Here is a 218,132-nt window from a genome sequence, read left to right as displayed (position 1 = left end):
CATGTATGTGATCCCCAAATAGAACTCCAAAATATCGACGAGAAGCACTATTACTATTGCTGGGTATCGTAACTCGCATGAGTCAGATTCGGAGGCACGTGGGTTTGGCATGGCGCGAGTCAAAAGGAGGAGCACGTGGAGGTGGTACTTCCCGCGTGATATCCAGCTCATGTGGGCCCCATTCAGACACGTGATCCATGTCACGATTATAAAAGCACTCCTATTCTTAAGCCCATGGGTTAGGTTGGGCTTCAAATACAATTGGGCCAACAATATCCAAATTACGGCTCATAAACTATCTATACACCCAACAATTATCTCTTTTTTACTTTTGTCAAATTATTATTGCACCATTAATATATTCTTTTTCCTAAAATAAGAGTAGAATAGTTAGTAGAGAACCCAATATTAATTAGACAGTCAAGTAATATATATTTTTTAATATAAATATATAATAAATAACTAAAAGAAAGAGTCATCTTTAATATTTTCATGCAGTAGTGATAGAAAATTCCACAGGCGTTAATTCGCAAAATAAGTCAAAAATTCCAAACAGAAGCTCATACATATATATCACGCTGTACAGCACCATTTACAAAATATTTCTACCACTTTTAATGGCATCAAAGATCAAACTCATCTACCATGGGCTTGCTTTGCCCTAACCCCACTTGGATAAACCTTTCCACTGGAACAACTCTTCTCACCTTTTACTCCCTTCTCCCCTTCTCTCTTCTTCACTCTCTCCTTGCACTGCTCTTGTTGGACATGCACCTGGGCATAGCTGAAACCCATAGACATCATTCTTGTTCTTGTTCTTGTTGTTGTTGTTGTTGAAGAAGAAGAAGAAGGAGGACCTCTCAATAATGGTGGCAACTAGGGGTGGTGGAATTGGGGTAATGGGATAGGAAGGGTATATATAGTGTACAAGAGTAAGTGGATCTTTTTGAAAGGGTATGAGATCTTATCCCTTTTCTTGGTAGGCCATAGGTGGGCAAAGGGTGTACAATCTAAAAATATCTATGGGCCAGCCACTGATTCATTGGGCTAGCGGAAAGTATGCCAATTTTTAAACCAGACTGGGTCAATGGAGTTGATGAGGGTGGTGAATCTAAATTTGGAATCTAAATTTGGATGAATTCTCTTTCTCTTTTTCTTTCTCTTTTTCTTTCTCTTTCTCTTTCTCTTTTTCTTTCTCTTTCTCTTTCTCTTTCTCTTTCTTCTTAATTGATTAATTAATACATATACAAAGCTCTAATGGGCTATATTACGATTGTGCACTGTAAGGAAGAAAACTTTACATTATAAATTCTTTGTCAGTAGAACACTACCTTGGTGATGAACAGATTGTGTATTATTGGGTCTGCTTGGGTTGAGAGTGACAGCTTCCTACTTGGTATTTGATAGTTAACTCTGTTATGAATCCTATTGCCGAAATATGCTTCTTTTGAGCAATTTGTTAAGTGGTAAGACAATGACATGCATGTTCCACACTTCACAAGGGAGGCGTATCTAGCAAAGAAATTGAGATGATTTACCAAACCTTTTATATTGTCTTTGAAGTTATCTGATTCATTGATATAGGATAAAAGCTTAGCACCAGCCAACTATAATGCACTCTACAGTATCTACTCATAATAGAAGCAGAAAAAAAGATGACAAGAAAAAGGAAAGAGGAAAAAGGTATCAATTATGAAGGTGACTTGAACTGTTGAAGAGGATAATGCTAAGAGATTCTTTTGTATTGATGAGTTGAATCCTATGATTGAGGTGTACCACTCATGACCTGCACTACTATGTGAAACCCAAGTGGGTCTCATACTGAAAGCAACATAACCATATCTTCTCCTATCAATCAACAATGTTGTTTCACATTTACATCAATGAGCTAGGAATCTCTTCAATCTTGAGGAGGCTTCTAAAATACAATCCTTGCGGTTGAATGAACTAACCCTAATAAAACCTTCGCCGCCCGGGCCAAACCCGCAACCGGGGATCGTAATAATATGTGTTTTTTCAAGAATTTCAGCAAATACGTCCCACGATCGTCGACCGGGAAAATTCACCCAGACATACGGGGAATTAATTCCACCGTAAACCGCTAGACCGATCGAAGAAAATGTATCTGCTAATATCCTCGCATTTTCCTTGTAGACACCAATCACTCCAAGTACAGCCTAAACATAATTGAAGAATTTGAATGTCATCCAGGTAAAGATGAAAAATGATGATAGCAGTAGTATTTACAAACCTTGTGGCCTTCATCTGATAAGCAAGCTAGGCCTCCAACTTGTGCAATGTTGGATGCACCATTGAAGCAAGTGGTTATGATCCTATCAAAATCGTGCGAAACCCGAAATCCGTTCGCATACATGAGCTCATCGGGAACCACTGTCCAGCCAAGTCGGACTCCGGTGAAGCCGGCAAATTTGGAGAAAGAAGAGATCTCAATTGCCACCTGAGAGTTAGGCCACATTTTAGAGGCCAATTCTAGACTTACTGGTTACTAGTTATGTCTCTGGTGACTAGGAAATTTACCTCCTTAGCTCCAGAAATCTCATAGATGGATGTAGGACTATCATCTGAGATATAGGAAGCATAAGCAGAGTCATATACAATGATTGATCCATTCCTCTTTGCAACTTCCACCAGTTGCTCCAGCTGCTCTCGAGTCGCCGCCTCGCCGGTCGGATTGTTAGGTGAGCAGAAGAAGATTATATCTGTCCTCGGAATTGTCAAAATATCAGGGAAGAATGAATTTTCTGGTGCACATCTCATGTACTCAATTCCTCTGTATCTGCTCTTTTCGTCCATAAATCCACCGGTTTGACCCATTATGATGCCCGAATCTACGTAGCCCTGACAAAAAAAAAAAACCCCAAGAAATGCTTCATTTTTATGCACATTATATCAAGATCTAGTTTGCACTAGTAGTACTTATTCAGTGATATCACCATCCAGTATGACATATGAGGTCTATTTTTTACCGGAAATGTTGGATCTTGCACTGCAATGGTCAAATCCGATCCAAACATCATCTGCACGAAATGGATGATGATGCCTTAGCTATCAACAAAAAATGGCATTAAATTCCCTATTTGATGACCTTTACAAAACTTATGCACTGCTTAAAATTTATTTACCTGGACACGAGCAATGTCACACTGAGCTCCATCTGAAATGAACACTTCACTGCCTTTGATCCCCATGTTTGCATAAATTCTCTCAGCAATGGCATTTCTTAGACTCTGCGACGGCGAATTTAACGCTTATCTTGTGTTTAAAACATTCACCAAGCACTATATATCTTGCTTGTTAACTGATTAAATCCCTGCATGCCTCTGAAAGACAAGTTCCACATTTCAGAAATAAAAGATTACTACCTTGTTTCCTTGCTCTGCTCCATAGCCTTTGTAACCTTCAGGAGTGGCTAATGCAAGTGCATACTGCAACACAGAGTAGTGCATGATTATGATTAGATGAAATCATGCTAATTAATTTTTTTTTCTACCATTAATAGCATTGAAAAATAATACAAAATATTATCACCGGATGGGATGGCATAGCACAGCGCAATTGCATTAAAAAAATTGTAGAATTTTCAGGTGGAAAATAAGATTGTTAGATCAAGCTCGGCTCAAAATTTAATTAATTCAAACTCAATTTACAGAATCGACTCGAAATTAATTTCGAATCCGCAATTTGATTATGACCTGACTTAATCAAGCTCGGCTCAATAAAATTTAAAATAATAATATAAAATATCATATAAATGACTAATATAAACCTTCACATTAAAATCTAAGATCAAGCTTGAAATTACTCATCGATCCGGCTTATTTAAGTGGCTCAAAATTACCTCGAATTAAAATTATTTTAATTCAAACTTAAATTTACAGTTATACTCGAAATGAATTTCAATTTAAATTCTTTACAGCGTAAATTATGTGATTTTGTAAATCTAACTTTTGGGTCCAAGTTCAAGTACTTGAAGGCGTCCTTTTGGGGTTTGAAATTAAATTGTCACACGGTGATCAGTAGGACTGGCGAAGACCATACAAATTGGAAATTAAACTTTGGTCCAAGAAAAATAAATCCCAAGACTAGGTAAACAACTTCATTATTGACCGAAAAATGTGCACCATTTAATTATATACGCATTTGCCTTGTAAGTTTATAATTTTCCATACACCTTCTCAGAAAAAAAAGAGAGAGAAAAAAATAACATATCTCTCTTATTCAAACTTGAGAAACTGTTAACGTTCCTACTAAGAAGTCACATGAGTCAACCATAAATTATAAACTAGCTCATACCTTTTGGATCTTCTACTAAGATCTTAGTCAACCTCTATGTGTAATTTATTTTGACGAAGAACAATAATATTAAGAAATTTCAATGCACTCGTCAACCTTTAATATGATATTTATACTTACGAGGTACTCTTATCTCTGCAAATTTTATTTAAACGATTTTAGTTTCTGAAAAATACTATATTATTGTCTTCTATAATTTAATTATTATTAATTTCTTTGTGATCCACCATTCGAGAGTAAAAGTAATTAACTTTTTATGTAATTTTTTCAACTAAAATGCATGACCATGACCACTTAATCATCAATAGATTATTAATCACAAGATTAAATAAATTTTTTTTATATCTATCGTCAACGGAGAAAGATGATATATTACTTTTATATTCTCGTGTCTTCCAATGTAAATAGGAATTGAGATAGGTATAGATTAGATTTTGGTCGAAACCCCACCAAAAAATTAAACGAAATTTTTTATAAAAAAAATCCAATTTAATAGGTGGATGGACCCATTGATCAATTAATTAGATTGATAGAGAAAACAGTAGATATTTAATGTTAAAAAAAAAAAACTAATCATAATATGTGAGGCAAAATAAAGTTTTAGCATATTTTTGCATCACTTGCTTTGCTAGTATCAATAATAACAAGAGTTTGCACTTTTATTGCTGGAGCTGCATGTCAAGATATCATCTGTGTTCTGCACAAGATGAGTATAACTACTCACTGATAGCAATCTTTCATTGCAATACATGCAGCTATTTTGTAATGATATATAAAACTAATGAGTAGTTGTTCTTAATCAAACCACTACTACTTCTCATGCCAACAACTTTGATGTTCCTGGAACCTCTGTGTAAATTAGTGATGACAATATCCTCAAAAGCTTCTCAGATAATAGTTTAGTATGACAATCAGAACAGCTCAATTCATATACCTCTGCCATAGATGCTGCAACTATTCTTGGCATAGGTTCAGTTGTATCGCCAATGCCTAAACTTATGAGCTTAGCATCTGGGTACTTCTCCAAGTGTGCAGCTTGCTTCATACTGATCTGAATTCAATTAATTTCATTGTAGAAAGTGGAGGATTGAATCATAACCAATTAGTAAAGTTTACATAGCTCGCATAACAACAATTCTTAAGGGACTGCGAGGATCGGTGGAAAACCGAAACTGGATGTACAAAGCGTTTGAAGTCTAACAAGAAAAGGAGGCTTACCTGTGGAAATAGATAGGCATTTTGAAGCTTTTCCATGTTTGCATTGCGAGGGACCTTTGTTTGACAAACTGAAATGCGATATTTACATACACATATAATCACAGGTACATATGGCTTTACAAATATTCATAAGGGAATAAAGTCCAGGGTAAGATAAGAATTTGCATAGAAACTTAGAACAATCAAACGAGGAAAAATAATAATAACTAGTATTTACCGATCTTCAGTTGAGGCCTATCGGAACGTGGACCGAATCCTTTCAAATTAGGTAAGCTAAGAACAAGAAAGATGAAAAGTAATATGAATCAGATATCTCTTTTATGACATGATATATATATATATATATATATATATATATATACAGTTGCTTCAGAATATAAAGCATTACATTGATGAGATCATCCTTGTCTGCATGAATACAAGCTAGTACTACAAGGAACTATCTTGAAGAGAGGCAACTGTTTAGAGAGACCTTTTGGAATGTATTTATAGAAGCAGCTAGGAAGAAAATTAAAGGTGGCAACAACAAAATTAGGATTATGTCATAATTTTTGGAAAATCCATTTAGTAGGACCACTTTGACAATTTTCCCTGGTTACCGAAAACCGCTGTTCTGATCAAATGAATTTCGACGCAGTTTAATGAGTCCAAGGCATGTTTGTTCCTGAGACAAGCTTAGATTTTGATGTCCACACCAAGATCCTTGTACAGTTTAGAATGTAACAGGAGGGATTGTGACTAGAAGGAGTGGGGTTACCACCAGACTGCCACATTTCCTCCACCTAATTTCCAAACATACTCCAACCATTTTGCTTGTGGCGACTGTCTTCACATCCAGGTTATATACATTCAGTTGCCAACCTTCTCTGGTCATAATCACAGTATCAGTATTTGAGTTTTATTCATTGATGCTGGCATTTTGCAAATTCGTATCAACAACGTAAAAGAAGGATTAACAAATCAGAAAAGTTACGGAAATTTTCACGATATCGACACGGAGAATGCAGAAGGTTTATTCTTGGTCAAGGCAATTTCATATAATCTAGGCCATTCTAACGATTGCAGTTAAGTGTGGATATATCTTGTTGGGCATGGAGATGCTGATTGATTCATCAAGGTGGCAGAAAACACTCTAATTTTCCATGGTTAGCCAAAAGATTTTCCACAACAACTACTGCTCCTTTGGATGATATCACTTTCCCCCAGTGATTGGTGTAAAATAACAATGGGTGAAAACAAAAAGGGTGATCCTTCTGGAGCTGAGCTAACTCTGACTTTTATTAGGTGAAACCACAACAACATATTTAATTGCTTCCAGTATCATCTGAATCACATATTTCTCATGAAATGGGATAGATAGATGTAGAATCTAATAAACAATTATATGAATGAGCAAAAGAACACGCTGCAAACCAATGCATCACCAACTGACAGCCTCTTTATTCATCATAAAAGTTTTTGTCTCTTGAACATGCGTTGCATTAAAGGAATTTATAAATTACTGATCCTTTTTCTTTTTCAGAATACAAGACTCAATTAGTCCATTTGATTATTACTTTAGGCTTATGAAGTCTTCAACACTTGGTCTCTTTATTAATATCCCTCCAGGAAATATAGATGAATTCTGTATCTGCCTTTGCTCTTATTTGCAGGACGACAAAGAGTTTTAAAAACTGTCATCTATTACAAATCGTGCACGCACTGCTCAATCTGCACCTAATACATAGAAGATATGATAATTTTATGAAATATATCAATGTATCTCTCCACCAACCAAGTTGACGCGAATTTCATATATGTTCTTCACATGACTCAATGAGAAAGACAAACGAGTCCATTATTGAAAGCTAGTCTAATTTATCAAAAGTCTTTTAGTTGCTCTTGGCTACATCAAACTGAAATTTCCCAGAAAAATAATCTGGTTGCTATTGACCCCATCAGGTTGAAGCTTCTTCAGATGATCAAACTAGATCTAAAGTTCAAGTCTTTTGCCTCTTCATTTATTTATCTTCTTATCAAATCCTCTCCCTAAATTATATTTATTATTTTCAAACTGTTCAACCATTATTTTAGGCACGAGTTATAACAAGCTCAAAAAAAGGAAAATTAATAATAATAATAATAATAATAATAATAATAATGACTTGGGATCTCATAGAAATATTCAAGAAGCAAGGTTGGTGTTGTTTCTAGTCCCCACAACTTTGTCCTGTTATACGATCAAAGTTTTATCTCTCACCATACAATGAACATATCAAAGTGATAATTTTTTTCTTTTTTGATAAAGGAATATAATATATGTGTATATATTCTTATAACTCTATTTTCTTCTCCCTGATGTCATGAGAGCAAGTGGAGATAGAACAATCATCCAAGGAAACAAGTAGAATCTCCATCCATGCTTCACATTTTTTGAGTTTATGATATCCATCCATTTTCCAAAGCATTTATAAATCACAGCAAGACATTTCTGGGCCATTCTCAATTCAATATTGGACTCTATGAGAGATTCTTAATTCAGGGCAGTAGGTTGAACAACTGGAACGTTCTAAACGAGCTCAATTGGTCTGGTCTAAAGAATTTGGCACAAGAGAGAATGAGCTTTTCTAAACGTGATTGAAGGACGACTTAGAAGAAAGAACCTTGGAGGAGGATTTTGGAGATTTGAAGGACATAATCATCGTTTTGCTTCTTCTAGATGCAGCTTCTATTACCTGTAAATGAGAAATTTACATGACCAAACTGTTTTAGATCCGATTGCCAAACGGTATTTTGTATTTTTGAAGCACATCCAATTTGACTGAAACTTTTTTTTTTTTTTGTGAGTTGAAATTTGACTGAAACTTACCATGCTGCATATTGGCATAGTTTTTATTAAATATATTTTACTTGCTGTGCTTAGCATATAAATATTGAAAAGTAAGTCTCCAAATACATGTGCTCTTTTTGATAGAAACTACGTGGGGTTTCTACATGATATGTTAGTCAATATTTTTATACAATATATAAGATAAAAGCTCAAAACTTTCGTATTTAACTCAAGCAAAAAGAAGCTCAAAAACTACTAGCTACAATAAGGCTTAAATACATATCTATATATGCATTTAATATAAATGCTCGCGCAAGGGGCTACAATCTATCTATAAAAAAATATGAGTGATTGCTCAAGAATATCCTCATTCTTCCTAATCGACTATTGCTAGGTCTATGACCCCCACCTCCTGATCACATTATATAGTTTACATACTTGAAAGTATTACACTTGCTCAAACCGACGTACGTAGTGCGTCTCTTCTGATCTCACGATTTTAAGCATTGGCTGACATAACTATAGATATTATATACACTTTTTCTCCTAATCTTAGGTTGAGCGAGTAAATAGGTACTACTAAGATGGACTTAACTACATAGTAATACATGTAGGTGTTGTAGTGATCAACATCATCAAACATACATGCACATTAAAATTATCATACCCGAGCACCCAATTATTCATGTATAATTATAAAGTAGTAAAATAAATATAATCACCCTAACTAGTAAATAAATGTCTTTACATATATAATATGAATACGATGAAATTATAAAGTAAAATATCACTTCAAGATTACACCACTCCTAGACTACAAAAGATTTATTTAACTAACATCACTTGGCAATTAACTAGCTTCAACCGCACCATAGAATCATTCTCGTATAGTAATGAATTTACCATGATCATGAATATAATGAAAGCACAAACTTACATGAAACCAATTAGTTAAATAACCTAGGACAACCTTTATAGGTTTTGGTAAGTCCACTTGTGAATTCTTACATTTATTATTCAAATAAAATTGATATACCAATGATAATTATCATTATGTTTACTATTCCACTAATTATATTTAATTTATTGCAAATAAATAGATTAACCTACTTTATTGAATATTAAAGTTTGTTGAACATGATTATCAATCTTCATTTAGAATTAATTATTCATTGGAAGCAATTAGTATGGGTACTTACTGTCCACAATCAAATGATTAATATTGATGTAGAATAGATATTGTAATAAACAAAGCAACTCCCTGCTGATGATTAAATTTAAGGACTCTAAGTTGATATGGTTAACTAAATAAAGAGGTTAAAGTAAAATTAAAATAAATTAAAAAAATAACTAATACATTTAGGTCAGCCCAAAGCCTAAAGTAATAGGCTAGGCTACAATCAACCCAAGGAACACAACATTATTCCACAAGGTTAGGATCAAAATCCAAAACAATTAAGGCTGTCACTTGGGCCGAGTCACAGCTCAACCTACAATCAACATGCGCTAGCCACAGTGTAACCTATGACCAACTTGGGCTATGCCGCAGCCCAACCCACCACTTGGATTGGGCAGCACCAAATGTAAGGCCCGAGGTCCAAGGAGTTACAAATTGATGATTCATCAGTGGAACAGTCTGAAATACTACATTGAGGGGAGTGCACAAATCAAGAGATCTAGCCGACCAGGGTAGCCAGCAACATGGGGGACCTCCTCCATGGCCGGTGGCCATGAAGGTTGCTAACGTTATCAATTAGGCCATGAGAGCCCCAAAGGATGACACTGAAGTCTTCATGTCATGAAGGGGAAGGTTCACAACCGGATAGAAGAAAGAGATGACAATAGAGATGGTTGGAAAAGGGTTCGAAGGCTAACGAGGAGAGACTACTTTATGTAATCTCAACTAAGGGGAGAAACAACTAATGGAAAGTACCACCGACAAAGAAATGACAAAAGAAAGTTATCGAGGTAAGCATAAACACAATTTCATCGATCGACCAATAGGATTAAAAAATAAGAAAGAAACGGGAAGAACTAACTAGCAGTTAAACTATAAAAGAGAGGTAAAAAGACTTATCGACGATTCAATCTATGAGATTGGTGTACTGTGATGGCAATGGTGTGACGATAAAAAAAAAAGGGATAGCGGGGCCAAATATAATTGACTCTTTATTATCATTCATATTTTATTATATATAAGTATAATAATAAAATAAATCTATTTTATTATTATTATTATTATCTTCAAATAATATGACGTTAATTAGTTCACTTAACCAAAACTTATCGTTACAGGCAAATTAAATTAACATTTGTAAATTAAACAACTTATCCCACCTACCATTTTGATAGAATAGAAATATTTTAAATATTTTAATTTGTATTTTAAAAAACGTAATAGCACATCCTCCTCTATTCTGTTGGTACCTATCCATTAAGTTAAATTTCAAATCCTATCAGACAAACATAAAACACATTCACAACAATCGGATTCTCGAATATATATCAAATCGTTTCTAATCACTGCAACACAAACCATAATAAAAACATTAAAGAACTCCAATATATTCATGATAACATTTGCAACCGCCTTCCCATATGTTACTGTACAAGTTTCCAACACTAGAAAAAAGAAAACTTTTAAGATTGCAATTAGAGGGAGATCATAAAAAAATTTTAAAAAAATAATAGTAATTCAAATCAAGCCGAGAAGAAGCCATCAAAGGCAGCCAAACCAAAGGTGCTCTTGGGCTCCATCATACTCCTCGCAATCTCTATCTCTTTAGCTGCCACCTCCTTCAGGAAAGAAATCTCCTCACCCATCTTCTCACCGAGCTGTGAGAGAGTAGAAGAAGCCAAGCAATCGAAGCCCACCATTTCCTTCTCTCCATCCCTCTTCATCAAACTCTTCCTCCTCTCGAATTCCTCCGCCACCAAGAGAGCTATGTCTGCCATTTTTCTCCTCCTCCTTTGCTTCTTTGTTGCAAGCAATGGGTATAAGAATTGCAAAGATACATCAATTTATATACATATATATATATATATATAGTTGCTTGGTGGTCGGTGGAAGAACTGGATAAGTACTGATGGGGTATGTCATATTGTCATATGTGGGATTTTTCTTTTCTAAATTGTTTTAGACCTATTCATTCCTATGGGAGTTAACAGTCTGTGGTTTTGTATTTGGAAGAAAACCACATGGCTCTGCTGGTTTTTCTTATGCTTGTGGGCCAAGGGAGGTAAATATACCTTTACTTGGTTGAAGGGTTTAGATATATAGCTGTCTTAATTAACCATAATCTATTTAATTAGTAGATGATTGGAGTAGTGTTAAGGTTTGGTCAGATAACACAGAAAGCGATACCATGGGCATTTTCCCCACCCCAATCAAATGATGCACTGATTAGCCATTCATAATAATAAAGTCGAGATTAAGATAGCAGAGATGTGGAAGCAACTAGTAATGACATAAGATTATAGTAATTGGGCAGCAAGATTTTGTCCAGATTTCGGTGGATATGGCCGACAGGCAATGCTTACTCCAGGGATGGATTTAGAATGTGCTCAGCACATAGTATGTGGCCTTCCTTTATTATTATTATTGTTGTTGTTTTCTAGCTAATGACGTACCTCATTCTGTTTTCTATAAAGTTATCTTTGCCAGTCCATGGTATTGGGACGCGGAGATTATAATAGTAAACAGTGAGTGGATACTGATGTATTATCAACGGGGTTCCTGCAAAAGAGAGTTGGGGTTGGTTCAAAGGATCTGGAGACACATAGTACGTGAATGTGGACAGTGTTCAAAGTATTCGGTTTAATTTGTGTCCTAGTTGCCACATGGATTTGGAGTTCTTTTTGGAAGTCGGTGGGGTCTCTGTGTTTTTTACTTGCTAGTCCAATAGTAAGTTTGTAATAAGGTCTTGTATGTTGCTAGTCACTTGTTTACAGCACTGCAAAATCTAAAATAGTTAAGATGTGTTACAAATAGGAGGCGTGGGCCACATAAGCCACCGGGTCGCACGACACATAAAAACACCCAACATAAAGATGAACACTCAGTCACTCCATGTGAAATATTCGTAGACCAAAATTTAAAATTTAATTCATTACTGGAAGAGATCACATATCACATTCGGCTGCTCTCTGTTTCCAGTGACTTGGAAGTCCTAGGGTGAGGAAATTAGCAGGAAAGTTGCTGGTAAAGACTATAGTTTGATCCGAGGGTTTCTTTGTGAGAATAAATTTACAAGCGAGCCGCGAGAAAAATAGATCCATGTCCGAGACGACATTTGTGGGGGAAGATAGAGGTACCCTTAAATACCAGATGGCACCTGGCTTTCCAAAAACACCATAAAATGTGCTAAGACTTTACCCTTCGTTCAGCTTTCTCTTATCAATTTATGTTCTCGTCATCTTACATGATTCTCAAATAGAGAATTTGAGATAGATTTCATTCATATTCTCGTTAAAATATGCATCTACTTGGTGCTTATATTGCGCATCTCTTTCTTCCAATTTTTTTTTTCTTAGAGAAGTGAGAACTTATTAATGTCCTAATTAAATTGATACTGTTTAGAATTCAAACCCTAGAATACACATACAATACGAGCCACTATAACTAAAAAAATAATCGTTAAAACAATTAATATATATTTTGAGAAATTAATCACTAAAGCAAATAATATGTTATGAACTTAGATAAATGGGTGCAACTTTTTCGGAATCATTGGTTCAAATGGGAATCCAGTATAATGTGAGACATTTCCAACTGAAGCACAGGCCAAAATATTTTCTAACTCATGCTTCAATCATGAATCTACTTTAGCGGCATTAAATAGATGGTCAACCCATGATGGCAGATGGAGTAGGAAACTTTGTTTTCCTCTGGTAACCATCAAACAAACCCAACCCGCATCCGCTTTGTCGAAGCACAACAGGAACATGAATGCCTAATATCAGGCACAAGGCAGAAAAGTATATCGTAATAAGCATTTACAATCAAAACCTCTATAAGCATAAAGAGAGGATTACAAATTTTCCAAACCATAGTGCCACAATAATCAAGGCAAAGCAGGCGGCCATGTTATTGCCTTTTGTTGGATGTCTCTACTGAAACCCAGAACCATTTCTCATATATGCTCCTTAAAAGCTTCAGTTTCTAAGGGAATGGTAAATGGATGAAAATGCAAACGATTCTGGCACTAGGATGAGGGATGAATCAAGTAAAAGATGGTAAAAATAATCAAAGATGCACAAGAAACTGAATCATGCCACATGTTTAGAGCTGGTATAAAAATGTGAAAGAATGTGCATATACTGTATTCACAGTCATAGAATAGTGAGAACAAAGGAGATTAATATACTAAACAAATAACATAAATATCAAAGAGAAAGGACAGAAACTTTCTGAATAAATATTAAAAAGTAAAACACATTGGATTAGTAATATTAAAAAGTAAAACACATTGGATTAGTAAAGGTTAGCCATAAGATCCCTTTTCATATCAATGTAAGATAATAAAATAAGTGAAAAGGAAAAGTCAAATGAGAAGATCATAAAGATTGAAGAAAATTAAGATATAAAATAAATTGATTGAAAGAAAAGATGAAGATCAAATTGTGAAAAGTGAAAACAGGAAAATCAATCAAATTCCAATAATGGTACTTGATCAAGCAGGAACGGAGTATCTAAAAGGTCTACATGATTGAACAACATAGTATTTAAAGACTTTCCCGAAAACATAGCATCGACAAATTAGAATAATAAAGTTCAAGGCCTTTAACAAGCTAGTGTGGTATTCAAAAAGAAAGCCTTTGACAAACACCCATGTGATGTCCAAGCATCCTTCTTACACTTCAATTCCATACCTCTGCAAATAAGAACCCCAATTATGTCAACGAAGTCAAACGACCAATGCATTGTTTTGGTAGAATGTTGTATTGAAGGCATACTGTTTTAGTAGAGTACTCTAAAGAAATCCAGCAGAACACTCCCTAGTTGAAATTCTATTGCACAACCAAATACACTTAATAAACTTCTACATTATTAGAGGCTGAAACTGTACGAACTACTAAATGACCCGCACAATAGATAGAAACTACAAGTAGCAGAACTTCAATAGGCATAAGTAAGAAGACACATAGTGATAAAAGAAACACACAAAAAGCAATATGCGTTCAAAGTTCAACCTATGGCAGTTACATTAACCATGCTTTTCTACAAGTAGTAGGTATAACTTTCAAGCGACTGAAAATGGAAACATATATAATCAAGCCATCAACTCATGATTATGACTAAAAGTTTTAAACTTCATCTCCTTTCTAGTTTTTTGGCATGTAATGCAAAAATACATGGCGTGCCCATGTAAGCCAAGAGAGAGGAATTAAGGTCAACTAAGAGCAAAGAATAAATCACAAGAAGAAATTTACTAGGATAAATTTTAAAACAATTGTTGTTATAGTAGGCCACTACTTCTAGCTTTATCTTGTTCACAATATTCATACTTGCGGGTGGCGATTGGGTCGGATTACACGGATTTGGGTCAGGTCAGATTCAAATCGGATTAGATTCATACTAACACAAACATGACCTATTTACTAAATGAGTTGAAATTTTTAAACACGAACACAACCCGCTTATTAAACGAATAACACGACTCGACTTGTATAACCCGATTATTAAACATGTTATAACTAGGCACAACTTACCCGTAAACATGACAATCAATTTACAAGACATTTTTAATAAGATAATAGTTTTAAAGTGCTTATACAATATGAGGTAAAACTTATATAAGCAAAACATAATTACCAAATTAATCAGCAAGGTATAGTATTGATCAACATTACATATATATATATATATATATATATAACAGTGAGAGAACAAAATTACAAGATTCTCTTTGGTGAGAAACAAACCATTTACTATAGCATACAAGTAAACACAAATATAAACTTAAATATCCTCGTTAGATCCATCATTTGATTCACCAACTGATTTGTCTAAGCTTTCACCTAACGATCAAATCAAACACCAACTTTTGGATTTTTGGAACAAAAACGACAAAAGAATAAGGAAGTGGAACTGAAATCTCCAAAATAAGTAGCTTTCAGGAACCCTAATACACATACTTCCAATCGAAGTGGAGAAAGCTGCTTAACTATCTTTATGTGGTCCTACAAAAAGTAGAACACCTTCTCCAGTTCTCCCCATCTTGAGGTACCATCATCACAAACCCCACACAAGCCAAGAATAAGAAGAGACGAAGGTTAAACAGTTTTATATCATGGAGAAAGTGTAATTATCAAGGATATACAGTGGAAGAACCCACCGACATGATGAACAAAGAAAGAGAGCAAGCTCAAATAGTTGGAGTGGAGATGAAGGCAGAATAGAAGAGGGATTTGGGAACAAGAGAAATAGATAGGGTTAGGGCTTGAATGCAATTTTAAGTGTATTATATAGAATAGATTAGACATGTTGGCAGGCAGGTTGACCCGACTTGATCCGTATATTTAAATAGGTCACTAATATAAACATGAACATGACTGATTATTAATTAGATTAACGAGTTTGGTAGTTTACGATCCAAACTCGATTAAATTAAATTCCAACATGATTAAGAGTTGGGTTATCGTGTCAGATTATCAAGTTGAGTCAATAATTGACACCCCTATTCATACCAGAACCAATTTATTCTTATGGTTTAAGAGTTTATATATAATATATCGGCAATCATCTCTATTAACAAAAAACAAAAGGAATGTACTCTAAAATCTGAAGAAACTCAATTATCCATTAAGATCTGCTATAAATTAGAACTTGATTGCCTCCCTACTATGCTCATGCGTGTGTGACTGTGCGTGTGTGTTTGTATATATGTCCACTGCCGCTTGTGCTGTAGCATGTTACAATTCAGTAATTCACAGTAAACATTTAAAAGAACAATAGAACATAATATAGGCATAGAAATGCAAAAACAAAGAAAAACTAATTCAAGACATGAGTGAAGAGCCACATGTCAGGGGCAGGAAAAAAAGGTATAAAGAATTAAAAAAAGTAACAAAAGAGGAACAAAAAATCAGATAAAACTAACAATCCGAAGAAAGATCAACATTGCATATTGCACGAAAGTCCATAAAAATGAGAGAACAAGAAAAAAATTATATATTCATGGAAAATATAGGGGCAGATATAAGAAGAACAACATCAGCAACTACAGAGGCAGCAAAAACAATGTTAAGGCCTTATAACTAATAGGGAATGAATTCCAGTCAACCAAACTCTATTTAGGACGGCATTTGGTTATCTGAGTTCCGATGTGTCCTTCCCCACAGCTTCTATCCAAGTCAGTTTTAAACTTTCTTTCCTTTATGGCAGCATAACCTTGAGACATGTCTAAAAATCTTAAGTTGTTCTGCTGCATCTAGCAACAATTGGTGTATCCCCAAATTGGCCCAAAAACAGTTCTGCTCATCATACATTGACTAGTAACTCCCTTAGGACTTGTCTCACAGTGGTCTATTTGCTAGCAATTTCTCTCTTTTCTAAGTTATATAGATATACACCAAATTCCTATCCTGAACTTTATTTGATCCCTTTCCAGGTAATATATAATAGATGTTATTATGAACATAAATATTCTAACTAAAATCAAGGTCACTTATATTCTAAAATGTGCCTTTGGCATGCAGTGGCCAAGGTGCCGCATCGTGCCTATGCAGTAGACACAGCTGCTATGCAGGTTTAGTGCCTCCGCACCAGGTTTAGATAGACTTTGAATACAGTGAGGAATGTAACGAAAATCCACTAAATAACGAATGAAAAGCTTAAAAATAATCAATAAGAAAAAGGAATCCACAAATCATATGGAGACCTACTTAAGTATATTGTCGGATATGTAACACAGAAGTTTCAGGAAAACTATTGAAAGAAAATATACTCCAGTTATGATATAATGAAATCAAAATTAAAATTGCAGATATCCACATAATATTATTTGAAGTCCAAGTATTGATAGCATGAGAAAATAGTCAAATACTATCACAGTATCGCAGGAAATCCATAACAAAATAATCAAAGAGTAACACTGTAAAAAATTGGTAATACTGAGAAATTAAATAACAAAAACATATAAGAAGTTAAAAATCAATCGAAATCATTAAAGACTGAAATAATTATAATAGTCAGAAATATAGTATCATTGAAAAATATATATTTAAGGTTTACCAGGGATATGAAGGAAATCCCCCAAATGACCCGCCTGGCCGGGTGGTTGCAGACTGTCCAAGTGACCTTTGATAGCCTTGCAACCCTTGCAAACCTACTTGTCCCTGCGACCCAAAACCATAAGCTCCAAGCAATGAGGGAGCTCCGCCACCCAACCCGACTCCTCCAAGGGGTTGGCTCTGCGGAGCAACCAATCCAGCGGTCGGGTACAATGCTCCTACTGCTGCTGGATTCAATGCTGCTAGTGCTGTCGGATTCAACGAAGCGAATGCCGCTGGATTCAAGGCAGCCGCCGCCAGCAATGGATTCTGTCCTAGCAGCATGGCATAGTTCGGGTTTTGCCCCTGCAAGAGAAGATTCTGTGCGGCTGCCACCGCGGCCAGCATGGGTTGCGAAGCTGCCCCAGTCAATGGGGCAGCAGCTGCCGCACCAATATTCGTCGCCGCCGCAGCCGCCTTTCCCTTCTGGGAGGAGTCGGTGGCCAGCTGGCAATGAAGCAGACGGCCCTCGAACATCTTGTGGGGCTCCTCCAGTGCCCTCCTTGCCCCTTCCACCGTCTTGTACACGAATAGCGCGAACCCCCTCGACTTCCCCGTGTACATGTTGAACCCAATCGGCCCAGCCTCGATGTCCCCGAACTGCGTGAACAGCGCCTTGAGCTTATCTGGCTGCGCGTCCTCGTGCACGTTGCTGACGTAGATCCTCCGACCGGCGGTATCCAGGCCGGAGGCGGAGGCGGCTCCGCCGCCGGCGACTGGGCCGACGGACGCCAGCTGGCAGAACGCAACGCGGTTCTTGATCTTCTTCTGCGGCTCGCGGAGGGCGCAGGCGGCGGCGGCGCGGGTGCGGAAGAGGACGAACCCGAAGCCCTTGGAGCGGCCGGTGGACTTGTCGACGACGACGTTGCAGTCCTCGAGCGGGCCGTAGGGCTCGAAGGCATGGAGGAGGGTCTCGCGGGTGGCGTCCCAGCCGAGTCCGTGGACGAAGAGCTTGCGGTGGGCGACGCTCGTGTCTGCGGCAGCGGAGATGCTGGAGAGGAGGGCGGGGTCGTCCGCCGCGGCGTCGATGAGGAAGGAGATGAGCTGGTCCTTGGAGTAGGGTTCAAGAAGGCGGTGGATGCTGCTAGGGGAAGAAGGAGACGAAGAGCCGCCATCATCGCCAGAGAATACGCCGACGCCGGTGGCGATCTCGTGGGTGTCTTTGACCTGGATAGGGTTTTGGTTCTGCTGGTGGTGGCTGTGGGGCTTCTTCTTGGGCTTGAAAGCGAGCTTACGCTTCTTGTTGCTACGCTTGGTGTTGCGATCCTTCGCGGCTCTGGATTTCCCCATGGATATGGTGATGGAGAAGAAGAGGAATTAGCGTTACCGACTTATAGGGTTTGGCTTCTACCGCCAAGTGGAGGGAGAAGAGGAAAGGCAAATGATCCGACCCGATTATCTCAATTACGAATAGGCGCGGCCTGGCTCGGTCCGGCCCAGCCCAAATACCTACTCTAGTGCGAACAGCAGTCAACGGTTCGGATTCACTTATCTCCTTTTCTGATCAAATCCTACGAGTGGTAAACATTCTCCCTTCCTATAAAACCATAAGCCCTCAATTAGGGTTTCAATTCTGCTCTCTCGTGCTCTCTCATCTACCAGCTTCGAGGGTTTTGGAAGCTCTCGTCTGCCGCCAAGATGGTGAGCCCCGCCCCTTCTCCTTTACATCTAGGATTTGAATTGTTGTGTTATATGATTTTGTTTTGGTATGGATAGGTTCTCTCCAACGACATTGATCTCCTCAACCCGCCGGCGGAGCTCGAGAAGAGGAAGCACAAGTTGAAGCGATTGGTTCAATCCCCCAACTCCTTCTTTATGGTAATCCCTTGTTCTTTGGTTTCTTTCTATTGATTATGATTTGATTATAACTTTGAGATTTCGTATCTTTTGTCCTCTCTTTTGTAGGATGTCAAGTGCCAGGGATGCTTTAACATGTAAGACGCTCTTCTAGTCTAATTGATCTTTTGCTTGTTTATTTTGGGGATAGTTAGTAGGCTACAGTCTATTGCGATCAATTTTGATGTTTTCTACTTTGGCCTCATCTAACTTTTATAACATCTGGAGTGCTATGGATTAGAAGCCTTTTTGGTGTTGTTGTATATTGGGTTCTGTTGTGTAGTTAAGAGCCTAAAAATTCGATTTTGATGCTTTCTACATTGATAGGATGTAATTGCTCTCATATCAAAAACCATAGCATTGCGAGTCCACCTAATAGCTGGATTTTGATGCTTTTCTACATTGGTTTATTTGATTTCTGCCATATAACTATTGTGTTTTGGTTCCATAAGAATGATTCTAATTGTTTACTCTTGGTGGGTATTCTAGAACTACTGTTTTTAGCCATTCCCAGACGGTGGTGGTGTGCGCAGGCTGCCAGACTGTGTTATGCCAGCCGACCGGAGGCCGTGCTCGGCTTACAGAGGGATGCTCCTTCAGGCGGAAGAATGATTAGTTTATGGTGTGCCTTCCCACGCCTTCTTGTTTACTGTCTTCTCAAAGTTGTTCAAGAGGATACGAGGTCTTAGTTGGAACTTTAGTTTGTGTCTCTTTTTAGCAATTTTTTTTTGTTGGAATTTTGATGGGAAGCATTATGAGATTTTGGAAGGAATTACATAAACTTGTTAATCACCCTGCCTTTTGTACTGGTTCATATATTATATAAACTCCGTTAATCACCTTCCCATTAATATGTGAAGTGTTGTTTTGCTAGACTTTTGAGTTTCTATCATATTAAATACTATACAGAGACTTGCTCCAAGGTGTCACATGAATGACATTTGCATATTTGAAGGTGTCATTTATAACATATATATGCTCTTCTTTTTCATTTACATCATCAGTCGTGAGTATACTTCCACAAGCAAGTTATTGTTTTGGAAGCAAGGTTTTATGCTCTTTTTTCCGCAGAAGTCACTTTATGATGAGCATTTGATTAGTTTGTACAAGTCCAGATTGAATGCATGAACTTATTCTGCATGCAACCATAACATCTTCTGGAGACAATCTATAGTATTCTTTTGAGTCTAATAAGATGCAACAGTAGTTTATGAGTCATCCTTTTTTTTTTGGCATGAATTGATGTTCTTGAAGGTTTTCTTTCACAAAAGTTCTAGTTACTACTCTAACATCACAAATAGAGCAACATATTCTTATAGGTGTGGCTGTCCAAATTTTGTTTTTACTGTAGGATCCTCTTTCAAATAACTTATTAGCTTTGTATGGCCTGATTGTTTGATTTTATTTAAGGGCAACATATGAAATCAATAAAAATGGGAAGATCCTGGAACTTGCCCCGAGTATGCAACCATTGCAAAAGATGCTTGCTTTTTTTACAAAAAAAAGTTGCCTTAGGATTCAGCCAATGTGGTCTCACTTAATATGATCTAATTATTTCAAGCCAGTTTCCCTTGGAAGGCTGGCTGTGTATGCTGAATTATAACATAGCCGCACTTAAAAAAATTACAAAACTTGAGTCATTTTTCTCCATCTCAATGCCATTGTTGTGGAATCCAGTAGTAAGCCTTTGGTACCTTTTCTTTTTTAAGTTTTTCTCGCAAGAAGTGGAATCGAGAGTAGGTTATGATCATATCATGGTTAGTATCATCCATCGCAATCATTCTGCTACATGAGAACAATACTAAAATTAAAGCCTCATTCTGATACATGGAAACAGATCTTTGGAACATTATTATTTGTTTTCTTATTCGACCAATTCTCCCTCAAGATCAACTCTGAACTGTTTGTCCATTCTCCTTACAAATACCATCTAGAACGAGGCCTCAAAGAACTCTCACTACTAGGGGGCAGCAAGCAGGCAAAATCCTCGATTCTGCAGTTGCTCTTACATCCCTGACATCGCATAATCCAGCGCATCCACGAGGAAGTCTGCATGAAGACCGATCAAAATGTGATCATCCAAAAAGCCAAAAACTGCAAGCCCATGTAACATATTTGACAAGCAGTAGTAGGAAAAAGAGAAACCTGCATCAGCTTTGTTAAAGCACATTGGTGGTTTTATTCTGAAGACGTTGCCATGCAGGCCCCCCTTCCCAACTAGTACTCCAAGATCTACGAACAGGTATAAAAAGTTAGTCTGGAGAACTTTATCAAGGAAAAGAAAGTAGAGAGAGATGAGGTTACCCTTTAGTTTCTCAAATAACACTGCCGTCTCAACCTTGGCAGGCGTCTTCTCTTTCCTGTCAGTTACAAGATCTACTCCCAACATCAATCCCCTGCCTCTAACATCTCCTATGACTGAAATGAAAACACTTAATTAAAAAGGAGACAATAACGGTAGTGTAACATATGAAGTAAATGCCCATGTTGAGAGGGAAATCAAAATACTGTATATACTGGAAAACTCTAACATGTATGACGAGTCCATCAATCCAACTCCAATCATTAAAACATGCGATGGAAAATCAGGTCCAACTTATGTAGGATAATCAAACTACTCTACTAGCAAATGGAAAAATAAATAAGATGGATATAAGAGCATATAGAGGATCCAAACATTGTTAGCAGTGGGAAGGCTTAAAGACATTACTTTCATGCTTCTGCTGAAGAGATTTTAATCGTTGTATCAAGTGGGAACCAACATCAGCACAATGTGCCTGGCGATTTTCCTTGTCAAGAACCTTAAGCACTGCTAGTCCACCAGCAGAACAAACAGGGTTCCCACCAAACGTATTAAATTGAATTTTTTGTGACATCACATTAGCTATTTCAGGAGTCGTGACAACTGCTCCTAATGGTAGACCATTGCCAATACCCTGAGACACTGACATAAAATAAATCAACTAAATATAATGAAAAAAAATTCAAATAATGAATTCAATATATTGGATGATCCGATGGTGCATTAATGTTAGATTTACTTTGTGATTCTGTGAGGGTGTAATTGATACCAAAGAAGAAAAGCATAATATAGTATTTTTACAGGCTTTCATAAGATCTAAAGGCAACATATAACGTATGCGGAAGAAATAAGAGACCTTTGCCATTGTGACAATGTCTGGAATGACATCCTGTGTCTGAAATCCCCAGTAGTGGCTTCCAGTGCGCCCAAACCCACTCTGAACTTCATCAGCTATGCAAACACCACCAGCTTTACGCACAATATTATATACTTCTTTTAGGTAGCCAGGAGCCAATTCAACTGAACCGCCAACACCCTATAACATTTGCGAGTAACAAAGTGATTGTAAATAGCTTTCTGAAGAAAGTAAGAGTAACAATAAATTTTGGGTATCATCTTTACAAACTTACTCACACCTGAAAAGTTTCAGCAATAAAGCCTGCAACATTCCCAGAAGAACCAAAGCTAATATGATCTTGGACTTCTTTGGCATAACGTCCAGCATCAGAGCCAAAGACCCCACGATATGGATCAGGGTTCATGACATGGTGAATCTCACCCTGTAAAAATTGTGGACAGGCATAAGCTATATGGACAAGAAACTGCATGAAACTTGGAATCTGTTTCTTTGGCAATATCTATGAAGCAAGGTCATTACACAAACTGATGTCCAGAATATGGTGGTATGGCAGATAGATAAACAGAATAATAAGAAGCTTATGTGGCAGATGATGATTTCATCAGCATTATCAATACCTGTCACATACACTCGTTGCCACGGTTGCTACTTCCATAAGATACCTTCTTGATTATGCTTAATCAGGTGACATATTGTATTTAAGTAATAAAAAACAAGCACATAAACAACAAGACTCACTCCACCTATATACAGATGACTTTTTCATATTTGCCTGTACATCCTTATTAGATGACACTTGTTTGGTCAACACATGCTTTCTTACAGCTTCCATGGAATATTACTATTAGCGTTCCTTCTTCATCCTACTCAATCAAATTATCCATTTAACCATATGTTCAACTGATTTGGAATTTCTTGATCATATTAGACAACTTGCTTTAACTAAGTTGCAGTTTGGAAGAAAAAAAGTACATTTCACTTTAAATAGCAGATCAGGTGTTGATGTTCATGACTGATATGCTTATTATGATGGCTATCTCAAACAGCTACCACATGAACAAAAGTTTGATTTAAAGTACTAGACTTCTCATACCGTTTGAAGTACAATGTCGCAACTCTAAGCATGTATAAGCATAGAAAACAAGGTAATTTTTAACTTTGAAAAGCAAAGCATGAGTCTGAAACAAGGGAAGATAAAGAAGATAGCAAAAGTAGGTTCATCTTTTTTCTATAAAAATTTATTCTCAGTAACCAACCTGAGGAATTGGGTATTTCCAAGTATGTAAAGCTGTCAATCCAATTGTTCCAGCACTTCCACCATGATATGCATTTCTCAAGGCAATCATGCTTAGATTACCAGTATACAGCCGTGCCATCAGCATAGCTAATTCATTTGCTTCAGTCCCAGAATTGACAAAATAAACAACCTGCAGTTCATCATAATAGTAATAAATATGTAAACAAAGCAAGAGAATACTTAAAACCACTAATCTTTTTTACTATTCATTTACACTATTTTTGCATCCAGAAAGTAAGATGTTATTTTCCAGAGAATACAATGATCACTGCCAGGACCATATTGCAGATGCCAAAGCATCTGCAAAAGGCCCTTCCTTCGTAATTGTATTGTTTACTTATTACCCTAGGAACTCCATTGTGGCAATTTTGATTTGTGTCTCTATTCACAGAAAAACAAAAGATAATGACATAAGGAAGATATCTCATAGTTCCTACCTTGAGGTTGCCTGGCATTTTCGATGCCAATGCTTCCGCAAACTCAACAATAGCATGATGCAAGTATATGGTCGTAGTATGTTGGAGCAGCTTCGTCTGCTCCACCACAGCATTCACTATATCTGGATGGCAATGCCCGCAAGAAACCGTAACTATACCAGCAAAGCAGTCAAGATACCTCTTTCCGTTCTCATCATAAAGATACTGCATCTTTCCTTCCACAATATTGAGCTAGCTCAAGATTAAAACAAAAAACGCAAAGATTAAACTCTGTAACGATTTACAGCATTTACCTTTCTCTGCTAATATAAACGGAAATGCATAAAGTGAAATGGAAGGATTTTTCTCAAATTAAAGTAGTACGTAAAACTTAAAAGTTGTAATTCAAAAACGAACTTTTCCTAAGAAAGTAATCAAATTAGTAGTTAACCGATTGGAAAGCCCAATTTTCGATATATAACCATAGACCCAAACGTCTAGATTCAAACTAAACCATTCGATCCAAACACGAAATAACTTCAAAACCCTAGATAATGGAAAGATGTGACCACCGGCTTCTGGTAGTAGTGGAAGAGGGATGGGCCAAGAAAGGACTTCCGCTTCGCCAATATCTCCTCGCCGGGCATACCGGTGTACGGCAGCGGCTGGTGGTCGAAGGGTGGGATGGACGGCGGCGCCGGAGGCGAGGAGGCGAAGCCGCGGAGCAGCAGTCTCCGGAGCTCCGGCGAGGATCTGAGACCCCTGCGCCATAGATCTCTGCGGAGGAACATTGCGTAGTGAATTAGAAAGTTTAGGGCTTGGCTGTCAGACAGAGTGGAGAGAGACGAGAGCAGTTTTTTGGCGCCTTTTGAAGGTGGAGGACGATGACGTGGAAAATGGAATATACAAAATTCTCTTAAAAAATATTTATGCTGAGCTGGAGATTCAGTGTGTTGGACCGGAATACGAGAGGGATGTCGGGCTGAACCGTCTATTTTATTATTTCGGCTTTTTCTAAGTTTTGCTATTTGGTACTTTGATCCGATATCATTTTAATTATAAAATATATAAATTTCTCTCTCTTAGACTTTTAAAAAGTAACAATTAAACTCATCCGTGTGAGCTAAAATTCGTCTACCAAGCACATAAACAGTCTATTATTTTTAGATTGATAAAATTATTCTCATAAAGGTCAAACAAATATTTAGATAATTTTGCCTTCATTTTCTTCTTCTGATGATGATGAACTACAAAAGGCATTCACTCTTGTTCTACTTTCCTAAGTTGTAGGAAATTTTTTCGATCCTATCTCTCAATATCTTTCCCACATAATTTCTAGCACAAATAATTATACCTGACATCCTTTAAAGTGAGTAGAAAATTCTATATGACGATGAGAGTGGCAGATGAAAGAAAGAAGAAATGGGATGAAAAAAGAAGAAGATAGGACCAACAATAGAGAAACCCAATCAGTAACAAGTAAGGGTAGATAAGTAATGTTATCAGCTAATATGTTACGAACCGGCCTAATTCGATCCGCAACGATTCTAGACTCGATGAAGCTTGTAACTTTCGATGAGATATGCGAATAATCTAACCGATGGATCCTCTTGAATTTTGGATATGATGTTTCTCTTAGAAAGAGCTTTCCAATGAATTCAAGATCACATAATTTTGACAATCAGATCTCAAGTTATCGACTCAATAGTGGCTAAAGGTCAATTAGCTACTAGCTTGATAGCCCTCCAATGGCTAGATAGATGCTGGGTTTATTTCTTAATGTGAAGGGGGAGAAGTTGATGTAGAAGAGGGTGATTAGAAATTGAAAGATGTCGACAAAAGACTTGAACAATGGAAGAAGGGAGGTGGGAGAGGACATCAATGGCTAGAGATAAGTTGAGAGAGAGATAAAAGCCAAAGCCAATTCAATTATTTAAGATAGACTCAAATTAGGGTTTCCTCCACATATTTATAGAGACTCACCCTAAAAACTCCTCAATTGAGTTAAGCAACTCTAAACAACCCTAACAACCCTTAACAAAACTCACACTTTCGTCGCGGTGCGTTCGAACGCACTCGATCGCGTTCGAACGCAAAATTTCCATTATCTGTCGATGCAAACGTATATAGGCGTTCGAACGACCGCATTAGAACGACCTAATTTCGTTTGAACGCGTAATTTGTGTTCTCTGTTTTTACTAACGTGTGCAGGCGTTCGTATCCCTGTTCGAACGCGATTCCTGCGTTCGAATGCACCCCGACAAAATACTTTTATTGCTTCTAACAAACCCAACTAAATAAATAGGCTCATCTCAACGAATCTAATACCACGTGTGAAGCCAATATGAATCAAATCGTATCATAATAAACTCTAATATTTTTCCCCAACAACAGAGGAATAGAAAGGTAATTCTAGAACGTATGTTAATGTCTAAGGGGTTATAGCTTTTCAAATGTTTAGAGGTCATTTGTTCGCTTTTATAATATATGATAATAAAATGATACCGGATCAAAATAAAAGAGAGCAAAGTATAATTAAGTCTTTTTAAAATTATACGTTTAAATAAACATAAATAATGGAAGTTTCACTTATTGAATACCTAATTAAACTTTTATATACTCATTCATAATTTTGTTATTTAAACAATGTTAGAGGGGGTCCAAATTCTCATCCAACCACTTAAAATGTCGTTTTAAACCCCTCGTTGTAGTATAATTTTTCATATGAGGTCGGAAATTTTTCTAGTATTGTATGGTCCACTGGAGAGCCAGTGAATCATCTCGCACCGCTGAAGTAGTTGAGGACGCCTCCTGATGCAATCGTCGCCATCCAACAGCGAACAGCTTTTTATTCAAACAAGAAACTGGCAACGTGGCACTCGCCGAGGACCTCAGCTCCCTCCCCGTGTGTTCGCGTCACGGAATCTCCCAACTTCCGGTCTCTTCTCCCTCCTCCCTTCTCTCTCCTTCTTCTCCATCTTCCTCAACCCTAATTCCTCTCTCCTTCTCTTCTCTATCTTTCACTTCTCCTGCTCTTAAGAGATGAGCAGCTTGAGATCAATTTGCCGCCCGCACGCCGCCATCTCCTCATTCATCTACTGCTACCGAGGCCATGGCCGCCTAGGGTTCACCAACTTCGCCCGAAGCGCTAACCCCCGGATACCCTCCTTCTCCTCTTCCTCTTCCTCTTTCTTCCTCGACGAGATCCCCAGGATGGCGTCGGGGTCTCGCACCAACCACAGGAGGACTCTCACCAGGTTTTCCAAATGGAATTCCGAGAAATCCCCTTACGAAACACTTGGTAATTACTCAAAAAAGAAAACTTCTCTCGTTGGATTCATTTTTGGGATTAAATGATAGATAGATTGCCAAAAAAATTTTATCTTTTTTCTAATGTGAGTTTTTGAATAAATGAACCAAAATTTTGTTGGTGTATGATTGACAGAGCTTGTGCGAGATGCTGATGACGAGAAGATAAAATCAGCGTACAGGAGATTGGCCAAGTTCTATCACCCGGATGGTTTGCTCCTTCCCGATCCTTAAATTCCATTTTTTGCTTCTGGTCCAAAAAGAATTTTTTAACTTCCCTTCGAGAATCAATGCTATAATTAGTTCATGGACCACATGGTATGCTGGGGCCACTTCCATGTACTTGCTTCAATTGGAGCTGTGGATATTAGGAATCGGTGTTTCTTACATTTGATCCTCCTTGTGGCACTTCTCTTTCCATTTATTAGCTCAGACGTTTAAATAGAACACATAGAAGCTTAGTCTACAGGACGCCATACTTTATTCTTTTTGCACTTAATTTTTAATTCTCAACTGATTGTTCTGTACCGCTGAAGTGTATGATGGTAGGGGAACTCTTGATGAAGGCGAAACAGCCGAAGCTCGCTTTATCAAAATACAAGCAGCTTATGAGCTACTGATGGATGGGGAAAAGAGAGGGCAATATGATAGAGATCACCGAGTCAATCCAATGAAGGTAGAAGATTCTATCTAGCTTAATTTTTATGGAAATGCTGATAATCTTCCACCTGGATAATTATCACATTTACTTTATGTCCCTGTGTCACTATCAGTGATGAGAGCAGAACCATGATTGAAGTTCATTCTCTCTTACTTCGTGATAAGTGAAGGGAAATAATGGGTGATACCAAGATGGAATGAAATTAACCCATTAATCCTTTGAAAGTTTAAAATGTGAGTGAATCGGAAAGGACAAATTGGTTGCATCAGATTCTGTCACATTTTCAGTACTATATGAACTTCTGAAGATGTCATATCATCAGTGTTGATAATCTGGGAGATACTGCAGACTGGAGTTGTAGTGCATAGGCTGTTAAATTATTCTGGAACTAGGTGCATTTTTATCGATGTCAAAAATATTTCATTAGAGGAAAGCTGATGTCCTATTTATTTAATTCTTTCCAGGCTTCCCAGGCATGGATGGAATGGTTGATGAAAAAGCGAAAAGCTTTTGATCAGCGGGGTGATATGGCAATTGCAGCCTGGGCTGAGCAACAGCAGCGTGAGATGAATCTGCGAGCACGCCGTCTCTCCCGTTCAAAGGTCTGTAATCCTGCTCACCTAATTAAATCAGGGATACTTCCTTCATTTAATATTGTCATTCTTAACTAATTAGAGGTTTATTGATGAACATAGATGTATCAAACTGTTTTTCTGGTCAGGTTGAGCCTAAAGCACCATGATGTCCTCAAAAGTGGAATTTGATGTAGACCTACATAAAGACTTGTCCATATTGCTTGCTATTCCGTTTTCAATTTTCTACTATGGCTAACTTCTTGTTTTTCATAAGTTTTGACCCATAATAATTCTATCCATAGCAGCATCTTTTTCTGGCCGTCTAGGAAAACATCTTCATTTTCTATGCATCTGGAAATTTTGTGAGGCAGCATTTTACCATTCACCCTTAAATCACTTCATAGTTGTCATATTACTCGTAAAAATTGATACTTAATTGTACCATGTGTATGTGACAGTATCACAACACTGGAATAAGTATAGCAAGATGTTTAGCCCGCATTAAACTTTGGTCATTTATTATTATTATCACCACTCTAATGGACTTATTGTCATCCCAGGTAAGTTTCTTCCATCAGGGCTTCTTATATCCTGATTACAATCGATATGTTATTCTTTTACTAAGAGATTTTCTTCCAACCAATTTTATCTATTCCTTGTCAATCTGTGAGTAAATATTTATTCCCCTCTTCCAGTTATTCTGTATCAGCATCACATGCACTTCAATCTTATAATAGGTCAATTTTTCAAATACAATTGTGCACTGGATAAAACTTCATGGTGGCACTTTACGGCATAATAGGAGGCATCACACTCAAACAGTATATGCTTTAAGCCTCTAGATGAGGTAAGTTTCTTTGTCTTATTTCAGATTGATCCTGACGAAGAGCGACGGATATTGGCCAAGGAAAAGAAAGCATCCATGGAGTACTTCTCCAATACATTGAAAAGACATACCCTTATCTTAAAAAAGAGAGATTTAATGCGGAAAAAAGCAGAGGAAGATAAGAAAAGAGTCATCAGCCAGCTTCTAGCTGCTGAAGGCCTTGAGCTTGACACCGACGACGATGAAGCTGCCTGAAAACATTTATAGGTTGGATAAATTTTATTGTACAGAGATCCTACTCATTGCATGATAACTGGAGACAGAGCTAGTCAAAGAGTTCGATCAGTTATATTATGTGAACTTTTCAAATGTATATGAAAAGCTCTATATTTATTTCAGAAAGGAAGAGGCAGGGAAATTAATCCATTTGCTTATAATTTCTTGGGCAAAGATTGTTTCCATTCTGATTGGAAATCTACTCTTCTTGCTCGTCCAACTTGTAAATGGAAATTTATATTGAATCACATTGCTTGGCTATTGACTCTGGTGTATATTCTTTTATATGGAAGCAACAAGGGAATCAGTAAGAATATTTCATATAGTGTTGATGACTCGAATTACTAATTTGTCAATGGCAGTCATGGAAAAATGGTACCAATCAAGCTGTATATAACCAGTGATCAAATGAAAAATCTGAGAGTATATCCTTGGTATATGAAGCATTTTTTGTAAAACGAATTTATTATTTGATGAAATGTGGTGCAAAAGGCAGAGGGAAAATTAAAAGCACAAGAACCTGGATGATTCTATCAAAGTTTAGATCGACCACAACTTTAATGGCATGAATTGAACGATTTGGCTGAGATTCCGAGTTAGAAAAAATAAATAACAGAAAAACATAAATGAAATCTAGACAGAAAAAATTTAAGTTTGAAAATATAGATAGAAACAGAAAACAAAACCAAAAAAACAAAAAGGAATCCGGTTTTGATCGGGGTTTTGAACCCGACGTGAATCGAACACGCAACCTTCTGATCTGGAGTCAGACGCGCTACCATTGCGCCACGGATCCGGATGTAAAGAATGAAAGGTCTTTAAATACATCTTCTATAGATGTTCATCTTTATTCTGATAAATAGATGAGTGATTTGAATGATTATATTTCGAGCGTTTCTTCCGTGCCATAAAGTTAATTCTTTATCAATCAGTTTGATGAAAATCTAATGATTAAGATCTTAAGGGTATAATAGGAATGAAAGATATTACCTAGGTAATTTTTTTAGATATATAATTTTGCACATTATTTTTTGACAATTATATTATCTTAATATTTTATCAAGTAAAACACATATATATCATTAACTGAGAGTAATGTATATATATCAAAATAAGGGTATTGATGTCTTTTATAATTAATTTGATAAAAAATTAATTAATTTTTATTATTTACATATATCTCCCATTAGTTTAATTGATTTAAATTAAATTTTAATAGATAGAGATAGAGAATTATATTTAAATTAAAGTTTATCTCTAAATAATTAAATTTAAATTATTTAATATTAAATAATATCTCATATAATTAAGGTATAATTATATTTAAGAGAGAAATCTTAACGGAAGAAGAAAAAAACATGTAGAGTGCTTCTTCTGTATCGTAAAGTTAATTGTTTATCAATCAGTTTGATGAAAATCTAATGGTTAAGATCTTCGAGGGTATAATAAGAAAATTGAGAATTTAGGCACATGTAATTAAATCTTCTTAACTAATATATTCTTTTTCTTACTTAATGTGGTTTTGGAACCGGTACCGGGTATAAAAATTGGCTATTATAGTCGTTGGATTAAAATTATAATTTTTAAAAATGCATTTTGCCTTATATTTCTCAATCAAATGCGAATAACACAATACGAGATTAAAATGGCAATGCCTTGGCAAGTGAACAAATTCGCATCGGATCTTGTCATGCATTCCTTCCTAGGGTCTCTCATGAGACAATAGATTCAATGCCTTCGTAATTAATTTCAAACGGTGGAGGAGGATAAGGAGGAGTTAATTACGAGTTAAGTATGAGTCAAGTCATCAAACACCAGCAGTATGAGTTAATTATGTTCTAAAACTTTCTCAAATTGACCAAAATCGAAAAAAGATTTCTTTCAAGGATATAGGAAATCAAGAAGGATGGGACGTTTAAGATTCAGCGTTTGCACCATCCCACGCATGCTCGCGAATCTATCAAAGCCATGGCCGAACTCGGCAAAGAGCGCCTCCTCTGCCTTTCTTTTGTTCTCTGGACTCTGGAGCAGAGTAGTCGGCGGAGAGGCCCACAGCGGCGCCGAGGTCGATCGCTCGAGTGCGTGGAGTGGCAAGTTGAAGACTCCGGCTTATCGGCGCGCCGAGCTGCAGTCTTTTTTAAGTGGGCTGGTCCAATGCGAGTCCTAATCTTTTCCATCAACTATTCCCTCCCGTGGTCAAAATGAGATGTGGAGATGAACACTCGTCCTCTCAACTATATTTTGAATCCGTCGACCGTTGCCTCCTGGAACTCCGCCATCAGAGCGGCCACGGACAAAGGCCTCCACCGAGAAGCCATCCTTATCTACCGCCGCATGAAGCAATGTGGCCTCCAACCCGATCACCTCACCTTTCCCTTCCTCCTCAAGTCCTGCGCGAGACTCCCCGATGCTTCCCTCGCCGCAGTCTTCCATGCCCATGTCGTCAAATCCCCGTTCTATCCCGATGTCTTCGTTGGGACCGCCATGGTCGATGCCTATGTTAAGTCCCGGCAGTTGGAGAATGCACGAAATCTGTTCGAGGAAATACCCAATAGAGACGCCGCAGCTTGGAACTGTATTATTATGGGTTTCTCTGAGTTGGGTTCTCTTGAAAATGTTTTGGGTTTCTTTCGCCTCATGAGGTTGGATGAGATGAATCCTGACTCGGTTACTGTCGTAAGCTTGACACGATCATGCGGGTATCAGAAAAAATTGGGATTACTGAGAGTTGTCCACTGTTTGGCAATTCAAGTGGGAGTTACAAGTGATGTTTCTGTGGCCAACACTTTGATTGCTGCCTACTGTAAATGTGAGGATTTGGATGGTGCTGAATTAGTGTTTGCTGAGATTCCCATTGAAATGAGGTCAGTTGTGTCTTGGAATTCAATGATCTCAGGGTACGCTTATGTTGGCCGATCTAAAGAAGTCATTGATTTCTTCCATCAGATGGTGAAAGATGGTCTTAGGCCAGATGTTAGCACCACTGTGAGCTTGCTTTCGTCTTTTGCCAGTTCAGGATCAATATTAGAAGGTATGCTCGTTCATTCACTTGCGATCAAATCTGGCATGGATTCAGATGTTTCTGTTTTGAATACGCTGATATCACTGTACTCAAAGTGTGGGGACGTTGAAGCTGCAAGAGATTGCTTTGACAAAATGGCCAAAAGAACATGTGTTTCTTGGACTGCACTGATCAGTGGTTATACTCAAAGAGGAGATATTGATGAGGCGACAAATCTGTTCTTTGCCATGGAAGCTACAGGGGAGAGGCCTGATGCTGTCACTGTGGTCGCTCTTCTATCTGCTTGTAGCCAAATTGGTGCTCTTGAACTTGGTAGATTGATGAATAGGTATGCACTGGCCAATGGATTTGCAGAAAACATATTAGTAGGTAATGCGCTGATTGACATGTATGCTAAATGTGGTTACATTGGTGAAGCTCAAAGGCTTTTCGACAGCATGAGCGAAAGAACCATAATCTCTTGGACTGCTATGATCATGGGTTATGCCATGAATGGAGATTTCATAAAAGCTTTAGATCTTTTTACACAAATGTTGGATGCAGGTCTGAAGCCAAATCATGTAACCTTTCTCGCCGTCCTACAAGCATGCGTCCATGGTGGTTTGCTTGAGAAAGGATGGAGTTATTTTCATATGATGAGTGAGATGTATGGCATTGTTCCAAGATTAGAACATTATGCCAGCATGATTGATCTCCTTGGCCGTCAAGGGAGACTAAATGAGGCATTGGACTTCATCAAAAGCATGCCTCTTGAGCCAGACTCAGGTGTGTGGGGTGCTCTTTTAGGCGCTTGCATTAGTCGCAGCGAAACTGACATTGGCGAGTACGTTGCGAACCGCCTTTTCGAATTAGAACCTCAAACAGCAGTATCATATGTTGGCATGGCTAACATTTATGCTGCAAAAGAGAGGTGGAAGGGTGTGGCAGAGATAAGAACAATGATGAAGCAGAAGAAGGCAAGGAAATCCCCAGGCCAGAGCACAGTGCATGTAGATGGACAGTTCCATGCATTCACCTCTGAAGATAGGTTTCACCCTGAAGGTTTGCATATATATGAAGTTTTGGATACTCTGGCCTTGCAATTAAAGAAAGCAGATCAGGATACAGATTTGGACACAAGGTTACACATTGTAGAATTGATGTAACTTGGCTAACTTAGTGAGTTGCTCCATGCTACTCATTAAGGTAAAATTCTAAGGAATCCCCCATCAGTTTGGCGACGGCATGATGTTGATGATAAGGATCTCATGGATTGTGATAGTCTGACATATGACTAGTATTTTGTAACTTTGAAACATTGTTGTTCTGCTGTAGTTCATGAATAAAAAGTGCCTATTTTTTTTAAACCACTCTTGTCTGCGAATTAGATTGGATGTGATCAGGGCCATCCAATGCACGCAGTAAATAAGTTCATATGTGTTTTAGTTGTAATTCACGAATAACACCATCTCATGCATGAACCAATTAAACAGGGGTGAGAACCACATCTGCAGGCAAAACCATTTAATTACTCCTGCATAATTAACTCTCATCACAGTAATTACTAACGCTAATAAAAAAACATTAATGATGTGTTAATGTTTCTTTCCGAAAGGTCCTCACTCCTCAACGAACTTCTGAAATTTTACACTCAAAGGACCCACATTAAACGTATTGGGGTATACTCGATGGGAGGTATTAGAAGAATCGATAATTTAACAGAGAAAAACACCATCAACATAAGAATAATAAGTTAATGCTACTAGAAATTTAGAATCATATGAATAAATGTAATCAATGGTAATGGATCGGATTTCCATCCGAGCTCTTCCAAATATAAGTGGGATTTTCTTATCCAAATAATCTATATGGATAATAGAATTGCAAATAGAACCATGTCAGCCTCTCTCGCTCCTATAAATAGCCTATATTTTTCCCTTTGCCTCACACCATTCTTCTCTACAAACACTTTCTTTTCTTTCTACTGCCTCAAATTAATCAATGGCTTCTTTAGCTTTGGCTTCCTCCTCCACCGATTCCAACTGGTGGATCTTCACCCTACCTGCTTTTCTCGGTGCGGACGCGATTCTATGCGACCGCATCCTCCCCTTCGCCTCTCTCCTTGTCGCCTTACTTTTCTCCGGTGTTATCGTCTCATGGGCCTTCTCCTCCGGTGGGCCAGCGTGGGCGAATAATAGGAGCCGCATGGGCACTACACAGATCCCCGGACCACGTGGCCTCCCCTTGTTCGGCAGTATCTTTACTCTAACACGAGGACTCCCCCACCGTGCCCTTGCCGCCATGGCTCGCACCGGAAAGGCCACCCATCTCATGGCCTTCTCCATCGGCTGCACCCCCGCCGTCGTCTCCTCCGACCCCACCATAGCTCGTGAGATCCTTTCCCATCCTTGCTTCGCCGACCGTCCATTGAAGCGCTCCGCGCGCGAGCTCATGTTCGGCCGCGCCATCGGCTTCGCGCCTAGCGGCTCCTACTGGCGCCTCCTCCGCAGGATCGCCTCCACCCACTTGTTCGCTCCCCGCCGCATCGCGGCGCACGAGCCGGGACGCCAAACCGACTGCGCCGCCATGTTGAATAGCGTAGCCGCCGAGCAGGCCAAGAATGGGACCGTACGCCTCCGCGGCCACCTCCAGGGCGCGGCGCTGAATAACGTCATGGGGAGCGTGTTCGGCAAGAGATACGACGTGTCGAGCGTGAATCCCGAGGCGGAGGAGCTGATGGTGATGGTGAGGGAAGGCTTCGACCTCTTGGGCGCCTTCAACTGGTCGGATCACCTCCCTTGGCTCGCCAGCCTCTACGACCCTTCTCACGTCAAGCAGAGGTGCGCTGCCCTCGTGCCACGTGTGCGCAAGCTTATAGGAGGCATCATCGACGAGCACCGAAGTTCCGGAACTAAGCAGCTCGGCGACAATGCCGACTTTGTGGACGTGCTGCTCTCCCTTCAGGGCGAGGAGAAGCTCAACGAGGATGACATGATCGCAGTTCTGTGGGTATGTGATCGATTAAGTCGCTATCTAATTAATATCTATGTCCTTGTATATCGAGTGACGTTTGATTTAACTTTCTACGACAGGAGATGATCTTCCGCGGTACGGACACCACCGCTCTCCTCACCGAATGGACCATGGCCGAGCTTGTCCTCCACCCCACCATCCAATCCAAGCTCCGCAGTGAAATCGACTCCGTCGCCGGACCCAATGGATTCGTTAGTGATGCGGACGTGGCGAAGATGCCCTACCTCCAGTCTGTAGTGAAGGAGACCCTCCGATCCCACCCTCCCGGCCCGCTGCTCTCCTGGGCTCGTTTGTCCACGTCGGACGTCCAGCTCGGCAACGGCATGGTGGTCCCAGCTGGAACCACGGCCATGGTCAACATGTGGGCCATCACCCACGACCCCGCCGTGTGGGCCGACCCCGACGAGTTCAGCCCCGAGCGCTTCGTTGTCTCCGAGGGCGGCGCCGACGTGGACGTGAGAGGCGGCGACCCCAGGCTTGCACCCTTCGGCGCAGGCCGCCGCGTTTGCCCTGGGAAAAATCTCGGCATAGTGACGGTCGGACTGTGGGTTGCCAGGCTGGTTCACCACTTCGAGTGGGGCCCTGCTGAGGGTGCTGACGTGGACCTCACAGAGGTGCTCAAACTTTCCTCCGAGATGAAGAACCCCCTCACTGCCGTCGCAGTTCCCAGGGATAATATTCTGGCTGCTTGACATTATACAACTACGATACATATCTTAAATTAATAAAATTAAGTTTCATTATATATGGGACTCATGTAATTCCGGTTCCTTTTCTTTGCATGCACCATTCTTGTAATCCTCTTTCATAGTCCCATCCATGTGATGTCATGACGCCATTCAAATAAACACATCGATACTGAGAGATGATTTTTTTTACTGTGACTCTCGTGTCCTCCTCGACCAATTACCACACCCGGCGAAAAATAAATTAAAAATTAAAGAATCCGATTAGGATCGGGGTATTGAACCCGACGTGAATCGAACACGCAACCTTCTGATCTGGAGTCAGACGCGCTACCATTGCGCCACGGATCCTGGTTATTAGGCAACAACATTCCTCTTATTTCTAATCTAATCATATCTTATCTATTAATTAATTAATGCTTTTCTATTAGAAACATTGAATCGGGATATATATTCAAAATGTATCACCTTTGCCTTAATATATCAAGACAGAATCTTTGGGATTCCTTAAGTAACATCCGACACTGACTAATTTCTCATGTGAACAAATTAATTAGATGTAATCCAGAACTCAGAAGGCAGCTTACATATAAAATATTCAAAATCCAGTTAAGCTTAATCCAATCAAACTTCTCCCACATGCCATTGCTTTCTTAGAGCTCCTTCAAACAAGGAGATGCTCGACGTTTAATAGCATTTAAGTACTTCTTCTTCTTCTCCACATTGCACTTTTAATGGTGAAAGAATGTTCTACGATATCTTTGTGATTGAAGAGAATCTTTGATCTGGTTATTAATAAACATGTGTGAACGGGCGAAGCACAAGTAGTCAAGGTTCCTTCATGGCTAAACCCCACCCACACATATATATAATAAAACAAACAAATAAATAAATAAAGTTTACTACTATAAATTCCACATGACATTTTTTATAGTACAAATCAATCAAACACGTTACTTAAAATGCTTGTGTTTCGTAAGAAGCTCTCTTTCCCGTGCAAGTAATATAATGTGATCTTAGTGCTGGTAGAGAAATCTAGGAAGGAGATCATTTGATACGCGATGTGATTGTTGTAATCTATCTATCTAATACATAGGGTCACTTGAATGTGTTGTCAAATTAAACTACCTCAGTTGTCACGAGGATTAATTTACACAACATTAATTACAGTTAGCTTTAAGTTTGGGAAAAAAAAACGTTCTTTTTCCTTCTCTAGAATCCTTGGAAGACAACCGACATCTTCTTTGCAGCTCCCGATGAACTCTTATTTGACTTGCTGAGTTGTTCCCACGTAAGGATCTATTGCAGACCCATCTCTAAAGACTACATAGACCTACATGCATGCATGTTATATTGCATGAAGAGAGAGCCCTTTAGAATATAATCTACAATGAAACAAGTTCAGCATTTGATGAAGTTAAAAGGGGGAGAGAGATCTAGAGAGAGGAAGTTAGAAGAGGGAGAGAGATCTAGAGAGAGGAAGAAGAAGAAGCCAACAACCTTCATTTAAGGCATGCTTAGATGTCGATTGATGTAGAAACCACAGTGGAATTGTTTTTTGGTATAAGAAATCCGAACACTGGAACTTGTCGGTGGTTTTGGAGAGGACAGTAGCCAATTTTTGCAGTCTATTATCAGCATATGTTTTGTCGTCAAATTTAAAGAGCATATTATGTTGGGTTCTCAAAATATGTTTTGTTGTGAATCAAGCTAAGATGAATTTATTTATAAAGATGTGACGATAAGCATGCCTTAAGTGCTAGAAAGAATAACGAAGGTGACAATAAGATATGATAGATTTATGATTTAGAAAGAAAATAAGAGAGAGAATATTGTCAGCCCTAAAGATAAAAGCGGATCGATGGATAAGGAGGAAAGAGCTAACTTGCGGCTAAGACTTAAGGGAGGATAAAGAAGATGGTTGGCCGTAATCGACTAGGGGAATCAATCGTTGAAAAGAAAGGGAAGGACGTTAGCTTTATTTCGAAGCTGAAGGTTAAGAGAGATGAGATAGGAGATGACAAAAATGTCAATATTCTTCTAAAATCTTAAATGGCTGCATTCCACATATTTAGAGATTAACTAAAATTTATATAATTCAAATTAATCCTAACATGCTGACTTCAGTGCCAGACGTTCGAACGTCGTTGGATTGGCATTCGAACGCCGTTGACTAAGCTGTAGTCTCGGGTTCGAGTGTTTGATCGCCGAGCTATGGTTGTTCGAATGTCAAAACTTGAGAGCCTTATTCTTCGACATGGCTTTTGCATTCATTCTTCTAGTGCCGTTACAACACTGCCCAAGATTATTATTGTTGAAATAAAAATCTTGATAATAACGTGATCATCCCGGCAAACTCAATGTCCCCTCTAAGATGATCCAATTGGGCCGGATCACATTACATTTAGACTAATATGAAATTATTAATTTTTTATCCAAATATAATACATAAATAAATATATTATTATAATTATTTATATTATATTAATAATCTCATCGCTTGAGTAAATATGAATAGTTCTAAGATGATTAAAATTTTCATTTCAAAATAATAAATTTAAACGATATTATATTGTGATAGTTAATATTAAATATTATTGAAGGTTTATAATTTTAGATAAAAAAAGGAGAGATTAAAAGTGTATTTTATTTTAAATTAATAGAAAGAGAATGATAAACTGACATTTTATTAATATTTCTTATGGCATAAAATGTTCCGGTAATATTTTTTTAAAGTTCTCTGGTACTTTCTCTTACAATTTTATTTAGTTTTAAATTAGTCTTTTTTATGTTAATTATATTTATACTTACTTAATTTTGACGTGAACTTTTTAAATTTTTTTAAGTTACAATGTCATCCTTAAACTTGAAGATAAAATGAAATTAGAGAGCGACAGTGAAGAAAAGCGGATAGCGACCGAGTACCCCTAATTAATATATTATTAATTTAAAAATCAAATCACCGCTCTGCTCAAACATATGTTTAGTGGATAGTTTTAAGTTAAAAGCAAAACCAGAGAGCAATTCTGTGTATATGTAATTATTGCCTGAGGGTAGTAGACGAAAAGATTTGGCTATCTTTGTGGGTCCATCTTCCATGTGACCCCACGTGGACATAAATCGACAAGTGTGTCCCGCCGTTGATTTCGTTGAAACCAAATCACCGTTCTCCTCAAAAACCGTGCCATCTTGGCGAGCCCCACCTCATCAGACGTGTCCCCTCGCGCAGACGGAACTCAGCGAGGTTCCCCCCGCTGCCATGTGTCCCTTTTTGTCTCCCTCCTCCATCAATCCCATGCTTTTGTCGCTACTCTGTCCAGGTCAACGGTCAAAGATTCATTGACCCGGGTTCGCCTCGACTCGTATACAGTGGCAGGTGCAGACTACCGACACGAGCGAGACGCGTGGGCCATGCCCATGCCCACCGTAAAATTTTACACACACTATGTACGTTTTGGTGACTTCATGTGTGTGTGGTTTAGCACCATATCAAGTAAGAAAAAAATAACGTGGAGAAAACTCTTAAGTATTTTATCTAATTTAATATCCCTCTCTTCGATAGGACTCGGTGCCCATACCATGACACAGTCCGGAATATACCAACTAGGCTACAGTGCACGTCTATGTTGTTCTTATTACTTTTCTTTTTTATTCATTAACCCAATGTTGATATGCACATTTTTGTGGGTCCCTGGACCCCTGAGAAACGAACAGAGGGGCAATGCTTCTGTGCATATTGTAAATGCTAGAGTATGCACACGTCCTCGACCGTTTTAATGTATTTGGTTCAATTGCCTGACTTGTGAACACCATGCATGGAATAATGCATGTCTCACTGTTCCTCTATGTGGAACAGTGCACATGGATAGTAGTATTTGGAGTACTACTCGAAGATTAAATTTGTTAGTTATCATGTGGAGGCTCGTTATATGGTAACTGGTAAGTGTTTATACGTACTAACTTGACGTGCTTAGGGATCACTGCAGCTTTCTTCTGTTCTATTTTCTACTTTAAAGAAATAGAGCGAGATCTAGTTTATCGACAAGAGAATCCTGAACTTGACTAGTAGATCTGGTGAAGGTAGATCTTTATGTACTATAGAAACCAAGAAATCTGGACGATACAATGCATGCTGACTAAATGTAATAAATCAAATGCCATACATTGAGCATTATTAGAGAGAGAGAGAGTGAGAGAGAGAGTGAGAGTGAAAAAAAAAGAGAGAGTTAAATCTACAAAGTAAATGAGAGGGCATGCAATCAACAACGCTCTACGATGCACATCATTAGAGAATTAGTGAGTAAAACGTACGAACGGCATAGGGATCGTTTAGAGTTTACGATGGGAATTGATTAACATATGCTCAGCATATCCTTCTCACTCTTTTGCCAGCCAAATTAATTAACGTTTGAAGGCGACGTAACTGAAACAATACTAATAAGTTACTGCAGTCGGCCGCAGTAAATGGTTATAGCTGAAATCACGTGGTTTGGAACCCGAGGCGGCACGTCTTTCATGGAAAGCCTTTTCATATCTGATGATGTGGCATACTATGATTGGTCAAGGCCGTCAAAACCGTAAAGAGAAGCCAAGTGTTGTCACCTAGGGGTCAGCTGGGGCTAGTACGTGCTACATAAGTTTAGGCTGTGGTGCATGGGATTGCGAGAATCCTGGCCGTACATGTTGCGTGCCAACTTAGCCTAAAGATCGTGATCTCGATTTGGGGGTAGTACTACGTCCACACCCATCTCCACCACACCACCATTAAAGTACGGCTGCTGAATTATACACTCAACGGTCGTAGGAGGAGGCTCTTTAGGCGGTTTTTTGTTGTAGCTTTTTCCTTATCTTTCTTAGGGGTGGTGTATAGATCGATAGAATCACACCACCTGACCTTCAGCAGTAAGGCGGCTATATATCCCTCTCTCTTTGAGTTGGATTTTGTTATCCTTTAGTACTCTACTACTACCTACTATAGGAAGAGCATGGGTTCGTGCCATTTACTACTGAAATAGATCTATACAAAAAATAATATAGAGAGTCGCAATCTTTTAGCTCCATTCAGAGAGGGGTGCACGATTGCCGAACTGCTGATTTTGATTCAAATATAATATAATATAAACCCTGGAACTAAACTATGAAATGTGATAACAAAATTACAAGGTTACCAACATATACTAACAGTTTATAACAGTTTAGGTTACCAACATATACTAACAGTTTATAACAGTTTAGGTTACCAACATATACTAACAGTTTATAACAGTTTACCACCATATTACAAGGTGCTTAACAAAACAAAAGGGTACCCCGAAATTATACAAACCACAAAACTGGAGTCCCATAACATGTTACACAACTATAAGCAAAACACATAAGATGACACAACTATAAGCAAACCATTACCGATATAATTATAGTAAAGTTTGTTAGGCTTTTTAGTTAAACGGCCACAAAGTTCTCCCATGGAACAGCAACAGCGGTGAGAGGAGTCTTCATCTCGGACGACAGCTTCAGAACCTCTGTGAGGTCCACGTCAGCACCCTCAGCTTGCGTCCACTGGAAGTGGTGAACCAGCCTGGCCACCCACAACCCAACAGTGACGATGCCTAGATTCTTCCCGGGGCAAACACGGCGCCCGGCGCCGAAAGGAGCAAGCCTGAGGTCCCCACCCCTGACGTCCACGTCAGCGCCGCCATCGGAGACAACGAATCGCTCGGGGGTGAACTCGTCTGGGTTGGCCCACACGGCAGGGTCATGGGTTATGGCCCACATGTTGACCATGGCGGTCGTTCCAGTTGGGACCACCATGCCGTTGCCGAGCTGGACGTCCGACGTGGAAAGGCGGGCCCAGGAGAGCAGCGGGCCGGGAGGGTGGGCTCGGAGGGTCTCCTTCACAACAGCCTGGAGGTAGGACATTTTCGCCACGTCAGCATCACTAACGAATCCATTGGGTCCGACGACGGAGTTGATTTCATTGCGGAGCTTGGATTGGATGGCAGGGTGGAGGACAAGCTCGGCCATGGCCCATTCAGTAAGGAGAGCGGTGGTGTCCGTACCGCGGAAGATCATTTCCTGCCGAACAAAATAAATCGAACTTCAATCGATATGCGATTGCAAAGATAAGCTATGTAATTCATCACACATACCCATAGAACAGCGATCATATCGTCCTCATTGAGCTTCTCATCGCCACGGAGGGAGAGCAGCACGTCAACAAAGTCGGCATTGTCAGCGAGCTGCTCGGTTCCAGAACTCTTGTGCTCTTCGATGATGCCTCGTACGAGGTTGCGTACACGTGGCACGAGAACATCGCACCTCTGCTTGACGTGAGAGGGGTCGTAGAAGCTGGCGAGCCAAGGGAGGTGATCCGACCAGTTGAAGGCACCCAGGAGGTCGAAGCCTTCCCTCACCAGCACCTTCAGCTCCTCCGCCTCGGGATTCACGCTGGACACGTCGTATCTCTTGCCGAACACGCTGCCCATGATGTTGTTCAGCGCCGCGCCCTGGAGGTGGCCTCGGAGACGAACGGAGCCGGTCTTGGCCTGCTCGGCGGCTATATTTTTCATCATAGCGGTGCAGTCAGCTTGGCGTCCCGGCTCGTGGGCGGCGATCCGGCGTGGAGCAAACAAGTGGGTGGAGGCGATCCTGCGCAGGAGGCGCCAGTAAGAGCCATTCGGCGCAAACCCGATGGCGCGGCCAAACATAAGCTCGCGAGCCGAGCGCTTCAGTGGGCGGTCGGCGAAGTTAGGATGGGAAAGGATCTCGCGAGCTACGGTGGGATCGGACGAGACGACGGCAGGCGTGGAACCGATCGAGAAAGCCATCAACTGGGTGGCCTTTCCGGCGCGAGCCATGGCAGCCAGCGTACGGTGCGGGAGCCCACGTGTCAGCTCAAAGATACTGCCGAAATATGGGAGGCCACGTGGGCCGGGAATCCGGGTAGCACCCATGCGGCTCCTATTGTTAGCCCACGCCGGCCCACCGGAGGAGAAGGCCCATGAGACGAGTACACCGGAGATGACAGCAACAAGGAGAGAGGCGAAGAGGAGCATGTGGTCGCTCAGGAGCGCGTCCGCTCCGAAGAAAGCAGGTAGGGTGAAAACCCACCAGTTGGAATCGGTGGAGGGAGAGTTAGATAAAGAAGCCATGGATTAGAAGTAGTAGAACAAGAAGATAGAAGGAATTTTTGTGAGTGGTGGTAGAGGAAGTAACGGGCTATTTATAGGAGCAGAATAAGATTTGGAATATAGAGTGGGGAGGTGGGGTTCATGACCGAGAAAGCGTTAGGAAGTTAAACAGACCATTAACGTTAGATATGTCTCGTGAATCAAAACGGACTACTGCCGCGTGGATCTTGGCGGTGTCGGCGGACCAATCAGTGGAAAGAAATATTTACTTTTTCAATAATCACAGTTAGTGTAAGTTATTTGCGTCCTTTTAGTTAACCCACGACTGCTGGGAGTTACAGTTAAAACGACCATTAATATTTGTTATTAAATTTAATGGTGGTTAATTAACGTAGCGGGTGAAGCCGCGTAAGGTCGGGTTGATAGATCCCATGGATTCATAAAATTTCGGATGGAAAACGTCCAAACGGAGAGCGAGAAGGCAAAAGAGCACCTTGGGTTGGGTGTGACGGTTCGCTTAAAGCTCAAGCATCGCATTGGAGTTCGAGCAATCCATTTATATAATCCATCAAAGCTTTCAATACAAATATATATATATATATATATATATATATATATATATATAAGTAGGTTAATTAAAATACTTAAATATACTTTGTATCTTCTGTCAACTTTCAAACTATTATTCAAGTGGTTGTCCTAGACTAACAACAAAAAGCTTATATGAGACGAGAAATAGCGAAGATTAGTTGAAATGGTTGTTAAAAGCTTGTGGTCTGTGGTGCATGATATAAAGATATATAGTACTGGAGCTGTAGAAAAAGTCTAAGAAGAGTACTATTGGAGAAATCTATGTATTCCCATAGTTTGCTATCAGACTTGGGAGTACACACAAGAATGACTTCTATGTTATTAAACTTAGCAGGTGTGAACTCTCTGTTGAGATCGACTTTGTCAACATACTTGCATCAGCTATATAATTCAGACTTAGGAGTACTTCTTACTCTTCTCTTCCTTTCTCTTTCTAACTAGTTTCCTTCCATGACCTACCAAGAAAAGAAATTTTAAGTCAATGTTATCTGGAATCCCGGGAAACTCTAGTATATATATAAGACTGGAAGTCAAGTAATTGAATCTATGGAGATCAACTTGGGAGCAGTACTCATTTGTTTTTTTTTTAAAGTATAGATTATGCAAGGATACGTTTTGGGATCTCCAATCCATGTTTCCAAGGGATGAATACCAATCACTGAATCTAGATAGCTTATATATTTGATCAAAATATGAGTAGTGTTCATTGAACTTAAGCTTCCTATCTTGTTCATTCACAGATAACTAGATGCATTCCTTATGTAACGAGATATATAATACAAGATGTTGCAAATTTCTTTTGAAAAAAAAAAAATGTTTGAAGAGTACTCGCCAATGTTCATCAGCTATGATACTAAGTTCCAAAGAATTGCCTAACCTAGCCTGACAATTCTCTAGAGATCATCAAAGAATTAAAACCATTTCTTTTCTGATTTGAAGATTAAACGCCAAAGCAAGAGCACTTTGGAACTTGGAAAAGTGGTATCGTAAACAATGGTACCATTGGAACCTCCAATTAAATTAAAGTTTAAAATTTCCCAAACACAATTCCATTGCTCGCGTAGACATGTCCTCCTTCCGACAATCCAACTTTCGACCCGTGCTAATTAAAAATTAAGCACGTGAGCTGGCACATTTTTAACCATATTTGGAAAGAAAATTTTGGCAGCTCATAGATTCATTAAGAATCTTAGTTTAATCATATAGTAGCGAATCGGGGACTGCCACGTACCCGACATCTAGCCCTAGCTGTGGAGTTTTAGGGCTAAACACGACAAACAAACCAACCTACAGGAGGAGAATCTTGTCTTTGACCTAAACCCTAAAGTTGGTTATGGATTCAATAGTTCAACCAACATCTAACTTATGTATTAATTAAGGAGTTAAATATACATAAAAATGAAAGTTTCACGAATACTTATGCATACTTTACAGCTTAAAAGATCATTAACAATGGTTCAACTACGTCGGTGAGCTTATTTTGTCAACATACAGAAAACTAGAGGTTATTGTCCATCATAAAACGCGATTACCACCGACTTTTCGTCGTCAAAGTACCGACTTAGTCTTCGTTTATCCAAGTACTTTGGTAGTTTGGTCAATGGTCATCGTGGATACCACCGTGTTATGTTTGGATATTCGATAAGAATCTTTTAAAAAATAACATTCAAAATGATGTAGTTAATAATTTATTACTCAATGCTCATTTGGAGCTTTGATCTATATGATAATGATAACACGATGTTGTTTGTGTGGATGGACTTATTAGTAGGTTTCTATTAATAATGTTATAAACTTTTGAATTTAATTATGGCTCAGCAAAGATGGCCCATGGGCTGGGCCCATTAGTCTAAGAGGGGCCTAAAGTTTATGGGGCTCTGGAATGGAAGCCCATATAGATGGGTATGAGTTAGTTAAAATTTTCTCGTAAGTCCGGAATTACGAGCTGTCTCTGGAGTCTGGGCTGACTTCTTTGAACCCTTCGTTCTCGTGTTGTGTACTGCGCCGGCTCTGGTGACGGTGACGACGATGACGGACGAGCAACACATCGGAGGAGATCTTATCCCCTCCCTGCCCAACGACATCGCGGTGAGATGCATCGCGCGGGTGCCCCGATTGTACCACCCCTACCTCTCACACGTCTCGCGATCCTGGCGCTCCCTCCTCCATTCCCCTCTCCTCTCCGCTGTCCGATCAGACCTCGGGATCACCGAGCCTTTCCTCCTCGTCAACATCCGATCGCCCACCGACCAATCCCAGTGGTTCGTCCTCCACCGCCGCCGGCGGAACCCTAGTCCACTCCCTTCCCCGCCGCTTGCTGCTGTAGGCTCAGCCGCCGCCGCCATCGGCGCGGTCCTCTTCCTCCTCGGAGGATCCGTCTCCGGCGTCCCCTCCTCCGCCGTCCAGGTCTTCGACGCTCGGCGGAGGCGCTGGTCTCTCGGTCCGAGGATGTCGTCTGCCCGAGAGTTCGCAGCTGCCGCCGCCATCGACGGCCGGATCTACGCTGTCGGAGGTTGTATCCCGCCGTCCGAAGCCTGGGCGGAGGCTCTCGACCCCGTCGCCGGCGACCGATGGTCTCCAGTCCCCAGCCCGCCGGAGATCCGGGAGAAGTGGATGCATGGCTGCGCCGTGCTCGCGGGAAAGCTCCTTGCTGTGGCGGATCGAGGCGGAGTGGTGTACGATCCGGCGGCGGAGCCGCCGTGGGGTACGGTGCCGGTTGAGCTCGACCTAGGGTGGAGAGGGAGGGCTGCTGTGGTCGGCGAGATGTTGTACTCGTACGACTTCTTGGGAAAGATTAAGGGGTACGATCCCCAGATGGATGAGTGGAAGACGGTGGAGGGGGTCGAGAAAGAGTTGCCTAAGTTCTTGTGTGGGGCGACGCTTGCGAATTTGGGGGGAGTGTTGTGTGTAGTGTGGGAAGGGAAGGGGGATGGTAGGCGGAGGAAGGAAATGGTGGTAGACTGGGCCGGGATCACGGTGTCGAAGACACAGAGTGGAGGGTTGCAGGGCAAGGTTTTGTGGACAGATTCGGTTGTGTTGGCGCTGCCGAAGGGGTCGTCAGTCGCCCACTGCTTGGCATTGGAGTTGTGAGTTTCTGCTGCTGCAAATATTGCAACTTTGGTATGTTGAGGATCTCTTCCTTTCTTTACTGTAAATAATGAAGTAGCTATATTCTGCATGAGATTCTCTAATATGATGTGAAAAGTAGATACTGTGTCATATGATTAATCGGTGGTACGGGTAGACTGGTATTAGTTGTCTAAACTTTTGAAATGTTCCTCGGTTCTTGAATAAGGTTGAGTGGATTGGAATTTATGGGGAAGTAGTACACTGGTTGGCTTAATCATTGGCAATGCATTGTTGGGCTAATAGAATGAATTATAAATTAGATTTCCAAGAAAGATAGCTATTTCTGCGCTGTTTCTGTAAGAGAACATCATTTGATATTTTGACTCGAAATTATCTTTATTTTGCTCTGTAAGTCCGTCCATCTATGCATTGAGGCTATCTTTGATGATGTCAATGACAACAGACATTTATTCTTCCTATTTAAGCAAGGTAGGAGAAGGTGATATCTTCATCATCCTTGATTCATAAATAAAAGTTTAATCCCTTATCTAGATGATGACTCTCTATGTGCTTTGCTTGATTAAAAATCTCAAAAAACAATACACATTCTTGCCCGCCTCTTTCTCTCTGTTCATCATGAAACTTATTTACCATTCATTTTTCTATAAACTTGCAGTGCTAGAAATTTTTCACAGTCAAAGGGGGTATGTTCAGTCTTATCTTGTAATTTTTCTCTTTATAGTACTAGCACGGATGAACATTCAAGGGCAGGAATTTTCTTGGATTGAATTGACAGAAGTTTTCCTTTCACTATGCATGATCAATTAAGAAGAAATTAGCTCGTTAAGTAGTGTAATATGTAGAGAAATTGCCTCACTGGTTGAATGTATAGTAGAATTGAAATGTCACTGGGTTTGGATTAAAAGGACAGACAATTTTTATCCTAGATGGAGTGAAAATTATCTCACTGGATATAAAATTCCATCTTTTTTGTTCAAGACTTGTGCCAGTGAGTCTATATTAATAGATTGTTAGAGCATGATTCAGGATTGAAAGTCTTAGGTTCCACAGGGAACAGGATACTGCATAACATGAGTGAAAAGCTTCCTCACTACAACCTCAGTTGGTGCAAGATACTGGATATAGAAGGTAAGTATATTTTCTGTGCAACATAGCGTCTGGATGATAGCAGGGGTCTACAGCTTGCTACATGTTTGTCTTAGGTAAATTGTGATGACAATACATGATTTTCTCATTTTCTATATATGTCAACATGATTATGATATTTTATTATTGACCTTCAACATGTTAGGATTTGGTTAAGGCATTGAGGAAGCACAATTTGGGATAATTGTGAGGAGTAAAAGTGATAGAAAGTAGTAGATGGATACTGGATCTCAAAAGCCTTTACTAGTAGCATACCCATAATGTCTCTGGAGAAGGAGAAAGCTGGTACACATTTGCTTCTTCAAAACTGTTCGAACTTAAGTCTATGGGTCATAACTCATCTGAAGGCCAGCTTCCTCATTATTCTTCTTCCTAGAAAGGTCCCTTTTCTTTCCTTGTGTTTCGTTGCCGTCCTCCTTTGATAACTTTGTACTCTCTGAAATGTTAGCTCAAATTAGAGAACTAATCTCAGGGAAGTAACAAGGGGGTGGTCATAAGTGAACTCAACCTCTACCTATTTCTTTTAGTTTACACTTAATCCTGTTTGTCTTTTCCTCTTTCTATTTTTTCATTTCCTGCTTTCCTTTTCCTTTTATTGTCCTACTTCTCTCATTCATTTTTCTTTCCTCAGATTTTCTTTAATCTTGGGCCCTGAAAAATACGCCATGCCGCCTTCTTTGTAATTGCGTACTTACCTAAAAACTCATTTTATGGCTTCTGTTTGCTGAAAATAATAGAAAGTATGTTTAGGCAGAATTTTGTGGTTTTGATCTGGTAATGGATGCAACATATTATCTCTTTTTGATCTGCACTCGCAACATCTCTGACTCTTCTTCTTCTTTCTTCTCTATTGGACAAACTGGGTGCTATGGTGTCAGTCAGAGTCTACTAGAAAAGGTAAGTTTGGTTTCTTGAACTTTTTCTGATTTGTGGTTGAGTTGCCAGCCACACAAAGATCTGAAGATTCTTATGGCATCTCTGTATGAAGTTGGGAAATCTAAACTGTTGGGATATATAGTTGGGGCTTATGTATCTTTTATTTTTTTTCTTGACTATTAATCTCTGGAAAGAGGTTTCCAACAATCGTCCCAAGTCATTTTCTGTGCATTTAACTTTCTATTTTCTGTTGTACAAATGATATGTGAAAGAGCCGTATTAACTCAGAAAGGTTTAATTTCAGGCAAAAGATGAGTGTTGGTGGTGAAGCAATCGATAAACCAATCATTGCATAATAATATGCTTTGACATTCCATCAGATTCTGAAGGTGTCGGAGATTATATGTCACAGCTGCGGTAGCATCTCATATGAACTTGATTCTAATGAAGTTACTGTAAATTTAGAGCACTTACTTTCTGTAGAGAAGAACTTACTTGAATTGTCCATTTGACTATATATATATATTATTTCACCTGTATAAATTTTTTTTTTTCTTCCTTTTTGGGGGGTAAAAGACCTAAAATATATGAAGGCGCTTACAGTATGAAGAAGACATCAATTAAGAATCACCATATTTTGCTTTGTTTATGAGAAGATATTCAAAATAGATTTCATTTTTAATTCAAAGTTTGTCATCAAATGTATAATGATCATCATTTTTCTATTGTAACTTGAATTTGGGAAAAAATAAAGGAAAAGGAAAACAAAGATAGCACGAGTTATGACAAGATAGAAAGGATGTAACACGAGAGGCTCAAATTCTCCTCCCTCCAAAACCACACTCTTATTCATTTATATCGCCTCTCTTCGTTGCAACAAACAATGGCGGAGAAAGAGGAGCCGATTCGCTTCGGCATCTTGGGTTGCGCCGAGATCGCCCGCAAGCTCTCCCGTGCCATCTTCCTCGCCCCCCACGCCGTTCTCGTTGCCATCGGCAGCCGATCCCTCGACAAAGCCCGTCGGTTCATCGCCGACAACGCCCTCGCCCTTGTCCGCGCCGTCGGTTCCTACGACGCCGTTCTCGACGACCCAACCATCGACGCCGTCTACGTCCCCCTCCCCACCGGGCTACACCTCACCTGGGCCGTGGCGGCGGCGGAGCGCCGGAAGCACGTGCTCCTCGAGAAGCCGGCCGCGCTGTGCGTCTCGGATCTGGACCGGATCCTGGAGGCATGCGCCTCGAACGGGGTGCAGTTCATGGACGGGAGCATGTGGGTCCACCACCCGAGGACGGCCAAGATGAGGGAGATGATCTCCGACTCCAAACGGTTTGGGAGAGTCAAAACGGTAAAGATAACATTTTTTTACTCACTGTTATATAAACTCAATGAGCTAATCTCGATTTGATATCATTGTTCCTCTCACGACTAGATCCATAGCTCGTCATCATTCCTGGCCACTCCACTTTTCCTAGAGAACAACATCAGAGTGAAGCCCGACCTGGATTCCTTAGGAGCACTTGGAGACTTGGGCTGGTACTGCATTGGATCCATCCTATGGGCAGTTGATTACCAACTGCCAAACACTGTCACTGCTCTCCCTTCCCTCCATCTGAATCAGGCTGGAATCATACTCTCCTGTGCTTCTTCTTTCCACTGGGAGGATGGTAAGGTGGCCACCTTCCACTGCTCCTTCCTCTCCCACGTCTCCATGGACCTCTCCGTTCAGGGAGCCTCTGGCTCGCTCCGAGTGCATGATCTCGCGATCCCGTTTCGAGAAGATTCAGCCTTGTTCGAGTTCAACTGCAGAGCTGAATTCGCCGAGCTGCACATTGGATGGACCAGAAAGCCTGAGGAAGTCGTGGTGGCGTCCGGCCTTCCGCAAGAAGCTCTTATGGTTGAAGAGTTTGCGAAGCAAGTTCAGCTGATGAGAAGTTCCAGATGCCCTCCAACAGCTAAATGGCCTGATATTAGCCGCAAAACTCAACTAGTTTTAGATGCTGTGAAGAGATCAATTGAGACCGAGTTCAAGCCAGTCTTCCTGTAACAAAAATTATGCTGAAAATGTTGAAGAGTGTTGCTTACTCCTGCATTCTATGATCTGTATGATGTAACAAACCTTATAAAAGAATCTATGTAAAATATCACAATTAAAATGCTATCGCACTGCTTTATCGCATATATATAGTCTTCTTCCAAGAAAGATGTCTATATGACAAAAAGTAAGACAACCACAACACACAACTTTATTAGTTCATAATACTAGGCCAGTGATCAAGTATCTCAATCTCGTATCAAGTCAATTGCTACCAAGATGGAACATTGAGCATGAGAGAGGTTGAAATGATGAGCTTCAAATATCAACAGGTTCAAAATCTCTCTCAATGGATGCTTTGACTGCATCTATCACAAGCTGCGTCTTTCTACTGATGGTTGGCCATTTAGTATCTGGTTTGCTACTAGAATCTTTAATGCCTTGCACCAACCTCGAGAACTCCTGGACCATGAGGGCCTCTTGCGGTAGATCAGTCGTGATGACATGCTTGCTTGGCAAGGGCTGCCATCCAGTTACAAGTTCAGTGAAGGCTGAGTCTGAAGCAAAGGTAAATGCGGCTGAGCTCTCCTCGTAAGGGATGACGAAGTCGGTGAGATGAAGGGTCCCTCTGGTTCCCATGGCACTGACCTCCATGGTCAGATGAGCAAGGAAAGAGCAATTGAGGGTAGCTACCTTTCCATCGTCCCAAAGAAGAGTCGCACCACATGACAGGATTATACCTGCTTCATTCTTGACAGGACCACGCTGGGCAATGACAGTCTTAGGCAATTCAAAACCAGCAGCCCACAGGGTTGAGCGAATGCAGTACCATCCGGCATCACCAAGAGCTCCAAGGGAGTCTAGGTCAGGCTTTACCCGGATGTCATTCTGGAGGAAATCCTCATCTCCAGCAAAGGTGAATATGCTGTGGATCTGTCAGCCACAGAAAATGGTCCTCAGAGTCAGATATAAGAATTGCACAATAGAAGATAAGCAAAAAAATACATTCCTGATAAATATAGAAGTTTTATGGAGAGCAAACAGGATGACAAATGAGCCTAAGTGAGTTTGTATCAAATAGATGAACAAGCAGACAGAAGTTACAATTCTAAGGAACAGTTTGTATGATGAGAGAGTTAGATGAAGAGTTAACCACTTTTGCTTCCAAGATTTGCTCACTCAGAAAGGTTTCGTTGAGCTAGTATTCCTAGCTATATGAATATCTATAATTTTATATAGTCAAGGCAATCAGCTTACTGTAATGTATCATTTGACCAAAAAGATGCCTAAAGTTTAATTGACCATGCTTTCACACCTAACAACTGAATACTACAACACCGGAATAAAACAAACCTAAATGCTGCTAATATAGATGGTTTCCATCAGTTACAGATATTTTTCAAAACCTTGAGAATATGATAGTGAACATTATCAAAATCAATCTCAGGTAACATCTACTTTACTTATCATCTTTCATAGACTTTCCAGTACTCATCAAAATAAAGTATGTTGAATTTATGATTAACCAAGGTTTCATTTTTTTGACCAGAAATCTTACTCTTTAGATTTATGTAATTTTCCTGGCACACTATGCTACCATACTGCCATCTTCCATCAGATAGCACAAACTATTGAGCAATTGATCAGCTGTGGCTGTTTTCTAAGACATGAGCTTACGTTATGATTTACAAACAAACGCAGTCAGTCCTAATTATCTTGTTACAGAAAAGTCACCATATTCTTGCAAACGAATGAAACTTAGATGCTGTTCAATTACTCATGGTTTAAATGCATCATTTGATATCTATGGCAGAGAGTAAATAAGCTTGCAAAATAAACAGAAGAAGCTATTCTTTCATGTCTCATGACAAGTTCCAAAGAACACACAAAGATAAAGGATGCAGTCCATGTGGCTAAACCTTATAAAAAACAGAAGAGGGTCAATCTGATTCGCTATTTAAACATTACTTAGAATACATCTTCAAATAGTACTAAGTGTCCCAATTATGAATCCGATGTGCACAAAATAAGCTCCTTGGAACTACCAACATAATTTTTGACCAAAAGGCCGCACCGAACTACCAACATAATGGGAAAGCACTAATTGGAGAATATAATATCTGCTTAGTATAATAATCCTGACGACTACCCTGTGCTACTTTACCCAACGATGAGGAAAACAAATTTAGCAGATAAAACAATAAATCCAATCATCTCATAGTGCCCAAATCGAAAAAAAATAGATTTTTACCATCTTCAGCTGCCCGAACCGAATCGGATCCGACAAGATCTCCCGCATCTTCGCCGTCCTTGGATGATGCATCCACATAGTGGAATCCATAAATTGCACCCCGTTCGAAGCGCACGCCTCCAGGATGCGATCCAACTCCGCAACGCACAAGGCAGTGGGCTTCTCGAGGAGCACGTGCTTCCCTTTCTCCGCCGCCGCCACGGCCCAGGTGACGTGGAGGCTGGTAGGGAGGGGGATGTAGACGGCCTCGACGGCGGGATCATCGAGAACGGCCTCGTAGGATCCGACAGGGCGGACGGAGCCGGCGTCAAGGCCGTTGTCGGCGATGAATCGGCGCGCCTTGTCGAGGTTCCGGCTACCGACGGCGACAAGGACGGCGTTGGGGGCGAGGGAGATGGCGCGCGATACCTTGCGTGCGATCTCGGCGCAGCACAGGATGCCGAAGCGGATAGGGTTCGGGCTCTCGTGAGCCATTTCTTTCGGCTTTGGCGTCGCTCTTGCAAAGGGTCGAGCACCTGCACCTTATTCGGACGACGGAAAATGGCTCACGAGATAATTTATAACGGATTTGGAGCCATTTCTTAGGTTCGGTTTTTCTTACTATTATTATGGGTAGTATTGACATGACTTAATTGAGGATGAACATTCCAGATGCCTGATAGAAAGATAAAGAAGTTCACAAGCTAATAAATGTAGCTATAATAATTTTGTCTATCTTCACTGTAGCTATAATAATAGGGAAATTAACAGTCTTATGTAATCCGAACCCTTTTCTTTGTATAATTTTTACACGACACTTTTTAAGTTAATTAACATTTACACGACATTTTGAGTTAATTAAATCCAACTATCTTCAAATAGAAAATTATCAATACTATTATGTCAGAATACCCAAGATAATTTTTAAATACATAACTTATTATTTGACAGCGTAATTAGATCTGAGAAGAGGTTTTTAAGTTGATGAGATGAACTAAAGTGAGATATAACTTTAAAATGATGGGTCAGAATAAATAAAAATATTCTCAAAAGTATTTTAATAATTGAATCAATAGAATTACATTGACTAGAATTACCGATAGTTAGTCAAAATAATATTATAGTGTTATATATAAAAATATATAAAACTTTCGATTATAAAATCCTGAAAGAAGAGTGTTAATTAAAAAATAATAAAAATATAGTGTTGTTTGAAAAGTTTCTTAATTAATATATTATAGAGTTTATATTCATTTACATAAGCTGGATACATAAGCAAGAAAAGAGGTACATATCCAGGATTGTTTCAGTATTTCAACCCTGAACGCAAAAGATTTCCAAAAGACATCTCCTCAACTAAAAGGCTATCGATCTTCGAAAGAGCCTGCAGAACAGAAAGTAAATGTTGATCCAAAGAGCCCTTTAAATTCTAGTGAGGTGAAATTTGAAACGAGGCCTCAATTTCAAACCTCGACTGCAATGGCAGTTGGAGTGAGAGAAGAAACGTCACTGTTTCCTTGTTTTGCTGCGATATCTGCAAACGAGGCAGTACATTAGCATCAAGTTTCAAATCTACACACTGTTTGTGCATGAAATGTACATCATACTAATGGTTGCTTAACAGATCTTTAACCACAAGGTGTATAGTGTTTCACAAGTGGAAATCTCATTTAGTTGTTGGAGAATCTATGGTGTAACAGATTCATAGGTTCAAACAAGTTAGAGATGTGTATGAGTGTTACTGGATACGAGGTTACTTGAACTGATTGCTCCAACAAGAGTGAAGATACCAATTAAAGCACACCCTATGAAGAACAAAATATATAGACAACAGAAAGAGTAAACATGAATGAAGAACATGCGTAACCTAGCTTTTACTTCAAACTGTCACAGGATTATTACCAGTACAAGGCACTACTTACTTTGGAGGCAAACTCTCACATCCGCATTGGCATAGACCTCACCTCTCTCTTCAGACAGGGTGCTGAGTCGTATTAAAGCCTGCAATGAAAGTCCACAAACAGCAAGATTTGTTTATAGTTTAGAATAGAATTATAATGTGTTGTATGGAAGCTAGCAGCAGACTCCTATGATTTTATAGCCATTGAATACAAAGAGGATGAAAATGTAATAGTATGTAAGTAGCGTATGTGATTTGTTATATCTAGTGTTCTAAATTTTTAGTTACTTATAGTGCACTGTGGCTGCTAGAAATCTGATGATCATTAATCTGGCACCAATCTGGCAGGTAAAACTCAAGTAGATTATAATTCATATGTTTTCAATGATTTCTACGCCAGCCCCAGAAGGTGTAACAACTTCAAAACTGATATTCTTTTAGATATAAATAAGGTGAAACATTTATAGGCAGGAGCAATTGACTGTCAACCAATGCTACCTTTGTGTAAGGATCACCAGGTTCTTCATGCAAAAGGGGCCGAGAAGCAGTTCCCACAGCAGCAATCCGCCTAGCAAGAGCTTCCAAAGGAACATCTAACCAGACAGTTATTCCCTTTTTCATATATCTCCTGATATTCAATAAATAAATCAGTTGCTTGCTTTCACTGTCCGAAAGAAGTAGTTCAGGAAACTGCATGGCTGAGTATGTAATATTTCTTCAACTACCAGTTAATTGGTCTAATAACAGCGCCACCCCCAGTTGCAACAACCAGCTGCCGCATTGAAGACAAATCCCTTAACACGTTACTCTGACCCAAGAAAGCAAAACTGAAGTAAATACAAATACTAAAAATAAGTCAGAAGTACAAGTACAACACTGTGGAACTCAAAGTTCTTTATTCAAATTGCTAATATTTCAGGAAGCTGAATGATAGTTATAATATCTTTACTTCATTTTGTCTAAAGAAGGCCTCGCTGTACTCCTTGAATATCTGAGCAACAGAAGATACACCCACAGCTTGCTCTACCAATTTGTCACTGCAGCACCAAGGAGCACAGGTTACACACAGCCAAATAATTCATGCAGGAAAAGAGAGCAATAAACACTAACAACTGTGAATCAATGCATAAAAAAAGTAATCCAATAGCAATCGCACTAATACCTGTCAAAAAAGGAGTATCCTAGAACTTCTGAGAGGATCTTCCCTACAGTAGTCTTACCAGAGCCCATCATACCTATAAAAAAGCAACAGAGAACCAACTACTGAAATAACTAGTGACAGAAAAAATTACCATTCCAATGAACTTAAAGTTAACTTTAAGTGACTGACCAACTAGATATATACAGCGCCCATCTAAGCGTAAGACTACATCTTCTGACATCCTCTGCAGCACACAAACATCACCTCAGGTCAATTGGCAGAGAAAAACAGTTTTCCTCATTTCAGTGAGAAAGCTATGAAGCTGATTCATTTAGTAAGAATTTGATTTGTCCATCTCGGACAATGCTAATCTTCTAGCATTCTAAAACACCTGAAGATCACAAATTTGAACACAAGCACTGCAAAACCTTGAAAAATTGCGTTGACAAAAGACCCTAAAAGAATCATAAAAAGGAACTAATATCAACTCTGAAGGTGGAGAAGAGCATTACAGTAGGTTTTTCAGATCCTTTATCGTGGGTTTACCTTTAAGATGAGAGCCTCATCAACAGCTGCATGAAAATTTTCCGACTCTTTGGCTGCAACTACATAACATTAAGTAGTAAACACTAATCAATGACTGTTCAAGAACAAATGTAAATCAGAAAAGAACAAAGATATACTTAAATACTCATAAAGCTTTTAGTCAAAGAATATTCTCGATAAAGGGCCATTTCAGATGTCATACTCATGTTCATAACTGCAGTTATAATATGAGAAGAGAGAACAGATTAGCCATTTATTAAGGAAGTTTTGAGTAATAAACTTACTGCAAAAGAATGAAGTGGAATAACTTGGATAAGAAACGAACAAAGATGACAGAAACATATGAAGTTCTGAACAAAATAATTAGATCAAGTGATTGTAAAAGATCAGCTTTGTTCAAATAAATCAAGAATGCTACTTAATGCCAGGGTATACCACAGAAAACTTTGTAATCCACTGCTCACAGCAACTCACTGATTTGGCAGTATCTGATTGTGCAGTGAAATAGAAATTAGAAGCATCTGACATGCTCACATAATCATCTACCATTTTAGTAGTTTTTTTATCTTAGGAAAAAAAAGTCGAACATGCTGCAACCTAGCGTAAAGTATGTAACACCTATGCTTGTATATGTAGGTACCTCAATACTTACTATAATATCCATGCATGGTGTAATAATAACAGCATAGCTCGCTTCCCGATAAAGTAAACTACATGGTATTAAAGTTGATGTTTTAAACTGTAATAGCAAATGAACTATTCAAATGAAAGAGAGGCTTCAAGCGTACTCCATAGTCGACTTCATGGGGCATCATTATTTTGAATCACCATCACAACTGTTGAATGGGCAGCGTGAATGGTCCAGCAGTCCCAATGATCAAGCACTGCCGAATGGTCAAAATACCAAAATCCTGTTGTGAAATCATTCCTAATTATCTGTGAACAACAGAATCTGAAATAATACCTAGCATCAGGCAGTAAGGATCCAAAGCTTCTCTTACTAATGCCATAGATGGAGAAGCATGCATAAATAAGAATAACAAGAGGGGACTTCTGAAATCACTAAAAGACAAGGAGGATCTTGTACACAAATGTGATAATTGGACATTTACAAGGACATCCATCAGTTAGCGATTCAAAGAGTTCCCTTCATGTGGTTCAGTGGAACTCTCCCAGATAACACCATTCAGGCATGCTTCCGATCACTAGTATTTTCGACAACCTATTTTGTTTCAGTTCAGTGGTTGATCTAAAAATCTAGTTTCCTTGCCAAGGACATCAACATACATTTGATTTTATGGCGACAACACAACATAATGGATTCCTACGTCAAGTTGATCTCAGTTGCTCTGTCCCCATCTACTTTAGCAATGTTTATATCCTCTTCTCACTAATTTGTCACTTAAATGAGTGATGACAAAAAGAGAAGCAATTCATATAGAAAAAGGATATAAATAAATCATTACCTTCTTTCTTCCGATGATAACTCATCCTGCCACTTTCTTACATCCACAAAAAATATATACCAAATAACTCAAATCAATTGATAAGTGATTTATTTGGCCAAACTGTGACCTCTACGAAATTTAATCAGACAATTGTCCCCCTTTCTGCAATTTGCTCCTCCATAGTATTTACAAGGAAGTCAGATTTGCAAAAAAACATAATGCAAAAGGCTACTAAGTTGATTTTTTTTCTTCTAAAAATTAACTAAAAAAATGCCCGTATAGAAATCTTCAGTATAAAAAAAATGCAAGTAGGGCATTTCATTTCCAGGAATTTACCTTCGGATTTCTTACAACGACTAGAAATTTTCAGCTCAGAATGCCCGTATAAATCTGAAGCCAACCTAGATCTCCGAAGACTCAGCGTATGTCTCCTCTCGACGCCATAGCCACGCGGGAAGCTGAATAATCCACCAGGATTCCTCATGGTGTTCTCGCACCCGATCCATGAACACGATTGCAAGCTCAAAGCGGCCCTCGATTCCATCGCTCACTCCAAATCTCAACCAAAATCCCACCACAAACCAAAACTATTTTTTGCCTCCAACGGAAGAAATCCAAGGTTCTTCCTCCGATTCTCCTGAAGTCGATGGAAGCAGCAGCACAATGCTCGGAAATCCGGAGCAAAATGGCGAAAACAGAAGAGGTAAATGGAGATCTGAGATCGAGAAATGGGATTCAATCGAAACAAGAATCAAAATCGAGAGGAGATTCGAGAATACTAAAGTGGCTGATCGCTGAGAAATAAAAAGGGATTGCGGAGCGACCAGCCTACCACTACCACACGCGGTAGCAGCGCACGTTACACGATGTGGAATTCCCTGGGATTAAGCGGGGATGGCGTCGCAGGTATTTATATCCTTCCACTCCTCACTAAACAAGTCGAGCATTTATGTTTCAATTTACTAAAATATCCTTTATCCGTTGATCGTCTTCCCCATTAGCAAAATTCTTAACAAATCTTCAACAATATGGTTATTTAACAAATTAATGGAGCAAGATGAATTCCCAAAAATTATCAAAATAACCATAATATTTAGTTAAATTTTAAAAAAAATTAAAAGTTTTACTTTAATCATAAATATAGGGACTGATATAAAAAAAATTTAAATATATGGAGGTAAAATAATTTTTTGAAAAAATAGATAGAAAATAAAATGTATATAACCCTAAAGTTTGAAGCAATTATCCACAACAAGGACTTTATCGTGATAAAAATTTTGTGGTTTGATGTGTCGATAGCATCTGTGAGTCTCAAAATATGACTCCAACCACCACTCAAGTAACAATCGCGACCAAAATATTCCGCATAGAAAAATTTCTATGCAGGATAACGAGTACTGCCTCTCCACACAATCGGACGGTTGAAAGGTACGATCGTATAGGATTTTTTCTATGCGCCCTTGAGACGTCACCGTGCGAAACAGACGAGAAAAGACCGCTGGAATCTCATTAGTGAAGAAATCTGACGTGTCGCCCAGTAATTGGAGTAAGAGGCGATCGTTGTTGAACGTGCAGCTGACCTTACCCTAAGCTAGGTGATGACTGGACAGGTGGATATAGAGACATCAGGCACCACGTTGTGACATGTGTCAATTACCAGTTGGGCCCACTCGATGCGCTAAAATGTCGCGAGGAGTTTGATCTCCATACGTTGCTTATTATTGGCTTCAGGAATGCTTTCACACATGTTCCGCGCTAGATACTTTTCAGATTTGATGTTTTTATTAATGACAGCATATAACTGAACACTTCTTTTAGAATATATATATATATATAAAGTAAAAATTATTAGAGAATTTATAAAGGGAGGTGCATCAAATGATTAATTTTGTAAGCAACGGTAGTACCGAGATTGAAACTTATTTAGTTGTCCAACTTATATATTAATAATAGTTTAAATTATTTATTAAAATTTGATTAAATATATATATAATTTTTTAAAAAAATATTTTTTTTGACTTTTTTTAATAAATCTAGTGCATAGTAATTTTTGTTTCACTTACTGAATTAATTGGTATTTTTCTTTTTATATGAATTTAATTTAGTTAAGTCTCTTTTTTTTTCTGATATCGTACAATAACATTGATTGATTCTATCACCCTTTTTTGGTCCTAATAAGACACATTTAGTTTAAGTTAAATTACATTGATTATAGACGTTCAATCGTTCCACACTTATCAACTATCTTATATCTTGATTTGGAATTAAGACAGGATATAGTTGGATCGAAGTGATGGAGACCCATGAATTCATTGTAAGAGGAGAAAAACATCAGTAGGCAGAGTTGGTACATTAAGGTGTTGGTTATGTCCTCTAGAGTTTTTTGACCACAATGGGCCTCTATTTTGGTTTTGTAAGTCAATAATGAAACCGTCGAACTGTTTAATGATTTACATAGGAGATAAAATGCTAAATAATTTAGTACTTTATTAAAAGGAAAAAAAATACTATATCTTTTTTCACATATTATGTTATTGACTTAATTAATTCACAGGCAATCTTAAAGGGGATTGTGCAATTTGAGAAACTTTGCTAAATGCTGCACCACTTAACTTGATTCACAGTATTTTAACCATCAGTGTAGATGCAATCATGTGAAGCTGCTGCTGCTGTTTTACATCTAATCCACTATTTTTAACCCCTGTACGGTGATGATAGCAAATTGTTACGAACCGACTTGATCCGATTTGAAATGGTTCTGGACTAAATTAGGGACGTGACTTTTGAAGAAAGCTGTAGATAATCTAACAGTCGAATCTTCTTGAATTTTGGATATGTTGTCGCCCTTGAAAAAAAATCTTTCTAACGAATCCAAGATTACAAGGTTTGGATGGCTAGATCTTGAGATATCGGCCGAACAGTAGTCGAAGGTCAGATAAACCCTATCTTGATAGCTTTTTAAGGCTTCAATGGTTAGATATGTGCTAGATTAATTCCTTGGTGTGAAGGGGGGAGAAGTTGTTGTAAAAGAGGGGAATTAGAAGTTAGAGAAAACCGATAAAAGATTTGGACGGTAGAAGGAAGGAGGTGAGAAAGGGGGTCAATAGCTAGAGTAAGAAGAGAAGAGTTTTCAATTATTAGATTAAATTTCAGTTGGGGTTTCCTCCACATATTTATAGAGACTCACCTTAGGAACCAAAACAACTAAGTTAAAAATCATGATAAACCAATTAAATTAGTCTTCTTATCTTATTGAATTAACCATTCGTTTCGCTGCAGATAGATTTCGAATTTGGAGAAGTTTTGAATACCAAAGTTGTAGATGTAGAGTTTAGAGATCTTATTCAACTAGTTTGATATTATTCAGATATCTGTATAATATTCTGTAAATATTTTCCTAAAACTATGCAGAGTTGGATTTAGTTAATTAAATAAAATCCTAACCTACTAAGGTTCTAACTAAACTAAATAGCAAATAAGATAATTAGACTCAATCTATTGAGTCCAATGTCTTTCTAGATGATCCGATCTAATTGAAATCGCATCACAAATTTATACAACCACTGCAAGCTGCAACAAATGAGTGTATGATTCTTTTTTTGAGTTTTTATTTCACTGAATCGGATCCAAACTATATCCTGACCCGTTATGAGCTAAATAGGATCCAACAAATGGGGGCTCAAAGCCCATTGGACCTATGCCGACACTTATGGGCCGCTTAGTAATAAAGGCCCAAAATATACAGTGACATTTTCGTAATTTTATTCTGCTGATAAGTATCTTATTCCTCCTCGGAAGGGAACCATCGGGAAGGCGGAGGCGGAGGAGCACCAGAGCTCGCGCAACAATGGCGACCGTGATGCAAAAGATCAAAGACATCGAAGATGAGGTATGTCTCCTAATCTCTTCACTTCGAAACCAAATACTAATATTGAAACCCTATTTTCCCGTCAAATCTAGCAATTGCTGCGGAAAGAGCTCCTTCCACATACCGAGCGGATGAAATAATCGCTTTATGCCCTAAATGATCGTTCGATTTTGTAGGGATTCCCTTTGCTTTGGAAATGACTGGTTCTAGCTCGTTTAATGGCTAATGAACTCTTTATTTTAGATACTGTTTTTTTTTTTTGTTTGAGTTGATTTTTGTGAAAAGGTTGCAATTTGAGGGAACCAAAATATAGGAGGAGAAAATGGAAATTAAATTTAAAGCTGCTTTTTACGGAATAGAGTTGCATTTGTTTGATCATATCTTTTCATGGAGGAAGGTCATTGAAATATGCGTTTAGGGTTTTGATATTGAGTGGGATTTCGTAGTCTAAGATATTTATTAGGTCGCATTAGGGCATTTTTGGGTAGAATCTTGTGCTACTTTTGAGCTGCTGAGTTGGTTGATTCTGTGGAAAAACTCACTAATGCATAAGTTTTTTCGTGATGTTTATTGTATCTTTTTCCAGTTGATAAATCTTTGTAAAAGTTATCATTTATTTAATTGTATATATGTGAGGGTGATCTTGTAGTTTACGGTTTCTGATGCTTTTGTTTTTTTTTATCTCTCTTTTCACAGATGGCGAGGACACAGAAGAACAAAGCTACTGCTCACCATCTTGGTCTGCTTAAGGTGCCTTTCCTTGCCTCTGCTCTGATACAAATGATGCCGACCCTGACCATTAAACTTAACTGATTTTTATTTCAATGAAGCTGTCCTGGTATTTCCTACTTTGACAGAATCGCAAGACCAAAAAAAACTCAAATTAGAAATAAATAGGTATGCATGTTTATGCCGTGCTACAGGAATAGAACTTTTCCCTTGCTTGCAAGTGGAATCTCTCTAAGGTCCTTAGAAGGCCATGAATTAGCATGAACGAAGATCTGAATGGTGGCAGATATTTGATATTGACATCTACTTAGTTTATTTTAGATGACCTTAGATGTACTTGTTTTAATCCAGTCATTTTTTCTTTCCAAGTTATTAAGTCAATAAAAAAAAAGAATGGGCTTTTCTTTTTAATTTGGATTGGTATCGATAATCATATTCCACCTTTGTCCCTGCATCAATTTTGAAAGGCTAAACTTGCAAAGCTACGTCGGGAGCTCCTGGAACCTTCCTCCAAAGGTGGTGGTGGTGCCGGCGAAGGCTTTGATGTTACGAAGAGTGGGGATTCTCGTGTCGGTCTAGTGGGGTTCCCCTCTGTTGGAAAATCGACACTTTTGAACAAGTTAACAGGCACTTTTTCAGAGGTCTGCACTTTCTGTAACTCTTCTGCATTTTGTTGATATCACAGGCACATTTTAGGCTTTTTCATACAATCATTTCTTCTTAAACATTAATTATTTATTTAATATTGACTATGCATTTTGTACATAACCTTACTCTTTTCAGCTTGGATCTATGATTATGTTGTATGCTCAGTTTTAATTTTATTGTCAAGACGGGCATATTTATTCCAATTACTTATCAAGGATGTTGAGAATACGTAATGGAATGATATCTCATCAAATCAAAGAAAATTGAGATATCCTTTAGCACTTGATCTTGTTGACTTCTCTTGACTAGTAGCTGCTGCAATGTGGAGCTGATAGTTCTTAACTTCTTATTGAGGGACCATTTAAGTTGGTTGAATAAATCTAACTTCAAGAAGCATGTTTCTATATAAATATTGACTTTAGACTGCAAATTCAGTGACCATCTGCCAAATGTACTTGAGAACAAGAGTCTTTTCTAAAATCTAATTGATATCTGTAAGATTGTTATTCAATTATGATTGACAGGTTGCGTCTTATGAGTTTACAACCTTGACATGTATTCCTGGGGTGATCGTGTATAGAGGGGCGAAAATTCAGGTAATTCCTGATGCTTTTAGGTTCATTAACTGAGTATTGATTTATATAATTTTCTCCTTTGATTCTTATGATATTTGAAGATCTTTTTGTTGGATATCTTTGATATTAATGTTTCCATTTCAGCTGTTGGATTTACCAGGAATTATCGAGGGTGCTAAGGATGGAAAGGGTAGAGGAAGGCAGGTAACAAGACAAATCATGCGCCTACGTTTGCAATTGTAGATTTTGTGGAATTGATATTAATTTATAGGTTATAAAGCTTTTCTGGTGCAAATCATTCCATTTATTATAACAGATAACTGAACAAGTATAGTACGGCTACACTTTTAGTTAGTGCATGTATGAAATTTTATGAGGCATTTATATATGAGGGTATGCCGTTGGGGAAATAAGTGATGGCTATTGATTACAATCCCTTTTTTTTAAATTTTTCGGAAGATTTCCTCTGTTTCTATAGCAACCACACCAGTCGCTTTGCAAGGTAATTCATTCCAATTTTTACCTCTTAAAGTTGTGTCCTTGGGATCTGCAAGTTATCTGTAGAATTTTTATTTTGGGCAACCTTATGTGTGTGGTATTGAATTTAATCAGATAGGATTTTGAATGTAAGAAATCTTATATTAATAGCTTGACAATATGTTTCACGGTTTGACATGTCACGTTTTGTCTAAAAGTTTTAAATTGGTTGCGGAAAACAGTAGAGCTATGAAGAAGATGTTATGCTTTGGTAATTCTTCAATATCTCACTTAGATCCTTATCAGATAGTGAACCATCTTGATGTGAGTATAGTTGTTGCAATTATTTTTCCTCTATCTTGTATCAGTGTGCTTCTTTGTGCAGTTTGGATAAGGATACGATAATTGATCCATAGGAAAGTTGCTGTGAAGAATATCATAAGTCAAGGTTGCCTTTGGAACAATACTATATTAAATGATTGGAATGGATAAGCAATTTAAAATATTATGATATGTGTCCTCTGGATTTTTTGTCGGAGAAAGGCTTTCTTTATTGAGTCTGAGCCTTTGGATTTTATTTAAAACAGTCCTCCTGTCTCAGCTACTATGCAAAAGTTGCGGGAGGTTGAAAAGCACAAAATTTAGGCCCTAGAATGTAGTGTCACAATGAAGGAAGAGTTAGGTAGAAATATGTGAATATGTACATGACTGTTGTTATATTTAAATTATGTCTTTTAGTTGCAAATTTCTTCACAGAAAACTATGTTGTTGTTGAGGCTACCATGGGTTCCACATGGCAACACGTACAAGTGTGTCAAATAAAGTTTAGTTAGGCTATTATGCTTACTCCAAATTTCCTCACTTCCATATTACCTTCCATACTGCTTATGTGGACTCTTTTTTTCGATCATAAATTCATAATAGGACTTGACACTTCTTTGAAGTTTGAACAATTCCCAGTTACCTACTATGCCACTATTTTGATCATTCATTTGCATTAGTTTCTGCTATTTCCAGGTTATCAGCACTGCAAGGACATGCAACTGCATTTTGATTGTTCTTGATGCAATAAAACCGATAACTCACAAGCGTATCATCGAAAAGGAGCTTGAGGGATTTGGTATAAGGTAATTTGGTAGATAGATCCTTTTTTCTGCATAGTTTGTTTGGAATATTTCATATGTTAACAATGATAATGCATTTTGTGGGTTCCAAATATGTTCGATTTACAGCCTTTTAGCATTAGCTGTTATGTCAATTAGTTCTGTGTTGTTTTATCTTTTATCCAGGTCAGGCTTCCTTTTGGCCAAGCAAAAATTAGTAAATGAATTTCTCATTCCTTTTGCACCTGTTCCGTTATGTTGAATGAGAAGGCAAGGGCAACTCATTGCTTTTATTATCTTGAGATGTTTTATGAATTGAGAATTTTGAACACAAACTAGAGTAACAAACAATTCTCTTATCTTGCATTTGGTACTTTCTAGTTCATATCCTATTCTAAAGTTCTAGCTGCAGTTGTCATTTGTATTTTTGAAGTTGACACTTTGTACTTGGTAGAGTCTGATCTTTTATCAACTTATTTCTTCTATGAAGTGTTTGTTTCTATAAAAATATTATTAACTATTTTTACCAAGGATTTTAAACTTTGCCTCTTTGGAAAACTGCAGGTTAAATAAGGAACCCCCTAACTTAAGCTTTAGAAAAAAGGACAAGGGAGGCATCAACTTCACATCAACAGTGACAAACACACACTTAGACCTTGAAACAGTGAAGGCGATTTGCAGTGAATATCGGATACATAATGCTGATATCTCTCTTCGATATGATGCGACTGCTGATGACCTCATAGATGTTATTGAGGGTAGTAGAATCTATATCCCGTGCATCTATGTTGTGAACAAAATTGATCAAATAACACTCGAAGAGTTGGAAATCCTTGACAAGCTTCCTCACTACTGTCCAGTCAGGTAATATTTTGGCATCACTAGTCCTGCATTGGCGTCAGAACCTTAAAACTAGACTCTTGGATGCTATGAAACTTTCTTTCCCCGTCATCAATAGAGAGACAAGTAACAATTATTGGAAAATGAAATGTTTTATGTTGTTTATAATTGTAGTGCTCACCTTGAATGGAATCTTGATGGGCTACTGGAAAAAATATGGCAATATTTGAATTTGACTCGTATATACACAAAACCAAAGGGGATGAACCCAGATTATGAGGACCCTGTAATCCTGTCATCCAAGAAGAAGACTGTTGAAGACTTCTGCAACAGAATCCACAAGGACATGTTGAAACAATTCAAATAGTGAGTACCTTCTTGTAACAAATCTATTTGGTTAAATTTGTATCCGATTGTCTGAGTAATTAAATCATACCCCCACTAACTTTTTGCTGAATGCTGATTGATATGTTTAGTGCGCTAGTTTGGGGTTCAAGTGTGAAGCATAAGCCGCAGAGAGTTGGCAAAGTATGTTTCTATCTAATATATTTTTTTTTTTCGACTGAATCTGTGGTTCCTTGTGCTCAATGCAATTTTTGTGATTTTTTTACAGGAACATGAGCTTGAAGATGAAGACGTAGTTCAGATTATAAAGAAGATATAGTCAGAGTTGCTAGACGTGCTAAAATTTTCCAGAGTTTTCTCTCAACTGGTGAGCTGAGTAGTGGAGCACAGAGAAAATGAATGATTTCTGAGTTGGTTTGCAAGTAGAAATTTTGCACTTAAACTTTGTACTGGACTTATATTTCTGGCTCACGTCAACATCTGCTTGTCTTTGTATAAACTCTGGCTTTCGCTAGATAAGGCCATAGTTCTTGTATAATTTATAGAGGCAACTCTGAGCTATGTACTTGTAATTTTCTTCCATTAAAAGCGACTGCCACTATTTTTCCTTTTCTGTAGGAGGGTAGATTTATTGATTCAAGAATCACGACTCTTCATTGCTGCCTCTCTCATTCCCAACTTTAAAATGTAATGCCCATTTAAGTTATATTTGATGCATCTCACTCTGAAATAAAGTTTACACCTGGGAAATGTTGTTAAGCTGCATAACTACAGTGACTTTCCATAATAACCAGATGAGCTCTACCATGAGAGAACTGGGCCCACACGTTTCAGAACGAAAGTGGCACACAACAACAACCATAAGAACCAATAAATAACGCAGAAAAATAAGTGTACACAAATTCCTCCTCATTACTAATCGTCCAAAGTACAAGAAGACCAAAACAATTCCTACAAGAGTTTTATGATGAATTTCTCACCCCTTACGCTCCTATACAACATTGGAAGTAGCTCATAAATTTCTTCCTTCCCTGCATCAACCAAACAGAGACCCACAAGAAAGCGTCAGCGTCAGCATTCCAAATATTAACTTTACCTCTATACTATGTCTGCTACTCCCTTTTTCCTATGAAACCAACCAATTTAATATTTGATCTCCAACTGTTTAGAATAAGACAACTACAAGTAAGTAAATATAAAAGAATATGACAACCTCCGATAGATCAGATACCACCTGCTTAGAATCTACCAGCTACGTCTAAGTCTAATTAATTAGCTTAATTTATATGGATACGAATAGAGACTAACATGCATCATTATGTCGCATTCCAGCTAAGCAACAGTTTGGCTCCATTAGGCTGTCAAACTGGGTCTTAGTATACGACAAGCGCAGTGATCTCTGCCAACCCAGGCCACCACCACTTGGGAAACGCGTTTATTGGATAATACTTTTCCGAAGTTGTGACTATTTTTCTTTCTAATTTCAATAAGTTTTCTTTGATCTCTCAACAATGTCACGAAAAATTAGAGAGTAGAATGATTTTGGTGGAAGCTAAATGAGTTAATTCCTTTTCTTTTTCCCACCAACAAAATCAAGAAGAAAAACTACCAAATAGACGAAAGGGGGGGGAAGCGGTGGGGGGTGGTCCGAGAACTCACTGTGGGCGAGTGGTCGCGATGGAGCGGACGGCGGTGATCGGCCGCATCGCCAGAGCTCCGGTGATCCACGTGGTCGGGGTCCCCGCCGTTCCGGTTCACGAGCTCGTCCTCGTTCCCGATGCTCGCCCGGTTGGTGAGCTCCATCTTGCTCTGCTTCTTCTTCTCACGAATCTTGGAGAAATCCATCGAGTAATCCGGCACCCCGTTCTTCATGTCCCAGTCCCCGAACGCCGGCACCGACATCCATCCCTTCCCCTGTACGAATCCATCACCCCCGTCCATTTAAACCGCAATAGAAGAAATAAAAAAAAAAGGAGGAGGAAAACTAATTTTAAGCCCTACCTCTTTGTTGTTCTCCATGGTTTCCTTCTCTCAAAAACCTTCTCTCCTCCTCCTTCTCGGCTATGATTTCGTGTACTTATACTCGGAGGTATTTAGTAGTTGTAATAAACCTCACTTTCTAGGAAGTGGAGAGGAGATGATAATTGCGTTAGGATTTAGATTAGGTGAGGTGCATTAATTAGTAAATTAAGTTAGATAGATGAACAGCTGTACGTGAGTAGCTTCTTATTGGACCCAAACCGCGGCTTGGTTATTGTGCCAGCCCCAGTAAAGTGGGCTGTTGGCTACTGGGTAACTGGGGATGGGGGGCACCTTCCTTTTTTTGCCCCAGGTTTACATTACTTCCCTCACATTAAATCTTTTAAGAAGATATTAGATTTAATATTTAGTGTACCTTTTACTGTCCATAATTTAGATTTATCATGATTCATTTGAACTCTTAAGCATTATTCTCTAGTCCCTACATGACATTACAATATTCAAAAATTTCAAATAACCCAAGAGCCTATATTTCTGTTAATAAAAATCGCTGATGTAATTGCGTGAAATATTCAACCTGACGTCCTTATCCATGAAACTAAGTACGCGAGGAAGATTCTTTCTTCCTCTAGAATTAAATTTCTACGTATGTACCATAATATTCCCAATGTTTATTTATTATACTTTTTCGTGGTAGGTATAGGCCCAAAGGTGCTTAAAAACAAAAGGCAAAGAATATTTCTCCCGACTTTTTTATTGTATATTAATTTTTTTTTCCTCCCTCTCTTTTTCTCTCCTGTGAGGCTTGTGATGCTACTCGTCTCGAGTGATTCAATTTGAAAATCCAACCTCGATCCGATCCAATCCGCACTGGAGTTGGGTATTAGATAGCTTTATCAGATCCGAAATGGCACTGCTTATGATCCGAAGATTCCGAACCCACAAACTGGTCTAGTGGTCTTGGATTTGTGGATGGAGAAAGCCCACGGAGATTTGTCGAAGATTACACGTGGGAGATGTCTAGTGGTCCACAATCATCACACGACTCTTTGGGCGCCACAAGCCCTCAGGTTCGCTATCCAGTATCCACGTTATCTTTCCCTCCTAAGCGGCCCTCATTTTGTCCCCTTTTAGAAATAACCAGAAAATCCAAATACCATTTTAACCCGTCATATTACTAAGAATAACCAAAATGCCATCCCTCAATCTTGTACGATTAGGAAGGTTGTCTTGTAAATAGTTCGGGATACAGGGGGGATAATCCGATTAATTACATTTTAAGGAAACACATATTTTCTCATTTTAATTTCTATAAACAGTAAAGCCTGCCTAAAGTTTCCGCCCTCGCGTTGGGAGTTGCTGCGTGGCCTCTCCCTCGTTCTCTACTGAGAACTCGCGGCCAACTCCCTCCCTCGCAAATCGCTACTCTTTATCTCTTCGAAACCCTAGCCCTCCGATCCATTTTATACACCATTCGATCACTGGAAATTTCTCAAATTTTATCGATTTCTTTTGCACGATTCTCCACTCCGGTCACCAATCGGCGATGGATCTCTCCAACAAACTCCAAAGTATGAACCTTCGGTCGGGATTTCTCTCCGGGTCATCTCTTCGTCCACAATTCCATTCCTTCTCGGTTTCTCTACCGCTACCGCATCGCCGTCGAGTTCGTGCTTCTTTAGGTAAAAGGACGAACTTTACCCTATCTAGTGGTAGAAACTATCGGGTTTCGGCGAGGGTTGCGGTCGAAGCGGCTGAAGCGGAGACGGAGGCTGCTGCGGACATCGAATCCCTCTTCTCAAAGAGCTCGGCAGATGAATCGTCGAAGAAGCCGGGGAAGAAGAAGTCGAACACCGGCGCTTCCAGCGTTTCTTCGGGAATTAGGTTAGAAAACATTAGTAAAAGTTTCAAAGGTGTGACCTTGCTGAAGGACGTGAGCTGGGCGGTGAAGAAAGGTGAGAAGGTCGGGTTAGTAGGAGTTAATGGTGCAGGGAAGACCACCCAGTTAAGAATAATTGCCGGACTGGAAGAACCTGATTCAGGGAACGTGGTGAAAGCGAAGGAGAATATGAAGATCTCGTTTTTGAGCCAGGAATTCGAGGTTTGCCCGAGCAGGACAGTGAAAGAGGAGTTCTTGAGTGCGTTCAAGGAGGAAATGGAAATCGCAGAAAGGTTGGAGAAGGTGCAGAAGGCCCTGGAAAGCTCGGTGGAGGATTTAGAGCTCATGGGAAGGTTGCTAGATGAGCTCGACTTGCTCCAAAGACGGGCACAGGATGTGGATCTTGATGTGGTGGATGTGAAGATTAGTAAGTTGATGCCAGAGCTTGGGTTCTCACTGGAGGACTCTGATAGGTTAGTGGCATCTTTCAGCAGTGGGTGGCAGATGAGGATGTCTCTTGGGAAAATTCTACTTCAGGTATATTATAGTTTCTTTTGGAGTTCTATTGGATTCAAGATGGATGGAAATAGATCTAATTTACTACTTCTTAAGAGCGCATTTATTTGTGTATCATGCGATTGACAATTGCAAGTACACGAATACAGCTTACTGTTTATTGTATTCTATATATGCACAAAGGGAAGGTCTTATAAGGTGGAGAAGGTTGCATATAAGATCAAGTAAAATAAGTTGATCATGCTACTGAACTATTGCCCTATCATATATACTTATCAGCAATTTCATTCTCATTAATATTTTGGAACTGGAAGATTCAATTTCTTAAAGCTCTACTATTGTCTTATCTTTTATATCTATCCTCCACCTTACAGAAACTGATACAATGAAACTATGGTACTTTTGCAGGATCCTGATTTGCTGCTTCTTGATGAACCAACAAATCATCTTGATTTAGATACGATTGAGTGGCTAGAAGGCTATCTTAATAAGCAAGATGTCCCAATGGTCATTATATCTCATGACAGAGCATTTCTTGATCAACTTTGCACCAAAATTGTAGAAACAGATATGGGAGTATCCAGGACATTTATGGGGAACTATTCTCAGTATATGCTTGGAAAAGCAGAATGGGTAGAAGCCCAATATGCTGCATGGGAAAAGCAGCAGAAGGAGATTGAACACACAAAGGATCTAATAAACAGATTGGGTGCTGGAGTGAATTCTGGCCGTGCCTCTAGTGAGGAAAAGGTAAATCTGATGATTGTATTATTTGAAACCAGAAAGATTCGGTCCTTGCTACAATAGCTGTTCTACCATGAGCAGTTATTTTGTCAATATTAGCTCACCACCTTATTGTTCTAACACGAGCAGGAAATTGCCTTTCAACATGCATATTTTAAGTATAGTAGTTTGTTAAATGTATTTGATTTTAAATGTCAGAATGCTCATAAATTCTCATGAACATGTTTCTTTATTTTTGTTTGGTTTGGACTTTGGACCCATTAAACTAGAGGTGTCTATAATCTTTATAACAAATAGTTCTCAAGGTTAATATAATTGATCCTGATTGGGTAGCATATTATCAGCTTCAGGACTGTGCTTCATAGCCTCTGTTAGTCATAGATAGGTGATGGTGGTATAAGTGTATATAACGTTATCGCATTAGTTGGATGCAAAGTCTGTAAGGCAATATGATACCTGTAAATTGTTATTCTAAACTGAATTCTTCATCACTAATATTTCTATTGGTTTTAATTACTATCTTATTTCAAATTTCAGAAATTGGAGAAACTTCAAGAAGAAGGACAAGTTGAAAAACCATTCCAAAGGAAACAATTAAAGATCAGATTTCCTGAGCGTGGAAGAAGTGGGAGAACTGTACTAATGTTGAAGAATCTTGAATTTGGATATGGAGATGAGGTCAGTATATCTTTTTATTTGGTGAATGTACGTTTTCTTATATATGATTCTTATAAAAAGGGCACATGTTGGTTGCTTCTCAAGAGAATTTATTTTTTAATCCATGTCTTTGTAATATGCTGCCAGGTCTTGTTTAAGAAAACAAATCTTCTCGTTGAGAGAGGTGAGAAGATAGCCATTATTGGTCCAAATGGATGTGGAAAAAGTACATTGCTTAAACTTATTATGGGTTTGGAGAAGCCACGGGGAGGTGAAGTGTCTCTTGGGGAGCATAATGTTTTGCCAAACTATTTTGAGCAGAACCAGGTATAGTAACTTTGCTTCAGTCCAATCTTTGTGTTTTGCAATGATATTTCACTTATTTTAAAGCTGTATGCAGCTCATTGTTTCTAGCTATTGTGATGTTTTCTATTATCTTGTGAACCTACAATAAGCAGAAGAATGAACATTTCTGTTTAAATAGTTCTTTGCCCTTGCAATTCCATATAGTTGAATACAGTCAGATCCTATTGTTGTTTGTTTGTTACAATTTGAACCGTAATATAACGTTGCCCCAAATGTTTTCAAATTTTAAGAAGATATGAACTGATTACTGCAATTCGTTGCAGGCAGAGGCACTTGATTTGGAGAAAACTGTGCTAGAGACAGTTGAAGAAGCTGCGGAGGACTGGAGAATTGATGACATTAAAGGTCTTCTTGGTCGCTGTAACTTCAAGGCTGACATGCTAGATAGAAAAGTTTCACTTTTAAGTGGGGGAGAGAAGGTAAGAAATTAGTGCTGGAGAGCATTATGTATTCTGATCGTACTCTATTGGTCTGAATAGATAATATCAATAGCTGTCTTCTGTCAGCTACTTGATAATTCTAGTTGATTCTATGACCTACGAGATTCTACTTCGGCGTCTATGAGTAAGGCAAGTTTTGAATTGAAAAATAGAAATCGGAGTCTATGGGTCTGCCGAAGTTGTTATTCATCTACTTTGGTGGACTTTTGCCCTTATTAGGTAACCTAAATGGCATGCTGGTTAACCTAAATAACATAGTATGTAGTTAAATAGATGTTTCTCCTCATTTGCTCAGGTTGATTATAGCATTAGAATTAAATAATCGATGAATTGATTACACAAACCACTGTAGTGAGTGCATTTCCTGCATCCTAGTTTGTGTGTAGATTTGTCATAGATGACATTGTAACTTGAGCTAATATTTCTTCTGCAGGCACGACTTGCTTTTTGCAAGTTCATGGTGAAGCCATCTACTTTGTTGGTCTTGGATGAACCAACCAACCATTTGGATATTCCATCAAAAGAGATGCTCGAGGTAAGATACCACTTCTATCTGTCAATTGTCAACTATCATGTCCTTATATTCTTTTTATTGTTAACACAAGCTGAAATTTGTGTTCTTGAAAATTTTGTCATGTTCAACAGGAGGCTATAGCAGAGTACAAGGGGGCTGTTGTTACTGTTTCCCATGACCGTTATTTCATTAAGCAAATTGTTAATAGAGTGGTGGAGGTGAAAGAGAAAACCTTACAAGACTATGCAGGCGATTACAATGTAAGCTTCTCCATTTGGCTGATGTTCTACTGGCAAATATAATTATGTGAATCACGGTTTAAAGTTTGGATTTAAAAGGTTCTAAATTTTCTCAGTCATATCTATTAGATGAAATGTACGACAAATGGACCTTCCTTGAAGTAGAAAAGGAAAAAAAATTGGCAATCACTTTTGATAATTAATTACTCAGTAGTGTAGCTTGGATACACAATGTTTTCATTAAATTGATTCTTTATGGTTCTTTACGTCTATGATTGTGCTCCATCTACAAATGATATTCTGCAACATGATTTTAAGCAACAAAATTATTACTAGATCTGATGACCAGTGGTTGATAACATTAAACCGTATTGAATTGAATACCACATACAAATTCCAGTAGCCGGATTCCAGGTTTTCGTGGTTCATTTTAAGCATAGACATTTTATTATGGTTTTATTTCCTTTCAAGATGCATCTAACATCCGTATATAGCATTTCGTGCTTCAGCCAGCATCTACATTAATTAATTGAAGTTACTGTCCAAAATTAAAGGGTTCTTGATTATCTTAACAGTATTATCTGGAAAAGAATCTTGAGGCCAGAGAAAGAGAGCTGGAGCGCGAGGCCGAGCTCGAGGAGAAAAGCCCCAAAGTGAAGGCAAAATCTAAGATGTCGAAGGTGATTTAATACCACATTGTTGTACATTCAAGCCAACTGAGATAGCAGTTCTTGATTTGCTGTCTTGCTTTCATTTGATTTCCTTTTCCCGTTCTGGGTCTTTGACTTTGACTACTACACAGGAGGAGAGAGAAGCCAGAAAGAAACAGAAAATGATGGCTTTCCAACAAGCGAAGGCAAAATCAAAGGGATTGAAGAACGCAAAAAGGTGGAAGTAATACCGACAAAAGGTTGAAGATCAGCAGAGCAAAGGACTTAGAACTTGTACATAATACAGGCAACCTCAAATAAAAGCAGAAACTTATTTTGGACAACAGAAAGAGATTTTTTTTTCCTGGTTGACCTCACCTACGCGTTGTGAATAGCTTCCATCAGTATCGCTTCATGAAATCCAACTGGAAGTGGATTTCGCCTGTAAATGCTATTCAGCAAATGCTTTCCAAGCAGGAAAAATCTGTTGTTAGCTAAGCATAACATGTCAGATCTGATTTGTATATTCTTCTATTTTATGACTAAGATTAATTTACTTTTCGAGTCGGAATATTTGAGTACTTGATATTAAATACCCATTAAGTTGCGTAAGCAATATTTTAGTTGCTCAGCCTGGTTTCTTTCTTGTAGTAAATGGATTGTTATTTTCTTTCGTAGAGATCCGACACCTCACAACTACCATTTGAATAAATCTAATGCAGATGCAGATGCAGATGCAGAGCATGATGCTAGCTACAATTTTATGTATATAGTAGTGCAAGTTGAAACTGGAATCTTCAAACCGAGGTGGTTTGGATCCAAACTTTGGTTCAACTTTTCTCGGGGTGATATTGCACAGAATCAAATTCGTTATCTTCTTGTTCTTCTTTCTTATGCTTCCCTTTCACTCGTGTGTTATCTTTTATGTAGATATATCACACGAAAAGTACACAGATTTGGAAGTGAAACATATTTGCACTTGAAAGAGCTCTCCTTTGCAGCTCAAGAACTCTGCTGGCAACGTCAATAACACAGTTATCTATCAATCGTCAATTGTTTTATAATCATTTCCTTCATACGATTATATAACATATCAACATGCTACGAAATTCACAAAGTCAATGGGAGGACAATGGCTTATGACCAATTCGAAAGGTTAGGGAACCAGAAGTTTCCACCTTCATTTGATACCAGAATAAATCTCCATCATAAGCATGTATAGAAGTATTTGACTCCAATAACAATCCAAACTAAAACTCCATGTAAACGATTAAAAAAAAATTTATTGATACGAAGATAATGCATTCTATGTTACTTTTACCACTTTCTTTCTCGTAAGCAAGAGCATTATCTACCTGTTATGAAATAGCTTCTTTCCTTTTCCCACGTCCAAGTTGTGCTGGAAATGACATGTAATGACTGGGAGCTTATTATGAAACCAGGAAAATTTTCTATTATTATTATTATTAGTTCCATGTCTCCTTTTATTCTATCCATAAAGTCAAAGACCTTCCCTAGATTCCTTGTGGGTCATCTTAGTATTTCTCACTCATATGATGCTAATATTGATTCTGTCGTTTTCCCTGCTCTTATAAAAATGCTAGTTCTTATCCCTAGATAAGGCATTTCTTATATACAATTATGATCCTTTTGTCTTTTTTAATGAGCTTTATTAAATTTATTCCTTAATATTCGTGTCTATTTCCAGCCCTTTTTGTTAATAAAAAGGGCTGGAATAACCTTATCCTATCCTCAGGGCTTATTCCCTAAATCCTAAACTAATATAAAATTAAGACAAAAATAATCTAGCATTAATGGTTAACTACTAATCAATATTTTTAATAAAAGAAAAATAAAGGATTCTTTTGTGAGATGGGATTCAATGCTTATGAACTTGTCTAAATTTATGAGTTTTTGACCAAACTAGTTCAGTCCAAAATTTTTTTACCAGAATATACTACCCTTAAATTTATTTACTTAATGAGGTCTAATTCAGTGTAGTCCTAACAAAAACACTGAATTAATCAGTATTTTTTTCCTAGGTAAAAATGCTGAACTGTTCAGCATTTTTATCTAATTCGAAAATATTGATATGTTCAGTGTTTTATGTATATAATTTTTTTAAACATAGTTTTTTTTGTAATTTAGGAAAAAAATTATCTAGCGATAAAAATATTGAACTGCTTATCAGTTCAGCTTTTTTGTTAGGGCTGCAGTGAATTAAACCTCACATTATAAACAAGTTGGCAATCCGTGCTTGTCGATTGAGAATTAGATCCAAAATCCGAATTCAACACCGTTAACCCGAATCCGATAAATCGAGTTATACTCAAGACTGTCGGAGGTTGCCGAGTTATGAGTCCGAACACGACTACGACTGCGTCCCACGAAACGATTTATCGCGTCACGAATCGGCGAGGCGAGCAGGTGGCGTCTACCTGGCAAAACAGGGGCCGTCCCTCGCGTCCGTTCTCTTTCGACTCAGCCCCACTGATCGCCGAATATTTCGCTTTATTCTACTGCCATATAATTATTTATTGCTAATTAATATTTAAATATCTCATCATCTTCTCTCTATTTGTTTTATCAAAAATAATATTTTATCTATCTCGTCGTTAAAGGGACACCCCCCCGCCCCCCCCACGCTTCCTCGTCTCTCTCCCCTCTCTCCGCCATTTCTAGCTCTAAGAGCAACTCCGAGCTCTTCCTTTTCGCTTTATTCTCCATCTCGCGAAGCCTTTTCGGGTACTGTTTCTATCTCTCTCTAGTTTGGTGGTCGTTGTAGCAGGAAATGGAGTATTAGGGGGTTCTCTTGGGGTGAAAAGTTTTCATTGAGATTTAGTTCGTGTTTGTTCGTAATTGGGCTCGTAGTTTGGTGGTAATAAGTCGTGATTAGGTGTCCCTGCTTGCAAGATGTGATTTTTCTACGACTCCGTGCTGTTTCTTTCGTAGTGGGTTAGTATAGATCTTATATTTGTTGGAGGTTTGAGTGTTCTGAAGCTGTGGAATTAGTCGGTGCGATGGATTTTATCAGGTTTGCTTTTTTTTTTTATAAATTTTTCCTCATCTTTTTTTCTTTCTTAGGGTAGTCTTCGATTTTAGAATACTGAGCTGAAAAAAGAAACATATGTTTCTTGTCATTTTTCATTGTTTTTCATTTTTATAGCTTATTGGAGGGGAAATTCAATAGTTATTTCCACAGGGGAACGATACCAAGGTTGTAAATGGTGGAAATGTATTCAAATCTCTTTTTGCCTGTGTTTTTTACCTTGTACTTTCTTTTCTACCCTCCTCTTCTATGAGTTCTTATCAAAGAAATAAAGAAGATTGTGCTACCTTCTAATGGATGTTGGAGATGATGATATTTTAGTTGATTGTTTTATACATCTCAAAATAGACAACTGAAGTAATAGTCTGGATGGGTGATGTGAGACTGATTTAAATTTTAAACTAGTACTTTTTTCTTGAGGTCTCTGGGATCTTCAATTTCTTCGTATAGCATAGGGAAAACATCATCTTCTCCTTTTAGATTTTTGGATAAAGTCGCAGTAGCAGATTCTGATATTGCATTGTTGTATAACTTGTATAACCTGGTTTTTTTGACTGTCTATTAAAATCAATCTTGTTCGAACTATTATCTTTTTTAAGAGGGATTGAGCTTGTTAATCTTTGTAGAGCTAGCATGCTGGATCTGACCATGCATGATTGAAATCTTTGTGGGTGTTGTTTATTAGTAAATGAAGTGCGTAAATATCTTCTTCTCAGAGAAGGATTTGAAATTCTCAACACCATTTCTTGGGTTATAATATGGATTTTGTTATTATACATTTCAAACATGTTCTTGTTCTCTCTAATTTTATGGAAGTTTTATGCTGAATGATATTGAAATAAGATCTTCTTGTTTTGGTTACAGTCCAGTGCTTTACATCTTAGACAACCAAGTATTGCTTTTCTCGTAAGGTGCTTATATATCAATCAGGCTTCTTTGGTGATACACGGTGATTCTTTTGTATCTTAACAAGTTATTCAAAGTTTCAAACATACATGGTTTAGGCAACCGTTACAAGATTAAGCACATGAACTATAAGTAATATGAGACTGTGCCGTGACCTTTTGTTTTCTAGCCATTAGAACATTCTCTCACACAGTTGGACACAAAATTAATAATTAAAAGTCTTGAGCTTGTATTTAGTAATTGAGAAACAATATATGGTTTGGTTGGTCGAGTTTGTTACTTTTGTTTGATTTATTCTCCTAATTTGCAGGTTTTATTAAAGTTTGAGTATCTTCAATCAAAATTACACAGCTCTCTGGCAATCTTTCTTACCTCTTATAGCTATAACTGCTGGTTCCCAAGGTTATTATCTAGAAGAATGATCTTATACAACAAGAATTGAGCATCCTCTGATCAGAAGGTTAATAAACTCACAGACATGGACAGGGCTGATACATCAGGATTTGTTAGTGGTGGGGATAGTAAACTGACCTTCCATGCATATTTCCATTTCATTTACTCTATCATACTTAATGAATAATGATGGTGTAGAATGAATAACTAGGAGACAAAGTGCACACTGTGGGCCTACTATTCCTCCCTCTTCTTTCTAGACCTCCCAAACCCCATTTGTCTGTTGTTTCCCACTTGCAGATGAAATGGAATTTACGGTAACAGATCTCCTGTCTAATGAGAAGAATCCTCTCGTGCGTACTTCTGTCACAGAAAAAGGGCATATCTTAATGTCTGGAGAAAATGATAGCTTGGGTGATAGTATACTTAGCCTGAGCTGCTCAGGCTATGGCACCAACCAGACCAATGAAACATTCTATCCGGCAAGTAATCACAATGCTTTGTCACAAGATGATGATCACCATTTGGTTCTTGGACTGGGTCCAACTCGGATTTCCTGTCATTCAGATAATCATGCTGCTGGAGCTAGTAAAAGTAAGGAATCTGCTTCTTTCATGAACCAGAGTTGGGGCTCTGAATCAGATTCTGAAATGTTAGAACTTGGACTTGCTAATTGGAATGGGGATTCCATGGCTGGTGGAAGCCTATACCACCTTGAGGACCAGACAACCATTACTGCAAAGAATCTGCTGATTCCAGTTGTTGATGAGAATTCAACTTCTGCTAAGAGAATTTCAGGAGGGTACATGCCATCACTTCTCCTTCCTCAAAGAAACAAGAATTTCGCTGACGGCAAAGGAATGCCCAAAACACATGCTGTTTTAGATCTTGGAAGTAATTTAAATGCTCATCAGCATCAGTTTCAGTTCTCTTTGGAGCCTGTGGCTGCAACCATTTCTTCAGCTGGTATTGCCTCTGATTCACCTATTTCTCAGAGGACCCGTCAACATCATCTGAAAAGATGCATGTTCCAAGGGTGTTTGAAGGGTGCGAGAGGGGCTTCTATGCTCTGCATCAGCCATGGAGGTGGGCAAAGGTGCCAGAGACCTGGGTGCAACAAAGGTGCAGAAAGCAGCACACCTTTTTGCAAGGGTCATGGAGGAGGGAGGCGATGCCAGCAGCTTGGATGCACCAAAAGCGCCGAAGGAAAGACCGAACTGTGCATTGCCCATGGAGGAGGCCAAAGGTGTGGTCATCCAGGGTGCACTAAAGCTGCACGAGGCAGATCAGGGTTGTGCATCAAGCATGGTGGAGGGAAACGGTGCACAATTGAGGGCTGCACTCGAAGCGCTGAGGGCCAGGCAGGGCTCTGCATTTCCCATGGTGGGGGCCGTCGGTGCCAATACCCCGAGTGTGGAAAGGGGGCTCAAGGGGGCACCAAATACTGCAAGGGCCACGGTGGAGGAAGACGATGCATTTTTCAAGGGTGCACTAAGGGGGCTGAGGGTAGCACATCACTGTGCAAGGGGCATGGGGGAGGTAGACGGTGCATCTTCGAAGGAGGTGGTGTCTGCCCTAAGAGTGTCCATGGTGGGACAAACTACTGTGTGGCGCATGGCGGTGGAAAACGCTGTTCTGTGCCTGGATGCACCAAAAGTGCACGTGGAGCAACTGATTGCTGTGTCAAGCATGGTGGGGGAAAGCGTTGCTGGTTTGCTGGTTGCACTAAGAGTGCACAGGGTCGAACAGATTTCTGTAAAACCCATGGCGGGGGAAAACGATGTACATGGATCTCCGGGTGTGATAAATTTCCTTGGGGGAAGAGTGGGCTCTGTGCAGCTCATGGTACCATTATGTCAACACAGCAGGAGTTTGATGCTGGGAACAATCACAGAATGATTAGCTCTGACCTCTTCCAAGGGCTTGTGTCTTCCTCCACAACAGTGAGAAGCAGTGTGGATTATGCAAACTTATCGCTTTCTGGGGTGACTGCAGGTTTAGATAGGGGCGAGACTCTTGTAAGCTTTGGAAAGAGGCAGCTGCTTATACCTCCGCAAGTGCTGATTCCAACCTCCATGAAGTCTCTCTCTTCTCCATCAACTTCTGTTGACATTGCTCAGGATGGTGCAGAGCGCCATGGAAAGACATTTGAATTTGTGGTCCCTGAAGGAAGAGTGCACGGTGGAAGTCTGATGACTCTTCTTAAGGGGACTCTTAAGAATGCTGTGGATGGTGGGAGCAGCTGAAGCCCTGAATTGATCTTCTGATCTGTCCACTTCAGCAGTAAGGAGGGAGGATTTGTGAGTGTTTGAGTGTCTGCTGTATGTACTGTTTGTCCAACTACTATCATTTGTCTATCAGGAACTTGAAACTTCTGGTGCTTTATTGCAAAATATTATGTATGAGATTCAAACCCTCTATTCATGTAAAATAGCTTATCTAAATATCACTTGATTGTGTTGTATTACATTCTGGACATGTCTTCTTGTTTTATAAATTATGAGCAAGGTGATAGAATGGTTATTATACAACACATTGTGTTGAATATATGATGGAATATTACTGCATATCATCTTTTTCCAAGTCCAAGTTCATTATTTCTGACCGAGTTGTGTATTCTCCAGCGAAGTCTTCTTCTATGGTTACACTTAAAAACTCATATCTTTTCTTGGTAATAGATCAGAGAAGGCAGATGATTGTCCATAGCAGCTTTATCTACCACATCTTTATGATACCTATGAAATAAAGTAGAAAAGTTCTGAAACAATTATATGTCATGCAGGTCACAAATTAGCTGGTTATTATTGTGGAAAGTTAAAGATGACTAGGTTATGTTCTAATTCTCTGTGGTCCTCTTGTGACAGCTTTCAATTCATAACCAAGCAAAGAATTAATGAAAGGATGTTGATTAGATCATTGACATAGGGAGGTTTTTGAGGCAGATCTGTTAACTGAAGGTCTGCGATGCTTGAAGGTGGAAGTAAGAGGAACTCAGTTTTCACATAATTTGGTTTCGTTAGAGAAAGAGAAAAATGAGAGGGGAAGAGATACAGTGTCTTTCTATGGGAGAGAGAAATATGATCTGTTAGGGCGTGGGCAGGCTTTCGAGCTAAGGGGATAGATTGGAACTTAGGGGCTCAGCTTATGTGAGGCCAGTCAGGTTTAATATGTTTGCTTTTGACCTATGGGTACCGTGCTTGGGAATATTGATGAATTGGTCCCTAATCTAGTTATAGTTTCATTTCTGTTAAACTTTCATTTATGTCATGAAAGACACATTCTTGCCTTTTAATTGAGTTTCTTCTCTTTCTACTCCATTGAAAGCAAGAAACCAAGCCACTAGTTCCTCATTATGAGCACAATGTTTTATCAGTTGAAGTGAGTAGGAGACTTGAGATTCATAAAGTAGAACACTGGTACAACTAAGATTGTACAATTGGCATACTGTATTCTAGAGTTGGAGCAATCATGAGGTGTAGTAATATCCCATATTGTAGCTAAATATGTTCTTTATTCTTTTTCAACTCTGGCCACAATTTGTTGGGATTCAAATTTTTAGCATGTCAGATAGAACTCTGCATTTCATCAACTGGATTAATAGGTTGCTCATATATTTCAGCACTATTAACTTTGCTAGATGGCTGCAATGGACTTTACATTACTATACACTGTAGGGTTTTCCATTTATATTACCATTTGCTAGATGGCTGCTACGAACTTTACTTTGTCAAACCAAACTGAATACGTTTCTTTAACGTTTGGTACTTGTCTAAGCATTGGAATATTGAGCTTGAGATACAAAAGTTGATATTTTTTGAGCTAGGGAAAATGCCATGCTATTCGTGCAGACAGAGAAATATGATGCTCAAACATACCTACATATCACATATTTCTCTTGCTTTCTTGGCAGATTTGAGCTGAATTTGACTGAACTTAGTCGTTAGCCATTTTTATATACTGGTAACTGGGATCTTCTCTCTTCTCCATTATCAGGTACAGAAATTTAACGTGTGCAATTTCTTGCTGCAATTTTGAAAAATTGTTACAAGTTGACTTGCACTAACAAATGATGATCATAGCACTTTTACAGGTCACAGGTTTGTAAACATTGAATTGAATTTAAACTTGTCCATTATTTCATGAATGTTTCTATTCTTATACCTGTGGCCCTTGGGCTTTTACTGTTCACTTATTTGAGACGATAGGCATGAACTTTTGACCCCGCCCATGAGAGGCTTGCGAGAAACACGTGTCAGTCCGCGTGTCAGATGTCACGATGAAGCAGCCCTCCACGTCAAACTCAGTTTGGAAACGGTTATAAAACTGTCATCTATCCCCCCACCTGAAGCTGGTGATAGGCATGGAGAACAATGAAGGTGGGAAAAGGATAACCTTTCTTATACTGCTATTCCTCATAGTTCTTCCAATCCGAGGAGATAAGGAGAGAGATAGAGACGGACACAAGAGGGAGAAGCAGGGCCCAGGTCCGATCGAAAGCGCCATTGGGATCACCGGCTTCACGAGCCGGTGGGACGCAATTCGAACCTGGGCCAAACTGACCTGGTTGAGCCTTAAACCACCTGAATCTTGGTAAATTCTTTTTTTTTTTAAATAAGCAAATTTGATATAGTTGAAACATCCATGAGTTGGGAGAGTTTTTATATGACTAGAAAATTATATCCTTGTAAGTTTCACTACTTAGACATGCACAACGTTCATAGGAGTAGTCCAAATACAAAGGAAGTAGTGAAGGAGGCGGCAACGAGGAGCTTCGAGACGGTGGAGCATGCGGCAGAATCGGCGGCCCAGGTTGCAGGGGAAGCTGTGCAGAAGACTAAGGAGAAAGTGAAGAGGACTGTCTCTAGGCCTGGCAAAGACACGGATGCGGAGCTTTAGATCGATTTTTCTTCTTTGTAAACAAGTTGTTAGTCATGGTTCTTTTCTTCTTTTAAGTTAATGTTTAGACTCTTGAGGCCTAGCTTAAGAGTTGTGCCAAATCCTCTAATATTTCTCCAACATTGTGTCATAAGCTCGTATGATATCGTACACATCTCATTTTATAGAAAGTCTAGTGAAAAAAGAGATCACTACCAACAATCATAGAGAAGCCTTCACTTAAAAAGACAAGGAGACTCAAGGAGACCACCGACCACATATATGAAGCAAGCAACAGATATCATGTAGTAGCGTAAAAGTACTCGCTTTCGGGCTGATTCTGTTATACAAATTATGGAACTGAGTATATTGCATACAAGTAATCTTGATTGTAGTGACATAAGCAATCTAAGTTGATAACCAACCAGATAAAGGCAATTAAAAACAGACAATTACCAAAGAAAATATCATAACGGCATCCCTGGATACACTGAAGGATGCAGATGAGAAATTGTAAAATTTCCCTTCAATAATCCCGTACCTGGTGGAACCTGATCTTATTCAATAACTAGTCGAGCAATTTGCAGAAAAGATCCTGTGAACATATAAAGGAAACATCCATATACAGTTAAATGCGAGCTAACATTAAGTTTACTAGCAGGGGGGGGGGCGCAATTATTCTCTAAGCAAACACACTGAGCTGCTAAAGAGACCAGTATGACTGTTCTTTCACTAAAAGGAAGACGGATAAGAGGATGAACTCTAGACTTTTATGTGATATCTGATGTTTAAATGCAGCATTACTCTGGGCAGATTTCAGTAAAGACAGGGAGCCTCTTCCGTCGCCTGAGGCCGTAAAGCACCTGAGTAAAATAAGCATCCTGCTCCTCTGTCGGTGGCCAGACGAAGGAAGGCTCTTGTGACTTTTGAGCGGTAGTAGGAATTGGTGACGGTGATTCTTCCTTCACCGTTGTGGTGGCTGCTTTGGAAGCAGAAGCCGAAGTTTCTTTGGCAGAGACGGTAGGTGCTGAAGGAGCAGCGGTGGCAGCTGCACTTGACAGCCCCGGTGGGGGGAGATGGCGGAATCTTGTCGCTTGCACGGCGGAACCAGCACTTGGGACTGATCTGGAATTCTGCCGGTCCATCTGTAGACAGTTCACGAGTATATCAACATATACCAAATCCACCAATGTATCTTCAATCTAAGTTTTCTAGATTCAAAGTAAACAATTAAGATTTTTTTTCGTTTTCAAAAATGTTGCATTGTGAATCGAACAGTGAACGAGAGCAAAAAGAGATGTGGGCCACTATAATATGCAACTGTTGCATATACACCAAGTAGGGAAGAGAGGACCACTGGGGTCATATAACCTTGCATGATGTTATGATTATGCATCATCCAGTAACATAACAACTAGCAACCTCCTAAGATAGCTTGGTTGGTTGAAACTTCAATTGGATGGAAGTCAGATCAAATCCAACAACTAAGAGAGATTTTTTAATTGTGTAACATAAATCTCATGCAAAATTACATAGAAAACTATCAAGTTAGCCCTAATATGAGAACTAACTGATGTCATATTTTCCATTCAGGTAGAATTACATACAAATGTAAAAAGTAATATATGCAAACATTAGAACTGTAGAACAGAATCTGACTTATCCATACCTGTATTGATAGTAATAAAATCAACCATGCTGAGACAAACATCTAATAGACATGTTATATTTTCATACTTGATTATTATTCAACTTAGTTTGAAGTCTTAATCCCAATATAGAGGACCAGAAACCCAGGTGAACTCCTTTTGGATTCAGTATTGATAAAACTTCCAATAGAAAATTTTGCAATCACAAAATCTAATCTAAATGAATGAAAGACGGAATAGGAAAAATCCTAAGACTCAACACTAAACACCGTATAAACCTCGACAGTGCCGGAAACCTGTGGTACATCCATCTTCCTTTCATCATGCCCCGTGATATACACGCAATAACATCTAAAGGTGTATTAGCTAACTTGCAAGGTATCAGCCATGCCTAGATTTGGTAACTGGTTACTCTCAATTAGACCTTTCTTCATTTTCTCAAAGGATGAGAATCAATCAGGTATGGATTTGTGAACTTCTAGTAATAAAGAAAACGAAGGCAATCAAATTATTACCTCAATTTTCTGCTTGATTGGGCGAACCCCGCGCAATTCCTCCTTCCCGTGGGCAAACTGCAGAATTTATTAAAACCAAAAAAGAAACAGCATAATCAGTTCCCGCATAGACTCTAAAGCAGCCGTTTCACCAATATTAATCCTTTCCTCAAATACCTTTTCTTTCCGCAAATAATTCTACCCTAGTTAATTAAGAAAACAACCAGGTCTGGTAACAGATAATAGATGCAAATCTCTGATATGCTTTTCAGATAAGTGTTATCTCGTATGTAGTTAAAGATGAGTAGGAATCTTCTATTTGAGATAAATAGGGATCTTATCAGTTATTATCAGGTTAGATAAAACACAGAGTTGGGGTTATCGAGGACTTCGGTTCTTACCTGGCACTTAAAACCATATCGACAAATCCCTGACTCCTCCCACGACCGGCAAATCTCCGTCTTGTACAAGCTGTTACCCGAACCGCTCGAGCCGGAGTCAGACACCGATTTGGACCGGTTCGAACCGGACTCGCTGACCAGAATCCCGTCCATAACAAACACGTCCTCCTCCACCTCCACCTCTACCTTCACCGGCGTCTTGTATACCTGCGGCGATGACTTCGCCGCAATATGAGCGTTCTCGATAGCCGCGGGTGACGGGCCGGAGGAGAGGGAGCTGAGCTGGAGGAGGCGGTGGAGCTTCTTGCGAGCCGCCGCGCCGGAGGAGTCGGAAGAGGACGAGGACGAAGACGAGGATGATGAGGAGGATAGGCGGAGGCGGTTGCGAGTGAAGCGGAGGAGGGAGGGGTCGAGGTCGAGGATGGAGGCAGCGGCTGGGCAGGAGTTGACCTGGGGGCTGGCGGTGGCAGCGCAGGCGTTGAAAGCAGGGGTAAGGAAAGCGTTGGGAGAAGGGGAGGACATGCGCCGCCGCCGGAGAGATGATGTGTCGAGCCACGAAACGGAGTCGCTGCTCGTCGTCTGATCGCCGCTGCTTGCGGTGGCTGCGTAGTATGCCTCCATGGGTCTTTATTCTTCTCCGGCGGAACACTTTACCGGTGTAATCTGTAAGCTGAAAGTGTTAAATTACTTGAATACCCTTACTATCTCGATAAGTTGTTATCTGTAAGCGTAACCGAACTGGCAAAACGTGGAATTAGGAAAAGAAAGCGCTCACACAGTTACGCAAGTTGCGAAGTGATCTGTCTTCAGTAGTCGTAAATGACCGAATCACCCTTTTAAGAATTTCGTAGATTCGAGTATGAGAATTTAGTTGGAAAAAGAGTAAAAGAAGCGCCATATGAGCATTCGAATTTTCAAAAAGAAACTTCACAATTATAAATAACAAACAGAAATCCAGATCAGAAAGGTTACAGATGGATTTGGATCCATAACTTAGTTAATTTATCCAATTTTAAGCTTAAATTTCACCAGTAAGCAACAACAGACTCGAAAATTCGAGTTGTAGCAAATCCTTAGGGTTTCTTTAATTAATGGAGAATTAGTTTTCTTGAGCATCCCGATCGGACCAACAAATCAACGAATGGGAATCTCCTTTACGTTGAGCAAATTAATTGGATTTGAGCTCCTATTATTCTCTGAGGATTTGATCAAAGCAGTGACCTGAGCTCGATTGCTCCTGTTCTAAACAGCATCAAATAGCGGAGGAGATCAAGAAGTCTTGCAGAAAGTATTTAGAAAAAGATCAAGAAATTCCACCGTGACAAATAGTCGTAACAAATCGAAGAATTCTTCATTGAATAAATCAGATAGAGAAAGAACTAAAGCCCGAAATCGAACCTTTTGGGAGACCAGATGGGAGAGCCACCAGCATCAAGCCATGCTTGGAAGGGCTCGGCGATCTCCTACCCTTCCGATCATTACGACAGCCGATTCTCTCTCTCTCTCTCTCTCTCTCTCTCTCTCTCTCTCTCTCTCTCTCTCTCTCTCTCTCTCTGCGTCTGTGCTCCGTTTCCCCCGGGAAGGACGGGAACTAAAAGGGTCCAAGCGGTTTCAGATGTAAACACACGTGGCATATCCTTAACGTACGATCAATTGCCTCCTTTAGCTCTTCCGCGGAGAATGAGGTAATCTGGGCCGTCTATTATACTACTATCGAGTCCATTATTTTCTTTCCAATTCGTTCGGGCAGTGGATCTTCTGGAGGCCCCATCGCAGAAATTTGCTGCACCTGGATACGTGACAGTGTACGATTAGCTGTCAATGCTGTTCATAGTTTTAAGTTATAATTTTTTAACTGGACCCGCTTTTGAGCCCGTTACCAAGTATTCAACTATAAGAAAGTACACGGGGTTAGGCATAAACCAGATTGATACGAGAGTAATTGGCTTATCGGCTTACTGGTATTATCAAGTGGAAAAGTTAACTTTTACATATTTAATATAATGCTAGTAGTGATATGTATAAGTTCTTGAAAGTTTAATGCTTCTGATAGGAAGTTAACATTGTATATATAAGAACATTCAATAAGACAACTAGAAGAAAGTTCTCTCATCCTCAATACTGTTATAGGAACTTCACATTGTCTATATGAGAAGATTCAGCAAGACAACTAGCATCCTCCATGGCTGATAGAAACTTCAATCATTTACATAAGAAGGTTCAATAATACAACTAGGAAAAAGTTTTCTCATCCTCAATATTGTGATAGGAACTTTACGCTGCTGCGGCATATCATACATTTGGTCGGCTTTCTGGAAGTCTAATTTGAACCCCCTCAGGAGGGGGCCTTAATGTACATACCATCTCTCTTGTCTTCCCAAAGTAAACCTGTGAAAGTACATTGCAACAGAGTAAGAGAATGAATCAATGCCACAGTAAAATCACAAACTGATTTGAGATGTTAGTTCCTGATCCGCTGAATGCAAAGAAATTATCCACTGTGATGGAATAAGGAAAAGCATAAACACAAGGAGCACAAAAATGATGTACCTGATCAAGTGAATTCCTGAGCTTACCCTCCATTTCTTCTATCATTTTTCCCATGTTACATAGATGACCGTCAGCCACTGATAGATCAAGGTTCATCTGAAACACCATAACAAAAATTAGCGACAAGAAATATTTCCTAAAGAGGAGAGGTTTAGAAATAAATAATACAGACGGTTACCTGACATTGGTCGGCAAGCAGGAAAACAAATTGCCACTTACTGACCTTTTGAATATTTTGGTGTGCATCGTTATACCCAGAGACTAGTTGAGTCTAATTCAACTTAAGAACTTGATACCCATATTCAGGCATTCACTTTAGGAATAAAGACAATTCTAAAAAATATATATTCCTATTTGTTATTCCTAAATAAAAGTCTTTATTCTAAGAATAACTATTTTTATATTTATTTGTATTCTAAAATAAGAATATAACAATTATCTTTAATATGATATAAGATGAAGGAAAAATAGGAAAAAAGTCCTTTTATCTTTTATGAAATTATAATAAATACCATTATTTGATATAAAATAGATTGATGGAATAGATATTAAGGATAAATTATTAATTAGGTTAGTGTGTGGTATAAGTTATAAGTTTAATAAATCGTAATTATATTCTAGAATAAGACTGTTAAAATGATATTTAACTATTATTCTAAAATAAAGAGTTGTATTTCAAAATAAGAAAACAGTAATTCCTAAAAAAATGAGGGCTTAAAATCTAATCTCTGATCAAGTTGGCAATCGAAGCCACTGTAGTTTAATTAATCTAGGACAGTTGTGATATGCATTTTGCCATAAGACATGCAAAGCAGTAACTTCATAAGAAAACAATGAACTGCAACACATAGATTACAAGTTCTTTGAAGTACCAAGCTGCATTAATAAAATGATGTGCATAAGCAATGTAAAGGTCTTTAAGAGCTGGAAATCAAAGTCACCTACCTATTGATATTTAAGGTCTTTATGAGTTAAACAGAACATACTGAGGTGGCACATAACTTTTGAATATTTATCAACTAAAAGAATCATATGAGAATGGGCACCTGTCTCCTGATTGACCCTGACAGATTGAAGGTTCCTGATGACTTATTTTCGGTGGTCAATGACAGCATGATTGTACTTGTTAAGCAGTAATGGGCTATTCCCTCTTCCTCTGGTCCAACCTGTATAAAAATTGTAATCAATTATTGATATTTCCAAACCAAATAGAAGTAGCAGGCAATTATAACATAGACATTCAGAGCTTGTCTGAAAAATTGGAACAACTTCTATTTCATACTTGTCTTCCTGATTGTGGAATCGACCAATTTGTGACAATTTCTTTTAGGTCTTAAAACAGAAATGACATTAAAAGACAACTCGGTGATTAATGACGGTAACAGCCATTGTGATAGCAACTTGTATCTTACCTCAATAACATGAATAGCATCCCATGAACCCTCTTGCAGATATCCCCTTCTCCCCTGTCCTGTCTTTGATCCATCTTCATTCCCACACAGAGTATCATAACATCAAAAGCAAAGTTAATATCTTGTTCAAACAAAGCAGATTGTATTTTTGTATCAAACCAAACCTTTCTTTATCAAGAAGCATGCCACAAATTCCTGGTTATCATCTTCCCACAGGTACACAGATGAGACACCCCCTTCATAGTATCTAATCATCCAACAAGAAAATTTTATATCACTTGGAGTTTAGAGCTAATGCGCTACTCACTATATCACTTTGATAATCATTAATCAACAAGTGATAGATAGAAACACTTTCCCTTCTCCTCTTTTAAAATAATTGCACGAAGATGAATAATCTTAGCCACGATATTAAAGATGAGGGGAGTAAAAGAACCTCACTGGTCACGATAAACAGCAAAGACTTCATTTGCTTCAACTTCGAGTTTCCTCAATTCATCTGATGGGAGCGGTCCGTCCTCCAAAGGTGGGTGATATTTGTTTGACCAAGGTGATCTGCAAATGAAGACCAAAAACCCATCAGAATAGATAAAGCATAACCGAGATAAAATTTTGTGGCATTTAAATTTACTCCGATTTCCAGCTGTGTACCTATAGGAATCGGCATCCCTGTTGTATTCACACAGTATGAACTCCTTCATCGATTCCTTGTCCATACAAACCTGCTCTCCAGTCAAAAGAACAACTTAGAAAATTTTGAAATTAAAACAAATGGCTTGCAGGCATAGCACATTGTTTGCAACACAGAATGAAGTAAATGCCAGTATAATTTAGTCATGGAGAAAATGGGGCAAATTTAAACTGTCAAAACCTAACATCTTCAGGTATAACCCTAGAAACAAAAGGACGTGATCAAAAGAAGGCATCATTTTTGAGTTGGATCACGCGGTCAAATCCACATCACAATCCTTCTCGAAATGGAATCAGATCGGAGGAAGAGAAGACGGAACCTGGAGGGGCTGGTCGACTTGGGAGAGGAGGTCGGCGGAGTGGTGCGGGATGAGGGAGAGCAGCGCGGAGAGAGCCATCTCGCTCTGCCTCGGCGAGATCCGCCTCATCAGATCCATTGCCGCATCCATTTCCCTCTCCATACCTGATTCGAAAAGGAGGAGAAGAAGAGGAAAGGTGAAGACAGAAGAGATATTTGAGATTTGCGAATTGAGATTTGAGATTTGCGGGGTTGTGTTGTTCGATCCGAGCTCCCCTCGCGGGAGCCGCTTCTAATTTTCCAATGGGTCTCAGTCTCACTGTCCCTTCTATTTTGATATCTCTTAGGAAGGAAACGCCCTTGTACTTTGAGATATTTACACAATCTGGGTCAGGCCCACCTTAACAATGTTGGAGATTGGGTCAGGTGTAGTTTGTTTTAGGCTCGAGCCCGGATAGTGTTTTATAACAGTTAAGCTTGTTAAAGACCGAGCCACATTAATCAATGGAATGGGTGTTAATAAAGATGCAAATTGATGGTCACAGCAATAATTGATAAAGCTGCATGCTTAGGAACACATCATAGGGGTCACACTTGATGTAATTTGTTATAATAAAATGAATGACTGTTGAGATCAAACATGCAAAAGAAGAAGAAAATAATATTTATATGCTACAGAGAGATATTTATATGCTACAGAAGAAAATAATAGTCTGCTGATTGACTTTTTAAATTAGGATAACAAGTTTAATTTACCTGAAACAAAAATTAGAGATATTTTAGAGGAATAATTATCTATTTCAAATATATATTTTTTATTTATTTTTTGTTGACACATTTACCCCTTAATTATTAAAAAAAAACTCCAGAATATATTTTATATTAGTTATTCTATTAAAAAAATGACACGCGAGGATCATTTTATTCTTATATCAAAAGTAGAAAAAGAAAGTAAAATTGTCATTTGATATATCTCTCAAAGAAAGAAATTTTCTATGTATACCAAAAAGAAAGATGAGGGTATACGACTGAAAATGAGCAATAGTTGATCTTAGTGTAATATTTATTTTTTATATTTATGGTAGCTAATTAATATAATCTTCATTTCCTTAATAAAAAGTTGTGATTTGAAACTATTCATATTACAATAAAATACTAGTTTATCAATAAACTATTTAAAATCTTGCCCAGATTTTGAGAATTGATGCATGTATATATAGCCCAAATTAACATGCCAGCCAACCTTTTCTAAGAAAGAAATTCTCTTATATACATCTCTCTAAGATACACTTAGTTCCCTTCAAACTTGATATTTACGTGTATATCTTTTGAAAAACTTGCATGGATATCTTTATAATTCATTAAAATTGATCCAAAAACAGTAGATTTTAAAAGATTTGCTCAGGAATAAAAGATTTGTTTGAATAGATACAAGGATTTATGTTGGCCGGATAAGTCGGCCCAAATTTGGAATGAGTTCAAACCAAAGCATAAAGACTAGGACCGTTGAGGTAATTTCCTATCTAAATACGGATAAATAGTTGTCCTCCGTTGTTATCCTGATCTATAACTCTATATAACTACCCCTTCTCGCATAAACCTCAAGTCGAAGGTTCTTCTCTTCTTCTCTTCTTCCCTTCATCTACCTACCAGTCAACCATGACGAGGAAATCTTCACTTCTCTTCGTCTCCATCTTTCTTCTGCTTTCGGCCATGGTGATTGTTTCGTCCGCGAAGCCAAGGAAGATGGTTGGTATATACGAGTTGAAGAAGGGAGATTTCTCTCTAAAAGTTACCAATTGGGGTGCAACAGTCATCTCAGTTATCCTTCCTGACAACAAAGGTTGGTAAATAGTTTAATGGGTGTTCTCTAGTTTATCTAACAGAGCTTGGCATGACTTTATAATCTGAAGTGTTCTATTGTGTATGTAGGGAAATTGGACGATGTGGTGCTTGGATATGATAAGATTGGTTACTATGTTGTAAGATTACCTCTTCTTCTTGGTATAAAATCTTTTAACTAGTTCAAAAGTTTGTAATCTGTGACTTATTTTTCTCTCTGTTTCAATTCAGAATGATACGACTTACTTTGGAGCTTTGGTTGGCCGAGTCGCAAATAGGATTGCAGGCTCGCGTTTCAATTTGAATGGAAAAGTTTATCATTTGTACCCGAATGATGGGAAGAATTCACTCCATGGTGTGATTATTTCTGGATGATTTATGGCAAGCTATATACTTGGTGATGAACTAGTGTTTGTCTTAGAATCCTTTTAAATTTGTTCTTCTTTTAGGTGGTCACAGAGGATTCAGCCGTGTCATTTGGGATGTCAAGGAGAAAGTTGATGGAGAATTCCCTTACATCACAATGCACTATAACAGCTTTGATGGTGAACAAGGTAAATTCTTCATATTGTATACAAAAGTAAATTATTTACCTTGTTTGATTCTGGTCAATAATTTTTATATCATTGGAAACAGGTTTCCCTGGTGATTTGGATGTGTCTGTGACCTACAAAATTGAAGAGGAGTACACTTTGAGCGTTGCAATGCATGCAGTACCCAAGAACAAGCCAACCCCAGTAAACTTAGCCCAACATTCCTACTGGAACCTTGCAGGCCATGCAAGTGGCTCAATCCTCAACCACAAGGTCCAAATATTCGCCTCCGACGTAACTCCCGTCGACGACGAACTCATCCCCACCGGCGAAATTAAGCCCGTCTCAGGGACTCCTTTCGACTTCCAAACGCCGACGACGGTCGGTAGCCGCATCGCGCACGTAAAAGGCGGCTACGACATAAATTACGTACTAGACTCGCCGGTCGACGGGAAGGGGATGAGGAAGGTGGCGGTGGTCGAAGACTTGAAGTCTGGGAGGGTGATGGAGTTGTGGGCTAACCAACCTGGGGTGCAATTCTACACTGGGAATATGTTAAAGGATCAAAAGGGGAAGGGAGGTGCTACTTACGAGCAGTACGCAGGGCTGTGCTTAGAGACCCAGGACTACCCTGATGCATTGCACCACTCTAATTTCCCTTCTGAGATCTATGGACATGGTGATGTTTATAAGCACCAAATGGTGTACAAATTTGCTGTGAAGAAGAAGAAGTGAGAATTCGAGCAGGAGATTGGAATTCTGGAGGGAATCTTTGTTATGGAATCCAACTTTATTTTAACGTTTATCATAAACTATAGAATGAAATATATCCGAAAACATAGGGTGCGAAATGTAAGTTTCCCTAATTAACTATCTATTGGGAAGCGAACACCAAAAGAGGGGTTATCTATTCACATAATAATGGCGCTCCTATCGTTCTTCCCTTCTAAAACCCTTAGCAGCGAAGCGTCGAAACCTTCTCCAAGAAGAGGTTTCTCGTCAATTTCCAACTGTTTCCTCAAATTTACTGGTTTTTCTAAATCTCCAATCGTTTCTTGCACAAATGCAGTTAATCTCGCGACGAATTCTTTGATTAAAATGTCTTCATCTATGTCGGTGGATAAGAATAAGGGCGAGAAGATTGTGTGGGTGTGGACGGAGAGCAGACCAGTCATGACGACGGCAGTTGAGAGAGGGTGGAACACTTTCTTCTTCCGCCCTGAAGCCCGATCCACTAAACTTGCTAGCGATTGGTCATGTAATCTCTTAAATCTTGTCCTTTGATGTGTAAAACACTCTAAGTGGCTACTCATGCATCATTGTATTATTCTGGGCTATTGAAATGGATAACCGGCTCATTTCATAACCATGGAAGTTTTCTTTATGTTCTTATAGTTTTTTAGGACTTGGGAAAGTAACTACAATACATTTTTACTGTTATATTTCTTTTTTCTTCTCTCTGAATTAATGCCTGTTTCATAAACTTATTAGTTGTAACATCCAGGTTTTGGTGGTTTGTGCAGCAACAGCATTGATACGCTCTCTCTTCATTGATGGGTCACAGATTTTTGATGAGAAAGACCTAAAGGTTGCCGTATATTATGATGTTTCTTCTCCACAAGAGTTAGAAAGCCTTTTGCCAGATGACCTGGATGTGGATATTGTGGTTATAAATTTCGAGAGTGGATGGCAGGTATAACTTATGTGATACAATATTATCCTCTGGAATATAAGATCATTACTCCATAAAACTTAACATTAACATTATCAGTTCTTGTAAGCAATGCTTTTCTTTCTTCTTTCAGAAGTGCTGATGATCTCTTAACATTTGTACTACAACTGTTTAAAGATGCATATTAATTATCTGAAGAAGAATCCAGCTTAGATATACACCGTAAGGCAAGAGATAATGCAGAAGATTATGTAGTTACATGATTTTGGATTCTCATATTGCATCCAGTATATATTGTACAGGCCAACTCGCTGGTCTATCAATCTCCTATGGTCGTTGTCAATTAGAGCTGGCCATCAGATTCTTTAAGAAATTGCTATCATAATTAAGTTGGAAGTTTCCATTCTTCACCACTTCTTTTTCTTCTGCTTTCAAACTAAAGTTAGGAACACAGACCCTTTTTGCTAAAGTTATATTGATACAGAAAACCAAAAATCCATTCTTCACCCCTTCAGATTACTAGTTTCAGATTTTGCCATTTTAGTTACTCACTTAACTACGCATTGATTCTTTTTGCTAGTTTAACTAAAATGCAACAGTGATACAATATTTCTTCTCATCACATCTTTCTTGTCATTTACATCTATAAAATTACTGCCTAAGCTGTGGAATATGCTAGTTGGGTAAGTAATACCATTATACTGCTGTTTACTCTCACATTTACAGGTTATTCCTGCAGAAAACATAGTTGCAGCATTCCAGAGCTGTAGGAAGACTGTATTGGCAGTTTCAACAACTTCAACTGAGGCGCAAGTGTTTCTAGAGGTAATTCTAGGAAAAGTTCCAAATTTCATGCTCTTAGTGGCTTTATGTCCAGTTAACACTTTGACCCAGTTAATGTGGATAATCTTAAACACCATTTGTAGGCCTTGGAGCAAGGTCTTGATGGGGTTGTACTAAAAGTTGAGGACATTGGAGAAATTCTCAAGCTAAAGGTACTTTATGTTCATAGATTCTAAATAATAATTCTAGTATTATTATTAAATATTAATTGGTAAGTACTCTTGTAGGTACTATTGTGTCAAATAACTATTCAAACTAGATAATCCTTCAAGTTCAATTATACTGTATGAGTTGACTACTAAGCAAATTGTTTTTGTGACTTTTATCTCTTATTAAATGTACTTGACTTTTGAGTAGCAAATTTGGTGGCTAATATGATGCATAAGCAGATTTTTTTTCCACTTCTATTCACAGTTGACATATTTATGAGTTACTTTTAAAGTTAGCTTTTATACATCCAAGGAGTGCTTGAAAGGTATGCCGTGAAATGATTTTCCTGGTTTTTCTGAAGCAGGTAGATAATGTAAAATTTTGTAGCTGGAACTTCTGACCTGGATTTCTTCTTAATGTCGTTTTCTTACCTGGAATAATTTCTTTAAGGACAAGGCCACAATTTCATATCGATTGGGCATCTTGAATATTCCTTTAGTAAAATTCTTCCCTTCCAGTTTTTTATGAGACCTCCTTTTCCTACATTAGCCTCCTTCATCAGTAAACAAGAAGGTGCAATACTTCCTAGAGAAAGTGACCTCAGTTATCATTGTTGCCTTTTAGTTATCCATGAATGATGGATATCAGTTAATTACTTTGGTTCTCTTTTAATGTGATCAGGATTATTTTGACAGAAGGGATGAAGCAAGGAGTCAGTTAGCCTTGACTAAGGCCACTGTAACAAAGGTTGAAGTTGTTGGAATGGGGGATCGTGTTTGTGTGGATCTTTGTAGTATCATGCACCCGGGTGAAGGTCTTCTGGTTGTTTTCAATCTCTATACTCTATAGTAATTCGTGATAGATATATTTGAGCATTGTATTCAGAGTTTTGCATAACATCAGGTCTAGGTGACCATATTATGAAACATTCTCAACTTAACTTTTGGTCTAGCTGATCCGATATGTTGAAAACTGCATAATGAGCTGGTCTCATATGTTGGGAAAATTGCATAATGATGATGACGATAATGGTGATGGTGATTTCATGGCATGCTCTCTATAGGTTAGTTCCTTTGCCAGAGGACTGTTTTTGGTTCACTCTGAATGCTTGGAGACAAATTACATAGCAAGCAGGCCATTCAGGGTTAATGCAGTAAGTTTTTCATTTTGTAATTCTTTAGGTGGTATATTAACAACCCTTACTGCTGTAGAAATGCTGTTTGATCCTGGCTGTACATCTGAAGGGATGGAATACTATATCAAATATAATAAACATAAAGAAATTCGGAGTTCCTTGGTATTAATAATATTTTTCTTTTCTCTTATTTCCAAACTGTAGGGACCAGTACATGCCTATGTTGCAGTACCTGGAGGAAAAACCTGTTATCTTTCAGAGTTGTGTGCTGGTAAAGAAGTGATAGTTGTTGATCAAAATGGTTTGCAGCGTACTGCAATTGTGGGCCGTGTGAAAATAGAATCAAGACCTCTCCTTCTTGTAGAGGCAAAGGTTTGTGCATGTTGGTCCCTCACTTTGTCTACTGTGAATATGTCCACTATTGCACAAGTGTGATTTATGGAAGAGAATAAAAAGGTTTATACTTTTGCATTATTGCTACTTTCTACAAAATTTGATCTTATCTTATATGGACTTCTACTGCTTATATTATAGGAAAAGTACCATAAGTTGAAGACTATAAAACAAGTTTTTTAGCAAAATCATAAGATCACTTGGTATTCTCAAGATTGGGATGAGTAAATTGTAATGAAAGAACTTGTTGAAATAAGAAACGAAGAAGAAAGGAAGCACTCTTATGAAATGAGCGTAAGGCTGTGTGCATCTTCTCTCACCATAACCCATATAGGTGGGAGCCTCATGCACTAGAATGTCTTTTCTAGAAGCAAACTCAATACCAGCTGTTATGTTCCTCATCTGATCCATCAAGATCTTATGTATCGCAGGAAAATTTAGGAGACGAGACATATAGCATCTTTCTGCAGAATGCAGAAACCGTTGGTCTTGTCTGTCCTTATGAAGGTAATTTCATCAATACTTTTATTCTAGATCTGGAAGATTTTCTATTTCTTGTATCTATCATGTGTATCTTTTAATTGTTGATGGCAGACAAGACAGCAAAAACGGCAATACCTGTAACTTCACTGAAAGTTGGGGATGAAGTCTTGCTGAGGAAACTGGGTGGTGCTCGTCATACTGGAATAGAAATCAAAGAGTTCATTCTTGAGAAGTAATCAGTAGTGCTACATTTTCCTCAATTCTTTCTGGAATGGGTGTTTTTAATGAAAAAAATGTGAACTTATTCTTCACACAGATTCTGTATAGTTCCTTGATGCAATATTATGTCCATGGTTCTTTACCATCAAGAAAAAAATTAGTACGGTCTGCCACTTCTCCAGCCAGGATGCATGAGCTTCTAATTCTATAAACTTGAATCCTTCCATAACAAGTAGATATCTGGATATCAGAATTTTCGCTGACATTTGATCGGAATCAAGATGCCCTTTCCTCAGTCAGAGGGATATATACCCCAGAATTTCTTGATGTGAATTCCACGCAATGCTGCAAAAGAACTAACTTGTCTTTTCCTCAACATGATGTCCGAGAACCACTAAATTTCACCTAAAAGCCATACAATTTGTATATTAAGGCTAACAAATTTGTCCAACAACTACATATACACAACTACGAGGATAAAGGCAAAGAAGAGCCAAAAAGGAGAAAAAAAATCCAAGCAAGGTAAACTCTAACTAAAGCTAACATATATTCCACAACTCCCATGTTCATATTACCACCATCAATTTATGTCATGAGAACCTGTAATTTTCACAGGTAAAACAAAGTTGAAAATGGGGTCTATTACATAAGGTTACAAAGTTACAATCTAATCTTCACCAGCTATCGCCACTCATTCAAGCAGAAAAATATACCAATCACAGGGGAGTGTAACAACAACAGCAAAACACTAATGAGCAGACTGACTAGGTGCCGTCTTTTTGAAGTCAATTTTGTCAACCTTCACCTCTCCATCGATGAGTTCGTAAACATAGACAACTACACGGAGGCCATCTATGTCCATGAGCACAAAGCTTGGGTTAACATCATATGTAATGCTGCTGTATGCACCAGTCGCTGAGCCAGGGTTGATCACGACACCACCCTCGTGCTTGTATGCCTTGAACTGATGGGTGTGCCCTGTCACAAGGATGTCTACATCCAACTGCCTCTGAAGCATGGCCAATGAATCCAAATCACCCCATGGAACAATCTGCAAGTTTCAAGGAAAGAAATAGTGAATACAAGAAATGTTGTGCATAGAGTAGCAAAACCAAAAAAGAGAAAAAAAAGAGGTTAGGAAATGGGTATCTAACATCTCCAAGGTGCTTAGCACCCCCATTTGAAGCGTATGGAAGAGAAGCTTTATCAATATTAACAACTCATCTTTTTTTTTTTTTTTTTGTCCACCCAGGCTCTAAAGTCGTAATTGGGTCTCTCTTCGTGACTCACGTCAACCCGAAACTAACGTCAACCCGAAAGTCGTCATCGGAGAATTGGAACACCCTAAATACTAGAAAGAGTTCAAGAAGAAACCTTAGTTCTTATTGATGTTTAATTATGCCTGATATAGAGAAGTTTCCTAACTGAACTTGTCATCTCTCCCTTTTCTAGACATTCCTATGTATGGAAGACTTGCTGGGGCAATTTTCTTAACTTAAGTAAACTGCATCCAAGAAGGTAAATATTCTCTATGCTGGCTAACCTTATATCTTCTATTGCACAAGATTCTCTGGCGTATGATTCTTCTTTAATCAAAAACTTGCACTGACCTATAAAAGACGATATCAGGTTAAAGCCAATTGTAAACACTTTCAATTGTCCTAATTTTTGAGTTATGCCCTATCAGACCCCATATTATGATGTTGTGATAATGTATTGCGTGCGACATTAGACAGGAACTGATGAGAATTTGGCAAATTCAAAAAGCTGATAGAGGAACAGAATTCTACTATTCAGAGACCAGGATGTAGCTGTGAAGAACTAAATTCAGTCCAACAGGGAACAAGACCTGGTGACCGTGGCAGAGTCCAAGCTTGAATTGACCAATAGTGAGAGTCTTGTTCTCTGGATAACGTGCATCCTCATCGTATTCACCTCGAGTAATATGCAGATCAGGACAAAGGCTTTTCAAGTAGTCATGAACTTCCTGTAGAAACAACACATATTAAAGTCACAACAATGTTTCGACATGAACTACAAAATATGCTACTATATAGGAGGCCAAGGATCTGATCTGAACTAAAGACATAATTCAACAACATATAGTACTGCAAACAGTAAATGATTGCCAAAAAACAGATTCATCAACCAAAAGAACATATTGAACTAATCAAACAGGAGGCTAATACTAAATAATACCGCTTTATATGGTGCCCCAAGAATTCAAATCATAACTGTTTTGCAAGGCATAAGAGCACTTGAGTGTTAACTAATATTAGAGTTCTTACATTCCATGAAGTTTAAGAACCTGCATGTCTGGAACACATTTTTTAGTTTCCATTGAACTCATTGTTAGAAGAACCTCAGTGTCATTTACATTTAGAATTTCAAAGTCCAAAGGTCTAATATGATTCCAACCAAGCAGATCACGGAATGATAGTTTTCTGACTGTTGTCACTATACAGGCTCATTGGACAAGGGTAACAACACCAACCTTCTACTTGTGTAGATTGAAATATGAAAGCTATACAAACGTTAGAAGAAAAATTGGTCATACATAAAATGTGATCCATCCACCTGCATTGGCGGCTGTCTATATGTTTACTACTTTACTGTCCCCATGCTGCCAGCATAGGACTAACCTGACATATGACTTCGTGGTGCCATAGTACCTTGTTTTTATTTAACTACAACTGTTGCTCGACATACAAAAAGAGTTACTGCATATAGAGAAGTGTATAACTTCAAAATTTCTCTTCAAGGTCTCTCTCTCTCTCTCTCTCTCTCTCTCTCTCTCTCTCTCTCTCTCTCTCTCTCTCTCTCTCTTCAGTACTACTGAGATTCAGTACATTGCATATTGCATCGCTTCCACATACCACATGTGTGTAGGGCTGTCAAAATAATCGAGCTCGGCTCAATAAGGCTCGATCAAGCTCGGCTCGAAAATAAGCTGAGCAGAGCTTGATCTTGAGCCAGTTCAATTAGATCAAGCTAGCTCAATCAAGTCAACTTGATAAGGCTCGGTATATATATATATATATATAACATGAGTAATATGAACCATTAGATCTTTTGATATAATGGCTTAGCTTCTCTCTATTTATAGTTGAATTAAATTTTATTTCAAGCTTGATTAAAGCCTAAATCAATTCAAACTTGCTCAGTTTCGAAAATGACTTAAATCAATAAGGGTTGAAATTGCTAATTGAATGGCTTATTTAAACTCGAGCTAAGCTCAAGTTTGAAATATGCTCGAATTAAAATAATTTTAATTTATGCTTGATCACAAATTTATGCTTGAAATTAATTTCAATTCAAGCTTGATTAAAACCAAGCTCAATCATGCTCGGCTCGTTTACACCCCTACATGTGTCATATGCCCACCCCTTGGCTGCTCGCAAACCTTGCCCACCATTTCAGAGCATTGTTCATAACTTTGACATCAAGAAAGTTGTGCCGCTATAGAGACCAAAAGGAGCATACTGAAATGCAAGAATCAAGTTCTTTCCAGAATGAACACTATTTGGTAAGCAATATCAGGATTGCAGGAAATCACTTTCTTGCTTAAACAACCTAAACAATCGTAGATAGTTAGATACTATATTGAGATTGACCGGTTTGCCAAATTTATCCACCATAAAACCTATTTCTAAATCTAAACTGAATAAAGATCCGTGCAAGAAGCCAGCAATCCCAACAATCACAAGGCTAAAAATTAGAACATTTTGACTGATTAATCAACGCAGAAGGCTAAAAATTACTTCTAGTTACTTATAGTTACTTATCTTGATCTGAATCCAGTACTCCCAGCACATCAAAACTAAAAAGACTAGACACCAGGTAACGATCCAGCAGCAATCACAAAGAGCGAAAAGAACTGGAAAAGGGAAAAAGAAAAATAAATAATCACCTTAATACATAAGTTCCCAGTACATATGACGTGTTGAATTTTCCCGGGGACAAGCATAGACTTAAATTTTGCAGGCAGATCAGGCGCCCGGTGGGGGATGTGGAGGTCTCCGATGGCCAGAACTAGCACCATTCTTCCCAAATATAGCAGATCAGCTCATAAAAATCTTAATTTCCCAACATCTGAATAGCGCAAAATAATAACATAAGACATTTAATCTAACTCCGTAATCAAATCACATCAATGCGATAAAGATGAAACAGAAGAAGAAAAAAAGATGTCTTGTTTCCTATTGCATCGAACCCATCGAATCACACGAAATCTTTGAAACGACAATCGTAGAGAAAAACCCATTTCATGGACAGACACGAACAAATGAACCTATTTCTCGTATGCAGGTATAGTGCTCGATAAAATTTCCCAAACAGCCGAAGTAGAAGAAAGGAATCACGAGTCGAAGCCACGAAGGAGATGAAGAAGAAGATCTCAGCGTTCTTTCACGCGAAGAATAATAATTGCCATTAATAAACCCCTCAGAGGAATCGGGTTCCGGATTCGATATTATTTCGGATCTTCACTGGTTTGATCCGGCATTGCGGATAAGGAGTAGTCAAGTAGTCAACCCATGGAATACAGGTCGGATTCATGCAGGATCCGAACTAATCTGAATAAATCATTTCTAAGACTATGAACTTTATATATGATTATTTAGTTGATCCAGAGAGCCATATATCCACATTGAATATTATGCTTGATAATATGAAAGCACCCGTTCACTTGTAGAATAAGGATGAAATAAGTATAAATATTCTAATTTTTAATATCAGAAGAAGAGTGTTAATACTAGTATAAGGTGTAATAATTATATTTGATGTGATATAAAGTTGATATTAAAATAAAATAATTGTATTGGGAATTGGCGATGTTTTAAATCCAATGACGAAAATACCATTGACTATATTTTTAAAAAATAGTAGTAAAAAATATTTTTCTGAAATAATATTATTTTTTATTAAAATTGTGGACTTAAAATACTCTATATACCCACACTATGAATAAATAACTATACACTGCAGGGTGATACAGGATTTTAAGTCCGCACGCATAAATAACATTGCACTCTTTATATAAAATAATCATGCACTAAATAAATAGGCATTGCGTGGTTATAAGCCCGCACTAAAATAATTATACATTAGATGATATAAAGAGGAACTACAATGTAATGCAAAGTTATAAGCCTGCACTATATATAAAATAATCATACATCAGAATAAATGATAGATACTGCGAACTAATACAAGGTTATAAGCCCGCATTGGCAGTATAATGCAGAATTATAAGCTCGCACTGCGAAAAAATGTGCGAACTTAATATTTTTTATTTTAATTTTTGTAGAATTTATTAGGTAAAAAAAAGTTTCATAGATGAGATGTTTAAAATAAAAAAAAGATAGATGAGAGAGAAAAAATAAACTATAGTTGAGATGGCCGATATTTAATACAAGAGATAGTGGAGAGAGAATCCCAACTGCAGCTGAGGTAATTTATAATTAAATATTATCTAATCTAGAGGCAAAATAGTAATTATGAGTTTATGAGTTATTATTATATTACATTTTTAAAGTTGTATGAAATAAGATGAGAAAAAATAATAAATTATTATACTAGAATAAAGTAAATTATTGTTTAGTTACTACACCAGAATAAGCTTATTTTATTTCACAAGTGAAAGGAGCCGTAAATATAGCACATTAGTGTAAAAATCACATACTTCATATTTGCATCTATGCAACTAAATAAGGTTCCAAAGTTTACAGCCCATGTCTTATATTTAGAGATCAGAGATGATAACTATATAAAATCTAGTCAACCCTGCCATGTTGTTCCTCACTTTATGAGCAGACTACAACTGATATTAGCTTTTGCCAGATTCAGAAGGCCTTTCAGAAAAAAAAAAAATTAGTCAGATCTTCATGAATCAAGAATGCTAGAGATAATAATGCCATTAACTAAGATTGAATCTTTCAATCAGACCAAAGATAATGCTCATAATCAGGCTCTTTTCACCTTTCTGTTACTTGATGATGAAATCTTGATACAATGCATTGGACAAGTTACAACCATCCAAAAGTTGTCAACTTAATCTGGTCAGGCAGCAACCAATCCTAATAAGAAGAATATCCATGCAGAATGCAGTGGAATGAAGAATGGCAACTTTGTGTAATTTAGCTGTTGATCTAGGAATAATTAAATGCGTCGACGTTTTGGATCCATAGGCTTCCTTGAACAAATCACTAAAGGCAAAATGAGACAAATTAGGAAATGCATGTTCATTATATTGAAGGAAAGGACTTTCCTTACAAACATAAATTGCTCCCTAGTAACCACTAAAAGATAGGAAAAAAGAGGCCACACTATATTGAATGTACAACCATGACATAGAAGTACCAATCTTGTTCAGTGTACTTGTGAAGATCTTCTATAGGGCGGCAATGGGGAGGCACCAGCTGGAGAGCGCCGTGTTGAAGGGTGGTTCCTCATTGGTGATTTTCTGTCTGTGTTAGAGGACTTCTCTGTATCAATTTGTTGTGGCAATGCAGTACTCTTAGTGTCTTGCAGCTGCTCAAGTGCAGCCAAGACTTCAGACATCTGAGGCCGGAGTTTGGCCTCATTGGAAATGCACCGAAATGCGAGATTTGCTAAGGCATGCGCCCCTTTCTTTGGATACTGTCCTTCTAACCTAGAGTCCATGATACGATAGATTCTGCGCTTGTCGCCCAAAGAGAGTTTTGCCCAGTCAACCAGATTCTGCTCTAAGCCTACTTTTGTTTTGTCAAGAGCCCGTCTTCCAGACAATAACTCCAGCAACACAACTCCAAAGCTGTAGACATCAGCCTTAACAGAGAGACGACCTATAGATTTAGGAAAGCATGAGAATTGCAGCAAGAAAAATAGGGGATCATTTGAAGTTAGAATTCACTTTCAGTTTGGTTATCATAAGAAGACAAGAAATCTTGACTAGATTGAAAAGAAGCAAGATGATATTAGACTGTAGAGCTTGTCTATGTAAAGATCTATCAAAGAAACAGTAGAGGGAATGGAGATGTTCAACTATAGTTAGAAGTCCACAATCGAACCAGGAATTACTGAATTCAGATGTTCAGGATTACATATTATTTGAATTATAAATGGTGAGTAATCCTTGATATCCTACATAGGCAGAGTTTCTCACAAACCTGTTGCAATGTATTCAGGAGCTGCATATCCATGAGTGCCCATGACTTGTGTGGAGACATGAGTTCTATCCCCAGTTGGTCCAGCTTTTGCTAAGCCAAAATCTGAAAGTTTTGCATTATATTCCTGCATTAGAGAAAATAAACACGCTGTAAACATTCTTAATATCCAAATTCTGTTTGCAGTACAACAGATAGCTTCTTTGAGCATACCGAATCAAGAAGAACGTTTGAGGCCTTTACATCTCGATATATTATTTGAGATTCTGCATCATGCAAAAATGAGAGACCCCTAGCACATCCAATAGCAACTTTGATCCTTATTGCCCAAGATAGAGGTTGTGAGCCTCCTAAAGGGAACGAACCAGAAAATTTACATCAGAGACACACGACATTTAAGATGTACAACAGGATACTTGATATTAGGCAATGTGAGAACAGTTTGTCCGATTAAGTAGTGACAGAGCCTGGAACATGGGCAAGTTTTTAATGGCAATCTCTCCAAAATATATATAAAATTAACCTTATCTCTGCCACCATTTAAAAATATTTCTCTGGAGTTTAATGAAACCAAAATTCATAAGATAATTATTTTAGGCAGTGGTCACGTACTTCTGAATAGATGATTCTCCAGACTTCCTTTTGGCAAGAATTCATAAACCAAAAGTCGGTTGTCACCCTCTGAGCAGTAGCCAATGAGTTTAACTAAATTCGAGTGGTGAAGCCGACCAAGGTAGTTAACCTCCGTCTGCAATCATTGATAAACAAGTTTCAAATTGAACGAATGAAGATCAAAGAAGCGCTACAAAAAATGGATAAGGAATCTGGCTGGGAAAACCTACCAGCCATTCCTTGTGACCCTGAAAACCTTCTGGTTTCAGCTTCTTGACAGCAACAACTATACCAGATCCAGGCTTTGAAGGAGCATAAGTTTGTTCATCAATCCAACCTTTATATACATATCCAAATCCTCCTTCCCCAATAAGACTATCCGGACGGAAGTTCCTAGTTGCACTTCGAAGATCACTGAATGTGAAGGCCTTCAAATGTTGGGATGGCAAAATTTCACCTTCTGTAGGAAGAGGAAGCATCTCGCTTCTTTCAGTATAAGAAGGCAGAGTCAGAGTTGAAAGAGTTGAGCCGGTTGTCATAGAGGATGCCATTGAAGACAAACTTGTTTTGCTGGTCACTTTTGATGGATCTGTGGTGCAGAAAAGAGAAAAAAAAAAAGAGTACATATAAGAATAACTTATTTTTAGGATATCAAAGACCATCTCTTCTCCATGTTAAAATTCTTCAAAATGAGAATAGCGTTCATATATTTGAAGCCTATCAAAATCAGACTTCAACTATGTCTAGACTACTTCATAGTTCATACAATATATAAAGCATATGCTTGCTAGTCTTAGTAGACTCAGGGACAGCTGAAAGCACTCAGAATTCACGAGGAGAAAGGAAAAGAAAGAGGAATGGAAAAAATATCAAGGCATAGACAATCTGAACCAATAGCGGAAAATCCCATACGACAGAACAAAAAGATACAAATCCAAATTGGCGGAACCTTCGACCGATGAGCTATACCTAATCTCCTGTATCTGGAAACAGAAAACAAGATCTTTAAAGCTGTGGCTCGGTTATGCTGCTACGTTTTTTTTTTTATATATATAATCTCAATCATGTACACCAACCTTAAACGACCGAACTAAAACCCACACGGAACCAAACAAGAACAAAAAAACCCACTTCAAAATGACAACAAAGATGCAAACTTTAAGCTGCAAGATCCAATATGAGAACGAAAGAAACCCACTCACCGGAAGATTGATGAGAGCTCTGAGAGCTCTCGACTTTCGAAGAAGAAGAGCTCGCGCAATTGCCCATCTCCCGCTGAGAAGGAAAACAAAAACAGAAAGAACCGGAGCTCTCAAAGAATTCAAGCAAGAAGAATAGATGGGTTGCTTTGAAAATCGAAACTTTTTCCTTCTCTGGGTTGAAATTTCTCAACGATTTGAGAGGGGAAGAGAGGAGGTAAATGGGGGAAAAAAGGACGAATCAGGGGGAGAAGCCCAGGAAAACGACAAGTCGCATGGGTCATACTTAGAGAGTCATATTGTATTCGATGAGTTTGGATTCCTGGCGGCGTTAGACGAGAATGTACGCATTCCTAGTTCCAAATCTCGATGATGCCATGCATTCCATCTCACCCACAGAAATTTAGCGCGTCGAAACTTTTATTAAGGGATTGCAATTGGGAGTTAATTCATTACAGAAAGTGATGGATTTAAATCACTTACAACATACGCAGAATCCATGGGTCCTTCTATTATCTCATGATCAACTAATATAGCAAATAATTTCTGCCGTAGATTATTTTTGTGCATAATTTTTTTTTATTAATGATCTAAACTTAAGAAATTCTAATCCTCCCTCTGACATTCTGCATATCCATTCATTCCTTATATGACTTGACCATTTCAAGCCTCACCCTGACACTGACTAAATTCTATTTTGTTACTTGTGCTTTTGTCGTTGGTCCGCTCCAGAAATATTTAAGACATCATAAACCTTAAAACAATCCACGACAAGAATGAAAACTCTTCGATTCCTAAGTCACAAATATTTCTTCACCAGCCCTATGAGAGCATTCTAATAGGGTTCGGATTTTTCACCCAGGTCAAGATGGTTTTCCTTAGCGCCTTTGGAAGCTTGAATTATTATCTACGGTTTCTTCTTTATTCTCTTTTCTTATTTATCTACGGTTTCTTTTCCTCTCTCCCTACTATTCACCTCGTGTCTCCTCTTTTATTATTGTCGTTGTTATCAATCTCGCCTCAATCCTCTTTTAAACATTTCACACAACATCGACATCTATGCGCACATGGTGAGCCAATATCATTATTCCTTTCTTGGCACCGACTTTTATTATCCATGCCTAATCGCTATGAATCTTGCTTGCCCTAGCTTCATCATTGTCCACGCCCGGCCACTATCGCCGTTGCCTGCCTCGGTTCCCTCGCCTCAAGTTATGTCTCGTCTTGCCTTAATTTATGCCTAGATCACAAGGCCCTTGCTTTGCTCTATTTTTTTCATCTATGTTTGAGCATGCATATATATAAGCTAAATTATGTTTATATATATTTTGTTTGTGGACTTGCCCCATTGCTCATGTGCTCTCCTCCATATCGTTGTGCTCATTCTTTTTCTTTTGTTGTTTGATTTTTAGTTTTGGTTCTTCGATTCACAAGTCTATCTAGATGATCATTCATGTGATTTTGTTATAGTTACTATACTTCATTGCTGGTGAGTCTATATTGTCTTAGCTTGCTCTATTATTAAACTCTCAGGCTTCCAAGACTTATTATTATCTGTAGTGCTATCACAGTTAGCTAAGTGAGATGTTTATTTTTAGAGTTATTGTTCTATCTCCTCTTTCACTTATTATGGTTGAGTGTTTATATGATCTATCTACGAATATTCTACGGGAGTATGTATCATACATATTATCAATTGAAATTTTGACTAAGATGTGGACTTAGAATTCTTATTTATATTCAACAAAAGTTAATAGCTAGCCAATATTCGTACAAATAATTGAAAAAAAAAAGGAATGCACAAAACTTCATCTGAATTGATTTAAATAATACAAATTGGTACCACCCAATCCATGCCAATCACGGCCAATTTTAAATTGAGAGCATGTCTGGTATTCATAAAAAAAAATAGAAGGCACTGAGAGATATTATTTTTATTCCCTTCTCAGGGCATAAATTCATCCTAAGTGTAGACCAAATCAAGAGAAAGGCCAATGCCTATATTGACCACAGAGAACACTGCACACAATGCACAATTGAAAACAACAAAGTCACTAACCACAAAATCCCCATCTCTTCAAACCCTGCAAGGATTGGATTGCAAACAGCATCCACCTTTCCCACTATGCTCTCTTGACAAAGGCAAGAATCCCACCACCACCACCACCCCCACAAGAAAGAAGACGAATCATTTCTAGTGTTTATTCCAAAAAGATATGATGCTTCTCACTCACAGGATTTGGCAGTAAACAAAGGGTTTGGTGATAACCATCTTTCTTAGTACTTATAAATTATGGAAGTAGGACTCTTAAAATAACTTCTAAGGGAAGTCTTACAGTGATTTTAGTCGGTCAAATCTCCACTATCAAGTCCCCCAATGAAGCATCAATCTTATTTAATATTCTATAAAGCATTGGTGTGACTCAAAACACACACTGGAACTATATAGGAATCAAAGTTCAAAATCCTCATATTCACACTCACTGGTATTGAGTTTTCCTATACATTTTTACAGTTACCATACTGAAATGCATCAAGAATTCAAGATCCATTCTTAGTTTCACTTGTATATCAGAATAGAAGTACATACACATCCAGTCATGGTGAGAAATTACACCTTTGATAATACAAGCTAACAGAAGAAATACCAAGTTGCTATTTACACCAACGAAGAAGCATAATTGATAATTGTGGTCGTTTAACACACAGTAGTAGTCTCAACCTGGTCAACCCGGTCAAAAGATTGTAACATGGCAGACATATATATATATATATATATATATATATATATATATATATATATATATATGATTGTTTGACCCAAAGTGAGTAATAGAAGGAATAACACATACCCAAAAAAAGTGCTCAGTTTGTCTCCTCGACTTGTACACACAATGGATGGGTAATCCCATCAAATCATGCTTGATTTGATATTTTAAGAGGGCACTTGCAAAGAAGAGCAGTTTTTTTTATTAATTACACCTATCTTAAACTATATTATTTTTTTATTTTCATCTTTTGAATTTTTTTTTACTACATAGATCTCTGACCAAAAAAAATTCTTAATTCAAAGAGTCAATGTAATTATTATTTTTTAATTAAGATGTTTATGTGAATATTTTTCTTAATTTATGAATTCTATATAGATAATAAAAAGTTAATGAAGTTTATATGAAAAATTCAATGGAAGCTAAGTGTATTTGTGTGTGGGGTGGGGTGGGGGTGGGGGGGTTCAACTATAGGGAGCTCAATTGCTCAAATGATGCTATATTTGAAAGCACCAGTTGATACTGTGACCTGTGAAACAGTGGTCTAGGACTCCAATCAAATAAGGCTTTTACAATAACAAGTTTAAAGAAGACAAAAATCAATAAATAGAAGGACAAGGTAGGAATGGTCACCTGAGTTTATATATATATAACAGTAAGTATTGACGATCAATTTGTAAACTTGTCAGTCTATCCACTTAAAAACAGTTTAAGACGTGAGCCTTCAGGGAACCACGGCAAAACATTTAGTACGACAAAAAAAAGAAAGAAAGAAACTCAATTTATGTGCAATCCTTTGGAAGTTGCTAGAAATTTAACAAACAGAAATCTTAAAATATCACACACTATTATTCAAGTACTTCGCAATTATAGTATTACATATGATTGGAACTAGATTACAAAAGGGGGAAAAAGGAAACATATATCAGACACAAGGAAATTACAAGTTTGCACCTCTGACTTGAGAGATATAACAAAAATAGTTACAGACATGACACAAGCACAAAAGGCTTATTCTATATCTTGGACAATGGATTGGAACTTAAACTCTCCAATCCTTCTGCTTTTTGGTGAATTCGGCTTGTATACGACACTATGACACACTATGCAGCTTATGTACAACTAATGGCAAACGAAACTGCTAAACATAGGCTTGAGCATCCATACTATAAGAAAAATTGTAGAATGGGAGACAACTGTTGGCAACTTGACACTCAAAAGGGCAGGCAACAAGCAAGAGAAGTACAATTGAACCATAGAAAACCTGGTAAGAAACAATATTAATATAATATTACTCAATCACAGGAACAGGAAAGACTTGTGGGTAAAAGACAGATGGAAGGTTCATGGATTTGTTAAAAGGATGAGAAAATGGAAACAGGAAGAAAATATTCCAGAAGAGAAACTAAGGCAAAGGGAGTTTTGAAATGGGAGATGGCTTGAAGGAATGCTCTAGATCCTTTGGTTCAGAGGTTGCCAACAAGAGATCTTTTGCAGGAAGGCTGCTGAGAGGGATCAGGTTTGGGGCCAGGTGATGACAATCCAAGTGCAGTCAGCAGGAAACGCCTCTCCTGATAAGTTCAAGGAAACGAACTGTTAGCTCAGAAAAACGTGAATCCCTAATTCTAGGTGATCCAGAAGTAAAATAGAAAATGTAAAAGAACATTTGTTACCAGCTTATAACTATTGTCAGAAAAGATAGAAATGAAATGTTCTTCTCACATAAGAAAAACAAAATAGAACAGTGTGGCAATGTGTCCAATAGGGGACGCATTAAGCATATATATCATTAAGTAGCAGTTCGCACCTTTTGTAACATATGCAATACACTGTAGTGAGCCCATTTCATTGGTTAAAAGGAAACGCAAACAAATATCTTATATTTTATAGAATCATAGCCTATTGATTTGTCACACCTGCATTTCCAATATATAGGCTAGAACAAAAGGAAGTGAAATAGTAACCTATTAACTTACACTGGCCGTGAATTTTGGGCTTGGTATCCCCTCTGGAGAGGAGCGGAAAGGCCGGATCATCTGAAGAGGAGAAGCAAATTCTGAATTTGGTATATTACAAGTCCCTCCCGCATCCTCGTTGAAGTTTTCAGATGATGACAAGACCTCTCCTGCAAAGGGACAAGTAGTTCAGATTTCTCGATTGGGGTGGACTAGCTAGAAGAAGAAGAAAAATTGATACAGGTCATATATTGATAATACTGTAGATTACCTGGGCATGCACCTACACTGGAACACAAATCATCTTCAAAAAGACCACTTGTCTTGATATGGTTATCTAATAGACAATCCTTAGTCTTTTGTTCAGTACTACTTTTTGAAACATTCAACTGGGTCGTTGATCCAGTGCTACACTCTGAACTTCCGTGAGAGTCCTCAGTGTGCTTGCTTGATTGCCTAGACAGTTTGTTCATATCACATAAGCCAGTAGAAGAACATGATCGTTAGAAATCCTCAGATTGTTACTTCTGTATTACCTTAGTGATTGCCGATCTTCTTCTTTACTGCTCTTTAGATCCTCAATCAAATCTTTGAGGTCATCTAATACAGAAGCCATTCCAGATATTTTGTTTTTCAGTGCTCCATTTTCTTCAGTTTGGATCAAGTAATCGTGGAGCTCCTGAAGAAATTATTGAGCAAAGTTGTACATAAGTAAACCATAAAATGACAATCTACTGTCTGTTTTTCTAAAAATCATATTTTAGATGGAAGTATTTATGCAAGCACCTTCCAGGCATCCTCAAGACTCAGGTTGGTACTTCCAGCATTGAGTTTTGTTGCAAGGGAACTGAGAAGCTCTGCTTGTTGCAATAAGGTAACTAATTTTGGATCATCCCGCTTGAGAAAAGTACCTTGAGTTTTAAGACTTGAAACTGTTGGAGCAACAGCAGAAAAGAGCTCTTAATGATTTAAGACGCAGCCGATAAAATAAAAAATAACAAATAACAAATGTCCCAACGCAAAGAAAATCCAAGTTACATGATTGTGCCCTTGAGTCATTATCAACATGATGCTTTTTCTCGGATCCATTCAGAACATTAATATTCTGAAGAAGTGCAGCAAGAGGTGGCCTTAACTGATCTCCATCCAGCAGTTGTCGCCCAAGCAATCTCTGATTTTCTTGCTTATTCTCTTTAAGATCTGACAAACAATACCTGTCTTAGAAAGTATAATTGTAAGTGTATCAATCAGTTTTATTACTTGTTTGAAAATACACAGTTGTGCTGTGTATACCTGATCTGCTTGCTTGGTGTTATTGGCTCCCTTATCCTGGCTACAAGGTATCCATTTTCGGTGACAACCCTCTTATTAATTGTATTGCCACATGAACCAACATTCTCTTTTAATAATTCCTCATGTTTTGCCCGTTTCTTGCAGAGGGTAGAGAATCTGTTCTTCACTGCATTATCCGTCCTGTTTTTAAAGTAGTGAAGAACATGAGTTCTATTACCCTATTTCCCTTTCAGTTTGGAATGATTCATTAATAAATAGGCTGGGAGTGGATTACCTGCCCGATACCACCTTTGCAATTTCGGTCCATCTGTTCCCAAATATCTTCTGAGCCTGCAGATGAGTTGACTTTGAGATTAATAAATTTGCATGGTTCCTAACTAACTTCATCAACTTCGATATTAAATAGAAGAATTTAGCCCCGCTAGTGCAAATTTCCTGAAAATTTTAGAAAGCCGGAAGAAGTACGAACTAGAAAATCCCAAAACGCTTAACATAGAAGAAGATAACAAATCAAATAAACAAAATATTCCTTTGGTAAATACAGATTCAATAGCGGAATTTAGCCCCTACTTTGCATCAGTCTAAGTCAGAACTATCTACAAGCCTAAATTTTCAAATTGCAATTCCATGGTGTATTAATGACCAAAATCTTACCTCACACAAGAGCATGTCCTCTTCTACCGACCACCCACCTTTCTTACACTCCGAATTTAAGTAACTATACCATCTGCAATCCCACCACCGCACACTCATCAATTCCAGATCACAAACATACATAGCAAAGAACAACTTTTTGAATAAAAAAAACTCTCCTTCCTATTAATCTTCGACCTTTCCTACTTTACATACCTTCGCCTGCACTGTCTGCTCGTCTTATCCTTCAATTGCGCTGCGATACTTGTCCAACTGCTCATAAAAGAACCCAACAAAAACCATCACAAGCCTTCAAATCCGCAACAAATTACTTTTACGCCCAAGAACATGGGAGCATAGAGAAGACAGAGGAATTCCAAATCCTAATACATACTTATCTGTTCCATGAAGAGCGATTTGCTCACGAAGCAGGTCATCCTCCTGCAAAAGAACCAAAATCTAAGACATCAAAGACCACTACCCAAAATAGGAACGAAGGGATCCAACAAAGCACGAAAGAAGAGACCTCGGGAGTCCAAGCGACGATGTGGCGATCCTTCTTGACAAGAGGAAGAGCAGGAACAGGAGGAGGAGGAGGAGGTCCATCCGAATTCATCGCCGCCATGGTCGGATCGGATCCCTTCTCCATCTCTCCAATCCCGCATGATCCAAGAACCCGAGCTACGCAGCTCGGATTCGATCGAAACGGAGCTCGATAGAGGGAGGACTACAAGATCGGCAAGAAGAAGCTGACGGATCGGATGCCCGGCCGACGGGATTAGGACTTCTAGATAAGAGATTGGGATCAGAGATGAGCTAGGGTTTCCAGAGCGCGCGAATTCGAAGTAGTTTGAAACCAAAAAGACAAACGAGATAATGGAGTGAGAATTAGAGAGAAGAAGTCAAGATCCATAAATAATAGAGTGAGGAGAAGACGACGATATAGGTGGGAATAGCGTTCACCACCGGTACGTTTAAGGGCACGTCACGTTCGTCGTGACCGACCTTTGTACCAATGTTAAGATACATAAATACTTACACACGTGTAATTTTCTACACTTTTTTTTTTGTATTCTTTCACGAGGAATTAATTGATGCTTACTTCTTGGTGTGCTCTTCTTTATTGTACCTACGCTCCCTTTCACTCGACGTTAATATTGTGCATATTTATTATTTATGGCATGGAATTTAATGGTAATATTAGCTCGCGTAACTCTAATGGGTGGTGACTATAACCGAGATCTGAGAGCTAACGAGGACACGTAATGGAGAAAGTGGTTACATTTGCAGGTCCACGTGGAGGGAAAGGAAGACGGCGCCCGCTTTTACTATTACCGTTACTTTCTTTAAAAGATTTCCGTCAATTTCTAGATAAATTCCAACTGGAAAGTAGGCCGAAGTTCTTTTTTTCTTTTTTTATCTAAAAGTTAGGAACCGTTGCTCCAGTGGCAGTAGTGAAAAGTACAGTCATACCCTGTGCGGGACCCAGCGGACTCGGAGATGCCACGTCAGATTAGACGAAATATATGTTTGTCTTAGTTGGTCTAGCCGCCGTCTGATTATTGCTGTGGATTCTGGACAAATCTAGCGGTTTAAATTTTTAAAACACTTCAAATCTAGCTTAGGATTCTGGTTGGAGGGAAAAGTAGGTAGGATGAATAGTAGTTTGGAACTAGTGGAGGTCTAATTTACTTTACTGAATCGCTGATATTTTTCTTTTTAAAAAAAAAGTTTTTACTAAATTGATTGCTTATCCAATCTAATAATAAAATATAATTAATTTGGTGATCGGTTCACTGGTCCGATCCGATTTTAATAATTGAGGCCTTATAATTTTCTTTACTTGTTGGAGAGGTTGTCGAAAGCTTTTTAGTGAAAAGTGTGCGAAAAGAGTTTCTAATAGGTAGGATCCAAATTTGCTAATATCTCAGAGAATATTTGTATGAAAAAGGCTGAATTCTGAGAATTTAATTGAATTAATCTCTTAGTTTGTATGTCTTTTGACTTGCTGTGTTGTACCATCGTGTGAATGACTTGTTATGGACAATTAAAAGCATCTAGCTACTGATCTTTTGCAGCAAAAGCAAACTTATCTTTACTGATGCAACTTTAAGACCCTAAGATGCCAACTCTAAAGGCTTAATTTCTAGATACATGATATTAGAATATTCAGAACCTTGTTAAAAAAGAAGAAGAAAAAAGCAGAGAGGTAATGCAAAAAGATCATAAAGGAAAAAAGAACACCAGTCATGAAAGGAGTTCATGCAAAGCAACATTAAGTTTGGAGTTCCTTTTCTTCTGTATATTTGTTTTTCTCTTTTTCTCAAAGCACAAAGCTTGTTTCTTTTGACATAGTTTTGAAGATGTTATGAGGAAAGCTTGATAACTATCTAAAAGGAATATATATCTATATATTGAAACCATGGGCAGATACATCTCCTTTTGATATATGAGACACTCCTTTTGCTGCCCTGGTCCACATTTCACTTTATCAGCAAATTCAGGTGGAAGATCCTTTTCAGAAAATTGAAAGAATGATGTTGGATGAGTGTAATTACTAGTTGTGATAAGAATATTAAATAGGAGCAGACATATGCATGATAGATACTATAAAGTTGCAATGCTTCGTGATTGCAGTAAGCTACTCTTCTGAATTGCTCATCGCAAAACTTCGAATTCGAGTAATTTGAGATGCAAATTTTAATCACATCCAAAGTGCAGGGTTCAATAGAAAGATCTGCAACCCGATCTGCGAGACTGCACTATTTTATATCATCATGAACTCACGAAAGATCTTCCAAACTTCTCCCCGAATTGAAACAGCACATCAGGTTCAGTTTGAGTTTTATTTTATGTTTAGCAGTCATCTAGCAGACCATCATGATCATGAAATTTGTTACTGTTTCTTTATTTCAGTTATATCTTGCTTGCTTCTTTACTTATATCAAGAGTTAACCATCTTTAAGTGTCGTCGGTACTTTATAATGGCAAAACATAAGCTTCTAAAGAGTATTAATAAAATAACCAAGTGTACTAACAAAATATGCTACAGAGCAAGAAATAACTACTACTTCTTATGATCAGAAGAATATCTGATTCATGCTTTGCATAAAATTAATTTTAGATAATGTTCACTATGCTTGGCAAAGAAAAAATAAATCAAATAATTAAGATCTATGCTACAGAAAGTGGTTTCTTACATTTACCAATGAGCAGCATGTATCACTTCAGTTCAGAAGATATTACAATATATACTAGCATGCCTATTTCATGGGCTCTTGTAAAGGCCTTTCGGGCTAATATGATCCAAGTAGTAAAAGATGAGCACAGTATGGATGGGCTTGGCTTGGAAATAAGATATCAAGTTTCAATTGGATAAGAAAAGATATAGTGACTAAAGTTTCTGCTTGGTATTTGGAAGTAAGTATTTATTCACTTGTACAATCTCTCATTGTGTCAAGAAAGATGCATCTCCTAGTGGTGACAAACATTTTAATACAAAACTACTGCAATTTTAAAGCAGAGCATAGTTGGCAACACATGCTCCTCACTCTTAGCACCTCATTAAGCATAACTGCCACAATAAGAGTTGAAGGTATAATTTAATCATCCACCATAGAAATGATGTGCACTAATCTCCCTTTGCTAATATAATTAGGTTATAAAATATGATTAGGCGCTGACTTTAGCCGTATATCATGTGGGCAGACTCCATTAATTAACTTAATTAGAGCTGCCATCATGGTCCACTCTATTAATTTTCTCTGTAATTTCTGATTCTTTCACTAAAATAAAGAGTAGCAATCATTGAGGATAACTAATCCTTGTATCTTTTTTTTTTACCCTAAGTACGATCTAATATTACACCAGATTTGAAGATAAGGTTCATATATACTAAGAGCCTTCATAAAAGAATTAATTGCATTAAGGTAACAATTGTAATTTGTAAGAATTGAGTTCACACCATCTTCTCTGTCTCTCTCTGACATCAAGGACTGCTATGAAAAAATGTTTCCTGTAACATAGGGTTCCACTTCTTTTGGACAATTAATTGATCTTGACATGGGCCAGCATCATTTGACTTTTTTGGCCTTTGAACAATTGATCGCATCCAACCAACTAAATTACTTGATTCATAAGCTACCCAAATTACGCATGAATATATGAAAAAATAAAACCCAAAAAAAAAAAAAAAAGTAAAGCATAAAACTTAGTTACATCTGAAGAGCTCATCTGAGAATATTGACTTGTGTTCATTGTATGGAACAAACAAAAAATGTTTGGTAAAAAAGGAAAGCAAAAGGGTTATAACTCAACCTTTTTCACCAGTAATTTCTCCTTGTCTTCTTCTTCTTCTTCTTCTTCTATTTCCCTTGAATTCAAAGTCATTTTTCTCCTCCCCATTTGATTCAAACTTTAAAGTAGATTGCCCTTTAGATAGTCTTCTCCACCACTCAAATGCTTGCGCTTCTTTTGTAGGACAAAAGGTGTCAGCTTTTTGTCAACCACAACTCTAAAAGGGCCATGGCTAAGTTACCTAAGTAGATGAGGTAAAAGTGGGTAACATTGCAGTCTTACAATTTTACAGTGAGTGTTAAATCCTAAAGTAAAGTGGCCAATGAAATAGTACTCAATTAATTAAAAGAGCTCGATCATATTGAATGAGTATACTCGGGATTTAAATTCCAACAGCACCGGTTTAACTTGAGACACATCTATGAAGTTTCTAAAAAATCTTCAAAGTAAAGTGGATAAGAAGATGGTAATACTAAGTACTTTGTCACAGAAGAAGCAAACTGTGGGCTCAAATTGTAACTATCATGGTCCAAATTGACATGTCTTCCTCAGTGTAGGGAATGGTAAAGGAGACATGTCTATGTATGCTTGTGAGTGCTCTGGCCCACCTACTCTGATTCCTTGATAAGAGCACAAGGGCATGTCTTAGGGGAGCAAAATCTAATACTCCCTCAACTGCTGGAATTTATTTGCAGTCAATCAAGTAAGAAACTTAGAGAAAATTAAGTGGTTTGGAAGCCAATCGTTGCCCGACAAGTACCCGCGACGAAGGAAATTGCTGCAGCTGGGGCTGTAGATGATCTGCTGCTCATGTTCCATGAGCTGTAATCACACCATTAATTTCCTGTTCATAAGACTTTGCTAGCCTAACAATCTTGACTAGTACAACTGCAATTCTTTGTTTTTATCCTTCTCTTTTCTTCCTTGATGAGGAAGAGTAGCAGATGAAGGAACTTAGGATACATGAGAATACAACACTATGATCAGCTCCCATCTCCTCCAACCTGCATTGATCTAATAAGCTTTTGAGATATAGTAATGGTGGTGATACACACCTCCATAAATGTTGAGACAGTGAGGTTGGGTGATGTAAGCTACCCATGAATTGTGATGTAAAAGGGCATCTGTTAATTAATGGATCCATTCAGTGGTCATAGTCAAATTGAAGTAGATTGCCTCCTAACATATTCCATTTCACTGTCTCAGAACATAAATGCATAGTTATACGTTTCATGGCCCATGCAAATGCATGAATCCTCTATCAATACCTATAGCATTATTTCACACATATTACGTACCTATGCCGGAAAAAATAGATGGTGTAAAATTGAAATCTACTTAAATTGCAAGGGTTTATTCCTCTCTCTTCTCTCTCTCTCTCTCTCTCTTTCTCTCTTCCGCCTCCCCCGTCTCTCCAAGCTGACTGGAATCTGAAGTAGTGGTCTTCATGCACAATGGTTAGACTCAAAGCCTTAGCTTACACTAGAGCCTAATAATAGGGATAGTTTTGATACATAACCATCAAGTTGACTGCACAAATCATTTAATGGAAATTTTGGTGATCTGCCCATGGCCAAAAGGATGGTTGCTCCTCCATGCTGCATAACAAGTTGCTGAAATTTCCATCAGGGATGGCATGCTCAATCTTGGGGCATTGGATCTCCGGTCTAGACGTGCCTTGAAGTAGATGATCGATTTCCGTAGGCCTAATTGAGGGGTAGAAAGATATGGTCTGGTGAGAATTCAAAGCACTCTGCGTCGCCGATGTCCTCGATATATCCAAGTTGATCTCTGAACTGTTCTCACTTCTATTGCTGCAAGAAGCTTCATTTTCTTTGTTGAGGTTGATGAGTTCTGTTGTTTCCCTGCCTTTGAGAGCCAAAATCTGGAATAATTATACTTGGTTCAGTCCATGGGAGACATCATCATGAGTGATACATAATTAAATAAGCAATCAGTAGGGCTAAGTGCGTGTCAGAATTCATGCAGCATAAACATAAACTTGATGATGGCCTTCAAGACATATAAATTAAGATCTAAATACAATTAAAATAAGAGAAGGTTGGAGTTATAAGCATGATAGGCAACTTTTATTCGGTAAAATTTTATTTCTCCAAGTCCTTTCTGCTGCAATTCAGCAACCCATATTTCAGAACTATGATATAGACAATGATTTAAAGTGCACATGGTTAATCTTTAGGCCAGAATCCTTCTCAAAAGACTCAAAAGCTATTCAAAATTCCTAAAAATTTAAGATCAGATCCTTTAAGATAAAACATTCAAGAAAACATTGGTACCTCAGATTGAAGCTTCTTGTTCTGGGATTTTAAAGCATCATTCTCTGATTTGATGACTTCAAACTGTCTCTTGAGCACATCGTAATCTTTCTCCAGCTGCTTGGTCTTCCATCTGGCTCTCCTATTTTGAAACCAAATAGCCACCTGCCTTGGCTGCAAACCAAGTGCCCTGGCTAGCTGCATTTTCCTCTCAGGCTCTAACTTATTACCCAGCTCAAAGTTCTTCTCCAATGTCCTCACCTGCTCTATGTTAAGCCTCCTCTTCTTCTCCCCTGCTTGCGAGGAATCGTCGGATAAGTCATCGTCGGCGTTCATCTCTTCGCAGCCTTCGACCCCTGAGAACGACATGGATCTCTTCACAAGCATTGGTGCCATACCTGCATCATCAAAACCAAGAGGAATTCCGTAAGGGTGAATGCAAATGATGAGGTGATAGACTCACTTAGGTTGTTTAAAGAGGTCTCTTCTCACCTCTGAAGTCTTGTAGATTGGAGCATGGGGTGGTAGGGAGGTGAGAGTTGAGATTAGTAGGAAGTTGGTGTTCTTCTTCATGGGCTGCTTGCATATGTAGCATGAAGTTTGGAGGAAAGAAGGGAGAGGAGGAGGCCATTGGATTACAGGCCATTTGATTCAGAGCAGCATGTGGTCACAAGCCTATTGACACTGGAGAAAGGGAAAGGAGAGAGCTTATAAGAGGACGAGATGGAGGCGGATGGAGACCTAAAGAACAGTGAAAGCTGATAAGGAAATGGAAATTTATCATAGGACTAGAAGAAGAGAAAAAAAAAAGATATATAGAGAAGAAAACTATGCATTACTGGCATGTATATATAAACAAAGAGGGCCCAACTGACATAAAAGAAAATAGAGTAAATGTAAGTGTTTCAATTGAATTGCTTTTATACTATCAGTAAAAGACTATTAAAATCTGATTCTTTACTTCAATTTTTCATTGGAGTACCTCATTTATTCTTGAACATAGCAAGATTTTCACTGAAGGAAACATAGTTTGAACATATCAATGGCTGCACAGTATCATCTTTTCTGAGTGATCTAATTAATAGCACAACTTGATTGTGACCTACTAACAACTTCAGAACATCAAAAGAAACTCCAAATGAGCACTTCATTTTAACACATTACGTCAAGATACAAATGACAACCAGTACATTTTAACACAATTACTATACAACTGAAAAAAGATTGTACATATCCTCCTAGGGAACATAACTTGGGGGGGTGTTCTTTCTTAACCCTATGTGTTTACTAAAAGTAGTAAATCATACTAATCAACTTGTTGGTTGTGGGCAAAGAAGCTTCCATTTGTTCTACCTGGGTTCTTTTCTTGCAGTGAAGCTTGGTAGATGTGTACTGCAATTTAAATTGCTAGAACCTGTACATATACATTGCATCAGGGCTATATTTTATGCCATGAGAGTCAGAAGTGGGTTGTCATGTAGAGGAGTAGAGTATGGTATCTTGTAAAGTATTTATGTCATGACACGAAAAATATTGGGCATTGGATACTTTATTGGTGGTTTTACTTGATAGAGGAGAGGAAAAGAGTACAGGAGAGATTGGAGAAATGGGCTGGATAGATATTGCAAAATAAAGTAGGATGCTGGACTTTTAGATGGAGGAAAAGGGAGGGGCAGAGGAAGTGCAGGAATCTAAGGGATGGGTCCTCTGAGCTGCAGGTTTTGCTACCTAACCCACAAACAGCTATCATGTGTCTGGCTCTCTCACACACCAACCTTGCACCCAATTAAGGGCAGGACAGGGCAGGGCAGGGGAAATTGGAGGAGAATACCCTAACCCCTTAACCTAACACCAGAGGAGAGATGGGTCTTATGATTTTTCTAATGTTTCCCACCTCCCTCTCTATCTGCCATGCCAGAATGCCAGAATGGCATAACCCCCTTGTTTTTGCATCTCTTTTTATCACAATTTATACAAGAACAATAACTAAGGAGTAACATTTGTTTTTAAAAAAAAAATTTTAATTATCTTCCCTATGATGTAGAGTATAAGCTAGAAAAGTTGGGTACATAATAATTGATTTTGTTTCAAGTTTCTATGAAGCCAAAGGTGGCAATCTAAACCCTATTTAAAGATGTCATTAATAGTCCCCCTAGATGCATCTTAGACTTGGATACATACTTTTTCAGCCTTCTTTTTTCATGTCAAAGTATTTGATTTCAAACTATTAGTATCTGATCTCAATCCAATTCCTAATATTCATCTCAAATTTTTAAGTAATTATATTAAACTTTTAAGATATTCTCCTTCCTAGATTTTTTTTAATTTTTTTAATTTATTTTTTTATAACTGATAGACTTTTCTTCTTGCTGTGGAGAATCAAAAAAGCTGCCAAAGGCCCACAATGGGCCAATTTGTTTGTTTTTTTTTCTTATAATCATCTTTTTCCCCCCTCATAGTGGTGGTAGCATGGTGGCCCTCTCTCTCCCTTGGCCTTATGCAACTCATCACATGGCTTTGTTAGTTGGAGATCTCAAGCAAGGCTGCTTCGAATTCGGAACATGGTGGATGCATGTGTTTGTAAGATTGTGATAAAAAAAAATTAAATTAGAAATATAATAAAATAAAAATAAAAAAATAAAAATAAAAAAAAATAAAGAAGGTGCCGAACCTTCTCCATCACATGCCAACCACATACATCAGTGGAGCCTCGAGCTATATTTATTTCAGATGGCTTTCAAAGATTCTCCTCCACTGTTAACTTTACATGCCATTATTGGGACGAGTATCTCGGTCGTACGAAATGCCTGCGCCTCGAGCTGCAGAGAATCCGCTCTCCATAGGGCCAATCCGGCAAGGATAAGGTAGTCGGCGCAGGATTCGCCTTGCGATGCGGAAATCGGGTAATTAAGCCCATGGGCTTAATTTATGGGCCTAAAAAAGTTATTGATGGATTCAAACCCATGTTTATTTTATTGGGCTTTTTAGACCATAGTTGTTTATGTTTTTAGGTGACTTGCTCCATTAATTCTCGTAGCTTTTTTTAATGATAAAAAAATAAAAATATTGTACTTATTATATACCATTCTTGCTCCACTAATCCTATGGGCAAGATTTATAATAGTGTGAGCAAAATCCTAGAATCAAGGAGTTAGAAATAAATTAAAAAAATAAAAGCCTTTGACTAGTAATAGACTACTAGACTCCACCACAAACTAACATTACTGTCGCCGTTGTGGCCTTCAATTAGTATTTGGACTATGTTTTTATATTCATCCAAGTGGTGTCTCCCTTTTTTTTTAATCAATTTCTCATATAACACTTTAATTGATATTTCATGAAAATTGAAATAAAATAAGTTTGTTATATATAAACTAAAAAAGCACAAATATCATTAATCAAAACTTTATTAAGTTCCCAATATAATCCAGCTCATTCCTCAGAGAATGTTGCTTATAGATATATTTAGTCTCCTCAAATCCCAATCCAACGTATAATCCCAATCCCAACCCCTCCTTCACTCCTTGTCTCCTTCTCCTGTTCTCACTTCCCACCTCCTCCAAACTCTCACTCTCCTCATTCATGGGCTGCACCAACTCTAAACAAGCTCGCCATGACCTCCAACGAAGCCCATCCCCTCTCCCACGAAGCCATTCCATGCCCAACTCCCTCAAGGACTCCATGAACACCCAGGTCGTAGCTCGCAACTCCTCCACCATCAACTCCCTTAAGCTCGACACAGAACGAACACCTTGCGACAGCCATGACGACCACCTCACCGTCGAGCTCATCAAGGCTAGATCTTTGTCCGAGTTGATCAATCTCAAGTTTCCAAGAACTCCGATCATGACGCCGCCCAACGAGCCGGAAACCATCAACTCGTGGGAGCTCATGGCCGGATTGGAAGGCTCCACGCCACCTGTTCGATACTCGTTCTCGTTCCACACCAACAACAAATGCGACGACGGTGCCATGCATCACGACAGGAGAGTGATATTATACTTCACAAGCATACGAGGCGTGCGGAAGACGTACGAAGATTGCTGCTTGGTGAGAAGTATAGTTAAAGGATACGGCGTCAGAGTCGACGAGAGAGACGTGTCCATGCACAGAGGATTCAGAGATGAACTGTGTCAGATTCTTGGCGTGGCCCAAGTGAGACTCCCGAGTTTGTTTGCGAATGGTAAGTACTTGGGTGGAGCAGAGGAGGTGAAGCAGATGCACGAGGGCGGTAAACTGGAGTTGGCTTTGAGAAGGCGTGAGGAGGTGGTTGATGAGAAGGGAGGAAGCGGCGGCGAGACTACGTGCGCTGCATGCGGAGCTGTGCGGTTTGTGCTGTGCGAAAGGTGTTCTGGGAGTTGCAAGTTGTATGTTGATGATGGAGAAGAGCAGGAGGAGATGGAGAGTGGATTCCAGCGCTGTCCTGAGTGCAATGAGAATGGAATTGTGAGGTGCCCTATTTGCTGCTAGAATTCTGATCATGGAGATATTATGTACTTCTCTATTTGTAAGGTATTTTGGTGCTTGAACACTAATTCTTTAGTTTCGAGGACAACAAGTTTTCACTGTATTATTGATTGAGGATTAGATATTGTCATATACAATGAGCTAAAGATTGCATAATATTAAACTCTACCTGACTATATGGCTTTTTGTGAACTAGCTTTTGACCCTCAGAATGAGTAAAAAGAGAGTGGAAAGAGCATCACATAATTGGACTGCTACTGCCTGGCTTTTCTTCCCTACAGTTTAGACTTTTAATTAACTAAGAGTGGACATAGTTGGGGTTGCTTACCAAAATTAAAGAGTTAAATTTTTTTTTTTTTCCTTTCTTCTATCATTTAGCTTCTTTTCATGCGAAAATATTCGATTTCAAATTATCAGAATCCAATCTGAATACAATCGATATGAATCCGATTTAAAGAGGAACATATAGAAGCACAGATTCAAAAACTATACTAAACCAGAAAATGACTACTTCCAACTCAAATAATAATCCATAAAAATAACAATATGCAGCATTGTCAGAAAACCTAATAAGCAAAATGGAATGGCAGACACTACCGGTTTCCAAGCAGGAGCGGCGATGTTTGCAGCACCTTTGTCTTGATTGATTAACCAAAGAAAGAGCTAAATAAAGATAACTAGTTGACCTCAATAAGTCAGAACTTAAGATCTTTGTTTTCTCATCTTCTTATAGAACAGTAATCTCAGTTGGACAGGACAGTGGACATTGCTGAAGGTGCAACAAGATGTCTTCTCGTCTTAGTTCGATATGCTCATCGCACTTGGCACCCATACCCTCTTCTCTCCCGTTCCCGTCAAGTGATATAGCAATCTTTGGTCGAAGTATGATGACCTTAATCCAGCAGCATGTTCCACTAGGTAACTCAAGACTGTTATCAGCGGCAAGTCAGGGGAAAAACCTCTTATCTCAACTGACTTGAGATGACTGAGTGGAAAAAAGGGATCCTGCAATCTAATGTTGTTCATATGAAATTGGGTAAGGTTGCTTTATCTGGAAACAAAAGCAGATACTTACACAAATAAGCGCGTGAATTTACTTATCATTATAAAAGGTAAAGATCAGAAAGAGTATCATAAATGTACAACCAAAAACTTGATCTATTTAAATGAGGGCATTGTAAGCACACACACACACACACACACACACACACACACACAAAAGAAGAAGCTATCAGAAGAAGGAAGACGTCTACATGAATCTCTAGCTTTTCCAGAGATGTCCAAACACATAACAGCGGATTAAAGTGTAAAAATGAATTGCATTACCCTGAGCTGTAAGAACTCTGCTTCTCGCATGGAAGCGATCAAGCTGAATTTGGAGCCGTGGAGGATCCACATGACCAATTTGAAGAAATTCTTAATAATTTATTTAGGTAAGACTTTTGTTAATAATAGAATTTTATTGCATCCATATCTTTTCTTTTCTAAATAGTCGTTGCTCTTAAACTTTTGGAATAAAATAATACTATAGTACTTTTTTTTAGTTGCTGCTTTCCAATTTCTCTAGCCTCCTAAGTGGAAATCTGCTTTTTTTACCCATGTCGTGTATCGATCATAATTTTGGCTACACCTTTTTATATTTTATATTTTATATTTTATATTTTTAATTTATTCAAACTCAAATTATATTTTAATTTATTTAAGGGATGGTGTAGATTTATGAACATAGATAGTTATTTAACTGCAAAGAGTATTACTATTTTAAATTTTAAAATTTTGCTTTAAAAAAATAAAATATTTTTTTTAAATATTCTTTCTAAAAATTTATACCTATGACCTAATCGACCTCTTTTCACTAACCAACTTATCCTGTTACCCTTTAGAGGCAGCACAGCAACCATTCTATCCCTCTATTTGGCTGCCACCGCAAAGGTGCCGCTGCCGCACCTCCTCCACCACAGTCTACGCATTACTAGATCTATGTTTTCTAATCAAACAACTCTTTCAAACGCATTGAAAATAGTGCAAGCTTATTAAAAAAAGTTATTAGTGGCTTCAAAATTCACAAGTATCTCAACTATTCTCCAATTTATTTTAGACTCAGTATGTTTTAAATTTTTAAGAGAGAAATATAAATATTTTGGAGAAAAATTAGAGATTGATGAGAGGATTTAAAATATCAGTGTAACTATTATTTTTTTTTTTTTTGAATTGACATTAAAAATAATAATAATAAATATATATTTATTGAATATGTGCAGAAAGCATTTTAGGTAATATTTAAACTATCACCTTTTGAATAGATAGAAATATCCATCAAAATTAAATATATTCCATAAAAATAATTAAAATAACTAAAATACCCTTAATTACTTCACATTCTTCTCTATTTATTTATTTTTCCATTATTTCTTTCTCTGCAAATTAGGTTCGATAAAAACAACCTCTAGTGACTCTTTTTCTTCATACTTTAGGTATAATTTGAGTTTAGCATTTTTCATTTGAATATAGCATAGATTTTTATTTAGGCATGGGTTGAAATTTATGTTCTAATAATAAAAAGAATTTGGATAAGTATGTGACAACTCGTCGTTATTATTTGTGGTGCTGCTTAAGAAAATGTCTGAAGCCTATGCTTATAAGGAATCCATTCAAAATGCTCAAAGACCACAATAAATAGAATTCGGTCATTTCCCATGAGCAACTCCATGTATTCTAATGATTGAGGAGACAGTCTCATTGTCCATTACACTACTTATTGCTTATTTGTATGTTACAAAGATAACAGAGACAAAAAAAAAAGAAAAAAAAAAAGGGAAAGAAAATGAGGTAAACTAACTAAGTTTCTCTATAAGAAGAGAATCTGGCTAAAAGATAACATAAGAGCCTTGGCCGGTCTGAGCCAAGGATTTTAAGTTCTGGCCGACATGGTCTTCGACCTTGAGGCCATTAGAGCCACGTCTGCCGAGGACAGTGAGAGTGCTAATGCCCGCCGACGATGGCAGCAGTCTTGAAGCTTCTCTTGGAGATCTTTGGAAGCATGAAAAATCCGACAAACCCACACACGAATGCGATGGCCGAAGCAAGAGCAAATGCAGGGATGTTCCCCTTTCCAAATAATGCATCCCATGGGCCGGCGCCGAGCGCTATGATCACCTGTATAAAACTTAGTTAGTCATCAGATGCGCCAACATGGCTGAGCAATTGAATTGAATTGAATTGTTATAGTTCAAATTCTCGATCATTGAGCAGAGTAACAAAATGTTATAACCCCAATTATAAGGCCCTGCAAGATAGATGCTGGCAATGAGAAAGACAACATATATAATACACTAAGTCAACTTAATATGTGAGATTCAAAGTTTCAGATGATATAAAACTTTTGTAGCATAATTGAGTTGAAGCATGTAGGAGTAATTCAAACAGCTAGATAAGCATTATAAGATCAGATAAAGTTGTTTCTTCCAAGTGGAGAATGGAACTCTCAGAACTTACCTGAGGAATAACGATAGAAATGTTTAAAACCCCAGTACACAGCCCTGTAAAAATCATAAGAACTTTCAGTACCAGCATCAAAGGTAACACTAGGAGTCGCATGACATAGACAAATCAAGAAATGTGTTACTTAATGTACCTTGTCCTCCCCCTTCATTAACAGCTAACTGAGCTGTCACAGCAAAGGGAACGCTGTAGAGAACCTACATCAAGAAAAAGGGACGTGAGAAACAACTTATCCAGCATTTGAGATGAAACACTATTAAGGTTACAGAGGCATCAGATAGTTATACTAACAGCTAGAGGGAATCCAAGAGCTGCAAATAAAACGAGTGCTGCAGCTTTTACATCCTTATCTGCACTGATCGCTTGCTGAACAGAACCATTATAGTCCTTCATTGACCACACGCTTATGATTGCGGTGGCAGCCATGGCAGCAAACATAATGAAGTTGCTCATCGCCCACACTGTCTTTGCGCTAAATTTTCGACACATTGGTGCAATGAGAAAAGAAGTGACTCCTAGAACAATCTAAGAAAAGAAAAGGATGTTGTTGAGATATAATGTTAATGATGTTTTGGTTATCAAGAGTGACGTTTAAATTTTTCAAGGAAAGAAATGATGAGGTAATTTTGTGTTCTCACCGAATTTAGCAGCAAACCAAATGCCCCTTCTCTGACACCTCGATTATAAGCATCAACTTGCGCTGGACTTCCCTTTGGATCCCCATGGTAAACTTCGCGGCCCATCCAATCTGTGTCGTATAGGATAAATGGAAACCATGATAGCTGCAAGAAACCAAAAACAACAACAGAGTTTGAGAATTGGAGGTCAAACCTAACTGAAAAGAAAAAAATTAAAAAGGATCTAATTTGTTTTTTATTTAATCTCTTTTTGGAACCAATTTTTCTCTCTAAAGATTACAGGTTGCATACCCAAGTAAGAGCAGTGACAAGAAGCACTGAAGCCATCCCAGGAGGCAAGTTCTTGAAGGTTTTGAAGATGGTAAGTAGGTTAGTTCTTCCCGTGTCACCGTTTGGCACATCCTCACTGTTTGATTCGACTTTCGTACTGAGTTGAGATTTACTTGCAGGAAGTGGAACTTCTTTAGCAAAAATCATAGTCACAGTCACACTTAAGGCAAGGAAGATCTGAATACACAAGAAGAGTAATAACAGTTTATGTAAATGACATTAGTATACAGTCTGCCAGGATAAACATGAAAAGTTCACTATAATGACTATACGTGACTAGGAAGATCTGGAACCAGGATTCAGAAAGATGCACATTTTAACAAGGATAGCTTAAATCAGCTTCTCGAAATTGAAGGGACATGAGATGCTACATTAGTTTTAGGTCGGAACTTCAAACATTATATATCATATGATAGATTACTGTAGTTTTCTGAAAAAACAATATCAAGGAGCAGTAATTTTTGGTTGCAAAGAAGTAAATAACGATAATAAAGAAACAGAAGGGTGAGAAACTGAAAATATAATCTTAACAGTCCAGCCTGTGAGATTAGTTCACAAGATTGAAGTCCTGCTACAAAGCCAAGTAACATATCTCAGAAGCCCGTAAGATAAATGATTTCACAAAACCAGCATCTCACTCTAATAACATGGACGAGCGACATGAAATGGTCAAATCAGCATAAAATTATCCTCTTGAAATGACCAAAAAAGATAGTCATATGGTTCAAGAAAACTTCCGATACTTTCTATCCTTTGCCATGATGATTGTAAATTTGTAATATCGATTAACACCTTACTGCAATTGCATAGTAAAATATCTCGACTTGGCAAAATAACTAAACTATAATCAAGCATAAATGCAACACTGGAATTCAACTCACCACAGCAATCAAAAATGCACCTTTCAGATTTGCACATGCTTCACAGCAAGCTTTTGTTTCAAGGAAAGGAAACCACCTATTAATATGCACAAGAGAGTTAATTGCGAATAAGTTGGCAGTTTTAGGCAAGTATACAGAACCAGAGGATTTATTATACAAATCAAACATACTTGTGCCAATCCCCACTAGAACCTGAAGAGTATCCTAGAATATTTCCAAAAGCCATCCATGAGCAGAATATTGCATTTGCTGCACTGCATCCATGATGACCTATTACAAGATAAGTTTCATCTTAATACACTTAAAAAGGGTAAGATTGGTGCAATTACAAATGCTTAACACTTAAATATTGCATCACGAAGCAAGTAATTCTGATATATACTGCAGTAAGCATGCAATACCTGAGAGATCAGCCATGAGTGCACGAGCTGGACCCTGGGATTGAAAAAGTTTCGAATTATAAATTAGTGTACTAGTTGTGACATGCATGCTAACAAGTGCGAGATAAACAGATCACTAAGAAGATCAACCTGTACAGCATTGTTAGAGAAATCCAGTAGCCAGAATCCAAGAACATATACAATAGCCGCATGCCACCGAGGACCATGATAAACGCTATAGCACACAAAATATTCCAGTCACAAATTAAACGAATTGATTGAAGATCGAACTACATAAGAAGTAGCTCAAAGAAGCATTTTTCACCTGCAATGTTCTTTTGTATCACCTAGGGCATATCCTATGTCTGATGAAAACCCGATAACAGTTACCTACCATATACAAAAGGTTATCTTTGATTTAAGAAAATAATTGTATTTATTATTCAGATGGAAACCCTTAAGGAAGATCTGTTGGTACTCACAGCCATAGAGATCAATAAACAACCAGCGAGAATAAACGGCCTCCTCCTTCCAAATCTTGAGTGGCATCTGTCGCTCCATAAACCAACACATGGTTGAACCTGCAAATTGTGAAAGGCAAACAAGCATATGTGTCCATCCAACACACAATTCTAGTAAGTAATGTTATAATTTCTTACTGCGAACAAGAAAAAAAAAATTTGTGAAGTTAAAGAAGTGGTAATTAAGGTTGTTAATAGTATGATCAGAATTAACAGTTAAGGTTGTTATCGCACTAAAGATCTCAGATTTGGGGTATTCTTCCTACATATATAGGAATTAACTAAGTTTCGATACTTACAACAAAACCTGCGATAGGGCCACAAAGCCACATAATTGAAGACAGGGCATGCGAAAGTCCAAGTGTCTGCACAAAATACGGGAACAACGGTGAACGTTATTAAGAAATACAATACGTATGACAATAACTGTTATAGTGTACTAATATATTTGTATATCTCGCGAACTTTTAAATTATGCGATCACTATTCCTTGTAGACAGCACCACGAAAACGGTTCGCATTCACATGAAAAAAAAAAAATATATATATATATATATATTCAAGGATTTTCCTTATAATTCTGAAAAAAAAAATATTTTTTCTGACAGTACTAAAGGAACGAAATAAGTCAAAAAATAATAATAGAATAATCCTATATTATATATATATATATATATATAGAAGAACCCAAGGCTGAGGCCCAAACTTTTCGCAACCCTAGAAACTGTCGACAGAAAGGTCTCCACTATGCAGATACGACACATGTGGAGACTTGCCATTTAAGGACGAGACCACGTGCCGGGCACGCGACTACTGCTTTGATCTGCGTGCTTGTTCAGCTGTACAAAGCAATACGTTTAGCTCTATTAAAAAAAAAAAAAAAAAAAAAAAGCTTTATACTGACTGCTATGACGACGGCAAGACATCCAATCGGATGGATTAGTAGTAAAAAAAAGTAGTTTACTGATAAAGAAAACGAAAAAGAAACTCTTTTATACATCCTATGACCGACCACGTTAACATTCAGAACAAACTAGAGTCTAGAGACCATTTTAAAAGTCTCAAATCCTTCCGTATTAGGGATTTTACGCCATATAAAACAAAAGCGCGGGTCCCCTTATATTAAAAAATTCAAATCCTCTCTCCTACATCGAAACATCCATGTCTGATCGATAACAAAAGGAAACCATCAGCGTCGATAAAATAATATTAAGAATAATAATAATAATAATCACAAAAGGAGACGACAGAAAAGAGACGATCTGCGGTCGATCGATCGACCTGGACGTAGGGAGTGAGGAGCGATAGCTGCAATGCCCAACCGTACTGGACTCCTCCGGCCACCATGCATGAGAAAACGAGCCGCACGAGGCTTATCGGCTTCGCTGGCGGGGTGCTTCCGCCGCACTCCTCCAAGCTGGAGCAGCTCGGCGCCGCCATTTCCACCTCTCCGCCTCCCTTCTCCATCGCCCCGATCCCCAAATGCCTAGTCCTCTCTCTCTCTCTCTCTCTCTCTCTCTCTCTCTCCTCTTACCTAGGGTTAGATTTCCAAAATAGATTAAGAGAGAGAGAGAGAAAGAATGAGAATTGAGCAGGGGGAGAGTGCGGGCTTTTATAAGCTGTCTCGTACCGGTGTGGCGACCCCCGGTACATTGTAGAGTTAAGAGTTTGGACGAGCCTTGTTACCTCGATTCGTGCGAGTGGAGAAGGAGATCTTCCCACGTAGAAGGTCCATCTTACTGTTCCATGTACTCGCGGTAAACGTTTATCATCTTTGGGAGCGGATGAGAGGTCAGTTTCGGGTAGCCCTCCTCGAGCGCACGTGTCGGAGGGGCGGATCTGGTCACCTCCTGGTAAGCCGCACGCCGTTCTTGTGCGCCCCGTGACAGCCGCCTGTTCTGTGCCTCTCTCTCCTTCCCCTCCGTACAACAGTTGTGGTGGGCCCCAGTGAGCACTCACAGCAGTAATGATAAGTTCCTTTCCCCCCGAGACATTTGCTTCGTAATATTATAAAATTAGGATGAAAAAAAATCCTTCTTAGATCGAGAGATTAGACGTAAAACTTCTCAATTCCGGCGTAGTGTGCCGTGGTGCGATGCGATTATATATTATATTTTATATTCCCACCTGAGAATTCTGTAGAACGACCGCACCGGATAGGTGGGGCCTAGCAGGGGGGCGGGGGTTTTGAAAGGGTTTGTGGTGGGGGCCGCATTACATTATCCGAATAAATGCGGGGGGTAAAAGTGCTTGGACTGGCGTGTCTCTGCCTATTCGGGGATAATTAATTTATTCGGGTTTCGGGGATAACTCTGACTCTCTGCGTGGAATAGTAATGCAGAGAATAGTCGCGTACGAGTTCACTAATAAATATGCTTGCGTTGCATGTGGCTTTGCATGCCTTATCCTGGTTTCTGAATAACTCTTGAGCATATTAAATTAGCTCCCATGCAACGTGACACATGCCGAGAGGGATTGCTACACTTGTGGAGTTCTAGTTTTCAGAGTAGTGGAGATATTTATATATATATATCTAAAGTTAATAACTTATCCTTCCCCTTTTTATCCACCACAACTCTGCCCACCGAACCACGTAGGAGAATTTATTCGAGTTTGGATCCAAATGCAGTGAAGAGAAGTGAAGTGAAGTTAGCCAAAGCCAAAATTAGGCAAGAAAGGCATGCGAGTACTTTTGAGTTTGGAAACTAAGCAGCAGCCGATGAGATGCATTGCTATATACATTTTATGTCATCACATACTTTTCACTTTGTGGATGACCTTCATGAAATGGTCCAATAGACTATAGTTTTCGTGGTGAATAAAGTTGGAGTTGTGAAGGCTTGTCACCAGAGGTTAGATATTTAGCTTAGACGTGGCGTGGTTCCATCTTAAGTGGTGGAATGTGGTTAGATATTTTTTTTTAAAAAAAATTGTGTATACAAAACTACTTTGTTAGCCGATAGAATCTCATTTGTTATACGGTCGATAACTCACTAACTAATCCACATAATTATTTAGTGGCCCACTATCTTATACTTATTGAACCTCATAAATTTAAGTCGATTATAGTTTCCTACTCTAATAAAAAAAAAACTAATAGAGAGCTAATGGTCTATAAGATGAAGCACAGTAACCTATATAGCATAGAAATCTAAGAAGTTGAGACAACAACTTCTGCTTAAAGATTTAGCGTATCAACACATTAGTCTCAATTCATTATAAAATATTATATCTATTAATTGATATATGATCAAGATCTTTAAGCTCCCATTTTCTTTTGTATGGATTTTTTTTTTGGGGGGGGGCTTTCAATCTATTTTATACAAATATCTAGTATTCTATTTTCCATATGTACATGATGTTTTTAATTTGCATTTACTTCCCGTATGTTATTTTGGGGCTGCTTTCATCTCATTTACATAGAGTTGTGACAAGCAGAATGCAGATATTATTAATTTTATATCATTCCATAAGATTGATTTTGTGTTATCAAAATTTTCTTCCTACAAATCTAATTTTTCTCTTCCAAGTATTTATCTGCAGGGTTTTGATTTATCTTTTTAGCATATCATTTTATGTATACAAAATGACATGACTGTTTAGCATAAAATCTCCTCTTTTTTCTTATGTGGCTGTTGAGATCTTTTAAGGCTTAAAAGCCTACTAAATAAACCTATTTAGATTCGATGAAGATTGCTTTTCTTAATCTTAGATTTTTTTTTTTTCATCTTAAGGTTATAATGTAGCATTAGATAGGAGGACTCATATCATTGATAAAAGTCATCCATTGCTTATTCATGTTTAAACTAGAAATTATCAAGTTTTTATTGAAGCTTGTCATGTTATGTGTTTTGTCGTATCATCATTTAGCTTTTTACAAGTGGCAGCAACATACTTTTTAAAGTTAATTTATATCTATGTCTATGCATAAAGTTGATTGCAATTCATAAACAAAGCAGTTTCAAGTTTATTAAAAAGATGACATTGATCATCCTTACACTTCAAAAGTTTATCATAAAAGAGTTTCGGTGTGATTAAGGCTTAGAGTGAAGTAATATAATAACAGTTCTATAATGCATGTCTTAAAAGAATTAGGTGACTCAAAGATGTTATTCTCTTTAGCATATTAATCTTTATGGGTGAAATCATACCGACTAAGTTAAGAAATCATACCCCCCGCAAAGAAGAGTATATAATTTCGTCATCTAGCTACTTATTTAATAATATATAAATAAAATTTCATAGTATCTTTTGGACTCTTTTATTGATACATAACTTAGGAATTTTACGCACGAATAAATTTTGTAGATATGTGCGGCTAATTATAGTTAATTATTTGATATTGAGTTTCTTCTCTTGCTTTTGTTTCTAATACGCTAAGTAATATTCCTAATCTTTATAATATATCTTATCTATGAGATAAAGCTACTCTTGTCACCAGAGGTACTATTAATAATGCGAAAGGTTCTCTAACTGGGGCCTGTTTAGAAGCTGTAAATAATTAATAATTGTTCACTTTATGGGCATTATTAGTGGGATCCTCAAAAGTCACATAAAATACTATTCAATGTAGCTAATTCCTACATCCTTTCAGCATGCGTGTATCCAAATTAATATATACGAAATGTCGACTTTATTGAAGCTAGCATTAATAAGTCCAAAGTTGTGCAATTCGAGGAAATTTAAGGTTTCCAATATCAAGGAGATAAATTGTAGATAAGATTATAGCCCATACTGCTCAGCTATATATATATATATATATATATATATATATATCCCAGATCACTAGACTAGATCACGGACCTTTATTGCATCTATAATCAATGTTGTTAGATTGGGGGATGGACTAGATTGGTTCGACCAGGTTCAAATTCAGGCCGGATCAGATCCAAGTCCATCTTCTAAGGGTACATTGGTAATTATACTCCTTATATATATATATGGGCATAAAAAATATTCGCTAAAATAGGCACTATTTTGCTTTAATTTTATTGCATTGGAAATAGTATGTAGCTAACATTTTTAGTAGATTCTGGTATAAAAAAAAGGGTTAATATTTATTCCATTCTATTTAACGATCGGTACCTTTGGATGACATGTGTTCCCATTAATCATACACTCTTCCATGGGACGCTAAGCATTTTATTTAAGAATCTTAAATTACTAATAATAATTAAAATATTATAATAACTCTATTCTAGAATATTAATAATGTTCATTAAAATTATATTTTATACCACATACTAACTCAATTACTAATTTATCATTGATCAAATCAAAGAGTATTTATAGTAATTTTATAAAAAATAAATAAAATATTTTATTTTTATTTTTATTTTTATTTTTTAAAAATTCACTTTATATTACATGAAAGATAATTATCAACGCCTTATTCTAGAACACACGTGGATATGGAAATAATTATTTCTATAATAAACATCTTATTTTGGGAATTCAAAGAAGAACACCGAAAGCCCAATAAGGGCCCAAAATGAGTAAAAAGAGGCAACCGCATCGTTTACATGGGCTGGGCCATGGCCAGGGACTAGCTTCTTCCCAATTTCTTAGTTAGAGAAATATTAAAATGGGCCTCTGGAATACGAATTAAGGCCCATGGGCCGGGTAACTGGCTCATTAACCCATTTTGGTGGGTGGGGCTCTGCACACGTGTTTTTTAGAGTGATTTGAAGGGATTTGGCACGCAATAAATGGATGTCAATTACTTTATTTACTACGTACGTCTCTTTCTATAAAAACTGGACGAATAAAATAGAGGCATTTACATTACATCTCTTGCACCGCCAGTTTGTTTCTTATTAATTCTTACTGAGACATTTACATTTCACACCCTGTATATTTCCTTTTACAAATTTGTGGTCCATTCCACCCCCCCACATGTTTAGTATTTATAATTTTATCCCCGTGCATCTTTTACACTTTATTCTCAACAAAAAAAAAAAAAAATATATATATATATATAGATATATCATATCCCCACTTGTAGTCAGATCCCTTGAGTTATAGCCTATTTTTTACATAAGACTCTATTTTTTAAGTAGAAAAAAAAAATGTAATAGATGAGAGGGTTAATGTGCCAAAAAAGAAATCAGAAGGTTTACGTGAAAACGAATAATAGGTTAACCAACAACAAAGTATATCAATTAGCAGAAAGGTCTGAAGAGAGAAGGTAGCATATATAAGTTGGCTGGGAATTAGGTCAAATATGGATGGCAGTGAAGTGCATGGTACATGGATGCAGCCGTGTATGTGTGACCACTCCTCACCATTAGTACGAGTTCACATTCCATGTGCAAAATATTATGAGTCACGAGAAGGAAATGACATGGCAATTTTCTTTAGGGTCAAAATCAAAGGACAAACATTATGATTCCACTTTTCACATTTACTCATTCTCTCTCTCTCTCTCTCTCTCTCTCTCTCTCTCTCTCTCTGCATATATATATATTGTTAAACATTATAATATCCATAATAAATGACCAAATTTAACCTCTGAGTGGAAGCTTCTTGCTGCAAGATCAAGCAATGTCATGTTCAAATTTTGTGCTGAGTGTTTTCATGACTCCATCTTGAAAAATCCAAGCCTATTCTTCCATGCTTGTTGAAAGAATGCAGTGAGTCGCTGTTAAAGTCAACTGTTTTTCGAGTTGTAATCAGAGAATTACAACGAGATTCGCTTTCGTCTAAAGGGATTGAAGACTCACCTGTGTTTCTCATAAATTTTGAAAATAAACCTAATTTTGCAGATCGATAAAGTCAGTGTTTTGACATAGCCAAGCAGTTATTGCTCTACAGTTTCTTTCACCCAATTGCAATGCTTTGTTTGCTAGAATTAATATCCAACAGTGCATTTAAGTTCTAATGTTATGCATTCATTATATATACATATATATATATATAGAGAGAGAGAGAGAGAGAGAGAGAGAGAGAGATATGAAATCTAGCTGAAATTTTATAATTTTCCTCATCTTGTAATCCAGCTCATCATATATAAAATTAATTAATAGCTAGATATACCTTGCAAGTGCCCAAACTTCCTCTCAAATTCTAGTTGTCAACCAGGTCATTTCTTCATGGATCCTCTTTTGCTATCGAATTGTTAGCATATCTAGAAACTCTCCCCCACTATTATCAGAATAACGCACCACACTCTTTCACAGTGCAAAGCTCAAATTATCTATCCACAACCAATTTTGGACTTCCAAGAACTTTGAGTCAACCAAACCATTTTCGAATGGAAGTTGTGCTTTAAGACTTACATATAGGGCTTAACAACAACACTTGCATCAAAGCAAAACTTAACTCTTAGGTACAAAATATATAAGGGGGATCAAGCATAGGTTCAGCACATTAATTGTAACACCCAGATCGATCACAACAAGTCCTCACTACTTAAGCTACAAGCAAATGGGCCAGGTGCTTCTTCTTCTAACTCCATTTTAAACATTTGAACTCAAACGAACACCTTCAAGTTTTGAGTCTTGCAGCCAAAACTAACAAGAGAGATCTACTGCATGAGCAAGCTTCGAATGATCGCCGCCTGACTGCTGCTCATGTCGGTCGTGGCAAGCAACTCCGAGAGCCGCTCGCTTAAGTCATCCGCTTCGCGGTGCAAGCTCTTGATGTAGTTGCAAGTCTCCTGCAATACTTTAGCCGCCGAGACCTTGAACGTAGAAGAACAATTCACAGTCATCATCTATTTAAATCCAGTGAACAAAAATAAATAAGAGACAAAAGTTCACCCTATCATTGCTCCTGATGCGAGCTTCGGGGAGTATGGTTTGAAGCTTCGACACGAGATCGTTAATCTGTTCTTCGGTAATGCGCGATGAGCTTGACTGCCTCGATCTCGACCTCCTGCTCGACATCTTGTTCGATATGTATATACTTGATTATAGTATTGGGCAAGTCAAGAGATATAAATAGGTAAAGAGGAAGATGTGGTGGAAGTTAGTTATCTTGGTGGACTAGAGGAGGAGGTCAGTCAAGGGTTAAAGGGACAAGAGATATATAGTGAGATGAGGATGGTAGCAGAGACAACTAGAAGGAGGAGTTGAAATGGATGTCTGGAGAAGTTATGAGAGATTGCAAGAGAGGTAGAGATAGGAATGGAGGAAAGCAACAGGCATAGATCATGAGGAAGACAGGTGCATGGGAGAAAGACATGGGCAAGTGTTGTATTTAAATAGTGTGCTCATTAGATGTAGAGAGAGAGAGAGAGAGAGAGAGAGAGAGAGAAAGAGAGAGAGAGGATACTCTAGACAGTGGCACTCATTTGTGTGGCTGCAAGTGGGGTTTGTGGAAATGGAGATGCTTCTATTATGAGGGAAAGAGGCAGGGCTTTGTGTCAGGGGAAACCACGCAAGGCCATGTTATGAGGTAACTAAAATATTTGTGTCCCACATATAAAATTATACATTAGATTCATGTATGTCACATCTAGGGCTTCGTGGGTCGTCTCTGTTTGACGAAAGCGAGAGCTAAAGAAAATCTTGGACATGAAAATCTCTTTTGGGTCACAAAGAAACAATGATGTAAGAGTAGATCTAAGAAGCTGAGTTGAGTAGTCCATGGGGTGCAGTAATATGGACAATGGAGATGAGCAGTGGCATGATATGGACTACTCTTATCTCCTCAATTACAACCCACGGCTCATGTCTCTCGCTGCTCATAATGCATTGCAACATGCCTCACATGTCAAGTGCTAGTTCCCTTTAACACAAGCAAACATTTAAAGCAACCCTCAACTTCCATTCTTTCTTTCTTTCTTTCTTTCTTTCTTTCCTTAAAACTACCGATTCCCTTTTCTAGCATGTGAATGTTTTTCTCAGACCAAATTTAATTTCTTTATAATGAATAATATATTAAAAAATTTAAAAATAAAAATTCTAATTCTCACTAGAAGATTTGAGATGCAAAAGTAGTTGCACTGTGTTTGGTAATAAGAGTGGAGAGTTGACTAGTCAACGCAACTCTCGCCCCAACCTAACGCTTCGTGCTACACGCGGATCTTTTATTTTGTCTTTATGCCTTCGTTTAGTGATCACGAGGTAACCCCTTTTTGGTCCCTCCCAACTTCTCATTAAATTTATTTATTTTTTGTTCTATTGATTAGAGCCTATAAGCTTAACTCCACATATTTAAGACCCAAATAACCTCCTATCCTCTACGCAACGTCACATCACAATCACTCTCTAATCTCTATGCATCTCGTGGTGGACCTCAACCTAAAAGAAAAAAGAATGAGAAAAAAAAAAGAAAGCTTATATCAGCACACTTTTCTATAAGAAGAATTAAATCCAAAACATAAGACTTTATAATAACGTCGATGTTATGTTTTTGTCACTAAAAGTACCACTTTAATCCTATGATGACTTACCTTTAGCAATACTAGTAGCAATCACTCTCACTTCTCATAATTGGGTATGGCTTTAATATGTATACATGATGAGTAGATGATGGAGGTGGTCCATGGACCATGGGGGCTTTCAGATTAGAAAAACTTAACTTGGCCAGCCAATCACAGCATAGACGTGGACAAAAGGGGGAGGTGGTCCCACATCTAGATCCAACTTCTTTTCCCTTGCTAAAATTCTCTTTGCAGTTCGTATTATTAACACACACAGATCCAGAAAGCTAAGATGCTTACTAATAATATCCAATGATAAAACCGACACTCCTATTAGGCGAATTAGCTTATAAGAAAACAAAACAAAAGGAAGAGGTTCTACTGTGCATAACCAACTCTTACTGACTAAGATATGTATTAAGTACATGGTAAATAATTTTATCACACCAAGGCTAAGTACGACGTCCGAAAATTTATCATACAATTAACTTAACGCCTAGAATAGATCGATGTTCTTTCATGGCACAGCGTGCATCGCGGAGCACATGATCTCGATGGAGTCCACAGCACCCTCCGTACACAATTCCATGAGGCCACATTGTTACTTTAATCACTGGATCCTGGAATCACAAGATTAAGAGCAATATTAATTACACAAGCACCTCACTGGGAGCCAAAAGAAGGATCCAAATGGAATATTTTATGCTCATGTAATCTTCTCCTCTTGTAGGGGGGGTACAAGCCCTTCATGACAGTAAAGAAAGATAATCACATGCACAATCTAAATAAATTATCACCCAAGTAGATATTGTCTGCTCTAGAGAAATAAGGAATCACATGCATTATCCCAATATTGAAAAAAAAAAAAAAAACCAGCAGAAGAAGATGGAGAAATATGGAATCACCAAGTATACTTGTCACAAATGCTATAACAGTAGATCTATAGAGGTCATAATATACTATCTCTGGGCTTTATCTTAAAGAACTTCAAAAAGGTACCTTCGAGCTAAGTGACGAGCTTTATCTATAGAATGATGAGATCCATGATTTGATACTGAAAGGATCCACTTTCTGAGATTTGAAGTCAAGTTTAACAATGATAAAGGAGGTGTGGGATGCCAAGAAGAAGAGCTTAATTTGTCTTTCTGACCCAATAATAGCAAATGATTCAGCCATATGCTGACTCTTTTGACCACCAACTTCCACAAAGCATGCTAACAAAAACTACACTAGCCCATGGTAATAAAAGATTATATGCATCATCCTGTTATGTTGGTTGGAGATCAGAACCCAGGAAAGTTGAGTTTTGTTGGGAGTGCGAGCACCAAATCTCTTCCTAATCTATTAAGAACCAATCAAGGTGGAACACCAATCCATTTCCTACCTAGTGTCCAGCAGTATGTATAAAGAAAAACCAATCCATTTCTTCAAAAAGAAGGCTTTCAAGTTGGGAGGCATATTAATTGGAAGGCCAGGGACCAGTCTGTTGCTTGGAATCATCTATTATTGTGGAATAATAGATACTCCACAAAGAACGCTTTCAATGTGCACATTCTTCATGGACAAAGCTTGTGTAGTACGTCCCAAATTAAATCATAAGCAAAGAAGAGCATCCTGACAATAATCCAACTATATCTATACAAGAGGGGGAAAAGAAAACTATGCAAAGGGCAAATGTAAGAAAAATTCACTCACTTCTCAAATCTATATAGGGAAAAATAATGAGACAGTGGAAAGTTCTGGTGCCCAAATTAAAATCATAAGCAGACCATAACGAGGGTTTTACTCCCAACCTACTGCCTCAATCACCGAGATAACAGTTAAAGGGACCACTCTTCTCTCTAATATAGGAAGCTTATAATACCCCCAAGTTAACCATGGAAGCTGCAAAATGAACAAGGGCATCATCTCCAATCATGTGCTTCCCACATGCTCCTCACCCAATTTTAGAGTACTTGCATCAACTAATCAAAAGGATACAGTAGCTAATATGATTCCTTCAGTTATAAATTTTTTGGGCTTTCCAAGAAGTCGGTGCATAGTCCACCCTAAAGATGGGACTTCAAAACAGAGCCCACATGTAGATGATGATATCTCATCAATGTGACCATGGGGTTATATAAAGAAAAGCTGTAAGACAATCATGGACTAACTTGTACCAAATTGAATAGATTAGATAGCATTGGGAAAGGTGTCAAATGAGGGAGGAGAACAAGAAGGTGCACGTGTTGGCATGAAAGCTCTTCCTCTTCTTCCAATACATACATTAAGGCAAAGATATCAACTCTATTTTGGGGGAAAGAGAGCCACAGGTGGTCCTTAGTGCCTTTACTCGATGCTTACAAGATTACTTTATTAACACCTATGTTGATTAATTTGAGAAGCCATGAATGAAAGATGTAACACTGTTATCTTGGCTTACATATTTTGTAAATTTTCTACACCTTGCCTTCACATCTAATAACTGTACTCAGACAGTTGATAAGCTTATTTGGCATTTAATCTTTCCTTCTTTGCATGCATCATCTATCAAAAAACATATAGACAGTAGGAAAAAGGAAGGAGCCAAGGGCCTAAATTCAAGCAGATTTTACAAATCTTCCCCTTCAGGATCAAAATATTGCACCTCCTAAGTGTTCTTGACCCCTCCTAAGAGATAAATCAGGTAAAAAAAATATAGTATTCGGCGCAAGCGACCAAACCTTTTAATTTTGTCTACACAAGACAATTAGGCATTGGGATTCCGGTTCAAAGAATCACTAAGCCAGTATACATATAAGATCAGTAAAGGTACAAGAGCCAAAAGAATTAGCCAGTTGACAGGTCCAAGTTGAGGGTCAGATATTACAGGAAAATAAAGATCATACACAAATATAGTTCTGTCTAGCGGTGTCTCTCACTATTTCATGAGTGTACTAATGTAAGTGAAATTTGTCTAGAGAGTTTGTGGAACCCGAATAAAGCCCTATGAAAATTTTGTTCATCTATCCCGGTAAGAAAGACATTCTTTTCCAGAATCCTTAGTGAGCCTTAAAGAGTCATATTTACCCTAAATTATCTTCAAGGAACTTCTTTACATTAATCAACTCATTGCCCTTTCCTTAAAAACCTTCACATCCCAGCTCAAATAAAAGAGTGAATAGTGGAATTAAGAAATTTTGTCATAGCACAAGTTGACACAAAATGATCATAGTGGAGAAGTGCTAACTGTTTTGCAAATGATTTGGCACAACCTTCTGGTCTCTGAGACAAAATTTGTAGATATCATTGTGATAGTTTTTGTTGACTGAGTTGGGCATCCTCGTACCAGACATGATTAGCCCATGTGCTTAACTGACTAAATAATTCTTAATCTTATAGGTTTAGGTGATGTAAGTAGCCTTGTTGACAGAATGATTTATTATCGGACTTGCACTGGATTTTAGTTGAATGGACCTAATCCAAACATTTTGACAATGTTAGAAATTTGGGACAGCCATTAAAAATATCACAAAGTTTTAGGAACAAGCTCGATCCATCTTTTGCACACAAAACCATTCAAAAAACAACGTACTGGGAACTTAAGATCAATAAAGAGGTAGCTTCGTTAATATCACATTCAAAGTAGACTAAACGGCTCAGCTTGACTTAACTCTGAAAAGCCACGCTACTAACCTTGAAATCTGCAACTTAAGTAACATAGTTCAAAATAAGAGATGATAAAATAGATAGGTCACGTATAATTGGGCAAAGGATGCCTTATTATGTGATCTGGTTACACTAAATGCTGGTTGAATAATTAAATCAGGTTTAGATCAATACAAAAGAAGGGAGGAAGATAGTTCATAGAAAGCTCGAAATATCATAGCTCCCCATATGAAGTGCACGTCTACAGAACTGGGAGGACGAAGAGCTAGAAGTCATTACATTATAAAGCACTATGATCAATGACGATAGACTTAGAAGAGTGGAATGTGGCACTAACTTTCTAAATCCAATAGTATCTTAGAGAAAAAATCGATTAGCATACACAGAACAAATTTCTCTGATTACAGAAAGTTTGAGTTTTGGTTGGTAAGGCACATACAAACAATCTACAACACACATACCTTAGGAATTATGGTAGGCACTTCATCCGCTGCAAAATAGAAAAGCTGATAGAAATGAGACACCAAATAATATGCTTTATTTTTGTTGATGATGCATTCTCACTTACCTGTCTTTCTATTTCAATAGCAGATTCAGAAAGCCTTCGCTTCAGAATAGTCTTTTCCCTTTCGCAATTCTCTACCTTAGTATCTGCATGATATGATAAAATTAAAATATATTACGAACACAACTCATATGATTACACCGATCTGCTCAGCATGGAAAGTTTCCTTCTCATGACAGTTGTCAACATTAAACTGCTCGACATCAAGAATCTTGGCATTCAATTAAAGTGATAAGTTTTAGTGACCCTAGACAGGTAAATTCTGTGATTACAACTATGAGAAGGAAAATTCAACAAGACATTTTTCAATTATAGATGTCTAATGAACACGATAATAATGTTGCAAAAGTTAATTCATGTGAAAGATGGTACTTCAAGAGAAGGAGTCTCTACCAAAGCCTCAAGCAGAAATTTAGTCATGGAAAAATCACATGATGATATGCTAACTATTCTTAAAATAAAAAAGGAAAAGGAGAAGTATCTGATTCTTACCATAATAATATGTTGACAGAATGGTGATGCGCTCTGTTGGCTGAAACGACAAACAGGCTCAGAACATAGCAATCAAAGGTTTTAATGGAAGAAATGTGTGAATAAAGAAATCATATATCTCGGAATTCAAAAGGTGATAATTATTTTCAACAATATATGAGGAAAAAAAGAAGAAAAGAATATAGAAGAAATGGGTAAAGCTACGTGTACGTAATTGACCTGTATGTGAAAGAGGTAAAGTGATGCTTCAAAGTTCTATATATGAAATAGATCAAACAAAAGGAAAAGCATACCATCACAAAAATCCCTTCGCGACGAGTAGGAAGCTCCTCCAGTTTTCTTAATGTATCATCACCTCTGGTCACCCTCCCAAAAATTGCATACTAGATTTGTTGAATGTCAAGACTGCTATTAATCAAAATATTATCTAATATACAAGTATAACACCCTTTAAGAATTGTAAAGTACCTGGCCATCAAGATGAGGCGCATCCCCTAGAAGGATAGAGAACGAAGATGAGCCACTGTCTGGATCAGAGTACCTACATCGTATATATCAAATACTGAATTTGAATGCAAGGGTCTTGTGCAGTTAACCGTAAAAGATAATATCTAGATTCTAGAGGGCATTGGAAATGCTTTAGTAAACAAAACAGATACACCTTTACTGATAAGTCAGATATTGGATGAGGAAAACTTGCTCTCTTCATTCATATACTGATGACCAATCTAATTAAAAGTTTGTAATTTATTGGACAAATTTAGAATGAAGTTTATACTGATGAGTGATGACCATGCTAGACAAGAAGGGTCAAAGAAAACTGCGTGAGATCTTATGACCAGCTATTGACCTAGCATCAACCCTCTAGAAATTGGTGATGACTGCTGAGGTCCTAGTAGAAGAAGCTGTGAAGACAAGAACTTTCTACAAGAAACTGTGAGACCAGATGGCAGATGGAGTTACATAACTTCCTAGCTGCAGTTCACATCAAGCAAGCCAGGAACAAATTTAAGACAGATGCATCCACCAATTTAGAGGCTGATCTCAATGCCTTACAAAAGTTTGTATATTTAACTTCAATCTTTCAAGCTACTTGTGTACAGAAGCATTTAATTCAAAAAGCGTGGATGATCATAAGGTTGTTAAAGCGACCAAAACACCACAGAATACGGATTTATTGTTATAAGAAAGCCATGCAGTATAATCTAACCGTATTAAAATAATTTTCTATGATATTTTCAAGATCTTATACCCTGACTTTGTAATAATTTTGTCTTTCTTCACAATTCCCTAAAAATGTCAGTTTGTGTGTTGTTGTATCAGTAATGACAGCATATGAGTATTCAACCTGGAAAGAGATATAAAATGAAAGCCAAGAATAGCGAAAAGCACATAATAAAGAATGACAACTACTTCATGACTGGGCAAATAATGTAAACAGAACCTTCTTAGGAACTCGGGATTCCTCAAGCATCAAATGCATATTACAGTAGAGAAATTACCTCCCCATGGAAAGAATGCCTCTTACATGTTTGACTTTACTAAATTCACCGACAACAGTTTTCTCAGCTTCCAATCTCTGCTCTTCATTCATAGGAGCAGTTCTCCCCCCTACAACATCAGCCACTTGAGCAACGAAACCCCTATCAACCTGCAGCCAATTTTATGTTTATCCAAAAGTATAGGCCTGCTTCTGTTAGATAAAATCATAAATACGAAGGCAATATGACAAACTTATGATTACCCGGAAGAAGTGGTTTGTATTATAGCAACCGAGCCTGACAAGTTTAAAAATATGCTCAACTGTTTTAGGGGCAACATATGGGAAGAACCCAAACTCGATGTCACCATATACTGTCTGAATATGGCAGATAAGAAAAATGTTATTGGCATATTGAAGCATCAAATACTAGGAAAGACTTATATTAAAGATATAGAAAATAAGAAAACATACAATAAATGCCACTCAGGTTAGTTTCTAGACACATTTCTATAGATCTAAGGGTATGAAACCTGGTCTCACTATTTCCATTAAGGCCTTTTGGCTTTCTCTCCCTCTTATAGCATAAGTCCATTTGCATTAAAATCAATACTCCATGTAGGTGCTATTGAAACAGTTTTATTAGGACAATATGGTTATTCAACCCAGTAAATGCAACATTTGTCGATATTAATACATGTAAAGATGATGAAACTTATTTGGCTATTAAAAAAGCCTGCACTATTTGCCAGCAGTATAACTAATATGTCATGATGAGCAGAAGAACAAGGCATTTCAGATAACAATTTGCAGTGATCCGAGAAGGTGCTTTGATTTCCTATCATAACTGATTATTGCCGAAGGATGAATTTATTTACAAGTTAAAAGTAGATATCGCCATGTAGCAACTATAAGTGACTTGCTAGATCTCACTGAAACCTTTTTTTTTTATAGTGTATATCATTTTTAAAAAAAAATTCATCTTTTGACTTTCGGATTTGTTCTGCCACATGAAATTTCGCTAAACAAAGCTTAGTCCACTGAAATGACTCCAAACATCTAAGCACCATGAATGGAAGCATTACTTCAAAATCAAAATTTTACTTTTGCAAGTCAAATTCCTCTCCAATTAAGATGATACTTTGTTTCATCTATAAATGTCATGAAGCACCAGGCACGGCATACTTATCCTTGTCACGTTGCAATATCTAGGCCTCGTTACCTCTAAATTGCTTACAGATGAACAAGAACAACCGATCCAGAGACATAATTGAGACGAGAACATCCTCCTAACAAGTTCCCCAACTCCCACCCTATCTGACCCAATAATATTTAGAAATATTGTAAATATATCCATTAGAATCTTAACAAAGCAATCTTAAGCGATCACGAACCACTCCAACATGAAACCCTAGCATCAGTTCCAATCAATTCCGATGCCTCGAAGTACACAGTCACAACGTACGGAATCAAGATTCTCAATAGAAAATTAATCCCAAATCCCAATGACTTGATCTACTTGTCTTCATAAAAATAAAAATGAATTAAACAAGAAAGAATCGGAAGAGCATCAAGAAGGCGGCAAGGAGACGAGAGAACCTGGAAGACGACGCGAGCGGATCCGAGATCCGGATGGTGTAAAGAGACGGCCCGATCGAAGGATAGGAAGAGGAGAAGGGAGGCCAAGCAGCCGATCCAAACCCTCGAGATCGCTACCTCTACGCCCGCCATCGCCTTCCTCCTCGCCTCCCCTCCCCTCCCCTCGTTTCACTTTTTCTAAAACCTCCATTTCTTCCTTCCTCCATGGCGCTGGGCCCCTCGTAATTTTACTTTTAAAAGCCCATCAGCCCATGGGCTGAAACATTGGACTGGCCGTTTTACCACTCGACTCCTTATTCTTCGGATCTATTTACAAATAGCCACCTCTAATTAACTATTCTTTTGATGAAAAATACGATTTTGGTGGGTCGTTATAATATTGAAATTCGAAATTTTCTCTCCTGTGTTCACTCTAGATAATGATATATTATAATTTGAACACGATAATATTCATACAATATATATATATATATATATATATATATTCTAGTAGGTGGGAGCTACCTTCACGTCTCCTCTAATTGATGGTTTAGTTTCTATTATGTTCCTTGTTGTTTTTATTTAAGGAAAAAAAAATATAGATATATATATATATTTATTTATTTATTTATAATTAGTGTTAATGGAATGAAACAAAACCTAGCTGTCATCTTTTTCCAACCAAGATTCCACATTGATGCAGACATCCATAATTGGAGTGGTTGGAATAATCCCAAATAGCCAAATATGAAAGCAAGGCATTGCTTCCTAAGTCCCCTCTCTCTCTCTCTCTCTCTCTCTCTCTCTATATCTCTCTTTGAGGCTTGAGCTGGTTTCAAACTTGTGCCATCCCCCTCCTCTCTTCCTCTTCTTTTTCTTCACTGAAACTTTTCCTCCTTAACAACTTGGCTTCTCTTAGGAAACGTCAGTGTCGATGATAAGTGGTCAGTGGTCACAAAGGGCTGCAGATTAACGAGGATGGAAAGTAGATTTTAATGGGGGTTGGAAGAAATTGGAAATCCCTTTCGAAGAATTTTATTCAGTGTAGCCGAAACGAGGATGCAAATCTGAATTAGTACAATGGAAAAGTCGTAATGAAATCGATATAAGACCATCTTTGCTGCTCTTATCGCTTTTACCAAAACCCCGTGTGTTTTGTATGCCAATTCGAAACTCTCTCTTTTCCTATCACTATTACTATATCTCCCTATCTTCGTTTCGTTTACTATGACTAGAATAATATTCTTTCTTCAAATTTGTTGGATTGTACATACACTATTTCCTCCTTGTCTTGTACTATGTTACTATGTTATCCGATAGCATTAGATCATTTTATAATATTTTTTTAACAATTTATATAAGGCCACAATAATATTTTCCTAACCAAACTCCAATGGCACTTATGATGTTTAAAAAAGTTTTCGTCGGCAATTATACAAAAAAAAACCCATAATATTTAATATGAAGCTTACCCTTTTTAAAAAAAAAAATTATTTTCAGTTATATGACACATATAAAATATAATATACATTATTATTATTATTATTATAAGGTATAGTTAGGCTACCAAATGTTATAAAAGTATATGACATTTTGGTGATAAGGAGTTGGTGTGCGGTCGCTCTCCAATGCGATGGGTCCGGGTTTGGTGCGCCGCGCCGCACCGCTACGGACCCTTATGCGGACGCATGGCGCACGCTTTGGGCTATCTTGTAATTTAAATAAGATAACCAAGTTTCAACCGATCAATCAATCAATAATATTAGAGAAAAATATTTTTGACTATATTACAAATAGAGTCCTCCGTTTTTATTATTTACAAATTGAGCCTCCACTGAGTGAAGCTTTTATCTTAACCAGCACTTTGACAAGATAGAGTGTGGCTTAGTATTTGAATGCAATTTTTTTTTTCAAGGTTCGATTTGCTTATATAAATTCCTATTATAGTTTTTCGTAAATAAAATCTCTATTTATAAATTAAAATAAAATTAGAGAGTCTTATTTATAAATTTCTCATAATTTTATAAGAGAAAATTATATTTCACACTTATAATTTAAGATTCACACTATATATATATATATATATATATTTTACATTTTCAAGCATGTTTCTTTCTAGCCTTATTCTCAAAAGAAAGAAAAAATTGCTAATTTTTTACCAAAATACCCTCTTATAAGTTTGGCTCCAATGATTAAGATAGACGTGAACCGTAAATTTGTGAGAATATATGGTGTGACATGCAATTTTCCCGAAGAGCATAATTCTTCAATGGATCCTCCAAATCTAATTTTACACTTAGAATTTATTGTAAAAATAATTAGTATTTATAGGAAACTATGGCACTGAATTATTTTAGCTTAAGCGTCAATTTGGACTCCAGTAATCTTTGATGATTAGAATGAGTGGATAACATTAATTATTCAAAGTCTTTGTTAGTTATGTTCCCTCAATTATAGATCACTACAAGGTTCCTCCAAAATTATCTCTTTCAGTTTAACCTCTTTACAGCTTGATTAAGGGTACATGACTCGATTCACAGAAATCTCAAGAGAGAGAGGGAAAGAAAAAAACTAAGGAAGGTTCGTTCCAAGCACCAGGTTGATCATTCTTATTCGAGCATAAGATACCATTTGAGAGCTTAATTTACAAGTACTACGTACAAATGGAATCATCCCTGCTACTACTTTTCTAACAGCTTGATTAAGAACAAAAGAATCCGCTTAGGAAAGGATTGAAGAAACCTCCATTGGATTCTACTTCCATCTATTGTACTAATTGTCACTTAATCATGGTAGTGATTAGAGTCCGAAAGTTGTGAGCTATCCCATGTGGAAAACACTAGCTCTCTTAATTACTTTCATCCTTTTTGACTCCCATCTTTGTGTCCTTCTTACCTCTTCTTCTCCCACACGAAACCCACTTTAGATTAATTCTTCCATTCAAACCCACTTTAGAGCCTCTCTTTTCCTCTTTGATCGTCCAATGTAATGAGGTAGTTTAATTTGCCTGCTAATTAGCAGTACCTAAGTTAGTGGCTTTAGAATTTAGCTGCAAATAATTGGGCTTTAGAATCTAGTCAAAGTGAGCACAGGCCTTATCCTTAACCTTATGATCTAAGCAAGTATGTAATAGAAAAGAATGGAAAAGCGAACTTCTTCTTCTTATTCTTCTTCCTTTTCTATTAAAACTCTAATTTAACTTCTTATTCTTTCTTTTTTCTTTCTTTCAAAGGTGATCAAATTTCATGGGTTGACTATGTGTAATCATTGCTCATAAAAGTTAAAGAAAAATTTAAAAAAAAAGAATATTATTTTGCAACGCGTTATTGGATTATTATGATTCAAGTATTGTCTTTTGACCCATGTGTTGGTTGAATAATTCTAAAGAGATATGCCAGTCAATTAAGAAATATATAGATAGAGTTTACATCACAATAAATCAATAATCTATCAAAAAATAACAATAAATTTGGAATATATATATATATATATATCTCTTAGACTTTCTTTTATTATTTTTTATTCAACCCCTCATTTTCAAATCTTGGAAAATAATTTTAAAAGCTAATAAACAGGTTCTTCTCAAAAAAAAAAAGTTTGATCTAAAAATAAGAGAAAAGGGAAGGGTTAAAATAGATTTTTTTTTTAAAAATAAAAAAAATAATATCGCTATTAAAAAAGAAAAAAGGAAAATGTATAAACGCAGCCGTCCTCCCCCAACTGTCAAATTTAGACTTTCCTCCGGCGTCCAATGGGGAAACGCAACCGATCATACATACAGTTACGATCGCACCCAGAAATAAACCTACCAACTAATCCTATCATTCGACGCGTCTCATCCGGGGCCCACCCTTCCGGCCAATCAGACCCGTCCGATTCCCCTGTCAACTTTGATGGACTCGGGACCACCATAGCTGGAGTTGGATCCACCAATACTAAACAAAGGCAATAGTAATAAAAGATATATAATGATGGAGACAATACGAACTTTATTTAATATAAATAAGGTTTAGATGTGTACAATACTAATGGGGCCTAATGGGGGAGTTGTATTTTAATAATTCCACTCCCATTTCTTTATCATTTTTAATATTTGTAGTACCATCAACTCGATTGAATGATTGTTGTAATAAGAAAAAAAATATTATGCACAGTTCAAAGTAATATATATATATATATATATATGTAACTGTGCCATTTTGCTTATAATTATTTTCTTTCATTTTGCGTTAAAAATATTATTTTATTTCGACATATTTGTAATTCTGACTTTTTTATGAGCATTTTGGTAAAAAAATAAAACGCCATTCAATTGTCATAAGAAATAAATTTTAGTATTATAGTCGACAAGTTTAGTCAATGAGCATAAACTGTTTTTTGTTTTAAACTAATCCTTAACTCGTGTACCGTCCTCAAATTCCTCGCGGCCAGTGTGGTATGCACACGTGTGTGGTACACTTTTTTTAATCCTAATCCTGCGGCGCAACAGCCTCGAGATCTAATATTCCTCCATCTCGATTTATCCCATAAATTTACTCAAAAATATAATAAAAAGACAAAAATAACAAAAGAGAGCCGTAACGAAAACTTCTTCGTATTTTATATCGTCATTTATTCCAGAAAAGGTAGAAAGAGAAATGAAGACTTTTTAGCAGTCGACTATATGTTGGACTTTTTCACTCTTTTCGGAAATAAAATTATGATTTAACAGAGGGGGGAAATGGAGAAAAAGAATTAAAAAGATTTGGGGGTGTGAAAGAGATAAATACGACCCCAAAGCTCAGCTCTAGGATTTCGAGGGTGGTGAGGAGAGAGAAGAATCGAAATAAGAGGAAAAAAAAAAGGAAAAGAGGAAGATGGGAAGAGTATTATAGCACGCAGAGAGAGAGAGAGAGAGAGAGAGAGAGAGAGGAGAGAGAGAGAGAAGAGAAGAGAAGAGAAGAGAGGAGAAGAGAGAGAGTGAGAGAGAAAAGTATCAATTCCCAATTCCCATTAAGGGCCTCTCCTCCTCCCCACCTCCTCTTTCTTAACGCGAGGGAGGAAAACAAAAACCCATCAGTAAGTTTCCATCTTTCCATCACCCTCGTCGAGATCTCCATCTTCTCCCTTCGTCCTTGGTCTCAAAAAGAAATCTTTTTTTTTCTTTTTTTAGAGGTATAGGGACTTATCTTGATCTGGGATTAGTTGAAAATTGGATCTTTTTTTTGGTGGGTATTACTGATTTGATCTGAACTCGCAAGATCTATTTGTGGGTCGTCCTCGTCCTCTAGGTGCTCTCTTCCGCTCTGTTGTCCTTGTTTTGATGTTTTGGTCTCTGGGTCTTCTCTAAAGCCTTGATGAGATCGATCCGATTCGATTGAAAGGTTGCATTTTTTTTTTCTCTCCATCCAAATCGGTCATTCATCAGTTTTTGGGTGATGGGTCTAGCAAAAATCTTCTAAAGATTTGTCTTTTACAGAGTTATTTGCTATCCTGATAAAAAAAAAAAGAAGTAGATCTTTTTCTTAAAGATTGTAGATCTTGTATTCAAGAAGTTAGAAACGAGAAAGAAAAATAGAAGAAACTTAAAATTTCCAATCTGGGTCAGCTTTGCTTGTTTTCTCCTAACTTAGATTTGAACCTTGGTTCCATCGAAGTAGTTGAAGGTTCCTTTCCTTTTTAGTCATTTAGGTAGTGGCATAAGAGATTTGAGCAGCTATAAGTGGTTCCTAATTGCCAATCTTTATTCTCTTGATTGAATTGGGGGCTTCCGAGATATGTTGGAGGGTCAATCCTGCCTGATCTCGAGAGCATTGCCGAGCTCCTGTGAACAAGAATCCAAGTGGGCTTACATGGCTTGCCAAATCCTCGAGTCCTCGAGCAGCAAACGTCCGCTGGAGGAACTGGAAGAGGAAGATTTGGGTGAGAGGGGTAAAAGAAAGAAATCCCCACAGCATCCTCATACCCCTGATATCCAAGACAAGGAACGACCACCTTGCGAGTCTGATCACCACAACGGCGGTGCTGACTATGATGATGCAAGCTGCCTCATCACCCCGATTGGCCGGGATCTCACAATCAATTGTCTCCTCCGCCTTTCTCGATCTGATTACGGCACCATTGCTTCCCTCAACCGCAACTTCCAGTCCTTAATCCGCAACGGGGAGCTTTACAAACTGAGGAGGCAGATGGGGATTACAGAGCACTGGGTCTACTTCTCATGCAACGTGCTCGAATGGGATGCGTACAATCCCTACCGTGAACGCTGGATTAGCGTACCTAAGATGCCCCCTAATGAATGTTTCATGTGCTCCGATAAGGAGTCCCTGGCAGTAGGCACCGAGCTCCTTGTTTTTGGAAAGGGGTTGACTTCCCAAATTGTTCTCAGATATACTATTCTGGCCAACAAGTGGTCGGCTGGGGTTGTAATGAATTCACCTAGGTGCTTGTTTGGATCTGCTAGCCTTGGAGAGAAAGCCATTATAGCAGGTGGCACTGATGCTCAGGGTACTATATTGAGTTCTGCAGAGCTCTATAATTCTGAGCAGCAGAGTTGGACCACTCTGCCTAGCATGAATAAAGCTAGGAAGATGTGCTCTGGTGTGTTCATGGATGGAAAGTTTTATGTCATTGGTGGAATGGCTACCAACACAGAAGTTTTGACATGTGGAGAGGAATATGATTTGGAGAGAGGTTCTTGGAGGGTGATCCCAAACATGTCCGCAGGACTCAACGGTGCAAGTGGTGCACCTCCACTTGTTGCTGTCGTGAGCAATGAGTTATATGCCGCTGATTATGCTCAAAAGGAGGTGAGGAAGTACGATAAGGTGAATAATGCATGGATCACACTGGGAAGGTTGCCTGAGAGATCTGCTTCAATGAACGGTTGGGGTTTGGCATTCCGGGCGTGTGGAGAACGACTAATTGTCATTGGAGGACCAAGGGCATCGGGCGGAGGCATGATTGAGCTCAATTCATGGATTCCAAATGAGGGACCACCAGAGTGGAATATAATTGCGAGCCGGCATTCTGGGAGCTTTGTTTATAATTGTGCCGTGATGGGCTGCTGATTTCTGAGTTATGACAAATGTACTGTACTTCTAGGCTGGAAGGATGCACAAGACTGGCTTAATCGAGGGCTTAAAATACTGATTCTGCCTGATGGGTAACTTTTCCCTTTTTTTTTTCTGAAATTCATTGAACTGAAGGTTCAGTAGAACAGTCTCATGTAACTTTCGAGTTTTAGTTCTCTTGTTTTTTCAGGTTAATCCCTTCATTTATTTGCATCTGGAAGGCCCTCATGATATCAAAGACATGGGACCATGCAGAACAGTGTTACATTAATAATTCAATGCATCCACAATTTTTAGAATGTCTTGAATCATCTATGAAACTTCTCTTTTAGTCCTTTATGATTCTTATGTTGCCCATGCCTTGTGGAAAATGAAGAAAAAGCAAAGTTTTGTTTTACGTTACGGTTGCGCTTTATCTGGTTTCCCTTTATGGTGATTTTCCATGTATCACCATTTATTATACCATTCTTGTTTGATCAGGTATAGGCAGTTTCTTCTAATCTATTATGAGAAGATTATGCAGCCCATCCCTTGCCTTATTTCGTAGTTCAGGTTTTCTAGTTCAAGGTGGAAAGTATGATCTGCAACCTTAAATGGAATGAGACTTAGATTTGGTGAAGGGTTTTTCATGATTGTCTAGCGATACATGCTCATTTAACGGATTGCACTTTTTAACTCGAAGTTTATTCTCTGAGTTAATGCATTTCCTTCCTTAGTTGCTGCCATAATGTATTAACAACATTTTCTTCATTAAATCATATCTATCTAAAAGCCATTTGTTACTTACTTTAGGTTCTAAAATTGGTTTTCCATCAAGCCTGTCTGGATTACCATGGAAAGCAAAAGTTATTCTTGTTACATTTTGTTAGGTATTAATTCACTGGGGAATGAAGTTTCGACAGCGTGAAATAAAAAATATGAAGAGATATTATTTTGCTAAGTTACTGATATAAAGAACTAGCGATGCTTTTTCGTACTATCGTTTATTATTTCTATTACATAATGATATCTTTGAAATTCTTTTGATACCTTATATTTTGTTTCTCTTTTTAATGTTTACCTTCTCCACTTCAAAAAGTATCATTTATTTTCCTCTTATATATATATATTTATATCAAATTATGCTATTTCTTAGTTTTCTGCATGGCACTTACATGATTAGGTATTGCAAATGCTCTAATCAACTTGTGCTATTTAATAGGGTAACAATGCCATTAATAAAAAAGAATGTTCTGTCCTGTTATTTGTTCTGCGCACATAAAACTCTGGTAAAGATTGCTATCGTCATCTTACATGTCTGGGTTTTGTCGTACTAGAATGATCTCCTCCGCTTACTGAGTGCATTGACAAACTTTTGTTTTTACGATGCAAATATGCCTAAGTAGAGGATTCCATGTATACTTCTCATTGTTCTTGTTGGATCAAGTAGTGGTTTACCCAAGAACATATAAATCCTATCGGTTGATGTGGTGTGATGGATCGCCCACCTTTTAAACTTGGAAGCACATATATGAATCCATCTGTTGTTTCATAAGGAAGATTCATAACTAGACGAGTTCAGAGTTCAGACTTATCGACGCTATGCCTAAGACTTGAGCCGTAAGCCTTGTGCATTTTCTTGAACATTAAAGGTATTACTTATGCTAGTTATGCAAGCGCGACACACCCACATTACCTTTTGTAGGCTCAAAAATAGAGACATATGCATGATGACAGAAAAGCCTCAGATATGGTTTGCCAAGCCAGATAAAGTAAGATATATATATATATATATATATAACAGCCTTTCTATTTATGATGGTGTATGGATGCTTCTGCTATCGATTCTGATCTGATATCTGATTCTGGAAAGCACAAAGTACTCATCTTGCGTTACTTTTAAGCTTGGAACTCTTGTTAATTCAAAATATTTGCTGAACTTGCTTTCAGCAAGGTGGATTAATGATACTGTGGATCTGTGTTGTTGTCATAATTTTGGCGACAGTATGCTTGTGCCTTGACTACATCTTATGAGACAAATGTAGCTTTATCTTGTGATTGATTTGATGGTCCGTAGTGTTATGAGGATTGAAATTCTAATCTTTGGCTACCTAATTGAAAATTGCAGGTATTTACAACCAAAATATAGATGTCTGACTTTTGGGTAGCTTTGGTAGTTTGATGGCACTATGTAGTTGATAAAATCAATTAAGAATTGGTGTGCAACTCCATTTGAATTGAAGGTATCTACACATCAAGTACTTATAGATTCTTTGGCTTGCTGCTGTAATAAAAAAAAAAGTTGTCCATTAGCTTCAGCATTTCTTGATTGCAGTGTATCAGATATCTAATTTATTTGTCAGTATTGCATGATATTTTTGGTAGTACTGTCTACTTTTATAGATATGATGGGGCATTAGCATATCAAAAGTTATTCTCATTGCTTCAAGTCAGATAGGTGGGTTCCCCAAACACCTACAAAACCTTAGGGGAAGCAATTGGCAGTTGCTAGTTGCTAGCATATAGAGAGGTTCTGATAGTTTCACTGTAAGAATCAAATACTCTCCTACTTTTCTTCCCAGATTGATTACTTTGGAATATATGACATGCTTATGCACCTGAAGAATAACTCCATGTTGGGCTTCTGATTATATATGCTTTAGCATCTTATTGTCATATAATCCAATCAAATTTCTTGCTGATAGGGAATAATTTAGTGGAGAATAAGAGTAAAATGAGCATCTGAAAATGATGCTGGAGGACTTTGCAAAAGTTATTGCTTTAGTTGGAATAAATGAAAGCTAAAAAGAATGACATTTGCATTTCACATGAAATCTTTTTAGTTTGTTAAGTTCCATAGCTTTGGATGATTTCTTCTAGTTTTGTGACAAAGGATATGGTCTTCTTCTTCTTCTTCTTCTTCTTCTTCTTCTTCTTTATATTCATACTTTAGAAGGCAAGAGTTAGCAGCCATTATTTTAGCTTCATATTGCTTTTGATAATAAACATTTTGTGGTGATGAGATGTGGATAAAGTTCGTTATAACTTTTTCCACATTAAAAGTTATATATGCTGATATGTGAGTACACTGGCATCACTTAGTCGTGGATTCGATTTTATCTTTTCATCACCACCGTCCGATTTGCAAATCAAAATCTCTGCCGTCCGTATAGGATAACCCCATTTACGTACAAGTACGCCTTTCCCAGTGGCAGTGGGCCATCTTAAAGTACAGCGCAAAGTGGATAAGATCATCTCAGCCGTTCATTCTGTTGATAGTCATAGCAGTACACTGCTTGTCGTGCGCTAATCCCGAGGTACGTTTCTATATACACTTGTTTCTTCGTTCTCCTGTATTGCCCCGTACTACGAACTCTGCGATGCAGTCCTGGCAGTTGATCACGGCCGTTCAATTGGTGGGCCCGGTGGGTTTTCTACGGCCACGATTTAAAAGCGGGCCTCATCATTGACCGTACGTTTCAATGATCGAAAGTGCAACGTCCAGTAGCAGTGTACTAAGATTTTCCAGCAAGAAAGTTTTCCACAGGCCTTCGTACAACCCCCCCCCAAAACAAAAAAAAATTAAAAAAAATAAATAAATAATATATATATATATATATATACATATGAAATTTATTAAAACGGCATTCTCGATACTATTTTTATTATCATTTACACTTTCATTTTAGCTTAACAGTAGCTGACCGAATAAAAATTATTTTCTTTCTTTTATAAGATTCACAAAATTTTTTTTTATTTTGCTATATAAAAGTTCATGATAAATATTCATATGGTCAGGAATGGATGGTAATAAAAGTAAAATATAGGGTGTCTTTAACAAATTTCTCATATCTAAGTTCTAAATAGATGGGCTCTTTTTCTGGAACTGGGCCCATATCAGCTCACTTATTCTTTAATAAATCCCTAACTACATGGGCTTGGCCCAATAATATATATAGTGTGTGATCCTTTAGGCCCATGATTACTAGGTAGGATTATATCTGAACATTTAATGAAATAGGAACTAAGTCTCAATTTATTTATTAAAGAACTGATTCTGTTTCCTTTTTAAATCATTACTCTTTTTCCTCTCACTCTTTCTTATTAGCTTCACTGGTTGTCTTAAAAGGTATATTGATTCTAATATTAGGCATTTATATTTATTGGGCCTTAATTCTTTCAAATAAATTAAATATTAACTGGGTATTAATAGACACACTAATATAATAAACATAGTTTATGTAAACTTCTCCTATCTAATGATTTACACGTATACCCTTCCAAAGCTAATATTCACACATCTTACATCCTAATAAAAATAAGGTTAAGTCTTAATAATCTAATAGAAAAGGTCAAAAAAAACCCCTTAAAAAGCGAAATGTATGAAAACTAGCATAGGAATATTTTGTGTGTTTTCCAAGGGATTCTCATGCAAAAAAAAAAAAAAAAAAAAAAAAAAAAAAAAAAAAAAAAAAATATATATATATATATATAAAGGTATACTTATGAAAGCCATGTATTTTGAAGTGTATGCATATCAATAAGAGATATATAAAAGGTATAAAAAAAAAGAAAAAAAAGAGGAGATATTAAAACTCACCGAGTGTGTTTGTGGGCACCCAATATGGTCCGAATCAGGCCCGGCCCAATTAACTAAGATTAGATATGTTAGTTAGATCTATGTTTTGTGAGGCATTATTATTTCTCTGGATTTATAGTTCTAAATATTGTAAACCAAGGTTTTAATCATATTTGCTTGATAATTAAGAGCATAATTAAATATGTTTAATGTATTCTCCTTCATTTATATACAGGTTTTTGGACCCCCAAAAACCAAAAGACAATCTATTTCATATATTATTTTTTTCCTAGCATTTCTGTCAAAAGAATACATATATATTATCTCTCTTTTTTTCGATCACTCTTTTCATATTACATTATTTAAGAGTAAAAAGATAGAAACTACTTTTGAACAGTTTAAGATTTAACACATAATTTTTTTTTAAAAAGAAAAGAAAAACCTAAACGCGGACAGGATGATGCCACATCGACATTGTTCGTAAAATATTTACGAAGTAATGCATTGTTCTTATTCTTATTCTTACAATAATTATTGAATTTTTTTTAAAGTTGGAAGATAAACTGTGGGATAGACAATAGCATGTGTGAGTATCACCCAAGATGGGGGCAACCCATGCAAGATTGGCTAAGGCATGCAGTATCAAGTTTGATAGAGACTAAGACTACTGGTGTAAACTGTTAGTAGAAATAAAATTATAAAGGACTCTCAAATAAGCTAGAATGTGACCTAAACTTCACTGCTGTAATTGGATTCATGCATGCCTATCATTAAGTAAAAAGTATTGTCCTTTTTTAAGGTGTGACATATTAGAAAGTAAAATATATTAATTCAAGTCCACTTCTTCAACCTCTTGAAATTTAGAGTCGTCTAATAACTTAAGTGTTTAGAATAGTTGATGAGTTAATAAGTAGCTATCTTTTAGCTAATAAAAGTGGAGATTTTTAGATGTTAGGTCTTATAGTCAAATCTATCTATTAGGTCACGTGCAGAAAAGATCCAATCATTTTTCTCTCTCTAATCAAATCTCTGTGTCATTAAATATGACTATATTTTAAGCTCGTTGGAGAAATATCGTAAGATTTTTATAGAAAAAAAGAAGTTTAAGTCTCTCGGTGGAATAACAACACTGAAATAAATTAAGAATACCCAAGTAAAAAAATTGCTAAAAATAAATTAGAAAATCATCTATTCTCTAAATTAATTTGATTAAAAGAAGCATTAAATTCTAGGGAAATAGAAATGGTAGGGCAGGCAAAGTATTTCCCCCCTTTTCCTGAGAAGTGTCATGTCTAATGTCTCCCTCTCCTCACTCCTCACTACTCACTAGGGCATCTGATTGCTATCCATTGTAGAGAGGGCAAAGTCCATGTTCTTGTGCACTTTTGGATTCTCTCCTCCTTTTATGTATTTCTAGTGTGAAGTTAAACATGAGGGTGTAGTAAAGTATCATATAGCTGCCTATTTGTGGCAGTCTTATATATGTAATAAAGCCAACCCTTACCCTCCTTTTGTTGATAGGACCAACTCAGGTCCCCCACCCCCACCCTTTCAAATGGCCTTTCACTTCCCTCTCTGACAATTTAGTTCTCTTCATGCCCAAATGGACCCTATGGATTATTAATACATCCACCCCACTACACAGCTACTAAACCACCTCCCAAGTCCCACACCAACTATTGATGAGTTCAAAATTCCAAGTTTTATTTATTATTTTTTTGTTTTTCTTTTGGAAAGAAAAAAGGTAGGGTGTTATAGGCCCATGAGCCATGGATCCGGCCCACGGTCGACGGCATGGGTCCCCGAGCCACCGCTCCGCCATACCCTATCACGTGGATGCCCTCGATGCTCTCTACTAGGCCGGCATGTGACACGTGGGATCGAGCCACCGGCCCGTGGGCCATGAGGTGTCCTCCGATCGAGGGGCGATCACGCGTATCTCACAGGCCGGGCTTCTAACCATGATGTACTTAATTAGGGTGTGCATCAGTTGGATAGGGAGAGGGAGGAAGAGATTAAGTTGATCTAATTTTCAATAGCATGGCTAGCTAGGTATGTGTCCTTCCTTACATTGAATCATTTGGGAGTTAATTAAAGGCTAATTAATAGCCCTAACAATGACAAGACAAGAGACTAAGGACAATAGTAAGGAGTCCTGCACTTGCATAACATGAGACACAAGGCATCTTTTGGGTACAACGTAAAACGGTTAAAAACTAGGAAAGGAGTACTAGGTTAGGGTTAATTCCAACTGCTTAAACTTATGTTGAGGAGTCATAAGGAGAGAGTTAGCAAAGTTGGGTAAATTATAAGAAGAGCCCATGGGCCCTACTAAACAAAATTGGGCCCACTTTGGGTGACAAGTTGGCCCACATAAAGTTGAAACCGGGGGCACGTAGGCCCATCACCACCTCTTAAAATACGTACTCGCAGACTTGCCTTTCCAAGCCCTTAACCAAATTACTTCTCTCTCTCTATATATATCTCTTCTTATGTATCTCTAAAAGGATTAAGTCCACTCCCTTTCAGTCCTTCTCACCTCTTTTTTTTTTCTTTTCTTTTCTTTTCTTTTTTTTCCTCTCCATCTCTTTGCACTGCCAAAAGAGAGAAAAGAGAGGAGGAAGAAGAGAGGGATCTAAGAATTTCCCCAGATATGTCGTCGAGCCGGAGAAACCGAATCACCGACGAGGAGATCAACGATCTCATCTCCAAGCTCCAGTCTCTCCTCCCCGAGTCTCGCCGGAGAAACACTAGCCGGGTACGCCAAATGAAAGTGTATACGCGTGAAGGAGCTTAGTGATCATGAATGTAAAAAATATACTTGTAATACATTCATTACCTGAATGCTGCTGATATATTTTGTAGGCATCTGCGTCTAAGTTGCTCAAGGAGACGTGCAGCTACATCAAGAGCTTGCACCGGGAAGTAGACGACCTCAGCGACCGGCTGTCGGAGCTAATGGCGACGATGGACAACAATAGCCCTCAAGCTGAGATCATAAGGAGTCTCCTCAGGTCTTAGAGGAAGGAGAGAGAGAGAGAGAGAGAGAGAGAGAGAGAGGAGAGGGAGAGAGAGTTTTAATTATAAGAAGATCTAGTTGGTTTAATTAGGAGGAGACTAGCTAGTAGAGTATATTAATTGTATTAGCTAGGCTAGTAGTAATGTGAGCTTGATGCCCTAAGTACTACTGTTATCAGAAATCCTTTTTATTAATTTTCCTAGTAGTACATTTTCTCTAGTCTGACTTGAGTCATTCAACCACTATGGAGAATATATATATATATATATATCTCATGTAATTAATTAGGTACTTATATAGGTGGTACTACTCGTTATCATATTTTATTTCATGTTTATTCTCGCCCTCAAATGACTTTGTTGTGTGTTTAGAGACCAAGTGACATATAAGAATGGATATATCGAGAGCAATAAATTAAGATGGACTGTTTTGCTTAATGTGTAAGAATTATAATTAAACTACTTTTAATTAGCTAACCGAACCATATATTGCCATATATATTATTTTACTTTTTTACTATATTTCTAAAAGTCGATGATTACCTTAACAAGAAAGAAGAGGACACAGCCCATGGTACCAAAACTTAGGGATGAGTGTGATAAGGAAAGACTTTTAAAGAAAGAAATGAAACTAATTTCTCTACAGACCCAACTGCAAGAACTCTCTGCAGTCAGATAGTTGGCAGCTTCCCGTTCGCTGCCAAATAAAGTATTATGATTGGGCAGTTGCCAAACATTCGAGTGCAGCAAATTCCTGCAGTCAGGGAGAGCAGAGGAGGAAAAAAAAAAGAGAGTAAACATGAACCGGCGGAACACTGGAAGGAGGAGGGTCTCTGGTATGGAATGGAAGAGAGACAAGAGCAAGTGAGTGGTGGGGGACCCAATACATCGCCATCAGATCACGAGATCTAACGGCTTACATCTGTTAAGGACGCCAAGTGCCCTGACACGTCGGCATCAGGGGAGCAAGAGCATTAAAGCAAATCTGAATCCTTGTAGGTTTGGCCGGGCGACCAGGCCCTTGCTGATAAGATGGTCCTCACTCTCCTCTCCTCTCTTCTCTTCTTCTCTGGACCACCTCATTCATATATGCCCAAGTTGAACCCATTGGGAACTCTAAGGGAGGTGGCATTTCTTTCACCAGTAGCTAATGCTAAGCTCTCTGTTCGACCCGAATCCGATATATATATATATATATATAGTGTGTGTGTGTGTGTGTGTGTGTGTGTGTGTGTTTTTCAAGGTTCATAACCTCATAGGAGGTATAATTCACCAAGTAAGTAAATCTATGGAGGAAGTAGTTCCTTAGTCCATTATTGAGATTTTGTTATCCTGACACCTGGAGAAGGGAGAGAGAATAATAATGACAAAGGCAACAACACCTATTATAATATATATAAATATCACACAGTATGTATGGCATACGTCGTTCGTTTTTATATATTTCCTGTAAGATCTAAGGCAGCGAGCGATTGCCAACACAACACAACTTTGGACTCTACAGGCTTGGTATTATGATTCTTCTTGTTTTTTTTCCCTGTCAGGCCGACGTCAGCTATTGCAAATAAAAACAGAGCTTTAAATACACTTCTAACTACTACATCAGATGGGGCAATACACCAAAAACATACCCCGGAAGTTTTTCCATTTCAACCGACCACCAGAGGACAAAAAGAATAAAACGAGATCACTGGAACAAAGAAAAGCTTATAAGCTTATTATATTCTTAGCGAATAAATTTATTTTACAATAAGTCTTCTTATTTTGGTGTTATAGCTAAACAAAATTTTATCTTATTCTAATATAGAAATTCGTCATTTTCTCTAATCCTATTTCATACAACTTTTTTTAAATAATTTAATAATAATCTATAACTATTATTTTACTCATATATTAAATAATATTTAATTACACATTATCTCAGCTACACTTGAGATTTTATCCCTCCACTATCTCTTCTATTAAATATCGATATCTCAGTTTAGATTTTCTCTCATCTATCTCTTCTTAAATCCACGGTGCGGACTTATAATATTATATTAACCCACAATACCTCTTTATGCATAGTTATTTTATATAAAAAGTGCGAAGTTATTTTACTGCAATACGGACCTATAACCCCCTTAATTATCCCGCAGTGCATAGTTATTAAATATAATATTCTAAGTCCACAATTTTAATAAAAATAATATTATTTAAAAAATACTATTTATTATTACTACTTTAACATATATTTATAAATATTTTCGTCACTTGATATAAAACATTAGCAATTCTTAATACAAATTTACTGTTATTCAATTCGACTTTATATCATATCAAACATATTTATTACTTCTTATAATAGTATTAAACTAAACATTCCGATGCCTATCATATTTATTCTACAAGTGAACGAAGGGTTAATATTTTCATAATACAAGCAATGCTCAAGGTATGAGTGTGATCTTCTTTAACCCAGGTAAAAAGGAACCGACCTAAATTATTTTGACCTAGAAAGAACCATATAGTATAGAAAGAGAAGATTTCAGCAATTAAGAAAGATAAGAGCATTTGCATCCAGACAAGATATGAACACCAAACAGATCAGACTACTAAGAGAAAGCCATCATTATAAGGAAAAAGGGCATAACTCACCATCAGCCCTCCCAAATACGCTCTAATTAGTCCAACAAAACACCATATAAAGTAGGTTCATTCACCAATAAAGGGAATGGGGAGCAGTACAAATCAAAATAGCACAACATTGGTCCAGAAATTAAAGATATCCAGAAGCATCAAAATTAGAATTTAAATGGTCATTCAACCAAAAAACAATAAAAGATAGCCCTTCTACACCTAAGCCAAGAAACTCTGGTTCATAGATAGCAACTTTCGGGGGTCTTACAAAACAAATAACTAGACCTTTACTCTGACTAAATCATGCATCAGCTCATTCCTCATCATCCTCATCACCATCGCCTCCAGCTGCCTTCTTTGCAGCAGCCTTCTGGTTCCTTCTCTTCACTCTTCCAGGGCGACCTCCACCAAGTGGACTCGTGAGGGAGAAGTCAATGTGCTTCTCAGAGTCAACCCTTACCATGAAGGATGGAATGTTAACCACTTGGCGTCCAACCCTGCAAAGATAGTTTAGTAAATAAAAAACGAATCTTATAGATAAACAGAAATTGCTGAATTCAAAATATCCTGTTTTGCTGAGCAACAACATTGTCGTATATTAAACAATGTAACTTATAACAGATGTTCTCAATACAAAACTTGTCATACAAAATAGATTAAAAAAATTGTTTCCAAATTTAGTTTCACTATTACACAGCAACTTAACATCCAACTATCACAACCAAAAAAAATATCTACATAGGGGGATAGGCAAGCATCTAGTGGTTAACCATTACAATCATACAACAAAAGGCACTATTGAAAGGATAGGTAAGGCAAACAAATAAGCCCGCATAATTTGTTAAATCCCTACCAAGTAAGAACTAGCTTATACATATATTCTGACTTCTAAATTAAGACAACTCCGTCATATGTTTTCTCCTAGAAAATTATAACCAAGCAAAATTCAGAAAATACTTGATAAAAGGGCAAATGGACAAAGTGATGACTTTGTAATTATAATACAACTCCCTTGACTACAAAGCTCATGTAAATTGGATAATAATATATATTAGAACTGAAAACCCAACTCACTCAGACCCTTGCTCATACTAAACGATATCCAATTTGAAACAAATTCAAGTAGTGCCACACATATGAGTCTTGTTTCTAAAAGTCTCAATTGAATATACACTGCATCCAAATGATGCAGATGCAAAATACAATGGCTTCACCTTAAGTTAGATAGTAGAAAAAAAAACTAACATCAACACTCTCGAGGAGATTAGATAGATATAGCTTATTATTGACTTCAGATAAACATAGTGTTTTAAGAGATCACACTCAACATGTAGCCACCACCATATTATTTTTCTTATGAATATGGACCAACATTTGAAAAGGCAAAAAAAGTCCCAAGTTTACCGGGCTAAAAATGCCATACTTATGTTTAAAAAATTCGCCAGCAGTAATTTCATTACATGGTATCATTTCCCTCATATTTAAGAATAATTAATTAGACTGCAACCTCATTCAAGAAATCAGCAGTATTAATTAAAAGTAGGGCATACTAACATTTTAACGTTCAGCACTTATCAGAATCACTTAACTTGCGATAAAAAGAAAGAAAAAGAAAATCTACATTTACATAAAAGATACATGAACCAAGGATATGGAATAGCTGATTTTGAGCCTATAATTATGACAAGCAAAAAGAGCAGTAACATAACACATGGACAGATAGAAAATGACACGTAGACAATTATACTACTCTGAACAAAAAGGACTTCTATGTGTAGTCATTAGCTATCCAACATCAATGATTCATCAATGGAACTTGATTTTTAATCATAGCATACTATATATATAAGTTGTTAAAGTAACAGGAGAATTACTTCTATTCCACTAATAAAGCTTCAAGGAAACAGTTATCGGACCATTACATAAAACTAAGTCACAAAATCCTATAAGTGTGTAACTATATTACTTGGATACACAAGACTAGAAACATATTTAGCAAGGTTCCAAATATCGGAATCGGAATCATGATCGGCCGTCTGAAAAAATGATATGTATCGGCCGTATCGGCGGTAGCTATCCAACATCAATGATTCATCAATGGAACTTGATTTTTAATCATAGCACACTATATGTATAAGTTGTTAAAGTAACAGGAGAATTACTTCTATTCCACTAATGAAGCTTCAAGGAAACAGTTATCGAACCATTACATAAAACTAAGTCACAAAATCCTATAAGTGTGTAACTATATTACTTGGATACACAAGACTACAGACATATTTTGCAAGGTTCCAAGTATCGGAATCGGAAGGCGTCTGAAAAAATGATATGTATTGGCCGTTTCGACGGCATTGGCCGCCCGTATCGACCTGTATTTTAAAATACAAAAAATTCTTAATTTTTTAGAAAAATAATAATAATATATAAATATGAATTATTCATATATAAAGTCTAAAAACTAAAAAAATAAATATTATTTTCTCAATTTCTATTTCTCCCCCTTTCTATCGCTCACACTCTCTCTCCCACACAAATTAAAAAAATTCTTCTCTTCACTAATTCTCTTTTTTATCAAACCCTCTCTTATCAAACTCTCTTCCTAATTAACTCTCTCTGCTACTAACTCTCTCTTAAAAACTCTCTCTCCTTCACCGACTGCCACCTCTTTCCCTCTTTAACATAGTTTTTTAATTTTTATTTTCTCTCCATATCTCTCTCTCTCTCTTCCCCTCTCTTCTTCCCTCTCCCTCTTACTGCTGCAACACACAAACTCTATCTCTTTTTCCCTCTTTCTTGCTCTATCTCTCTCTCTTGCTCCCTCTCTTTCTCTCTCTTTCTTTCCCCTTTCTTTCTCTCTTACCCATGCTCTATCTCTCTCTCTTCCAATCCGGTCGATACCTGACCGAAACCAATCAACCAGGGATCGGGATCAGCTACGACCGATCTGTTTTGGCCTATCCCACTCGGGATCGGCCAAAACTAAGAACCATGATATTTAGAGAGCATCAGAGAAAGTTTTTACATCAATAAGCACATAAGTGTCTCAGACGACCGTCATGAGTTGCTCATCTTTCTCATCACATGGTCTGTATAAGATCAACATAATAAAATAACAAAATCACGCTAAGATAGAATATATATATATATAAAGGCGCAGTCATATACCTCTAATGTCTGACAAAGAAACGAGTGCCTCAAATAGTGTACGACTATCATACCATTAGGTTCTCAATATGCTCATAACTCTAGGCCATGACATTAGAACCACACATAGAAAAGAGAGGCATCAGAGAAAAAATTACATCAACATAAGCACATTTGTGTCTCAGACAATTGTAGTGAGTTCCTTATCTTTCTCATCACATGATCCATATTGAATCAAGATAATAAAGAAAACTAGTTATAAAATGAATAGTTTTTACACCTCGAGAATTAGATTTCTCATTGAAATGAGTGCCCTAATTTGTTGCATGAGTATCCAATCAAGTTAAATTATTAAAATTCAGATAACATCATAACAGTAGAAAGATTTATCTTAAAAACATAAATCCACTATGTTCATGCCATCAAACTGTCCTGTACATAAACAGAAATGATACAAAGAAGACAATTTGAACATAAGCCTGTCTAAATTAAGGACCAAGACATGATTCAAACACAATACTTGCTTCTCCACGCACAAGTCTCAAAAGTCAAAACAAACTAAGTTTGTGCAAAACAAAAATGAAGATCCTTCCAAACTTAAGATTTTGATGAACAATGCAAACTTCCATGCAATAACTATCACACTATCACATAGTGGAAGTGCACAAACTAGATCACGACAATCTGCTAAAATACAACTACCAGTAATTCTGGCTGCAAAGCATGCCACTTTCTATTCAATGGCCCTCCAAACAACATTAGACTTATGATACATGCAGACATTATCAAAGTACACGACTTGAGAATCAGATAAATATTCATACATCCAAACAAAGGGAGAAAATTATTATACCTGATGTGGCGCTGCCTGATCAGAACCCTAGCGTGATGGATCGACTTCGCCATCCCAGTCTTAAACACGATGGTTTGCAGCCTCCGCTCGAGAAAATTCTCAACGGTAAGAGCCAGGACATAATCGAGCTTGTTTTGTTCCTCACTCAAGAGCCCATATCGATTCATGCGGCGAAGCAGCGCTTCTCCCTCAAAGATCCGCTTAGGGTTCTTCTCATCCAGCGTGAGCAGCTCCCTCGCGGCGTTACGGATCCGGCTAAGCGCGTACTGCACTCTCCACAGCTCGCGCTTGCAACGAAGACCGTACTCACCGACGAGCTTCAGCTCGGCGTCGAGACGCTCCTTCTCGTAGGGGCGGCGAGGCTTCTTGAAGGTTTTGCCATCTGCGAAACGAAATAGTTCTAGACTAATCTAGCGTTTCCGAGATCTAAGGTTTCCATGACATGAGAAGGGAGATCTGAGAGGAATAGGGCTTACAGTTGCGGTAGAAACTGACGTGAACCATGGCTGGGCTTCCTCTTCTTCTCCTCCTCCTCGATCGCCGCTTTCGCGCGTGATGGCTACTTGGTGGAGAGATGGGAGAGGGAACTTTATAGGGTGGGAAAACCCTAACCCCAAGTTGGCTGGCGCAAGAGAGGGTTATTGAATTGGGCCGGGTCAAAGGTCGGCCCTAGGCTAACCCGATCCGTTTCCTCTCTTCAGTAATGGATTGGGCCTTGGACCAGCATTCTTAATTTATCAACTTGGAATTCTGCAACTATTAGAAATAAAAATTTAATAACTATTGAGGGGATATTTGTTTAAAATAGTAAAAAATCGGCCCATGTGAGCTATCTATTATATAAAAAAAAAATTTATTATGAATATATTATAATAATAAATAAATGCATTCATTTTTAAAAGTCTAAATCTTATTATTATTAAAATCTAAACTTCTTTCTGTAAATAATATTTACCTTAAAATCATACAGATTAGTGGCATTATAAAAGGTCATTCTTAGTTATCCCCCACCAGATGCTCATTACTCACAGAGAAATGTACCGATTAATACTACAATGCATTTAGCACTAATAACATACAAAACTATACGACATACTGATTTTATAATCAGGCCTAGAGATAGATTTTGTTTCTCTGCTAATCAAGATTAAAGGCTTTCGAATATTTACTGTCTTATACTCATCCCACCCATTCAAGAATGATGTAGATAAGATAAAATCTAGACCAGAATATCAATTCTTGGCAGATTGGAACTAGCAAAATAGATATATTAGATAGAACAAGGACTAGGATATACATCTGTGCAAAAGAGTAGCTTAAACATCTGGCATAGATAAGCAAGGACCTTCTGGAGTCCCCTTGAAAGAGGAATATTACATGGACTGCTGGTTACTATCCTTACAAGGGAACTAACAGAAGACGAAGTCCCAGAGAAGAACCAATGCAGGATAAATTAGTTGCCATCGTCGTCGACATCATCATCATCCTCTTCATCACCTTCTTGCTCATCATCCTCATCATCAAATTCTACACCTTTCTGCAAATCAAATAGAGTGGCAAAGAAGACTTAAAAAAGAATGGCATTTGGCTCCTTAATGTGCACCAAACAAGTTAATGTAATTCATTTGTGAGATCGCAGACCATTGTCACAGTTCTTCAACAATCCTAAATTAACTAAAATCAGTCAATGCTTCTGATTCTTATTGAAGTTCGTTATGAGGTGGAGACTTACTTGGACTCTAGACTTGGGTATTAGGATATCTCATAAGTCAACAAAAGTTTATTTGCATCTTGACCCAGAGAAGTGATGACAAAGAAGTGCTACAATTTGGGATTTGTGGTACTACTAGTACTAAGATAGAAACTCTTTAACCAAATGAAAGACGAGAGTTAGCTACCTCATTATCATTTTCATCCCCTTCAAAATACACCTCATCAGCTTCCTGCATAAGTTGAAGCAAGATATAGATACAAACATTGTATAGAGTTGAATATATAACGGTCAAGACTCAGTTGTAGGCTAGTAGGAGATTCACTTTATGATGCACAAGGGAGCAAGCCAACTTACATTGTTAAAGTACTTTAACGGGTTGGGCCACAAATCTTCCTTTATTATCTCGGCAACCTGCACATTGATAAATAACAAATATGATAACAGAAACTTCAGAGATAGATATATCTCATTGGACATCCAGCTAAAATTTTAAACACTAATACTCATTAACGATAAAATGCGAACAAGAAAGACGAACAATAGCAAAGTTGCCAGATATCAGGACCATAGACTACTAGTTAGCCACAAATGGAAAATAACAAAAATAAAAAATCTCTACAATTGCAAACCAATAATCAAGACTGACCTCATCAGAGAACCCTTCTGAGATGTCCTTTTTTGTAGTTTCACCAAACCAGCTAAAGAAGCTGCATACAGTTGATACAAGTCAAATTAACATCCAAGTAGCACAACTGTCAAATCCAACAGGTGACATGTTAAGGTAAGATAAGCACTGGAACATCACCCTGACGCATCATTGATCAATGACCACATTATTAGTCATAATCTTCAAAGCTTAAAAAGGTAGGGACTGGACAAACATCACAGACCATGCTTAACTTCCGGTGATTCCAAATATACAAGTGTCTGTTTGCACTGACATTAATATAAGTATGTGCTACAGTTATATGCCTCTGCACCTTGTCTTTATCTAGAAAAACATATCAACAACACTAGCAATATTCTCCGGACATACTAACTATTTATGCCCAGTTTTGGTTCAAGGCTACATATAACGAAGAGAAACTAATCCATGAAAACAGTAAACCTGCTAAATTTGTATCATTGAGACAGGAAAAAAGAAAAGGAAAAGATTTATGAGCAGTGAAATTCAATATGGAGTTGACGAGTAGTGGAACCTAACAATGATATATTCTCATTGACCAAATCAAATCTACTCGTCCCTAATTGGCTTTCCTATTTTTATTTTCATGAATCATATCAGAGCACAAGTAAAAAAAATTCACTTCTCTAACTTTCCATTTCCCTATAAGTCTTGCTATAAAAGTGTCACCATTGATTCCATTACCATGTCTTAAATATTGCTTATACATTTCATACAAGAGCAGCATACTAGCCAACAAGCCTCAATGTAGGGGTGAAAACAGGCCAACAAATCCCAACTCGCTTCAACCCGATTCGGATTGGATTCGAATAAAAAATTTCTATCTAATCCAGATACGAATAAGATTTTGAAAAAATACCTGGATAGGGATTCAAATATAATTTTCAGTTGCAGATATCAAATATCCGTTTATCAACATATTTTTTTAATAATTTATAATTTTTATTTTGCTTATTTAAATAGTGAATATTGATATTGTTATTAATAATGTATTATATATTATTTGTAGAGATTAATTTTGCTAATTTTATATGTATTTGGCACGCAAGGAATTTATTTATTTTTTAACTCTTAATATTTTTATGTTAATTGTCTCTAAATAAAATATTATAATTCGTTTAAAATTCTACCAATATTCATTTAAAATCTGACCCTCTATCCGAAAATTATTCGTATCTATTTAGTTATGATATAATTTTATATTTTGTCATTCGTCTAATATTCGTATCCGAATTCGTATCCAAACCAAAAGTATGGATCCAATGTGTGTTGAGCACTATCCGATCTGTTTTCACCCTACCCAATGGCCTTTTTTTTTTGTCTTTTTCCAAACATATTTTGAGCTTATCCTGACGGCAATCATGTAACAGCAAGGAAGAAAATCTTATATCCAAGACAAGATAGACATAAATGGATCAATGCACAACGGATAATAAATAAGAAACCATTGTACCACATATGTCCAAACCAGAATGATAAAGTAGATCCATGACGCATAGTCCAACGTGAGTATTTCCACCTTACCTACATGCTATATGAATGATACGATAAAACCAAAATTCTGACAGAAAACAAATACAAATACTGAATGAATGCAAATGTTTGTATGCTGCATTTGTTACTAGATACTAAGACAGCTATTCAGGAAGCATTGAAGTCAACCTTTCATCAGGAAAGGGTCTTTTGCTGCCATTCGGCTCATGGGTATCACCATCTGCAGTATTCTGCAGATAGTAGAAAAATACATTTTAAGAGAAATTTGAAATCAGCAAGCCCATCAAAAATAGAGAACATAGCACATAGAGAAACTATCCTTACCCTTCCATGCTTCCATTTAATTGTAGTACCAGTTATATTAGTCGTTCCATCATCCAGAAAAGAGTATGTCTTCTTTAAGCAAATATCTTCAAAATATGAGTTAGGGGAGAAGTTCTGGGCATCACAATAACCAATTCGAGGAGATCATGTTAATGAGTAAAGAAGTTGCACAAGTAGGTTATTTCTTTAGAAAGAGAGTTTGCAGGTAAACAGAAAATAACTCACAAATGTAATGGAGTAACCCGACTTCATGTCTTTAAAATCTTCAATATCTAACGAACTCAAGTACTTGAAGATCTACAGTAGTGTTAGTATTAATCAGAATAAGTACTGGCACAGCCAGATAGCAACTAATAAATATTGCCAAAAAATCAGCTTAGTTCTACTTTGCCAAGTAAGTTATGCAATAAATGTATATAGTATGACGTAACAATACTACCTCCAACATGAACCCAAAAAAATCAACTATACAAAGATATTACAGCAAGGGTTATACCTTTTGGTCTTCCTCACTCAGAAGATCACCAAGTGCTGGATGGCTTAGAAACTGCCCACGCATATTATATAGGAAAACATAGAATGAGAATTCTTTCACTTACCAAAATAAATTGAAAATAGAATGACAAGCACATACTGCAGTTAACCAGAAGTCTGGAATAGATTTGATGATCTCATTCCTTCGCTTATAGACAGGTCTTCGCATATCATTATACTTCTGTTCCACCTCTAATACCTTCTCGCTAGCTTCCTCATTCACCTGAACAGGTTTATATGGTTTAGTGAAGCGGCCAAGTGGAAGCAGAACATCAACTAACAAAACACATAACAACATGTCAAGTTTACAGCTATAACAGATTTTAAAAATAATCCTTGCTCATTAAAGTATTCAAACCATCTTTCCCAACATTTCTATGATTTGTAGGACTGTTTTATTATTAAGATTGTCTCCTCACCCAGAAGTAGGACAGCTTAATTTATTGTATTAACTGCTAACCATTTCCAAGCAAATGCAGAACGATATCACTGTTTCATTGAAATCTTCTTCATATGGAACTTGTCGGTGTAATACACCAAATGAACTCCTATAAGTTAGTACGTGTCAAATGTAGCACACATGTAATAGAAATAACATCTCACGGCCATAGGACTAAAGCATTAAGATAAACGAATTAAACTCCTGTTTGCTCATGCAAGATGTACTAATGCCCTGATCACAGTTCCAAAATACAAGAAACCCTATGTAAATGTGACAAAAGAACAATCTTTCCTAGAATCTAGCAACGAAACCAGGAGCATGCATCGAAATAAACGATTTGATTATCATTTCGAACAAAATTCAAATAGATCGCAGAGCACATGAAGAACACAATAACGGCTAATGAAAAGAAAGTATATTACCTTCTCGAGTTCGTCTTGGATCTCCTGTAGCTTCTCTATGGACAGCAAGAGCTTGCCGTCGATGTGATCGGGCACCTCCTCTCCTCGCTCCACGACTTTGCACTTCTTCCCCTTGTCCACCACCATCTCCACAACCCCCTCCTTTCCAATTCCCTCTAAAACCCTAACCCTAATTCTCAGATGACTTGATCCGAGTTCGACAATGGCGAAGCGGAACCCAAGAGGAGATTGAAAGCCACAGGAGAACCGGCAACGGACGAACGGTTTGAGATTTTATATGGGTTTTTGAGTGTGACTACCGTCACCTACGGTGTAATGACCTCAGCGGTATCTGTCCACGTGGGACTGCTGGTCATGGAACATGGCAGCGTACCGAGCGGATGGAGATTAGGGAGGAGGTATTCAGACCGCGCGGAGCTGTAAACGGGCACCCTCACGGATGCGAATAGTGAGTGAGCAGGGATCAGGGCTCCGCTCCGTTAAGGAACGGGAGTCTTTTAAAGCACGTGCTTTGCACGTGATGTTTTGAGGAGGAAATGGGAGTGGCGGTGGCTTCACCCAAGTGCTTGATTCCATACCGTGGTCTTTTACAAGCATTGCTGGTCAAAAAAGAAATTAGTTTAATTACACTCTGCTCCTCTACCATGAATTCAGAGGAGCAGCATGTAATTAAGTCAAAGATTTTTTCATACATCACACTGAAGAGAAAAAAAAAAATTCCTGCCAACAAAACTCACTGTCAATAGTGAATTGAATGGACTTCCACTGGCAAATACAATGATTTGTACTTTGTGATAGTAAAGCCAAGTCAATCCCAAGAAAATGCAATGCTGTAAGTAGGATTAACTCCATATAAAGAGAAATGCCTCCATGAATTTACCCTGTGACAACAAGGTATAATAAGGAGAGAAGAGTCTAGACTTACTGCCACAGTAAGCATTTCACTAAGACAATTTTACAAGGTGCAACAGCTCAACAAGAACTGTTAGTTGGATTTGTAAGCACTAAAGCAGTTTCAACAGGTCAACAAGGTAAAACTGAAACAATATGAGGTCTGTATTGAAACTTTGCCATTCAAGAATCAAGAGAATCCATATATAGACATCTTTCTACATGGTCAAGGTGACATAGCATCAAAATAAATGCAATGCCTGCTTAATTTAGGTTATCTTTTGAAAAAGCGAAAAGTAATTTCTTTTTCTTTCCAGATATAAAACAAAAATAAGCTGAAAGTTGCAAAGCCCTTAAAATCTTGTCAGAAGTGGAACAACGCCAAGTGGTTCAGCACTGGGATAGTTCATTATTTGTTTTCTTGTAAGGGTAATGAGTCGGAAGATTTCCGTATGAAGCTAAGTTGGGCTTGCCTTTTGGGCTTGATAGCAGCTGCTAAGACAAAAAAAAATAGAAGATGAGAGGCCCAGATTTTCACAGGGATGTTATTGTTCAGGGAAAGCTAAAGCCTTTATACCTGTCTGCCTTTGCTTGTTAGAGCAAATAACAGAGGACCTCCACTCCTCATAAGCTTTTTTCTCCATCTTTTTATGCCTCTTGTAACTTGATAGCTGAAATATATACTAAATCATTTAATTGTAGAACGCAAATGGCAAAATTAAAATAAAAGGATTAAATGAATGATAGGAAACAATACAACATCACAATCAGCCAAATCATGTTAAACATGGACAATAACACAAGAGAGATAAATATTACCACCGACGCCAGTACAGAAGATGAATTGCCAAAAGGAAGAGATACTTAGAGTGGAGCTTTATATTGTCCAATGGCATCCTATTAGACAGTTTTGAGTTACAAGAGACTATTGGCAACAAGAAATAGAAGAAATTCAGCTTAGTTGCTCTTATATGTCACTATATTTGTTCAATTCTTTTCCTGAGACAGACAGACAGTGGCATGCCCACAATCTTTGGGCCAGGGCAAGGACTCAGTTTAGCAACTGCATTTTGACCCATAAATAGTTATGACAGTGTTTATGTTATAATGTTGAACATATTTTGCTCTTATAAACACACAATAATTCTAACTTACTGTAAGTTAGCAATCAAAGAGTGTACAAGTACCTTCAATCCAGATTGATCATCTCCAGAATTATCATCAGATGCATCATCATCATCCTGACGTCTTCTTTTGCTCGGCAATGCATCTAACAGCTCTGTAAAGATGACGATAGTTGCATTAGTAAAGAAATGATATAACATCAAAGACATAATCTGATTATATGCATAGTAGTGACTGAGAAATACACGGAGAACAAACTTATGGTATATGTACAATTTTGTCCTATTTCTCTACCACTAAAGACAACGTCAGTCATACTATACTTTACCTCTGTGCCCTTTGATAGCCTTTGGGTTTTTCTTTTCCTTGGAAATCCCAAAAACATCAAAGCAAAGATCACACATAGAATTTGAAACCTATCCAGGAAATGAGAACAAGCAATAGATTAATACCAGGAAAATGCACTTGTGAATAGAAAATAATAATAATAATAATAATAATAACAAACAGACTACGAAGACTCAAACATATTATCACTTACAGTAGTGAATTCCCCTTCAGATGTCCCACATAATTCAATCAACTTCAGCTTGTCTACTTTAAGCTGCAACAAGGAAAGGAATGTGTCTTTTAAGTAGTCAAAAGAAGGAAACTAATTATCATCTTAAAATAGTAAACCACAACAACAAAAAACCTTATGCCTTTTTGCACATAAATAGAATGCCACAGCAGTAAATACCGGCCGGCCGAAGTCAGTATTTGCCCGACGAGAAGCTGGCAATGCAGCCACAAAACGGTCCTTGTACCTAAAATCCAAGATCCCCAGATTACAAACCAACATAAAAATGCCAAGTAGTACAAAAAAAAAGGCATCAATTCATTAGAAAATTTTATGTTATTTTTGCTCACGAAGCAAATGTAATGGAAGAATTCAGATACGGTGATCTTACTGAGACAGTCCCTTCTGCACAAATGGGATGAGCCTAACACAACCAAATTGAATCCCAAGTTCGCGCACATCAAGGCTCACCCTAACAAATTAGCAAATAATAAGATCCAAGCAAAGGTTGCAACAGACTTCGAAGTGCAGATTAATTCACGCAAAAATGGGCAAAAGAAACAAGACAACGCACTTGACTCCAAGCCCATTCTGCATAGCATTAAATGATCTCATGTACGCCTTCTCCGACATCCCACTCATCCGGATCGCACTTTGACGATCAAATTTCATCTGAAACCTAGATCCCAAAAACATTTTTCACCACCTAAAACTTCCGAGACACGCAAAAAGAAAATCAAACACTTGATGGGCATCTAAGAATTACCTCGACGCCGCAATCTCCAAGCAAATTATAGCCTTGCATACCTCTCCCTAAACCAAAGAACACCAATCCAGACTAAATGATTCGACTAGACGAGATGCATATGAGAGAAACAGAGAGGGAAGACGGGAAGAGAGTTTACGATGCCAATCACGGAGGAGTCGAAGTGGACGTCAGAGAGGCGGCGGAGCTCCTCTGCCTTTCGGATGAGAGGCTTGGAATCGGAAAGGCCGAGTCTTGCGGCGATGGAGGAGACGTCCATGGTTAATGGTGGAGGGAGATTGGAGGAAGCGGGAGGCATTTGCAATGGAAAAGGAAGCAGTCGCGGATCAATTTGGCGGGGAACGGTGGCGGGAAGATACTTCGAAGCGTGGTGCCAAATTTTTGGCGGGACAGATTAATGCGAATTTGGAATCTCGGGTCGAGTTTGGTGGGGATTCAACTCGGACCAAAAGTTTGGGCTTAGCACAATTCCGATCCGAATCGAGCCATGTAAATAAGGGTCTCTTTCGCAAATAACCTCACGTATATTTTAACATAGTGCGATTAACCCCCTCTACTTTCCAAATTTATAAACGCATCTAGTTAACTCATAAGAAATATCCTAAACATTTTTCTTTTTATAAATATAATATTAGAAAAAAATTTACAAACAATTTGATAAATAGGTACGTTAACTTAATCAAACATATAGGTATGGTAACTTTATAACTGATCCCTTAATTAACTCGATTCGATTCGATTCAATTCAATTCGTCAACAATAAAACTGCAAGATAAAATGTTACGAGTATATATAATGCACAAATTATATAAAGGCAGATAAGGTCTAGATTATTTATAAGCAAAGAAAAATAATATATATACACAAGAGCTCAAAGCCCGGTACTATGCACTGCACTCCTGCACGTCTTCTTCTGCAACAAATGTGATGGAAAGCAACGAAAAGCGACGTAAATAGCTGATCGTCCTCGTGTTCCTGAGATCATTTTCCACCACATAGAAAGCCAAACGACTTCCGCATCCTTGTGGGCCATGCGAATACAAGTAATCCAATGAGTGCAATCACCACCTGCCTAGATGAATGAGATATGCATTAATTTAATCGGGATGCTATTAAATTTCTAATTATCTCCACAAATAAAAATTAGCCACTTGCCCGGATGATTAGATCGCAAAAATTAATTAGGTGGGCATATATCTAAGTGTTAAGCTATGGATCTAGCAACTAGCGTGGAGGACCAGACAAATCTATCCACATGATATATGTGTGGCCCCAAAATGTTTCACTATTTAATACTCCAATGTCAAAAGACGTGCATCCAAGTGTCGTCTTGTTTCTATTCGATGGAGAACTCTGTAGCTTGATCGGATACTTTATAATATTTCTAAGTGTTTCATTTAGAAACTAATTACAATCAAATATTGTCTTAGATACTAAGAAAGTGTGGTCCTGGACAGTACTAGAACTCCTATGCATGCAACTCCAACAGCCTACTTAAACACCTGGTTCTTAATAAGAATCCAGTCCTCCTCAGCTACAAGAAACTTGTCTCAAATCCCATCCTTTCCTTTGCTCTTTAGCTTATCTTTTGACTGTTGTCTACTATACCATAGATTTCCTCCTCTTTGCGTTCTTCTCTTTGCTATATAGAAGGGAAAAAGAGCTCATATATGATTGTCATGCTACTACACTAATCCAATCCAATTCCATCTCAAAAACCTCTCACTTAATTGGTACTCGTATTGCTTCAGCTGTCATGGCCTCTGTGAGAGTAGACACAACTAGAGAAGACTCCTTCTCTTCTTACCTCACTATCATGAGAGATAACCTCTCGTCAGAGCACGGCGGCTCCGGTGCGAGCCGCTCCTCGTGCCCAGTAAGCTTAAGCCGGAGGCGGCCCAACGACGGGGAGATCGGCATATTTAGCGCCGAGAAGTACTTCAGCGGCCGAATGGATGAGATGAAGATGGTGAGGGAGATTAGACCACCTGTGCCGGCGACGAGGGACGTGAAAACGAAGTCGAGGACCGTGAGCACGAGCTCCGAGGCGAGCGGCAATAGCCGGAGAGGCTTGCTTCGCCAACGCCGCGGGGAGCAACCTATTCTCGATCGGCGAAGGCAATCGAACAGCAAGAAGTTTCTTGGTGTCTTCAAATGCTCTTGTAATGGTAAACAAGCGGTGGATACCGGCGGCGAAGAGGGCGAAGCCGGAGTTGGATTGGATGGTAGATTGAGCGAGCATAAGGAGAAGATTGGTCTCGAGAAGGAGTTGAGGGTGGAGAGGTTTGGAATTGGGCTCAGGGAAGGTTTGCTTAGTTTCCCTCCGAGTTCGAATTCAATGGCAGGAAAAGTGACCGTTGGAAGGGAGACATTGTTGACTTCGATCAACGAAGTCGACCGTGGTCGCGACGACGACGACGACGATGATGATCTTAGAAGCGAGTCCAGTTCGGACCTGTTCGAGATCGAGAGCTTATCAATCAAATCACACCCATTCTTTAAGCGAGAAGCAATGGAATCGTCGGCGATGACATACTACGAGCCCAGCGAGGCGAGCATCGAGTGGAGTGTGGTCACCGCCAGCGCCGCAAACTTCTCCGTCGCATCGGAGTGCGGTGACCGCAAGGTCGACGAAAGTAAGAAGGCTAAGCAGCAGAGGTCAGGGTTGCTGATGGGATGCGCCAGCCACAAGGCGGTCGACGTGGCGGCCGACATGCACAATAAACCCCTCGACAAGGACATCTACCAAAGGTTACACGTTGCGCCGGCGATGAGATATCGTATACAAGCCGGTCCGGTTCTCTATAAACCCTAGCTAGTTCACGAGCTACATAAGATATTAATGTAATATGTTTTGATTGGGGTCGTCAATATACGACGTAAATGTATATATGAATCAAAGTTACCAAAGATAGTTTTGTTATACTTCACTTTAAATCAAAAGTGTTTTGTTCACACCTTTCACTCCCTTGCATGATTTCAATGCCTTGATCTGTCCTAGCTAGGCACCTTACATTTTGTATGAATCTGTGTGGTTTGGCATTGCTAAGTGTTTTACTCAAGACCCTTTTTTTGTGAATCTACCAAGGTTTCATTTCACTCTTAATCTACTTGTATGTCCTAGAGGTTAAAGAATCATTTGTTTGACTCCCTATATATCATGTTATTTTGACGTACTCTTGGATATAAATAAATTACTCTAGTCGTGTCGCTCTTCACTGTTTTTTTGTCTTCTAGGTTTGAAACAACTCGACAATTAAAGTAGTCACTATTGATGCAAGCGTGCAAGAGATAGTCTAAAATATGGACAACTCTCCTTTTGTTCTAATCCTGATCACGACAACGAAACCCCATCGTGATTAGTATAGATTATTGCACAATAATTCACATTAGCTAAGTAACATTTGTAGATCTACCAAAGCATCAATAGAATAGATAATGCCAGGGAAGTTGAATCTCTGTAGTAGGAAAGAAATGATTGTTCTTTTTATTTATTTTTGTTAGTGAATTAATAATTATCTCTGCTCTATTTATAATTCTATATATGTATCTTACATCTTTTGGTCTTAAATTGGATGGACCCGTGATATTAGGCGCGACGTAGGTAGCCCAGGGTCCATCCTACGGTCACCAGATCAGCAACAACCATTCCGATGTGGCTGTGGTCGAAATAGGTGCCACGTAGGCTATCTATTATTTTGTCCATTTGATCTATTTGTGACTCATTTGGATGAGTCCAAAGTCGTTGGGTGTGGTTGAGTCTGCCGATATATGAATATATAATATATATATATAGTTTAATTATTAATTTATTAATGATCGATACGACATGACAGTCACGACCTGCTTGGTTTGGTGTCTAAATGGTCTCGTAAAATTTAAATGAGCGGGGATTGAAAGATATTAATGCGCTGACGTATGTCTAGTGGTGGTACATCCGAACATACTGACTAGCACCGGATCCCGGTCGTATATAAGCCTCGTAGGCTTCTTCTAGTACATGCATTGGGCCTAGATCTGGTTCGGCCCAAAAGGAGATTTTAAACAACCCTTGTAGGATATCTTTTTCTTCCTTTTAATATGAATGTAGAGTTTACTTATTGACAATGTCAAATGACGGTTCTGCACGACATATGAAATCCCTTGAAATAAATGAAATAAGTGGAGAACAAGGCGAGGCTAGCGCTAATAGCATCAATGCTATGGATGGTATGGAAGCAACGAAATGCCAAAGTGTTTTCGGGGGTCACGGAACACCCAAGGGCAGTTGTTCGCCGGGTAGTCAGTCTCGTGCAGGAGTACACGAGACACAGTAAAGGGAAGAGCAAATCGGCTCGTGGCCAGGAGATAAGAAACTGGCACAGGGTTAGATAAACTTCAACGTGGATGGAGCTTATTAGGAAAAGGATTACCAAGGCGAGGCCGGGGCAATGCTGCGAGCAACATACGGGTCTCTTCTTATTGTGGCTTGGGAGTCGATGTTGATGGCTAAGGGTTGTGTGCTTAGACTAGGCCTCTTACTTGCCAAAGACCATAATTTAGTTGAAGTGGAGTCAGACTTTTTTGAACTGGTTCGAATCATGTAAGGTTTAGTTGGTTGCCTCTGGAGACCTAATCTAAGCGCCTATTTTAAGAAAGTCATCTTGCTGCCTATTTGTTGGAGGCGTTCGTCGGACCCCATTCCCTCGAAGTTATGTACCCTTATTTCTAGGGACTCCTTGACCACCCTCTCAAGGGAATAGGCCCAGCTAAATATAGCTTAGGTAACAAAAAACATAATAAGGATATTTTTATATTATAATAATTTAGAAATGTATTACTCTCTTTTGAGCGTCACAGATGTTCGTTTACTTCTTTTGCCAGGAGGGGAGAGGTTCTTCTCCCCTTTCAGTTTTTTTTTTTTTTTTTTCTTTTTCATCACCCTCTTAATTTTATAGAAGCAAATAAGTGATTTTTTTAAATACTATATATGTAAAAAAAACACTACCCTTAATTAATTTAAAGCCGAAATAACAGAAATAGACATCTATTTCTCCGCTCCTGCTGAAGGTGAGTTCACAGGAGGTGGCCATACTCGCCTGTCTCCGAGATGGCCAACCAAACCGCCGGGTGAGCGACGTGCGTCACCAACGATCATAAATACGCCCTCCTTTTTAGTCAACGAATGCACTCGCATGACAAAGGTAGGGGCAGGCAACTCTCGAGAACGAGGGTATATTTATCTAGGGTTAATTATGTCTATACTCCTAAATTATATGTGGTTTTACGATTACCTCTTATATTACATTTATATCAGACATAATTAGTCCTAAAATAACCTAGATGCTCTCGTTAGAGAGAACTTCAATTTAAATATTTAATTAAATTAGGATAAAAAGATATATATTAATATAATTAAATTATTTTTGTAACTTCACCATCACCGACTTTTGCTTCCACATTCCCCTCCCCAGCTTTACTATCGGTAGTATCAGCGGTTGCACAAATCTTGAGGTGTAGCTTTGACGAACTCGTTCGCCAATCTCGAGGAGGAGTTTCCACATGCAGGGATTGAGGAGGATGGAACTACTCCAATGGTTCGACCACACGTGGTGAAGGTGAGGGCATAATTGACTGTTGCTTAAATTTTTTTAAAAAACTTGACTAATCCTTTTTTTTATTATTTTGTTAGCTAAATTGATGAGCTTATTTACTCATTAGGGGTATAATTGTCATTAGATATTTTTTGTTATTATTTTGTCCCAAAGTTTTAAAAAAATATTGTAATCTAAAAAAGTTTGAAGGGTATCAATTAACATATTGGTCAACTTAACCTCGAATATTGGACTCCGTGAAACAGTCAAAGTCCAGCGTTTGCGTTTACGACCCTCTAAAATTATATATCCCATAGAAGCTTTGTATTTCGCAATATGAACATACAAATAAGAAAGTTTCATGCGTATAAAGCAAAAAAGCAGCGGAAGGTGGTAAGATGACCGCCGACGAGTCAAACCAGGACTCTCTATTTCGTGCTCGATGACGTAAGCGAGGCGGCCTTTCCTCTCGTTCCCATTTTTCTCCTCTTCCTTCCCTCCGTGTTTAAAAAGATGCGGAGATTACAAAAAAGAAAGAAAAATAAGAGAAAATATAAAGTAAGAAGGCGGAGAAAAAGAGGAGAGAGCGAAGGCGAATTCAAGTCAAAGGGGGTCTCTCCTCTCTTTCTCTCTCTCTCGTCGATCGATTCAAATCTTCCGATCTCCAATCAAATACAAGGTAATAATCTAATTTATTATCCCAATGTCTGCGAGGAAGTAGGTAGGTGGAGGAGTGATTGGTAGGTGGAAGATTTGATAATCGATCTTTTGAAAATTAGAAGTTCCCAGATGTCGATATCATGTTATTTTGTTAGGTTTTGGTTTAGATCGACAGGTTTTTGTTTCTATCTTCTTCTTCTTTTCCTTAATATTGGTATTTTGTGATTCCTTGATTGTTGGAGATGCCTCGTATGATTCGATTTGGGTTGGAATATATTTGATTGACCGGATATGACTAATTAAAAATTTGCTTCTTTCCTTTTGTTGTCAGATTTTATCGAAAAAGCTCCAATCAGTGTAAATAAGGGTATTTTAATTTTTTTTCCCTATGCCGTGCAGGTTTCTTGTGTTTGGCTTTCTTCATCACATAGCTATACGAGAATCTGGATAATGGCTTTCGCATTATCAGTTAATCATGTCGCCTGTATTAGTTCGCGGCAATATGGGTTGCAGTTGGACGGGCATGTACCTTTTTGCAGCATAGATTATTCAAACTTTAGAAGGCTTGAGAAGGGGAAAAGAATTGGATCACCGCTTATGGTTGTAAGAGCTGTTGCTGTTAATTCAGACGTAGACTTTAAGGATCCAGACTGGAAAAAGCACTTCCAAGAAGATTTTGATGAGCGCTTTAATTTGCCGCACTTGAGGGATATTCTCGATGTGAAGCCAAGACCAACTACATTCTCTCTCAAGAGCAGGTAAGTTACTCTTTACTTATCTTTGTATTACGCCTTTATTTCCTTAGCATTTTACCAAATCCTAATTTGGAGTTAGGCTGTCACTGATTGAGGCATGTCTGTTGGGCAATTTTAATTCATTCAACATAATGTTATTTGGCTATGACAGAATTCCTGTTGAAGATGGTAATGGTGCACTGGGTGATGCGTGGAATGGCTATGTGGATGATGATGATAGAGCACTTCTAAAGGTCTGCATTTATTCATACATAACTAGTTCAACCAGTCATCTTAATTTGTTGGATGATGTTCTGAAATCTGAATTCGATATGTTGTAAATGCTGTAAGCATTCTTGCCTGTCTGATTTTATTTATGTGAATGGTACAAGCTGCCTTAGTATCTGTTTTCATCTGGAATAAAGTTCTACGCATTTCTTTTATTTACTTCAATACTTGTGAGATAAAAAATGCATATATAGGATGGGTAACATATAGAGTTGAAAGTTGATGTATCTTAAGCTTTTGGCCTGGAAGAGTGGATTGGTACTTGGCATCAATTTTCAGAAAATGAGCAATGGTCTTTTTGAGTTCATTTTTTTCATCCTACTAAATGATATTGAAGTAATGTATTTATGTCCTTGTAATTGATCTACTTATTACTTTTCTAAGTTTTGAAAAACTTTGGAATGCTTCACCTCTCAAAATGTGCATCTCTCATGTTTAAGCCTAAATCTTTATTGAATATGTATTATTTCTTTCAGGTTATAAAGTTTGCCTCACCGACTTCTGCTGGAGCTGAGTGCATTGATCCTGATTGCAGCTGGGTTGAGCAATGGTATTCACATTGTGAACTTATACAATGTCGGAACATTAATTCTTCTCTTATGATGCATGAATTGTTCGTGCGAAATGTCTTGTCTCTTTCGGCTATCTGAATTTCAGAGGCATCTTGCTTGAGAGTTTCCTAGTCCCCTTTTTTACTACTCTAGTGTTGCTCTTTGAAGTAATTATTCTGGTAAAATGACATATTAATGATATGTTACTACATTCCTTTCTATTCTATTAAATTTATCTTTTATCTTGCTCCAGGGTGCACCGAGCTGGGCCACGTAAGCAAATATACTATGAACCTAGACATGTTAAAGCTGCCATTGTCACTTGTGGTGGGCTGTGTCCTGGTCTCAATGATGTTATTAGACAGGTCAGTTGGCACTTTTCTCAGCTCACTTAGTCCAAGTATAAAATCTTCAATTGCATATTTTTCCTGCTGATTCGGCTAATATACTACAGAGCCAGTTGCTATAAGCATCTGTATAGTTTAGCATTTTCTTTTTTAACTGGGTCAGGAAATGGAAGGCTTGACATAATCTTAGTTTCCAACATGGAACTTCTGTCTGCCTCTCTCTTCTCCAATCATATGAGAGAGTTCAACTCACTTGACTTTTGAGTAGAAAGATGATCCATGGAGATCATTTTGTGAAGGCAACTTTACTAGTTTTGATGAATAGGAGGGAATCAGAATCAGAGTCTACTCCTGCGAAATGGTCTTTTGACAACCACTATCATGGACAATCTTTACCTTATGTCAAGAAAATCTGCTAGAAGGCAGTTTCTGGGTAAAACAATGGTTACCAACAGTCATTATTGTCCCCGATGACCAAAAGCCATGTTGATGACCTTATCTAGGGCATCTTAAATTATGCACCAATATGCATCATCTGTTGTGAATACTAAAAAATATCACTATGAGCAGAGGAGGAGCATTATTTTTATGTACTGCTAAAAGTGCCATTGCTTCTGAAATTTATACTTGAGCTACTTCTGCAAAGGTTGAATGTCACTTATTAATGTTGCAGCTCTGAGCTTTCAAACTAATATAGGCAGCATTGCATCAAGGCAACGGCTTGTTTGTGTAATTCAAAATCTAACATTCTGCTCTTTTAGCAATACAGTTCTAGCATCTGCCTAGTTGCTTACTGTATTTTTGATAACCTATCTGTTTGATCATGTATGTAATTTTTTGATCAAATTTTACACTCTGGTTATAATGTGATTCAAATGCATGTAAATAAATGCAGAAATTATACGTACACAGATAGGTACATATATGCATTTGTCTTCTTTTTATCATTCTTATTCAAGGTTCCTCTTCATGGGATTCATAATGATACTGGCTTATACTCTTGTGCTTGCAGATTGTGCTCACCCTTGAAAAATATGGGGTTAAAAATATTGTTGGAATCCCATATGGTTACCGTGGTTTTAATGATGAGAGTTTGTCAGAAATACCGGTAGGAACCACACTTAGCACGGGAATGTTCATCAGAATCACTCAATTGTATGTGTGTGTATTTTGAGATTATCATTTTTTTCTTGCAGCTTTCTCGTGAAGTTGTCCAAAACATAAATCTTGCTGGTGGGAGCTTGTTGGGAGTTTCTCGTGGAGGGGGAACTGTTAATGAGATCGTAGATAGCATTCAGGTATATATCTTAATGTCCCTGCCAGTCTGCAGGTGACATGGGCAACACTTCGTGGCCATCTTGGCAACATTATTTGAGTTCAATATATGGTCAAAAAAATCAGGATTAATTCTGCATTTCAGGCTAGGAAAATTGATATGCTTTTTATACTGGGTGGAAATGGCACACATGCAGGGGCGAACGCAATACACAATGAGGTAACACTAACTTTTTAAGTTTATTGGATTAAGTAGAATTAAAAGTTTCTTGAAATCATGCTTAGCATATATATCTTCATCTTGCATCTATCTCTTATTCTTCTATACCACAAGTAGGTGTTCAATCATACCATCTCTGCTTAATAATCTAAATGAGATTATTCAGGACTTGATGCTTAAATATTTGCATGCTTATATCTAGCCTTTGCTGACCGCAGTGCCGCAAGAGAAAAATCAAAGTGTCAGTGGTCTGCGTGCCAAAAACCATTGATAATGACATACTATTGATGGACAAGACATTTGGTTTTGATACTGCTGTAGAAGCAGCTCAACGAGCAATCAATTCCGCATATATTGAGGTAAGAGATCTTTGTAATTTTCAGCTGGCGCTTGCATGGCTCTAATTTATGTACAGGTTAAAGAATGTGTTAGCCACTTCACTACTTCACTATTTTCTTATGATTTGATTTGTTTGCTGCTGATTTTAGGCACGTAGTGCATACCATGGCATTGGACTGGTCAAGTTGATGGGAAGAAGCAGCGGGTTCATTGCAATGCATGCATCACTTTCAAGTGGTCAGATAGATGTCTGTTTGATTCCTGAGGTATAAAATAATCACGTCCATCTTCCCATTCTTCTCAGTGCTATTGATTCTAATTGGATAATATCCAAATGAAGGTACCTTTTACTCTGGAGGGACCAAATGGAGTCTTACGACACCTTGAGCATTTGATAGAAGCTAAAGGATCAGCTATGGTTTGTGTTGCTGAAGGAGCAGGACAAGTAAGTTTAGGACCTGTTAACCATTAGGTTTATAACAAGAAAATGAATTTTACTATAAACATTTGGCAACACTAGAACCTTTGGGGTGCGTCTGTTTAAAAAAATATGAAAATAAGATTATATTAGTTATCTCGTAGGCCCCCATAAATTTTGATGTTTGGTACGAAATTAATAGACGGGATTAGAAGTGTGGGCACGATGTCTATCTCCCAAAAGAGGTCTCAAGTGGAGGGATAAAGACATTATTACTATATTGCCCCTATATAAGAAATGATAAATTTTGATGCATAAATAACAAATTAACAATCTTAATTACTCAAATTTTATTTTTATTTTTTTTATCTTCTTATTAGTATTTTATATTATTTATTTATTTAAAGTATTGCTATATTGAAAAACTTTACATTTTTTATTAAACAGTTTTATATTAATTCATTCTATTAATTTGTATTACTTTTAGTTTTAATTCTGATTATTTTGAATTAAACATGATTAATTTTGATAATAACATAATATAATTTAATGATATAATTTAAGTTAAAATAGTAATTAATGTTATTAATTTTCTTTATCAAGGATAATAATGTAATTTTGTTTATCCCATACATAATCTTATATAAATCTGACAGTAAACTAAAATTGTAACATGAGATTGATAATCTCTTGGGATAAGACTTGATGTCTTATTTCCTCTCATCCAATCCTACAATCAAACACGTTCTTGGTGAACAATAACCTTTCTTGGATTTTTGAGGTCTGTGTTGGAAACATTCAAAACCTCATATATTCAGCCTTTTCCTATCAGAAACTATATCAAACTTCTAAATCTTAGCTCATACACGTTTTGGATGTCTTCCACTTTGACATGTGGGGTTTTCAGCCAAAATTTCATGCATGGCTTACTAGGATTTATGATTTTCCTTCTATATGATTTATCGAGAGTGCTTCTGTGGTATACTGATAAACTTGTTAATAGTTCTCTGCATAATTCCCTTGACCCATTTGGGCTTACACTATTGCTTTTGTCAGGAATTGCTACAAAAGTCAAATGCAACAGATGCATCAGGAAACACGATTCTTAGTGATATAGGGGTGCACATTCAGCAGCAGGTTCATATCTCATTTTCTCTGACCTCCTTTCAATTAATTATGTTCATGGTTGCCTGATATAGAGAAAAGAAAATTGCCAAAAAATGTTCTATGATTGAAATTCATACTTAGAATTGAATTATTCAGTGTGATGTGTTAGAGCTGATGCAGGCACACTGAACTATTGCCTAGGCTATATATATATTTTTTTTTCTATCCATTGAACAATGAAAATATCAACCGAGTTGTCCTCTCACACTCTATAAAGCTGTCTTTTACTATCAAATTAGTATGGTTGTTTTAGAAGGATTCCTATTGTCCTGTTAAGACTGCCTATGAAATGATTTCTCCTTGTAATCATACTAACCATAATTTTGCATCAGCATAACAAATCATAACCATCTCATTGGCGGGGCCAAAAGATTTTATATCACTTCTTACGCCAAGTAATATACAAAAAACTTCAATATATTGGAACTGTTGTCATACTAAACTTCCATTATCATTCTTACGCCATGTAATATACAAATAACTTCAATATATTGCATCAGCATACATACAAGTTTTCGTTTCATAGGAGTTCACCAGAATTATGTGCTCAAAGCATATGATTAAGCAAGTATCCGAGCTAAATTCTAATCTTAGTTTATGGACATTCCGCAAACCATCTGTCATCGACCTCTATAGATGCTAAGAATCAGAATTGTTTTGCAGTTCATGAATAAAATATTTAAATGAGAAAATACATGCAGAAATTGCAGTGAGTTACCTAAATAATGGTAAGGCACTAGAGCATGAGCTCCTGCCAATGTTGGGTTTGAGGAAGCAAGAGGTTGTCAGTCTTACCTTTGTGACCGTAGATGCTGTTATTAGTGATTTGAAGGTGTGCCACCAGTGAGTAGGGGCTAGCTTTAATTACCATGGACTATACTTATGGATGTATTTGTAAATCATATGAGTAGATGACACAAAAGACTAGTATCTCAATTATCTTGATATTCAAGATGATAAAATTGTCCTGTGGATCAAATGAGGGATCGCAACTTCTATTTCCATCAAGCACATTGTATTGCTATTGCTGCAATTTTTCTTGCAGCATTTTCTTTTCAAGACGCATAATGCATGACCTATATGCGGTGCTTTTCTATGTTAGCAGTTTGTTTCTATTTAGTTTGTCCGCCGTATTCTCACCTGCTCTTCTTGTTCTATATCACACATGAAGATGCAACAATTTCTACAATTACTTTCTGATTTCCTACAATTTAGCGGCCATATGTTGACAAAAGTTTATAATTTGGTGGCAGATTAAAAGACATTTCAAGGGAATAGGAATTCCCGCTGATGTAAAGTACATTGATCCCACCTATATGGTCCGAGCAGTCCGCGCCAATGCATCTGATGCAATTCTCTGCACTGTACTTGGACAGAATGCTGTAAGAATCTTTTTGCATATGTATTCCATAGCAAATACATATAAGAAAACAGATGTGTGCTTTTGAGAATGATGCAGCTGAGGATATAATATGAAACTCACATTTTCTGCCTTCACAAAATTTATCAAAATTTAGTTTTAATTCTTAGGAAACTCAATTGAAGTAGAGCATCTTTGATGGCATGCATTTCTTTTATTGCTCTTATCACATTTTTGTGCTTTTATTAATTCTTCTGTATGGATACTTCTAGCCTGACTTTCAGGGCTATTTCTGATTAAAGATTTTTTGCATCAGTATGTTCAAATTTTAGCGTACTTAAGCCCTTTTGAGCTATGATCTCATGCACTATGCAGGTACACGGTGCTTTCGCGGGGTTCAGTGGCATCACAACAGGCGTATGCAACACACACAATGTCTACCTACCGATTCCAGAAGTTATTAGATCTCCTAGGTTCGTCGACCCTAACAGTCGGATGTGGCACCGGTGTTTGACTTCCACTGGCCAACCTGACTTCCATTGATCCGGTTGGAAAAAGCCATCCACCTTTTAGGATTTCACTAGTATCTAGATAAGTGTTCTTGCCTCTGCTTCTCCTCCTTGGCAGTATTATTTATTCAGGTCGCCGGCATGGCGGTATTTTCTACATTTGGAGTAATCACAACTAAGCGAGATGGAAGATTCGAAATAAGGGTCTCATCCGTACATCATTTTTTTGTACGTAATTGTTTTCGTTTTCAAATAAAGATCCTAAGTGTGGGGAGTCTGCTGAAGGGATACATTATTGTTTTGGCAGTGTGTAGTGATAATAATACATGGAAATGCACTATCTATAGCTGATGATAAATTATATCATTCTAATATAAATGATTCTTCAGAATTTCAGCTAGTTATTATATCAGTTATTTTTTGTTTCTCGTTTGGTTTGTGGTAAGCTTAGAATTATTAGCAGGCATCTGACAAGCTAGAACCTGAATCGCTATTTCCACATAGACCACCGGCTGCAGTATCCAGAATATACGTAAACAATTCTGTTTAGTTAATAAAACTCGTCATTTTATTGGAAAAATTAATTATGGCATTAAATCAGACGAATCCATGTAGTTAACCGTGCTTTCCCTAACTGATGGTTGGATCGCTGAACTCGGTGGTTGAACCCGTGCAACCTAACTAGTAAACTGCTTCGATTTATTATTGGATCGGATAAATAATCGACCCGATAAAAACTGATTAATCCGGTGGTTGAAGCTGTGAACTTTGTAACCTCACTAGTTTTTGGCAAATCAGCTAGGTCAACCACTTTTGCAAAATTATATAATTATCTTTAATATTTAATTATTTTATTCTATATCTTAATAGTATTTTCGTCGTAAAATTTTAAAATTATTTAGTATGTTAGTTTTTAAATTAGGTTTTTACGCATAGCCATAAAAAATATATCTTATTTACTTGTATGTCTATGTAAATTCATATTTATACATATATCTTTTAAAATACAAAAAAATTGTATGTATATACTTTAAAATATTTATTTTTTGCATGAATATTACTTGAAATAAACTATCATTAAAATTTAAACAGAAAAGACAAATCTTATTTTCAAATATTTCTCTTAGTTAATAATATATTTATCTTTTTATATTAAATAATTTAACTTAAAAATAATCACGAATGTATCTATATAAATAACATTTATTTTAAGAGACATACAATTATACTACTTTTATAAATATTTATTTATTTTTTAAATTATTTAAATCTATTTATATATTATTTAAATATTTTTAAAAAACTAACAATTCGATCGGATAAATCACCGGTTGAGAACTAATAACCTAGTGACGTGAGCTCAGATCAGGTCGATCCGATTAGGATAACTATATTTTTCCTTGAGAGAGAGAACGCACAGATTACAAAATATTTCAGCTAATAAAATCCAATTGTAGCTCAACCAATAATTTATAGGAAAGTTTCTGGCATTAAATCAGATGAATCCACCTAGTTAACTGTGTATTTCCCTTTCAGATCACACACACACACACACACACACACACACACATATATATATATATATATATAGAGAGAGAGAGCATATAATACAAAATATTTCAACTAATAAAATCCAATTGTAGCTCAACCAATAATTTGATAGGAGAACCGCAGGCCTAGTTAAAAAACAAAGGCAAAAAAGAAAGCACCAACCACAAAGCAATAAATATAAATATTAAGCTAAGGCCTACCAACTTACTACGCATCAAAGGATGCCATAAATAACTCTCTACCCAACGTTTCGTGCTACTTGTGGGGAAAAAAAGAACGGAACCATCCTAAGTCGAACACAGCTTTGCTGTAAATCGACTGTCCCTAACCAGAGTGGCAGGGAAACTGATGCTTCTCTTGGGTGCAGCTCTCCTTTCATTCTTCGCTACTCTTGCTTCCGCCAACCCAGTACTGTTTGACAGCATACAGTATCTTCTCAGGTACGAGAGGTCCATCCTCGTGATCCGTCATTTTTGTGATCCATCTCATGCCGCTGGCCATCGTCTTCACCTTTATCAGGACGTCAACGCTATCACGGAAGATAACTGCACCTTCTGGACGCAGAATACGGTCCATCTCTAAGAGAATATCTTCGATTTTGCACCTGTTTCAATTGAATAACATATATGAGCAAAGAAGATACAGGTGGGGGATATTCTGAATAGGTTTCTTTTAATTTTATCCAGCAATCTGTAAACATCTCATCCACATAACGGTAAGAAGAGCATCTTTGTGCTAAGAATTTCAACACAAACTACACAACTGTCAGATCCTACATTAACTTACTTGTCCTGGTACAAGCTGAAAACGCCATTGGCATGTATAAGATCATAAGTCCTCGGGTATGTGGAGAATGCTTCACACCTAAACCAAGAAACAGCATGTTAAAATTTAAGATTCTTACAAGTAAAATATGCTTGCACCTCAAATAGTGACTCAAGTTATGATCGTTCATCATCGTATTAGAGGAGACAAATGGTTGCCAAACAATCAAAACATCCAAAAAGGTAAAACAGATGCATCTAATGCAGATAACACTATAACAGTACTGCAGGGAAGCTGATTAAATGAAACAAACAAAATGAAAAAAAAAATCCACCACAGAGGTGAAGCAAACTAACTCTTTTAGAAGATATCAGATAAACTTTGTGCAAGGCGACAAACACATACCAGTCATGATAGATTCCTATTAATCCTCGCTCATATATGGCACCCAAAGAGGAAATCTCAGCAATAGTAGGGACAACGTTCATGACCCACAATTTTGGCGACTCGATTGCTGCTGCAAAACTACCCACACCTGCATTCATATCCATTATATTGCGATATCTTCCAGTGTCGAGAAACTTATTGATTTTCTTGTAAGCTTTAACATGCTTTTGCCACAATCTGTTGTCTTCTTGATATGACTCAATGGTGAAACCAGGAACAGAACCGCTGGCTATCCTAGGAGGTACAGCAGTTAACCTCTTTGGGAATGGGCTCAGCTGACCTCCAGCAACCTCTTCAGGACTACTAACCTCAGGGTAACGGTTAACACAGGCCTCCATTTTCTTGTACCTAAAGTAACCAGAAGGAATGAGAAAATTAGAGACCGAAGCAAAATCTGCATTAGTGTAGTAAGAAAAGCAGTTCACTTATTGTATTAACGAACTTATCAACTTTAAGGAAATGCTGATGCTAACTCACAATGAACAGAGAAACTCCTGAGTAATTGCTTTATGATCTCATATATTTACAGGTACTCTAAAATTTGACATGTTTTCTTCCATTTATCTCACATAACTGCTCTCACTTATATGATAAATCTAATCTAATAGAAAGTACAAATTCCAAATTAATGATATATTTTTTACCAGACGTCATCAGCATTTTTTGATTCACACATATTAACTTGAGGCTCATCTTGCCTCCCAGGACAGGAATCAGCATTTATTCTCTTTCTCCATATGGCAATTTCACCAATCTCAGTGATCTTTTCCCAGCAAAGAAGTTCAGCAAATTCTTCTATTTTTCTTTGTTCCCCCTCTAGATCCTCTTTTGTACGTTGCCATCCCTTGTAGTTAATCTTCCAGTTGATGGGAGGACCTGAAAGCACCCAATAACCACCAGGCCTGAGAACCCTATCAACTTCCATCATGTACATTCCATCTGCAAATAGAAAACACCATTAGTAGAGGAAAGAATCATTATTAAAGTCTAAGCCCACTCAAATTTGTTTCCTCTTCTTTTTATTCTTTAGAAATGCATACTCACCATTTGCACCCCATGGAATCAAACATCTTGAACAGTGAGCCATATCAAAGGCTCGTGAAGGGTATGGAAGCTTTATGGATCCAAGTACACCAATCACTGCAGGCACACCTCTTTCAAGTGCAAATTGTACTTGTGCCTCGTGAGAGTCTCTTGGTGCAAATGACATGGCTAAGACATTCCTCTTCAATAGATAAGCACCCCAACTGGCAACCTGAAATTAATAAATGAAATAAAAGATATCAAAAAAGAGAGAGGTATTCGTAACTTTCACCTACATTAAAATAAATTAATACAATGAAACAGTGATTATTCATTAAGAAGAACTGGTTAAGATGAAATTAGGTAGACATAATGGGCATACTTCACTTACCCCACAACCAGTGTCTAATGCAGTCCTCACTGTTCCGTTAGCAATTGGGATAACAGATGCAAGCTGGTCTATATACTTGTCTGCCCCTTGAGGAAACTGCGTTCCCCCACCAGGAAACCTGAAAACATTGCCTTCGAATTGAACCCAGTTCTGAATGGCCTTCTCTACAGTCAAGCTCTTGTAAGGTACATTTGCATAGGGAACATAGTCACGGCTCTTAGGCCATGGAAAGGGAGCCACATATCCCTTTGGTGCAGGTATAAGACAGTAAAGCTTCTCACCATCCGGTGGACAGTGCCTCTCCCTATAGACCATGTTATTTCTTGGGAAGGTCATCGCACGCTTCTGATCATGGCAAGGAGTGTAATCAGTGTGATGGTCGTCACATGGCTTAAAAGTCTTGGCTTCTGAATCACCAAGCTCGTTACCGACGCCTGATATCCCATGATGAGTCTCAAAATTGAGCTTAGTTGAGACATCGCATTCAGTCTGTTTCGTGATGGCAAGTGCTATGCTATCCCCCTTTCCAAATCCACTCCTCTGCCAGGCACCCAACACATAGAAGAAGCAACAGAGACCAACTAAAATGATTATGGACAAGGAACTTCTAGTTCTGTTATCACCTGAATTCCCTTTTATGGCCATACTTCACCTAAACAAAGTTCTCCACACCTTTAGTAAATCACACAGCTTCCACTTAGATAAAAATCCAGCATTAAGCAATTTGGGAGAAAACAAATGCCTTTACCATTAAAAAAGAAAATGTTATATCTCTTTATACCCAACAAACCAGAGAAAATTACTCAAAATTGAGAACCCAAATCCTAATCCTACGTAGGTTTAAACCAGAAAAAGGAAAAGACGAAAGCTTATCCAGCTGAGCTACAACCTTCCACATGGCGGATCCACAAAAAAGGTGGCACATTTACTACAAAGTTTGAAATTAAGTAAATCAAGCAGGCACTAAAGAGTAGTATCACCTTCCACGAGATCTCGCAAAGCTACAAATTTGGATACCCTCGACACTCCGTAACATGAAACGTTATTTTTTTTTCCATAAAATATCCTAGATTACCAAAGCAGACGTTAACAACTCGAGAAGATAACAAACTCCAGCCAAAAACCTTAACGATGACTTCGGAAATCGAATTGAAGAACAGAAGCTCTGGAGATGGAATGGTAGAAGAAGAAGTCATACCGATCAATAGATCTCAGATCCACCACCGTCTCCACTATCCGAAGCTTCTCTCTGTCGCATCAATGGGAAGAATAACCTAGGATGCGAACACGGGAAGAGGATCGAAGCGGGGATTCGATCGCCTCCTCGTCTGTTTCTTTGTTTATGAGCAGTATAGATTTAGATTGCTTCTACCCTCCCAACTTGGACGCCTTTGTCCTCCTCCTTTTTGAACTATTCGACGCGTCCCCGTGGATGACGGTGTTACCCATGATGGAATGTATGCACTCATAGCATTCGTATGCGGACATTCCTGGTGGTGACTGTACCGCGGAAGCGATGTCGTCACCACCGGGGAAGTCACCGAGTGTACCGATCACCTCTGTTGGCTTGAACAGGAATCTATATGTTGAATATCGTCGGCGGAGTTCAAAACGAATGGAAAAACGACACGTGGACGTGGAGGTGCTGAAGGCTGAGGACATGGGAACAGCGGATACCCATCTGGATCTGCTATTGGTGCTACTACTGGAACACTATTTAATTGGCGAGAAATGGGGTATAGATTAATGGAACGGGAAAGGGATTCGGGTGTCATCCACTCGATTATTGACACGCCACCTATTTTAAATGCAAGTTTGAGAACATAGATGCTTTTGATGATTTATTATTCAGCACTAAATTCGAGGATCAAACCTTTGCACAAGATATTTGCAACAATAAAAGGATGTAAAGGATCTCGTCTCCAAAGTCCAAACCCAACTGCAGGAATTTTAAATATTTTTTTCCTATCAACTATTCTATTGCACGCAACGGGTAAATTACGACTCAGTATCACTTATACTCTTAAAATACAGTATAACACTAAGACCTGCTCTCTCCCTCCTCCCATTCTTGGATTCATAGGATTTAGTTAGCTCCATTAAAGAATTATGCCTTCAAGACTCTTACCATTCTGAATTATTCTATGCCGCTTATTTATTTATGGTCCTTGTCTTCTTCACTCTATTTTTAGTTGTGCTTAGATTTTGTACTTAATACTTTTTCTCCTTGTAATTCTATTTGTTCCTCAGCCAGACGTGGGTATTATGCTGTAACCAATTACTTGAAGGTAATGATATTTTCGGTCCACGAAATTTCTCTAGAAAAAAAAAAAACACTAATAATAATATATTTATAATGTATTAATCCCTAGTAATTCAAACACTTTTCATTCTCTTATGGTACAAATATGTATAAGGTGAGGTTAATTTTTTTTAACAACATAACTTGGAGTAGAAGATTATGATAGTCACGAGATTTTGGTGTAATATATATATATATATATATATATATATATATTTTTTTTTTTTTTTTTTCCGTTAGAGAGTATATTGGATTAAATTTTAAAAGCTCCCGGTTTCCACCGATATTAACTAATAATTAATTCCTTTCATGAACTCGGTCATTCAAAACCCGCCCTCATTCCTCCGGCTCCTCTCCCAAGAATTCTCCCTCTTCTCCACGAACCATCTCCTCCAAATCCACTCCCACCTCATCACCACTGGCCTCATCAATCACCAATCCATCTTCTTAAATCTCTTCCACCATTTTGTCTCTAAGCCTTCTCTTCTCGACCATGCCACCCAACTGTTCGACCAAGTGCCGCAACCAGATGCCGCCGCATGGCGCGCCATCATTCGTCGCCATGCTTCGGGAGAGGACCCAACCCGATCCCTTTACTACTTTAGGAATTTGCAGTGGAGAGAGAAAGTTCAATCGCCTTCTCCTTCGCTCGACTCCTTTACATTTGCTTCAGCAATCAAAGCTTGCGGTCGTCTAACGGCGATTAGAGAAGGAAAATCTATTCACTGCAGGGTTCTCAGATGTGGGTCGGAATCGGATGCCAATGTGTGTAATACTCTAATCCATTTCTACTCAATTTCAGGGTGCTTGGATAGTGGTTGCCACCTGTTTGATATAAGCCCTTGCCGAAATATTGTTACTGTTAATTGTTTGCTTTCTGGGTTCTTAAAAAGGCGCCATTTTCATAAGGCTGTCAACTTATTTAATCAATTATTGGATGGTTCTACTTCTCTCGGTGAACAAGTTAGACCAAATGGGGTTACTTTAATGATTTTAATCAGTGGTTGCACTGAGTTAGGGGATTTGTATTTTGGGAAGTCAGTTCACGCATATTACTGCAAATTTATGGGGTGTTCTGGGGTTCCAGTGGATAATTCTCTTATTGATATGTATGCCTCATTTGGTTGTATTGATGACGCAGAGATTTTGTTTCATTGCATGCCTGAAAAGGACTTGGTGTCTTGGAACAGCTTGATCGATGGATATGTAAAGAATGGTAAAGCTGATAAAGCTATATCCTTGTTTGAAGAAATGAGAAATAGAGGTCTAGAGGGAGATAATGCTACTTTAGTTAGTTTGATTTCTGCTTGTATTCAGAGCAAAAATCTTCACGTAGGGAAGCGGGTCCATGCTCATGTTAGGAGAAGAGGAAACAGTATTCCTATTCCTGTAGTGACAGCTTTGATCAACATGTACTCCAAATGTGGCTTGCTGGAAATTGCTCGTGAAGTTTTCAACGAGATGTCTTTTAGAAATATTGTATCATGGAATTCAATGATTTTGGCATATGTAGAAAACAGGCTTTTTGATGAGGCACTGAATCTGTTTGAGCAGCTTCAAATAGAAAACCTAACTCCAGATGATGTCACAATGCTAGGGTTGATTTCTGCTTGCCAAAATATAGGATCCTTGGACCTTGGTGATCGAATTTTTTCTTACATCCAAAGAAGTGGCCTTGAGAGGAATACTGTGCTGTGTAATTCTGTGATTGACATGTATGCAAAATTTGGGTGCATTGATAAAGCTAGGCACATATTCAATGAGATGCCTGAGAGAGATGTCGTCTCGTGGACTTCAATAATTGTGGGATATGCCAACAACGGCAAAGGCAGGAAAGCTCTGGATCTCTTCCACCAGATGCGGGCAATAGGAATTAAGCCAAATCATATCACATTTGTTGGAGTTTTATCTGCTTGTGATCATGCTGGTCTGGTGGATGATGGGGTAAATATGTACACAATGATGTTTCATGATTATGGTATAAAACCTGAGATTGAGCATTGCGGGTGTATGGTTGATATGTTTGCACGTGCTGGGTTGCTAGAGGAAGCCTGCACGTTTGTCGCAGACATGCCTGTTGAACCCAATGCAGTGGTTTGGAGGATGCTTATAGGTGCTTGTAGAGTTCATAGGAAGATCAGTCTTGGGGAAAACATAGTGGATGGACTAATAAAGCTTAAGAGGCTAACTGATCCCGAAGATTCTGTTATTTCTTCTAATACCTTTGCTGAAGCAGAAAGATGGGATGATGTGTTGCTGGCAAGAAAACAGGTTGGAGCTAAGGGATTATGCAGAACACCAGGATTAACTTCAATGATTACGTCAGATTGTTCTAAAGGAATTCTCAGCAACACAGAATTATGAAAAAGGAATTATTTGGTTCTTCTTTTAAGACATCTTCTCTTCTGATATTGGTGTTGACCGATGCTTCGTCTTATTAACATGCCTAAGCTGAAGTGCGAACAAGAACTACATGCATTCAGAGCTCATGTCTAAAGCACCAGGAATTACCTTGCAGCATTTTCATTTTCAGTGATGCGGTAAACTCGATTGAATCCTTCTATAGCACAAGGGTCAGCCTCGGACACCAAAATGTGCTCCTATAACTCTAGAAGAACTGAAATTTTGGTGCAAATATTTGAAGTTCCACTTCAGTTTCGAGGCAAGGTCATTTTGACATTTGTTTATGAACTCAGATCTCATTCTCATGTACAAAAGCATCACAAACTCATTGAAACAGCATCTCCACCAATAAGAGTAATGCTGCATACATTTTGTTTGCTCTAATTCCTTTTTGAAGAAAATACAGCTGCATTAATCTTGGTTCTCCATAATTAGCATTGGAAGGAACTTCACTGTTTAGGATTTTCATGGAGTGATCTGAAATCACGTGATCCTTTACTTAATTAGATTATATGCTAACTTTAGAATGAATTGTCATCTGAAGATCTATGTATGATGTCCTTTAAATGTGAAACTATCTTTTGGTGAATGCTACTTATTTCATCCAGAGAAAGCCTTTGACACAACTTCTTTTATTAAGGCCAATGGAGTGTCAATCTCTAAGCTACAACTATATTATATGATCTCCAACCCACTCCTTTTGATATGTTATACCATACTTCATATAATCAGATTTCTGAGGAAAGACAGCTCACTATTATATGATCCTCTTTTCATCATTGCAACTGCAAAATTTGAAACATAGAGATCATATTCATCAATAACTGCTTCCTTAAAAACTTCCTTCTTTAGTTGAGTTCTATTTATCTTTTTATGATTTCTTGCTATGATATTGTTTTTTTGTCCCTCCATTTTTTTTTAGTTCTGAGCCATCTTGTGATTTTCCTGTGTTTATCTTCCTAAAATAGCTACATCAGATTTTGTTACTTCTAGAGAAATTAACTATTAGCAATGCTATTTGAACTAGCAATATTTGGAGACCAGTTTTGCTCAACCAAGCTTATTGCCTGAAATAGGCAAGCTTGCCCAAAGGCATTTAACACAAACTTTTACTTTGGAGATATAATAGTAAAACGCCTCCAGCTTTAAGAATCTTGTCTGCGAACAAATCATCACGAAATCCCTTGTTTTCCTTTTATTTTCCTTCTTTTCCTTTTATTTCCACTTCCCTTACAAGTTACAACAATGGCAACCTTGACCTCTTCTTACCCACTTAAAAATCTTAATCAAAGATTTAAGTGCCAAAATTTAGAAAAAAGAGAAATCTTCATCCCAATTGTGGCCATACTAGAACTCCTTTATCCTTATAACACATGAACAGTCAAAAAGGATCTGCAGTAGAGAAAAGCAAACATGCATTGATGTATAAATCATGGATATGTCTTTCTTTTGTAAGCTTACTGTGTGGGTGCACAGTGAATAGGCTTAAGTATTTAATGGTAAAAATATTTTCCTAGTGTCATAATATTTTACCCCTTCAGATACCTGAATGAACTTTAAAAAGTCACATCCCCCAATTTTGCTTTTGCTTTAATACAAAAGACAGAGCAAACTATCAGTAGCAATTGAGTTGTGGTGCTTGGGTTGGACCATTATCAGTCCCACATCTTAAGCCCCATGAGACCCAAGAATTTTGATAAAGTGAAAAGCATTTGCCTTAAGATTCTTCAAGTTGTATGTGATTATGATTAATAATTGAAATATAACATGTAATAACTATTGCTAATTGTAGTGGAGGAGATGGCGAGCATAGGAAAATGTGAAAATTAAAGAGAGGCTGATTAAATGAGTGAAGGGAACAGGAAACTTGATGTGAGTTCTCTTTAAAACTCTGAATAGTTGCTTTGCCTGGGAAGATTCAAAAGCAAAAGGGTGTGTATGTGTGCAAATACAGCAAATAAAAGAGAAAGTAGCTTGTTCAACCACTAGCCTGTAATACTGTTAATTGTTACATGCGTATCAGCATATGATTTCTTTATGAAGGGGACTTAAAAGAGAAGGAAGATCACAAAATAGCATAAAGCAAGTATTTGGTGTGTTGGCCCTTTCCCTACATTTTCACTTTTTGTTCTGCTGCCTCCCTAGGACTGTTTCATCTTCCTTCTTTTTAACTGTCATAACCTTCTAAAGCAGCCTCAGATGTTCTTTCAGTTGCTGTCATATGATTGAAGTGAATCTAAGTTCTCCAAGATGCTTTGGGGCCCAGAGCAGCTGAGTTTTTAATTTTTTATGCTTTGGAGATGATCCCGGGATATATTTACCAAGACATAGCATAGAGAAGGATCAAGGTCTGAGATACCACTTCTGGCTTCAACTGAAGGGGCCATGGGTTCCAATACTTGCAGGCTCTTTGTCCTCCTTGTTTGTTTCAGCCTTTTAGCTAGGGATGCAGGAATGTCTCATGGCCTTAGAATAACACATCCAGTATCCACTCTGAGAGCACAGCATGGGTTGGCAGATAACAAACTGCATATCCCTAACGACATTAACGTCATGGACTTGAACGCCACCAAGAGGTCACCATCAGCATCTTCAGCATTCAGTACTACCCAGATGAGCAAGCGAAGAGTCCGAAGAGGATCGGATCCTATCCACAACAAGAGCTGACTCTCCAGTTCTTTGCTGTCCGTAGGCTGAAGAAGATAAATGGCATCATGGTGGCAACAAGAGCTTCTCTGTCTTCCAGAGAAACAACAAGCCCCTTCTTTTCCAAGATTCTTTTTCTTTGCTAATGTGTGTGTTTGTGTCATCAGTTTGTGGGACCGATCCGTGCACAGGTGATAATGAAAATGGTTTCAGGTCAGTGAATATTATCTGCTGGTAGGACAGGGAAAAAAAATCTAATTTCCTGTGATTTCTGCAACTGTAGTGCATGTGGTAATCCATGCATCAGCCTGGGTCTTTCTTCTTGTAAGGGCATTCTTCAACCTTATTTTGCTTGAATTTACCACTGCAATTACTCAAGTGGGCAACGAAGAGCTAAATAGGTAGCTGCCAAAGTAAACTCATCTCTTTAATTTGTTTGAATATCTATAAAAGAACATATATAAAGTTTCGAAAATAATAAGACTGCTTCTAAGCCAATCCATGCCTCCAATGGAGCTCATTTACATGCACCTATAGAGAGGTACTACATTGAACATTAGATCAGTATTTCCCAGGGTATTTTATCAGTCATCTCACATTTGCTTTGCCATTATTAAAGTCTATGTACTTCAGCAAGAGATACATTCAAGAGTCCATTTTGAGAACGTGGTTACTACCTGATGCCTACCGCCAGGTATATCCCGATCAATAAATTTTTCGAAAAGATAAAACCAGAACCTCAATATTTTAGCAGTACTAATTCAGCACTTGTACTCTTAAAGTAGAACCAGTATGACCAGAGATTACACAAATAGATGGCAAAGAAAATACTTTACATCAATTTTCATTTCTTGCGTATACTTCAACAGAAAGTTTCTTGGTGAACACTATTTTAAGTCAAAGAACAGTATAGTGTTGCTATTTCCTTTACCTATATTTACCTTTGCCAAAATTTAGAGATCTTCCTAAGCTTTGCTTTGGTGCACTACATCTAATACAGGAGCTTCCTCGTGATCATTGTCATTTATCATGCATACAGTGATATTTTTTTGGGTGGGTGGGTGTTCAACTTGGACCTTCTGCCATCCACTCCTTTAACACACGCTTCATGCCATTCATCTTTTTCCGTGCTTCCTGCAGCACATAATTTCAAAATTCTGATGCATTTTCTGTATACAGTGTAAGTGCTTAAATACTTAAATCACACTACAAGTTATGTGAGTAACGTTCATGCAGCGATTGGCCTCCTGCCCCAGCCAGTTCAACTGCAACCTTAAACTGACCCGTGACCGTATAGCCAACAGATCTATGATATAGTACGGTTAGTACCCACTACAGGCACAATAAACAAGGTATCTTTGACGAGCGCTTTCATAGCTGGACGCCCATTTTATTCAAAGTTGACTAGTTGCAGATGAACTCACCTTGTGGATGTCAGCAATCTTCGTCTCTGCGTCACTTAGATGAGCCTCTACTGATTCCTTGACATGTAGAAGAAACTTACCGTGTGATGCCTCTGCACATAAAAGAATAACAAGGTCAAGTAGAAAGGTGAAAAACATGTTTAAATGCACGAGGCACACATAGCAAAGAAACTTGTTTTTGGAGGCAACAGCATATCCGTGCATTCAAGAAAATATACTCAAACAGCAACCAAAAGTCCAGTCCGATTGGTTTGCAGTATAGAGTCTATAAACTGTTATATTCAAGTTATAGTCTCTGCAAGTTGTACTGAATGCCACCTACTTTGCTTGTCGGCATTTCCCTCAAGATCTATCTGCTGTCCCTCAAGCTCCTCGAGCATGCTCTTGCAAGCCAGGAGGTGCTGGTTGACATCCTCTTTAAACTTGTCATGGACGATCCTTAGTTTTTCCTCTTGCTCTGCAAACAACTCCCAGCTTATACATTAAAATGGAAAATGAAGAATTATATAAATGCACTACACAGAAATAGTGTAACAGGTCAAGAAGTATAAACACTACAGAACTAAACAATAAATAGTGCAAAAAGAATATATGTTAGATCAAAGCAATATGTGAATAAGATATAAAGAAGATTGAATTGTTAGAATGTATAATATAAAACCAAAATTCTCTAAGATTAAACTTTTGATATAGTTAGTGTAGTACCAAAGCAGAGCAAGAGGTCGTGATTTCAAATTCTGTGATCTATCTTGTCATTTAAAGTGTTAACTTCAACTCTTTCAAGTCAAATTCATTTCTTAAGTCTAAAAAATATCTTAAGCCCAAAAGTAAAGAGTAATATATTTTAAAATATAAAAATTATCATTCTTTAAGATTAAAATTATAGAGTATTTAATGAGTTAATACAAACAGAAGAACTACCGTTCTTTTAAGATAAAGTTTTTTTTTTTTTTTTGATAAATCTTTTAAGGTTAAAATTTCAAGTATAAATGTATGCACCATCTACATGCTTTTATCTACTACGTCTTATTGGACATTTCTTCACAAAAAGCTATCGCTGTCAAGTCTGTACTGAACGAAAAGATGGTGGGTGGGGGGAGGGGTCAACGATGGGGAAGTCTGTAGTCTGAATATATGCCAGTTTATATAAATTTGTTCTCTGCTTTTTTAAGCTTCGTCTGTACCTGGGCTTGTACCAGATTATATCATACACTACACACTCAAATATTTCTCGACAAAAATTAACGACACTTCTTACATTGGCTTTTATTCCCTAAAGCTACACTCTGACTGGTCAGCCGCAACAAGAAACTCCCATGGTTTAAAAGGATCCAACACTTAAGTACTCAACGAGAATACAAAATGAGCAAGTCAGAGACAAAAAATCAAATAAATTTGGCCTACCGACTTTCTTCGAAAAAAAATAAATCTAATAAGCTCTTCAAGGATGGTAAACAACATTTTTAGTTATATAAGGCCTCACACCTCATACTTCGTACCTTGGAATTTAGATTCGATGCGTCTCCTCTTGAACTTGCCAGTGCTGATAAGCTTCGTCCTATAAGAAGATTAGAGAATAAAGTATAATGTGAGTTAAAGTTTTGTCAAAAGGTATACTAGATATTATTGTTGTACATTATGTAACTGTTCAAAATCTTACACATCTGCCTGCATCTGAGACTCAGCATCCTGTAGCTGCAGTTGTATCTTTTCTGCAGCAGCTGAGAGTATATCAGAGCTCTTCTTACTTGTCTGAGACTTGATTTTGGTTTTGAATCTTTCCAAAACCACTGCCAATTGGTAAATAGCCCTACAAATCATAAAAACATGAGACTGTTGGAATAGGAACATAAAGTATGCTTAATTAAGATAATGGAACAAAAAGACCTTCTCAAGGAGTTCTCTGGGAATTGTTCCAAATCTATATCTGATCCAGTAGTTTCTTCTGCACCTAATCAAAGTGAAGAGAGCTGATTATGAACTGTAATCCAAGAATAGTTATAAGAGAAGAAAATAATATATTACAGGAATTGTCAATAGGTGATGATGAAGACAGGTTGATTTTGCTCGTACTTTCGTCTTTTAGGCTATGTACCCTTTTTATATGATGAAGTGTCAAGTTAGATGTATACGGGCTATCAACATCTGAAAACCAATTGGTAGACCGCCTATAGCCTGCAGAGAATAGCAAGATAAACATATGTATAAGTAAGACTACATCTTTTTATTAGCACAATCATGTAGTTGTAAATTGTAAATATCATCTTCACATGGTAAAAGCTGATGAAGTTGAAACATTGGAAAGCATTGCGGAAATATACAACAGCAACATAATAAACATGCAGAAAAATAATACGTATCATCTGGCAGAGAATTGCCACTGCAGTATCCAAAATAAAGGGTTGTCCTAGTGAGACTGCAGATATAGAAGTTAGAAAATGTTGGCAAATTTCAAGAGATTGCACTGCCAAACAGTTTATCCTTGAAAATGGAACAGAGTCTTTCTTTTTGCATGAGAATTAAAAATGAACAGTGCCCATACAAAGATTGACCTTCATTAAAGAACTCATTTGCTCCAAAGGTCTGAGTCTCCTGGTCCTCCATTGGGGAAAGAGAAGGTTGTTTTTCAGTTTCTTTTTCCTCTATGATTTCTTGTGACACATGAATTTCTCTAGTGTCATCCTGAATCGCAGATTAAGGAAAATTAAGGAGCAAAAGACACAGAAACAGGGTTTTCACCTCAACAAACAAAGATTAATTCAGTTTAATTCAAGCATTCTAATTTCTAAAATATCTACATATAGGATACAGAGGATTCTGTGTCTGCATCTGAAGCATAAGATCCTGATTTAGAACTCTCCAAACTTTTTGGAACTCTAGGACTGTAGGAAACTTCATCCCGTAGTTTACTTCTTTGTGAAGATGCATTTGCATTCATCGCAAAAGTTGGACTTTGAAAATCATCTGGACTATTTCTGTATCTAGCGATTGATGGACTAGAAACCTTCTGGCAGGGTGCATCATTTCTCAAACAAGGGCTTTTTTCATGTTCCCACAAGTGTGCTTGCTTTGCGGGAGATGGACTAAAAGCATAACCATGAGTTCCTGCTGCGCATGCTAGTGGTGAACCATTCAATTGTTCCCGGGTTTCTCCTTTTGAATGGATACTGACATTGGGTACTTCTTTTGATGTCTGCAAATTGCCCTTTTCACTCTGGCATGGCAAACAAGGAGAACATCCTTCCTCTTTGCTCCGGGATGATGCTTTATCAGGGGAAGACTTGTTTTCTTCTCTTTCAATGTTCTGCAAACTCTTCTTTGAAGTCAATTTCATTGGAAAATGAATCCTCCGAGGTTTAACTTTGGTCTTGTTATGCTCAATCCTCTTCCCTTTAAAGCTGCTAAAATTGCCGTTAGCAGTTTTTCCTAAGCTTATTGCTTTCTGTTCTCCATCTTCAAAGGCAAAGATGTTCTTCTCTTCCAGTTTCTGCTTATGGGCCGAGCTAAAAGAAGATAATGGCTTCTTTCCATGTGGCGTCTTATATTGCATCTTCTGTATTGTCACAGTTGGAGTTTTCTTCCGTGTCGAGGAGCGAGTAACAGGTCTCCTTTCAACTTGATTTGGACTCTCAGAATCTGTCTCAATTGGATCTGAGTAATGCTTATCTTTTGGTAATCTTCCCACTTGACACTTATGTTGGTCTGAAATTCTTGTATCCTCATAATCTATTGCATTCACTGCCTGTTTAGTCTGTGAAGCAGTACCAAGTATCTCCCACAGCTTCATTCGAAGGGCTTTATTGTCATGCTTGGTTATTCCCGAAGGTTGTTCTCTGCATATACCTCTATCTGGCGCCATCATTTCCTGCACAGAAGTAAATGCAGCCTCTTCCACTCGTCCACTGTTTTCACCTTTTTCTCTTGCATTTCTGAAAGAAACAGTATCTACTTTCTTGCATATGTGATCCTCTGATTGTATTACTGAAGCCTGGTTACTGATGACATGAAGCGTCTCTGCTGTTGGTGTTTCATGATGTACATATCTTGTCGAGAGACATAATGAAGCCTTCTGATCTTTAGTTTCCATCTGTCTTTCTTCAGTGCTTTCTACGATCACACAGCTCTTATTTTCTTCTGGAACTCTTCCCTGCAAGAACTTTCTCTCTGAAGTGGGCATGGCACAACCATCTTCCACTCTCATTCCATAACCCATCTTTGGGCACTTTTCAACCGTGACTCCAATAGAAACTTTTGGAAATCGACCAAAGGGATATTGATTACTCCCCAAACTCCGACAATCACTCGAAGCAGCCTAAATTAATTATTTTAGAAGAAAGAAAATCTCTGAGGAACCAAAAGTTTGTTACTACTCCTAAACACAACCAACAATTTAACCAGAACTACACAGCTTTTTTTTTAGCCTAAAAATAAATTAAATGTGACAATTAAGGAGCCAAAAACATATATAGTATTCTATCTTAAATCTTACAATATTGCAACATCATTAGCAAGAAGCAAGGCTAAATGTAAATCCAGTACATCAAATATCATGTCATACTTGGTAAGATATCCTTGAGATTGAGTAAAGGATTTAGGAAAAGTAACTCACTTTGTGAACTTTTTGCCATTCAACCTCCATCATTGCAGCCCTATACGAGTTAATTAGATGGTGATAAACTATAGGATAGAACCTAGAGAAATGGAGAAATAGATTAACGTTAATATGGAATCATAGATACAACCTTTTCAAACTGAATTAAATCCAAAGCACATGAAGCTTCAAGGAAACTACTTTCAGATGTGTCCAGATGAAAATAATTAATACACAAAGCATCATTTGACATCATTCATATGATATAAGAACATATATATCTTTTAGTCATGCTTTTTTCTCTTCTTCGCTTTTTGTGGGTAGAAAATTTTCCTAAACAAATCTATTTACTCTAGAACTAATTTCATCTCAACCTTTCTTCTCGACAACATATTCACTTAATGTGAATCTACTTTACTTCCAAAGTTCCAATACTACCCTCATGTAGATTACTAGTATTTGTGTACAAATTTCAAAAGGACCAACCATCTCGTGGGTAGATAAATTTCATGCTAACCAATTCTTATTCCAGCATGATTTCAGTTACTTCTCTACTACATAATCATATCATAAATACCTTTTATATTTATAATAGAACGCACATATGCATCACTGTTATTTACTTCAAAAGGACCAGGCACCTTGTGCCATAAAACTTTGCCTACTTTCAAAAGAATTTATTTCTTGTAGCATTCGGCCTCACTTTGCTTTTCCTTAACAAATTTCTTTTGACTGTAAAGTTCAGATAGCGGAAAAGGGACTTGGAAAAAGGTTCTATTAATATTTATTCCTGTGAAGTCAGATCAGTGAGTCACATTCGTCATAGTACCCATCCTGTATATATTCCAAAAGTAAATCGCCTAATTTCTATTTCCTCACTGATTCTATAATTACTGGTCGAAATCGTAAATCACACCTCCAAGATTCAAGGAATCATGCTCTCAAGGCCATCATAATTATCAGCAAAAGGTGTAAGAAGATAAATTACAACGCACAAATTGCAACAAAAACAAAACAAAACAAAACAAAACAAACAAACAAATATGTATTGATCCGGGTAGAAAGACAGTGAATCAGTTACAGGAAAAAGACGTGACCATCTTGTACTGTGATTTGCTAAAAACTTATCTGGGACGAACTATGATGCACATCGACCAACATATTGATACCAATTAAGCAAATTAACTCCTTCAGATCACTGAATTCGACATAGTCTCTGAAGGAAACAGAAGTATACGATCGAGAACGAAATTTTCAACTATTCATGGGATTGTTCCCCGATAACTCAACGTGTCACTGAGCAAAAGTAGCACAGATCTCCGACTAAATTTTACATAAACCCATTACGGAAACCCTAAACCCAATAAAATTTTGGAATATATGCGAATGGAAATGATAAAAGTGCATTAAAACCAACTGAAAACCCTAGAATTGAGATCGGATCCCCCGGCATCTTAATGAAGAACGAGATCAAGAGAAAAAAAAAGAAGAAGAAGTGAAGAGTAGATAGATCAACAATTCTACAAGCTGATTTGATCGAGAAACTTTGATCGGAGCAGACCTGTGAGAAATCCACGAGAAAAGAACGCAGAGAGACTGCTGTAGGAGTTGAGATCCGATGGGGGATGGCACGCGTTGTCGCGATATTGAATCCTCGACGTCTCTCCCTCTCTCCCTCTCTCTCTCTCTCTGTACCAGAGAGCTGCTTCGAAATTGGAGGAGCGATCGTTTCCCTCCAAAATTTAAAGTACGGCGCAAAAGAGAGCTTCCGAAACCACTATACTTCTATGGCAGTTAGGTGGGACCCAGGAAGTGGGCAACGGATTCCATACAACAAACGTCGTAGGAGGTTTTCAAATAAAGCAACCAATATATTTGTGCAAATCCCATTCACCAGGTTGTAGGAAATTCCTACAGTTTCGTGTATAAATCCTCAGCCAATGCAAAAAGGGATAATAGAAATGGATAAATTTTCAAATAACTTCCTATATTCTCAGCATTTTCCGATTAACACCCGCTCTAAACCGTTTATTTTTTCTATATGACACCCTACCTCTAGATCTATATAACTCTCTTATTAAATTACTAAAATAATCTTAAAAGTTTTTTTTTAACCTTGGCCCATTAATCTTAGCCCACCCCACCAAATTTAAAAAAAAAACACACACACTTTTCTATATCTTCGAGTATTTAATTTTTTTTATAAATTACCTTAAATATTATAAGAGATATTTCTTAATTGATACCCTTCTATTTATACTTATTATAATTTTGCTTCTTTCAAAAAGAACAGTATAGTGTGAGTCTAAAGTTTTTTTTTTTCATTCAAGAGCTGAAAGACTAGATATGGGCCGAATAAATAGTCAACTATTCTTAGATATAAAGACACTAAGGCTCCATCAACTTTTAGCTAATATATTAAGCCATCCAGTTTAGATTTCAAGCCGTATGCATCTCCGAATTATTGCTCCAAATTAAACACCTGCTAAGACATTGCTCAAAGTCATTGCGCTGCCCATCCGCTCCTCCAAGCTAATTGCATTGTCGAGTCATCAGTCGAGTTAAGTTATCGAGCCAAGCTACTACCAATCACTAAATAATTTTTTCCATAGTAACTATCTGGAGTTAGAGTTGATCACATGACCTACTTGCTCACTTGGTCGAGGAAGATAGTTATAGTGAGTCTTTTAAGTTTTGGGGGCATACCATGAGACAATCGTTGGCTTTGTTATGCCATCCAATTGAGTGACTGTATTCTCACATGCACCATTGATGATATCTCTTTTGCATGCACGTGATATGTCTGCAATGGAAGTAACTGAGACAGCACCCATGTCAGGATGAAGGCAAAGTAAATGACCTACCATCATACCATGGATTGCCATCTTCCTTTCTTAATTTGGAGGAGAAGATAGCAGTCAAATTCAGATCCCAAGGGAAATGAACATCGCCTCTCATGCTCACCTCTGCAATCCATTAGCCAGCTTAATCCCTCACCCATGCATGCATGGGAGAGGTACATCTGTTTGGATAGATAGAATATATAAGACCCTTATTTTGGAATATTCTGAATATATATATATATATATATATATATATATATATATATATATCTCTATTCCATATTTTTGTTAGGATAAGTTTTTTTTTTTTTAAAAAAAATACCTCACTCACTTATTCCAAAACCCAAATAATCCATTTGCATTCTTCGTAATATATTCGAATATCGTGATATATATTGTGGTTTAGATTATATTTAATAATATAATATACTTGATAATATATTAGAATACATTTATAAAAATAAAATTACAATGTATATTTAATTTTACACTCATTTTCTAATTATCATAATAAAAAATAGTTATTATTTTCTAATTATCATAAAAAACAGTAAATTAAAATTACTTTTAGTCCGGAAGAAGTATACTATTCATTCTAATTCTAATATTTATTTTTTCTTATTCCCCAACTGGACAGGCCAAGTATCCTTTTAGCTGTTACAAGTGAGACCGACCACTCACATGTAAAGTTGGGTGGCCATGCATCAAGTAGTACCTTTTTATTTGGATCATGAAGGCAAGCTCATTGGCATCTACAAATTGTCATGGAATGCATGGGAATCTTTTTGGGTCCTTTTTCTCTCTTACAAACTACTGGATGTGTGGTTTCCTCAGAAATGGCAAATCTAGATAGATTGCAAAGATTATATTGTGGGGCAAAAGGCACAACTAACTCTCTTCACATGTCAAACATTTAAGACCTATCCTGCACTCATCGTCTATCTATATCTATGTAAATGTTGATTTAGCCTCACACGGAAAAAAGAGTTGAAACCTGCAAGAGTATTGGACAGAAACTTCGCACATTGCTCTCAAAGTTAAGAGTTCTTTTATTTATTTTCAATTAACAAGCCACATATCAATATCATCGGTAGTAAGAATAATCCCCATATATATATATATATATATATGAACACTAACTGACTGACGTACGGCTAATTAACTAATATTATACACTTCATTTCCTTGCATTCATGGCTGAGATCCATTCTGATCAGTTGAAAGCATGCCCAAGGTAATTAACAAGAGAAGCATACAAGTACATCGTATAAACAATCAAAAGTTGTCATCTAATGATAGGTCGAGAAAGTTCTCATGACCCTGCTCAAGACTCTCATCTAACAGCCATGACTCGAGCAAGGAGAAGGGCAGTTGAGCCTCCCATCCTGGCTTGCTATCTCCTCCAAAAATGCTCGTCTCTGACGCTTCCGGTGTCGACGAGTCTAAAGCAAGTAGTGACGAGAACGGCTCCGGTGATGTGGTGTAGTTAGAAGTGCTTGTTGTTCCCTGGCTCGACGCCGAGTAGGTCTCCGGTGAGCCGGAGTTAGTCTGCGACGTACCGGGACTTGGGGAGCTCTTCTTCATCCATCCCTGGAGAAGCCTAGATATGTTGTCGGCGCTCGACGCGTAAGTCGATGCCGAATTATGCTGGGGTTTGTCCACAGACAAGGCCTCACAGAGAGCTTGCTTTGCCGTGTTGATGTCAGTTTGGAGCCTTCTCTCCCACTGGCCTTTGGGAATGGACTCTTGGCTAGAGAAGCCATTACAATTTGGGTCTTTTGTACTGGCTTCAAGCTTCCTGAGCTTCTTCTTGAGATGGGTGTTCCAGTAGTTCTTGATGTCATTGTCAGTTCTTTCTGGGAGATAAGAAGCGATTGCTGCCCATCTGTGTTCAATTAAGCAATAAAACTTTTGAGATCATAGGAAGAAAAAAAGAGAAAAAGGGAACAATTGGTAATGAGAATTATAGTCTGGCATGGGCTTAATCCTTACCTATTGCCAAGAAGAGCTTGTAAGTGGATGATTAGCTTTTCTTCCTGATCTGTGAAGTTACCTCTCTTGATGCCTGGCCTGAGATAGTTAGTCCATCTCAGCCTGCAACTTTTGCTACATCTCATTAGCCCTGGGAACCAAGAAGAACACATCAAAATAGAGCCACAAAAAAAGGAACCCAAATTAAAGACCAACTTGGCTTTGGAATCCCTTGATCAAATCCAAAAGAACTTTGGGAACTCACCAGTACTGGTAGGCACTGTCCTCCAATTCCCTGGGCCATGCTCTTGGATATAGGAGACCAGGATGATGTCCTCTTCTGGAGTCCAAGGACCCTTCTTGACACCAACTTTGTCACAGCATGGAGGTCTCCCCATCTCAACTTTCCTTTGCTTTCTTGCTACTCTCCTCCTTAAAAGACAAAAGAGGTAGAAGAGCTACTAGAGCTTGGTTAACACAACCAGATAGGCTTTTCTTTTTTTATTTTTCTTTCTCGTCTGCTGCTCTCTTGCAAGGCAAATACATGAGTCTAAGACACCAATTTCCACCCATATTTATACACAAGAAGACTTGTGGAGAGAGCTGTGCTCTTAGCCGCTGACTTAGAGAGAGAGAGAGGGGGGCAAAGAGAGCCAGGATTTGGATGCTAGAAGAGTCAAAAAGATGACAGCAGAGAGCATTTACTCTCTTCTTTCTCTGCCACAAAACCGCGTGCATTGAATGAGATTGCACCGGGAACCACCCAATCCTTCTTTGCTTCTGAGAAATTTCCCAGCCTAAAAACGCCATTAAATCCTCTTACCATTTGTGGCAAAGGTAAGGGTTCTTTTCAAAGTAAAAAAAAAAAACAGAGAGCTTTTCCTTTTTCGAAATTTTTATGCTCGACTTCACTTCTTGGAGTAAACTATGGTATGGTAGATGTGGGGACTCGGAGGCAAATAAATGCTTGCAGTGCTACAAATTTCTCAAGATTTATCCTAATCTTTTCTTTTTTGTTTCCTAGAAGAAAGAAATCTAGACACTGGGAATGCATCTGTAGTAAAGATGAATCCAGAAAAGTCAAAACTAATAAATATATAGCTGACCCAGAGGTCAAACTGTACTTCAAACTCCACACGAGTCAATCTGTGCAGTTAAACTTCACCATCTTTATTTAAAACCATTCTATTATCCTTTGTCTAGCATGTATTAGTAAAACAGTTGGAGATTGTGTTCTTAAAACTTCACATGCAGCGTTGAAGCAAACACTAGTTGACTATACAATGGTTCCACGTCCGATTTGAAGAATATTAATGCTAAGAAAGACCCATGACGTTCAGAGAGACAGAGAGGTCTCTTATTCACTCTAAAGGGGAAAAAATTCAACGCAAGTGGATGCCTTGGCACAACTCAACCATCTCCAATCTGTCAACTAAATTTTAGTCAACTTATGTCGAGCATATGGATAAGAGATATAGAAGTGATATGATAACTCACCAAAAGCTCAAGCCTCAAGGGGTTAAATAAGGGTGATTCTTATATTTTTTTATATGTCTGCTTTAAGATATTTTTTACGAGTGATCGACTTGATGAGTGGAGTTTTGAATCTAATCTCTCTCTAATATTATATTTTTTAAACTATTTTTTTTTACGAGTTTAATAAGTGGACCTGATTTAAATGTGTGGATATTTGAATCTAATATCTCTCCCTAATATCATATTAACTCATCGATTATTATATAAGTGTAAGCTATTAAAGATAATTAATTTTTACATTTAATATTTTAGTTAGAACGATATAGATCCTTCTTATTTTAACAATCTCTCTCTTTTGACACCTAATTCAGTACGACAAGCCCCATTCCTTGCCCTTAAACCTAGATCTAAAACTTTACTTGAAGATCTTGCATTAAATTCACTACTATTTTGACTTAGCTTTATCTCATACTTATTGGCCGGAAGGAAGAATGCGTCATTGCCCATGTCACATCGCAAGGCCCATAACACTACAAACATAGAGCATTACAGTGTATACTTCTTTTATTTTTATAATTTTACAAGACAATAAGCATATTTTTAACCCTAATAAATTTTTCGGAAATCCATTTGATTTCGGCCTTAACCCTAATGACACCAACAGTGTACAGCTAATGTATATATTCTTCAAGTGTGGTTATTATAGTATTTAGTTAGAAAGAAATAATAATTTTTTTTAGAATAAATAAAGGATTGTCTTATAGATCTAGATGACCGTCGATCTATTTCTTGGTTTTTTTTTGGGGGGGGATATTATGTAACGTGTCAAAACTCCAAAGCACGTGTGGGTCCCGAATTAAATTGGGCTGACCTCACGTCCAGCTAACCCCATAAAAGGGCCCACAAGATATAACTCCCTTTCTCTTTCGCCCATTACTGTGGGCCAGGCCCATCGAAGGGCACGTGGCGCCAGGCGGAGAGGTCGTCGAAATTTCCCGAATCACTTAAAACGCGACGCGAGGGCCGAGGAGCCAATTCGTAATCAAAACGATTAACGATGAGGTCCTTCGCAAAATTAAAAAAATAATAAAACGAAGACATAAGTGCTGATTCGCTAAATCCTCCGACACGTGTCCTTGCAGATTACCCCCGCGGTACCGCCACGTCAGCTTCTAGTCGGTATTGGAGTGTCTGGGCCCACAAGAGTTATCACTGGGTACGAAGTCAACGGATCACCAATGGGCCGGCTATGGCCATCCACGTGGACTGCTTT

The 218,132-nt window shown here is 37.8% G+C and overlaps 39 protein-coding genes, 1 long non-coding RNA gene and 3 other non-coding genes across 52 annotated transcripts; 17 read left to right on the top strand and 26 right to left on the bottom strand.

The window, feature by feature from the left end:
* Window positions 1–1,819: 1,819 nt before the first annotated feature.
* LOC140798219 (aminotransferase ALD1 homolog) lies at window positions 1,820–5,982 on the bottom strand. The gene is made up of 10 exons (XM_073151996.1): window positions 5,921–5,982; window positions 5,750–5,805; window positions 5,533–5,600; window positions 5,249–5,365; window positions 3,384–3,446; window positions 3,144–3,248; window positions 2,988–3,038; window positions 2,539–2,859; window positions 2,252–2,458; window positions 1,820–2,177 (listed from the first exon to the last, which is right to left on the bottom strand). The coding sequence occupies exons 1-10, from the start codon at window positions 5,944–5,946 to the stop codon at window positions 1,881–1,883; spliced, it is 1,311 nt and encodes a 436-aa protein (XP_073008097.1). The 5' UTR covers window positions 5,947–5,982; the 3' UTR covers window positions 1,820–1,880.
* Window positions 5,983–13,985: 8,003 nt separating this feature from the next.
* LOC140798572 (UBP1-associated protein 2A-like) lies at window positions 13,986–18,957 on the bottom strand. Its single transcript, XM_073152452.1, has 2 exons — window positions 17,577–18,957; window positions 13,986–14,214 (listed from the first exon to the last, which is right to left on the bottom strand). Coding segments are annotated over exons 1-2 (1,329 nt in total). The 5' UTR covers window positions 18,905–18,957; the 3' UTR covers window positions 13,986–14,213.
* Window positions 18,958–19,154: 197 nt separating this feature from the next.
* Window positions 19,155–20,301, top strand: LOC140780797 (small ribosomal subunit protein eS27y-like). The gene is made up of 4 exons (XM_073126558.1): window positions 19,155–19,255; window positions 19,331–19,432; window positions 19,520–19,548; window positions 19,940–20,301. The coding sequence occupies exons 1-4, from the start codon at window positions 19,253–19,255 to the stop codon at window positions 20,064–20,066; spliced, it is 261 nt and encodes an 86-aa protein (XP_072982659.1). The 5' UTR covers window positions 19,155–19,252; the 3' UTR covers window positions 20,067–20,301.
* Window positions 20,302–21,290: 989 nt separating this feature from the next.
* On the bottom strand, window positions 21,291–25,207 carry LOC140794235 (alanine--glyoxylate aminotransferase 2 homolog 1, mitochondrial). The gene is made up of 9 exons (XM_073146170.1): window positions 24,897–25,207; window positions 24,346–24,576; window positions 23,868–24,038; window positions 22,889–23,032; window positions 22,609–22,788; window positions 22,161–22,386; window positions 21,755–21,868; window positions 21,596–21,682; window positions 21,291–21,499 (listed from the first exon to the last, which is right to left on the bottom strand). The coding sequence occupies exons 1-9, from the start codon at window positions 25,113–25,115 to the stop codon at window positions 21,456–21,458; spliced, it is 1,416 nt and encodes a 471-aa protein (XP_073002271.1). The 5' UTR covers window positions 25,116–25,207; the 3' UTR covers window positions 21,291–21,455.
* A 1,945-nt stretch (window positions 25,208–27,152) lies between these two features.
* LOC140780759 (uncharacterized) lies at window positions 27,153–30,294 on the top strand. Its single transcript, XM_073126510.1, has 5 exons — window positions 27,153–27,625; window positions 27,770–27,844; window positions 28,170–28,309; window positions 28,759–28,896; window positions 29,741–30,294. Exons 1-5 carry the CDS (start codon window positions 27,367–27,369, stop codon window positions 29,948–29,950), a joined length of 822 nt encoding a protein of 273 aa, XP_072982611.1. The 5' UTR covers window positions 27,153–27,366; the 3' UTR covers window positions 29,951–30,294.
* Window positions 30,295–30,695: 401 nt separating this feature from the next.
* Window positions 30,696–30,767, bottom strand: TRNAW-CCA (transfer RNA tryptophan (anticodon CCA)). Its single transcript has one exon. It is a non-coding gene; the product is annotated as a tRNA-Trp (tRNA).
* A 1,171-nt stretch (window positions 30,768–31,938) lies between these two features.
* Window positions 31,939–34,339, top strand: LOC140797416 (pentatricopeptide repeat-containing protein At4g19191, mitochondrial). Its single transcript, XM_073150831.1, has one exon. It carries the CDS (start codon window positions 32,186–32,188, stop codon window positions 34,136–34,138), a length of 1,953 nt encoding a protein of 650 aa, XP_073006932.1. The 5' UTR covers window positions 31,939–32,185; the 3' UTR covers window positions 34,139–34,339.
* Window positions 34,340–34,973: 634 nt separating this feature from the next.
* LOC140794061 (cytochrome P450 78A11-like) lies at window positions 34,974–36,748 on the top strand. The gene is made up of 2 exons (XM_073145896.1): window positions 34,974–35,981; window positions 36,065–36,748. Exons 1-2 carry the CDS (start codon window positions 34,974–34,976, stop codon window positions 36,695–36,697), a joined length of 1,641 nt encoding a protein of 546 aa, XP_073001997.1. The 3' UTR covers window positions 36,698–36,748.
* A 222-nt stretch (window positions 36,749–36,970) lies between these two features.
* TRNAW-CCA (transfer RNA tryptophan (anticodon CCA)) lies at window positions 36,971–37,042 on the bottom strand. Its single transcript has one exon. It is a non-coding gene; the product is annotated as a tRNA-Trp (tRNA).
* A 4,885-nt stretch (window positions 37,043–41,927) lies between these two features.
* On the bottom strand, window positions 41,928–43,885 carry LOC140795672 (cytochrome P450 78A11-like). The gene is made up of 2 exons (XM_073148372.1): window positions 42,841–43,885; window positions 41,928–42,766 (listed from the first exon to the last, which is right to left on the bottom strand). Exons 1-2 carry the CDS (start codon window positions 43,840–43,842, stop codon window positions 42,134–42,136), a joined length of 1,635 nt encoding a protein of 544 aa, XP_073004473.1. The 5' UTR covers window positions 43,843–43,885; the 3' UTR covers window positions 41,928–42,133.
* A 2,459-nt stretch (window positions 43,886–46,344) lies between these two features.
* LOC140801922 (F-box/kelch-repeat protein SKIP6-like) lies at window positions 46,345–50,108 on the top strand. 3 transcript variants are annotated; one of them, XR_012111552.1, is made up of 3 exons: window positions 46,353–47,532; window positions 48,553–48,630; window positions 49,829–49,997. XR_012111552.1 is itself a non-coding variant. In XM_073157315.1 (3 exons), the coding sequence occupies exon 1, from the start codon at window positions 46,441–46,443 to the stop codon at window positions 47,500–47,502; it is 1,062 nt and encodes a 353-aa protein (XP_073013416.1). In that variant the 5' UTR covers window positions 46,353–46,440; the 3' UTR covers window positions 47,503–47,532; window positions 49,527–49,545; window positions 49,829–50,108. The 3 variants fall into 3 exon arrangements, 2 of the variants coding, with proteins under 2 accessions (XP_073013403.1, XP_073013416.1); XM_073157315.1 differs by lacking the exon at window positions 48,553–48,630 and adding an exon at window positions 49,527–49,545 and having other exon boundaries at window positions 49,829–50,108; XM_073157302.1 differs by lacking the exon at window positions 48,553–48,630 and having other exon boundaries at window positions 46,345–47,532; window positions 49,829–50,108.
* Window positions 50,109–50,314: 206 nt separating this feature from the next.
* Window positions 50,315–51,685, top strand: LOC140801914 (uncharacterized oxidoreductase At4g09670-like). Its single transcript, XM_073157288.1, has 2 exons — window positions 50,315–50,872; window positions 50,957–51,685. Exons 1-2 carry the CDS (start codon window positions 50,408–50,410, stop codon window positions 51,569–51,571), a joined length of 1,080 nt encoding a protein of 359 aa, XP_073013389.1. The 5' UTR covers window positions 50,315–50,407; the 3' UTR covers window positions 51,572–51,685.
* On the bottom strand, window positions 51,667–54,454 carry LOC140801905 (uncharacterized oxidoreductase At4g09670). Its single transcript, XM_073157276.1, has 2 exons — window positions 53,811–54,454; window positions 51,667–52,492 (listed from the first exon to the last, which is right to left on the bottom strand). The coding sequence occupies exons 1-2, from the start codon at window positions 54,282–54,284 to the stop codon at window positions 51,878–51,880; spliced, it is 1,089 nt and encodes a 362-aa protein (XP_073013377.1). The 5' UTR covers window positions 54,285–54,454; the 3' UTR covers window positions 51,667–51,877.
* A 542-nt stretch (window positions 54,455–54,996) lies between these two features.
* Window positions 54,997–59,706, bottom strand: LOC140801933 (shikimate kinase 3, chloroplastic-like). Its single transcript, XM_073157327.1, has 10 exons — window positions 59,161–59,706; window positions 57,377–57,435; window positions 57,020–57,074; window positions 56,852–56,924; window positions 56,639–56,726; window positions 56,415–56,497; window positions 56,188–56,317; window positions 55,712–55,790; window positions 55,259–55,323; window positions 54,997–55,173 (listed from the first exon to the last, which is right to left on the bottom strand). Exons 1-10 carry the CDS (start codon window positions 59,366–59,368, stop codon window positions 55,096–55,098), a joined length of 918 nt encoding a protein of 305 aa, XP_073013428.1. The 5' UTR covers window positions 59,369–59,706; the 3' UTR covers window positions 54,997–55,095.
* A 2,902-nt stretch (window positions 59,707–62,608) lies between these two features.
* Window positions 62,609–68,022, top strand: LOC140794497 (developmentally-regulated G-protein 3). The gene is made up of 10 exons (XM_073146580.1): window positions 62,609–62,713; window positions 63,389–63,442; window positions 63,889–64,062; window positions 64,594–64,665; window positions 64,789–64,848; window positions 66,139–66,248; window positions 66,789–67,088; window positions 67,239–67,430; window positions 67,541–67,592; window positions 67,678–68,022. Exons 1-10 carry the CDS (start codon window positions 62,672–62,674, stop codon window positions 67,726–67,728), a joined length of 1,107 nt encoding a protein of 368 aa, XP_073002681.1. The 5' UTR covers window positions 62,609–62,671; the 3' UTR covers window positions 67,729–68,022.
* Window positions 68,023–68,297: 275 nt separating this feature from the next.
* On the bottom strand, window positions 68,298–69,551 carry LOC140794506 (uncharacterized). Its single transcript, XM_073146592.1, has 3 exons — window positions 69,411–69,551; window positions 69,069–69,323; window positions 68,298–68,440 (listed from the first exon to the last, which is right to left on the bottom strand). The coding sequence occupies exons 1-3, from the start codon at window positions 69,426–69,428 to the stop codon at window positions 68,393–68,395; spliced, it is 321 nt and encodes a 106-aa protein (XP_073002693.1). The 5' UTR covers window positions 69,429–69,551; the 3' UTR covers window positions 68,298–68,392.
* A 1,179-nt stretch (window positions 69,552–70,730) lies between these two features.
* On the top strand, window positions 70,731–75,965 carry LOC140794491 (ABC transporter F family member 2-like). The gene is made up of 9 exons (XM_073146569.1): window positions 70,731–71,805; window positions 72,193–72,534; window positions 73,066–73,206; window positions 73,333–73,512; window positions 73,815–73,970; window positions 74,425–74,526; window positions 74,637–74,765; window positions 75,320–75,424; window positions 75,547–75,965. Exons 1-9 carry the CDS (start codon window positions 70,936–70,938, stop codon window positions 75,640–75,642), a joined length of 2,121 nt encoding a protein of 706 aa, XP_073002670.1. The 5' UTR covers window positions 70,731–70,935; the 3' UTR covers window positions 75,643–75,965.
* A 2,066-nt stretch (window positions 75,966–78,031) lies between these two features.
* On the top strand, window positions 78,032–82,209 carry LOC140794484 (uncharacterized). Its single transcript, XM_073146555.1, has 2 exons — window positions 78,032–78,139; window positions 79,660–82,209. Exon 2 carries the CDS (start codon window positions 80,048–80,050, stop codon window positions 81,986–81,988), a length of 1,941 nt encoding a protein of 646 aa, XP_073002656.1. The 5' UTR covers window positions 78,032–78,139; window positions 79,660–80,047; the 3' UTR covers window positions 81,989–82,209.
* A 2,714-nt stretch (window positions 82,210–84,923) lies between these two features.
* On the bottom strand, window positions 84,924–88,836 carry LOC140780745 (uncharacterized). 3 transcript variants are annotated; one of them, XM_073126487.1, is made up of 5 exons: window positions 88,560–88,836; window positions 87,937–87,994; window positions 87,162–87,824; window positions 86,782–86,838; window positions 84,924–85,762 (listed from the first exon to the last, which is right to left on the bottom strand). In XM_073126487.1, exons 3-5 carry the CDS (start codon window positions 87,780–87,782, stop codon window positions 85,418–85,420), a joined length of 1,023 nt encoding a protein of 340 aa, XP_072982588.1. In that variant the 5' UTR covers window positions 87,783–87,824; window positions 87,937–87,994; window positions 88,560–88,836; the 3' UTR covers window positions 84,924–85,417. The 3 variants fall into 3 exon arrangements, with proteins under 3 accessions (XP_072982588.1, XP_072982589.1, XP_072982587.1); XM_073126488.1 differs by having other exon boundaries at window positions 87,162–87,831; window positions 88,560–88,729; XM_073126486.1 differs by lacking the exon at window positions 87,937–87,994 and having other exon boundaries at window positions 88,560–88,834.
* Window positions 88,837–89,179: 343 nt separating this feature from the next.
* Window positions 89,180–92,431, bottom strand: LOC140781081 (F-actin-capping protein subunit beta). Its single transcript, XM_073126879.1, has 8 exons — window positions 92,134–92,431; window positions 91,775–91,845; window positions 91,565–91,678; window positions 91,288–91,370; window positions 91,124–91,197; window positions 90,758–90,877; window positions 89,712–89,807; window positions 89,180–89,549 (listed from the first exon to the last, which is right to left on the bottom strand). The coding sequence occupies exons 1-8, from the start codon at window positions 92,272–92,274 to the stop codon at window positions 89,454–89,456; spliced, it is 795 nt and encodes a 264-aa protein (XP_072982980.1). The 5' UTR covers window positions 92,275–92,431; the 3' UTR covers window positions 89,180–89,453.
* Window positions 92,432–93,720: 1,289 nt separating this feature from the next.
* Window positions 93,721–95,408, top strand: LOC140780385 (uncharacterized). Its single transcript, XM_073125896.1, has 5 exons — window positions 93,721–93,954; window positions 94,044–94,093; window positions 94,185–94,308; window positions 94,403–94,507; window positions 94,590–95,408. Exons 1-5 carry the CDS (start codon window positions 93,771–93,773, stop codon window positions 95,219–95,221), a joined length of 1,095 nt encoding a protein of 364 aa, XP_072981997.1. The 5' UTR covers window positions 93,721–93,770; the 3' UTR covers window positions 95,222–95,408.
* LOC140780383 (uncharacterized) lies at window positions 95,372–99,541 on the top strand. 2 transcript variants are annotated; one of them, XR_012107502.1, is made up of 11 exons: window positions 95,372–95,477; window positions 95,556–95,744; window positions 96,010–96,179; window positions 96,885–96,983; window positions 97,085–97,153; window positions 97,833–97,973; window positions 98,215–98,304; window positions 98,491–98,658; window positions 98,821–99,013; window positions 99,111–99,186; window positions 99,274–99,541. XR_012107502.1 is itself a non-coding variant. In XM_073125895.1 (10 exons), exons 1-10 carry the CDS (start codon window positions 95,408–95,410, stop codon window positions 99,396–99,398), a joined length of 1,197 nt encoding a protein of 398 aa, XP_072981996.1. In that variant the 5' UTR covers window positions 95,372–95,407; the 3' UTR covers window positions 99,399–99,541. The 2 variants fall into 2 exon arrangements, 1 of the variants encoding a protein (XP_072981996.1); XM_073125895.1 differs by lacking the exon at window positions 98,821–99,013.
* A 363-nt stretch (window positions 99,542–99,904) lies between these two features.
* On the bottom strand, window positions 99,905–103,824 carry LOC140780789 (vacuolar protein sorting-associated protein 29). 3 transcript variants are annotated; one of them, XM_073126549.1, is made up of 4 exons: window positions 103,665–103,824; window positions 103,292–103,473; window positions 101,231–101,368; window positions 99,905–100,432 (listed from the first exon to the last, which is right to left on the bottom strand). In XM_073126549.1, exons 2-4 carry the CDS (start codon window positions 103,421–103,423, stop codon window positions 100,130–100,132), a joined length of 573 nt encoding a protein of 190 aa, XP_072982650.1. In that variant the 5' UTR covers window positions 103,424–103,473; window positions 103,665–103,824; the 3' UTR covers window positions 99,905–100,129. The 3 variants fall into 3 exon arrangements, with proteins under 3 accessions (XP_072982650.1, XP_072982649.1, XP_072982651.1); XM_073126548.1 differs by having other exon boundaries at window positions 103,673–103,790; XM_073126550.1 differs by lacking the exon at window positions 103,665–103,824 and adding an exon at window positions 103,595–103,659.
* A 1,220-nt stretch (window positions 103,825–105,044) lies between these two features.
* LOC140780615 (uncharacterized) lies at window positions 105,045–105,587 on the bottom strand. The gene is made up of 2 exons (XR_012107545.1): window positions 105,361–105,587; window positions 105,045–105,233 (listed from the first exon to the last, which is right to left on the bottom strand). It is a non-coding gene; the product is annotated as an uncharacterized lncRNA (long non-coding RNA).
* A 12-nt stretch (window positions 105,588–105,599) lies between these two features.
* LOC140780614 (probable serine/threonine-protein kinase PBL3) lies at window positions 105,600–108,612 on the bottom strand. Its single transcript, XM_073126276.1, has 6 exons — window positions 108,341–108,612; window positions 107,369–107,727; window positions 107,139–107,274; window positions 106,740–106,876; window positions 106,530–106,653; window positions 105,600–106,205 (listed from the first exon to the last, which is right to left on the bottom strand). The coding sequence occupies exons 1-6, from the start codon at window positions 108,405–108,407 to the stop codon at window positions 105,751–105,753; spliced, it is 1,278 nt and encodes a 425-aa protein (XP_072982377.1). The 5' UTR covers window positions 108,408–108,612; the 3' UTR covers window positions 105,600–105,750.
* A 3,321-nt stretch (window positions 108,613–111,933) lies between these two features.
* On the bottom strand, window positions 111,934–115,899 carry LOC140781525 (transcription factor MYB124-like). The gene is made up of 12 exons (XM_073127538.1): window positions 115,513–115,899; window positions 115,381–115,427; window positions 115,203–115,259; window positions 115,008–115,080; window positions 114,628–114,683; window positions 114,354–114,533; window positions 114,099–114,274; window positions 113,847–113,992; window positions 113,597–113,739; window positions 113,332–113,516; window positions 113,082–113,230; window positions 111,934–112,676 (listed from the first exon to the last, which is right to left on the bottom strand). Exons 1-12 carry the CDS (start codon window positions 115,633–115,635, stop codon window positions 112,572–112,574), a joined length of 1,440 nt encoding a protein of 479 aa, XP_072983639.1. The 5' UTR covers window positions 115,636–115,899; the 3' UTR covers window positions 111,934–112,571.
* Window positions 115,900–120,583: 4,684 nt separating this feature from the next.
* Window positions 120,584–122,450, bottom strand: LOC140780568 (homeobox-leucine zipper protein HOX21-like). Its single transcript, XM_073126205.1, has 3 exons — window positions 122,051–122,450; window positions 121,580–121,956; window positions 120,584–121,167 (listed from the first exon to the last, which is right to left on the bottom strand). The coding sequence occupies exons 1-3, from the start codon at window positions 122,202–122,204 to the stop codon at window positions 120,826–120,828; spliced, it is 873 nt and encodes a 290-aa protein (XP_072982306.1). The 5' UTR covers window positions 122,205–122,450; the 3' UTR covers window positions 120,584–120,825.
* Window positions 122,451–125,160: 2,710 nt separating this feature from the next.
* On the top strand, window positions 125,161–126,108 carry LOC140794029 (uncharacterized protein At5g39865-like). Its single transcript, XM_073145841.1, has one exon. It carries the CDS (start codon window positions 125,216–125,218, stop codon window positions 126,026–126,028), a length of 813 nt encoding a protein of 270 aa, XP_073001942.1. The 5' UTR covers window positions 125,161–125,215; the 3' UTR covers window positions 126,029–126,108.
* A 2,590-nt stretch (window positions 126,109–128,698) lies between these two features.
* Window positions 128,699–133,859, bottom strand: LOC140802712 (sucrose transport protein SUT1-like). Its single transcript, XM_073158268.1, has 14 exons — window positions 133,558–133,859; window positions 132,576–132,641; window positions 132,238–132,336; window positions 132,081–132,145; window positions 131,906–131,990; window positions 131,777–131,810; window positions 131,546–131,645; window positions 131,376–131,451; window positions 130,456–130,671; window positions 130,165–130,308; window positions 129,818–130,051; window positions 129,660–129,723; window positions 129,521–129,564; window positions 128,699–129,181 (listed from the first exon to the last, which is right to left on the bottom strand). Exons 1-14 carry the CDS (start codon window positions 133,741–133,743, stop codon window positions 129,008–129,010), a joined length of 1,587 nt encoding a protein of 528 aa, XP_073014369.1. The 5' UTR covers window positions 133,744–133,859; the 3' UTR covers window positions 128,699–129,007.
* Window positions 133,860–139,521: 5,662 nt separating this feature from the next.
* On the bottom strand, window positions 139,522–140,971 carry LOC140798120 (transcription factor ILI6). Its single transcript, XM_073151868.1, has 2 exons — window positions 140,037–140,971; window positions 139,522–139,957 (listed from the first exon to the last, which is right to left on the bottom strand). Exons 1-2 carry the CDS (start codon window positions 140,160–140,162, stop codon window positions 139,802–139,804), a joined length of 282 nt encoding a protein of 93 aa, XP_073007969.1. The 5' UTR covers window positions 140,163–140,971; the 3' UTR covers window positions 139,522–139,801.
* Window positions 140,972–142,025: 1,054 nt separating this feature from the next.
* LOC140780567 (peptidyl-prolyl cis-trans isomerase CYP23) lies at window positions 142,026–149,607 on the bottom strand. The gene is made up of 9 exons (XM_073126204.1): window positions 149,407–149,607; window positions 148,072–148,185; window positions 147,830–147,978; window positions 146,796–146,868; window positions 146,621–146,710; window positions 146,328–146,367; window positions 145,839–145,921; window positions 145,732–145,760; window positions 142,026–142,263 (listed from the first exon to the last, which is right to left on the bottom strand). Exons 1-8 carry the CDS (start codon window positions 149,536–149,538, stop codon window positions 145,740–145,742), a joined length of 702 nt encoding a protein of 233 aa, XP_072982305.1. The 5' UTR covers window positions 149,539–149,607; the 3' UTR covers window positions 142,026–142,263; window positions 145,732–145,739.
* Window positions 149,608–154,176: 4,569 nt separating this feature from the next.
* On the top strand, window positions 154,177–156,736 carry LOC140780566 (F-box/kelch-repeat protein At1g74510-like). Its single transcript, XM_073126203.1, has 2 exons — window positions 154,177–156,529; window positions 156,611–156,736. Exon 1 carries the CDS (start codon window positions 155,142–155,144, stop codon window positions 156,432–156,434), a length of 1,293 nt encoding a protein of 430 aa, XP_072982304.1. The 5' UTR covers window positions 154,177–155,141; the 3' UTR covers window positions 156,435–156,529; window positions 156,611–156,736.
* Window positions 156,737–163,507: 6,771 nt separating this feature from the next.
* On the top strand, window positions 163,508–164,233 carry LOC140797641 (transcription factor ILI3-like). Its single transcript, XM_073151251.1, has 2 exons — window positions 163,508–163,753; window positions 163,861–164,233. The coding sequence occupies exons 1-2, from the start codon at window positions 163,649–163,651 to the stop codon at window positions 164,014–164,016; spliced, it is 261 nt and encodes an 86-aa protein (XP_073007352.1). The 5' UTR covers window positions 163,508–163,648; the 3' UTR covers window positions 164,017–164,233.
* A 2,391-nt stretch (window positions 164,234–166,624) lies between these two features.
* On the bottom strand, window positions 166,625–171,262 carry LOC140780495 (small ribosomal subunit protein uS4y). Its single transcript, XM_073126095.1, has 3 exons — window positions 171,106–171,262; window positions 170,630–171,011; window positions 166,625–167,129 (listed from the first exon to the last, which is right to left on the bottom strand). Exons 1-3 carry the CDS (start codon window positions 171,131–171,133, stop codon window positions 166,946–166,948), a joined length of 594 nt encoding a protein of 197 aa, XP_072982196.1. The 5' UTR covers window positions 171,134–171,262; the 3' UTR covers window positions 166,625–166,945.
* On the bottom strand, window positions 169,634–169,720 carry LOC140780811 (small nucleolar RNA Z161/Z228). Its single transcript, XR_012107573.1, has one exon. It is a non-coding gene; the product is annotated as a small nucleolar RNA Z161/Z228 (small nucleolar RNA).
* Window positions 171,263–171,865: 603 nt separating the features above from the next.
* LOC140780503 (NAP1-related protein 2-like) lies at window positions 171,866–176,615 on the bottom strand. Its single transcript, XM_073126114.1, has 10 exons — window positions 176,245–176,615; window positions 175,481–175,603; window positions 175,343–175,393; window positions 175,072–175,143; window positions 174,847–174,960; window positions 174,691–174,752; window positions 172,990–173,050; window positions 172,698–172,754; window positions 172,528–172,572; window positions 171,866–172,166 (listed from the first exon to the last, which is right to left on the bottom strand). Exons 1-10 carry the CDS (start codon window positions 176,368–176,370, stop codon window positions 172,083–172,085), a joined length of 795 nt encoding a protein of 264 aa, XP_072982215.1. The 5' UTR covers window positions 176,371–176,615; the 3' UTR covers window positions 171,866–172,082.
* Window positions 176,616–177,292: 677 nt separating this feature from the next.
* Window positions 177,293–180,000, bottom strand: LOC140798632 (origin of replication complex subunit 6). 2 transcript variants are annotated; one of them, XM_073152586.1, is made up of 10 exons: window positions 179,725–180,000; window positions 179,586–179,632; window positions 179,394–179,498; window positions 179,211–179,291; window positions 179,000–179,066; window positions 178,802–178,864; window positions 178,589–178,676; window positions 178,323–178,414; window positions 177,713–177,806; window positions 177,293–177,627 (listed from the first exon to the last, which is right to left on the bottom strand). In XM_073152586.1, exons 1-10 carry the CDS (start codon window positions 179,881–179,883, stop codon window positions 177,545–177,547), a joined length of 879 nt encoding a protein of 292 aa, XP_073008687.1. In that variant the 5' UTR covers window positions 179,884–180,000; the 3' UTR covers window positions 177,293–177,544. The 2 variants fall into 2 exon arrangements, with proteins under 2 accessions (XP_073008687.1, XP_073008677.1); XM_073152576.1 differs by having other exon boundaries at window positions 178,955–179,066; window positions 179,725–179,997.
* A 1,098-nt stretch (window positions 180,001–181,098) lies between these two features.
* On the top strand, window positions 181,099–182,549 carry LOC140797712 (protein PHYTOCHROME KINASE SUBSTRATE 2-like). Its single transcript, XM_073151348.1, has one exon. The coding sequence runs from the start codon at window positions 181,342–181,344 to the stop codon at window positions 182,398–182,400; it is 1,059 nt and encodes a 352-aa protein (XP_073007449.1). The 5' UTR covers window positions 181,099–181,341; the 3' UTR covers window positions 182,401–182,549.
* Window positions 182,550–185,690: 3,141 nt separating this feature from the next.
* Window positions 185,691–193,417, top strand: LOC140780670 (ATP-dependent 6-phosphofructokinase 5, chloroplastic-like). Its single transcript, XM_073126367.1, has 14 exons — window positions 185,691–185,837; window positions 186,218–186,576; window positions 186,725–186,806; window positions 187,317–187,390; window positions 187,645–187,756; window positions 188,751–188,846; window positions 188,935–189,036; window positions 189,159–189,233; window positions 189,452–189,592; window positions 189,722–189,838; window positions 189,913–190,017; window positions 191,047–191,127; window positions 192,411–192,539; window positions 192,893–193,417. Exons 2-14 carry the CDS (start codon window positions 186,269–186,271, stop codon window positions 193,058–193,060), a joined length of 1,590 nt encoding a protein of 529 aa, XP_072982468.1. The 5' UTR covers window positions 185,691–185,837; window positions 186,218–186,268; the 3' UTR covers window positions 193,061–193,417.
* Window positions 193,418–194,631: 1,214 nt separating this feature from the next.
* LOC140793828 (probable methyltransferase PMT2) lies at window positions 194,632–198,633 on the bottom strand. 2 transcript variants are annotated; one of them, XM_073145561.1, is made up of 7 exons: window positions 198,402–198,633; window positions 197,204–197,855; window positions 196,834–197,044; window positions 196,434–196,728; window positions 195,748–196,137; window positions 195,364–195,441; window positions 194,632–195,181 (listed from the first exon to the last, which is right to left on the bottom strand). In XM_073145561.1, exons 2-7 carry the CDS (start codon window positions 197,846–197,848, stop codon window positions 194,953–194,955), a joined length of 1,848 nt encoding a protein of 615 aa, XP_073001662.1. In that variant the 5' UTR covers window positions 197,849–197,855; window positions 198,402–198,633; the 3' UTR covers window positions 194,632–194,952. The 2 variants fall into 2 exon arrangements, with proteins under 2 accessions (XP_073001662.1, XP_073001672.1); XM_073145571.1 differs by having other exon boundaries at window positions 197,204–197,875; window positions 198,402–198,581.
* A 1,181-nt stretch (window positions 198,634–199,814) lies between these two features.
* LOC140793917 (pentatricopeptide repeat-containing protein At1g06140, mitochondrial-like) lies at window positions 199,815–201,869 on the top strand. Its single transcript, XM_073145692.1, has one exon. The coding sequence runs from the start codon at window positions 199,815–199,817 to the stop codon at window positions 201,867–201,869; it is 2,055 nt and encodes a 684-aa protein (XP_073001793.1).
* A 3,467-nt stretch (window positions 201,870–205,336) lies between these two features.
* Window positions 205,337–212,270, bottom strand: LOC140780472 (meiosis-specific protein PAIR3). Its single transcript, XM_073126056.1, has 11 exons — window positions 212,131–212,270; window positions 210,588–210,669; window positions 208,788–210,290; window positions 208,531–208,660; window positions 208,004–208,153; window positions 207,866–207,929; window positions 207,639–207,788; window positions 207,478–207,536; window positions 206,301–206,435; window positions 205,979–206,070; window positions 205,337–205,688 (listed from the first exon to the last, which is right to left on the bottom strand). The coding sequence occupies exons 2-11, from the start codon at window positions 210,618–210,620 to the stop codon at window positions 205,620–205,622; spliced, it is 2,385 nt and encodes a 794-aa protein (XP_072982157.1). The 5' UTR covers window positions 210,621–210,669; window positions 212,131–212,270; the 3' UTR covers window positions 205,337–205,619.
* A 2,167-nt stretch (window positions 212,271–214,437) lies between these two features.
* LOC140780475 (myb-related protein 306-like) lies at window positions 214,438–216,049 on the bottom strand. The gene is made up of 3 exons (XM_073126059.1): window positions 215,649–216,049; window positions 215,405–215,534; window positions 214,438–215,297 (listed from the first exon to the last, which is right to left on the bottom strand). The coding sequence occupies exons 1-3, from the start codon at window positions 215,779–215,781 to the stop codon at window positions 214,688–214,690; spliced, it is 873 nt and encodes a 290-aa protein (XP_072982160.1). The 5' UTR covers window positions 215,782–216,049; the 3' UTR covers window positions 214,438–214,687.
* Between the last annotated feature and the right edge of the window lie 2,083 nt (window positions 216,050–218,132).

Source organism: Typha latifolia, chromosome 1, assembly GCF_019914945.1.
Source record: "Typha latifolia isolate L0001 chromosome 1, TyphaL0001v2, whole genome shotgun sequence".
In the NCBI taxonomy this organism is placed as follows: Eukaryota; Viridiplantae; Streptophyta; class Magnoliopsida; order Poales; family Typhaceae; genus Typha; species Typha latifolia.
Note: the sequence above shows the minus strand (reverse complement) of the source record. Positions and strands in the feature narration are given on the sequence as shown.

Coding starts and splice junctions, on each gene's coding strand:
- LOC140794506 (XM_073146592.1), bottom strand. Junction 68,441..69,068: donor ATCGCGACCACTCGCCCACA/GTGAGTTCTCGG, acceptor TGGTTGATGCAG/GGAAGGAAGAAATTTATGAG.
- LOC140797416 (XM_073150831.1), top strand. CDS start 32,186: ATGAACACTCGTCCTCTCAACTATATTTTGAATCCGTCGACCGTTGCC.
- LOC140794484 (XM_073146555.1), top strand. CDS start 80,048: ATGGAATTTACGGTAACAGATCTCCTGTCTAATGAGAAGAATCCTCTC.
- LOC140780670 (XM_073126367.1), top strand. CDS start 186,269: ATGGCTTTCGCATTATCAGTTAATCATGTCGCCTGTATTAGTTCGCGG. Junction 186,577..186,724: donor ACATTCTCTCTCAAGAGCAG/GTAAGTTACTCT, acceptor TGGCTATGACAG/AATTCCTGTTGAAGATGGTA. Junction 187,757..188,750: donor TCAATGATGTTATTAGACAG/GTCAGTTGGCAC, acceptor TTGTGCTTGCAG/ATTGTGCTCACCCTTGAAAA.
- LOC140801914 (XM_073157288.1), top strand. CDS start 50,408: ATGGCGGAGAAAGAGGAGCCGATTCGCTTCGGCATCTTGGGTTGCGCC. Junction 50,873..50,956: donor GGTTTGGGAGAGTCAAAACG/GTAAAGATAACA, acceptor TCTCACGACTAG/ATCCATAGCTCGTCATCATT.
- LOC140802712 (XM_073158268.1), bottom strand. CDS start 133,743: ATGGAGAAGGGAGGCGGAGAGGTGGAAATGGCGGCGCCGAGCTGCTCC. Junction 131,811..131,905: donor TCTCTAACAATGCTGTACAG/GTTGATCTTCTT, acceptor TTTCAATCCCAG/GGTCCAGCTCGTGCACTCAT. Junction 129,182..129,520: donor TTTCTATCGTTATTCCTCAG/GTAAGTTCTGAG, acceptor AGTTTTATACAG/GTGATCATAGCGCTCGGCGC.
- LOC140794061 (XM_073145896.1), top strand. CDS start 34,974: ATGGCTTCTTTAGCTTTGGCTTCCTCCTCCACCGATTCCAACTGGTGG. Junction 35,982..36,064: donor ACATGATCGCAGTTCTGTGG/GTATGTGATCGA, acceptor TTTCTACGACAG/GAGATGATCTTCCGCGGTAC.
- LOC140781525 (XM_073127538.1), bottom strand. CDS start 115,635: ATGGAGAAGGGATCCGATCCGACCATGGCGGCGATGAATTCGGATGGA. Junction 113,517..113,596: donor GAAGATCGGCAATCACTAAG/GTAATACAGAAG, acceptor CAAACTGTCTAG/GCAATCAAGCAAGCACACTG. Junction 113,231..113,331: donor CAGTGTAGGTGCATGCCCAG/GTAATCTACAGT, acceptor GTCCCTTTGCAG/GAGAGGTCTTGTCATCATCT.
- LOC140780759 (XM_073126510.1), top strand. CDS start 27,367: ATGAGCAGCTTGAGATCAATTTGCCGCCCGCACGCCGCCATCTCCTCA. Junction 27,845..28,169: donor CAAGTTCTATCACCCGGATG/GTTTGCTCCTTC, acceptor GTACCGCTGAAG/TGTATGATGGTAGGGGAACT. Junction 28,897..29,740: donor GCCGTCTCTCCCGTTCAAAG/GTCTGTAATCCT, acceptor GTCTTATTTCAG/ATTGATCCTGACGAAGAGCG.
- LOC140801905 (XM_073157276.1), bottom strand. CDS start 54,284: ATGGCTCACGAGAGCCCGAACCCTATCCGCTTCGGCATCCTGTGCTGC. Junction 52,493..53,810: donor GGTTCGGGCAGCTGAAGATG/GTAAAAATCTAT, acceptor TGTGGCTGACAG/ATCCACAGCATATTCACCTT.
- LOC140795672 (XM_073148372.1), bottom strand. CDS start 43,842: ATGGCTTCTTTATCTAACTCTCCCTCCACCGATTCCAACTGGTGGGTT. Junction 42,767..42,840: donor ATATGATCGCTGTTCTATGG/GTATGTGTGATG, acceptor TTTGTTCGGCAG/GAAATGATCTTCCGCGGTAC.
- LOC140797641 (XM_073151251.1), top strand. CDS start 163,649: ATGTCGTCGAGCCGGAGAAACCGAATCACCGACGAGGAGATCAACGAT. Junction 163,754..163,860: donor GCCGGAGAAACACTAGCCGG/GTACGCCAAATG, acceptor TATATTTTGTAG/GCATCTGCGTCTAAGTTGCT.
- LOC140798219 (XM_073151996.1), bottom strand. CDS start 5,946: ATGCAGACAAGGATGATCTCATCAAT. Junction 3,039..3,143: donor GTGACATTGCTCGTGTCCAG/GTAAATAAATTT, acceptor CATTTCGTGCAG/ATGATGTTTGGATCGGATTT. Junction 2,178..2,251: donor TATCAGATGAAGGCCACAAG/GTTTGTAAATAC, acceptor AATTATGTTTAG/GCTGTACTTGGAGTGATTGG.
- LOC140780567 (XM_073126204.1), bottom strand. CDS start 149,538: ATGGCGGGCGTAGAGGTAGCGATCTCGAGGGTTTGGATCGGCTGCTTG. Junction 147,979..148,071: donor ATACAAACCACTTCTTCCGG/GTAATCATAAGT, acceptor AATTGGCTGCAG/GTTGATAGGGGTTTCGTTGC. Junction 146,368..146,620: donor GCGAAGGGATTTTTGTGATG/GTATGCTTTTCC, acceptor TTGTCGTTTCAG/CCAACAGAGCGCATCACCAT.
- LOC140794235 (XM_073146170.1), bottom strand. CDS start 25,115: ATGTTCCTCCGCAGAGATCTATGGCGCAGGGGTCTCAGATCCTCGCCG. Junction 24,039..24,345: donor AAATGCCAGGCAACCTCAAG/GTAGGAACTATG, acceptor GATGAACTGCAG/GTTGTTTATTTTGTCAATTC. Junction 23,033..23,867: donor GGAAATACCCAATTCCTCAG/GTTGGTTACTGA, acceptor CAATTTTTACAG/GGTGAGATTCACCATGTCAT.
- LOC140780383 (XM_073125895.1), top strand. CDS start 95,408: ATGGCGCTCCTATCGTTCTTCCCTTCTAAAACCCTTAGCAGCGAAGCG. Junction 95,745..96,009: donor ACTTGCTAGCGATTGGTCAT/GTAATCTCTTAA, acceptor TGGTTTGTGCAG/CAACAGCATTGATACGCTCT. Junction 96,180..96,884: donor ATTTCGAGAGTGGATGGCAG/GTATAACTTATG, acceptor TCACATTTACAG/GTTATTCCTGCAGAAAACAT.
- LOC140780385 (XM_073125896.1), top strand. CDS start 93,771: ATGACGAGGAAATCTTCACTTCTCTTCGTCTCCATCTTTCTTCTGCTT. Junction 94,094..94,184: donor ATAAGATTGGTTACTATGTT/GTAAGATTACCT, acceptor GTTTCAATTCAG/AATGATACGACTTACTTTGG. Junction 94,309..94,402: donor TGGGAAGAATTCACTCCATG/GTGTGATTATTT, acceptor TTCTTCTTTTAG/GTGGTCACAGAGGATTCAGC.
- LOC140794497 (XM_073146580.1), top strand. CDS start 62,672: ATGGCGACCGTGATGCAAAAGATCAAAGACATCGAAGATGAG. Junction 64,063..64,593: donor TAACAGGCACTTTTTCAGAG/GTCTGCACTTTC, acceptor TATGATTGACAG/GTTGCGTCTTATGAGTTTAC. Junction 67,431..67,540: donor ATGTTGAAACAATTCAAATA/GTGAGTACCTTC, acceptor TGATATGTTTAG/TGCGCTAGTTTGGGGTTCAA.
- LOC140798120 (XM_073151868.1), bottom strand. CDS start 140,162: ATGTCGAGCAGGAGGTCGAGATCGAGGCAGTCAAGCTCATCGCGCATT. Junction 139,958..140,036: donor GCATCAGGAGCAATGATAGG/GTGAACTTTTGT, acceptor TCTACGTTCAAG/GTCTCGGCGGCTAAAGTATT.
- LOC140801922 (XM_073157302.1), top strand. CDS start 46,441: ATGACGGACGAGCAACACATCGGAGGAGATCTTATCCCCTCCCTGCCC.
- LOC140801933 (XM_073157327.1), bottom strand. CDS start 59,368: ATGGAATCGAGGGCCGCTTTGAGCTTGCAATCGTGTTCATGGATCGGG. Junction 56,318..56,414: donor GTTATTAGACCAATTAACTG/GTAGTTGAAGAA, acceptor ATTGAATATCAG/GAGATATATGAAAAAGGGAA. Junction 55,174..55,258: donor CAACTGCCATTGCAGTCGAG/GTTTGAAATTGA, acceptor TCTGTTCTGCAG/GCTCTTTCGAAGATCGATAG.
- LOC140780797 (XM_073126558.1), top strand. Junction 19,433..19,519: donor CCCCCAACTCCTTCTTTATG/GTAATCCCTTGT, acceptor TCTCTTTTGTAG/GATGTCAAGTGCCAGGGATG. Junction 19,549..19,939: donor TGCCAGGGATGCTTTAACAT/GTAAGACGCTCT, acceptor TGGGTATTCTAG/AACTACTGTTTTTAGCCATT.
- LOC140794029 (XM_073145841.1), top strand. CDS start 125,216: ATGCCCAACTCCCTCAAGGACTCCATGAACACCCAGGTCGTAGCTCGC.
- LOC140798632 (XM_073152576.1), bottom strand. CDS start 179,883: ATGCCTCCCGCTTCCTCCAATCTCCCTCCACCATTAACCATGGACGTC. Junction 179,633..179,724: donor ACTCCTCCGTGATTGGCATC/GTAAACTCTCTT, acceptor TCTTTGGTTTAG/GGAGAGGTATGCAAGGCTAT. Junction 177,628..177,712: donor TAACAAGCAAAGGCAGACAG/GTATAAAGGCTT, acceptor TTGTCTTAGCAG/CTGCTATCAAGCCCAAAAGG.
- LOC140780568 (XM_073126205.1), bottom strand. CDS start 122,204: ATGGCCTGTAATCCAATGGCCTCCTCCTCTCCCTTCTTTCCTCCAAAC. Junction 121,957..122,050: donor CAATCTACAAGACTTCAGAG/GTGAGAAGAGAC, acceptor TTGATGATGCAG/GTATGGCACCAATGCTTGTG. Junction 121,168..121,579: donor ACAAGAAGCTTCAATCTGAG/GTACCAATGTTT, acceptor TAATTATTCCAG/ATTTTGGCTCTCAAAGGCAG.
- LOC140781081 (XM_073126879.1), bottom strand. CDS start 92,274: ATGGAGAGGGAAATGGATGCGGCAATGGATCTGATGAGGCGGATCTCG. Junction 91,846..92,133: donor AAGTCGACCAGCCCCTCCAG/GTTCCGTCTTCT, acceptor ACTGGAGAGCAG/GTTTGTATGGACAAGGAATC. Junction 90,878..91,123: donor ATGCTATTCATGTTATTGAG/GTAAGATACAAG, acceptor ATTTTTATACAG/GTTGGACCAGAGGAAGAGGG.
- LOC140780745 (XM_073126487.1), bottom strand. CDS start 87,782: ATGGAGGCATACTACGCAGCCACCGCAAGCAGCGGCGATCAGACGACG. Junction 86,839..87,161: donor GATATGGTTTTAAGTGCCAG/GTAAGAACCGAA, acceptor TAAATTCTGCAG/TTTGCCCACGGGAAGGAGGA. Junction 85,763..86,781: donor CAATCAAGCAGAAAATTGAG/GTAATAATTTGA, acceptor AACTGTCTACAG/ATGGACCGGCAGAATTCCAG.
- LOC140798572 (XM_073152452.1), bottom strand. CDS start 18,904: ATGGGGAAATCCAGAGCCGCGAAGGATCGCAACACCAAGCGTAGCAAC.
- LOC140794491 (XM_073146569.1), top strand. CDS start 70,936: ATGGATCTCTCCAACAAACTCCAAAGTATGAACCTTCGGTCGGGATTT. Junction 72,535..73,065: donor GTGCCTCTAGTGAGGAAAAG/GTAAATCTGATG, acceptor TTCAAATTTCAG/AAATTGGAGAAACTTCAAGA. Junction 74,766..75,319: donor ACTATGCAGGCGATTACAAT/GTAAGCTTCTCC, acceptor TTATCTTAACAG/TATTATCTGGAAAAGAATCT.
- LOC140793917 (XM_073145692.1), top strand. CDS start 199,815: ATGAACTCGGTCATTCAAAACCCGCCCTCATTCCTCCGGCTCCTCTCC.
- LOC140780789 (XM_073126549.1), bottom strand. CDS start 103,423: ATGGTGCTAGTTCTGGCCATCGGAGACCTCCACATCCCCCACCGGGCG. Junction 101,369..103,291: donor CTGGGAACTTATGTATTAAG/GTGATTATTTAT, acceptor TTGTTTCTACAG/GAAGTTCATGACTACTTGAA. Junction 100,433..101,230: donor GACTCTGCCACGGTCACCAG/GTCTTGTTCCCT, acceptor TGAAACTTGCAG/ATTGTTCCATGGGGTGATTT.
- LOC140780475 (XM_073126059.1), bottom strand. CDS start 215,781: ATGGGGAGACCTCCATGCTGTGACAAAGTTGGTGTCAAGAAGGGTCCT. Junction 215,535..215,648: donor GACAGTGCCTACCAGTACTG/GTGAGTTCCCAA, acceptor CTTGGTTCCCAG/GGCTAATGAGATGTAGCAAA. Junction 215,298..215,404: donor CAAGCTCTTCTTGGCAATAG/GTAAGGATTAAG, acceptor AATTGAACACAG/ATGGGCAGCAATCGCTTCTT.
- LOC140793828 (XM_073145561.1), bottom strand. CDS start 197,848: ATGGCCATAAAAGGGAATTCAGGTGATAACAGAACTAGAAGTTCCTTG. Junction 196,729..196,833: donor GATTCCATGGGGTGCAAATG/GTGAGTATGCAT, acceptor TTCTATTTGCAG/ATGGAATGTACATGATGGAA. Junction 195,182..195,363: donor TTCAGCTTGTACCAGGACAA/GTAAGTTAATGT, acceptor CAATTGAAACAG/GTGCAAAATCGAAGATATTC.
- LOC140780495 (XM_073126095.1), bottom strand. CDS start 171,133: ATGGTTCACGTCAGTTTCTACCGCAACT. Junction 171,012..171,105: donor CGTCAGTTTCTACCGCAACT/GTAAGCCCTATT, acceptor TTCGTTTCGCAG/ATGGCAAAACCTTCAAGAAG. Junction 167,130..170,629: donor ATCAGGCAGCGCCACATCAG/GTATAATAATTT, acceptor CTATCTTTGCAG/GGTTGGACGCCAAGTGGTTA.
- LOC140780614 (XM_073126276.1), bottom strand. CDS start 108,407: ATGGGCAATTGCGCGAGCTCTTCTTCTTCGAAAGTCGAGAGCTCTCAG. Junction 107,728..108,340: donor GAGCTCTCATCAATCTTCCG/GTGAGTGGGTTT, acceptor TCTGCACCACAG/ATCCATCAAAAGTGACCAGC. Junction 106,654..106,739: donor CAAACGTTCTTCTTGATTCG/GTATGCTCAAAG, acceptor TCTCTAATGCAG/GAATATAATGCAAAACTTTC.
- LOC140780472 (XM_073126056.1), bottom strand. CDS start 210,620: ATGATGGAGGTTGAATGGCAAAAAGTTCACAAA. Junction 210,291..210,587: donor AATGGCAAAAAGTTCACAAA/GTGAGTTACTTT, acceptor TAATTAATTTAG/GCTGCTTCGAGTGATTGTCG. Junction 207,537..207,638: donor TCTCAGATGCAGGCAGATGT/GTAAGATTTTGA, acceptor ATCTTCTTATAG/GACGAAGCTTATCAGCACTG.
- LOC140780503 (XM_073126114.1), bottom strand. CDS start 176,370: ATGGTGGTGGACAAGGGGAAGAAGTGCAAAGTCGTGGAGCGAGGAGAG. Junction 175,394..175,480: donor CAGACTTCTGGTTAACTGCA/GTATGTGCTTGT, acceptor ATGCGTGGGCAG/TTTCTAAGCCATCCAGCACT. Junction 173,051..174,690: donor AGACCCTTTCCTGATGAAAG/GTTGACTTCAAT, acceptor AACTGTATGCAG/CTTCTTTAGCTGGTTTGGTG.
- LOC140797712 (XM_073151348.1), top strand. CDS start 181,342: ATGGCCTCTGTGAGAGTAGACACAACTAGAGAAGACTCCTTCTCTTCT.
- LOC140780566 (XM_073126203.1), top strand. CDS start 155,142: ATGTTGGAGGGTCAATCCTGCCTGATCTCGAGAGCATTGCCGAGCTCC.